Genomic DNA, 234,938 nt, shown 5'->3' on the forward strand with positions numbered 1-234,938 from the left:
GAAACCCACGCAGACACGGGGCAAGCTCCACACAGATAATCGCTGGAATCAAACCCGGGTCCCTGGTGGTGTGAGGCTGCAGTGCTAACCACTGAGCCACCATGCCACCCTTTATATATATATATATATATATATATATATATATAGATATATTTATACACTTACTTTACTGACCTCTTGAATATCCCCAATTTTAATCATTCGCACTACTGGCCATCATACCTTCAGCTGCCAAGTGGCTTAGCTCCTGGATTCTCTTCCTTAACCTTCCACCTATCTCTTCTTTTTGACTGAAGTTCAGGTTATTTGTCCTAATATCTCCTTGTGCAATTTGATGTCAAATTTGTTTGAAAACAATTCTCTAAAGCATTTTAAGATCTCTATTATTTTATAGACACTATGTAACTTAAGTCTGTATGTTGTTGCTTTTCAAATATCTATATTTATTTTTAACTAATGTTATTGGCTCTTTGGTCATTAATAATTCTATGTTTTAATCACTTTCGATATTAAATTATTCTTCCAATCTTCCCCATCACTCCTCTGGTGATAATCCTTGGTGATGCTCTCTAATTGGTATTTCACCATGCAGTATTTAAGATCTAAATCTTGCAGAACTTTAAAAACATCTTTTAAATCTCCTTTTTAACATTTTTGTTTCAGTTTTAAAAAATCCCTAATATGTTCACATTCTTGAACAATTAATAATACTCGTTTCCATGTACCTTTATTGTATCCTTTCTATGACTTTAATAAGTCTCAAAAAATGGGATTTGCAGAATTATGTATGATACCCTGATACAATGTATTTCATAAATTCAACTTGACTCCCTTGCTCTTATATTTAATGAATGAAACCCAGAATTTCAGCTATTTTTGTAATTTCAGCTATTTTATGAGCATCTTTTCTTGCATTTCAACCTTGAAGGTTTATGGATGCAAAATGCTTGATTTTTATTTCTTCACACAATTCAAATTCTTTTCGTTTCAGACATATTTTTCCCACTGATCTTTTCTCTGATATGTACAAATATTTCTGCACATTGAATGGCACTTGTCATGTATCTGCTCACATCACTGCCTTGTCTGTATTGTTTTGGAATAATTTCTATCCTCACAATTTATCATGCCACTAATTTTCTGTCATCAGCAAACTTCAATATCATCTGTCTTGTACCTATGTTCAACACTTATATGTCTAAATAGAAAGCAAAAGAGTTCCAGCTTTGGTTCCTGAGAAAAACCTCATTTCACTGATCTCAAAAGGCAACTCATTTGCCTTTTTCTTTGTTTTCTGTTGCATAACTATTTCAGTGTCAATGTGGCTATTTTACTTTTAATATCCTGTGATTTCATCAAAAAGATATTTGGCAAAAGAAAGAATATTAAGAATACATGACAGGTAGCAAGCCTTAGCCCAAGTATAATTTTCTGTTATTGTTGTTGAAGGTTTAATTTTGTGCCGTTAATGTTTAAAAGCATTTAGTTGTCATTAATTTAGGAACTATTCACTGGGCAGAGTGTTGTGTGAGATTCCACATCATAATTGGTAATAGAATTGACTAAAGGGGCAAAGACCCTCAATGATACATGAGTGTGAAGTTTTTGAACAATTTGCTTGTCAAGAAAACCACCCAGTTGGACTTAAATAATGGCAATTGTATATGTAAAGTTAAGCCAGGATTCTTATTTGTTTGTTGATTGTTAGTTTGGTTTCTGAAATATATATTGTCCAAGGATCATATTTACTGTTAATCTCATTCATTCAGTTTGCACAACTTGCAATCCATCTAATTGTTTTTCTTTAGATTTATAAAAACAAGCTGACATTTTCAAACTTGCCATAGGGATCACATTCATACAGTAAATGAGCAGCCATTGAAATTTATTGTGTGGTGCCATAAGAAACTGGAGCAATTAAGTCTTCAGCACATTATGGGATTAAAAAAATGGTGTTTTAATTTGATGAAAAATGTAACTGTAATCAAGTCAGTAACCATATTCTTGTTTGAATTCATAAATTGCACTGTTGATATTGCATCCACTGTTGTTGATTGCTGTTTATCATAAACACATAAATCGTTGGTGTGTTTAGTGCTTGCTGGCTGATAATTATCAGCTCTCACCAATGTTCTGACTCGTGTCTCTTAAATCCTTACTGTGATAGCAAACAGGACAGGTCTCAGCTGCTGGTTAATTTCTTTTAAATCAAGCAAAGATAATCTGGCTAGTTTGAGATTTTAACAATCATCAACCCTCCAGATATTCAGTGTCTGAATCTACACAGCTGCAGTACAAAAGTGATTATCAGGAGGCTTTGTCCCATGCCCCTATTAAAGGAGGCAAATCACAAAACCACATCCAACTGTCCAACTGAACAACCCCTACATTTTACAATTAGAATAATTTACACACTGCTTTAATCATTATGATTATATTAAGATAGGATCAATCGTGGTGGTAATCTGATTTTGTTACATGTTAATGCAAACTTTATTAAGCTCTCTTCCAGGACACACAACAGCATACACTTTAGTGGAAATCATTCAGGACCCAAATATCATAAAATTAACTATGGAATATTGATACTTGTTGAAAATGTTCTTATATTCATTTTTGTACATTTTGGAATTAATGTAATAATTACTTCTAAATACTCATTGAAGAAATTGACCAGTGTCAAATTAAACATTTATTTGGAGTCCCCATGTGCTACTGGAAAATAGCATTGCTTCCAAAAGCTTAAATTGGTGGCTTGGAGTCCCATTTTGGATGCAAATTCAATTCAAAAGTCTGAATAGTCTGATTTAGTTTATTTGTTTTACATTAATATTACTAAAAAGGTACAAACTAGTGCTATAATTGGCTAATCGAAAGGAAAACATAGGTTTTGTTTTCATCTATTCCCAGTGGACTGCATTGCCCATTAAAATAAAACAAATGATACCCTGTGACATCACGTCTTGACCTAATCCCTGTAGCAGATTTTCTGAAGGAGTGAATGTTGACAATCCCAATCCTTTTTAAAAGGCTGTATCTCAAGTGCATCTCAAGTGTTCTTTACGCAGATGAAAAGCCTCTTGCTACAATTTTCTCCCAGAGGACATGTGTGCATTTCCTGCTTTAAGTGTGAAGTGCCAACAATCATTTGGACTGTCTCTTCATTATCAGCTGACAAGTGATACTCACAAAGTTGGGTGAAATCACTCCTTCACTAATATTGCAAATTCTTTACATTTTATTGTATTTTACATAAAAATTTGCTTTTGCCATTAGAGTACTTTGACTGAATATGATACACACTCTAAGTAAAATAAATGCAGATATTGTAAATCTCAAAAATCAATTCAGAGTAATTTACAATAAGAAAGATTGCACTTCTGGTTAATGCAAAACAGGAAAGAAAAATATTTTATCTAGATTTGGAACATTTACATCAAAAAACACATTCAATAACTTTATAAGTGAAGCAATTGCTTTATTTATTAAATAAGAGTTTTGATCATCACTGTTGTGGTTCTGTTCGCCGAGCTGGAAGTTTTTGTTGCAAACATTTCGTCCCCTGGCTAGGCGACATCATCAGTGCTTGGGAGCCTCCTGCGAAGCGCTTCTTTGATGTTTCCTCCGGTGTTTATAGTGGTCTGTCCCTGCCGCTTCCGGTTGTCAGTTTCAGCTGTCCGCTGTAGTGGTTGGTATATTGGGTCCAGGACAGCTAACAATCCGCATACATGAACATCAACTAGCCACGAAACGATACAACCAGCTATCCTTAGTAGCCACACACACAGACAACAAGCAACATGAATTCGACTGGGACAACACTGCTATCATAGGGCAAGCCAGACAGAGAACAGCCAGGGAATTCCTAGAGGCATGGCATTCATCCACAAACTCCATCAACAAACACATCGACCTGGACCCAATATACCAACCACTACAGCGGACAGCTGAAACTGACAACCGGAAGCGGCAGGGACAGACCACTATAAACACCGGAGGAAACATCAAAGAAGCGCTTCGCAGGAGGCTCCCAAGCACTGATGATGTCGCCTAGCCAGGGGATGAAACGTTTGCAACAAAAACTTACAGCTCGGCGAACAGAACCACAACAACGAGCACCCGAGCTACAAATCTTCGCACAAACTTTGATCATCACTTTTTTCATGTCCAATTCAAACCACTTGAATTTTAGTTGTGAACTGCTATGAATTTCGTAAAGTTGATGCAATAAATATAGGCTACTGTCCAGATATTTGTTGCTATTTTAGAGTGGGAGGTAAAACAGAAAATAATTTTTATTTGCCTTATTTGAATTTACAATAATCAATCAGAAGACCGTAAGACCATAAGAAATAGGAGTGGAAGTAAGGCCATTCAATCATGTCAAGAAATTCTGTCAGTAGTATATTTTCTCTTAATTATTAAATTCAATCACATTATTAATTTAAAGAAAGGCTTTATCCAAGATTGATACCTCTCAATCCTTGAATTGAATGATAGAACCAATTCAGAAGTGACCATTTGGCCTTTCCTAAATAGGCTAACTCTATGCCACACCACTGTTCTTTCCCCATTGTCCCTTTTCTTCTGTTTTCAAAGCACTATTCAGTTTTTGATCTAAACAAAAATTGTTTATGGAGAATGTTTTCAATCAGCTTCATTCTGAACATTATCTACTTCACTGAAAGTCATTTTCATAACGGTTTAAAGGAAATGTGAGCATCATAAACACTAAATCGTTCTTAGGTCTATTCTGCCATTCACAATTCCAAACGCTCAGATGACTGACTTTTCCTTGCCTGAGAGAACCTGGCTATTTGTTTAATAGCAATAGCATTTCACTAATCCTCTGAGAGAGTCACATTTTTTGATGAGAACAAAACACTTGATTATCTTAAGCCTAGTGATTTATTTCTGTTTTGTTTACCTGCCAGTGAATTGCATTTTTCCACAATTGCAAGTAAATACAAAGCCACTTGAGCAAAGGCCTACGATTCTAGATGGCTGACAATGGACATTCTTTAAAGTTATTTTAAGATAATATTCATTGATGAATATTTTATTGAATGTTCAATTGGTTATTCTGATGTTTCATATCTTCTATGATAATTTAATGTTACTTTTCACTGCACATGACTCTACTTAACAATTTCTTCTTAAATTAAACTCATCATTGCACACTGTTCCTAAAATATCCCAAAAGAGTTCTGAGGAAGGGTCACTGAACCCAAAACGTCAACTTTGTAAAGTTCATCCAGCATTATCAATTAAAACTGGCTTTATGTTAGCAGACAGAACATGATGGTGGAGGATTATTGTTTTGGATTGGAAGCCTGTGACTAGCAGTGTACTGGGTTCATTTTTATTTGACATTTATATGAATGATTTGGATGAGAATACAGGAGACAGGGTTAGTGAGTTTGCAGATGACATCAAAATTGGTGGTTTTGTACACAGGGAAGAAGGTTATCAAAAATTACAAAGAGATCCTGATCAATTGGTCAATGGGCTGAGGAGCGGCAGATGGAGTTTAATTTTGATAAATGTGAGGTATTGCAATTTGATAATACAAACAAGGACAGGATTTATACAATTAATGACAGGGTCCTGGGTTGTGTTGTAGAAAAGAGAGTCCTAGAGATTAAGGTATATAATTTTTTGAAATTTGCATTGCAGGTAGACAGAATGGTTAAGAAGGTATTTAACATGCTTGCCTTCATTGCTCAGACTTTTGAGTATAGGAGTTGGAATGTCCTGTTGAAATTGTAAAGGATGTTGGTGAGGCCTCTTCTGGAGTACTGTGGGAAGTTCCTGGTCGCTCTGTTACAGGAAGAATATTATTAAACTGGAGAGAGTTCAGAAAGGTTTTACCAGGGACCTTTATCACTGGAGCATCAAAGGTTGAGTGGTGACCTTTTTGAGGTTTATGAAATCATGAGGTGCATAGATAAGGTAAATGACAAGGGTCTTTTCCCGATTATAGTGGAGTTCAAAACTAGGGGACATATTTTTAAGGTGAGAGGAGAAAGATTTAAAAAGGATATAAGATGCAATTTTTTTACATACAGTGTTTCATGTGTGGAATGAACTGCCAAAGAAAGTGATGGATACAGGTGAAGTTATAATGTTTAAGACATTTAGAAAAGTTCATGAATAGGAAAGTTTTGGAGGAATATGGGCCAAATGCAGGCAGGTGGGATTAGTTCAGTTTGTGAATATGGTCAGCGTGGACTGATTGGACAGAAGGGTCTGTTTCCATGCTATATGAATCTATGACTCTAATATCAAATTTCAAGCTAACTGAAAAGTTAAAAAGACAGCATTGATACACACAGGAGCTTAAATTTGTTAGTGCCTTAAAGCAGTCCTGATGCAAGATCAGTTCACAACGTGGATGCTTGGGGATCGATTTGAGTTTCATCTTCACTTTTTTGGCATATGTGGGTAGGTAGGGTATAATCAATCCTCATATCAAAACACAATGTTTGGGTCCTAACCAATGTTGAGTGGTGCTGAGTCCCATAGGCAGAGCTAGACAGGTAAACACCTCACAGTGCTGATCAGTAGGGGTGCTGCAAAACCTTACATTCATTTATGAATCTGAGTCTGGAATAGGAGACGAAAGCTCATCTCTGCTTAAAAGAAAATCCTTGACTGATTTTGCAGAGGCCCATAGGTAAATCCAGGAATGTGGGAAGTGATGTGGGGGTTGGAGGAAGGGGGACCATAGTAGATGCCACAGTTCAAAGGGCAATCCAGCTTGCAGTTCTTTATGTAGGCAGACGATACATACCTGCCCATTCCGACTCATCCAAAAATGAAACTTTGCGAAGTTTTGATACTTTTTGTTGAGAAGTCTCTAACAGTTCCTTTAAGCAGAGCTAGGCAGCTAAACATCTCACAATGCTGATCAGAAGGGGTGCTGGAAAAACCTTAATTTGACTTATGAATCTGTGTCTGGAAAAGGTGACAAAAGCTCATTTCTGCCAAAACAAAAGCCTCGACTGATTTTGCAGAAGCCCACATTTGTTACTACTGTGCTCATTTGATGCACTAAATGATAGCAGTAATGTTGAATTTGGGCACCAGTATATCTTCGCTTTACTTAGGAGATTTATTATAAATCAAAGTGACAAAGATCTGGATTGAAAAAAAAATGCAGAGTCATTAGGGTACTTCTGCCCAGGCTGTACAATTGCAGTTAAAGTAGATCAGTATTAATTTCCTGTTATCACAAATTACTATAAACAGTTAGAACAAATTAATTTCTCCACAAATGTAGACATCCTATATAATTTCACATTGTTGTCAAGATAATAAATTTAATTAACATTGTTTAAAATTTGAGTAAATTTTGTGAGATAAACAGGTGGAATCATGATAGTTCTTCTGCAGCCGGGAGGTTCCAGTTGTAGATCATTGTTGGGCTCTGAAAAAATCCAATTCTAGCATTCTGTGAGAATGTAATTTTCAGCATATACTCAGTTCCAAGTCTGCTACATATAACAGTTTCAAAATGTTAGCAACATTCAATTCTGTCCAGCAGTAGGAGTGGGATTTACCGTTTAGTTTGGATAGTTCACTTGCTTCATTTGGGGGTCACTGATGAGGAGTTCAAAGGTGACATGCCTTTGGAAAAAAACCATGAGATGGGGAAAGGAAACAGAGACAGAAGCAGACATCATGTTCAGAAGGCTGCAGTTTGATGTCCAGCTGGGAAGTTAACTGAATTACATAGATTTTATGTTGGAGACTCAGAGAGAAACCAAGAGCAGTTAGAATGCTTTATGCTTTTGGAACTCAAGGAAAGACTGTAGGAATTTGAAGGTATGTACATCTGGGGTTTAAGGCTCAGGAAACTCCTGGGGAGCAGATGGAGGGGAAGGTCACAGGTGATGTGTGAGGAGTAGCCAAGAGGAGCTCAGTTGCAGCCTGAGAGCATTACTATTTGAGTGCAACTGAGAGAATGATGGTTGAAAAACTCACAAACAATTTTTGCGCGATGTAACTGAGCAAGGTTGAAACCCAAGAAAAACACAGCGGTCCAACTGGCTCAATGAAGCTAGATGTTGATGAAAAGGTGGAACTTTGCATGTGAATGAGTGCTGGAGTACAGTTTTGGAGTGCAGGGGAGCATAGACCCAGCAACAGAGAGTAACCTACTACAATGGAGCAATCATCAAGGTTGTCCATGATGGAGTGGTTCTTGAGAGAAGGTTTCATGGCCAGATCAGCAGAAGTAAAGAATTGTAATCCCTTGTGAAATTTTACGATGACCCATCATGTCATGATGTCTAGGGGTGTGGAGGGGTGGCATTACTGAGAAATCAGCAGTATCTATCTTCATTACATTTGCTTTTTGACATGCATTGTAGATGTTTGATTGGGGTCTTATCTCTTAATCTGTTATGAGATTAGAGATGTTATCATATATCTCTGTAGCAGGTCAGGCTTGAACCTGGGCCTGCTGGTAGATCACAGTCTATTTCCTGCATTTACCGCATGTTAATCCCAAAGTTTAGAAATAAGTTGTATATGTATTGTAGATTGTATTACTGCTCTAATTTTATTTAGGGTTAATCATTCATTCAAAACTATGGAATCTTGTGGCTTCATTCTTTTAGTAAATCTCCTGGATCTCACGATTCATCTATTTTAAAATAAGGGGTTTACTTGTCCAGAGCCATATATTTTGTGGAGAAAGTGAGGTCTGCAGATGCTGGAGATCAAAGTTGAAACTTTATTGCTGGAACAGCACAGCAGGTCAGGCAGCATCCAGGGAACAGGAGATTCGACGTTTCGGGCACAGGCCCTTCTTCAGGAATGAGCAGAGAGTGTTCAGCAGGAGAAGATAAAAGGTAGGGAGGAGGGACTTGGAGGAGGGGGCGTTGGAAATGTATTTTGTGGTCAGGACTAGGATTGTAACAGCAGCCAGTATTCAGATTACCTGTGGCAATCTAATTAAATGGTTCAGCAGTTGTGTATAACCATGTACGAAATAATAACCATATTTCAAGAGTTAATTTAATGTTTCAGATTAGCGCAACTGAAATGCTTTTTCCCTTTGACATGTCGAGAACAGTCAGGTTTTTAGTTACTGTAAATATTTTCCTTGTACTGATCTTGCTTGTTAATCTGCTTTGCATTCAATAGAGCTATCTATGCAGTAGTCTGTTTAGCTCTCTACTCAGCTGCCTGAGAAAATCACGCGTGGCATTGCAAGGCTGTGGCAAGTGTTCTCAGCTCAACCCCTGGGGTTTTACATATGCCTAGGTTTCAGGACAGGCCTGGATAACTGGGGTCTGAAGCTCTAAGGAGCCCACTGGGTGGGGGTGTGGGTGGGACTGTAGTGCTCGAACTCGGGGATCCAGGACTGCTCCAAGGTTCTGGGTCAGGAGTAGCACCAGGTCCTCAGATTTCTGTCCCTATCCATAATATACCTAAGTTTGGCAGGCAAAGGCACTCTCTGATTCCTCAAGGTGTGGGACATGATGTTCTCTTCACTGGAGGTTGCAAGAGAGATAGTGACAGGGGAAATAATGTGATGAGTAGGTCATGGTGGGAAATTCATCCCTCCTTGCTATCTCAGTGATTAAGTGCTGGGCATGATGATACATGCTGAAAATGTGTTGCTGGAAAAGCGCAGCAGGTCAGGCAGCATCCAAGGAACAGGAGGCTTATGCCCGAAACGTCGATTTTCCTGTTCCTTGGATGCTGCCTGACCTGCTGCGCTTTTCCAGCAACACATTTTCAGCTCTGATCTCCAGCATCTGCAGTCCTCACTTTCTCCTCGAAGATTTTAACCTACTGCGAATCCTCTTACAAGGATGCCTTCCTTGAAGAAGCTCTCTTCCTCCCTCTACAAGGATTTCAGTGAGTCCCTCTCTCACTGCACACCCCAGGTCATCTCCTCTGCACAGAAGCTCTTCAGCCACGTTCTCAATCAGACTCGTTACCACAGCCACATCTCCTTCCTCAGCACCTGCCTACGGAACCGACTGATCCCGCACGGACTCCGGACTACGTTCCGACCAACAAAATTTGGACCCAACCAGTACCTACAACAAATCCGAAGCCTCCAGAAACAGACTTCCCTCTGGATCCTCCGCTCCATGCTTGCAGCCATGTGCTGCTACCTACATTCCCTGCAATTAGACCTACCCCAGCTCAGGACAACACTCTCACAGACCTGCAAAGGACCTCTACTGTTCTTCATCCACAGAAGAATCCATACACTAAACAAACAATTCCTGAAGAAGGGCTTATGCCCGAAACATCGATTCTCCTGTTCCTTGGATGCTGCCTGACCTGCTGCGCTTTTCCAGCAACACATTTTCAGCTCTGATCTCCAGCATCTGTAGTCCTCACTTTCTCCTCCATGATGATACATGGGCAATTTTCTTGACTTGCCTTAAGTGGTCAATTAATGACCAATGAGGGACCCCAGTCTGCTATTTTCCTGATCATCTACCTCCCCACAGTGCAAGGAAAGTGACTAGTTTCCCAACTGGGAGAATCTGTCTGGTGTGTTGGCAGAGGCCTCCAATTGCTTCAATCTGGGGGCAGATAAGGGAGTGGCTTTGAATTCCATCAGCCTGCTCTTGCTTCCAACCCCTCTCTCCTGCTGAGACTGCCCCCCCCCCCTCCCAATTCCCCGAGAAGCCTCTGGCACTCAGGTCGCCAACATTGAGGCCTATTGAGAGTGAGATACTTGCCCTGTCTTACTGAGCTGATTGGTGGGCAATGGAGTTAGTTATTTCACCAGTGTCTGGGATATCTAGAATATCAGGACAAAGTGTCAGCATCAATTTGATGAGATGAGGAAACATTACTATATTCAGGCTTGTGACGTTTCGAAGATCTCTACCCCAAGAGTTATGGGTGTTCAATCATTGAGTATATTTAAGGCTGAAATGGACAGATATTTGGCCTTTCAGGAAATCAAAGGGTATGGAGAACTGGTGGGAGAATGGACTAGAGTTAGATGATTAGCCATGATTGTATGAATGCCTGATGGGCCATAATGTCTTCTGCTGCTTCTATTTCTCATATTTTTGTGCTAATTATGCATTCGCTTGGTACACATTGTGGAAGAATGTTTAGCAGCTAAAACACTATTTTGCCTTTATGTTTAATTACCCAGGTTAAATAAAAATGTATTCATAGACTTGCACTAAAGTACAAATAGGATCAAAAGTACTGAATGACCAAAATTCTTTTGGGAGTTACTATCCATTTTCTCAGTCTCAAAATAGATCAGATTTAAAACTACTGAGTGTTAGAGCAACAGTGCAGAGCATGGGTCAAAGGTTTGAAGGCACGAGTGATGTGATGCTCTGATTGCCTTGAGGAGGTTTTGTCAGTTTCCAGCCAGCCTTTCACCCGAAGAGGAAGGGAAAACTCAAGAGAATGGCAAAACAGAAGAAAAGTTCTTTACTCTTTAAACTGCTGCTGTTCATGCCTTGTTGTAAGTCGGCTACATTGTGGAATTTCACGACAGTTGAATATTTGTATTAGCGATAAACATTGTGCTTTCCTGTACTTCAGATTTGTGCATTTGGGAAAAAAGGCAATATAAATCGTAAGAAGCAAAAATTAATCCATATCAGTCCCCTGTTTAAATAATTCAAGGGTATTTTAAGCTGTACTCACCTAATGTGCATGAACACGGTGAAATTAAACATTGTGGCATTTTATAAAGTATTTCATTGAAAAAGATATGGCAGATACAGTTGCAAGAAACTATTTCGACTTTCGATGGGGGAAAATAATCTCCAGCTCAAAAGTCTCAGTAAATATTTTGATTTTGTATAAATTGGGCATAAAATAATTAACAGCTACCTTGAAGGCCAGGGTGAGTGCTGGTGAGAATGAATAACATATGAGAGTTAACTATCACTCTTATCTATTTACTTTAGCTTTAAAAGGAGGTGTTGGTTTCCCAACCTTGCAAAGGGATTGCCCAGGTGGTGTTGATCTTAGAATCCAAGGCCGGGTAGCAATGAATATACACTCGAGAGACTAGAGGCCTAATACCCAAAGGAAGGAATGTGTAAACTTTTGTCCTGTGTGTAGACAGAAGTGGGTGGGGAAGGATGGTGGCACCAAGAATTACTGGGGAAAAACTGATGGCAAATTAAGACAGCCAATGGAAATACATGACAACCAAGAATAGATAGACCATTGGTGGCACAAGAAGACCATTCTCCCGATGAAAATGGCAAAGGGGGTGGATAACAGCAGCAAGCTTTTGAAACCATAAACCTTAATATAATTTACATCAAAAGGAAAATCCCCAGAACACACCTGGGTGCTTTAAAATCCTTGTTGACTGGAAATGTCAAAACTAAAGATGGTAACTGGGTAATTTACACTGATGACCTGGTGGTGAATATTTTCATTGTTCTAAGAAATACAGAAAATAAGAGCAAGAGCCCATTGAGCCTGTTTTGCCATTCAACATCATCATTGCTGACCCTCCAATTCAATACCATGCCCCTGCACTAAAGCTTTTCTAGAAATCGATATTTATTCTCAATGTATTCAATTACTTTTCCTCTGCAGCCTTCTGTTGTAGAGATTCCACAGGTTCACCAATCTCTGAATGAAGAAATTTCCTTTCATCTCAGTCCAGTGTATGCTGAGACTTTCAGCTCGAGTTGTGGAGCTCCCAGCAGAGGAAACATCATCCCTGCATCCAGTCTGTCCAGCCCTGTCAGAATGTTTCAATGTTTCACTGCGGTACCTTCTCATCCTTCTGAACACCAGTTGATACTTGCACCGTCCATAAGACCATATGACATAGGAGCAGAAGTGGGCCATTCAGCCCATTGATCTGCTCCACCATTCAATGCGATCATGGTTGATTTGACAATCCTCAACTCCACTTTCCTGCCTTTTCCCCATTACCCTTGATTCTCTAATTAATTAAAAACCTGTCTATCAACCCAATCTCTCCTCACACAATAAACATTGCATCACAGGAATCAGTCTGGTGAAAAGCTTGTTACAATAATGATATTAAAACATTTCCCAAAATGTTTTCTGGCAGGAAAATTATGCGGAAGCAATTTCTACCCAATTTCTGCCATTTAATGTTGCTTAAATTAACACCTGCTCAAAAATTGTTCATATTTATTATGAAGGACAGGGTGTCTGAGCACCTAGTAAATTTTCAGATGATCTGAGAAAATCAACATAGATTTGTAATGAGAAGATTATGCCTAACAAACCTGACTGAATTTTACGAAAGAGGTGACTTATATAGTAGATACAAGAATATCTTTCAATGCTATTTATATTGTCTTCCAGAATCAGTTCTGGAGCACAAGTCTTTAGTACTCTTCTTGAATATTGGAAGGATCCATAGCCCTTGCAGTGTCCAGAGTCTTCTTGATATCACATGGAATGAATTCAATTGTTGAAGACTGGCATTTTGGACGATAGCAAGATGGATCATCCACTTGACAGTTCCAAGTGAAGATTCATGTAAATGCTCCAGCCTTTCTCTTTTGCACTGATATGCTAGACATCCCCATTATTGAGGCTGGGAATAATTGCAGATCCTCCTCCTCTATCTCCTGTTCACCACCATTCATGATTGGATGGGTGGCACTCCCTGTGGTCTTTTGGTCTAAGCACTCATCGTGTTCTGCCTTTCTTCCCCTTTTTGTCAACAGCAAATGAACATAATATTGCAACCCCATTGCACTTTCTGCTTTCACTTTTGATCTCTCAGCATCAAGGTAATGTTAGAGGGTGGATATAGTTGGGCCATGCTCTTATGGATTGTGGTGAAGTAAAATTCTGCTGATGGCTCAAGGTGCTGCATGGATACTCAGTTATGAGTTGCTAGAATGTTTCAAAGTCTGTCTTGTTTAGCCAGTGGTTGTGTCACATAAATGATGGAGATTTTTTTCTTTATGAATTCAGAACTTCATCTGCCATGGACAGGTGCATCTGAGGCAGAGGGATTGGTATGGAGAAGATCAGGTATATTTTTCCCCCTTGTTTGTTTCCTCAATACCTATCACATATCCAGTCTATTGGTTTGTCTTTCAGGGCTTGGCCAGCACAATCAGTAATGGTGCTATCAAGCCACTCTTGTCAATGAACATTGAAGTCTTCCACTTAGCATACATTTGGTGCCTTTGTGAGCCTTAACCTCTGCTTATAAGACAATCCCTTCATACCCAAGATTAACCTGGTGAAGATTCTCTGAACTGTCTCCAATATCAATATAGTTTCTGAAACAGTTCACAAGATTCGAGGTGTGGTCTCACACATGCCACGTGTAATTTTGACAACATCTCTATTTTTATACTCCATTCCTTTTGAACTAAAAGAACAGTATCCAATTTGGCTTCCCTTTTATCTGCTAACTTGTTTTATGCCTTTTGTGTTTTATTCTGGGTAATCCAAGATGGAGGACGGGAAAAGTTTCTGGCTGTAACAGCTGCTCCTTTTTTGAGGTATTTTAGGTGCTGACGGTGATTTCCTCGAATTCCAGGAGCAGCAATTACTGTTTTAAACACTGTTGCATTGTTTTGCAACTTTGGAGGGGAAAAATAGTCAAAATAACAGTTTTAAAAGGGAGAAGAACAGACAAAGGAAGCACATAGTGAGGTCAGAGCAGGAGAGAGAGAGACAGAGAGAGAGAGAGAGAAAGAAACCCACACTGCTAACTGACAGAGTTAGCAGTTACTGCTTTGCTGTTGAATTCATGTATTGCTGGATATCGGAGAGTGTCTGGGAAAATTTAAAAGAAGTGAAATTCACAACTGATCTTGGAGGAACTGATCTGGGAGTGGTCACAGCACAGAACAGATAAGTGGATTTTAAGTGTGGCCTTAAAAGAAGTCTGTAGTAGCGAATAGAGTAGGTTGTTTCTTGATTATATGTTTTATTGAGCTATGTCTCTTGATTAAACTTAAAATAAAAGCCATAAGTATTAATTTAACCTAGAGCAGTGTTTTGTAGAGGAATAAGACAGTGCTATTTGCTGGGTCCATAGACTGAAAGAAGCCAAAATGGCCCTCAGTAGAGTGATATGCTCTTCTTGTCGGATGTGGGAGTTTAGGAAGAATTTATGGATTACTGAGGATTATATCTACAATAAATGCTATTGGTTGTGAATCCTATCAGATCGAATGGATCAGTTAGAGAGGCAGTTAGAGGCAATGAGGAATTTACAAGAGCAAGGGAATGTGATGAATGGCAGTTTTAGGAAGGGGGGAAAGTCTCAGATACAGTCACATAGATGGGTTAACTCTAAGAAAGGTAAGACGGTAGGCAGGTCATGCAGGCGTCTTCTATGGCTATCATCATTTCAAACAGGTATGCTGTTTTGGAATATGTAGGGGGTGATGAATTCTCAGGGGAATGTAGCACGAACAGCCAAGTTTCTGGTATTGAGACTGGCTCTAATGTAATGAGAGGTATGTCGGGTTCCAAGAGATCGATTGCGTTAGGGGACTGTCTAGTCAGACAGATGTTTCTGGGCCAGCAGCGAAAAATCAGAATGGTGTATTGCTTCCCTGGTGCCAGGATCAAGCATGTCTCAGAGAGGGTGCAGGAAGTTCTCAAGGGGGAGAGGGGCCAGCAGGAGGTAATTGTACACATTGGAATCAATGACATTGGAAGGGAAAAGGTTGAGATTCTGAAGGGAGATTACAGAGAGTTAGGCAGGAATTTAAAAATGAGGTCCTCCAGAATGGTAATATCTGGATTACTCCCTGGATTACGAGCTAGTGAGGTCAGGAATAGGAGGAAAGAGCAGATGAATGCATGGCTGAGGAGCTGGTGTACGGGAGAAGGATTCACATTTTTGGATCATTGGAAGCTGTTTTGGGGTAGAGGTGACCTGTACAAGAAGGACGGATTGCAGCTAAATTGGAAGGGAACTGATATACTGGCAGGGAGATTTGCTAGAGCTGTTTGGAAGGATTTAAACTAGTAAGGTGGTGGGTGGTAGGTGGTGGGGAGGGTGGTGGGGGTAGGTGTGGCACCCAGGGAGATAGTGAGGAAAGATTTCAATCTGAGACTGGTACAGTTGAGAACAGAAGTGAGTCAAACAGTCAGGGCAGGCAGGGACAGGGTAGGACTAATAAATTAAACTGCATTTATTTCAATGCAAGAGGCCTAACAGGGAAGGCAGATGAACTCAGGGCATAGTTAGGAACATGGGACTGGGATATCACAGCAATTATAGAAACGTGACTCAGGGATGGACAGACAGGCAGCTTAATGTTCCAGGATACAAATGCTATGAGAAGGACAGAAAGGGAGGCAAGAGAGGAGGGAAAGTGGTGTTTTTGATAAGGGATAGCATTACAGCTGAACTGAGGGAGGATATTCCCGGAAATACATCCAGGGAAGTTATTTGAGTGGAACTGAGAAACAAGAAAGGGATGGTCACTTGATTGGGATTGTATTATAGACTCCCTAATAGTCAGAGGGAATTGAGAAACACATTTATAAGGAGATCTCAGTTATCTGTAAGAATAATAGGGTGGTTACGGGAAGGAATTTTAACTTTCCAAACATAGACTGGCACTGCCATACTGTTAAGGGTTTAGATGGAGAGGAATTTGTTAAGTGTGTACAAGAAAATTTTCTGATTCAGTATGTGGATGTACCTACTAGAGAAGGTGCAAAACTTGACCTACTCTTGGGAAATAAGGCAAGGCAGGTGACTGAGGTGTCAGTGGGGGAGCACTTTGGGGCCAGCGACCATAATTCTATTAAATTTAAAATAGTAATGGAAAAAGATAGACCAGATCTAAAAGTTGAAGTTCTAAGTTGGAGGAAGGCCAATTTTCACGGTATTAGGCAAGAACTTTCAAAAGCTGATTGGGCACAGATGTTCGCAGGTAAGGGGACAGCTGAAAAATGAGAAACCTTCAGAAATGAGATAACGAGAATCCAGAGCCAGTATATTCCTGTTAGGGTGAAAGGAAAGGCTGGTAGGTATAGGGAATGCTGGATGACTAAAGAAATTGAGGGTTTGGTTAAGAAAAAGAAGGAAGCATATGTCAGGTATAGACAGGGTAGATAGATCGAGTGAATCCTCAGAAGAGTATAAAGGCAGTAGGAGTATACTTAAGAGAGAAATCAGGACGGCAAAAAGGGGACATGAGATAGCTTTTGCAAATAGAGTGAAGGAGAATCCAAAGGGTTTTTACAAATGCATTAAGAACAAAAGGGAAACGAGGGAGAGATTATGGCCCCTCAAAGATCAGCAAGGTGGCTTTTGTGTGGAGCCGCAGGAGATGGGGCAAATACTAAATGAGTATTTTGCATCAGTATTTACTGTGGAAAAAGGACATGGAAGATATATGAATGTAGGCCAATAGGTAGGCAAATGTCCATATTACAGAGAAGGAAGTGCTGGATGTCTTGAAACACATAAAAGTGGATAAAACCCCAGGACCTCATCAGGTGTACCCTAGAACTCTGTGGGAAGCTAGTGAAGTGACTCCTGGGCCTCTTACTGAGATATTTGCATCATTGACAGTCACAGGTGAGGTGCCGGAAGACTGGAGGTTGGCTAAGGTGGTGCCACTGTTTAAGAAGGGTGGTAAGGACAAGCCAGAGAACTATAGACCAGTGAGCCTAGCGTCGGTGGTGGGCAGGTTGTTGGAGGGTATCCTGAGGGACAGGATGTATGTGTATTTGGAAAGGCAAGGACTAATTAGGGACAGTAAACATGGCTTTATGCATAGGAAATCATGTCTCACAAACTTGATTGAGTTTTTTGAAGAAGTAACAAAGAGGATTGATGAGGGCAGAGTGGTAGATGTGATCTATATGGACCTCAGTAAGGTGTTTGACAAAGTTCACCATGGGAGACTGGTTAGTAAGGTTAGATCTCATGGAATACAGGGAGAACTCACCATTTTGATGCAGAACTGGCTCAAAGGTAGAAAACAGAGGGTGGTGGTTGAGGGTTGTTTTTCAGACTGGAGGCCTGTGACCAGTGGAGTGCCACAAGGATCGGTGCTGGGTCCACTACTTATCGTTATTTATTAAATGATTTGGATGTGAGCATAAGAGGTACAGTTAGTAAGTTTGCTGACAGCACCAAAATTGGAGGTGTGGTGGACAACGAAGAAGGTTACCTCAGATTACAACAGGATCTGGACCAGATGGGCCAATGGGCTGACAAGTTGCAGATGGAGTTTATTTTAGATAAATGCGAGGTGCTGCATTTTGGGAAAGCAAATCTTAGCAAGACATTTTTCAGCTCTGATCTCCAGCATCTGCAGTCCTCACTTTCTCCTAGGACATATACACTTAATGGTAAGGTCCTAGGGAGTGTTGCTGAACAAAGAGACCTTGGAGTGCAGGTTCATAGCTCCTTGAAAGTGGAGTCGCAGGTAGATAGGATAGTGAAGAAGGCATTTGGTATGCTTTCCTTCATTGGTCAGAGTATTGAGTACAGGAGCTGGGAGGTCATCTGCAGCTGTACAGGACATTGGTTAGGCCACTGTTGGAATATAGCGTGCAATTCTGGTCTCCTTCCTCTCAGAAGGATGTTGTGAAACTTGAAAGGGTTCAGAAAAGATTTACAAGGATGTTGCCAGGGTTGGAGGATTTGAGCTGTCGGGAGATGTTGAATAGGCTAGGGCTGTTTTCCCTCCAGCGTCAGAGGCTGAGGGGTGACCTTATAGAGGTTTACAAAATCATGAGGGGCATGAATACCATAAATAGACAAAGCCTTTTCAGTGGAGGGCATAGGTTTAGGGTGAGAGGGGAAGGATATAAAAGAGACCTAAGGGGCAAAGTTTTCACACAGAGGGTAATACGTGCATGGAATGAGCTGCCAGAGGAAGTGGTGGAGGCTGGTACAATTGAAACATTTAAAAGGCATCTGGATGGGTATCTGAATAGGAAGGGTTTGGAGGGATATAGGCCGGGTGCTGGCAGGTGGGACTAGATTGGGTTGGGATATCTGGTCGGCATGGACGAGTTGGACCGAAGGATCTGTTTCCGTGCTGTACATCTCTATGACTCTATGTATGAGAACTCTCAAATTCCTGTATTATTGCTAAGAGTCACAAATTAAGTAACACACATTCAGTTCACTTGAAAATCTCATGCAGATTTATTTAACAGCTAAGCCTACAATGTACAGTAACAGGCAGCCTCCCATGGCAGTTGATCATATGATCCCATTCTGGTCTTTGACTCATTAGTTCTTAAGGAAACACAGATTAACACATTTTTTTCAAGATAACATTACACATCTTAAAAGTGAAAATATGTTTACATTAGAGTACTTGTAAAACTATTTACGTTAAAGGAAGAAGTTAAAATTTAGGAGTTTAAGAATTTGTTTAATGCTTTGATAATCCATCTGAATTTTATGATGGTTTAACATTGTGGAGGTTTAGACTTCATAGATGAGTGTTCTCGACTTGTCGGTGTATTGGGAACTTTCATGTTTTTAGCAAGTTGCTTGTTATCCTGATGGTCTCCTACACCTTTCCTATTCAAGCTTATTATCATCTGTGTTTTGTGCATAATTGAACTATTGCACATGTCTCTGTGTTGGTTTCTGTTCCTTCTTAATGTTGCTTCATTCAGTGTTGTGACCTTATCGGCTCTTGGTTCACTGCACACTTTGGAAAGCTCTGCAGTTAATTACGTTTGCTGCGTATGATTTTGACCTACTGTCCTACTTGGTAGTCATGTAGATCATACTCGATCTTCATTCTCCATCGTTTTTCAAGAAGTTTGTTTCATATCTATTGGGCAGGGACAGGTGACAGCTTAGCAGGGCAACACAACTTGCCTTCCAAAGATGGTGATGCTAATATCCTTTAGGTAAGGAAATTTGACATCTTTACTTGTTCTGGCCTACATGGGACTCCAGAACCACACCAATGTGGTTGACTCTTAACTGCCCTCTGCCTAGCAAGCCAATTGATTGCATCACATGGCTATACAGTGTAAAAAAAGGATCATCTGGCATGGATCTGGTGCTGAAATGACAGTGGCATCCCCAGCCTTGTTGATCCTGGGGGACAAAATTGAGAAAACTGTCTCAAATACCTGTCCAATTAACAGCCTGACATATTGTTCTCATGGACAATGCCCGAGACACCACCATCACCACATGGAGGAAGCACTGAAGGCAGAAAGTGCACTCAATGTATTTTGGGTGAGGGGCATCAATGTGCATCAACAAGATTGGCTCAGTAGCACCACAACAGAGCAGCACCACTGCTGGCCAAGTCCTAAAGGGCATAGTTGCTGGACTGGATCTGCAGGAGGTGATGAGAGAACCAACAAGAGAGACATTATCCACACCAATCTACCTGTCACCAACCTTTCTGTCCATGACAGTATCAGTAGGAGTGATCACTACGCAATCCTTTTGGATACAAAAGACAGTTCATGTTTAGCATACTCTCCTTCATGTTGTGTGGCGCTAGCACCATGTGAAACGGGCCAGATTTTGAACAGCAATTGTAAACTGTGAATTCTTGATGTGTTGTGTGCCATTAGTAGCTGCAGAATTGTATTCAATCACAACCTGTAACCTCATGGCCCAACTATGTCCTCACTCTACCATAACCATCAAGCAAGGAAAGCAATCCTGCTTCAATGAAGTGTGCATGCCAGGAGCTGCATCAAGCAAACCTAAAAATGAGATGTTAACTTGGTGAAGGTACAGCACAGGATTCTGTGCCTCCTGGAGAACTTGGAGCTTAGAGTCGCTAAAGGACTATGCTCTTCTACTTGATGCCATGCTCTGCTGCTTTGTCTGTCTACTTGGTGCTATGCATCAACTTACTATATCCAATGGCTGCTTGATTGAACAAGTAAGTATGCTTAACCAGAAAATTAACATATAGATGCTTCTCTGTATCACTATTGGCATAAAAGCAATGAAACTCACTGCTGAAAATGCACCTGTAAACTATTGTAAGATCTGAAAGAAAAATAACGAAAACTTGTGACACAAGAACATAAGGAAAATAATGGGATAACTGGTGGGACATAAGCATGGCTGTGCTCTGGAAAACATGACTGATAAAAAACATGGCAGGAAATTATGTTACAGGTGTTCTACTGAAACAGGAAGTGCACAAATCTACATTATAGTTATATTATGTAGTTATAACTACATTCTGGTTCACAGTATTTCTGAGTTCCAGGTCATACCTAACTTAACCAAACTGTAGTAGTTATTTTCTGAGGGATCTCTCTCTCTTTACATGTTGTCTCGGATGCTTAACATATTCAAGTCAAGACATGCACTGTTTCTTGTGGCTTCCCAATTCAATGCATCATGAAATAATCATTAATTATCTTTACCACATTGCATTCTGAATCACTTGTTTATTTCCCACTGAAATTAGGTTGACTACAGTCTCCACCAAAATTATTTTGTAATTATCATTCCCCATACCCTCCACTTTACCTGAAATAGTCTATTTTTCTTCTTTTACTGATCTACTACTCTGTAGTTTACTGTTAGTTAACCTTATTATCATCACATTAGGGATCTCTGACTTCATAGCTAATCATGTAATGTATTACCTCAGAGAGAATAACTCTTCTGCTCTTTGATATCCCAGGAATATTGAGTCACATAGTTTTCTTTCCAGTCTGGTCTCCCTTTCCTGAATGCTTTACCTTCTGATATGTTCCATTTGCTGTTACTTTTTAATGTTATACAATTCCATCATATTCTGCAAGTCAGGCAATTTAATACTCATTTCTCTCACATTCATGTTCACTTAAAATACAATTTCCACAAAGTCTACAAGTCAGTAATATGATTTTTCATGATCTGAAATGCTGTTAGTGTTCTTTACTTCCTTCATATTTGCTACTACCAGAGGTAAGTTAGTTCAGTTGGCTGGACGTTTGGTTTGTGATGCAGTATGATGCAAACAGAACAAGGTATAATTCCGACACGGGCCACCGTGAAAGTCCTACCTTCTTGACTTGCCCCTTGTCTGAAGTGTGAAAACCCTCTGGTTAAAGTTACCACCAGTCATCTCTCTCTAATGTGAGAGCGGTCCTCTGGGGCCATTGTATCTGTAACTTTCCACTACCGAATAGATTTTGTCTTCTCCATAAATTCTCTTCACCCACCAGATAAATAACTCTTTACGTGCAGCTCATTATTAAAAATAGGTTTTAATGTTCCTGTTTTGTTGAGAACTCCAGCACCTATTCTATAACCTCCATATTACTTCCACAACAAGCTGTAACTCACTTTATCAGCAACAGAAATATAACAGAAAGAATTAGTTTGTGGCCATTATTATTGAATTGTAAGATATCCTCAAGGTGAGACATTTTATATGATTGAAGAAGCCTTTTCAAACAAACTTTGAAACTTTTCTACTTATATTTCTAATCAATTTGTTTGAACATGTTGTGAGACGCCTTCTAGAGAACTTGGGACTTAGAACTCAGACTGGAAACATGACCACTGTGCCACAAGCTTTTGGTTCTTAAAATTTTCTAAATATTGGCATGCTTCCTCTAACTGATCCTTACATGGCCCTGAACTTCTATTATCTATAAAATTGAGTTGACTCAAAACTCTCTGTGTTGTGATGAAAGAAGTATCATTAATAGCATTTTGGAAGCTGAATTTTATAATACAGGCAGATGAATGTGACTTACTTCTACAGAGGTTTTCGTTAAATAAATACAGCGATAGAGTCCTTGTGAAACATTGGCCTTGATCAGAAAGCAGATAGTTGCAGACCTATATGGTATGTTAAGGAAAAGTTGTTTGTACTGTAGTGGCTTACAACAGGTGAACAGACATTAAAGGCCATTAGCTCGTTTTCTGTTCAGTATAATTAAGGATTGATTTTTGTTTAAAAACCCAGAGATTGAAAGCTTTTAGGGCAGTCTTGTGGAGATCTGACTGGGGTCAGATGAAGGTTTCATTTCTCTCTTTAAAGAAATTTTAGTCATTTCAGAGAAAATACAACCACCTGAGTAAAACAAAAGTGAAGCTTTTGTGAAGTTTCCAAACCAGTCGCGTTCGGTTAGCAATGTGAAGTTTATAGAAGCTGAACAAATGTCGAGAGGTGAGAGTGAGGAGCAGAGGACTGCTGGGAAGGAGAGTAAAACCATTTTAAAAACTTACCTCAAGCGTTGGGGCCTCCATTTGTTGAGAGGTGAGAGTGAGGAGCAGAGGACAGCAGGGAAGGTGAGTAAAACCATTTTAAAAACTTACCTCAGGCGTCGGGGCCTCCATTTGTTGAGAGGTGAGAGTGAGGAGGAGAGGACTGCTGGAAGGTGAGTAAAACCATTTTAAAAACTTACCTCAGGTGTCGGGGCCTCCATTTGTTGAGAGGTGAGAGTGAGGAGCAGAGGACAGCAGAGAAGGTGAGTAAAACCATTTTAATAACTTACCTCAGGCGTTGGGGCCTCCATTTGTTGAGAGGTGAGAGTGAGGAGCAGAGGACAGCAGGGAAAGTGAGTAAAACCATTTTAAAAAAACTTACCTCAGCCGTCGGGGCCTCCATTTGTTGAGAGGTGAGAGTGAGGAGGAGAGGACTGCTGGAAGGTGAGTAAAACCATTTTAAAAACTTACCTCAGGCGTTGGGGCCTCCATTTGTTGAGAGGCACTCTTTTTAAAGGGGCAGCAGAGGAAGAGGCAACAACATGTAGCAGAGGACTGCTGGGTGTATATTTGGGCAGTGGCTGAATCCTGAGACACTACACTTGAAGTATCTCCTACCTGTCCTCCTCCTCTAACCAAATAAAAAGGGAGTCTCGTGTGTTGCTAAGGTAAGGCATTTCAATTTATCGTGTAGATAGATTAAAAGTTTACTATTAGTTGGTTAGTTGAATAACACCACAGAGAAGTACTAGAAATTATTTAACTCATAAATTTGTATAAATTAATTAAATAAGTAGAGATGGCTGGACAGGTGATATGCTCTAGCTGTACGATGTGGGAGCTGGCTGATCCCATTGTGAAAGACAGTGACCACATCTGCAGCATGTGTTGGTTGCTGGGAGAACTCTGGATCAGAATTGATGATCTGGAATCTGAGCTTCAAACACTGCGGCACATCCAGGAGGGGGAGAATTACCTGGATGTTTTGTTTCAGGAGGCAGTCACACCCTGTAGATTAACTAATTGAAACTCAGTTAATGATCAGGGACAACAGGGTGTGACTGTAAGTGAGGCAGGTAGGGGGATTCTGAGATCAGGAGTGGAGGAGCCTCAGTCCTTGACCTTGTCCAACAGGAATGAGATTTTTGCTCCAAGTATGGGATGAGGAAAGGGCCTGTGGACAGAATGAGCCAGCTGAGCACCGCACCATGGTGCTGAAAGCCATTCAAGAGGGGGGAGCAAAAAGACAAATGGTAGTTATAGGGGATTCTATAATTAGGGAGAGCCGGATCGGGAGTCCGGCATGGTGTATTGCCTGCCCAGTGCCAGGGTGCAGGACATCTCTGACCGGCTTGAAAGGATATTGGAGCGAGAGGGAGAAGATCCAGTTGTTGTGGTCTACGTTGGCACAAACAACACAGGCAAGGCTAGGAAGGTGGACCTGTTTGGGGAGTAATAAGCACGAGGAAGGAAATTGAATAACAGGTCCTCAACGGTCATAATCTCTGGATTACTGCCCGAGACACATACTAATTGGCATAGGGATAAGAAAATTAGGGAAGTAAACACGTGGCTAAGAGATTGGTGTGGGAAAGAGGGATTCCATTTCATGGGACATTGGCATCAGTTTTGGAACCGGAGGGATCTATACCAATGGGACGGTCTCCACCTGAGCCAATCTGGAACCAGTGTTCTGGCGAAAAGGATTAGATTACTTACAGTGTGGAAACAGGCCCTTTAGCCCAACAAGTCCACACTGACCCGCCAAAGCGCAACCCACCCATCCATTTACCCTTTCACCTAACACTATGGGCAATTTAGCATGGCCAATTCAGTTGACCTGCACATCTTTGGACTGTGGGAGGAAACCAGAGCACCCAGAGGAAACCCATGCAGACACGGGGAGAATGTGCAAACTCCACACATTCAGTCGCCTGAAGAGGGAATTGGACCCGGGTCTCTGGCGCTTTGAGGCCGTGCCTCACTGTGCCACTGTGCCACCCATAAATAGATAAATAGAGTGGTCACTAGGACTTTAAACTTGTGAGTCGGGGTGAAGAGAAAGGGAAAGCAACAGGGAGAATGGAGTCAAGTAGAAAGATAAGCAGCAGGTTAGCATGTGTGCAAAGTTTAAGTTCAAGGCAGGCTAGGAATGAAGCAAAAAGAAATGATAACTTAGGACATATTACTAGAGATGTTGGAAATCATGAGGATAAGAAAGTTATCATTAAGGCGCTTTATCTAAGTGCTCGTAGTATTCGTAACAAAGCAGATGAATTAACGGCACAAATCAGCGTGAATGATTATAATGTGGTAGGCATCACAGAGACGTGTTTGCAAGTGGTTCAGGACTGGCAGTTAAACATTCAAGGATTTACAACTTATCAAAAAGACAAGGAGATGGGCAGAGGGGTTGGGTTGCCTTGTTAGTTAAGAAATAGATTAAATCTGAATGACATAGGGTCAGATGATGTGGAGTCTGTGTGGGTGGAGTTGAGGAACCACAAAGACAAAAAAAACATAATGGGAGTAATGTAAAGACCTCCCAGCAGTAGTCAGGACCAGGGATGGAAGATGTACCAGGAAATAGATAGGGCATGTCAGAAAGGCAAGGTCATGGGGACTTCAGTATGTAGGAGGACTGGGTGAATACTGTTGCCAGTGGATCCAAAGAAAGGAAATTCGTGGAATGCTTATAGGATGGCTTTTTGGAACAGCTTGTGATGGAGCCCCCAAGGGTGCAGGCTATTCTGGACTTAGTGCTATGTAATGAGCCAGACTTTGTAAAAGATCTTAAAATAAGGGAACACTTAAGAGGCAGCGATCATGATATGGTAGAATTCAGTCTGCAATTTGAAAGGGAGAAGGCAAAATTGGATGTAATAGTATTACAGTTAAATAAAGGTAATTACAGGGGCATGAGAGAGGAACTGACAAAAATCGACTGGAAGCAGAGCCCAGTGGGGAAGACAGTAGAGAACAATGGCAGGAGTTTCTGGGTATAATTGAGGATACAGTACAGAGATTTATTCCAAAGAAAAGAAAAATTATCCGGGGAGGGGTCAGACAGCCATGACTGACAAAGGAAGTCAGGAAATGTATCAAAGAAAAAGAGAGTCTATAAAGTGGCTAAGAGCACTGGGAAATCAGAAGATTGGGAAGACTACAAAAACAAACAGAGGATAACAAACAGAGAAATAAGGAAGGAGAGGATCAAATATGAAGGTAAGCTAGCCAGTAATATTAGAAATGATAGTAAAAGTTTCTTTCAATACATAAGAAACAAACAAGATGCAAAAATAGAAATTGGGCCGCTCCAAATTGATGCAGGAAGGCTAGTGCTGGGAGACAAGGAAATAGCTGAAGAACTTAATAAGTACTTTGTGCCAGTCTTCACAGTGGAAGAAATGAGTAATATCCCAACAATTAAGGAGAGTCAGGGTTGAGTATGGTAGCCATTACAAAAGAAAAAGTGCTAGAAAAGCTAAAAGGTCTAAAAATCGATAAACCTCCTGGCCCCAATGGGCTACATCCTAGAGTTCTGAGGGAGGTGGCTGAGGAAATAGCGGAAGCACTGACTATGATCTTTTAAAAATCACTGGAGTCAGGGAACGTTCCAGATGATTGGAAAATTGCTGTTGTAGCTCCCTTGTTCAAGAAAGGATCAAGACAAAAGATGGAAAATTGTAGGCCGGTTAGCCTAACCTCGATTGTAGGTAAAATTCTAGAATCCATCATTAAGGATGATTTTTCTAAATTCTTTGATGTGGCAGGGTCAGATTAGAAGAAGTCAGCATGGATTTAGTAAGGGGAGGTTGTGCCTGATAAAATGTTAGAATTCTTTGAAGAGGTAACAAGAAGGTTAGACCAGGGAAACCCATTGGATGTTATTTATGTAGACTTCCAAAAGGCCTTTGATAAGGTGCCTCACGGGAGGCTGCTGAGTAAGGTGAGGGCCCATGATGTTCGAGGTGAACTACTGGCATAAATTGGAGATTGGCTGTCTGACAGAAGGCAGAGAGTTGGGGTAAAAGGTTCTTTTTCAGAGTGGCAACTGGTGAAAAGTGGGGTCCCCCAGGGTTCAGTGTTGGGGCCGCAGCTGTTCACTTCATATATTAATGATCTAGATGAAGGGACTGGGGACATTCTTGTGAAGTTTGCTGATGATATGAAGTTAGGTGGACAGGCAGGTAGTACTGAGGAGGTGGGGAGGCTGCAGAAAGATTTACACTGTTTAGGAGAGTGGTCCAGGAAATGGCTGATGAAATTCAACGTGAGCAAGTGCGAGGTCTTGCACTTTGGAAAAAAAGAATACAGGCATGGAATATTTTTTAAAAATGTGAGAAAATTCATAAAGCCAAATTACAAAGGGATCTGGGAGTGCTATTCCAGGATTCTCTAAAGGTTGATTTGCAGGCTGAGTCCATGATTAAGAAAGCAAATGTAATGTTGTCATTTATCTCAAGAGGGTTGGTATATAAAAGCAGCGACGTGCTTCTGCGATTTATAAAGTTCTACTTAGGCCCCATGTGGAATACTGTGTCCAATTTTGGGCCCCACACCTCAGGAAGGACATACAGAACTGGAGCGTGTCCAGCAGAGATTCACACAGATGATCCCAAGAATATGATGAACAGCTGAGGATCCTGGGATTGTATTCATTAGAGTTTAGAAGGTTGAGGCGAGATCTAATAGAAACTTACAACATAATGCATGGATTAGAAAGGGTGGACACTGGGAAGTTGTTTCCGTTAGGTGGAGAGACTAGGAGTCATGGGCACAGCCTTAGAATTAGAGGGGGTCAATTTAGAACAGAAATATGGAGACATTTCTTCAGCCAGAAAGTGGTGGGCCTGTGGAATTCATTGCCATGGAGCACATTAGAAGCTGGGTCATTGGAATGTCTTCAAGGCAGAGATTGATCAATTCTTGTTCTCGCAAAGAATTAAGGGCTACGGGGAGAGTGTGGGTAAGTGTTGTTGAAATGCCCATGAGCCATGATTAAATGGTCGAGTGGACTTAATGGGCCGAATGGCCTTGCTTCCACTCCGATGTCTTATGGCCTTATGGTCTGAAGGTCTCAGCTTTGTGAGTATTCATGTAAGAAGGCTCCACAGTTCCATGGAAGAAACTGGGCAGAATCAGTTAAATAGAACTTAAATTTCAGATACGGAGGGATTATTTCTCTGTACTTAAGTTTTTGTAGATTGGTGTTGAGAAACATGTTGGAAACTTTAGATTGCTTTGTGTTTTACGGTTTTCCTAACTTGTCTTCTATACCTACATAGGTTCTGTTCTATTTCTATCTTCTGTGTAATAAACTTCGGTTCTGTCATTAAAGAAATTCTGCAGCTTGAAGTGACTATGTTTCAGTGAATGACCACCATTCATGAAAATAAAAAAGAGTCTGTCATGTGTGTCTTAATTCTGGGACAAAAACAGAAATTGCTAGAAAAGCTCAGCAGGTCTGACAGCATCTTTGGGGAGAGGCATTTCTGGGATCTGACTTTGCTGTACAATCACATTCACGGATGATAGTAGTGCTCAAACTTGCACCAAGTTCTGAAAACCAATTGCTTCTACGAATGCTGAGCTACATTGGCTCTCAATTAAATGACATGTTTAAAACTGTTATCCTTGTTTTTAAACCCCTCCCTGTTCTCACTCCTCCCCATCACAATAATCTCCCCCAGCTACTTTAGCCTGTTGAGGTATCTAATACTGTCTCCTGGGCATGCCTAATGTGAATAACACAATCATTGGTAGTCTTCAGCTGCCCAGGCTCCAAGACCTGGAATGTCCTCCCTGAGTTTCACTCCCTCTTTATCTCTCATTTTTCCTTTAAGACACTCAGTAAAACCTACATCCTTGACCATCTTTTTCAGATATTTGTCCTGACATCACCTTATATGGCTTAGTGTTACATTTATAATCCTCCTGTGAAGCACTCCATATATTGAATTTGTTACACGATACAGGTTTAGTTGTTTTTTTTGTATTTTAATAGATATCTGTAGTATCATTTGATCATTCACAGAACAATCTTCCACATAACTTGCTGTAGAAATGATGCTGTGTATATAATCAATTGCATTATTAACGTTGCATCATTGTGCCATTTCTGCCTCATGAGAGGAATGTTATATTTTTCCTTTGTACATGCTGTAATATACACCAACCAAGACTTCACCTCTAATGTGGTAATTATACAGGAGGATTATAAGCACTTGGAGCCACTCAGGCTAGTTGTCTCCTATTATTGTAAAAGTAGTGTAGAAACTTCTTTTTATTTTCGTGGTTGGATATTTTATTGGATTTTTAATACACATGTATTTATGGCCTACATGTATACTTATGGCCTGCTGTTTTGGTTTCACTCTCCTTAAAAGAACTAATGATCAAAGTGTACTCTTCACAATAATTGAGTTGGACATTTTATTTACTTTAATTTATATCACGACAAGAATTTAAGAATTCAAAAATGGGGTTTGAACAAATGTTCTCTGCATTATTAGATCAGAAATATAATCATTATGGTGTTGTAATCAGCAGGATTTTCAGATGAACACTAAATATTATGTGAAACCAATTGACATTATTTAACTTCTTAGCATCATAGGGTCTGCTTCTGTGCTGTATATCTCTATGACACTTCGGTCCAACTCATCCATGCCGACCAGATATCTTAAATTAATCTAGTCCCATTTGCCAGCACTTGGCCCATATCCCTCTAAATCCTTCCTATTCATATATCCATCCAGACACCTTTTAAATGTTGTAATTGCATCAGTCTCCACCATGTCCTCTGGTAGCTATGTGAACTGCCCTCTGTGTGAAAAAGTTACCCCTTAGGTCCCTTTTAAATCTTTCCCCTCTCACCCTAAAGCTATGCCCTCTAGTTATGGATTCCCCCAATCCATGGAAAAGATCTTGTCTATTTATCCCATCCATGCCTCTCTTGGTTTTATAAACCTGTAAAAGGTCACCCCTCAGCCTCCATCGCTTCTTAAAAACAAGTAAGCAATAATACACATATTAATCAGATTTTAACCCAGATTTTAATCAAAAATGGAAATAGAAGTCCATTGTTAGGAGCAAGGAATACTAACAGCTGAAGCAATTCCACTCAATTGCATCACACAGGCACAAATGGTCTTGCATCTGAATTGAAGGAGCATGTCAGCACCACAACAAAACATATCTGAATCTAAGAGTGTATCACCTTGCAGGATTTTCTAAAACTATTTTTTATTCATGGAGATAATATTATAAGATTTAATTATACTGAAGTGTGTTTTAAATCTAAAGTGTGTCGCATAGATTTAAGAAATTAACAGAGGGTGCAAACCTCTAAGAGATGTACTAAACTCAGGAAAGCTATGTCCAATAGTTACAATAATCAGGATGATAATCAGGAAGACTAAGTAATTGGTTGGGTTAGAAATTTGACTTTGGTGCTGGTGTAATACGGGCAGTGTTTCATCAACTGCCTGTTATATACCCTTCAAAGGATTTCAATCCATTCAAGTCATTTAGGGAGAATGTTGTGTGATAGTAATGAAGGGAACTCTAAAACTGACAGCAACATCTGTAGAGTGGACATATGCAATTAAACACGAAAACCAAGAAGTTTCTATCAGAGATTCGACACTTCCCTATAAGATGTGCTTTTGAAGAACATGCAGGCTACAATCAAGTATAAATTACTGAACTGATGAGAATTTGTCCTTTTACATCATTGATCTCACTGGAAAAACAATGTAGAAAAAGCTACACTTTGTTAATAAGTGTGATTATGTTCTTAAGAACATCATGTACAGAGAACATAGAATACTATAGCATTCCCTTCAGCCTGCTATGCCTGTGACGACAAAGATGCCTTTCTAAATTAATCCCATCTGCCTGCATATGGTCCGTATCCCTGTATGCTTTGCCTGTTCATGTGTCCATCTAAATACCTCTGAAATGTTGCTTTTGTATTTGCTTCTACCACCTCACCTGGCAGCGTGTTCTAGGCAACTGCCACCCTCTGTGCAAAAAACCTGCTTCACACATTGCCTTTAAACTTCCCCCCTTTCACCTTAAACCTAGGTCTCATAGTGGTTGACATTTCCACTTCGGGAAAAAGACTGACAATCCACCCTATTCATGCCTCTCCTAATCACGCCAGCGGAGGTGGTAGAGGGGGACCCAATAGCGTCATTGAAGATGTATCTAGACAGATATATGAATGGACAGGGAGCAAAAGGATACAGACCCTTATAAATTAGATAGAGGATTTGGATTGGTGCAGGCTTGGAGGGCCGAAAGGCCTGTTCTTGTGCTGTAATTTTCTTTGTTCTTCATATACATTTATCATTGCAACTCAGTCTCTAATGCTCTCATGTAAACAATCCAAGTTTGTTCAATGTCTTCTCATAGCTAATAAACTCCAATCCAGGCAACAGCCTGGTAAACCTCTTTAGCACCCTTTTCCAAAGCTTTCATGTCCTTGTTAGAGTGTGGCAACTAGAATGGGACACAAATGTGGCCAAAGTCTTTTACAGCTGCAAAATGACTTGCCAACTGTTATACTCAATGCCCAACCAATGAAGGCAAGCTTGCTTTCTTTATTAATTCTTTACCATCTCATCCATTTGTATTGCCACTTTCAGAGAGCGATGGACTCGAACCCCAAGATCTCTCTGTATATCAATGCTCCTAAGATTCCTGCCATTTTCTGCATACCTTCCACTTGCATTTGACCTCCCAAAATGCAATACCTCACACTTGTCTGGATTAAACTCCATTTAATATTTCTTCACCCAACTTTTCAACTCATTTACATTCCACTGTTTCCTTTGACAATCTCCTCACTATCCACAACTCCATCAATTTTCAAGTCATCTGCAAACTTACTAAGCAGACCACCTACTTCTCCTCCAAATCATTTTATCCATTACAAACGGAGGTCCCAACACTGATCCTTGTAGATCACCACTGCTCACAGACATTCAGTCAGAAAATCACCTCTCCACACCTACCCTCTTCCCTCTATGACCTAGCTAATTTTGTATCCAACTTGCCAACTCACCATGGATCCCATGTGGCTTAATCTTCTGGACCAGCCTTCCATGATGGATCTTGTCAAATCCATTTGGACAACATCCACAGCCCTATCCTCAATTGTCTTCATTACTTCCTAAAAACTTTTAATCAGGTTTGTGAGACAAGACTTCCTGTGCATAAAGCCATGCTGACTATTCCTAATAAGTCCACTGGTTTCCAAATTCAAGTAAATCATGTCCCTTAGAATCTTCTCCAATAATTCTCCTCTCTCTGATGTAAGGCTCATCAGCCTATAATTTCCTGAATTATCCCTGTGGTCTTTCTTAAACAAAGGAACAACTTTGGCTATTCGCCAGTCTTCTGGGATACTGCCTATGGGTAAATATGAGACAAAGATTTCTGTCAAGGCTCCAGCAATCCCCTCCCTCACCTCCTTCAGTATCCTCAGGCCCCTATCTATCTTAATGTCTTTCAGGTTACCCCATACCTCCTGTTTCTTAATATTTTACATGCCCCTGAATATCGACATATTAATCTAACCATCCTTGGTGAATACTGATGCTAAGTGTACTATTATCATCTCCAAGCCTGTTCAAACCCACAAAATGGGAACAATAGGGCAACTGACAAATACATGAAGTTAGTGGAAAGTTCATAAATAGCATAAACAAAAACATTTTAAAGGACGCCTCAAAATCAGTGCTTTCCAAATTTAGTTCTTCTGTGACCCCATTTTGAGGCTTCAAAATTGTCACAATCCTTCACTGAGAATTGTTAGAATGGGAGGTCCCATGTACATTGTTAGGACTGGGTCAGAACTACATAACAGTATCACTGCCTCAGCTTGCGATCTCACTCAAGGTCACAGTGCCCACTTTGTGAAGTTGTAAACTAATTATTGTAAATGTGATAAACTTGTGAATCTCTTCCAACTTTCCAAAAATGAACAGCATCTCCAATAGGCAAACTCCAGGAAGTACACAGAATACCAAACTAAGGCACAACGTATCTCACTAGGAGATAGTGAGGAGTGCAGATGCTGGAGAAGTCAGAGTCGATTAAGTGTGACACTGGGAAAAGCACAGCAGGTCAGGCAGCATCTGAGGAGCAAGATAATTGATGTTTCGGGCCTGACCCTTTGTCAGGACTGGGGAGGGAAAAGGGGGCTGAGAAATAAACATCCCCCTTCCCCCTCCCCAGTCCTGGTGAAGTGTTATGCCTGAAACATTGACTCTCTTGCTGTTCAGATGCTGCCTGACCTGTCTTTTTCCAGCGCCATACTTTATCAACTACAACTTACTCCACTGCAACTAGTGATGCTACTGCAGAAACATATTCATTATTTTTCAAGAGTCGTAAGCCCAAAATATGTAGGTGAAGTAGACCTTTTGGCTTATCGGGTCTGCAGCGTCATTTAATGAGGTTATAGCTGATTTGATAATTGTCCACTCTAATTTTCTGCCTTTTTCCTTCATCCTTGTTTTCCTTATATTAGAGTCTATCAAATTGTATCAGACTTGAATCGTTAACTCTGTTTCTCTCTCCACAGATGCTGCCAAACTGGATGAGGGCCCCCTCCATTTTCTGTTTTTGTTTCAGATTCCTGGGATCTGCAGTATTTTGCTTTCCTAGTCATTATCATTTAAAAATATTTTTTCTCCAAAACAACATCTAAATTGGAGGAAATGCCAGAGTAAATCATTAAAGCTATCATGCATCTGTTAGAATAAAATAATTACATTTCTCTCAGCATAAAAGAATGAAAAGTACCAATATCTTACAGAACGGCAATAGCACAATGATCTCAGTTGAAGAAATGTTTCTACATTTAGAAACAATAGAGATACTCTCCTAATTCCAATCAATAGTTCTGGAGCCATCCACATTAGGGCACATTTTTTTTAACTTTCCTTCCACTTCAACATGACTGCTCTTCTGCAAGCAGTTCTGCTATGGTGAGAAATAAAAAAAAAACAAACATTACGTATTCATATGTGGATGTGGATTTTCCTGTAAAATGGAATGGCAATCCAATACAGGTCATTCTGTTATAACATGCTTTTCATCAATGTGAATTCACAGAAATACGATAGACAAGTTGGGGTCGCTGTTTCTACAGTGCGAATGTTTAAACCATGTGTTGTCTGTAATGCGATTACAGCAAGAACACTTTCAGTGCTGTTTCTAAAGCACCATTTTTCTATAATGTGGGGTTGCACAAAAACATTATCATCACATTATCGAAGACTCTATAAGAACTGTCTTTACTCTGACAATGTGCTAAATTCATAATTATTGCTGAACAATCTCACTACCCTTGAGAAACTATTTTTTTATAGGTGGATTCCCAAATTTCACTATTATGATAAAAGATTCATATTTTTAAAAATATTTTTTGTTAATAGTTTATTGTTTGATATTTCAGATTCTGTCTTAATTCCTATTTAGGTCCAATTATCTATTTCACTTGTGGTGAAAGTTTAATTAAAAGTGAAACCAACATTATGTTTTTTGTTTGATTTGTGGTCTATGAGAATACATTAACGCGACTAATTGCTTAACTTACAGTATGACATCACTATTGCTGGAGGCCTGGAGATTCCTGTGACTTGAGCCAGATTCAAACTGATATCAAGAAAGGAGAAATCCACACCACAGAAATCACTAAGCCATTCCTTTAAGCAGTAAATGCCATTTTTTCTCTGCTGGCCATTAACACTGGGCCATTATGTTTACCCATTTGAAGTGATACATACTGAAGCAAGTTTGTGTATTACTTACTATTGGTGAAATAAAGCAACTTAACAATTACAACCTGATCATCCCTCACCAATTGTTTTCCAGTGTACCTTTGCCAAGACTGGAGAAGCACAACATGTGAAAAAGTGATATCCAGTTCAGATCAGGAGGAGTATGGCTGTTACTCATTAGCTTATGCCATTAAGTATTTAGATATTAGCCTATTCTCCTAAACATACGATATTTGACGTGCTTCTGTAGGTACCCACACCTTTGTACAATAGCAAATATCTAAGCCAATCCTGAATCGTCTATCAGGAAGACATTGATCATTGTAAGTGCTATTATGGACACTTAATGGTTTAGGGAAAGTATTATACAAAAAAGAACAGTCTTTAACAAAGTTTTAGAAAAAAATGGAATTGTTAAAATTAAATTTCAAGAAGTAAAACATCATAGCTTAAAAGCTATTTAAAGTTTGTATTATCAATAACTTCAAGTAAATAAATCATCATATTGTCAAACTTATGTTTTATCATTTAGTGTAATTATGTTTTGGTAGATCACAGAGGAATGGGCTGTAAATTCAGATTAATTTATAAAAGTGATTTAGAAATCATTGTGGTTCACCTAATTTTATGAGAATAATATTACAATCTACTCTAATGTGTTCTTCTATAATTCTTCAGAGGTATAACCATATCTTAAATTGCCAAATTGTTGATCATTTATCTTTCTCTTAAATGGAAAAGTTTCATATTTGTAAATTTTAGACCTTAATTTAAATAATACTAGTTTTTCTAAACTTCTGTTAAAACAAAAGAGCATTATTTTCACACAACTGTTACTGATTTATGATATTTTGCAAGAAACAAAATTGTTGATCACACGGAAATAGTCCATCAAAGTTCCTTTCTGTGACAAGTGATTGGATTGTACCACAAGAAATGGTGAGTCAAGCAGAGCTAAAGTTGTTCTATTAGATTACAGAATTTTAAATGATTTAACAGAGATTGTCAGAATTTTGATACATTAAAGCAAGACTCGCAAATATCTAAGAATCTTACATGACATCACGAACTACTTTACAGCGATTATCATATAGTTATCACCGAAATGTATAAAATGCACAAATCATTTACACAGTTAATTTCCACAAAAGGCAATGAGTAATTAGTAGCCAATATTCTCTCTAATTTCTTGGAGTTCAGGAGTGATTTATTTAAGTATGCATCCCTTATATTCATTTTAGTTCAGCAACATAAAATAGCCAATTTGAGTACATCCAATATGGAGATTTTGAAGTTGCTGTGTGGCACCTTAAAGGGAACATTGACCATTAAAACAGGGGAAGCTCTCCTTTGAAACTGTACCTATATATCTATCTAACAGGGAAGATGGGATTCCAGTTTAACACTTGCACAAACAATGCCAGCACTAGATTCCATCTATACTGCCTCTGGAGTGTCAACCTAGATTTTGTGTTTAGCTCTCCAGACTGGGACTTGAACCCACAGCCTTGCAACTCTGAATCAAGTGTGTTATGAACAGCTGACAGATACACAAGGTGAAACTGTTTCACTAGCTGGTAGATCAGTAACCTGCGAATTCAGACTGAAGTCAGTTGATGAGGGGAAATTAGAGATAGTTTTAACATAACAAGTTGTCACATTGTGAAATGCACTGTCTGCAAGTGTGGTAAATACAAGTACAATTTCTAATGGAAATTAGATATTTGATTGAATAAGGAAAATTTGCATAGCTATGGGAAATGAACTGAGGAGTGGAATTAGTTGCATATGTCTTTCAAAGAACCAACAGAGACATATTAGACAGAATTGCCTCCTCTGTGTTGTATGCTGTTAGGAAAGTACTCAAGAAGGAGCCTATTCATAAAGTTAAGCTATTGATATAAAACAAAATGCTATTATGGACTATCCCATATTTATTTTCACATTTAGAGGAAATGATTAGTCTATCTGCAACATAGCTATCGCCAATAGACTAGCGCTCTTTGGGAACAGTGCTATTGGACTTTAGCTCACAGGGAATTTATTAAAGAATCTAGAATCTTTATTAGTCGCTTTTGATCACTGATCATGAATGGAGAGGAAAAGTGGGCTATAAATCATGGGATTAAGAAAATCAGATAGCATGTGACCTATTTTGATGTAAGCATTAACCAATTTTGTGACTATTTAGGTAAGGATTTTTTTCAATTAACAGATGTAGCACTGAAACTGGTAGAACAAATGCCAAGTAAATAATAATCTGCATTATGCAGTGACTGCTATTTAATAGACTCGTTAATATATTTCTCAGAAAATAGTTTTCTTTGATTTACTTATTCAGTCTGCTTGTAACAAATGTCTTCATATTTTGCCCAACGATAATGTAAATTCTGTGAATAACCGTAGGGTGGGGGTATAGAAAGAAGCCAGGCTTGGATTAAGTTTATTTGGAAAGACACATGCCTAAACAAGAAGTAAAAAAATGAATATACTATAGGGGAACTGCCTAATATTTGGCTTTTATGTTGAATGTAATCACTCCAGCAGTTCGCGGGAGCATTCTTCAGCCTTGAAAAGAAATCAGTGATGGGCCTAAGAATACTGCAGAGCCACCTAGTGTTCATATTTTATAAGTTGCTACTTGCATTTGCTTTTGTTTCTCTGGTGAATACTGAGAATTAAAAATATACACCAAATAATCGACTCCCCCAACTAAATTTATTATTTTAGATATATTTATATATCTTTATAATACATTTATACGTTAACCATTTAATACTTTAAAACCTCATAATGTGAATTAATATTTTGGCTATTCATTTTAATACCGTTATTTGTAACTTCTGATGTTAATAATTATGAATATTAAAAACTAATTAATTTTAAAGAAAAACGCACAATAGATTAACCATTGGTGTAGTTACGAACTACGTCAAACCCTGATGAGAAATGGGGAAAATAGTTTAAGATGTGTGGAGGGAAATTCAATAAATAAACTGTTTTTAATTTAAAAATCGCACCATCAACCCGTAAACATACGGAACTAGTATGCCCAGGACGCACAGTTAATGGAGGAAGGAGCCTGAAATATACGAGAATTCACGTAAATCCATTTTAATAGCATTTCAAGGCAAGTTGTACACTATTAGAAGAGAAACTATGTTCCGCTCCTGGCACTGTAAGATGGATATGAGCAAATGACAATGTCTTTATTCAATTTGTTGTTTATCTTTCTCGTGTTGCTTGAAGTTTTTAGAATTATTAATATTTGGTGTCAATGCCAGTTGCAGGAAAGGTTTATTCCTGCAGTCTGCGGAGATTATTCATTGTTGTCGGACAGAGTTGTCAGGCAGTATTGGTATCGCTACTACTGCCGTTTTCAAGAAAACCTAATCAAATTTCGAGCAGAAGTAACCTAAATGGTGAAGTTATTTGATTACACTGTTTTCTTTTTAGAAAAGTTCCTCCAACACAACAGTAAGTAAGTTTGTTTTGAAAAGCGTACTTCATTCGATGTTATGCTTTTTGAGTTGACGCGCAATAGCAATGCAATCTTTCATGGTCAGCTAGAATTAAAAGTCGCCAGGATTCCTCGAATGATTTTCTGTTTTATTCTCTTTGCCTGAGACGTTCACCGTTCCTAAATTGCCTCAAATAAAGGAAAGGCTTACTGGCGGGTTGATGAATCTGAGACACTGAATTAAATTGACATGCTCATTATTCAAATTTCGTTTTACTCCATTATTCTTTCAAGCTTTCTTTCCACACTTTGAAGGTGCCTGTTTTATTTGTTGGGTTACAATTCCACGAGGACTAGGCAATCTACAATTCCTCGCCCAGCGATCAGTATTCATGAAGAAATCCTTGCTAACATCTGAGTGCGTTCGACATTCTGTAACAGGATGTTATACAGGTGACCTTGAGACTCCGCGCAGTCCCTATCTGCACACTATTCGGGTGGTCACTGGACAGTAAGCCTGATCCGGGCTGATGTTCCCCTTCCTCCTCCACCACCAATGCTGGTGAGGACAACTGTCTGTCTCCTTGTTAGCAGCACTCCGCTGAGATCAACCAATAACGCCCAGAGCATCAGCCTGTGGCGCTTCTGTCAGCTTGTGCGTGGTTAAGTCAGCGCAAACCATCCAGGAATTTCGAGCGCGTTAAAAATCACACAACACCAGATTACAGTCCAACAGGTTTACTTGGAAGCACAAGTTATGTCGAGGATAATCTTTGGCGAGGGCTTCTTAAAGACAAAAAAAATCTGCCCTCATCCACAACTCCCAGCTTGTCGCCAAATTGATCGTGACTTCAGGCGGATTGTGTTTTGTGGGCTTATTAGGGGGTTCTTCGAGTTAAAGTTTTTAAATATTAACTCACATGAATCTAGATTAAACTAAACTAACTTAGACTAGCTGAGTTAATTATCTGAAATCATTGTTCAGATTTACTGAATTTTTTGGGCTCTACTTAGTATATCAAGTTTTGAAATGTTATAAAGGTCATGATGACGACTTCCGCTTATGCCGAAATTCCAACTGGGAATGCTGACTGTTTTAGTGTTAACATTAAGAGCTAGCTTTGGTTTTGCTTCTTCTGTTTATCAAAACCATTTGCTTTAGTAAAACCACACAGGATTGTTCCCAACCCTTCGGTCATGCATTAAAATGATCAATAACGTCATTGAAGTAAACAAGAAAAATTGAATTTTCATTTGTGACACATTTAGTATTTTGAACTCCTGAGACATTTTCTATAATTTTAAAATAATAAAAACATACATTTAAAATCATATCATAATATTGTTACATAAACAATACAGGCACAATAAAGGCTGCTGACCACACGGCCCATCATGCATTGCTGGAAATTGGGTGCCCAGCCTTTATCCGGGGAGGAAACTTACCTGAATTCTTTGCTCGCCCACTTCCTCCTTTTCAACGGCAAAACTTATAACAATCTCTCAACTTATAACAGGTCCAATGTGGGTCAGGAAAGAGGGAATCAAGCATGGAACTTGCTGCTCCAGCCCTCACCTACCACCAGTTTCTAGCCAGGTAAGAAATCTATGTAATGGAGCCTGTTCTACCCAGGTCCTGGCCTACTTTCTAACTTCTCAGACTGCCATTGGAGTTACAAAAGGGGTGACCTGAATGCTCAAAGAAATCTGGCCTTGTGCTGTACAATATGCTAAGTATTTGATACTGAGTAATGTGTGATTTTTGCTCATAATTACGGAAAGAACATAGAACGTAGAAAAGTACTGCATAGAACATGTCCTTCAGCCATGATGTTGTGTAGAGGATTGATCCTAATCTAAAATGAAATAACCTAACCTACGCACTCCTCAATTCTCTGCTATCCACATGCATGTCCAGCAGTCACTTAAGTGTCCCTAATGACTCTACTTCCACCACCACCACCGTTGGCAACGCATTCCATGCGTTCACAACTCTCTGTGTAAAGAACTTATCTCTGACATCTCCTCTATCCTTTCCTCCTAATACCTTAAAGTTATGACCCCTTGTGGTAGTCAATCCTGTCCTGAGGAAACGTCTCTGGCTATAAAATCATTTCATGCCTCTCATTACCTTGTACACCTCGATCAGGTCACCACTCTTCCTCCATCTCTCTAGAGACAAAACTCCGAGCTTAGTCAATCTCTCTTCATAAGACAAGTTCTGAAGTTCATGCAGCATCCTGGTAAACCTTCTGTGCACCCTCAGCATCTTTTCTATAATAGGGCAACCAGGACTGGACACAATATTCCAAGTGTGGTCTCACCAGGGTTTTGTAGACTGCAACAAAACCTCGCGGATCTTAAACTCGATTCCCCTGTTAATAAAAGCCAAAACACCATATGCTTTCTTAACAACCCTATCCACATGGGTGGTAACTTTGAAGGATCTATGCACTTGAACATCAAGATCCCGCTGTTGCTACACACTGCCAAGAATCCTGTCTTTAATCCTATATTCAGCATTCAAATTTGACCTTGCACAATGCATCACTTGCATTTATCAAGGTTAAGCTCCATCTGCCATTTCTCAACCCAGCTCTGCATCCTGTCAATGTCACGCTGTAGGCTGCAACAGCCCACGAAACTATCAGTGGCACCTCCAACCTTTGTGTCATTAGCAAATTTACTAACCCACCGCTCAATCTTCTCATCCAAGCCATTTATAAAAACTACAAAGAGCAGAGGGTCAAGAACAGAGTCCTGTGGGACACCACTCACCACTGACCTCCAGGCAGAATACCTTCCATCTACAACTGCTCTGCCTTCTGTCAGCCAACCAATTCTGAATCCAGAGAGCCAAATCTCCCTGTGTCCCATACCTGCTGACTTTATGAATGCGCCTACCATGGGGAACCTTATCAAATGCCTTGCTGAGGTCCATATACACCACATCCACTACTTGACCTTTGTCAACCTGTCTTGTCACCTCCTCAAAGAGCTCAATAAGATTTGTGAGGCATGACCTGCCCCTCACAAAACCATGCCTTCTGCTTTTAATCACGCTATGCTTTTCCAAATAGTCATAAATCCTAACCATCAGAATTCTTTCCAAAACCATGTTGACCACAGATGTAAGACTGACTGGTCTGTACTTGCCAGGGATTTCCCTATTTCCCTTCTTGAAAAGAGGGACAGCATTCACCTTCTTCCAGTTCTCCGGTACGACTCCCGTGGAGAGTGAGGAAGCAAAGGTCTTCGCCAGCGGCTTAGCAATCTCCTTCCTCACTTCCTGGAGCAACCTAGGATAAATCCGGTCCGACCCTGGGGACTTATCAATCTTAATTTTGCCAAAATTTCCAGCACATCAACTTCCTCTATCTCGATCTGTTCAAGCCTGTTTCCTCGTTCCTCAAAGTTCTCATTCACAACAAGGTCCCTTTCCTTAGTGAAAACTGAAGCAAAAAACTCATTTAGGGTTTCCCCTATCTGCTTAGATTCCACACACAAGTTCCCTACGCTATCCCTGATCGGCTCTACCTTCTCCCTGATTATTCTTTTATTCCTCATGTAGGAGTAAAATGCCTTTGGCTTCTCCCTAATCCTTCCTGCCAAACCTTTCTTGTGCCCCCTTCTGGCTCTCCTCAGTCCATTTCTGAGCTCCTTTCTAGTAAGCCTGTAATCCTCTAAAGCTGTGTTAGATCCTTGCTTCCTCCATTTTACGTAAGCTACCTTCTTCCTTTTGATGAGAAGCTCCTCTGTTCTCATCATCCTACGTTCCTTAATTTTACCCCTTCTTGCCTGTGTATCACTCGCAACAACTGCTCCTTAAACAGTTTCCACTGAAAGAATCAAAGTGCTTTACTTTCAGCCTCGCATACGGAGATCTTTCATTTCTCACTTTTAGCCCATGAAGTTATAGACTAAATTCTGTAATTCCATGTTTGTAGTGGGATGGAGAATTGGGAATTTGCTCCCTGGAAATGTGGGTCAGTAATTAGGTTCTAACATTGCAGCCCAGAGCCTCTCTATTGACCTTGGCTATTCACACTATCCATGTCCCTCATGATTTATAAACCTTTATAAGGTCACCCCTCAGCCTCCAACACTCCAGGGGAAAAAAGCCCCAGCCTATTCAATCTCCCATCATAACTCAAACCTTCCAGTCCCAGCAACATCCTTGTAAATTATTTCTGCACTCTCTCAAGTTTACCAACATCCTTCCAATTTGCAATAGTACCATTTCAAAATTTAAACCAGGCAGCTTGACTCTGATTGGTCAGGACATTGTCATGAGAAATGAAGAAGTGAATGACTGTCAGTTACTTGGTTGAATTGAAATGTTGGATTTCCCCATTCTTGGGAATTGTCCTAACGAGTGCAAGATGGAACGTATCAACAAAATACTTCTTTTCTCAACACTATTCCCAAAACAATCTTCTTTTATTCATGCACAGGCTATGGGTGTCACGGGCTAAGCCATTTTATTGTCCATTTTTTATTGCTTTGAAGATTAGTGATTTGCTTACTTGAGTTACTGCATTCCATTTGATATCGGTACACTGCAGTACTATTGGGGAGGGAGTACCAGGATTTTGACACATCAACAATACAGGAATGGCAGTATAGTTTTAAGTCAGGATAGTGCATGGTTTGCAGGGGAACTTGCTGTCAGTAGTGTTCTCGTGTGTCTGGTTCTTTTGTCCTTCTAGGTGGTAGAGATTGTGAGTTTAGAATGTACAGTCTGAGGAGCTTTGGTGAGTTGTTGCAGTGCATATTGTACATGGTATACACTGCTGCCACTGTGCATTAACAGTGGACCAAGTGAATGTTTAAGTTGATAGATGGGATGCCTTGTGGTGTCAAGCTTCATGAATATTGTTGAAACTGCACACACATTCAGGCAAGTGGGATTTTCTGTCACACTCCTGATTTGGGCCTTGTAGATGGTAGACCATAAAATATCGGTACAGAATTAAGCTAGTTGGCCCATCAAGTCTGCTCTGCCATTCGATCATGGCTGATATATTTCTCAACCTCATTCTCTTGCCTCCATCAAATAACCGTTGATCCCCTTAATCTCGGTCTTAAGTATACTCAATGACTTGGCCGCCACAACCTTCTGTGGCAATACATTCCACAGATTCACCACCCTGTGGCTGAAGAAATATTACCTTATCTCAGTTTTGAAAAGTCACCCTTCATTCTGAGGCTGTGTCCTCGAGTCTAGTCTCTCCTACTGATGGAAATATCTACATAACCAGTCTATCCAGGTTTCTGAGTGTTCTGTAAATTTCAGTCAGATCACCCATCATTTACTAAACTCATCGAGTACAGAACTAGAGTCCTCAACTGCTCCTCATATGACAAGCCCTCCATCCCAGGTTCATTCTTGTAAAACCTACTGTGGATGCCAACCAATGGCAACACATCCTTCCTTAGATAAGAGACCCAAAACTATTCACAATATTCTGAATGTGGTCTTATACAGCCTCAGCATGGCTCTTGTATTCAAGCTCTCATGAAATTAATGTTAACATGCATTTACCTTCCTATCTGCCAACTGAACCTGCATGTTAACCTTAAGAGAATCTGGAATTAGGACTCTCAAGTCTGTTTTTGCTTCAGATTTCCATGTCTTGCCCCATTTAGAAAATAGTCCATGTCTATATTCTTCCTACCAAAGTGTATAACCTCACACTGTCCCACATTGTACTAGATCTGCAACTTCTTTGGCAGGCTTTAAGCACTCAAAAGGTGATTAGATTACTTACAGTGTGGAAACAGGCCCTTCGGCCCAACAAGTCCACGTTGGACCATTGAAGCGCAACCCACCAATACCCATTCCCTGACATTTACCCCTTGACCTAACACTATGGGCAATTTAGCATGGCCAATTCACCTGGCCTGCACATTTTTGGACTGTGGGAGGACACCGGAGCACCCGGAGGAAACCCACGCAGACACGGGGAGAATGTGCAAACTCCACACAGTCAGTCGCCTGAGGCGGGAATTGAACCCGGGTCTTCTGGCGCTGTGAGGCAGCCGTGCTAACCACTGTGCCACTCACAGATGAGTTACTTGTCATCTTATTCCTGTTTCTGACCTGCTGTTGCAGTCAAGTATTAACTTGGAATGTCATGTTCAGTTTCTGGTGAGTTGTAACCCTCAGGATATTAATAATGATCTTAATGCCATTGAATGTCAAGGAGGAATAGTTAGCTATCAAATGCTGTCTTGATGGCAAGGACAATCACTTTGTGAGTTCTGCATTTTTATTCATGTTTGGACTAAGGAGCAGGTCAAGAGATGGGTGACCTTGATGGAACCCAAATTGAGCATCAGTGAGCAGTTTAACATTGAACAGATGCTGCTTGATGGCATATTAATGACACATTCCAACCCTTTATTGAGATTGAGAATAATACACCGATGTTGGTAGCCCTGTATTTGTCCTTTTTATTGTACATGGGTCATTCTTGGGTATTATGGGTAGATGTCAGTTTTATACTTTTATTGGAACAGCTATGCTTGTGTGCATGGCTAGTTCTGGAGCAGAAGTCTTTGGTTATATTGCATAATGTCAGAAAACATGTAGGAGTACATTGGATTTTCGCTCATGTCATTGCAACCAAGTGGTTATAGGTGGGATGAACAATTAGCCCTATGAGCACTGCACAAAGTAATTGATGCTCTGGAAGGAAAAACATCAGAATTCCTTTTCCCAAATTCATTGTTTGAGCATGTTTCAAGACTTGTTTGTTGTATGAAGGCACTGGCTATTGAATGGCTCTGATTAAATTGGCATCTATGTTGTTACAGGATTGTTACAGGAGTCCTGGGTCAATTAGTGAGAGGATTGGACCCGTCCAGCCATCTGACACCATTGGTCTGGGTGGGACAAAAGGTGAGTTGAGGATCAATGTGGAAGGAAAACATTACTTTTACCTTTAGGAAACTGAGTACCTGATGCACTGCCTGTGGTCTCAGACAAGTCATACATTGAATGAAGGGAAGACTTGTGGAGGAAGAGGCCAGATTTGTGATGGGGATCACTCCGGGCAATGTGCAGTCCTGCACCAGTAGGATCCCAAAGGCAAATTTCACAGGTACTATTTAAAGAGATTCTGAGTTCAATATAGAACAAGAGGGAAAAATTCCCCTTCTCTGGAGTGCATGGTAATCACAAAAAAATTGGAAAACACAGAATGAAAAAATTGGAATCTTGAAGTTGAAAAAGAAATTCTGAATTTCCCCTTAAGCTTTAAATAGTGACTTTAGAATCTCACTACTGAGTTGCAAGTATTTTGTCTCCATGCATTTTTATCTCATTAAACCTCCAACTCATCTCATTATTGTGCCACTTACATTTCTCCTTTACTTTCCCAAGAAACCAGACAGTACTGATTCCTAATTTGTAAATCAGAGCAACTAACTCTGTCTTCACCACAATATCTATCCCTTCATGAAAACCATCCTCCTCTACATTTTTACCACTCTTCACCCATGCAAGTCATCAATAGCAAACCATCAATCATAGAACATAGAACAATACAGCGCAGAACAGGCCCTTTGGCCCTCGATGTTATGCCGACCTGTGAACTAATCTAAGTCCATCCCCCTACACAATTCCATCATCATCCATGTGCCTATCCAAGGATTGTTTAAATCTCCCTAATGTGGCCAAGTTAAACTACAGGCAGGCAGAGCATTCCACACCCTTACCACTCTCTAAGTAAAGAACCTGCCTCTGACATCTGTCATAAATCTATCACCTCTCAATTTGTAGCTATGCCCCCTCGTACAAGCTGACATCATCATCCTAGGAAAAAGACTTTCACTGTCTAACCTATTTAATCCTCTGATCATCTTGTATATCTCTATCAAACCCCCTCTTAGCCTTCTTCTTTCCAATGAGAACAGACCCAAGTCTCTCAGCCTTTCCTCATAAGACCTTCTCTCCAGACCAGACAACATCCTGATAAATCTCCTATGCACCCTTTCCAATGCTTCCACATCATTTCTGTAATGGGGCAACCAGAACTATACACAATATTCCTAGTGTGGCCGCACTAGAGTTTTGTATAGTTGCAGCATGACATTACGTTTCCGGAACTCAATCTCTCTACCCATAAAACCTAACACACCGTATGCCTTCTTAACAGCACTATCAACCGAGGTGGCAACTTTTAGGGATCTATGTACATGGACTCCAAGATCCCTCTGCACGTCCACGCTACCAAGAATCTTTCCATTGACCCAGTATTCTGCCTTCCTGTTATTCTTCCCAAAGTGAAGAATAAATCTATCAGGCGACTGACTGTGTGGAGTTTGCACGTTCTCCCCGTGTCTGCGTGGGTTTCCTCCGGATGCTCCGGTTTCCTCCCACAGTCCAAAGATGTGCAGGTCAGGTGAATTGGCCATGCTAAATTGTCCGTAGTGTTAGGTAAGGGGTAAATGTAGGGGTAGGGGTAGGGGTGGGTTACGCTTCGGCGGGTCGGTGTGGACTTGTTGGGCCGAAGGGCCTGTTTCCACACTGTAAAGTAATCTAATCTATGAATCACCTCACATTTATCTGCATTGAACTCCATTTGCCATCTCTCAGCCCAATTCTGCAGTTTATCCAAGTCCCCCTGCAACCTTCAACACTGTCCACTACTCCACTGACTTTAGTGTCATCGGCAAACTTATTAACCCATCCACTTCTGCCTGCGTCTAAGTCGTTGATAAAAATGACAAACAGTGGTCCGAAAACAGATCCTTGTGGCACACCACTAGCAACTGGACTCCATGCTGAATATTTTCCATCAATCACCACTCGCTGCCTTCTTACAGAAATCCAGTTTCTAATTCAAACTGCTAAATCACCCTCAATCCCATGCCTTTGCATTTTCTCCAACAGCCTACCATGTGGAACCTTATCAAAGGCTTTACTGAAGTCCATGTACACCACGTCAACTACCCTACCTTCATCTACATGCTTGGTCACCTTCTCAAAAAACTCAATGAGGTTTGTGAGACATGACCTGCCCTTGACGAAACCATGTTGACTATCTGCAATAAAATTGTTGCTTGCTAGATGATTATAAATCCTATCTCTTATAATACTTTTCAAAACTTTTCCTTCAACAGACTTAAGGCTCACTGGTCTGTAATTACCTGGGTCATCTCTACTGCCCTTCTTGAACAAAGGCACAACATTTGCAATCATCCAGTTCTCTGGTACATTGTCCTATAGGCAATTATGACTCAAAGATCAAAGCCAAAGGCTCCAACACCTCCTCCCTAACATCTCAGAGAATCCTTGGATAAATCCCATCCAACCCAGAGGACTTGTCTACTTTCACTCCTTCTAGAATTAATATCACCTCTTCCTTCCTAACCTCAATCCTTTCTAGTCTAATATCTCATATCTCATTCTTCTCCTCTACAATATTCTCCTTTCTCTGAGTGAAAACTGATGAGAAATATTCATTTTGCACCTCTCTGATCTCCACAGGTTCCACACACAACTTCCCACTTCTGTCTTTGATTGGCCCTATTCCTACCCTTGTCATCCTTTTATTCTTCACATACCTATAGAAGGCTTTAGGGTTCTCCTTTATTCACACTATGCTTTTGTTTATGTGCCTACTCTCAGTCTAAATCTCACATTAATTCAGCCATTCAACCCTTGGTTTTGGAGGTCAAGGACACCAACTTCTATGGTTCTGTCGGATCCTTTTGTGCATGGAAACACGTATGCATAGCTCACATCTAAATAGGATGCATATGGTGGTCCTTGGCTTGATTTCATAGAGTTCATTTACTTTGCACTAACTTGATGCTGCCAACACTCTAGCATGCACAAAGCTTGCTTTGCTTTTCAAAATAGAGGTAGAGACAGGAAGTGTGTCACTGTGGGGAGCACTGATCAGTCAAGGGGTGAACATGCCACTGTACAGCAACATGAGGCATTAGTGTCATACCTAGAGCTTACTACAAAACATACTGTATGCGGTTCAACCAAATGGCTGTGTTTGAAAGTCAAAAGGGAGTAGTCCTTAGTGGGGTCATGGAGGACTACAGTCAGTCATAGGGTGCCACTACAGTCAGTCAATGGACTTTTCTGATTGCAGCCCAAGTTGTTGGACACAAAACACTAGATGCTGGTTTAACAAACTTCAGGGGTCCATGTTCTTCAGGTTTGGGGATTGGGTTATGATCAGTACTGCAGATCACATGCAAGTCGGGCAGTACAGGTACATCATTCGGGGTCTCTGGAGTCATCAGTTGGGAGTCAGGCCATGTTCACTGAGGAGTGTCCTGCCAAGGGGTGGATCTTGTCAGTCTTGGAGCTTTGCTCAATAATGATAAGGGGCTTATTGGGGAGTGTGGGCAACTCAAACTTGTGATGGGCTTCAATGTGCTGAGTTACTAAGCAAATGATTAAGGTGAAAGGGGACAATGTGAGCTATAGGTGTGGGATTGGGGTGGATGAGCTGGAAGGCATGGCTTTCAAAGGTCACCATCACTTTGGCCATTTCATGGGGAAGGTGTAGGATCAATAAGTGCATGGTAATTTGGAAAGCCATGGGCTCTGGGAGTAAATTGGAAAATCATTACTGATTTTATGAAGGAGCTGAACAGAAAGGAAGTTTTGGGAGAGGATAGTGTAGGAAGCTAGAAGATCAAAGTGGTCCCAGGGACAGTAACAGAAAAGGATACACCGTCTTGTGCTTCAAGCAGAGCCTGCAAGTCACTCGTAGGAACACGAAGTTGAAACATTGCTATCTTTGATCCAAAGCTAACTGCACAATGATGGGACAAAATGACTGCTTCCACATTTCTACTTTTTTCTTCAGGAGTGGAGTAAAACTGTTTGAATTTGAAAACCTTCTAAAGGACAATTGGAGTCATCATGCAGCCACAGTACGTATGTGGCTTGTCTATTTCAGTTTTTAAGGCGGTAAAAACAATGACTGCAGATACTGGAAACCAGATTCTGGATTAGTGGTGCTGGAAGAGCACACCAGTTCAGACAGTATCCAAGGAGCAGCGAAATCGACGTTTCAGGCAAAAGCCCTATTTCAGTTTTTAGTTAATGGTAACTCGCAGGATGTTGATATTGGAACTTTCAGTGATGGTAATGCAATTGAATGTCGAGGAAAATGTTTTGAGTTCCTCTTGTTGGAGATGAACTTTCCCTGGCACTTGTGTAGCATAGATGTTACTTGCCACTTACCAGGTCAAGCTGGATATTGTCCAGGTCTTTCTCGTATGAACACAGACTGCTTCAGTTTCTGAGGAGTCGTGGATGGTGCTGAATTTTGTACAATTATCAGCAAATCTCCACACCTTTGACTTATGATTGGAGGCACTTATGATTGATGAAGCCATCGAAGCTGACTGGGTCTTTGACGATAACCTGGCGAACTGCTTCAGGAAGTCCTTGGGCCAAGATGATTGACCTCCAGCAGTCACAATCATTTTCCTTTTTGATTGATATGACTCTAACCAATGGAGAGCTTGCCCCCGATTCCTATGGACTCAGTTTTGCAAGAGCTGCTTGAAACCACACCTAGTTGAATACTATCTTGATGGACTTTCTCTGCCATCTTGCCTCCACAGTTCAGTTTTTTTTGTCCATTTGTTTCCTGGATTGTTACTGGTGCCATTTTTTCTAATTCACAGCTCTTCACATCCTGTGTATGATTAAAGAGAGTCAAGCAGCCTGGGATTCTCTACCATTGTTGGCTTCCTCCAGGTGTAGGATACATTAAGTGAATGCACATTGCTTTGGGCAGTGCCCTACCACCAACCTGCAGAGCTTGTCAACAGAAAAGACATCCACTCATTTAATGTTCAGGTTATTTGTAATATTTGATGCCAGATTCTAGAGGCTTGTATTAGATATCCTGGGAGCTACCATGATGCTAACATATTAGAGAACTTTCTGGTTCCTGACTCCTCCTTGGGCAAACAGGGAATTGCTGGGAGATGTATTATCAGCTATGCTGGGAGGGGCTACATGTACAAGACCCACAGACTGAATTAGAATGATGATTAGATTAGATTAGATTCCCTACAGCGTGGAAACAGGCCCTTTGGCCCAACAAGTCCACACCGACCCTCTGAAGAGTAACCCACCCAGTTCCATTTCCTTCTGCCTAATTGACCTAATACTATGGGGCAATTTAGCATGGCCAATTCACCTGACCTGCACATCTTTGGACTGTGGGAGGAAACCAGAGCATCTGGAGGAAACCCACGCAGACACAGGGAGAATGTGCAAACTCCACGCAGACAGTCACCCGAGGTTGGAATTGAACCTGGGACCCTGGTGCTGTGAGGCAACAGTGCTAACCACTGAGCCACTGTGCCACCCAAATGCTACTCATACTTTCATCAGTATCATAGTGCCACAGATCATAGGTCTCCATTTAGGTGAAGTTCTGGGGACTTGACAATATTAGCAATGCCTTGCAGTACAGCCAGAAAGGGTGTCCCCCAATATTGTGGCATGCTGTACACTTCCCATGTGGAGCCTGGAAATGGACTGGATGCACAATAAATGTGGGAAACAACAATAATCTGGGGATGAAGATGAGAATGATCATCAGGAGATTGAGCAGAAGGGACCTCCTTGACAGGAGTGCTAGGACACAGCTGATATTATTACTGGTAAAGTCAAATCCCAGACTGAGATTTGGCATGATGGATAATATTTTGTTTTTTTTTATTTGAAAAGGTGTTCTTCCATTGAAACATATGTACACAATGCTGCAGATCTGGTTTGAATGATAAAACAGAAGTTTGTTAACCAAAATAGTCCTGTAAACACTGGTGGAAAGTCTCCAACTCACACATGTAAATGCATTACTATGTTGGCTTGGTGAGGACTGGAACATCAGGACTGCACTAGAATCAAATTGAAAAGAAAATAACAGTGAAACAATGATTTGTGTGGGAAAACAGAGGATTGGTAATATTTTAAAAACCAGCAGAAGATGACCACAAAAAGAAGCAAATAACCTATGAGGGTAAACTAGCAAAAAATATGGAAATGGCCAGTGTAATAACCAATGAGAATATCCTCACAAGTATTGTAAATGCAGGCAGTATAACAATCTTTGAGAATAAACTAACAAGTATTAAAACAATGGGCACTACGACTGTTTCTTTAAGTATAGAAAAGGAAGAAAGAGGCCAAAGCGTAGATAGACCCCTTAGAAAATGAGGCTGGGGGTGAGGACATGGTGGAGGTATTATTTCACACATTTCGCCTCAGTCTTCACAATACAGAACCTTAATAGCATTTTAAACATACAAAACAAAGAGGCAAAAGGTGGGAAGGAAATCAGACATAAGGGATCAAAGCCGATTGGGAGAAATTGGGAGCAGGGAACTAAGTTGGACAATCAGCCATGATTATATTGAATAGTGGAGCAGGCTCAAAAGGCTGAATCCCTCCTCCTGCTCCTTTTTCAATGTTTCTAAAAGGAGTGAAGATAAAATAGCATAAATCAAGCAATTAGTATGTAACACAAGATTTTAAATTAAATAATAAAAATATATTCAATTTTATCCAAATACTGTCACAATATAGTATTCAAACACTATCAGATCTATAAGTATGACTGAACAATTTATTTCAATTTCTGGTCTTAAGAATTTGATAGCCTCTTCCTTGATTATTCACATCACTAGCTTTCTCAGCTTTGAATGACCCCTTTAGAGCTTAACCAAACACCTCTGGTCTGGAACGCTCAAACTAATATCCTTACACATAGTAACCTATGTGCTAATGTTTCCGAATGAATGCCTTTGTCTTGGAGAAACTGTTTCTAAAATTTAACTTCAGCCAGGATTTCTGCAAACTACAAAGAATCTTTCCAAGCTACAGGTTTTTCAGTTAAACAAAATAAAATAAAGTCCTGACATTCTAACTGAAAAAAAACTATGCTCTTTATCTCCAGATGCTCATTAATCATTCCCAATGCGTTATGAAATTATGGAGCACACAACATTGGCCATCATCTTGTACTGCTGTGTGTTCCTTTTTGATTGAGACACAGCAGTGGCCTGGACCACTATCTAGTGACTTGACTAAGTAGCAAGACCAAGTGAGATTGCTTGTACCAAACTCACCTCATTAACTAATCACCCTCATCTCTTTGATGATCCTCTTACCTGATTCTGGCCTTATTCAGTCACCTGGCTTTCCTGGAAGAACTGAGTACCCAGCAGATATCTGACAGAAGACATACATCCTGGCACCAGTGCCATCTTCAAAGTGCACCCAAACATCTTCAGCTATCTCAGATTGACCTTCACTGGCAGCCTAATGGTGCAGTAGCCACACTGCCATGCTGTACATTAACACATGGCTGACCCTCCCTCGCACATATGATCCCATTCTATCACACCTGTTACTGTTTAACCATCATGCCACACACTTTACCTGTGCTTAGTGACATCCCATCTGAACACCTTCTCTATGTCACCTGTACTCTGTCACCTATAGCAGCTGTAGACCTGCATCCTGTCATTTTCCAGGTGAACATCACAAACAAGCAAGCAATTGGACAATTCCAAAGATGAGCTTTTATTTACAGGTGGGGTAAAACGGAACACAAAACTAATTCTGGCATGATGACCAATGACTATTTAATATTCCCCAATGGTCTGCTGCCCCAACTCTCATCTACCGGGACTGGGTGTGAACCAACTCCTCGCCTGTAGCTTCACACATTGGTGAGCTCTGCACTGTGCAAGAAGGACTTCATCTTCCTCAGTGTCCTCATCTTCTTCTCTGGTATACTGCTCCCAGTTCTTCAGCATCCAGCTCATCACATCATTGCCTGCTCCAATTATGCAAAGCAAAGCACACCAAGATGATGCCACACACTCTGCCCAGACTATACTGGAAGGGAACTCCCTAGACTGTTCCAAATAACTGAACCACACCTTCAACAGCCCTATCGAATCTGCTCCACCATGAACCTGGGGGAGACATAAGCAGCATAGTTTCTGCATTCCACATCAGTCTCAAGGTTATGTAATAATGTCATGAGCCATGATCGCAGTGGTTTGCTCTTGTCCCCCAGCTTTATAAGGCTCCTGGACCCTCAATAGCACCAGGCCCCGAGAAGGATGTAGGAGCCATGGCCGCTGCCAGGGTAGAGGGCACATCTCCAGGAAGTGGTAAAAATGATCACAGATTCACCTGAAGGAAAATCAGATGGAAGCCCTTTCTGTTGATGAATCCTGCAGCACATTGATACAGCCCTCTCTGAGCCACGTGTGTGCTGTCGATAGTACCAGCTATATTCCTGAATCCTACTGCCCTCATTACTGGGGACCAATAAAACCCAATGCGAAAATCTTTTCTCAGATGACCTTGTTACTGTGCTGATACATTTCTGGCTGCAAATCTAAGAGATCCCACACAGCTTAACCCTTACTTCTGGGAAGGAGCCAGTTGCACAGAAGTTCAACTCTCAACTGGGCAATGAGAGATGACAATAAATACTGGCCTGTATAGTGACATCCATGTCCCATGAATGATTAAAAAAACTAATTTCAAAACCGGTCCCCTTTGCTCCAAACACTACCGACTCCCTGTACCTTCCCCATTGCTAACCACACAGACCGTCAGCATTGGATTCAATTCAGATGCCTAACCAACTTTGATGAACAGCTCCTGGACATGACTGGCCAGACCCTATCTGCTGTCTTTGCAACTCCCTAACTAAAGATACATTATTGCCCTGAATTCTTGTTTTGACCCTAGACTACTGACTGCTGTCTTCTGCACTGCTGGAACAGCAGTCGGAAATATATCTTGACCATGATCAATTCAAGTGCACAACTAGCCATGACTAGTCTGCTGGACTGTGTACAGCCTGTATTCATGAGTGATTGACCCTGTGGCCAACTGCAGGCACCCCTAGTCTGGACTGAGGACAAGTCCGTACCCACTTTCTGACATAACCATTTGGTTGAATATATGTATTTGTTGCACAGGTAACTGGTACACACTGCAGATTGCCACACAGCCTGCCATTCCCCAGGCAGATTCCTACTGACAGGCAGCCTGTCTGTGTGCCTGCACTAAAAAGCTCATCGATATGGGAGAACTCAGGCTCTGGCTCAAACATCTATGTGTTAACAAGCATGGCATAGCATGGCAAGGCAAGACAAAGTGTGGATACTGCATGCATGGAGGTGGGTGCTAAGTGTTTGAGTGTTAAGCGAACATGTGCAACTTGATCCAATCGGTGAGCTGGGTGCTTGACCCTGCATGCAAAGTATCCTTGCAGCAGCCTTTCATTACCAGTCACCAGTACACTCTGAAATGTAGGTCTCAACTTTCTAACCATCCTCCAAGTGAGTCAGAGCTGTCACGAGGTTTTCTTAAAGGCTGGCTTATGTCAAATGCCTTCATCACACTCTCAGCAGTGTATTTCAGATCCTAAACATTGCTGTGTAAACAAGATTTTTTTCATGCCACATTGTTTCTTTTGCCAGTTACCTAAAGCATGCTAGAGGCCTGGACCTAAAAGATTTACCACAAGAGAGCTCAAAATCTCTTTAAATAGAACTGGCAAAGGTTTGACTGTTTTAACATTATTCAATGGGTTAGTGGTGTACCACCTGCTTCTGAATGCCAATTTTTCAGAACGATCCAAATTCAGATATTTTCAGGTATGTTCAATCTTACAACAAATTTAAATAAATGCTTGCATTTCTTTCAGATTTTCATTTGGGACATTGAATGGGCATCTTAAACAATGTTGCATAGTCCACACTTCTGTCAGTATTCCATGTGTTGTGTTATGGCTGTCAGATAATATATAGGATACCTTTAAAAGAAATGATCGTGATAAAAGCACCATCTCAGCACACATAACCTGTTAATAGAAAAGTCTCAGATTCTATCTTAACTGGAGCTGCTTGAAGCATGACATGTTTGTGAAAGTGTACTAAACTATGTAACTGAAATACTTTTTCTAAAAAATATTTTCATTGAAAACATTTCTTTACAAAGTTAGAAAGTTACAGAAACATGAAAATATAGCATCATAGCATCAAAAGAAATAATAAACCAACTACTATACTGCTCTACAAAGGAAATCAAAACTACGTTTATTACAAATCAATAAATAAAAAAATAAATAATATAGCTCAACACAATAAGACCATAGCTCTCAATCTTTGAGAGCATTAATGATTAAACCCACATTTGTTTGAAATTCTTCCTCTTATGGCTTTAGGTTTATCAGACAAAACCATCATGGCTAGGCAAAAGCCCTAATCAAAATGGAGGACAGATCTGCTCCAAGTAATTCAAAAAGAGCTGCCACGTCTTGTAAAAGTTGTCTGTTTTCTGGTGCACCATGTTGGTAAGAAGGTCTAAGGGAATGTGTTCCATAATTAACTTACACCACCCCGACAGACCCGGAGGGGTTCTCAGACACTCGCACATCAGAATGTTCTTCCTTGCACAAAAAGTGAGAATGTTAAAAAGGTTTCTCCCAGGGGAGGTAAATTAACCAGACCCAGGAGCAAAGAGATCAGGTCCACCTTGACTTCAGTCCTAAAGACCCTCTCTATTACTCCTGCCACAGTGCTCCAATATGCACGGAGCCTGTAGCAGAACCACAAACAATGAGTGAGGGTATTTATTTTACATTTGGGGCACATTGAAGATGCTCCTTGCTTAAATTTTGCAAAATGATCTGGGCCAGATGAGCCCTATGAAGAATCTTTAACGGCATAGTTATTTCATATCGAGATCCTCTTCACATTCTCACAAGTAATTGAAATAATTAACCTTAGCCCAGAAACTGAAGTGCTGTGAATGTGATATATATCTATAAGGACTTATGCTAAACATTTGTTGAATATTTCAATATCACATTATCCCTTTCTATTTTTCACATTACTGCGTCTCACATAGGCATTGCTGCATCAAATACAAATACCCTGCTAGAGGCAAAACCCACATATGGTGGCAGTTCACCATGTGGGGCAGGAATTGACTTTATGGCCCCTGTTTCAGATCAATGGAACACTCCTCCAAGAAAAATGAAAAATGATTTCTACACTCTGCTTAGAAATAACTAGCTGAAATACCATGCCATAATAGCATTCTTTGCTTCAGTGTAAGGAAAATAAATGCACATTTGTAAATGTTAGATTTAATCTTCAACCGTACATTTATCCCATGTCTAAACCGTTTGAATGAGTATTTCTGGAGACATCAATGCTCTCAAAATTGGACTGTATATTCGGTACTACAGGTGCTGTTTTAGTGTCAAAGTAGTAGCGGCTTTGAGCCAAATCTCATTTGTTAAGGGTATTAGTACAAGTGGTGATATGGGCATTAACAATATGTCGTGCAAATAGACTGAATAGATAGATTAATGGATAACAGTGCTCCCATTTTTGACCTTGCTTCTCTAGCTAAAGCCCTCTCTTAAACATACACAATTGGACCCACCTCCAACCAGTTTAAAGATACCCAGGTAATCAGGAAGGCTAACAAGAAGTTGACCCTTATTTCAAAGGCATTGGAATATAAGAGTAGGGAAGTCTTACTGAAACGGGACAAGGGGAGACCTGAGATAAAAAGTTCTTTTTTGGAATGGCAGCTAGTGACAAATGGTTCCCACAGGTTTCAGTGTTGGAGCTGCAGCTGTTCACTTTATATATTAACAATCTGGATGAAGGTTTCTGGAGCATTCTGGCAAAGTTTGCTGACGATACGAAGTTGGACGGATGGATAGTTCTGAGGAGGTGGGGAGGCTGCAGAAAGATTTAGACAGTTTAGGAGAATAGTCCAAGAAATGGCTAATGAAATTCAACATGAGCGAGGTCTTACACTTCGGAAGAAAGAATAGAGAAATGGACTATTTTCTAAATGGTGAGAAAATTCATAAACCAATGTACAAAGGGATCTGGGAGTGCTAATCCAGGATTCTCTAAAGTTTGACTTGTAGGTTGAGTCTGTGGTTAAGAAAGCAAATGTAATATTGTCATTTATCTCAAGAGGGTTAGAATATAAAAGCAGCGCTGTGCTACTGAGACTTTATAAAGCTCTGGTTAAGCCTCATTTAGAATACTGTGTCCATTTTTGGGACCCATACCTCAGGAAGGGCATACTGGCACTGGAGTGTGTCCAGCAGATAACCACACAGATGATCCCTGGAATGGTAGGCCTAACATACGATGAACAGCTGAGGATCCTGGGATTGTATTCATTAGAGTTTAGAAGGTTGAGGGGAGATCTAAAGAAACTCACAAGACAATACATGGCTTAGAAAGGGTGGACGCTGGGAATTTGTTTCCGTCAGGCGGAAATACTAGGAGCCGTGGGCACAGCCTTAGAATTAGAGGGAGTCAATTTAAGACAGAAATGAGGAGACATTTCTTCAGCCAGAGAGTGGTGGGCCTGTGGAATTCATTGCCATGGAGCACAGTGGAGGCCGGGACGTTAAATGTCTTCAAGGCAGAGAATGATAAATTCTTAATCTCGCAAGGAATTGAGCGATACGGGGAGAGTGCAAGTAAGTGGTGTTGAAATGCCCATCAGCCATGATTGAATGGCGGAGTGGACTTGATGAGTTGAATGGCCTTACTTCCACTCCTATGTCTTATGGTCTTATGGTCTAAGGTGCTCGCAAGATCACATCTGGAGTACTGAGAGCAGTTCTGGTCCCTTAATTTAAGGAAAGATATAATTTTATTTGAGGCAGTTCAGGGAAAATTCACTAGGATGATTCCTGGTATGGAGGGGAGCAAAGGTTAAACAGGCTGTAATTGTTACTCACTGGAGTTTAGACGAATAAGAATGATCTCATGGAAACATGTCAGATTCTCAGCGGGCTTGACAGGGTAAATGCTGGGAGGATGTTTCCCTTCATCGAAGTGTCTAGGAGCAGAGGGCATCACCTCAAAATAAGATTGAGATCAGGAAGAATTTCTTCTCTCAAACGATCTTGAGTCTTTGGAACCCCTTACCACACAGAGCTGAGGGGGTAGAGTTCTTGTGTATATTTAAGGCTGAGATAGGTAGATTCTTGATCAGTAGGAGAATCAAATGGACATGAGAAATGTTGCATCAGCCTTGATCCTACTGAATGGCAGAACAGGCTCGAGGGGCTGAACAGCCTCCTCCTTTTCCTATTGCTTATTGTCTGACAGTATAATCAACTGCTTTCAGAATAGTTGCTGATTAACCAGAATAGTTCTGGTTCTGTCTGAGGTTGTGGAAATCCTAGTTAGTCTCTAGAATAAAGTTAGCGAAACTGGGAGACTGAGGGATGCTGCATGTGGAGAAGGCCTTGATTGTGAGTGCAAGGTTTCTGGTCACTTTCACCTAGCCATGTACGCTGTGGGTGCAATTCCCATATGTCTCCGTGGTAAAGAATGATGATGTAGAGGCAGCAAAGACGAAGGTCACAATCCAAGAAAAAGGAGGAGAAAAGGTCAAAATAAACCCAGCACATCCTAGTTACAACCAGGCTGTCCACGATTGTCTCATTCAACTGAGATTTCCATAAACTCAGTCCAAAATTATACAGTATTCCTACACATTACTGTTCTGTTACAGACTACCTCAATGTCTTTTGAGCAACAATGATGAAAGACACCAAAAAACCAATCACTTATTACCAACATTATAAATCAAACCAATCCAGTAGCAAACAATTAATCACTCATGGGCATCCCCTTAGTGTTTGTCCTATGGATATCTTTATCTGCCCTCCTATTCCTACTCTATGACATCTTCAGTACCTAGGGAAGACTACAGGTAGCTTTGGAGAAAATCCATGAGTGCCTCGGGGTCGAAATATTCCAGCTTTGAGCAGCACTATCTTGGCATGGGCAGCAGGAGTCTAGGTTGGTTATCTGACAGGCAACAGAAAGGGCATGATCATAGAATCCTTACAGTGTAGAAACAGGCCATTTGGCCCAACAAGTCCACACTGACCCTTCAAAGAGTATCCCAGACCTATTCCCCAACCCAACATTTCCCATGATTAATGCAACCAACCTTCACTCTCCTGAATAGTATGGACAATTTAGCATGGCCTGCACATTTTTGGACTGTGGGAGGAAACTAGAGCACCTGGAGGAAACCCACGCAGACACAGGGAGAATATGCAACTCCACACAGTTGCCCAAGGCTGGAATTGAACTCAGGTCCCTGGTGCTGTGAGGCAGCAGTGCTAACCACTGAGCCACCATACTGCCACGATGATGGGAGCAGACATGCTGCCATCCAGAATTAGGTTTGCAGTTCATGTTCCATGAGCCACTGTCATTCCCCTGAGGTAGAACCTTAACAATCCTAGTAATCTGATCACACACAGATTGTTGGACTTGTGAAAGATCCAAAAGTTCTGTTAAGTATTGGTACCCCAACTCTGGTGCCAGCAGTCTGAGCTTACACAGCAACTGGCTGAAACTTCCTGACCTCAACAGCACCATGACACATTGAGTGGCTTCTGCTCTTACTGCAGTGAAAACTTTGACATCATGTTTCAGAGGTGGCATCAGATCGGATCTTCAAGTATTCAAGTGGAGTGTGCCCTCACTTTTGCCTCAGAGTGGTTGGCTAACAAGTCAGGTAATATCCTCTACCAAATGGGATCCTGTCTCCACCAAAACCCTTCACTGTGACAATAGCAGAGCTGCAAGCATTTCCAAAAGCTTTCTTCTGTATGTTGCCTGTCAAAGTCCCTTCTACACAAAAACACATGAACCATACCACCTGCAGGGAGCTGGCTCTCTTGCCAGCCTTTACCCTTGTCCTGGACCCTCTAAACATCACTCTGAGTTAGTGACTGCGAGAATAGGATTGAGCGATTGGGATTCTTCTTTATTTGCCTCTAATTCCTCTTGTGCTTCAGGCTCCCAGGGCAGTTGTTGACCAGGTGATAGTTCTTGCCTATCTGAAAGGAGAAAAGCTCCAGGATGGAGCTGAGTTGATGGAAAGACCAGGGTGACAATATGGGAGTGGAGAAGGTGAGAAAGCAAAAGATGTGCAGCTTGTTAAACAGAGAAAGGGTTGGGATGGGTTTTGGAAGAATTTGAGAAGAAACATAGAGGTATCAGAGGAGGAGTAGGCCCTTCGAGCATTCCCGTCCCTATTCAAGAGGAATACGACTGATTAACCAACTCATTACTGGATTCCCACTTTCTCTGCAAACCTGCTGATCCCTTTTAGCCCTAAGATCTAACTCCTTTGTGGAAACGTTGAATGCTTCATTCTCAGTTGCTTTCTGTGACATAGAATTCCACAGACTTGTCACGCTCTGGGTGAAGAAATTTCTTCTCATCTCAGTCCTAAGTGGCCTATCCTGGGTCTTGCCTTCGAAACATTGAGAACATCCTTCCTGAGTTTAGCCTGTCTAGTCCTGTTGGAAGTTTATAGGTTTCTATGTGACCACTGCTCATTCTTTTAAACTCTAGTAATTAGTGCTACTGATGCAATCTCTCTTCATCTGTTGGTCCTACCTTCCCAGGAGTCAGTCTGATAAACCTTCATTGCACTCACTCCACAGCCAGAACATTCTTCCTCAAGTAAGGAGACTAAAACTGCTTGCAGCAGTGCTATGTCTGTAGGGTGGCAGTGGCAGGGGATGGGGTGGGGTGGGATAGGTGTTGGGGGGGGGGGGGCGTTGGTGGGGATGGGGGATGAACACTGGTTTATGTTGTGCTTGGTGGAGGTTATTAGTGGATGAGTGAAGGGGAATGATGAATTAAGCAGTAAATGAAGCGAGAAGTTAATTTGTCCTTTTAAGGATAAAATTAAGCATTCACAGACAATGACCACTTGTGTGAAGTTATTGGACTCTTTGTAATTTCCTATGTGGGTTGACAGGGCTGTTCCTTGGACATTGAGCGATCTGCATTTTAGTGAGGGTATCCCCATTGAAATCAGCCACAATTGCAATCTCAGAGTAGGGCAAGTACTGTATTACCAGTGGCTGTGAAATGGCAATTGCAATGTGATTGATGATGCCCTCCAGCGCATCTCTTCCACATCCTGCACCTCCGCCCTTGAAGACCCTCCAACTGCACCAAGGATAGAACCCCCCTGGTCCTCACCTTCCACTCCACCAACCTCCGTATGCATCGCATCTTCCTCCGCCATTTCTGCCACCTTCAAACGGACCCCACCACCAGAGATATATTTCCCTCCCACCCCCATCCGCTTTCCATAAAGACCGTTTCCTCCGCGACTACCTCGTCAGGTCCATGCCCCCTAACAACCCACCCTCCCATCCTGGCACCTTACCCTGCCGCCGCAGGAGTTGCAAAACCCGGGCCTACACCTCCTCTCTCACCTCCAACCAAGGCCCCAAAGGAGCCTTCCACATCCGAAGTTTCCATACATGTCATTTACTCCCGAAGCGGTCTCCTCTACATTGGGGAGACAGGGCGCCTAGTCACAGAGCACTGTAGAGAACATCTCTGAGACACCCACACCAATCAACCCCGCTGCCCCGTGGCCGAACACTTTAACTCCCCCTCCCACTCTACCGAGGACATGTAAGTCCTGGGCCTCCTCCACCACCACTCCCTCACCACCTGACGCCCTGGAGGAAGAATGCCTCATCTTCTGCTTTGGGACCCACCAACCCCAGGGCATCAATGTGGATTTCACCAGTTTCCTCATTTCTCGTTCACCCCCCACCTTACCCCAGTTTCAACCTTCCAGCTCAGCACCATTCTCATGACCTGTCCCATCTGTCCATCTTCCTTCCCACCTATCTGCTCCATCCTCCCCTCTGACCTATCATCTTCACCCCATCTCCATCCACCTATTGCACTCTCAGCTAGCTTCCCCCCAGCCCCATCCCCTCCCATTCATCTCTCCACCCCCGAAGCTCTCAGCCTCATTCCTGATGAAGGGCTTTTGCCCAAAACTTTGATTTTCCTGCTTCTCGGATGCTGCCTGACCTGCTGTGCTTTTCTAGCACTACACTCTTGACAATTGCAATGAATGTTTCCTCAAGTTGAAACTGAAGATACTTAAAACATCTTGCAATTTGTGCCTTTTGTTTGCCTAAGGTAGTCTTTGTAGTCAAGGAGAGCTAATTGTATTTTATTCTCTCTTGGCAGAGAAACCTAAGTTGAATAAGCACACAGTTTTCCTGGTATACCAGGATTCCCCATAGTATAGGCTGCACATTGCTTTGCAGTTGACACATAGGAGCAAGAGTACGCCACTTAAATCCTGAAGCCTCCTCTTCTGTTTTAGGTCATGGCTGATCACCCAACGCAATGCCATTATTTCTGTGCAATTCCCATATCTCTTGAGGTTATTATTATCTAGAGGATTTATCTATCTCTATCTTGAACACATTCACTGATTGAGCTTCTATAGCTCTCTGGAAGAAAGAATTCTGAACAATTACCACTCTCTGAGTGAAAGATTACTCCTCATCTCAGTCCTAAATTGCATGCCCCTTCTTGTGTGACTGTGTCCTTTCATCTAGACTACCAGATAGCAGGAAAATCCTTTCTGTATCCACCACATTAATCCATATAGGTCTGAAAGGGATTCATTTCTCTGGGTATTCAACCAGTGGTGCCCATAGCAAGTCATGCAGATCAGTGTCAGATTTGCTGGCAGCAGGCATGATACTTTCATTCTGCGCCAGTCAGCTATGTGTACATTTGAGACACCACAAAAATCTGAAGGGTGACTATTGGACAAGGGATGTTCCTTGACTGCAAGGCTGATCAACACAGTGACAATCCAAGCACACAAATGAAGAACAACATGCTGTCACATGAAATGTAGAAATATACTTGCTGAAACTTGCTGATACTTCTGGCTGCTTAGATTGCTCTGAATGGGCCTACAGTACTCAGCACAGTGGCTGTCAATGTTGTGACGTCCTGTTGCATGCTGTGCAGCTGCACTGTTGTGAGGGCTGGTAATATATGTGATAAGATTCTGATATTCACTGGCCTTGATCAGTCATCTGGGCATGACTCCAGGGATTGACCCCTTCGGTTATCTCTTCCCACATCCGATTGAAGGGCTTCTTTCCCCATGACCCACAAATATAGGGCATCCATCAGGCTTTCCAATATTGTGTGACTGTGTCCTCTGTGTCCACCTGCCCTCTGGTGCACTGTCTGAAAACTTTGGAGTACACTCTTTCCCTTGCTGTGCTTTTACTGACTCATTGATGTAATCCTCTGTAACCATGACAGCTAGTACTAGCTCCAGACACAATGTGCCAGGTCTTTAAGAAATGCTAGCTAGCATTAATCAATGCAGACTAGATATAAGTGGTGCTAGCCACTCATAATATTAGCCTACTGCTGATGTATCCAGGCAAAGAAGAGCTAACCAATTCAGCTCCCACAATATTCTCACAAACCACCGGTTAGTCTAATGCTCATTGTTCTGGGAAGCAGAAGTAGATTTCACGTAAGTGTAGTGAAGCAGAGAAATAATGGTACCTTGCTCTGGTTGTGCGAAAAGCAGGAGAAACAGAGGGTTTCATATTAAAATTGCCTTCTAGGTAGTTGACATGACGCGTCTAGTCAGACGTAAATAATGACAGACGGAAACTATCATGAGGTCTGTGAAGCATCAACATGCAGCCATCATTTTCCTTCTAACCTTGCGTTGCAAGCATCTCTCAGCCCTACAGGCTGATAGATAATTTGAAAGCAAAGCCTAATGATGCTGCCCGCTGTAACAGCAATCATCTGGATTGGCATCAATTTAGCTGGGTTTAGATGCTGAGATTTTGAGCCATCATTGACTTTTGACATGCCAGTCTTGAATTATTTTCAAATCTATAGTAAGCTTCAAGGAAACTTAACAACAGATTGGATCTCTATGAATTTTTATAGTTTCACTTCTAATGTTGTGCTATGAGGTTTTTAAAATGTATAATAGCAGCATTAAGATGATACCACCAAAATACTTTGTTGCATTACTTTTAATAATTACAGATTGAATGCATATGCAAAATAAATGAATGATATATATCATTTAGAAAAAGTCTGGACAATGTAGCACAGAATGAGATCCAAATAATTCATTCTACAACTGAGAATAGATGGGGGAATTAATTGTATTGTATAAACTGGATATGCTGCCATTTAAATGAGTGAAACAGTTAGTGAATGGTGCAACCTTTTCACATGAGTGGTATCCTTTTGTATCTGTATAATCAGTGCATAGTTCAGATTTGAAAGAACTTACAGTTAAGCTTTTGCTTGTAATTACTGGTATGGAAATTGTGAACAATTTGTATTTTCACAGTGCCTGATTTTAGAGTATGGTTATTAATAAATATCAAATGGATGCTTAATACAAGCAATTAAGAATGTAATCACACAAAATAATGTAATGAAAGTTAATTGCTACTGCATGAGTAAATAGACAGCAAATTAAAGCAACTCATACCAGAATTATTATATTTATCAGCAGAAGCAATTTGACCTATGTGACAGACATCACTAGGGTTTTTAATTAAGTGTAACTCAATCTAATGATGGAGACATATTTTGTGCCTAATGCTGGGAATATACAGGTCAATGACAAGGCTAAGGGAGTGTGAAAAAAAGAGGCATTGACCCATCTGCTTTTGCTTTCCAACATATTTAAAGGAAGCATTTGATAAATTCAAAGATCTGTTTTATTTGTCTTCCATTAGTGGTAATCAGCCGTTTTAAGGAACTCGTTGGTACTGCTATTGTAATAAGTCTTGGTTACCATCAACCCATATGCCAAATGCTATATCATTCTATAATTTCTAGTGGCCTCGAGCTCAGTGCAGATATTAGAGACTCTGTGATTCTGTAAACAACATCTCAGTATATTTTTATTCATTTCATGTGCAAATTATCCAAATGGTTAGAATTCTGAATTCCTACCGTTCCTCAATGTTAAGCACATTATGTTGAGACTGTGTGTGAAAGACTGACAGCAGCTTTTCTACTGCACAGCCAATAATTTAAAGATATGATTAGATCAAAAATAGTATAGAATAAACCTCTTATTTATTTTCAATTGACAACTTACTATTCACTGTGTGACCACAGACACACACATCAATTCCAGTCAGGATGAATGGCTCTAATTGGTGTGAGAGAATGCTGAGAGCTTTTTATTTGTTGATGTTGCAGGCTCTGAGAGATAGCACAGGCAGACAATTCATGGATGTGAAGGCAACTTTTCTTGCAGTGATTTTGCTATATGGTTTCTTTTTGTCCTATCTCTTAACACAAAATGTAGAGTTACTGAATGTCGGCACAGAAATAGTGTCTGCTTACCGAAGTGGCACAATCTTTAACAGCTGGCTTTGACATTCCTAAACAGTATAGCTTGCCTGGCGCCATTTTTATTGTTACGTCTGTAAGCTTTCATCCAGATCTAGCCAGTTCTACTGTGATTTCATTGCTGGGATTAACCTCAGGAAGAATTCATTATCACATGACATATTCATTGCACCTACCTCCATTTTGTGCCTTTTTTCTGGATTATTATTATGTTAAATGTGTTAGCTCTCAATGCCCTGTTTAGAGGGCACTTCATATTTATTTTGTGTACATTTACAGTAATTTTAAAATAAAATGCTTCATATAAACAGGGCAGGTACTTTTTACTGCAGAGTGAAAAAATACTTACCTCATTGTACATGTAAAATAGATTTGAACAAAACATCACTATTGCAGAAGCAGAATGGTGGCACACCTATTGATTTTATATTGCTTTCTACAATACAATACATATATCAGACTGTAACTGATGCTATTCAGTGCCGTTTTAGGTTTGAGGTAAGGTGCAATGTAAACACAGCAGAAGATGGAATTCAGTTTGGCCTAATAAATGTGAAGAAAATTCAATCTTCCTGTGAACTGGGCATTAGTTTGTGTGTAAAGGAATGTCACCAACTCAATAGTATTCTAATAGGATCACTTTTACATGATAAATGGTGCCATGCACTCGACAGCATATAATTAAAGTCTAAACTTTCACCTCTATGTCAAGTATATACATAACATGAGGACAAGTTGCAGAACAATTTCAATTACACTTTCAGTGTGTTTAAAAGGCATGTTTGGTTGTATTCTTCAGGCAGACAATCATGTTTATTCTTTCCTGTCTTAAGTGCAAAATCACCCTTGGCTGGTAACTGGCCTGTGTCTGGTAAGCAGGTTGATAAGGCTGGAATGTCATGCTGATAGAAAGCACATTGTTCTGTTTGGACTGGGCAAAACAACATTTTTGCAAATTAAGCATAAAAAAAGACTGATTATTTAGTGTACTCTTTTACATTTACAGAAACAAGCATCTTTGTCTGAAAGTAAGACCCTGCTTGCTTGCTGCTATTTATCTTACACTTTCTGCTAAGTAGATAACTCCAGGTTTATGCTGACTTTTCATCCAAAAGCAGCAGGATTGATCTGACACCATAAAAGTTGTCATAAAAGTTCAAGCTCTTTTACAGCAGGGTGAAAGGAACTCCTCTGCTTTTGTTTACATTTTGGGAGAGTAAATCCAACATGAATCACTTATCACCAGCACTCCCTACTCAGCAGAAAGACAGTGTTTAAATAAGGTTTCTTAGGAATCAAACTAGACTGTGTCTCTCCACAGGAGTAAATGTAAAAGGGAAGTAGAAAACATACAGACATCATAAAGATTTGTAAACTTTGAAAATTACTATAATTCTGTCCAGTTTGACAATTATTGAGTTATTTGGTTTTTTATCTATTTTCAGAGAGTTTTTTTAAAAAGAGGCATTCATGATCATAGGCTATAATTTAATATCCAAGTAAGCTACTTATTTCAACTACTGTTGTCTTTACCATTTCTTGTACGGTCAGACTTGATGCAACATATTTTGCTTCAAAGTAGAATTGATAAAACAAAGACGAAAAGTAACAATTGAAAAAGCCGGCTTTGCTGCTTAAAGGCCTGTGTTCGCAGTTTAATTACCATAGGTCGCAAAAGATCATTACAACATCACATTAACTGATGGTAATATCACTTAAACAAACGTGCTTAAGTTGAAAAGCCTTTAATCTGGTTAACTTAACTTTCAGTTAATAGCTGCACCAAGGCCACACACAGTGGACAGAAGTGCTGGAAATACTTCAAACCTTGGCACTTAATATCTATATGACATATGAACAAGCAGGTATATTACGTATTTTCATTTATGAAGCTGTCATCCATTGTCGAGGGAGAAGTTCTTTCTCCACATAGATTTTACTTCCCTATCTTTCCAAACAAGTTAGAAACATATAATGTAAAATGTAAAGATTTCAACATTTCAAATCAAAAGGTGCTAATAATTTATTCATCCAGGAAATAGACGATGTAACTTCACTTTTGATCTGTCCATCATGGCTTGTAGTACTTAGGAAGAGCACTGCTGGACTGAATTGTACATATGAAGATAAGTCATTGAATATTGTGCTAAGGTAGGAAAATCTTCTAGGAGAAAGTGAGGACTGCAGATGCTGGAGATCAGAGCTGAAAATGTGTTGCTGGAAAAGCGCAGCAGGTCAGGCAGCATCCAAGGAGCAGGAGAATCGACGTTTCGGGCATGAGCCCTTCTTCAGGACCCTTTCTGAAGAAGGGCTCATGCCCGAAACGTCGATTCTCCTGCTCCTTGGATGCTGCCTGACCTGCTGTGCTTTTCCAGCAACACATTTTCAGCTAAGGTAGGAAAATGCCTACTTTTCTTATTTAATATAAATATGTTCAGGACTTGCAGCTGTTTATTTAAAAATTGTCTAAAGTATTACATTGAAATGTAAAATCCTATCAAAATTGAACAATGCCTGCCAATAGTAATATTTAAAAAAAGGAAATGCTGACTATATCCAACAATTGAATAGCATCTGAAAGAGAAAAAAAGTTAATATTTTGAATTTGACTTTACATCAGTACAGAAATGTTAATCCAACTTCCTCTGTTTTGATTACAGACTCTGTTTTTCGATGTAGAATTCATAGGTTCCCCTGAATAATGTGTAAAGGAGTTGTTTCAGAACCCTTTGCAAGATGCTAGTTAAAGAAGAAAAGCCCATGATAGCTATTCAGCTCACTTCAGGTATTTACACAGTGTAGAATAGCAGGGGGCATTTCAAATTAAGATGTCTATATATATTAAAAATGAATGTAATAAAGATTTTTAAAATAAGATATTATTTAGAACTATAACTGTTATACATTCAAATCGAGTAGCATTTGTGACAAAAGAGTTGTTCTATTTATGACATTCAGTTAAAAAATTAAAAATAACAACAATGAGACCTTGATATTTACGGAACCCCATGCAGTGCTGACTGAAAAGGACACCGCACATTACTATGATAAAGCCATTGCCAAATATATCAGAATAAGACTTAGACGAGGCAGCAAAGGGAAAAGGGATAAATCATGACGGAGCACATTATGTAGAACCTGTCAATTGAGTGCAATAAGGAAAACTTTTTGAGTTAGTCTGGGACTGCAATCAATACAGTTATATGTGTAACTTGCTCACTTAATTAATTAGCCTACTTCAATTGAACCAACGCCAGGTAAACAAAAGGAAAAATCTAATACTGTCACGAATATAGATGATGAAAGAAAGCACATTATACTATGTTGCTTTATGGTTTATCTGCTTGCACAACTATTGCTTGTACAACTATTGCTTGTACAGGTATTAGGGTGGCCTCCTGAGTTTCAGGATTGATGGTACACCACCGATGTTTAGCTCCATTGCCCTTCATCAAATCCTAGTAAATTAATTATCTTTAATCATAGCTAGACTATCTTTCAAAAATATATTTCATGTTTCCTATGCATAAGAGAGTGGTGATATGTTCATTTTTAAAGCCATACAAACAGAATTGAGGATAAAAAAAAGTTCTTGTGGAACCATAGATCTGGACAACAGTTAATGTTAAAGGTGATATATTAATTTCAACTGGATGTATCTGTCTAAAATAGCTGTCACTGTCCCATCACAACTTGTCGATATGGAAATTGATTGTGCACCTAAATTGTTATAAATGAGTTGTTGTTTATTCATAGTCATTTCTTTTTGAGAATATGGTTATTAGAAGAATGGCATTTACTTATTACAGCACAATGCTAACCAAGTTATAAATGGGTTCTTAATTTGGTAAAATGGAATGCCATGCAATAAATATTTGAAAGAATTAGATATCCCAGCCCTGGTAATGATATATGATCATATGATAATTTGTTTGGCATGATCTTGCAGACATGAGAACAGAAGCATATTTCAGGAGAAGGCAATTTATTTGCTCTTTTCCTCTGAGATTTGGCTGGCCCAGTGAGTAGCATTTTACCTACATTAACCTGTGTTGAGAACTGTACATAAAATGTCTTTAGACATGAGAAAAAGGACAAGAAGGACAAGCTAATAGAGTGAAATAAAGCAAGAAGGCCAGAGACACTTGTGGACATCAATAGTGACATGTTGGGCTGAATAGCCAATTTCTGTACTATTCTGTGTAATTTGAAGTACTTATGATTGCTTTCAAGTACTCAATACATGCAGTGTTAATCCCTTATAGAGGTTCACAACTGAATATTGCACTTGTTGCTGAATGAATATCAAATTGCTCCTAGATTTAAACAACACAAGGAAGCAACATTCAGTGCATAATGTAACGTTTGAGGCATTTAGCAACACTATGTATTCCAAACACAGATTTAGAGACTGGCTCAATTCACAGGTACAAATGGTATTTACAAAAATAATTTCCAATAAACAATAAATTTACTGTAAAAATAAAGAAGCAAGATGGTTTTAGGGCACTAGTGAATAAGAATTTTGTTGGATGTACAATAATTAGAAGTTGTATACAGCATGGGGTACCACTTTACCATAATCTGTTTGAGAAAGCTGCTCCTACGTGCTTTTAGTCATGTGATACAGTGTAGTGGCAGCTCCTAGATCACTACCATCTTTATTACTTTTCCATCTACCTCACGCTGCCTCTACCCTGCTCAGTCTGTCGCATAACATTAAAAACTATATATTACATCAAATAATAAATGTCCGCCAGTGACTTCAAGGCAGTAATTCAATCTTGGGGTTCATCTGACATTCATAAACTACTCAAGCTTAGCTTGCTGTCAGCCATTTATTATCCCATGTGTATTAGATACTGCAGCATCTTACATTTACTTTCCGAGGTACCTACTTCATAATCCTTTTGAAGTAAAAGAAATGAAGAAATATATTTTAATTAGTTGAAAATCTCTAGCGTTGCTGTTAATTTATTATATACAATATTACTGATATCAAGCCCTTTGAATTTGATAAATAATTCATATGAATAGAGAAAGAACTTCCTTTACTGTTAATATTGATCAAGAAGGCCGTCTTGTGCAAAACTTTACTTTGACATTTTTGGTTTTAATTTACAATCAGTTCAGTAACTCCTTAAATCCCCACCGTTCTCCATTGCTGGGGTGTAGGCGGAAGGAGGGGGAGGTGGAATGGGAAGATAGAGAATTTTCCAACATGTAGGCAATGCCATGGATTTTCTTTTAGATCTGTTGCTAAGTGTGCTATTGGGGTGTCTACTTGTAATCCCCAATTCCTGGACAGTTACATTCCTCCTCATGGAGGACTCAGGTTAAACTTGCAAACACCCCTTCAAGGGGACCCAGATTGAACTATCAACCAACACCAATCCTTTCGCTGTAAATGCAGCTCTAGTGCTCAATACATATGATAAATAAATTCAAATCTGTACACTCTGTGCTGTAAACTGCATGAAATATATAAAATATTTATATTTAATTTTAGATAATACAAATTCAAACATCTAGTTGATTGATCATGACACAAAATCAGGCCCGGTGTCGAGGGATGGGGTAGAGGTGGTGGGGGGTGGGGGCTGAGGGGTAAGCTCTATGGTGCAGTTCAGACCCTGTGCCATAAATCTTTGCTGTCTTGATCCTGCTAGCATTGGATCTGAACACACAAGAGTAACTGGCCACAAAAACACCATCATTGAGAATATAATGGACATAAACGACACCCACTCCCACTACCAGACAGCCAGATAGAAGAAATTGTAGATATTATAATAAAGTACAGGAATAAAAGGTAAGAACATTTCTGAATACATGTCTAGTCATTTTTAGCATTTGTAGTCTTTTTCACAAACACAATAGTCTCTACGAATGCGTTCTATTGCTATCCATTCTGGATTCTAAAATAATAAACAGGAAATTGTATCATGATGCATAGGTGAGTTGGAGAAAAGCAGAGAGTTTGAGATAATAGCTGTAACTGGAGAGTGTATTACCAGAAAAAAACTAGAAAAGATAGCCAGCTAACGGAAGCTCCAAATTAGCTGCAATGCATGATGATAATTATCTATGTTAACGCAATGAGGCTAGCACTGGTATTTCAAATCAATGCATAGCTAAATGTCATTATTAAACACTGAAACATGCCATAAATGGATCTGGTCTACGAAATTAGCAGAAAGAAAATATTATACCACATTTGTAATGATCTAGGTTTTTCTGTGGTTCTTCGTACTTTAAAGTTTCATCTCTTTGTTAAAGATACGACAATGTTTCCAATATTTAAAAAAGACTGACATCCCTTTTAACTATTTCTCTCTGATAAGCATGTTCATTTATTTAGAAAAATGCAAAATCTAGATGTTCAATAATTAATGTGCTGTGCATTTGATGCTGTTTCATTCTGTAACCACTTTTGTAACCTGCAGCTAGAATTTTTGTGCTTTCAATTAATTTATTTTTTATCGCAGAAAACATAAATATAGATAAACAAAGTATTTCTTCACAGGAATTAAAGGTGTTTCCCCCAAATTGTTAAAGTATAGGAATTAGGAGAAATTCCTTAATTATTATTTCTGCCAATCCACATTGTTTTGCTTATTAGCAGATTATAATTTTGGATTTAGGAAGTGAAATGCAATATCATATTCAATTAGAGCATAGTTGAGGCTGCAAGTACATTACTTATCCTAACAATTGTAGTTTTGATAAGTGTGGGTTTTCATTCATGAAAAATTGTTAGCACAGCTGATGTTGTTTACTAAAACTGTGGTGTCCATTTCAAAAGGTAGCTTTGTTTGTGAGCTTGGTGAAATCATTCTAAAATGGGTAGAGCAGCTTTAATACTAGGCTGATACTGATGAGCCCCCTGCTGCTTACCTTCAAGCAGTACAGTGCTGAAAGATTGGTGTTTTCTGTGTTGCTAGAACTGATTTCATTGCTCCATTAGTTCCCATCTCTTTGAAATGTCACTATTTACTTTTAAGATTTTACAATATTGCATTCTTTCCATTGTGCTGTTGTGCACTACCTTTTTGAGTAATATAAAGTAGGTTTTTATATTATGAATAGAAGGACATTTTCTTTTCCTCTGAGGTAACATTGTGTTTGTTATCCCACAGGTTACAGTAGTTCTATTGTTTATGTATGTAATGCTAATGTTTAAGTGAAACTTTAGGCAGCCCATTTAGCAATTTTTCTTTATTTACAGTCAGCAAAAGATTAACTGACAGGCAGACATGCCTCATCAGATAAAGCTTGTGGAACTCTGCCTTTGAATCTGTGTGGTCATATATTAACATACTTTAGTGTCAGGTAAAGATTAATAATGCCTGATTGTAAAGTTCAGGTAATAAATAGTGGTTTTAAACTGCTAGAGTTATAACTCTTTGAAGTACTGAGATGCACTTCTTTTGACCCAGGCCTGATGGAAAGCTTCCCTGTCAACATTACCTAACCACCTAACATAAAGTAATGTTAATAAGGGATTTATTTTTTGAAAAATTATTTAAACGAGAAAGATGTTTCAGATCTTAGACTAACAACAGCTTCATAATACTTTTGAATCACTGATAATCTTCAGTGCTAAAGGAATGTATAATTATACCTAATTATTGACTGCCTAAAGATTTTTCCTTTATTGCATTATTTCTTTGCAAGAAGTTGTAATATTAATGAATAATTATAACTAAAATAAAAATTAAAGAAAATATATTTTTCTTGGCATTGTTGGCTTAAAACAACCAAGGAATTTAACCTGACCTATTTATTACAGGCTGGAATGACTCAGTTATTGAAATACCGTATATTGCTGACAGGGATCTGGTGTTTTACACCTGGATTATGCTTTCATTTGTTGATAAAGGTGAAAGCACACAACTGGGAATCATTGGTTCACCTAAGATTGTGAAGACTCTAGTATTGTGGCATTTGTCTCTATGGCAGCTTGAGGCACTAATGTCATTGGCTGTGGTTCCTCCAGCCCATGCTTCTGTCATTGTTCCTAATAGATGGTTACATAGGCTTTTCATTCCCTGTACCAATATTTGAGGAGGTGGTGAACACATTTGGGAGGATTTGGGCTGTCAAGAATGGAGATGGCCCCTCCATCCGCAGTAGCTACTCATTCAATATATTTACAATGTTCCTGAAGCCTTTTAATGCTACCTCTCTATTGACCTGCTGCGCACTGCCAGTTGACCTTTAAACTAATGGCCAGTGGCTCTGTTCCAACCATGATGTGCCTTATTCACCATCTTACAGAATCACAGAAAATTGTTATGGCCCTGAAGGAGGCCATTTGACCCAAGCATTTTGCAGTAGCTATTTGAATATATTAGATTAGATTTGATTACTTACAGTGTGCAAACAGGCCCTCTGGCCCAACCGGTCCACACCGACCCTCCGAAGAACAACCCACCCAGACCCATTTCCCTCTGACTAATGCACATAACACTACGGGCAATTTAGCATGGTCAATTCACCTCACCTGCACATTTTTGCACTGTGGGTGGAAACCAAAGCACCCGGAGGAAACCCACACAGACACGGGGAGAATGTGCAAACTCCACACAGAGTTGCCTGAGGTGGGAATTGAACCCAGGTCTCTGGCACTGTGAGGCAGCAGTGCTAACCACTGTGCCACCGTGCTGACCGTGTGTTATGTGATATGAGTTAGTGCCATTCTTCAGAATTTTCCTTCTCAGCCTAAGCACTGCTTCTATTCAAATAGTCATGTAACCAATGTAGAATGCTTCAATTGAACCACCCTGCACCACATGTTCAGGCAGTGCATTTCCATCTCAGACTACTCACTCTGTGAAGAAAGGTTCCCTCACACCCCATTTGTTTCTTTTGCAAATGACTTTTAAAATTATATCCCACCCTATGCCTTTGTCTTTGTAACAAAATGCAGTGACACAGCCAAGAGAAATCGACCAACAATGGTATAGACTGAGTGGCCTCCCTCTGTGCCATAGTTTCCTCTGCATCTATGTTTCTTCATCATGAAGTAATTGCTGATCATTTTTAGATAATGCTGGTGGATTGCTCTTCTTGTTGCTGAGTCATATTCAGTTGCGAGCAGTTAAATAAAGCATTAACTGCAGTCTTCAGATTGAAAATGGCAGTACCAATGTGAAAGCAGCATTACAGCCTGGATGGCATCATAGTGGACATGTTCTGTATTGTCCAGCACACAGTCCCATACTAATGACCTACCCAAAGTGATGCCTAAAAAGTGTAGACAACATTGTCGGTCTGAAATCGTATGTTTAATTTATTGAGAATTATTAAAACTATGGCAAGAATCTTCTCGTGCTGCTCAATGTCCAAGATCAGAAAAATGTAAGACTTCTGTTTAAAGATGGGACGACTGGCCATACACAATGATGTGACAGCCAGCCAATTAGATGAGGTGCTCAGCCAATTGAGCAGTAAGTAAATCAACAACACCACCATTGCCACACGTCTTCTGAGGTCTGGACAGCATGTTTAAATGCTGTGGGACAGGTATTCCTTCCCTCTAATTCAGCAGCATCACTCTTTCAGTCTGGCTATTTGCATGTATGTTTTGAGACTACAGTTGCTTCTGAAACTTTCAGAGCCTCCCCCTCCCTTCCACAGCCCACTTCTAATAACCTCAAATGCTGCTACCAACTGCTCATGTTCCCCTTCCCGCAGACCCCCTCCTCCTTCAACTGGATAAACAAAACTGTCACTCCTTCCTTAGTCACCTTTGACCTTTCCACCTTGGTCCTTGTCACCTGTTCTTGTTATATTCGACTCACACGACCTCAGCATTCACCTTCTCTGTATGACTCTGGATCTCCCAACAATCATGTTTCACCTATTGTCTTAACCTTTCATGTGTAGTCCACCTTCATCTGTTTGCCTCCCATGAGCCTTTCTAGATCCACTGCAACCCATCCACCCTCCCTCAGTCAGCCATACCCTGGTCCCCCTACACTGCCATCACCAACATCTACATACAAAGCAGCTGACTTGAAAGGATTAACTCAGAAGCTTTGGAAAAGACTCTAACATCATAAAATATCAGAGCAGAATTAGGCCATTCAGTCCATCTTGTTTGCTTTGCTATTTGATTATGGCCGATATGTTTCTCAACCCCTTTCCCCTGCCTTCTCCCCATAACCCTGGATCACCTTACTAATCAAGAACTTATCTATCTCTGTTTTAAAAAGCTAATTCAAGAATATTTCTTGTCCATGGGACAAATCAGTCTGGGTTTTGTTAGCAGCTGTTCTGTTCTGCATTCTTCAACAACATATCAACAATGTACAATGATTCCTGATGAGGGGCTCTTGCCCGAAATGTCAATTCTTCTGCTCCTTGGATGCTGTCTGGCTTGCTGTGCTTTTCCAGCGCCACACTCTCACTAATGTATCATCAATGAGTTACTATCTCCTAGGAGATAATACTGTCTCTTATCTAATGTTAACATACTGTAATGGAAAATTAACAAAATTAACATTTACTCTGAAATCCATTTACTCTGAAATCTGAAAGATAATGCTTTACTAAAATTAAAACTTTCTGACACTTTGCTGAAGTCTGTAGTCGAGGGACAGCTTGTCACTGCGGAACTTCGTAAACATTCAACAAGAGAAAAATATAAGAACAGTATGCCCACAACAAGGGAATGAAAAGAATAACGACTCAAATCTTCACAGCCTTTGTCCTTGAGAGCGTGATAAGAAACAGTATAAGACGAGTATATGAATTATGCTCAGGGCTCTTGCACAAGGCATTGTTGTCAAGTGCAGGTTGCCCCTCTGCAATGCAGAGGTTAAAATTAATAAAGCTCTTTTTGGTTGCTCTTGCTAATGATTGAGTCGAGTCAATTTAATTTCCATGACACATAGTTAACAGTCTTAAGCTAATATTAGAAGTCACACCACAACAGGTGAGAGTCCAACATGTTTATTTGGACCTTTTAACCAGACCTGGGCATTTTACGGCCCGCAGGCCATATCCGGCCTTTTGGTCGTTCCTGTCCGGCCCGCATGAGGTCAATCTTAAATTAGAACATAAATGAAAAAGTATTTACGCCATGCACGCAATACAACTTTTGTTTTGAAAAGGATGCTTTTTTTTATTTAGGTATGGACGCACATGCGCGTGTATGTGTGTGTGTGAACAGCTAAAAGTGATGCTTGCTGGCTAGCCCTCAAAATGTCAGTTCACGCCAAGACAAGTTATGTCATATCCCACAAAATCACCAGAAACAGTCAACCGTTTTCTGATGGAGAGTTTATTAAGGAGTGCTTGTTGGACTCTGCAGAACTAATATGCCCGGAGAAAAAGGAGGCATTTCAGAATGTGCCCCTCTCCTGACGCACTGTAATGATATGGATTGGGGACATCGCGAGAAATCTGGAGTTTCAGCTGCAGCACAGAGCGGTTAACTTTGACTTTTTTTCCTTGGCTTTGAATGAGAGCTGCGACGAATGTGACACAGCCCAGCTACTCATCTTCCTACGTGGGATAACTACGGACTTTAAAATCACGGAGGAGCTGGCAGCCATGCGGTCAATGAAAGGAACAACAACTGGTAATGATTTGTTCACAGAGGTAAATGCATGTTTGGTCTAAATTGGGACAAGCTGGCGGGTGTGACAACGGATGGTTTTCCAAATCTAATGGGAAAAAATGTTGGACTCTTAAAGAGAATGCAGGATAAAGTGACAGAAATTGACCTGAACAGAAATTGGTATTTTTGCATTGTATTATACATCAGGAAGTGTTGTGTAAGTCAGTGTTAAAAATTAACCATGTGGTTGATGTTGTAACTAAAAGAGCTTTGAATCACAGTCAGTTTGTTGCACTTTTGGAGGAAAATGAGACTGAACATCGTGACATAGGCTACCGCACAGCTGTCAGGTTGCTCAGCCTGGGCAAAATGCTGAAAGGTGTATGGGACCTGAGAGAAGAGATTCAAGATTTCTGTGTGAAGAAAGGAAATGGCATTCCACAGCTTTCAGATGCAGACTGGATTGCAGACCTTTTTTTGCTGTTGATGTGACTGCACTTATGAATGAACTAAATGTGAAACTGCAGTGCAAGGGCCTTTCTGTGCATGAAATGTACAACTTGGTGAAGGCTTTTATGAGAAAGTTGCAGCTTCTCTCAAGCCAAATGGAGGACAACATTCTCACCCACTTGCCAACACTGAAGGAAGACGCACCTTCAGCTGATCACCTCCACAGGTACTCATCTATGTTAGAAGCACTGCATGGTGAATGTTTAAGGCGATTTCAAGACTTTAAAATGGTTGAGAATGAAACGCACATGACTTTTTCCCCATTTACATGCAATGTGGAGAATGCACCTAGTGATGTTCAACTTGAACTCATTGACCTGCAATCTGACATACTTCTGGCAGAGTACTTTAGGTCAGTCTCACTGCTTGATTTTTACTCTTCCCTCAAAGAGGAGAACTTTCCACACATGAGGAGGCATGCTAAGAAGATTCTAGTCCTCTTTGGATCTATCTATATATGCGAACAGACATTCTCAGTGATGAAGTTCAACAAATCCAAATACAGATCTTCTATCACTGATGATCACCTCTCAGCTGTCCTTCGCATATCCATCTCAGACATTCAACCAGATTTCAGTGCACTTGTTCAAGCCCAAAACAGACTGGACGTTTCTCATGAAACAAGTAAAATGAACTGAAAAACATCAAAAGCACTTATTGCTTTTTGTATAGAGTTGTTTGTTGTTTGTAATACTGAACAATAATGAAACAACTTTTCATTATTGGTTTGTGAGATTAACGTGTTAAAAATAAAATGAAATACTGAAATTATTGTTTTTACTGTTTATTTCTTCTATATTTAATCTACTCCACAATTTCATATCTTTATTGTAACAGAATATCCTTATTCGTTTGATTATAAGTTTCAGTGCAAAACGATTTAATTTGGTACTTTTTACAATGGGAGAAAATTAATACTGAGCAGAATTATGTTCAACTTATTGTTGGTTCGACCCTCCAACACACCTCAGGTTTTTCCTGTGGCCCCTTGGAAGAATTAATTGCCCACCCCTGTTTTAAGCTAATGTAACCTGTTATCTTAATATTATGTAATGAACTGCTTCTTACTACTCAGGTATATGCCTCTTATGTGGTTAATCCTTCACCAGTAGTAAGTTGTACACTAGTATGACAAGGACTTGTGGCAGCAAATCTACCCAAAGAAGAACCCAGCAGAACAAGGTGCTAGACAATGCTTACAGAATGGTGCCAACAGTGTGGACTGTTGTCTAAAGTGAAGAAAACACCAGGAATACAAAGAATGCACACCAAAACAAAGAGAAAACTTCACAAAAATGTGAGAATATCAGTGAGAGAGCTAGGAGTGAAATGAGGAAAAACTTCTCCACTTAGAGAATTGATTGGATTTGGAGTGTAGGTAAAGCTGGGAGAATGGTAGAGATGGATCACATGTGAGGTTTCAAAAGAGAGTTGGATGTGTATTTGAAAGTGTTGAAGTCACAGGGCTGCGAAGATGGTGCTGGAAAATGGGACTAGCTGGGTAGCTCTTTCAGGAACCGTACAGATGTAATGGGTTAAATAATCCCTTCAGTACTTTAAATATTATGATTCCATTCTGTCCCAGAATACTAACAGAAAGTAGAACTCAGAAAAACCTTTCTTTTAAAATGAGCATCGTTAATAGTGCGCTCAAGATTATTTTATATGCCATAATAAATCATTGGGGAGGCCATTATTTAAAATTCCTTCAAACTGGCAGCATCATTAGTGAGATTAAGAGCAAAACATTTTTTTTAATTGAACAATGCAGCAAAAAAGGACAGACATCATTTTGAGAGGCATAAAGGTGAAAAACAATTTGTGAAAAAGATGGAATGGCTTGAGTTCTCTATATTGTCAAAAAAGATCCAGATATACACAAAATACAAGAAGTGTGAAACTTCCATCTTAAATGTTTATATTGAGAAGATAAAATTTTACTTACTAAAAGATTTTTAGATTTTACAATACTGGAAACATTTCTAAATTTTTAAAAAGATTTATTGAAGAAACAGCTTTTCAGTAGAGATTGCAATTCAAAACACAGAAAAATATCAAAGAAGATTTGAAGAAAGAAGTTCAAGAACATTACTAAATAACAACTAATTACATAGTAAAGATTTATTAGAAGATCTTATCTAGCTTTATCGGTAATTAAAATGTATTTACAATTTCAAATAATGTTTTTACAGCTGCAAGTTCTCCAACAACCTATGTAGCAATTGAATTTAAACCACCATTCAAATTTAACAATGAAAGGCTGAAGATACAGTAGAATTCAAATAACTTTAATAAGCTTTCATTTTTTAAAGTGAACAATTGAATTTAACAAAGAAATGAAGAAAGTCTTTACACCTCCACCCAGATTCTATGTAACAGATATTTCAAACAGAGAATTAATATAATTGGAAAGGAAGAAACAATTCATGTGATACAAGATTGTTTCAGGTTTACACACCAAATCATAAGCAGAACAAGTCAACATGCTGCTTTATGCCGTGGGACCAATATCTGACTATGTTATTAATAGACAAAAGTAAAAGAAGATACTGATACCTTTGATAATGTCTGAAACTTATTTGACAACTATTTTCTTTAAGAGCTAATTGTCTTAAAGCAAGAGCAATTCAATAGAGAAAATCTATTGACAACTTCATCAATGATCTTTTTCCATTGTCTGAAACTTGTGAACATGAAACATTACAATGAGAACTGGTTGGAGACAGACTTGTCATCAAAATTTCTAATTCATCTCTTTCAAACTTACCAACCTTAAAGGAAGAGCTCACGTATGAAAAGGTTATCCAGATTGTGTAAGAAATTGAGTTTTATTTTTAAAACTTCAGAACAAACATCTGGAGAACAGAAGAACAAATTTACTACAGTAGTCGATCAGAACCTGATCATTTCAGAAGGTAGAAACTCTCCAAACAATTATTGGATTGTGCAAAGAGTGTTCAAATCTATTGAAGATAGGAGTTACTGTCCAAGATATGCAGCAAAGAAAAGCAGAAGCAATATCTGACTCCAGCACAAGAATGTAACTTTTGCAAGAAAATGTTTTCAAAATGGGAAATATTTCCACAACAGGAACAGTGTTGGTTACTGTCACATTGAAGCTAAAATTTTACAAAAAAACACTGTTTGAATAAACTCATGAACTCCAAAGATACACTTCCATTAGAATGCATCTTTATGATAAGATACAGCTTTTTGAAGAAATGCTATAGCCATTCCTAGGGCAACCCATCTCAACCAGACATGACAGAGCTCATCTACGTCAACGGAATTAAACTCAATTCCAGCTTAACATAAAATCACTATTATTTGACAAGGTTCCTTGGCTGAAAGAAACAAAGTTTCAACCTAATAATCTGATATTATATGGGGCAGGTGAAATGACCCCTAAGATTAAAGGAATATTATTTTTTTCTTTAAGATATAAAAAAATTTCAGTTTGCAGACCATGCCTATGTCATCCAGAGTCAGAAGTCTTCACATCTGGGCTGGAAAACATGTCATGCCCTAAAATTTTAAAATTCAGTGGAGGATTCCATTCATCCAAGAAGAAATCTACCAGTGATCAATTTGGCATGTGTCAGAAACAAGAAGACAAAGGAATGCTGGCAGAAAGAAGCTCACAGTGAATGAGACCAACTGTGTTGATATTAAACAATTCTTCTACATTGTTAACATAGAAAAGACTACATATTTCACAGGGCGGAAAACAGCTGTTGTCTTGTTCTTTGCCTGTGAAAAACTTCTAGAACTTGATCTCCAAACAGCTCCAGCAGAACTACTACCTGATACAATTAGTGAACTTATAATGATAATGATCTGTCCAGAGGACACCACTGAGAAGAGATTACCAATACTGCACACTGAAAATAATGGAATATGTGTCACAGTGGAAGATCTTCACCTAAATCTACCTTGCGACAATATCAAAAGAAGGGAATTGCTTCTCTCATTAACCACATTGCCTTCTATTGCATGCTTTGAGTAAATTAAATATCCTCCAAAAAGGAGAACAATCTACAATAAACATCTTCAGTGAAGGAAATAAAGACGTTAAAGATCAGCTAGTGGCTCAGAAAGATAAAGAACAACACGTAAGTAGATCATCCTCAAGCAAACAACCATTTACTCACACAAGTCAAGAAGAATGTGTACATTCAGAAACTTGAGCAAATAAGGGATATACTTGATATTAGATTAGATTACTTACAGAGTGGAAACAGGCCCTTCGGCCCAACAAGTACACACCGACCCGCCGAAGCGCAATCCACCCAGACCCATTCCCCTACATTTACCTCTTCACCTAACACTACGGGCAATTTAGCATGGTCAATTCACCTAACCTGTACATTTTTGGATTGTGGGAGGAAACCGGAACACCCGGAGGAAACCCACGCAGACACGGGGAGAATATGCAAACTCCACACAGAGAGTCGCCAGAGGCGGGAATTGAACCTGGGTCTCTGGCACTATGAGGCAGCAGTGCTAACGACTGTGCCACCGTGCCGTATTCTTGTTTACCAAATGTATATTGAATTAAACAAAGGGAAAAACCTGGTTATAGATATTGTATGAGACAGTTGGCCAGAAAGGGTTAACTCAGAAGCATTGGAATAGTTCCACTCACTCATATTTAAATCACTATTTCTGGGAGTAGCTACTCAGTTTTGTTGTTAGTTGCTCATCAGTGTGCAGCTATGTGGCATAAAGTTCCAATCCCTCCGGCAGGTAACAATGTCTTTGGCCTAGTGTTAATGTAGTTAACTAGTTTTCAGCTAATGTAACCTATTACCCTTTGTACTCAAGTATGTGTCTGTTCTGCAGAAGATTTAAGAGTAGTTAATCATTCACTACTTAATATTAGTAAACCCTGTGAACTAGTATTAAAGAAGAGCTTGGGGCAGCATATTTCCCAAAATAGATCCCAGGAGTCAGCTGTGGACATCTCTTACAACAAATATCCCCTCTCGTATGGTCCAATAAGTTTGCTTATGAAGGAAAAGAAGTTCTTATTCAGTCCAGATTTTTGTTTTGTTTAAATTTCACGATCTGTGACGGTGGATTGAAGCCCATGTTACATTAACCTGGCATTCTGAACTACTAATTCAGTGACATTATCATTATGTCAGCACTTCCCCTTCTTACACAGTCTAAATACACCAGGAAAACTACATCATCTGCTGCACACTAGCTTTAATCGGTTATAAAATTGAAGTCATGTGTTTCTCATTTGCTGGTGAACTAATTGCAAAAGTACCATGTAATCTGGCAAAATAGTATTGAGTGTATGACATGCTAATGTGTGACAAATAGGTTCTCAGAGCTTCCCATCAGAGCTTGATCTGCCTTCAATCCACTTCAATGTTGATATCCTATTTTTGGTCTGCCATCAGGAAGCTGAAATTAATCATCCTGCATGATCAAATGCTTCCGCATATCTCATTTGCCACTGCCAGCAGCTGCAAAAGGTTCCAGCCAATGGTAAACCTTTAGATTGAACAATTAATTTCTTGTTAAACTGAAAATTTCTAAAGGTTAGCAGCTCATATTTATGTTTGTAAAATATATTTTTGTAAAGACCTTTATGGGCATGGAAGACCCATTACCTTTGTTTTGTTTTGGTTTAATGTTATGATATATTGACTCTGGTATTGCCATCACTTTAAATTCTATTATTGATGTGCAATAAAGTTCCACTCATATAGTAATGAATATCTGTTAAACAATACAGGACTTACTTTGCTATATTGGCAATTGGTCTGTCTGTATTCACTCCTGTTTGCACACTGTGCTGCAGTTAGTGAAGGTGTTAAAATGCAAAACTAGATTTGTATATCAATGTGGTGCTGTACACAATGGCACTGATGCTAGTTAATTATGTCAGGAGTGGCATTATTATTTTCTGCAAATATCTTTCTTAGGATCGTTGCTTTATTTAGATGTTATTTGGATTTGGTGCAATGTTCGTTGTTTCTATTATGTATGCAGTCAACCTTGTGTCAAGCAGATTGTAAGTGAATGAAGTCTTTTCACAAAATGTAAATTATTGTGAAACATATCATGCCATTGCCCTTCATTGACTGGATTGTATCCATTACCCAATCATGATTACAGTTCCTCAGTAATTCTCAGGTCAGGGCGCCTGGATGATACACTTGATACATGATTTGGCTTGTATACATATTTGTTCTGTAAACTGGTAATCAATGTTTGCAAGTAAACACACACCTCATCTTGAAAGTTTTGTAGTGCAGTGGTACTCTTGCTACCTTTGAGCCAGAGGGTTCAGATTAAAGTCCCACTGCCTCTAAGGTGTGTCTAAACAGGTCAGTTAAAAATAAATATACAAACCTCACTAGTGACGATTAGGGTAGTATTGTATGATTCTGGGGAGCATTGAAATGTCTTTCATACTTTTCTCTCCAGTAAATAAAAAGTTGTGGAAATTAATGCCTTCCACAAAAAGTAAATCTGAGTAATGAAATATGCAACACTTAAGAGTGGTACTTGTCTATAGCAGTGGGGCTCAATTACATTTCTCCCTGGAGCAATAAAACATGGTATCTTTGGTGTTCCATTTCCAAGTTTCCTATTATAGCCTTGCCATCACGCAAAGTCACTGTTTGTAGGCCAGTTCTTCCAGTAAGGAAGGAGGTTGTTTATATTTATCGTTTGGTAACTGGTTTCAGGACAGTAGGAGTTGGTTCCTTCATGTCCTTTCACAGAACGCTATCTTTGGCATAAATAGATGCATAAAATGAAAGACAATTTAGGTTCCTAAAATGTCACAGTAAAAATAAAGTACCCATTACATAGCAGTGGGACATTAGGTTATTCCATTTATCATTCTTAGCCATCATACTTAGATAACAAATAAACTGAGGATATATTTTTAGTGATTGTGTGTCAATTTTAAATAGTTAATAGAACTGTCAATTTAATAATTTACATTAGGAGCTATGGAGAAAATCTTCCAATATCTTACTGAATACATTTCCCACCCCTACTAAATTCACTACATCAGAGAAAATTCATGGATTTTATGGAAAACAATTTCTGCAAACTTACCATATGGTCAATGTAGACTTGGCAGATCCGTACAAAACTTAAAAAATAGGATCGTAGTCACTATAAATGCAAGAGCATTGACCATCACCATTAGGTGAATGGTACAGGGCTGTTAGGCAGAGGCACAAGTGAAGAAGGTTGGATTGATATGCTATTACTTTTACTGTTAATATAAAAGCAAAATACTTTGATGCCCATGTCTTTTTTATTTTTGTACTTTTTATTAACAGTGGACTGAAATGAGAAACAACTGTTCTAAAATGCAGGAATTTGCAACGATGGCTGCATGTTCTGAAAGTTAGCAATTTGACACCTATTATGAACTTTGTTTGTGTAGCTGTGGATTCCAGCAATGTGCAGAGTAACTGGAGCTGAAGGATTGTTTATGAGTGAAGTGATTGGTTTCTGGATGAGGAACCAATTATCAATGACAAAGGTCCCCTGCCTGCTAACATCCAGGTAATTAGATTACTTTACATTAGATTAGATTACTTTACAGTGTGGAAACAGGCCCTTCGGCCCAACAAGTCCACACCGACCCGCCGAAGCGCAAACCACCCATACCCCTACATTTACCCCTTACCTAACACTACAGACAATTTAGCATGGCCAATTCACCTGACCTGCACATCTTTGGATTGTGGGAGGAAACCGGAGCACCCGGAGGAAACCCACGCAGACACGGGGAGAATGTGCAAACTCCACACAGTCAGTCGCCTGAGGCGGGAATTGAACCCGGGTGTCTGGCGCTGCGAGGCAGCAGTGCTAACCACTGTGCCACCGTGCCGCCCACTAATGTTGTGGTTCTATTCGCCGAGCTGGGAATTTGTGTTGCAGACGTTTTGTTCCCTGTCTAGGTGACATCCTCAGTGCTTGGGAGCCTCCTGTGAAGCACTTCTGTGATGTTTCCTCTGACATTTATAGTGCCGGAGGAAACATCACAGAAGCGCTTCACAGGAGGCTCCCAAGTACTGAGGATGTCACCTAGACAGGGGGCAAAACGTCTGCAACACAAATTCCCAGCTCGGCGAACAGAACCTCAACAACGAGCACCAGAGCTACAAATCTTCTCGCAAACTTTGAATCCAGGTAATTGTTTGTCCAGTAGCTGAACACATTGGACTGTGCACAAGACAGAGAGAAGCTAGTTCAGGCCAGAGAGAAATCAGCCAGTCTGCAGCAGCCAAAAACCTCTCTCTCAGTTCTCTGCAGTAAACCACATTAAACCAGAAGAAAACCAGCTCACACATTTATTCAACAGTTAGTGCAACTTGTAACTTTGAATCTGTCATAATGAACTAGCCACCCTGTGCCTCTTACAAACCAGTGGAAGCATTCATAAAAATAAAGGGCAAAGAGAAACATTTGGATCAGTGAGAACCAGCCCAACAAATCTTGTGAACAAAGATTATAGAACTGTTTTGCCAATTTTCCCTCTACCTATGTGTTGTTTTTCCTATTAATATTGGTCTGTCTGAATGTGTAAGGGGGAATTTATAAAAGCTGTTTTTATTTTAATTAATTCTTTACCTATAGCTAGAAGCTAATAATCAGCTTTTTTTAAAAAAATAAATCTGGGTCAGAATATTGTGGGTTTTTTTTGGATTTTCTTTCATAAGCTTTAATTTTTGTGGCAACTACAGAAGCAGCTAGAGTTGATGTCCATCATGTTACTGCAGCGATTCAATGTAAGCTAAATGGTGTTGGGGGTCACATATTAAAATGAATAGAAGATTGCTATCTAATAGAAGACAGAGGTGGGGTAAGTTGGACATTTTCAGGATGGAAACCCATAACTAGTGAGTGCCATGGATATCAGTGTACGAGAAAAATTATCTACAATATGTTTTAATCATTTGAATGAGAAAAGTGAATGCACTATTGCCAGGTTTGTGAATGACCCAAAAATATGTTAGAAGGCAAGTGGTGAGGATGACACAGAATGTCTTCAGAGGGATATTAACAGGTTAAGTGAATAACAGCAAAACATGATAGAATTGATTTAATTTGTTATTGTCATATGTAAGAAGATGCAGTGCAGAGTATTGTTTTGTGTGTTATCCATGCAGCCATTTCTTATATAAGCACATCAGGGTAATAGAACAGAATAAAGAATTTCCTTTGCCCTTTGATGAAGTGGAGGCATGAGTGTGCTTTCTTGAATGTAGCATTGATGTGGATGAACCAGGACAGATTATTGATGATAACTCCGAGGAACTTGAAGCTTTCAACCATCTTCACCTCAGCACCATTGATACAGACAGGGGCATCTCCTTTGCTCAACTTCCTGATGTTGATGACCAGCACCTTTGTTTGCTAACACTGGGGGAGAGATTGGTGTCTTTACACTATACCATTAAGATGGAGCATATTGAGGGAAAATGTGAGGTCATGCACTTGGGCAGGAAGAACAGAAGGACTGAACATTATTCAAATGGAGAAAAATTGTAGAAAGTTACAGCACAGAAAGATTTGGCAGGTCTCGTACACAAAACCTGGCATACAAACTCAAAGAAAATGGAGGATAAAAATAGGGAGTTGCTTAAAATATACAAATCACTATTCAAACGATACTAGAAGGCTGTGAACAGTTTTGGTCCCCTTACCTAAGGAAAGTAATGCTAGCGTTTGAGGAAATCCAGGGAAGGTTCATTAGAGAGGAGGTCTGGCCTGGGTATGGAGGGGCTGTCTTATAAGGAGAAATTGGGTAGGTTGGAACTGTATTCATTGGAGTTTAGAAAAATCAAAGGTGACCTATTGAAAATATCCAGGATTCTAAAGAGCCTTGATAGGATAGATGCAGGAAAGTTGTTTCCCCTTGTGTGAGGGCTTAGGACCAGAGGGCATAATTTCAGAAAAAGGGTTTCACATATTTAAAACAGAGGTGAGGAGGAATTTCTTCTCTTAGAGGGCAGTGAATCTGTGGAATTCTTTACAGAGGACTGTGGAGGTTGGGTCATTCAGTGAACTCAAGGCAGAGATAGACAGATTTTAATGAACAAGCGAATCCAGGGTTATGGAGAAAAGGCAGGAAAGCTGAGTAATTGCAGATTATCACATCAGCCTGATCCCATTGAATGGTAGAGCAGACCCAATGAACTGAACAGTGTACTTTTGCTCCTATGTCTTATCTTCTCTTCCTCAGCTACTCTCCTGTACCTGGTGGCAAGGACTGTTTCATCACAGTGATCAGATTGTATAGGGTATAGCAGACCAAACAGTCTTGAGTTAAGTGGTCAGCAGGTACATCTTATCAAGTAGTAATCACACTCTGCTTTCTCCCAGAAGATCTAATGCTAATGGAACAGAGACTGGTGGAATAAAATGTTATCATGCCTGCTGTCACAATGCCAAGCATAAACCTACATGATCACCTCCCAGCTGTACATTGAAGAAGAGGAACCCTTTGTGGTTGTGACACATTTTTGAATTTACATGTAATATCCACAAAGCAAAATGTGGCATAAAGCATCAGGGAGACACTCCCATAATAGCAAAGCTACATACTTGCTCTTCCTGCTTCCTTTGTCAAAATAGATTGCAATGTATAACCCTTCCTTTGAATGTACAATGTCAGCGACCATACTTAGACAGTAATTGATGGAGTTGAAGTTGGTTTCTGCTCCAGCCTGAAAGGATTTCAGCACAAAGACATTCAGGATGATGGTAATGCTATTGTCATCTTGCTCTGAGGTCTGCCTACAACAGGTGTCAGATTTCTGTGATCACTTCCTGTGCAAAATAGAAATATCACTTTCCTCCGGAGGTTAACTTCAATGAATTGTTCCCATAAGTCTCTAGGTAGACATAGACTCTTGCTGAAGATGATGGAAATTGGCAGAACAGAGTTTCTCTCCCCAGAAAGTCCACCCCCTCCATCTCAAGCAGTTTGTCCTCCACTGTCAACTCTGTTCATTCGCCCTCTCATACTGCTGTCTAAGGAGAATGGAAATTACAGTGCCAGTGGCTGATCATAAAAGCCCCAAAAGTCAAAACCACTTTGTGACCCATGACGTCTTGTAGATTTCACAAACTTTAAGCTACAGGCCAACAAACTCTTTTCTAAACTGAAAAACAGACATCAGAAATTAATCAAATCAAAAAGGTGGTCAAACATCTCCTTTAATGGGATTGGTGATGGTTGGGGCTAGTCAAGGCAGTGGAGGTGGGGGATGTTCCTTCATATTGCTTATTCTGCTGTCTGAGATGAAGAGAGGGAATGTGTTGGAATGTTAAGGTCAAAAATGCTGTAATTGGTGTCAAATTGGTATTACTGTCTTTGAGTGTAAAAGACTCTTAATGCTCACAAGAGGATATTTTGTGAAGTGGGTTTCCATAGTTCCGCATGCCTATTACCATGGAAGAAATAGCTATGGACATGAATGAAGTTGCTGATAAAAGCAAGTTAGGCAAAGCAAAATGAGCATTTGATGTGGAAATAGTGATTGGAGAGTGTAAAATGCTCTGCAAAGTGCAACAACCCATTCACGAATGCTTCAGACTGATGCATTGGGTAACTTCAGTTCTGCAGAGGTTTCTACTATTCAAGCCTAGCTCATTTGGTTACTTCTTACATCTCCCAGATGTGCAGACTAAAATACATGATGAATTACATTTTCAAAATCAATATTGGGGCCATTACAGCCATAGGATAATTCTGAAAAAACACAAACACACCTTAGAAGCATACCCTAGAGTAGGCAGGAATATTCATATAGGTGCATACACATATAAAAGTGGTACTGGTGATGAGTATGGCACTAGTGTGCAGGAGGAGGTGCCAGAGAAAAATGGAACCATGGACAGCAGTAGCAGAACATTATTTCACGCAGTGAAATACATCACATCTCTATTATAGAATTCAATGTAGTCTGTGCTCTCATCACTGAAGAGGCTGATTGGCAGGCCTTTCCCAATGGATTCCAAAGTAGAGTTCAGATTATTCAAGTTTGGGCTATAACTTTATGCAAGAATGTCACATGGTATAACGCCATGATATCATATGGAATTATGTCACACTTAGAGTTCTTGAAGCTACAAGCTTGCCTGTCACAGATACACACACTATCACAATGTGACTCCCACCATCACCCACCTCTTTTGCTCCAAGGAATAGGATCTTTTCAACAAAAAATATCTGTAACGGTACAGATTAAAAATAAGAGACAAGTATTTCCATGCATTTTCTTTGCACATCAGATAATATTTCAGTGGACAAATAATGTAATGGATATGGTTCTGCAGTTCCATAGATGGCTTACTGCTACAGATTTATTTCAAAACCACAGCCAAAGCTATGTGGTGATGACAGATTAATTTAGCAAATTTCCTTTAGTCCAGCAAGCTACATACTGCCAGTTCCACAGTTGCTGACAAATTAACTGTTGTTTGATTGAAATACATAAAATCCTGAGGGGTCTTGCCAGAGTAGAATAGAGTGGTTATTTCCTCTTATGGGAAATCTAGAACTAGGCATTACCTTTTACAAATCATGCCCTTTTTAAACAGAGATTAGGAAATTTGTTTCTCTCAGAGAGTCATGAGTCTTTGGAAATCTCTTCCTGAAAAAGTGGCAAGAACAGAGTTCTTAAATATATTTAAGGCAGAAGTAGATAAATTCTTGTTGAGCAAGGGATGAAGGTTATGGGATATTATGATCTTGATATAAGATTTTGCAAATAACTATTTGAACACACTTGAAAATGACATTTCTCAATAGTCTTAGTTCATCTCTATATGGCCAAGAAGAATAAATTTGTTTAGGAATTTCCTTAATGTGTTCAGGCCATCCACTAATGATGAAGTATTTCAGCAATTATTTTCCACTTGGTTAGACCAAAGTGGATGAGATCAATCCTTTTGCCTGTGACTCTAGATGCCACAGCAGATGTTGTTGCTTTGTTATGATCCCAATTGATGGTATGACTGGATAAGTCAGAGCCCTGAATGTAACCTGGCCTGATGGATAATGTGTTCATTTATTTAATTATTTTGGTGGTTAGTCATTGAGGTATATTCACAAGAGGCTGCAGACTTTCTAACTACAGAACAGAAGTTTATTACAGAAAAGAATAAGAAAGACTTATCTAAATATGGAAGATGGTTAGAAGGATCTCAAGACGCACAGCATAACAAAGTTTTAATCTATTTTCCAACATTTTCCATTACAGAGAATTATATGCAGAGATAATGCCCTCCAAAATCAACTCATAAGTTTAGCTTAACGAACCCCTTACAGTTCATTTGTTATAGATTCTGGAAGGCAATCTGTTAAGTTATTTCCAAACCTGTCTACATGAACTTTTCACAAATGTGATAACCGAAACTTGCTCAGTTCTAATAATCTGCACATTTCTAACCAAACACTCTTGGTTTAGAAGTTTCACAAACTAACCCTGCTGCTGAGGCAACTTGTTTCTGAACTCCTGGAAATTCCTAGGTTAGAAACTTCTAAACTCAACCCTGATGTTTTCTGAATTTGCTTAAACTCAGATTCTTCTGAACTGAAAGCAAAATGAATGTCCTTGCATCTTTACTCTATCTGTCCTAAACCCAACAGTACAAACATCCTCCCCTCAATACTCGAGGAGTCTGCAGTCACTTGCTTTCTGGCAAAGTGCTGCATGTAGTCACTGGTCTACAAGGACCCTTTCTTGTAAAAATAGCTTCACAGAACTAATCAGCATGTATCTGCCTCTATTTTGAAATCCAAATTCCAAAACAATCTTAATATTGATATAAATAATACATTTTTCATTACAGCTACCTCATGGATCAGTGCAGATAATTTTTTTACATCACTCATTGGTTTCACAAAGCTTGTGTTAATTTATAGTCATGTGATGAAATCTGCCACTTCCTTTTCTTAGTCCATAAAGGTTTCATTAGTCCATAAAGGTTTCAGGTATTAAGAACTAGAATCCATGTTTGTGGTAATTGTAGCAAAACACACATGAATTTCTTCTTTTGGTTGCGTAATGGCTTATCATTCCTATTAATAAATCTTATTGGATGGTCATTTGGTGCCTTGATGGTTACATGAATACGATTGATGATCCTCTGAACCAGAGTGAGTCCAGCAATGGAAGAAAATTTCTCTGCACTTTGTACTTATGAAGCTGCCTCTTACTGGAATTGAATGTACTGTCCAACTCTGAAAAATTGGGTGTCAGAAATTTGTGCAATGCAGTGGTAATGCAACTCTTTGTAAGATCTCACCAATGTACACAACTGATTCTTGGAAAGAGCAAAGAGGTTCAAAGTCACAGTGACTACTGGCAGAGTTTATAACTAGTGAGTAATGAAATCATGAGTGAAAAGGGCACAAGACTTTGTGAACATAGAGAGTGTAGCCCACAAGGTCTTTTCTGACCCTTACTCCTCCCTGTTGCTATCCTCATGCCTGGGTCAATGCATTCCTGTAGAGATTGTTGATTCTCAACTGGACCCAAAATCCAGCCTCTTTTGTCACCTGTATCCTTCTTTATGCTCAGGTATCCACCCTGTGCCCCCATTATTTTCTTTAACTACTTAAACCTACAGACACACAGTACTAGCATGGTGACAATGTCAAGACTGCTGATCTCCTAATTGACTCACCCTGAAACCTCTGCTGCCCCGATGGCATCAGTGTACCAATGGCTGGGTCATACTCTGGCAACACTCACACTTCCATGGCTCCCTCTTAATTCTCTGTGCTGCCCATGACTGGTTCCCCAGGTTGTATCCGGGTCTTCCCTAGACAGCATTTGCAGCCTTTAAGATCTGAATATGTTCTCCCAGTGAGACTTCAATCAGCTCACTAACCAACATATTTACCGTGGTAAATAGATTGGATGGAATATTACAGCTGCCTCCCACCTGCCCTACAAAAACCTGAGGGCAACAGGCCTTTCTTGTCCTCTGGATTCTTGGCTCCATCAGGATTTGAAAATGTAGCTCTAGAAGTATGGACACAAACTGGACATCATCTTGGACATCATAGTGTTAAAATTATAGGCGCTGTACACCCAGTGCTGCAGCCTTTAAGTCCACCAGAGAAGGTAGATGAAACCTCAGTTTAAAAGCAGCACCTTTGGAAGTGTTGCACTTCCTCAGCACAGTACTGGAATGTCAACCAGATTATGTGGGAAAATATTGCAAGGGGGACTTGAAACCACAATTTGCTAACTCAGAGATAGGAATGTTACCCCTGAACAACAGTTTCCATCCAATCTGGATAATCTTGGAAATAAGTTTAGTGTAGCTGAAAATGTAATATTTATGTATTTCTAAATGTTTTTAAGTTTTAGATTTTCAGTACATTTTACAAAATATATTCTTATTTGATTGGTGTACAGTTTAGGTCAATTGTTTGCAATTCTTGAGAGGTTATCATTAATGTCTCTATTTTTTCTTACTAATAGATTTTGCATATCACAAAATGCAACTCTCTTCTGTTGATAATATTCTGTCTTATTCACACATACTAAATAGGGTTGTTATGGACCAGACCAAATCCCCTCAAAATATATTAAGAAGCTGGCCCAGACCCAAACTTTTTCTTATTTTGAGGGGATTCCTGATGCAAGTTGATTGGTCAAACTACTCAACTTTAAGCAAAACATGCATTATTTTTACACTACAGTTAAAATGGAGACAAAATAAAAATGAAAGGATAGATTTGGCTTAACTGCAACTCTATTTAAATGCTTAACAAAATAATATGTATATTAACTACGACTAATTAACTGTTCCAATATAGTAACATCCCTTAACACACTTCATGACAAAGGCAAATTCAGTAAAATAGGTTGTCTCACATGCAATTCTAGCAGCAGGACGGGAGCACCAGATTTTAGCTGTAACAGAGAGAGGATAAATAGCTTTCTCATCCGGTTTCAAAACTCGAGCAATTATTAAAAGCTAAAACTAAAAATCCTGAATCTGTGTGAGCTTGACCCCACCCATTCAGGCTGCTTCTATTGTTCCAACTTTCAATAAAAACCCAAGGCCTCACTAATGGTTTACTTTGTTGGCTTTATGCATATCCACTCTCACCTCTGTCTCAACCTTTCTTCATAAATAAAGGACAACATACACCTCTTAAAGCCATAATGTCATCACAGGGTTAACTAATAATTGTTGTCTTAGGCTTTAAACCCTATAAGATTCAAGATCACATATAGTTCAGACAGGGAAATAAACTGGATTTATGGAATGCATGATATAGAATTGCTTCAGAATTACAGAAGAGATCTAGTGAAGAACATTTGAATGCATTTATTCTGCCAGTCCAGTAACAGACCATATTTTAAAACAAATCTTGTAACAAAACAGATACCTCTGACAATATTGTAAATGCATTTACATTAATTACACAATCACAGAATTCTTACCGCACAGAAAGTGGCCATTCAGCCCATTTTGTCTGCACTGGCAAAGACTCAATGGACAGAGCAAAATTTAATACAAGAATACTTCCAGGTTCCAGGTGAAGCTGGTGACAACTTTATTAACTTTCATGTTTCCAGAATTTTGTAATTATAATAACTTACAACCAGAACTTAGTCAAGACAGAATTGTCTTTGCAATTTCTGAGGTATTTCTTCCAGATATGTTACATTAAAAACAGGATTGCACATTGGAAAGATGGTAGTAGAAGCTGAAATTTGAAAACAGAAAATGATTGGAACAGAAAATCTACTTAGTTCAAGCAGATCAGCTACAAAGACACCAAAGCATCAAATAACAGATCAATACAAAAGGTTTTAAGATCTCTTGATGCCAGACATCACTCTTCCAGATATGGAGTTTAAAAAAACAGACAAACAGAAAGAGTGTCCAACATTGTCTCACCAATGCAATTTTGGTAAGAAAGTGGGGCATTCACAGAGAATGTGAAAAACTTTAAAGTAACATTGGAACCACAGAATCTATAACTGAATCTGATAAGATTGAACCTGATGTTATCCAAATTAACATATATGCAAATTGAAGGATGGCATCCAAGTCTATCATGTTGCAACATTTACAGGAGAAGATTACTTCTTTGAGAAACACAATTATGTTCTCTGACAATTTGAGAAAATGAAATATCATAGGATTGTAAATCCTCCAAAGGAGACAAATATTCAACAGCAAATTTAATGAGAGAATATCTGTAAAGGGAACTCAGTAATTAGGGTTCCAATATAGCCAGGAACTGAATTTGAAGATTTATACTCAAGCATCAAGCTTCCAAACCAACCAAGTCAACAGCCATTTATAAATTCAGAGACAAGATGGAGTAGTGATAGACCAAAAGGTAAACCTACTTCACTCATTCAAAAAAAAAATCAAGATTTTAATAATCAATGAAAAGCTTGAGGGAAGATGTTATATGACATAATTAGTAACTGAAAGGATTAAGAAAACTTCTGCCCATCAGGTTAGAAAGGACAGTCCCTGAGGGAGATGAGGAGAGTGTTCCAGTGTTGAATGTGCTATGTTTTATGTAGCTAAACAAGATTGTATACTTCTTCTCAAGTCTAGCTTGAAGTCACATAAGGTGGGTCACGTAATTCAGATGAAATGTAATCAACTGTTAAGTACTATATAATTAGCATCCACTGTTCAACAAGATAAAACCCCTATTCTGCCAAAGATTTTGTGTGAGTATCTTTTCCCACTTGGTATCAGTAAGTCAGACCAAAGGTCAAGTCACATAGTCTTGCCAAGCCATTAGGCTGCTGTCATTTGAGAGGAACATGAAACTAAATAGGGTTAAACAATAATTGTGTTAGGCTTTACACACTCTATGATTCAAGATATCACATACTTTAGTCACGGAATTAAACGGGATTGTATGGAATTCATTATACAGAATTGCTTCAGAATTACAGAAGAGATAGTGGTTTAACCTGAGAGTCATCAGACCTCAGGAGAAGGGACAGGCTGAGACAGAAATTCCTTGATAGTAACCTCAGGTGGTGTGGGACTTGCATCCATGCCATTGGCTTTATTTGCATTGCAAACCAACTGTCCAGCCAACTTAGCTAACCAACCTCCATACCTCAGATTAACAGCAATAAAAATAAGAAGGGTTGGTGGCAATCACGGTAGCTAAGGTATCTCAAAAGATGACATGACCATAACATATACCAGGGAACTATCCCAGTGTCTTGGCCAATATTTATTACTCAATCACCATCACAAAAACATATTATCTAGGCATTATCTCATTGATATTTGTGGGAGCTTCTTGTGCATAAATTGGCTATCATGTTTCCTAAATGACAATAGTAACTGTACTTTAAAAGCACTTGATTGGCTGTAGAACATTTTGAATTGTCCAGTGGTCCTGAAAAGCATGAGTAAATGCACAAAGAACAGCACAGCACAGGAGCGGGCCTTCCGGCCCACCAGACCTGCACCAACACATCATGCCTTTCTAAACCAATAACCTCTTTATGGTCCGTATTCCTCTATTCCCAGACTATTCACATATCTGTCAAGATGCTTCTTAAACATTGCTATTGTAACTTCCTCCACCTCCTTCACTTACCACCTTTTAGTAAAAAACCTGCCTCTCAAAAGAAACTTATCCCTGTCTACCTCAAACTTATGTCCCCAAGTAATTAACATTTCTACCGTGAGGAAAAGAATCCAACCATCCATTTTTTTCTATGGCTTTCATAATTTTGCAAACTTCTATCAGATCATCCCTCATCCTTCAATGTTCAAGTCAAAACAAACCAAGTTTGTCCAATCTCTCCTTATGAGAGAAAGTGAGGACTGCAGATGCTGGAGATCAGAGCTTAAAAATGTGTGATGGAAAAGCGCAGCAGGTCAGGCAGCAATCAAGGAGAAGGAGAATCGACGTTTCTGGCATAAGCCCTTCTTTCTGAAGACTGTATACTTCCCTCCTGCGTGAGACCTTCCAAAATGCATCACCTCACATTTGAACAGATAATACATCATCTGCCTATTTCTCCATCCAAGTCTCCAGCTGATCAATAACCTACTGCATCCTCTGGCAATCCTCCTCATCATCTGTAGCTCCCTCAATCTTTGTGTCATCTGACAGCTTACTAATCAGGCCACCTAAATTCTTCTTTAAATCATATGTATGTATGTATGTATGTATGTACGTATATGGGGTCCCAGTACTGATCCCTGTGGAACACCACTGGTCACAGATCTCCAGTCAGAAAAACACCGTTCTACTGCTACTCTGTCTTCTGTGACTGTATCATCTTACCAGCTCAACATGGATCCCGTGTGACTTCATCTTTTGTATCAGCTTGATATGAGGAACCTTGTCAAAGGTTTTGCTAAAGTCTATTGAGCCAACATCTATCACTCTGCCCTCATCTATTATCCTTGTCACTGCCTCAAAAGACTCAATCAAGTTTGTGAGATACAACCTCTGCACAAAGCCATGCAGCCTATCATTAATAAGTCCATATTTGTTTTCCAAATGCCTAAGAACCTTCTCCCATAAGTTCCCTACCACTGAGGTAAAACTCACAAGCCTGTAATTTCAAGTTTTTTCCTTTTTCTTTTTTTCAATAACCAGGACAGAATAGTGTAAGTGTTGCCATTTGTGCTATTGCTCAGTGAGAATTTATCAAAGCTTTCACCGAGTTAGTTTGGTGAATATTGCTCATGCCTGGAATGACTCCCCTGACAGAATCGTATACAGTACAGCACAGATACAGAGAAACATTGATGTTGTAGCACAGCTGAAGTTGCCTGCACAGTTTGGGCCCCAGATGTCTGTTCAGTGGGCCAAAAAGAGAATATTTCTCCTGTGTTTTTGTGAAATTTTAAGCTGAATTTTCAATTCATTTTAACTCCTTGTCCACAAGACCCAAAAGTCACTAATGGAAATTTCTATTGAATTAAGAGAGATAACACCAGATAATTGATATAGGAACATGATGACAGGGACACACCATTCAACGTGTTGAGTCTTTTAATCCATTGGCAGGTTCAGTTGCACAGGGGCCAACTAAAAGAGCAAAAACACAGTCCACTTGCACATTGGCTAGTTTCCCAAGGTGGACCTTTCCTGAACACTGCTCTCAAATGGTAATAAATAATTAGAATTTTATGATGCTAAAGCTTAATTTGGGCAGTGCACGTTTAATAAGATCAGTAACATTCTTTTAGGCAATATTTAAAGGAAAACATTCAATTTTTTTTGTAGATTTAGTCTTATATCCCTGATCCTTTAGAAGACTAGAGAGCATGGTGAACCAAAGATTTCTGGGAACAATTTGCCTGTATCAGAGGTGATTCTGCACACAATGATTGTTTTCTAGATTGTTACATTTAAGAACCAGGCATAGGTATCGAAAGGTAAATTTGCCATAGTACTATTGGACTCCTCTCTCATTAGACAAGGACTGGTTGTGATTTAACTTGAGAGATACTACACTTCAGGCAAGGGGAGAAGTTGAAAAGGAGAATCCTTCATGGTAACTTAAGACAGGGTGGGAACTGAACCCAAACTGTTAGTATTACTCCAGATCACTGAGCTAACCAACTTCCAGTACAGCGAGCTAGAACTGTCTAAAAGCATTTACCTTCACAGGCTAAGGCTCACCAAGAAAGTAGTGGTAGAGCCATTAGCTTTAAGCTAGCCAAGGATAGCCTTAACCATAAGCATTGCTTTGCCAGTACGTACCAACTGCTGACATCACAATGGCTATCAACAACATGCCCTTGGTTTCTTAGAGACTAACCCAAGGGATAACTGCAACCTCAATCAGCAGTGCACAGATGTATCAAGCAGGACCCTGACATTTTGTGCTCTAGGATAGAAACTTCTTGACTTTCACCAAGGAAAAGTAACAGCAAAGTGGTGAGTAAGATAATATTTCCATGTCACAGTGTTCGACAAATTCCAGGACCTTATTTCTGTGACCTAAAAGGCCAACTGAATCCAAGCCACGGTTCCATGCCTTTCAAGAAAGGCAAAGCTTTCCAGTTTATTAGTACTAAAGTGATCAATGTTGATCAGCACAGGTTCATGGAATTGTCTGTGCAGATAAGCTAGAGAAGCTGGGGCTGTTCTCCTTAGACCAGGGGAAGCCAAGAGGAGCGCTCCTGCACATTTTTTGTTGAATGAGTAAAGTGATTGGCAAAAACCCTAATGAGACATGAAGAAAAACCTTTTCATGCAATGACTGGTCAGTATTTGGAAGGACCCTCTGATTCAGTGGTGGAAACTGATTCAATAGGAGCTTTCAAAAATGTAGCAGAAGAAAAAAAAGTTACAAGGGTGTGGGGAAATGATAGGACTAACTGGATTATTCTTTAAAATTTGACTCAATGGGTCAATTGACCTTCTTGTAAGCTGTATTAATTAATGGTTCTATAATTCTAGGTCAAGCAGTAATAATATTCACTTTTTTTTTAGATTAGATTACTTACAGTGTGGAAACAGGCCCTTCGGCCCAACAAGTCTACACCGACGCGCAACACCCCCAGATCCATTCCCCTACATTTACCCCTTCACCTAACACTACGGGCAATTTAGCATGGCCAAATTCACCTAACCTGCACATTTTTGGACTGTGGGAGGAAACCCACGCAGGCACGGGGAGAATGTGCAAACTCCACACAGTCAGTCGCCTGTGGCGGGAATTGAACCAGGGTCTCTGGCGCTGTGAGGCAGCAGTGCTAACCACTGTGCCACCGTGCCGCCCAGTATTTATTCACTGCTAATCGCTGAGCCACCATGTAATCTGCCCGAAAAGAAAAGTACAAATTACTTCAGAAATACAAACAGAAACTGTTGGAAAAATTCAGTAGGTCTAGCAATATCTGTGCAGAGAAATAGAATTAATGTTCCAGGTCCAGTGACCCTTCTTCAGAACTGGGTCTGCTGCTGTCATTTCTGTTGCCTCGCTCGATATTGGGTATTCAGTCCAACTTAATTCCTTTTAGACTTTGTAGTGGTTTGATGGAATTGAATGGCTTGCCGGTCCTTTTCAGAAGGCCGTTAATAGTCAAGATGGCTTGATGGCTATCTCACTGTGCCATCTCAGTGGTATGGTGTTACACTTTTACAGTGCCTCAGAATGACTAGCGCATAGGTGCCAGTAGCCTACAGTGATGTTATCAAAATGCCAGGTGTGCCAATGGACTGAAGTGGAGTTGGTTTTTATTGCAATGGTAACCGGGGCATTTAAAAATCCAGGCTGCATGCAAACTGCCAGCACTAGGACACACTTGTCATTGTCAGTCTAATGACTCGCTCACTGGCAGCACTGAAATTGGATGCTGATGGTCAAATCCAAGTGGAAGTTCTGCTGCCTGCCATGCATTCAGATACCACACATGTTCCTCCTGACATTGGCACATCTGCTCTATTGGCAAAATCCTGGCTGTAACTTCTATCACTTAGAAAGAATAGGGCAGCGGATAGAATGGAACGTGGCAACCTGAAAATTCCCTTCCAAGTCACATGCCATCCTGACTTGGGAATATATCACAATTTCTTCTCTGTTATTCATAACGTTCCTGGAACAGCCTTCTTAGCAATACTTTTTGAGTACCTTTCACACACGAAATGCAATAGTTCAAGAAAGTGGTTTACCACCATCTTCTCAAGAGCAATTAGGGATAGACAAAAACTCTTCACCTAGCCAAATTCCACTTCCATCCCATTATATATATACACATTAAAATGTGTCAAAAAATAATGTAGATCCATGTGAAATAATAATTTTTATGAAGAAAGAAACAATATAAAGCTTTCAATAAAAGGAAGACATTGGTATTGGTTTAAGTTAGCTCATAGTAGCTGTGTTCTTTTGGATTTAAACTGATAGCACCAGCCTTACAGCCTGAGAACAGGGAGCAGTTATCTTATTAGCACACTCTGGGAAAGCTGCAATAACATTGGCTCACAGTTCTTGCTGGAGAAATGCCAAAAAGAATGCTGAGTGTCTAATTGTTCACATTATCTCAGGGTAAATGGATCAAAACCTGCATACTGCATTTCGGGGAAAAAAGCTTTCAAGTCAAACATATGTTTACTACAAATTTGTGATAAAATTATACTATTATTATAGAAATTGAAGCAACTGTTCTTATCTGTGATTAGCCTTGAATATTTGAGTGCAGGCTATTTTTGATCATTGTTGTTTAGTATCATTTTTAGTCTACATTAGAAATCAGAGATCTGTTGAAGAAGAACCATCCCTGATATTGAAAGCCAGATATATTGATGTTGTCGAGAATTTAAATCAAGCATTAGCTTGACATTCATTTTATTTTAATCAATTTGTCGAATAGGAAATGTAGTACGCTATTTAAGAGACACAAACTCAGTGGTGAATACAGATTTTCCACATAACCCATTTAGAGACATAATGGGGATGACACAAGCTTTGATCTTCTATTTATAACTATACAAGACATCATTTGGAGAATTCAGGATAGAAAACAAGCAACTCAGATGTCTTGCCAAGAGGGATTTGTCCTTTTTATCTAGTCAGAGAAGCACTTTTGATATTTGCATTTCTGAATTGCTTAGCTGCCCAAGCATGCTTTATCTTTACTGGTTGAAATGTGTCACAGCAACATATGACTGCTGTTCTCGAGCTGTTCTTGGACTTCCTCCAACAAATATGGATTATGTTAAAGTCGGTATTGAATTGATGAGGATATGTTAATAACTCCCAGATGGGTATCTTTTTTGCCTGGCAGGAGGGAAATACAGGCAGTCCATGGCAGGAGCTAGTGCTTGGCAGGTCCATCATTTCGTCATTAAAGGGCAGATTATTACTCACAACAAAGCTTGCATGACAATTGCTTGGCCACCTAAGGTCCCACAGAGAGGATATTGTTGATTCCTCCTGGTGCAATGTTTAACTGTGACTATTGCTTGTTTTTTACATTGACAATAGATTAATAGTCAGAACAAGTAATGTGCTTTTATAAATAACAAGTGTGACAGTGTCTCTCATTTGGCAATCTTCTTGTGTTTAGATGTGTTGTATTTAACCGTAATCAGCCAGTAGATTGTCTGCCTGAGTTAAAGCAACATGGGGTGGATTGTGGTAAGTGTTATTTTTGCCATAACATAATAAGTTGTTATAATTTGAAAACAAATCTCACTATAACCAGGAAAACAACCAGAATTTGTGTAACAGGGAGAGTAAAGGTTAATTTCATTCTGAGTGACAAATAATTGAATTTAACATGCCAAAGGGGTTAAATTGGATACCCTGATAATGGGCATGGGATTCCTATGTTTAATTAATTATGCCCATTTGGTATAATGTAGACAGCATGTCAACTTGATACTACCTGCTCATTTGAATGACTGGTGCATGTAGCCAATTCTAACGGTGCTGTTCATTAGCTGAATCCATCATCAAAGGGCTCAAAATTGTAACTTCCTCCACCAGTTAAAGCTGGACTTCCCAGTTCAAAACTATACATTAGCTTTACTTCGGGTGCTCTTTGGCTGAAACAGGTGCTGGTGGAAAAGCTAATCTTGGGAACATTGAAGTATGGCACACAATGGACAGAGTGAGCATCAGTCTTTGCAATGCTGAATGGAGCCGGTAAACAGAGCCCACATACCACCCCCAGAAGATCAGAAAGGCACAAGGCCCTCTATAAACATAGTCAAAAGATAGTGACAGAAGATAGTCTCAGAGGTGATGTCAGGATCTAATGCAGAGGACTTGGATGGCATGTTGCAAGAAATTCAAAACCTTACACAAGAGATCAAGATCAGTGACTATATCTTTAAATGTTACATCCTAACACTTGCAGCAGGAGAGTCAAATTATCACTCCCCATTCTCTGACCTATATTGTGCAATAGAATCATAGAATGGTTAGAATTCAGAAGAAAGCTATTCAACATTTTTGAAGGTCATAATTGAGCTCTTCCTAATGTTGCCTTTACTCTGGGTATTTGTCCTCAAGATTTTGAAAACTTCTGTCAAATCTCTCAAGCTTCCCCACCCTAAGTGCAATTCCAGCTTCTCCAATCTATGTGTAAGTGAAATGAAACCCCTCAGTAGGTACGTACAAATGAAATCCCTCAATAGGTACATACAGTGTTAGTGTCTGAACTGATATGAGAGTGAAATAAATTAACAGTCTCTGAATTGGATCTCAGATTGAAAATTCATGGCTTCATCTCATCCTTACACATTTGGCACTGCTGCAGACCTCATATCCACATCTTACAGTGTCCGTATTCTACCAGTTATTAAACTAGGACAACCACTTTTCTGAAACTCATTGCACTGCATTCCTGACACATTCCTTATCACTTACCAGGCAAAAATGGTGCGCAGCCAGAGGTAGCCATACCCAATTTGAGGGGGGGGGGAGATGGGTGGGCGGGATTGATGGGGGTGGGGGGGGGGAAAGTGCAGACATGTCTGAACATCCTACCTTCCAATAGAAGGGACAGTGCTGAGGCCATTGCCAATGTTGGGCAGAACATATCAAATAGAATGTTGTTGATGTACCTAATAATCTTTGCACATCCTATTTGTTCCTCAGAACCACTTCAGACTTATCTTAATTCATTTCATCTGCCACTTGTCCACCCTTTCCATCAGGCTGTCTAACATACTGAATATACAAATATATCAGTTAGGATAAAGAGTACGTCACACAGCCCTTCAAGTATGGTTGATCTGATTTTAACTTGAACTCCATATTCCTGTCTGCACCCAACCACTTTTCATCCCAGTTCTGAGGAAAGGTCACTCGACCTGAAAGATTAACTCTGATTTCTCTCCACTGATACTGCCAGAATTTCTGATGTTTTCAAGCAATTTCTGTTTTTGTTTCACTTTTTTCACCCCATTTGATTTTCAAGAGTCTACCTACCTCTACCTCAAAAATATTCAAAGATTCTGACTCCACTGTACAGTATTTTGAGGCGAAGCATTCTAAAGATTCACAATCCTCCAGGAGAAAGAAAAAGTGAAAACCTTCCTATCTCTGTCAAAAATAGATTGCACCATAGTTTTAAACAGTTACACCTAGTTTGAAAGTCTCCTGCCAGAGGAAACATCCTTTCCACATCCCCCTGTCAAGGAGAGCTGGAGAGTACATCCAAGTGAGAGTACATAAGACACATTGTCCTGCTGTATAGTAGGAACATGCCACACCTAGCTGCATGTCATCAATGAAAAATGTTCCAACCTACTAAAGAGGCCGGGGCAAATCCTGGGCAGCTTCTTTTGGGGAACTTTAGCAAGAAGTAAGTAATTAACACTAGCATGGGCTCATACAAAGTACACATATGACCTGTACAACGTGATCTATGTGAAAATATATTGTTTGATATCATTCTAGGATGTTAAAAAGAATAACCTGGTTTAGATTTACTGTGGAAATGTAGCTGTGAACACTCAGTATAAGTGCATGCAGTATCTCAGATCTGGTATTTGTAATGGTCTATCACTACTAAAGACAGGTAAAATAAACAGCATACTAAAGTGAAAAAGCGTGAAGAACAGAGTTTACTTCAGGGACTATTCCAAAATCATTTCTTCAGTGGTGTGGTGATTAAGCAATAGGGCACTCATCTGACATCACTGTGACAGGAGGTTGGAGTTTTGACAGAGGCTGATGCTTTAACAATGTGTGTGATGAGTTCCATCAGTCCTTATGTGGCTGCTGGTGGGATTGTGTACTCCTCTTGGGGAAAAACTGACAGGAGTCTGGTTCACCTATATCCATCTTCAGGCAGAGATAAACCTCTGAATGGCCAATCACTGTGGAACATTGGCGCTGAGATGGAATCCACAGTTCTGCTTCCTTGCCTTTGTGGCTGTATTCACCGTGACAGAGTTGAACTGTTGGAAAATAATAGAAGCAGATAAAAAAAGTAATGTTGTTATCATATGTGATATTCCACGCAGCACAATGCCAATAACAAAATAGTATAAATCTCCTTGCAATGCTGTCATCTGATGTATAATTTCAGTATGCCCGTGGTCTTATGTGACATTGTTCCAGCTTTGTTGTGGCAACTGACAACTACACACAGGCACAGACACCAACACAGACACACAGACACACACACCAACTCAGTTATTATTATTCATTCGCTCATCAAATATGGGAAAATGTTTTCAAAGGTCTTCAACCTTGTTTTCATAGTTAACATTATCTATATTGTCAGGTTAAATTATACTGTTGATACACATTCTTAGTACTTGAGCATTCTTGTATTAAATTACTTTTAACAAAATAGAGTATTTTGGCATTTGTTTGATTAAGCTTTGTTTATGAGAATGATTGTTATTGGTGATTCAGAAGTGATAAAGGGCTGTTATTTCCTTTAGAGCAGGGTGGGGAATGTATACTATTCTAATACATGGTATAATACCACCTTATAAACAGAACCAGTTTGTCAACCAAATATATGACATTATGTGGGCAGTGGCATTTAACAAAGTTATAAAAGATAAATGAAGCAAAATAGAAATAGTAAGCAATGGAAGTGATGAGAAGAGGTAGATGTAATGAAAGAGAAGCTTAACATGGGATATGGAAGGATCTGTGTCTTAAAAATGGAATTAAATTGATCAAGCTGTTCACTGAAAGGCCACATACTCGGGTAATAAATGTGTCATGCAATCATTTAGATGTGACAGGATTATGTGTTATATCAAAGTGAGTTAGTAGTGTTTCAACCTCACAATTAAAAGTTTAAAAGGAACAAATTATGAAGAAATTAATAAGAATTTTCATTGTTTGCATTATTATGGAAGTACTTATAATGAGGAATCTCAACACCACAATTCAGATCTTCCAGTCAGCAGTATTAATGAGCACATCATCACTGGCTTGTGATGCCTCTACATCCTGACTAAATTGCACATTTTCACCTAGGACTTCCCATCCTGGCAACTGCTGAAATGGGCCATGCAGCATTTCCAGGGAAAATCTGAAAAAAATGTAGAATAAGACAAATGCAAAAAGGACACCCTCCCCCCAGCCATCACAGAGAAATCAGAACAATAGCTACCCTATTCATTTAAGTTTTCAATTATTTCAAATCTTTTAATGAATGATTGGCTTAGTAAGAAAGTGATTTGGTGAATCAGTGAGTGGTTGAGTGTGTAGGTGGGTGAGTTGGCGAGTGAATGAGTGAGTTGATCAGTGAATGAGTGAGTTGTGCCACTGCACATATTTCACAAAAAAAAATAAAATGCCTGAGAATTATCAGGTCAACCTGGTAGATCTATATCTATCAGAAAGATCTAAAATATTTCCCTTGGGTATTTTTCAACTATACTTCTTTCACAATGGCTTTCAGTGATTGCTGTGAAACTGGTTGCTATTTGCTGCTACAGACTCAAAAATAACAAACAATAAAAAATAAGTTCAAGGCAGTAACATAAATCTCCGAGTTTGAATAATATAAACTACTTGACCTCCATGCTTTGGGTGTATGATGTCAGCTGGATCATTTGATTGTAAGTGTTTCATGGCACGCTGCAAGCCTCCTACTATTGAATAATATCACTTAGATAGCGGTCTTAGTCCTGCTGCAAACTGTACAAATGTTTTAGTAGAATGATTATGCATACAATGGCTAAATTCAACTAGTTAAACAAAATCAAACATATTCAATGAGACAAGCTAGGTTACATTAGGCACACATGGTTCTCTGTTAGTGACCGAGTGATATCACAAAGACAGTGGGTCAGCATCTTTCAGAAACAAAAGCAGATTTTTCGGGTCCAGTGACCCTTCATCAGAACTCAGATTTCTGCTATCTCTCCACAGTTGCTGCCAGACCTGCTGAGTTTTTCCAGCAATTTCTGTTTCTGTGTCTGATTTCCAGCATCCGCAGTTCTTTCAGTCTTTTATTTTGAATTTTTCAGAATTGGGAGGACTGCAGAAACCCATCAAAATAGTAATCTGGACTGGATAGAAGGCTCACATTGTTTTATAAAAAGATGTTAGGCCATCCAGCCCTTGCCCCTTATCCCTTCACCAACCCCCATGCCACATTATGCTACCTAACACTACGTTACCTCTTATGCCACCTCATACCCTCTGTTGCTTCTATGCCACTTCATGCCCCACATACATTTGCAGTGATTTCTGGAATGTCCTCCTTTATTACTGCAATGATAGTTTCTTTTATTAATAATGCAATAGCACCATCTCTCCTACTTCCCTCTATCATGCGTAATATCATGTACCCAGGTCACTAGGGAGTAATGATGAACAAAGGGACCTCAGGACAAGTCCATTGATCCTTAAGGTGTTAGCACAGGTAGGCAGTGTAGTGAATATGGCATATGAGATGTTTGCCTTCATTAACTGGGGCATTGTATATAGGATCATGGAAGTCCTGTTGCAATTTTATAAAACATTAGTTAAGCCAAAAATGGAATACTGTGTGCAGTAAAAGGCATCTGGATGGGCATATGAATAGGAAGGGTTTAGAGGGATATGGGCTAAGTGCTGGCAAATGGGACGAGATTAGGTTGGGATAACTGGTTGGCATGGACGAGTTGGACCAAAAGGGTCTGTTTCCATGCTGTACGTCTCTATGACTCTATGACTCTACTCTTGTCACCACACTATGGGAAGGACATGATTGCATTGGAGAGGGTGCAAAGGAGATTCACCAGGATACTGTCTAGGACTTTGAGGAGAGAATTGATAAGCTGGGATTGTTTTTCTTGGAGCAAAGGAGGCTGAGAGTGAATTGAGGTATACAAAATTATGAGAGGCATAGACAAAGTAGATTGTGAGACTCTCTTCCCCATGACAGACATGTCTAAGATCAGACAGCATAAGTTTAAGGTGGGGAGCAATGGTTTCGAGGAGATCTGAGGAAAACATTTTTCACTGAGAGGGTGCTAGATGTATGGAGTGCATAGCCTGAGACAGTGGTGGAGGCAGGTACTCTCACAACATTTCAGACGCATCTGGACAAGCACTTCAAATGCCAGGGCATAGTGGCCTGTGGGCCAAGTGCAGGTAAATAGCATAGTGTAGTTTGGTGTTTGTTGATCAGCATAGACATGGTGGGCTGAAGCTCCTATTACAGTGCTGTATTGCTCTATGAGTTTATGACTGTATAGCAGCCTGAACATTTGCCCACTCCCATAGTCACCTCCAAACAGTCCCTGGAGATGGCAGGCCTAACTCAATTATACCCTCCTGATGAAGGGCTCCTGCCCGAAACGTCAATTTTCCTGTTTCCTGATGAAGGGCTCCTGCCCGAAACATCGATTTTCCTGCTCCTCGGATGCTGCCTGACCTGCTGTGCATTTCCTGCACCACTCTAATCTTGACTCTAATCTCCAGCATCTGCAGTCCTCACTTTCGCCTCAATTACACTCTCACCTCCCCAGAGTGAAAATTCCATCTGATAGGGCCCTTTTAGATTGAGTTGGGTCTGACTATGATTCTAAGCAGAGGGATGGGAGATTGGTTAGTTAAGGAGTTTTTAATCTCTTCCTAAAATCTTTTATTTGCGTTTTACTTTTATTATTTAACTGTAAATAACTATTTAAATTCTAAATTTCATCCAGGCTTAAGCAAGGTGACTGAAGCCCCCTCTACCTCCTGCTGAAGTTAATTAATTCAGGAAACCAATTAAAAGTGGTTTACCTTTATCTGTAGATTGAGCTAATGCCTTGTTTCAGAAGCACATTTATAGGGGCATCTAAGTGTGACTTAGCACTAAATACAATTTTGAATGGAGTGTTGGCACTTGATGAGTGTCTGGGTTTGTATCCTTCACTACGATAGGAGAACATTTTTATGAGTATCTAAACATAGAACAGTACAGGCCCTTCGGCTCTCGATGTTTTGCCGACCTTTTATCCTACTCTAAGATTGAACTAACCCACATACCCTCCATTTTTCTATCATCCATTTTCCCATCCAAGAGTCGCTTAAGTGTCCCTAATGTATCTGAGTCTATTACCGCTCTGGCAGTGCATTCTATACACCCACCAATCTCTATGTAAAGAACCTATCTCTGTAATCTCCCTGAAACATTCCTCCAATCACCTTAAAATTATGCCCCCTTGTGATAGCCATTTCTGCCCTGGGAAAAAGACTCTAACTATTCACTCTATCTATGCTTCTCATCATCTTGTACACCTCTCTCAAGTCACCTCTCATCCTTCTTCATTCCAGTGAGAAAAGTCTTAGCTCCCTCAATCTTTCTTCATAAGATATGCCCTCCAGTCCAGGCAGCATCCTGATAAATCTCCTCTGCACTCTCTCGAAAGCTTCCACATCCTTCCTATAATGAGGTGACCAGAACTGAACACAATATTCCAAGTGTGGTCTAAACAGGGCTTTATAGAGCTGCAGCATGACATCCCAACTCTTAAACTCAATCCCCCTGCTAATGAAAGCCAACACACCATGCACCTTCTTAACAACCCTATCAACGTGGGTGGCAACTTTGAGGGATCTATGGACATGGACCCCAAGTTCTCTCTGTTCCTCCAAGAATCCTGCATTTAACCTTGTATTCTGAATTCAAATTCGACCTTCCAAAATAAATCACTTCACACTTTTTCAGGCTATTTGAATCCTGTCAATGTCCCATTGCAACCTACAATAGCCCTCCACAACTATTCACAATTCCACCAACTTTCATGTCATTGACAAACTTACTAATCCATCCTTTCGCTTCCTCATCCAAATCATTTATTAAAATCACAAAAAGCAGAGATCCCAGAACAGATTCCTGTGGAACACTACTGGTCACAGAGCTCCAGGCTGAATACTTTCCATCCACTGCTCTACCTTCATCAATGTGTTTTGTCACATCATCAAAGAACTCAATGAGGTTTGTGAGGCATGGCCTGCCCCTCAAAGGCATGCTGACTATCTCTAATCAAACTATTGGTTTTCCAAGTAATCATAAATCCTGTCTCTCAGAATCCTCTCCAATAATTTGCCTACCACAGGCGTAAGACTGACTGGTCTGTAATTCCCAGGGTTATCCCTATTTCCTTTCTTGAATAAGAGAATAACATCTGCCATCCTCCAATCATCTGGCACTACTCCAGTGGACATGATTTGGAAAGTGATTAAGGTCTATTTCAAAGGAAAATAGTACAGAACCTGGAGATAGGGTCAATAAAATATATAAACAAGGAAAACAAACAATTGGATAAATTAATTAAGCAGTTAACTGAAGCATTTAAGGATGTCAGAGTAGGTGATGTGTTACAATTGTGGAATCTGGGAGCTCTTTGATGTGTGTAACCACGTTAGAGAGCTGGAGCTGGATGAACTTTGGATCATTTGGGAGGCTGAGGAGGTAATTGAGAGGAGTTACAAGGAGGTAGTCACACTTCAGGTACAGGAAAAATGTAAATGGGTTACAGTTGGGTCAGGAAAAGGAACAGGCAGTCAGATCCTTTGTGGCTGTTCCCCTCAATAATAAGTATACTGTTTTGGATACTCTTGGGGAGGACGACTTACCAAGGGTAAGCCTTGGGATACAGGTCTCTGGCACAGAGTCTGACCCTTTTTCTCAGAAGAGAAGGAGGAGGGAAGAATAGAGCATTTGCCATTGGGGACTCCATAGTTAGGGGGACAGATAGGAGATTTTGTGGGAACAAGTAAGACTAGCGGTTGGTATGTTGCCTTCCAGCTGCCAGGGTCCATGATGTCTTGGATCACATTTTTAGCATCCTTAAGGGGGTGGGGGAGCAGCCCCAAGTCGTGGTCCACATAGGCACCAATGACATAGGTAGGAAAAGGAATGGGGATGTGAGGCAGAAATTCGGGGTGCTAGGGTGGAAGCTTAGAGCTGGAACAAACAGAGTTGTTACCTCTTGTTTGTTACTCATGCCACGTGCTAGCAAGGCGAGGAAGGGAGAGCAGTTGAACAATTCGGGCTCATTCTTGGGTAGGTAGGACCTCTATAAATGAAATTGTCTACACCAGAACCAGAGGGGTACCAATATCCTTGGGGGGTGGGCTGGGGGGGAGATTTGCTAATGCTCTTTGGAAGAGTTTAAACTAATTCAGCAGAGTGTTGGCAACCTGTTATAGCTCCATTGTACAGGAGATTGAGGGTAGTGAGGTCATAAATAAGGTTTCAAGGTCGGCAGGTAGGAAGGTGGTTTGAAGTGTGTCTATTTCAATGTGAGGAGCATCCGGAGTAGGGTGGGTGAACTTGCAGCGTGGGTTGGTACTTGGGACTTTGATGTTGTGGCCATTTCAGAGACATGGATGGAGCAGAGACAGGAATGATTGTTGCAGGTTCCAGGGTTTTGATGTTTCAGTAAGAACAGGGAAGGTGGTAAAAGAGGAGGAGGCGTGGCATTGTTAGTCAAGGACAGTATTATGGTAGCAGAAAGGACGTTTGAGGACCCGTCCACTTAGGTAGTATGGGCTGATGTTAGAAACAAGAAAGGAGAGGTCACCCTGCTGGGAGTTTTCTATAGGCCTCGGAAAAGTTCCAGAGATTTAAGAGGAAAGAATTGCAAAGATGATTCTGGATAGGAACAAGAGTGACAAGGTAGTAGTTATGGGGTCTTTAACTTTCCAAATATTGACTGGAAACCCTATTCTTTGATCACTTTAGATGGATCAGTTTTAGTCCAATGTGTGCAGGATGGTTTCCTGACATAATGTGTTGACAAGCCAACAAGAGATGAGGCCACATTGGATTTGGTACTGGGTAATGTACCTGGCCAGGTGTTAGATTTGGAGGTAGGTGAGCCCTTTAGTGATAGTGACCACAATTCGGTTACATTTACTTTAACGATGGAAAGGGATAGGTATACAGAAGAACTTCGATAATCCGAACGACACGGACAGGGAGTATTTCGGTCAGTTAATCGAATGCCGGACAATCAAATGCCAGATAACATAGTTAGCCAAGCATCGGGACCTTGTGATCTTGTTTGGATAATCCAAAATTCAGCTAATTGATTGCCGGATAATTGAGGTTCCTCTGTATACTGCAAGGCAAGCATTATAGCTGGAGGAAAGGCAATTATTATGCGATTGGACAAGATCTAAGATGCATAGGATGGGGAAGGAAACTGCACGGGATAGGCACAATTGAAATGTGAAGCTTGTTCAAGGAACAGCTACTGCGTGTCCTTGATAAGTATGTACCTGTCAGGCTGGGAGGAAGTGGTTGAACGATGGTTTACTAAAGAAGTTGAATCTCTTGTCAAGGAGAAGAAGGTTATGTAAAGATACAATAGACAATAGACAATAGGTGCAGGAGTAGACCATTCTGCCCTTCGAGTCTGCACCATCATTCAATATGATCATGGCTGATCATCCTTAATCAGTATCCTGTTCCTGCCTTATCTCCATAACCCTTGATTCCACTATCCTTAAATGAATCCAGAGCATTCCACACAGCCACCACTCTCTGGGTGAAGAAGTTTCACCTCATCTCTGTCCTAAATGGTCTACCCCGTATTTTTAAGCTGTGTCCTCTGGTTCGGCACTCACCCATCAGAGGAAACATGTTTCCTGCCTCCAGAGTGTCCAATCCTTTAATAATCTGATATGTTTCAATAAGATCCCCTCTCAGTCTTCTAAACTCAAGGGTATACAAGCCCAGTCGCTCCAGTCTTTCAACATAAGGTAGTCCCACCATTCCAGGAATTGACCTCGTGAACCTACACTGCACTCCCTCAATAGCCAGAATGTCTTTCCTCAAATTTGGAGACCAGAACTGCACACAGTACACAAGGTGTGGTCTCACCAGGGCCCTGTACAGCTGCAGAAGAACCTCTTTGCTTCTATACTCAATCCCTCTTGTTATGAAGGCCGGCATACTATTAGCCTTTTTCACTACCTGCTGTACCTGCATGCTTACCTTCATTGACTGGTGTACAAGAACACCCAGATCTCTTTGTACTGCCCCTTTACCTAAATTGATTTCATTTAGGTAGTAATCTGCCTTCCTGTTCTTGCCACCAAAGTGGATAACCATACATTTATCCACATTAAACTGCATCTGCCATGCATCTGACCACTCACCTAACCTGTCCAGGTCACCCTGTAATCTCCTAATATCCTCCTCACATTTCACCCTGTCACCCAGCTTAGTGTCATCAGCAAATTTGCTAATGTTATTACTAATACCATCTTCTATATCGTTAATAGATGGTTAAAAGCTGTGGTCCCAGCACTGATCTCTGCGGTACCCCACTGGTCACTACCTGCCATTCCGAAATGGAGCCGAAATGTGAAGGATCAGTTAGTTTGCTTGTGAGTTTCAAGTTAGCCAGGAAGGACCTAAAGAGAGAGCTAAGAAGAGCCAGGAGGGGACATGAGAAGTCTTCGGCAAGTAGGATCAAGGAAAACCGTAAAGCTTTCTATAGATATGTCAGGATTTGAAGGATGACTAGAGTAGGATTAGGGCCAGTCAAGGACAGTAGTGGGAAGTTGTACATGGAGTCTGAAGAGATGGGAGAGGTGCTAGATGAATATTTTTTGTCAGTATTCACATAGGAAAAAGACAATGATGTCGACGAGAATACTGAGATACAGGGTATTAGACTAGACGGGATTGAGGTTCATAAGGAGGAGGTGTTAGCAATTCTGAAAAGCATGAAAATAGATAAGTCCCCTGGGCTGGATGGAATTTATCCTAGGCTTCTCTGGGAAGCCAGGGAGGAGATTGCAGAGCTATTGGCTTTGATCTTTATGTCGTCATTGTCTACAGGAATAATGCCAGAAGAATGAATGATAGCAAATGTTGTCCCCTTGTTCAAGAAGGGGAGTAGAGACAACCCTAGTAATTATAGACCAGTGAGCCTTACTTCATTTATGAGTAAAGTGTTGGAAAGTATTGTAAGAGATAGGATTTATAATCGTCTAGAAAGGAATAAGTTGATTAAGGACAGTCAACACAGTTTTGTGAAGGGTAGGTTGTGCCTCACAAACCTTATTGAGTTTTTGAGAAGGTGACCAAACAGGTGAATGAGGGTAAAGCAGTTGGTGTGTATATGGATTTCAGTAAGGCACTTGATAAGGTTCCTCATGGTAGGCTATTGCACAAAATATAGAAGTATGGGATTGAGGGTGATTTAGCAGTTTGGATCAGAAATTAGCTAGCTGAAAGAAGACAGAGGGTGGTGGTTGATGGGAAATGTTCATCCTGGAGCTCAGTTAGCAGTGGTGTACTGCAAGCATCTGTTTTGGGGCCACTGCTGCTTGTCATTCTTATAAATGTCCTAGATGAAGGCGTAGAAGGATGAGTTAGTAAATTTGGTGATTACACTAAGTTTGGTAGACTTGTGGACAGTGCAAAGGGATATTGCAGGTTACAGAGGGACATAGATAAGTTGCAGAGCTGGGCTGAGAGGTGGCAAATGGAGTTTAATGTGAAAAAGTGTGAGGTGATTCACTTTGGAAGGAGTATCAGGAATACAGAGTACTGGGCTAATGGTAAGATTCTTGGTAGTGTGGAAGAGCAGAGAGATCTCAGTGTACATGTGCATAGATCCCTGAAAGTTGCCACCCAGGTTGATAAGGTAGTTAAGAAGACATACGATGTGTTAGCTTTTATTGGTAGAGGGATTGACTTTCGGAGCCATGAGGTCATGTTGCAGCTGTACAAAGGTCTGGTGCGGCTGCATTCGGAGTATTGCATACAATTCTGGTCGCCGCATTATTGGAAGGATGTGGAAGCTTTGGAAAGGGTTCAGAGGAGATTTACCAGGATGTTGCCTGGTATGGAGGGAATGTTTGATGAGGAAAGGCTGAGGGACTTGAGGTTGTTTTCGTTAGACAGAAGAAGGTTGAGAGGGAAATAGAAACATGCAAGATGATCAGAAGATTAGATAGGGTGGACAGTGAGAACCTTTCTCCATGGATAGTGATGGCTAGAATGTGGGGACATAGCTTTAAATTGAGGGGTGATAGGTATAGGACAGATGTCAGAGGTAGGTTCTTTACTCAGAGAGTAGTAAGGGCATGGAACGCCTTGCCTGCACTAGCAGTAGACTTGCCAATTTTAAGGGCATTTAAATGGTCATTGGATAAATATATGGATGATAATGGAATAGTGTAGGTTAGATGGACTTCAGATTGGTTTCACAGGTTGGCACAGCATCGAGGGCTGAAAGGCCTGTACTGCGCTGCACTGTTCTATGTTCTATGATTCAGGGCAAGCAAATTTGCAATAATTGTTTCTCCAGAGTTTCAGCTCAGAGTTTGCGAACCAGAGGCTGAACTACGTGCACTATAACACATCTAGCAAGGGGAAAATTACCTGGATATTTTATTCCAGGAGGAAGTCACAGCCCTTACAACAGGGTATTCTGATTTGCTGACTGCCAAGAAAAGTGAGGGTTTGACTGCAGGTGAAGCAGGTGAGGGACCTAGACAGCAGGAGAACAAGATTTTCAATCTTTGCAAATTTCCAATAGATTTGAGATTTCTCAGCTTGTTTTGAGGTAAGTGAAGACTGCAAGATGGATGGGCTTACTGACCATGGTACAAGAAACCATTTCAGTAAGAGGGTCAAACGGGAAGGCTGTGCTAATATGGTGAAAGGATTTGACATTGTTCTCTGCAACAATGACCAAGGTTCCAGAAGGTTCAAGACATCTGCTCAGAGTTGGAGAGGAACTTAGAGTGGGAGTGAAAGATCCAATCACCATGGTCCATCTAGATAATGGCAATTTGGGCAAAAGAGGTTCAACGTATTCAGTCTGAGGGTCAAGGCACCAAATTAAGAAGCAGGACCTCAAAGATATAAACGCTGCAATATTACCACACCACCTGCAAATGGCATAGAGCAAATAAGGTTAGAGAAATGAATGTGTTTCAGAAACTGATTAGGGAGATGTGTGTTCCAGTTTGTTGGGCATTGGGCAAGGTATTTACAGATGGTCCAGTTCTGGTGATCTGTGTATAAATTAAGATCTGGTCGGCAACTGGCTACTGATTGGTTTGTGGAATTGTGACCAGTTTTGAATGCCAAAGGCCATCAGCATAACAACGACTATCTAACTGGCTCCTGGATAGCTGCACAGCTTGTGAACGATATTGGCAGAAGCCTTTAGACTGCTAAAAGGACAGATGGTATGTGCCTATCTATGACAAAATATGTAAAGACAGTTTATTTTCTCCCACCAGTTGCTGTAAGCCATTGCTTTTAACCAATATGTCAGAAACTTTATAATGCATGAACTAGTTTCTCTATGCTTTCTGTGAAGAAGTCAGAGAACCTGAAGAAAAATATTAGAGACTGAATGACTTGGGAAACAAAAGAAACACTCCACCAAATCCTGAGGACTGGTGCTCAACTGTTTCCACAGTTTCTTTTTCCCTCCACCAATAATATCCATTTTGTTGTACTACATCTGTCTGTATGTGTATGTGGGTTGGGGGTGGGAGGGTTGGAAGGAATTACAGTGTTAACTGTTTGAGTTATATGTCAACAGCTCATAACAGTGCTTCAAATCAGTTTATTTGTAATAAATAGCAGCTTTTGTCTAGTAGAGAAATCTGGTCCATGTTTTCTTTTCACCTGACTGTTGTCTGACAGATAAACTGTGGAGTTTGCATGCATCAATAACACTTTTAACTTCTGTGATTAAGGGAATTGTGGGGTTTGACCTAGCATGCGACCTTAGTGAAGCATGACAACAATTTGATCAAATGTAAAGGAAGAAATAATGGGAATTTGTCAGAAAATGGTGACAATGATTATAGGGGAGTATGTACTGCATGCAGTCTGGAAAAAGTAAACAGGCAAGACCAAATGAAACATTCACAGAGCGTTTTCAAGATGAATTATTAGGACAGCCCATTTTAGACTGAACCAGAGAACAGGCCATTACTAGACCTAGCATTCTCCAATGAGATAGGATTAATCAATTATCCAAGAGTAAAGGCATTCCTAGGTAGCAGCAATCTTAATATAATTGAATTTGATGTTTGAGGCTGAGAAGATGAGTCCAAGGCCAGCACTGAAGATTAGAGCAGTTACGAAGACATGAAAACAAAGTTCTAAAGTGAATGGACAGATTAGGTTAAGAAAAGATTAGGCAAACATTGAAGAAGTATTTCAGAATATACGGAATAATTATTTTCCAAAAAGAAAAAGAAATACAAGGGGAGGCGCAGTATCTTAAATTTATTAAAAATTTTAAAGGTAGTATAAAACTTTTAAAAAAGCATGTAATTCTGCAAAGAATTGCTGGCATGTCAGAAGATGTACTTAGATTTCCAGATGTCATTTGAAAAGGTGCTATATCAAAGATTATTGCAAAAAATAAAACTCATGCTGTGGGGTGTAACATATTGGCGTGGATAAGTGATTGGCTAGCTAGCAGGAAACAGAAAATATGCATAAATGGGTTTTTTCTGCTTGGCCAGCTGTGATGAGTGGTGTGCCATAGGGATCAGGACTTTGACCTTTTTTGGAGTAATGTGTACAGCATTGGTCTCCTTATAGAGGAAAGAATGTAAGTGTACTGGAAGTAATTCAGAGAAGATATGTTAGTCAAATACCTGGAATAGATAACTTAATTTACAAGGAAAGGTTGGAAAGGCGAGACTTGTATCTGCCGGAGTCAAGAGGTGAAAAGTTGGACTTAGAGTCATAGAGTCATAGGGATGTACAGCATAGAAACTGACTCTTTGGTGCATGCCAACCAGATGTCCCAACCCAATCTAGTCCAACCTGCCAGCACCCAGCCCATATCCCTCCAAACCCTTCCTGTTCATATACCCATCCAGATGCCTTTTAAATGTTGCAATTGTACCAGCCTCCACCACTTCCTCTGGCAGCTCATTCCACTCACGCACCACCTCTGCAGGAAAAAATTGCCCTTTACATCTCTTTTATATCTTTCCCCTCTCGCCCTAAACCTATGCCCTCTAGTTCTGGACTCCCCCACCCCAGGAAAAAGACCTTGTCTATTTATCCTATCCATGCCCCATTTTATAAAACTCTGAAAGATCACCCCTCAGCCTCCGATGGGGGAGGGGAAAGATTTAAAAGGGATCTATGAGGCAACTTTTTCATGGAGAGGGTGATACATGTATGGAATGAGCTGCCAGAGGAAGTGGTTGAGGCTGGTACAATTACAACATTAAAAAGGCATCTGGATGGGTACATGAATATGAAGGGTTTAGTGGGGTGTGGGCCTAGTGCTGGCAAATGGGACTAGATTAGGTTAGGATATTTGGTTGGCATGGACGAGTTGGACTGAAAGGTCTGTTTCCGTGCTGTTCATCTCTATGACTCTACATCGAGTCAAACACCTAACTCTTTAACTTTGAATTTTCTATGGTAATTGTTCTCAGATGTCATCATGACTCAGATATGTCACTGATAAACTTTGTCTTTTAAACTTTAGAGTATTTCTAAAACTATAAATTTCTGAATTTCAAAGCTGACCTTTCATTTTTATTGATCAATTTACAAAATGTAATCTATGGAGGTGAGATATTAAGGTAATTACTGATGTTATTTACAGATACAAATGTACAAAAACAGAGTCATGATAGCACTGAATCCCAATGAGTTTCACAAAAATTGACAAGAATCTATATGAAGGTGGCAGATTTTTGTGGTTGCTTGATTAGCCAAAGACAGATTAACAAATTGCTGTTTACATCTGAATGGGTAATATCCTTGGGCAATATCTGTAGAAGGAGAGAACCATATCCTTTGAAAGAAATATTGAGCCAGGTCTTAGAGTTTCTCCTCTACAAATGTAAAGATTACAGAGGCTTATGCTTAAGTATCCATTTGGGAAAACCTTTTTCATGTGTACACTGTGAAGGCATTCAGACGTTAGGTTCAACATGATTAAGAAAGGAATATTTGTATATTTACAGGTTGATTTTGAAGAACATACAAACATACAACTTAGGAGCAGGAGCAGACTACTCAGCTCCTCAATCTTGATATGTCAGACAAAAAGATTATGGCTTATCTAATTACTCCCTATTCCTGCCTATTCCCTATTACCTTTCACCAATTCCACCCATCTCTGCCTTAAATGGACAAACCATGTAAAATATACAAATACCTTCTATACTGGAATATTTTGTTGTTATTTTGAAATATAATCCCTTGAGAGTGAAAATAATGGTGAGAATGAGTAAAGTGCAAAAATAAGTGCTGAATTGATGAATAAAAAGCAAAACATTGAAGATGCTGGAAATCTGGATTGAGCATTATGCCATGTCCTACCTTGCAGACTGCCAGCTTGATGGGTTGGTTGCCTGATAAGCAGGAAAGCCTGTAGTATAAGTATTCATCTGAGAAAATGCCAGGCAAGGAAGTACTGGGAGTTTGCAGTTTAGTTATGAGTCTCTGTGTTGCGAAGTGAACGGTGTCTGTTAAAGAGACTGTGGGCCAAGAGATTTCATGGATGGAATAGTGCATGATTACTTGGTTGAGATAATGATTAAGTGAAGTTAGATGTTGATTTGGATGGAACCTGCATTTGGGCAGTCTTTTATGGGGGGCAGTGAGGCAAGCAAGCTTGTTGGCCAAGGGAAACCCAACTTTGCTGCTCGGGTCTGACAGGCAGCATTGAAAAGGCACTTGCCTCATGGATTCAGCCATACTCATCTGATTTTACAAGTAGGGTTTCTAGGTTGGATATGTTTGCAAATCACAGTCGACTCCTTGAAGTTGGTCATGTTTGTCAAAACTGTAAATAATTTCATCACCTTATCATGAATGAAGAGTCTGATGTAGGATCACTTGGTCAGCCACAAAACTGATGGTTAGTGTTCTTGTTGCTGATGCTCAGGGTAACTTCGGCAGCTGAACCAACTCTGCTGTTTGGATAATGTGAGTTTGGTGTAGGTGGTCTTTGAAAATTGCTGAACCAAACTCCAGTGTTTGCCTTCAAGTGGGCCACTAGGCTGCAGTGTTTCTTCAAGAGATATCATCAGGAATGCAAATGTTTCTTAAAGTCCTTCTTTAGGGTGTCCGTAAAATATTTATGCCATGCTTTCATTTGCCTGAGACAGGTTTCCACAGAAGATCTGCTTGGGGATTTTGCAATCAATCATATATGTGAAAGACATAACCTGTCTCTGCAGGCTGGTCTCCATGCAGTTACATCCACAATGCAGATGATCTTACTTTCAATCCTTCTAGACTGTATACCTCCACTAATGTAGCAGAGATAGACAATAGAGTTTCTGTATGCAATAAAAGTGACCTAGCTCCCTGCAGCAAAGAAACCATTCAAGCCATTGCAAAGAATTTCTTGAATTTTGCTAACTTCAAATCAGTGTCTCCAAGACTGAGTTATGTTTCAGACAGCATCAGGTACATTCTGAAGTACTTGACATCACCACTGATGGCACTGATGCCAAAGTTGTGGAAAAATGTTTATACTTAGCAGCCTGTTCTCTAAGGATACCACTACTGAGGATGATGTGTGCATGCATCCAGAACACAAATTATGAAAATAGCTTGGCAATAAACTGAATACCAAAATCAAATCCCACCACCCCATTGTCCTTACCATCTTATTGCAAAGTGCAGGGTCCTGGGTTAGCTCTATGCACTATATTAGTGCTTTGAAATGCTTCCCAAAGATATTTGAGGACCGTGAGAAGTGGATCAAATGGTTAAAAATAAGAAAGTTGAGAACATGAGGCAAATACACCTTTGAAATGTTTTTATTAACTGCTCCTCCTCTGTTTGATGCTGGAAGTTGATAGTTTTGGGGCAGGATGGAGGAGGGTTTGAAATTTCTTAAATGTTATAATTTTAGGTGGTCCATACCCCCTTATAGAGGGTTGAAATCAATTCCAGAATAAAAGAAATTGGAAACGTGTATGTTAAGTTATGATAGCAATATAATTAGGGCATGAAGGCCCTAATGAGTAACTGTTCAATGATAGGCATCATCAATCCAGGTTAACATCACAAAATGTAAACAGCACTATGAAAAATATAGGGGCTTCATTCTCCCAGACATGTCTAATAGTATGATGCCATTTCCATCAGCCATAGAAATCAAAGGTACTTATAGTAATGGAGAGCTAAGGAAAGCTGAAAGACAATCAAAATATAGCAACATTAAGCCCATTATCAGCACAATGGACTTTTACCTCTCCCATCTGTTACTGTCAAGTGTGAAAATATTTGAAATGAAGTGGGGGCATGGTTGTTGTGCTCTGGAGTCAGTCTGCTGGCTGCAACTTTAAATTGCAGGCCTCAGGAACACACATCTAAGTCAGCAGGACCTTCATTTATTGTGTAGATTGAGTACGAATGAAATAATCTTAACATTGACCTTAACAAACAATTGACTGCAACTTTCTCAGTAGGCGGAGCCTAGCAGGAGATAGTTGAAACCTTCTAGAGAAATGTATTTAGTTCTTTTATGGAGCGAGGAGAAGTGTAGACCTCCCCCCTTCAAAACACCACCATTGCAAATCACTGACCATCCTGAAACATGTTACACTTTCATTCACCTGCTTATTGTTAATATATGTTTGATTAACCTGTGGATTAGTAATTCTTTGTATCTCATGCTGACAAATCTGAAGAATGTGGTGCACATTGAGCATTTCAGAAATGCTGTGTTAGTTACACAGCCTACTGTGAACAGGTAGGGAAATACAGCAATAATATCTGACAATGGCCTCTATTACAAATAATAGTGACGTAGTTTGGTAACAACACCAATTAAAAAAATTACGGTCTCCTTTCTGAAGTTACCTCAGAGTTTCTTTTGTTTAAAATAAATACATTATCGAGCTCCCACCTATCCGATTCTCATTCTATACTAGTGTTTGCAGCTTCTTTCTTCACATCCTATAATCGTAGAATCATAGAATCCCTTCAATGTAGAAGCAGGCCTTTCGGCCCATTGAGTCCACACTGACTCTCTGAAGAGCGTCCCATCCAAACCCATCCCCCTACCTTATCCCTCCCACCCTGCATTTCCCATGGCTAATCCAGCTAACCTGCATATCCCTGGACACGATGGGCAATTTAGCATAGCCAATCTACCTAACCTGCACATCTTTGGACTGTAGGAGGAAACCAGAGCACTCGGAGGAAGCTCATGCAGACACAGGGAAATGTACAAACTCCACACAGCCAACATGATTTTCATTGAGATTCAATGTGAAGTATATTAATCAATGAAAGGAGGGGAAAATTAGAGCAACATGAGCTATATGCTACAAATCCAGATATATGATACTAAAAATGATGAAAGTGCACATAAGCACTTCCATTCACCACAGTGACATTTAATATTTAGAAAGCCCATTCAATTCATCTTAATTCATCCTTTGCACTCATACTATTACAGTCATGGGGTCATGGAGCTCTACAGCATGGCAAAGAGCTTTTAGCCCATTGAGTCTTCACTGGTGGAAAATAACCACCGACCTATTCTAATCCCATTTACCAGCACTTGGCCTATGGACTTGTATGGGAGAAAGTGAGGACTGCAGATGCTGGAGATCAGAGTCAGAAGTTAGACTTCAATGTAGGAGGTTTGATCAGCAAGTTTGCGGGTGATATGGAAAAGCACAGCGGGTCAGGCAGCATCCAAGGAGTAGGAGAATCGACGTTTCGGACATAAGCCCTTCATCATATAGCCTTGTATGCTTTGGTAGCGTAAGTGCTTTTACAAATAATTCTTAAATGTTACGAGGGTTTCTGACTCTTCCACTCTTAAAAGCAGTGAGTTCTAGACTCCCCCCATCCTCTGGGGAAAAACCTTTTCCTCACATCTCCTATAAACCTCCTGCACCTTATCTTAAATCTATGCCCCCTGGTCATTGATACCTTTGCCAAAGGGAAATATACCTTCCTATCTACCCTATTTATGCACTTCGTAACTTTATACATCTAAATCATGTCCCCCGAAACCCCCACCCCCATCTCCTCTACTTCAAGGAAAACAACCCCAGTCTACCCAATCTCTATTGATACCTAAAACATACCTGCTCAGTTAACATCCTGGTAAATCTTCTCTACACTCTCTCCATTGCAATCACATCCTTCCTGTGGATTCAGGAACTGCACAATACTCTTGCTGTGACCTAACCAGCTTGTTGTACAGTTCCAGCAAGACCACCTGCTCTTAAACTCTCTGCCTCAGTAATAAAGGCAAGTATTCCATAAGATTTCTTAACTACATTATCTACCTGTCTCACTAACGTAAGGGATTGGTGGACATACACACCAAGGACCCTCTGACCCTCAGTGCTTCCCATAGTCCTAACATTCATCATGCATCCCCCTGCCTAGTAAATCCTACCCAAGTGCATCACCTCACATTTATCTGGATTGAATTCCATTTGCTGCTGATCAGCTCATCTGACTACCTTGTCTGTAACCTCCCGTATTCTAAGGTTATCCTCGTCACTACTTAAAACCCCACAATTTTCATATCACCCACAAACTTGCTGATCAAACCTCCTACATTTAAGTCTAACTTGGTTATATAATCCATAAACAGCAAGGGACACAACACTGACCCCTGTGAGACCCCACTGGATACAGGCTTCCAGTCACAAAAGCACATCCTCTTTGTCTTGCCACAGCCATTTCTGGATCCAATTTGCCAAATTTCCTTGGATCCCGTGTATTGTAATTTTTGCTGTCAGTGACTTATGTTGGACCTTACCAAAAGCCTTGCTGAAATCCAGGTAGATTATTGATCAAATGCAGGATACCTGATCACCGCTTCAAAAAATTCATGAAATTGGACCTCCCTGAACAAAAGCATGCTGATTGTTCTTGATTTATCCCTGCCTTTCCAAATACAGATTAATTCTGACCCTCAGAATAACTTCCAATAGTTTCCCTACGACTGAAGTTGGCCTGTCATTTCCTGGTTTATCCCTTGTTCCCTTCTTGAATAAGGGTAACACGTTGGCTGTTCTCCAGTCTCTCGGCTCCTTTTCTGTGTCCTGGGAGGAATGGAAAATTATTGCTCGTACCTCTGTTTTTCTTTGCCTCATTCAACAACCTGGGATACATTTCATACGACTCTGGAGATTTGTCTCTTTTTAAGCTTGCCCTACCATTTGTCTGTGCTAACTTCCTGTCTATACTAATTTCTTTAAGAATATCACAGTCCTTGATGTCTACACCCATATTGTCTCTGACACTAGTGAACACTGACACAAAGAACTCTACCTTACTCCATAATCAAATTACTTCTGGGGTCATTAATGGGCCCTATTCTTTCATGAGTTATCATTTAACCCTTAATGCACTTGCAGAATAACTTAAGATTTTCATTTATTTTACCTGCTATCATTCTTTCTTGTCCCCCTTTTATTTTTCTCCTAATTTCATTTTAAGTTAAAAGCAAATTACTGTGGATGCTGGAATCTGAAACCAAAAGAGAAAATGCTGGAAAATCTCAGCAGGTCTGGCAGCTGTAAGGAGAGAAAAGAGCTGACGTTTCGAGTCTAACTGACCCTTTGTCAAAGCTTTGTCAAATATTTTGGCTTTCATATGCTTACAAGTGGAATATAACAAGAATAAGTTTAGATTCTGTTTATTAACTCGTGCATCTATGAAAATAAGCAAACAGAAATATTTGCATTTGCAGGGAATTTACTTATTTGTTTTCTTAATGACCAGTATAACTTTGTGGAAATCCTGTTGGTACAGAATAAGGAAAGCATCCACTGAAATTACAGCATTTAATTGGGAAAACCCTCAAATTCCTGAAGAATATGTAATTTCTGACTAATATTAATGTTTGGATTAGGTTTTCTATCAAATTCTTATAAACTGAAAGGCCTATTCACAATATCCTCAGTGCATTTTGGGCTGCTCCTGAAACTGATTTCAAATTATTAGACATTTTATTATACAAAATATGATCTTTCATGGGAAGTTGTTAGTGCGAGAAAGATGACTGACATGTGCTGGACTGACAATATTCAATACGCTGAGCAATGAAAACATGAATAATTGGATAACATTTTGTGCTTGAATCAGGATTATATATTAAAGTGTTATGCCTGCATCAGGAATTCTATATGATAGAATAGCTCTGGTAAATCAGAATTCTGTGTTTCGAACAGTTATGTTGAAAATAAGTTATATATATAAAACTACATTGAGACTATAATCTGCACTGTTTAATGTTTGTTTTAATTTATTGAAGGAAAGTGTACCTTTTGGGCAGGATTTGAACAGTAAATGCAGGAGGAAATTTTCTCCATCCAAGATGGAGCAGATGCAGTGATTCTATAAAATAGACCCATAAAGAAAGCCTGAGCTGTTCAAGTCTAAATAAATATCTCACATCCTGTAGGTGGCTGTATGTCAGTTGTACTCCATGTCCTCACAGTGATCATAGATAGTCCATTATTGCAATGTCTGATTCCAGAAATGAAATGAGTACTGGTAAGGAATGAATATTTCATAACCAAATGAATTTGTATGTGGAAAATATTTTGGTCCTTAACCTTCAGTCCTTAATAAAATATTTGAAAATGAAAAGTACAGCAAAAAAAACAAGATTGTAAGGCTCTTGAGGCTAGATTTGAGGGGAGTTGGGCTGGAGTTCCCTCAATCAGAGCACATCGATCAGTGACTTATCAAGGGACTGGTCTTTGGGAAGGGAATGGTTCTGCTGAGAACCACCCCTAACATTGCTACAGAACCCTCATCCTGTGACCCCTACCCACACCCCTCAGTTGCACTGTGATCCCAGGACCCTCCTGTGGCATTGTTGAACACAAGTTCGATCAGCAGCGGTAGTTAGATTCAATTTCTGCCTTATTAGATTCTTGATTCCAGGGAAAAGCCCACTGGTGCTCTTCTGCTTTATTCACCTCTGGTTCAACGGGCCTTCTCAAGAACAGGCAGGGCAGGTCTATCACTAGCTCTCCATCTAGCAGGCAAGAGTGTTGACTTCTCAGCAAGATTCTGCCTGTGAGGCAGCATTGACGCGAACACATTGTTTATTGCAACCAAAGATTAGTTTTACTTTGCCTGTATAATGTTTTTAGTTGTTTGTTGTTGTGGAAGGTCTGCCAAGACTTTTGAGACAATACTTAACCACTTCTGCTGGAAGTACAAGTTTGCTCTGCAACACGAATTTTCTGATAGTAATCCCATAACCCTTACAGAATGAAGAAAGGGAGAAAAGAGTGGAATTGAAAGATTAAACTGGTGATTCTCAAAGCTGTCTGTTCCCTACACAGTCTCTGGAAGATTTACTCTAGAAGATTTGACTTAACTGAGGGGTATATGAGAGATATGTTGACTGCTAGCTGAGGGATCTACAGCCTATTTCCAGAAGGGGGGGCAGCACTCCCTATGCCAGACCAAGTTGCTAAGTTCTATCAGACAGTACCAAGTAACTTGATACCCCTCCATTATTGTTCTCAGCATGATCAACAAGCATAATTGACAGGCATATGCTGTGCTCTTTTAAGTTGACATTCAATTCTCCCAGAATCATCCCAAAATGGTTCTCTGCTTCTAAATGTTAACCTTACCTCCTTTTCTATGCCAGTCTGGAATTTTTTAAATTTAGGACAGTCTTTCACAGTGCTAATGTTTCTGAAGATGTCTCCCTCCAGCCAAATTTGGGCAACTCTTGTAAGCAAATTTTAACTCCTCACAAATTAAGTCTTAGTGATTTGATTGTGAACTTCTACCTCATAGAATTCCTACAAGTCCACATCGATCCTCTGAAGAATATCCCACCCAGACCCATTCCCCTAATACTCTACATTTACCCCTGACTAATGCACCTAACCTACACATCCCTGAACACTATGGGCAATTTAGCATGGCCAATTCACCTAACCTTGCACATCTTTGGATTGTGGAGAAACCTGAGCACCTGGAGGAAACCCACGCAGACTCGGGGAGAATGTGCAGCCAGTAGCCTAAGGCTGGAATCAAACTGGGGTCCCTGATGCTGTGAGATAGCAATGCTAACCACTGAGCCACTGTGCATTTCCACATGGTGAACTGTAAAGCTATGTGCCTCCAGCTATCTTCTCCCTTCCAGTCCTTGGCTGACTAACTGTGCCTGTGTGTTTTCAGGGATAATTTTAAAAATTCTCTCTTCGCAAACACTACTTTCATGGAAATGTGAACTACATGAGACTTGTATCCAGACATAGATGATTAACTCTCCTTGATAGCTCAGTTGTCATTCATTTTGGTAATAAATGAACAGTTTAAAGAGCAACAGTTTACAACCTGACATTTTCAACATGTTTCTGGGACTTTAGAGATTTGCAGTCTATCCACTGTTCGCATCCAGGCTGCCATTGTCTCTAAGTCTAGTCACTTCACATCTTCTTGCCAGGAAGACAATCTCGGTCACCTTTAACCTCTAGCAATCAAGCACCCAAGCTTGCTGTCGGGCAGAATTCTGAACAGGTCACTTGACCCCTTTCATTTTACATTAAATTAAAGATAGTCTGAAAACATAGCAATCTTAAAAATCTCATAATTGTAACAAGCTATGTACAACTACATAACCAAGGTCATCCTGTTACTCTCAGCTGAAAGAAAATCTGTGGCACTGAGTTGGATAACTAGAGATCTAATGGGAGAAGTGTCAGCCTGAGAACAATACGATAATTAAAACTGATTTGAATGAGCATAAAACTGTCAGTAAAAATACAGTGTGCAATTTTGCCAGGGGGATATTCAATTACATACAATTATTTCATATAGACGCTCAGCAGCTCTGTATTCAAATATAAATATTGTATTTATGTTAGCAACCACCTGGGGAAATATCCATCATGAGCATCGCAGATTTATCACATTCTGTATGAAGAAGATGGGAGACACCAGATTCAAAGGGTACTGTTAGTAAAAAAACTTCTCTAAATGTTTATCTCTGCCCATTTACACTTGTTTCTTCTCATAATTCCTCTCCCCTAAAATGACCTGTACCACGATCAACAGAAAAGGTTGATGATCTACTCCTAGGCCTCCGATAATGCACCATTGACCTTATTTTGCTTCATTCGGGGGTTTTGGATGCAATGAATACATCCCTGTCTTGATGGATCAATAAATATTTAAGATAAATAATTTAGGGAATTGTAGTTGTGAAAATAATTCCTATCCCTTTTTACATTACGCAGCATACCCCCCATCACCTTCTACTGCTGGACTGCAAATTACATTCTACCTCATTCATTTCAAGCAATGCTGTTCAAGTTTAATGCTTTAACTGCATTAATAGTTCTGTGCAATAAGTTTAACCACATCCTTCACAGTATAAATCAAATGTTGAAAAGACTTGCATTTATATTCCACATTCCATGTTCTTAGATTGTCACAAATTGCTTTACAACCAATAAAGTGTAGTCATTGTTTATAGCCAAAGTATGCATAGAAAGATTTCACAAAAGCAGCAAATGTTAGAAGATTAATGTTCAGCAACTGTTGTTGTAATTTGCAAATTTTATCAATAATTGAAAGAACAAAAGCAATTTTTTACGAAAGTATTTCTTAATGAAAGTATTTTAAATTCAGTAATATTAATAAAACAAGATACTGTTTTATCATCTGTTATTACTGACATTTTCCTTAGCTGGCTCAGATAGTGAGTGTTTTGTATGGCTATTTTAACACCAATATGAATACATTGACATTTGCTTTAAATATTATACCATGTGTTTTTACCAGAACTCTTCCTTTGATAAAAAGGCATTTGAGAGGTAGCCCCCCTGCTACAATTGGTTGAGCTGGTGCCAAACCACTATTCATTCTGGAGAAGATAATGCATGACAAGCCAAATAGAGACAGGTATGGAGAGTTTTGAAAGGGTGTAAATGTTTGTATTTGTAATTATTGCCAGCCATGCCTAGGGCAATGTTCTGCTCCAGCTACTGTCACTGGCAATGGCTAGTGCTGGACACTTAATAATAAATCATTACTTGCAGTTCTAATCAAGATGGCAGAACCTTTCCCTTTTGGGGAAACAGATTATGCACAGATTATCCAACCTGTGCCTAATTAGCAAACGCTCTAAGAAATTATTTTCTTGTTACATGACCTGGGCCTATTGTACAGAAGCACATCAATGCTGGAGTTTGTCTGATTGAAGTACCAAGTTACATTTGGACTACACTGAAATAAAGGTGGTCTAAATATAGTCCTGACCTGAGCATGGGGCCCTCTATATGCAGCACTGACTTCAACCAGAATGAATAAGCATACACATTCCCTTCTGTTTCTGTCTTAATTGAATACATTTCTGCTTTAGGTGAACATTTATAGAATTCAAAACCTGTATGAAATTGTTTGTTGCCAAGATCGTAAAGTCATTTTTACTTTCTTTTCTTATTTATAAACTTTTAAGTAATTATCCATCAGAGGCAGCTTATGTGCTTTGCTTCTGACTATTTCATGACTGCAGTGGTAAACCTGATGAAAATGTATGCCTTTATTTATTAGTTCAAACACTGTTGTATATGGTGCTGAGTTTTACTGAGGAGTATCACCCACAATGATGACTTGTTAAAACAAAATCATTCATGGGATGTGGATGTTGTTGGCTGAGCCAGCATTTATCATTCACCCTGGCTGCCCTTGAGAAAGTTGTGGTGAGTGACATAGAGTCATAGAGTCAGAGAGATGTACAGCATGGAAACAAACCCTTCGGTCCAACTCATCCATGCTGACCAGATATTCCAACCCAATCTAGTCCCTTCTGCCAGCACCCAGCCCATATCCCTCCAAACCCTTCCTATTCATATACCTATCCAGATACCTTTTAAATGTTGCAATTATACCAGCCTCCACCACTTCCTCTGGCAGCTTATTCTATACACTTACCACCCTCTGCGTGATAAAGTTGCCCCTTAGGTCTCTTTTATTCTTGAACTGCTGCTGTAAATAGACCCCTAATGCTGTTAGGGAAGGAGTTCAAGTCACATTGACTTGAGGGCAGAGCAACTTATTGAGACGTAACATCAGGCCCTCCTCAAAACCTCAGTAACAGTATTTACCATATCAATGTAACATGTAACCAGGTGATAGCATGCAATAAACTATATCTTGTTAACTACAAGACAGTCTTTTAGATAGACCAGGCAGTGGTTTTCTTCTACTACACCGACCAAGAGGTTTATGGCAAGAGCATTCATCATTAGTTTCAGTTCATCCAGTAAAATGGGCTGGCATACCCCACACAACTGGGTAGGTAGGAGTGTAGATTTGATTTGACAGCTCCAACTGAATGGTGAGTAGTGATGTGAGACCTTCAGACTCAGTTTAAAGTTTCCTGCTCAAGTGGCACAGTCAGCAACGGGAAAGAGCTGAAGATGTAAGAACCCTGTAAGAGAAACCTGAATGGCAATGTTCAACAAGGAAGAATACTCGAGTACATGGTAAAAGTGTTTCAAACTTTGTAGGAGAGGAGTTGTGCCAAGACAGTTAGCGATTCCCTGGAAAAGGTGAGCTGGTAAGCAGAAATAGGCTGCACTGCAAGCAACCGCCTGTGGGAGTACTCCTGAGTCAGAATTCAGCAGAGTATGAATAGATATTGGAGGCTTTGTAAGGCAAGCTTAAAATCTCTGGTGGACCAGAGACATCTTTAAAATAGCACGGTATTCAAGGTCAGAAAAATGAGAAATCTTTTAAAAACTCACAGATGGATGGTGTTACCACAGTGGGAGGGTGCCAAAAGTCATGGAGACAGAAACTAAAATAAGGGGCTATGGAAGATATATTGCAAAGCCAGAACTTAAAATTATAACATTGCGCAGATTAAAGGACTAAATCGACCTATTCTAATGGGGAAAGAAAGTCTGGGAGACTTTATTCTGGGCATAAAAAGGTCAGGAGAATCCTTCATAAGCATTATAACAAAGGCTAGAACCATTTATCTAAATTCCAAGGAGTGAGAATTGTTCCATAGAACCATGATGAAAGCAGAACTTATTTATTAAAGTTACAAACAATTGGATTTATACAGTGAAGCTAAAAGCAAAGTGATAATCTCTATCTTAAACAGATAAAGAGGCAATCCTCCATTTTATCCACAAAATGCAAAATAAGCCTGCAGTGTGATAACAAAGGACAGCAGGACTGTTGTTACTTTGAAAGAAAAGTCTTATAAGTATCCAAAATATATAATCGCATTCAGGATCAGAAGTAATATTGTCAGGATGATTTAATAGCAGTGATGGGCCAAGTAAAACACCGATTAGCTCTTCAATGAAAAAAACTTCTGAGATGCGGTATGGCTTCCAAATTAGATAATAATTCAGAAGCTGAATAAGTAAATACACTATTTACAGCTGATGATGTTGCAGCTCATGAACGAATAAAAATAACAAAAGTTATTTTTGACAGGGTACTGAAACATTTTGTGGATTACTTCAACCTTGGAACTAATAATATTCTTGAATGAGTAAGATTAATAGAAGCGTTCAGTATCTTGGGAAATCTATAAATGTTTTCATTAATGGTCTGTACCAATTAGTGGAAAACCATGACTATGTTAACTCCAAGTCAAAATTCATGAGAGACAAATTGTTGTCGGAATTGCTGATGAGTCTTTGTCTGATTTGATGCTGTTCAAAGAAGGCCTAACTATTTGGATGGTGAGAAAAGGAGAAGTCCAGAAGCAATGCAGATCAAGTCTAGGAGGAGAAATTCAACTTTGGCACAGGAGATCAACAGAGTCCACTCAATACTTAAAGTACAAAGAAAAGACATGCCAATGCCAGTGAGAAACCAGTGAAGTAAATGGAATAGACATCAGACAGAATAAGTCCTAGTCAGCAACGTTAGGCAAACAAGCCTGTCAGGCATAGAAAGTAGCCAGCAAGTAAAACCGCATGCTTTATCTGTCATACAAGTGGTCACTTTCAAAAGATGTGCAGAAGTATGGTACAGTTTCTGAAAAGCAGGAAAACAAATAGCTACCCAACACAGTGGTTGATGGGAGAGAAAAGTCTGCAACATGAAGAAAAACCTGAAATATTCCTGGGCAACATAGATGATCCAGTTCTGAAATGTTTGTAAGCTGATATTTATGTCGATGGTAATCTAACAAAATAATTTTCGATTCTAGGGTGAGTGCCACCATGGTATCAGATAGCGAACTATGGTTAAGAAAACATAGTCACAGCAAAAAACAGTGCAACTAATTGTTCATGAGGCATACCACTCAAGATTAAACGTGTACTACAAGAAGCTCCACAAAAAGGAGACATCAAATACAAGAAACGCATATGTATTTCACAATAAGAATACTCACTCTTGAGTAGGAAGGCATCTCTTGACCTCAATTTCTTCAAATGATGAAACCATTAAAACTTAATAAAGTTAAGGAACAGTTAGTCAAGGAACAGTGACTCAAGGAGCAACCAGTTAGACAACAGCTGGTAAAATACTTCAGAGGGCTGCCTAGATTCATGGAGGAACAGAAACGGAATCCATTGAGATCAGACGTGTTGGTCTAAGAAATTTATTTCACACTGTCAACAAGAACCTATGGCTATGCTGGCCTGGCACAAATGTTTTCCATTGCTATCAACAGAACACTCAGGCTGCAAGAGGCAACAAAGTTTGCAAGGGGAGAAACAAACAATGAGATGGTTAGTTCAGATGTATCTATATCTGATGTAACTCAGAGAGTAACACAGCTTTGTGTACAAAAGCGATGACAGTTTCAAGTCTGATGGTAGATGCTGATAGAGGTGGCTCAGAAGAGATAAATTCAAGCAGAATATTTGACTTCTTTATCTTCCTTGAATTGTGTCAAGCCAGAAACAATCCTCAAATAGCAGTAAACAAAAACAGAAATTTCTGGAAAAACTCAGCAGGTCTGGCAGCATCTGTGGACTGAAAGCAGAGTTAATATTTCAGGTCCAGTGACCCTTCTTCAGAATGGATTGTAGTTTGGAAAAGGTTACCATATATGCTAATGAAGGAGTAGGGAAGGGGAAAAGAGTCTCTCTTTCTCTCTCTCTCTCTCTCTCTCTCTCTCTCTCTCCGGGCTCCATCTCCACTTAATTTTTACTCCTGAGCCTTCCTCCCACTCCTTCTTTAGCTTATATACAGTCGTAACCTTTTCCCAGTCTCAATCTGTTCTGAAGAATAGTCACTGGACCCAAAATGTTAATTCTGTTTTCTTTCCACAGACACTGCCAGATCTGCTGAGGTTTTTTTCAGCAATTTGTGTTTTTTTTTCTCAAATACCAGAACTAAGAAAGTGCACATGTTAGTTTCAACAAAAATGCAATCACTGAGGGTAAATGAGAGAATCCAAATAAATCAAAATGTTGGATTCAAAATTCTTTCGCACAGATCTACAAACCGATTAAGAATAAATAACTGTTAACACAGGAGTATACACAATTTCCTGGAAACCACTATTGAGAAGAGATGACCAAAGTCCAATGATTCAAGATACCATGAGGAAGAAATTGCTTGTTTTGAAGATTCAAGATACTGAAAAGAAGAAATTGTCTGTTTATGCAGGGAAATGTTCACAGCGAGAGAAATTCAAACAATTAAAGGTAATTAAATCTGATTTAAAGGGACCTACAGATTTGAGACTGTCAGGCAGAGATTCAAATGCAGTGGTTGTCCACCTAACGAAGTACCAGTTTTCTGAGTTCAAAAAGAACACAGTTCAGAAGCCTCCAGATTGAGACCTCCAGATCACCGTGCATATATAACGTCAGAGATTTGGGGGAGATGGGGCAATGGTAAATTTAACTTTATGCACAAATGTGCCATCTTAATCATGAAATAAAGTTTGGGAGAGGAGGCAGATGTATACAAGTCGGAAATGGATAATACTAAGCAGTGCCATAAGCACTATGTACTATTACGATGTAATATAGACATGTGGGAAGAACAGCTTAGGATTTCTTAGGTTTTTCTTCTGTTGTAGATTGTTCAATTTCATTAACTGTTTGTGTAGTGGCTTGATTCCTTGCTTTTCTGAAACTTTATCTTGTATACAGTTAACTGTGTTCTGCAGTTTCTGAAAATTATCTATTTTGTGACATTTAAAGCATTCACTATTACTTGCTCAGCACTTTCTATGCCTGTAGGATTCTTTGGTCCACATTACTGAGAAAAATCTTGAAGGTCTGGTGTCCATCCTACTTGCTATATTAGTTTCTCATTGATACTGGTATGTCATTTGTTGTTTTGAACCTTAAGACCTAACATCAGGTCCTCTTCAACGTCTCTGTAACAATGTCTATCCTATCAATACAACAACAGAAGTAAACAAGTAAAATGCAATAAACTGTATCTTGTTAACTACAAAAGACTCATTTTGGTTAGACCTAGAAGCAGTTTTCCGCTACCACGCTGGACCAAGCAGACCTTATGGTTTTTTATACTTAAAAGGAAGGTAACAGCAACCTTTAACATCAGATAGTATAATAAGTTGGCTACTACATTTCAAATAGTGGAAATACTATAAGTAAATACATACACGGTTTTATAAGCTCATCAATATGGGTTTAAACCAAATGTTCACAATATAGAATAAAGATTTTGGAATGGTCTTCCTAGATTATGGTCCTGATATTTACTTTGTGTTGTGAAGAGAGTTGGGACGGGGGAGGTGGTTAGGATTTCTGAATGACAATCCCAGCATTTTACCATAATTAATAATGGAATGTCTTATACTGTTTTCAGCAGGTTTTTGTCTTGACTTGACAGTATGCCTGATTGACAGAGTGCCTACCTATCAGATGGAAAGTTAGCAAAAGAGTAATCACAGCAGGAAGTTGAGGAACGGACTTTCAGAGTTAAAAGATTGTGAAGTAATGAGACTTTGAAGAAGGTGGGCAGTTAATCATTATGCGGGCTGATGGAAGTGTAAAGGTTTGTGGGGTTTGGGTGACAGCACTCCTCCTTTTGACCTGTATTGATGTGTGGCCTTTCTTGCCCCCTTTTACCTGCTGGGTTTTCTGAAATCTGGGAAACCTAAAAACTAGGTTTAAAAATTAATAGAAAATCTGGTAAAATTACCCACTAATTCTGAAATCTTTTCAATTAATCATTTTCAGGTTTAATTATCTGAGAAAAAAAGCTTACAAACCTTTGGCTTGTGGATCCTAATTTCTGGGATTATCCTAATCCTGATCCTGATTTCCCAATGTTTCATGAATGCATTGTGTGAAATGACTTATTTGATCTTTGCATGCAGAATGAAGACGATGCAATTTTCCAAGATGTTATTTTCAAGTTACGCTAGGATAACTGAATGCTTATAAATGCTGCTGTCAAACAGTGGAAATTGTGAGAAATCCTCTGTTTGACTCAGTGTCGCCATAGCATATGATGAATAAAAGCAGCAATAAACATACAGGACACTTTTTTCTGAAAGGGTACCAAGACTAATAGAATATTGTTTAATACATTAATGTGACCTAAGTTAACTAAAGAGTTATATAAGAATGGTATGAGCATTATCTGTAGTACTATTGCATTTTAGCCAAAAATGAAATCTTTGAGCTGACCATATGAAGCTATTTAACATTTCTTTAATCAGATGTTATTTATCGAGTAGGCTGCCAAATGGGGGGTTTTGGAGAAGCCAGCCTTTACATATTTGGCAAAATAAAAATCAGCAATCTGCAACTCATTGCCTTGAATGATAAAGCAGAAAAACCATGCATTGAGAGTCCAACATCTCCCACAGAGTTAGTTGAGGGACCAGCAACTTGAACTTGGGAAATCTTTAAAGGGAGGGAATGAGGACAGAAATGAATATTATTGTTATTATGATGTACAGATATTATTTAGCTTCAATATTTGGCAGATTTCAGTAAATAGTCCAAATATACGGTCTGAAGCAGCTACACATTAGAAGTCTGTGTTGGTTGTTAAAATGGAATTTTAATTGGTTGCTTATTATCTTGCCCACTAGCTCCTTTTTTTGGCAATGCTGCAGAAACATTCTTAAAGAAAAGGCAGTCTAATAATCTATCAGGAAAATTGCTTTCTAAATACATATGATGGATAACTTCAAACATATTCTGGGGATGGCAGAGCCTCGCAGGTCGGGAGGCTTACTACCAGCTTCAGTGAGATAATTAAATCCATGTTACTCACACAACTGGCTTACAATAATCTTATTTAAGATCTCAGGTTATAGTTCTTTCACTTTGCTCCTAGACTCTTCCAACCTGTATTCAGACATCATGATGACAATGCTTTAGCCTAGAAAGCAGTGCCCCCACAGGGGATCCAAATTCAGGCATCACCAATCGTTGAACTGGCTATTGTTGTTTGTGATACTTACTGGTAAACTTCACAATCAATACAACATCAGCCAGAGAAGCTCATGGGAATGAAAACCTGAAACAGCACACTTAATCTTACAGCCAGATTGTGCTCCCTGCTCCACTGCTAAACTGAGTAGTTGGCCTACTTGATGCTGCATTATCGCAGTAGAGGTCAGATGTGAGCTGGTTTGGCAAGCTCTGATGAATAGCTGTTTGCAAAGAACCACCTCTTCCATCCAACAAGAGACAGTTAATAATGATAGACTATAACAACACACATGAAATTCCTTGTAGCTTGTTTGCAAGAGATCGTTTCATCTGGGACTGATAGAGTAGCTCTGGTTAGAGTGTAATGCTCCAACAATTAAATGGCATTTTACTAAAATAGGCAGACGCAGCAGTGACAGTTTTTGAAGCATAAAGTACATGTAGTGACAGGAATAACAAATTAATTGGGCGGACAAAAGGAGCTTTATAAAGGTGAAGTAAACACACTTGACTGTGTAATTTTTTTTCACAAGCAGTTAAAACTTGATTGCTTCTAAAAATAAGCAGAAGACACAAAACAGTTTTAATGGATTTTGGCACTTAGGCATTTCAATGGCACTCCTGAATTACTGGGATTACAGAGGCTCACAGAAGCATATCAGGAAATAATTTTATGTATCTATATGCTTTATGTCGCATAAGCAGTTGTGAATTGCTGCCAGTGCGTTAATCTTGCATGGGAAGGTTTTGACTTCAAAAGGAAAAATCTGAACTGAAAACTGTCTATAATTATTCTCTTTGAATGTCAATACCAAATAATTTTATTATCTCGTTTCCATACATTATATTTGCACTAATTGTTATTGTCCCTCTACAGTCAAATAATTTCCACATATGCATTAGATTAAAACACTTCCTTTCTATGTTAGTTATATTGTATCATTGTAATGTGGTTCCCAAATGTATGGAATTTTCAGTTGTAAACAGAAAAAGAACCAGCCACCCTACTGTTAAATTGAAATATATAATTAAATTATTATGTAGTAAACAGTACATGCATTATCTCTTATCTAGCAGTGGCCTTCTTGCAGAAACACAAGTCATGATATTATGATAAATCATTTCAGGGACTAGGTGGTGTAGTAGGTGAAGCTTATCCTTTATCTTCTGAGGACTGAGCTCTCAGCTGGACTGAGGGTCTCCTCTCTCTAGAAGTTGTTTGAGCTGCTATTTGAAATGAGACTACACATTCCCAGCTCTATTGCTGCAGTATTAAGTGCACAGAGTAAAACTGCTTCAATACTTGAAAATAATTGTCACCAATCTCACAAGCCATTGAGGCATGGTGGCTCAATGATTAACACTGTTGCCTCACAGAGCCAGGGGCCAGACTCAGGTGATTGTATGTGTGAAGTTTGCTCATTCTCCCTGTGTCTGAGTGGATTTCATCCCACAATCCAAAGATGTGCAGGTTAGGTGAATTGGCCATGCTAAATTGTCCATAGTGTTTAAGGATGTGTAGTTTAATGCATTATTGAGGAAAATATAGAGTAATAGTGTAGGGGAATGGGTCTGAGTGGCTACTCTTCGGAGGGTTGGTGTGGACATGTTGGGCCAAATGGCCTGTTTCTACACAGTCAGGATTCTATGATAAGATTAAAAGGCGTGGACAGTGAAAATGTTACTGATACAATTCTCATGGATGGTCTCTGTTGAACTATTAAGCTGTGTTTTCCATGTTTGAATTCTTATATATTTATGAATTTTCAGTTATTTTTATTTTTGCTTCATTTTCCCAGCAGTTGCATTTTTTTCTTTCTTTGCTGTTTTACAATTCATTTGACATTTTGCACAATATAAATATACAGGGATGAAATCTAATTTTAAGTGATCTATAAGCTTTCTTCTAATCTTGCTATGTCACAGGAAGTATAACTCCTCATCCTCTTCCATTTTCATCACTAGAACATGGATGTGTTCCACTGTGATATCTTGGTAGATCTCCTGCATAATTAAAAGCTAATGAGACAACAATTAAGAATATGCACAATGATTTACACCCTGCTAGAATGGTTCAGGATTTCAGATCTCAGAGAGTATCTCAGAATGACTAAGGCAAATGTTTTTGAGTTGAGTAAATAAATAGTGCACTTGATTAGGGTATTTATTCAGCCAGTAGGTACCCACCACAGTTCTATTGAGTAATCATGGACTTTTCAAACATTATTCCTCTAGCCAATTGTCTTAATTAAATAATTGGACAGCAGACGAATCAGTGGAGATGAATTAGCCATGTGATAAACAGATACTAATCCAAAAAGTCATTTTTGGGTCTTCAAGACCACCCAATGTTAAAGGTATAAAAGTCCCTACAACTGATGATGGCATCAGTGGGAGAGACATATTGTTCAGTGGCTGAACTGGAAAGGAGCTAGTGACTCATTCACTCTTCCTGTACAACGTAGCAGTCATGGAACCTGAACCACTTTCAGGCTCCATGCCTTCAATTCACATTCTGTTGGTGGGCTGCAACATCCAGTCTCGAACTGAGGCTCCCCAATTTGTTACAGTTACTGCATACCTCAAACCGTTAAGCTTCCAATTGAGGATGGGTGAACTGTCTCCCATGCCTTAGTCACCTGTCTCCTCTGTTAGTCACAACAAGGCTATCTTGAAAGAAGATGCCTTTCCTCATGGATTGCTTTCTCCCAGACATTAAATGGATCAATGGCCTGGATTTGCTAAGGAGCGGAAATCACAGTCAGATGTCATTCCACACTTACCTTTTGGCAGCGTTCTGCATTTCTGGCAGGATAGATTATGATCATGGCTCCTTTGGAAAATCTGGAGTGTACCCGAAATCTATGAGCTTCCTTGTCATGCAAGATCATCCAAGGAAACCATGCCCCTTGTTCATGGCAATAGTTATTATACTCTGTACTTTTTATTTTCTTTTTTAAATAGCTGTAGAAACTCTTGCTATCTATTTTTACATTCCTAGCTAGCTTTCTATCAGTCTACTTTCCTGCCCCTGATTAATTGATTAATTAATTGATTAATTCTAATCTCTGTTATTCATCATATTCTGACCAATCATCTGACCTGTCATCATTTTTGCAAAGCTATACATTCCTTCATTCAATGCTTTGGTTAAGTATTTTTTCTGACCTTTCTTGAATGATTTACTTCTGACTTTTCATAGCTCTCCATTATCTACAAGATAAAAGTCAGGAGTGTGATGGGACACTCTCCTTGCCTGGATGAATGTAGCTGCAACAACACTGAAGATGTCTGGCACCATCCAGACAAAAAAACCTGATTAATTGCCACTGTGTCCCCACCTTAGATACTCATTCACTGCACCAATGTTTAATACAACTACATTGTGTATTATTACCTAAAAGTGACTTCCTCAGCAACACATCCCAGAACCTCAACCTCCACCATCTGGAATGACAAAGACAGCAAGTGCATGGAACATAAATTCCCTCCAAGTTATATGCCAATCTGACTTTGAAACATATCACTTTTCCTTCACCGTTGATGGGTCAAAATCCTGGAACTTGCCAGTTAGCAGCATCATGGCAGCCCCTTGAACATCAGGATTTCAATGATCCTAGAAGGCAGCTCACCATCACCTTCTCAAGGGTAACTGGAGATGAGGAATACTAGCAAGGACTCAAGCAAGCAAAAAAGAACAAGCATTCATTCTCAAGACATTCACGCAGATTGATACCATCCACAAAGTTCTGATGACATCCAGAATTTCTCCCGTTGCCATATACCTTGAACTACCAACACTGAATGTAACAAAGCCATAAAGCACATATTGGAAGGTATCATTCCGCTGTTCCTTGGCTGCCGCCAATCTTTTTCTTCTTGCACCACATTCAGGAAAGAAGGAATTCTTAATTCACCATTTTATTGATTAGCAGCCCCCTCATATTTCTTAACTATGTGCTGAAAACACAGAGTTACTTTTCACACATTTGCTGATGATATTCAGCTGAACCTCACCACCATCTCTCTGACTCCACCACAGATGCAGAAGTATCAGACTGCTATTTGGCACCGAGTCTTGGATAAGGAGAAATATCCTCTCATTAAATATTAGGGTGGTTAGTTATGCAGAAGATTAGCATAGCAGGTACACCAAGCCATTAGGAGGCCAATGGTTTATTGGTATTTATTGCAAAGGAATTAGAACAATGGATAAAGAAGTCTGGCTACAGTTGCACAGGTAGAAAGTGAGGACTGCAGATGCTGGAGACCAGAGTTGAAAAATGTGGTGCCGGAAAAACACAGCAGGCCAGGCAGCATCCGAGGAGTAGGAGAATCAACATTTCAGGCATAAGCCCTTTCTGAGGAAGGGCTTATGCCCGAAACGTCAATTCTCCTGCTCCTCGGATGCTGCCTGGCCTGCTGTATTTTTCCAGCATCACATTTTTCTACAATTGCACAGGGTTTAATTGGAGCCACATCAGGAATACTGTCTTCAATTGTTCTCCATATTTAAGGAATACTTACTTTGGAAGTCTGAGTAAAGTGAGTCTATAATTTCTATGGTTTGGAAAAAATAAAAGGTTAGCTCATTGAAACGTTCAAGATTTTGACTGGGCTTGATAGGATAGTGATTGCTTCTGCTAATCAGCGGGTGTACAACAAAGGGGTACAGTCTCAGGATAAAGAGCTAACGATTAAAAAATGAGATGAAGAGAAATTACTTCACCCAAAGGGTTGTGAATATCTAGATTTCTCTATTTCGAAAGGTCTCGGTCATTAAATACATTTAAGGCTGAGAAAGGCAGATTTTTGTCTCTCAATGAATCAAGAATCTGTAGAGTAGGTGGAAAAATGGAGTTGACCAACAAGGATCATATTCAAGGTTAGACTGGCTTGACGTTCTACTCCTGCTCCCTTTTTCTTGTGCACCATTGTGTTCTTGAGAAGGCTGACCTCTCTATCTTGATTTCCTCCTTTAAAATCACTTATTTGTCCAAGCCTTTGGTCATCTGACTTAACATCCTGTCATGCAATGTGGTGTCATATAATGCTCACATGAGGCACATTAGGATATCTTATGATGTTAAATGTACTATATAAATGTAAGATTTTATATGGCAAAAACGATGTGAGGAAAACACTTTTTCATGTATCGAATGATCAGGATCTGCCAGTTGTGGTGCAGGCATGTTCAACTGAGGCTTATGCCCGAAACGTCGATTCTCCTGTTCCTCGGATGCTGCCTGGCCTGCTGTGCTTTTCCAGCACCACATTCTCGACTTTGATCTCCAGCATCTGCAGTCCTCACTTTCTACTAGTTCCTTTGAGTACTGCCTACAGTTGTGCTCCATCATTCATAATCACTAACAATGAAATTCCAATGACATCAATTTTAAAGAGTATTTGGCAGTTTGATGGAACAGATACATATTTTGTCAGCTTACTACAGCATGTTTTGATGGTGTAAATGAGTAGCCTTGTGTATACTGTCCTAATATTCAAAGAATGGTGACTGCTTTCCAGTTCTGTGCATGCATGTGCTCATAAATGGAGTCAAATCTTCTCAGTGAGCTGAAGACATTTTGCAAACCATAGTATATGTCAAGTTCAGTCAGTTATGTTTCATAATGTACAGTGTTGTCGTACTGTTCGTACAAATTAACTCCTGACAAGTTTTTTGTTGCAACGTGGAGGAGTTCAGATTCCTTGTATGTATTGTCCATTGAGAAATGCAGGTCCCCCCTCCTATGCTAGTGTTGCCAAGGACTGTAGTAAAACAAAACAAAATCAACAGTAAAATTATAAATTCACAACAATATTAGCTCTTATATTTGATTCCTTAAAACAAGTACCCTGAAATATAGCTGGCAGCTGGTGTACCTCATAACTGAAGATAATGCAATAGCAGGCCAGTTCACTCACCCCTCCCCCAGTTTTACACATTGCTTTCCTCGCTCAGTGAAGTTATATGGTTTTGAGAAGCATGGAAGAGGAATAAAAAGGAATGGTGTAAATCAAGAAAATCAAAAACTAAAAAAAACCAAAGTTACAACAAATCAATTATTTTGCCAATGAAGCAGTCTTTCATCCATTGTAATTGATTGTGTACAATATAAGGCTTCAGTGATAAGATCAGCTATAAACAGTGTTTAAAACAGTCTTACTGAAGGTTCTGTTGGATTTCAGCAACTCATGGATGATGCATATGTTGTTCTTTTCCAGATCAAAGGTCTAAAGCATCATGTCAAAATAAGATACATTGTGAGATCTGTTACTAATTTTTGCTGCTTCAGTACTCTTTGTAAATGAGAGCTGAAAATTGTCCCAAAACATCATTTTTTCAACAATGTCTTTCCTGACAGCTGCATGATGTGCACTCAGTGCAGCAGATTGGAAGCTGAGAGTTTCATCAATAAATATCATTCTGACCCCCTACATGTCCTCATGTCAACAGTCAGGGTACTCACACTTCATCATTTCTTCCTTACCTTCCTCTTATTTTGTGTCATGCAGAAAATATGGTAAGCTCATTCTTTCAACATGGTCCTAAAATATTTTAACAAACATGTTCAAATGATATACCCATAAAGGGCATTGAAGACAAATTCACGATAACAGTCATCAACTGTTTTCCTATGTAGCGAAGTCATAATAAATCACTTTGATTTGTAAAGTCAAAACAGTTCATGTGGAACAAATCTAATCCTGTATGTGAGTCCCATTGTTTTACCATTTCTGTGAGGTTGCAATTATATTAAGGTAATCTTATCTTGAAACTGGTATTTCTTTAGGAAATAATCAGGGATAGATTAAACAATTGATATTAAGTTGAGTAAAAACCACCTCTGTCACATATTTCATGAAGACTGTACTTCTTTGGGTTAAATATTTATCCTTGATTAAATATAATTGATTAAATTCAATAGGCTTTTTTTTAGTTATAATTAAATGTCAGAATTCTTGAACCTGCTCAAGACTATTGCTTCCCAAATAATAAAACATAGAAAAGGGCATAAGTGCACTTCTTCCTCAGTTTTGAAATCTCACTGGGGTAAATCCCAATGTCTAACTGCAAGAAAATTTGATACATGATGGTGGATTTTTCAGGAGAATGGGTTATCTGTCACACTCACCAAGTGTAAAAGGCAAGCAACATCTTGCCAACATGAACTCTGGCTGTCCTGCAGTGATAATACACTGGGGGCACCCTTCAAAGTGTCGGAACAGGAACTTCCGCCGAGAGAACAGCCAACCAATCAGACTGATTGGTAGCTCTGTACTGCCAGGTTCACCAGAAGACAATAGTGGATATTATTGTGCCTACAAGCAGTCTCATTGAAGGAGTAAAGGTGGATACTGGACTTCAGATAAGTGCAGGGACTTTGGGAGACCTTTGTGAGGCAAGTGAAGGACAGGGATGAGAGTCAACATAGACAGGCCAGGGCAGGAGGTGCAAGGAGGGTGGTATAGTCTTGGACGTGTACAACTGATTGGTATGACCCTCCTTCCTGACCATTGTTTGCCATGTTCTTGTCTTACTGACATGAAAATTGTGACAGGGTAGAACAAAATCCTTAAGTAGCAGTTAATGGGTGTGTGGGTTGCTTGTTACCCTCCAACGCCCTGAAATAGGGGACACAAGTCAGCATTCTTAATAAACTACTTATTAAGAATGCTTTTAAAAATAAATTTCCAAATTGAGAATTGCTCTAACAAAGCAGGAAACATATTTTGAATGGATTTACAACTTCTGGAAAGATTTCTCAGAACTGTATCTATATGTTTGAAAAGTGATGCAGCGAAAGAATTTCTCATTCTTACGTGGCACTGTCATTTTAGCACAAACAGGATGTGAAATTGGTCTTACATGATTGCACAAAACAAGGCCAGTATTTTAACTTCAGAAAGCAATGAATGTTGAGAGTAAAATTGCTTGCGATGATGTTGAATTGGTCTCCTGACTTCCCCATTTATTTTATGCGTGGTGAATGAAGAACCATGCAGGGCACCATAGAAGTACAGGAGCAGGAATAGAGCATGTGATTTTTCAAACCTGCTAGTTCAACATTAAATAAGATCAAAGCTGATCTACTTGCAGTCTCAGCTCCACTTGCCTGTCTGCCTCCCTTTAACCTTGAAATCCCTCTGCTATCCCACACTCTAATGACCCTCCAAGAGAAAACAAAATCTCCTCATCTCTGCCTTAAAAGGAGGATCTTTATATTATTGAATTGATTTGAATTTATTGTCACCTGCACAGAGGCGCAGTGAAAAGCTTTGTCTTGCGAGCAATACAAGCAGATCACATAGTTAAATAGCATAGATAAGTAAATAATAGGTAAACAGCAGCAAAAACAAAAAACACAAGTACAAGCGAATGCTCAGAGTTTGTGGATCCATTCAGTATTCTAACAACAGTAGGGTAGAAACTGTTTTGAAATCGGCTGGTGCATTTGTTCAGGCTTCTGTACCTTCTCCCTGATGGTAGAGGTTGTAGAAAAACATTGCCAGGGTGGGATGGATCTTTGAGAATGCTGGCGGCCTTTCCTTGACAGCGGGCCTGGTAGATGGATTCTATAGATGGGAGGTTGGCTTTTGCGTTTGTCCGGGCTGAGTTCACCACTCTCTGTAACTGTCTCCGATCTTGAATGGTACAGTTGCCATACCAGGTAGTTATACATCCAGACAGAATGCTCTCGATGGCGCACCTATAAAAGTTAGCAAGGGTATTCGCTGTAATGCCAAATTTCCTCAGCTGCCTGAGGAAGAAGAAATGTTGTTTGGCCTTTGTAACCAGTGCATCCAAATGAAGAGTCCAAGAAAGCTTGTCATTGATGACCACTCCCAGGACCTTGACACTCTCCACTCGTTCCACCTTTGTGTTGTTAATGTGTAGGGAGGCTGAGCAACACCCTGCCAAAAGTCAATAATGAGTTCCTTGGTTTTGCTGGCATTGAGAGCTAGGTTGTTCTCAGTGCACCATTTTTCTAGATTTTTCACCTCCCATCTGCAGTCTGTTTTGTCGCCATCTGAGATTCGACCAACTATGGTGGTGTCATCAGCGAACTTGTAAGTGACATTAGTCTGGTATTTGGCGACGCAGTCATGGGCAAAGTACAGTAGGGGGCTGAGTACACACATCTGGGGGACTCCAGTGTTGAGTGTTAGTGATGATGAAATATTGTCCCCAGTCTTCACTGATTGTGGCCTGTGGGTCAGGAAACTGAGGATCCAGTTGTAGAGAGTGGGGCATAATCTGAGATTACTCGTTTAGTAATCAGTCTCAAGTGGATAATAGTGTTGAAGACTGAACTGCAGTCAATGTGTAGGATTCTTACGTAGCTGTTCTTGGTGTCAAGATGTTCTAGGGAGGAGTGAAGGGCAAGTGCTATGGCATCTGACATGGATCTGTTGGTCTGATAGGCAAATTGGGGTGGGTCAAGAGTAGTGGGGAGACTGGAGTTGTTAAATGCTATGACCAGCCTTTGAAAGCACTTCATGACCACCAAAGTTAGGGCCACTGGGCGGTAGTCATTGAGACATGCTGCATGAGCCTTTTTAGGCACAGGGATGAAGTTGGCCCTCTTGAAACAGGCAGGGACAGTGGCCTGCTGCAGGGAGAGGTTGAAGATGTCCAAGAAGACCTCTGCTAGTTGATCTGCGCATGCTCTGAGTGAACAGCCTGGTACTCCGTCTGGTCCCATCGCTTTCCTTAGATTCACACAAAGGAAAACTGATCTGACCTCTGATGCAGTGACTGCTGGGATACGTATGTCAGGACTTATCAGAATAGATGTTACCTCTCTGCCAAAATTCTGCTCAGAGTGCATAGAAGGCGTTGAGACGATCTGGGAGGGATGTGTCATCGTCTGCTATCTTGTACTGTCTCTTCTTAGAACCTGTGATGTCATTCAGTCCTTGCCATCATCGTCAGGTGTCTGTCTGGGTCTCGAGTTTGGATCAGTATTGGTCCTTGGCTGTCTTAATGGCTCTGCAAAGGTCACACTTGGATTCCTTATATTTGAGTGGGTCACCTGATCTGAAGGCCTCACACCTCGTTTTTAGCAGGTTCTGTATGTTCTGATTCATCCAGGGTTTCCTGTTGGAGAACACCCAGATTGACTTCCTTGGTATGCAGTCTTCCACACATTTGCTGATAAAATCTGTGATGGTGGTAGTGGCGGACTCGTCCAAGGTACCTGTGGACTGTTGGAACATGGCCCAATCAGCTGATTCCAGACAGCAGTGGAGTTGATCCTCTGCCTATCTGCCGGGGTGGGGGTGGGGGGGTCTCCTGCTTGAGCTTTTGCCTGTCAGCTGGGAGAGGAAACACAGCATTATAGTCGGAGTTCCTGAAATGAGGGCGGGGCATGGAGTGGCAGGCATCCTTCACAGTGGTGTAGCCGTGGTCCAAAATGTTTAGTTCCCTGGTGGGGCAGGTAATGCTCTGGTGGCACTTGGGCAATATCTTCCATCGTTTGGCTTGATTGAAGTCACCAGTTACAATAAACAGGGTCTCGGGGTGTTCCGTCTCCAGGATGTTAGTGGTGAAGTACAGCACATCCAGAGCTTCGAGCTGAAAAATATGTTGCTGGAAAAGCGCAGCAGGTCAGGCAGCATCCAAGGAGCAGGAGAATCGACGTTTCGGGCATAAGCCCTTCTTTAGGAATGAGGAAGGTGTGCCAAGCGGGCTAAGATAAAAGGTAGGGAGGAGGGACTTGGGGGAGAGGCGTTGGGAATGCGATAGGTGGAAGGAGGTTAAGATGAGGGTGATAGGCCAGAGAGGGGGTGGGGGCGGAGAGGTCGGGAAGAAGATTGCAGGTCAAGAAGGCGGTGCTGAGTTCGAGGGATGGGACTGAGATAAGGGTGGGGGTGGGGAATGAGGAAGCTGGAGAAATCTGCATTCATCCCTTATGGTTGGAGGGTTCCTAGGTGGAAGATGAGGTGCTCTTCCTCCAGGCGTCATGTTGCCATGGTCTGACGAAGGAGGAGGCCAAGGACCAGCATGTCCTTGGCGGAATGGGAGGGGGAGTTAAAGTGTTCAGCCATGGGGCGGTTGGGTTGGTTGGTGCGGGTGTCCCAGAGGTGTTCTCTGAAACGTTCCGCAAGTAGCGGCCTGTCTCCCCAATGTAGAGGAGGCCACATTGGGTGCAGTGGATGCAGTAAATGATGTGGAGGAAGAGCGCCTCATATTCCGACTAGGAACCCTCCAACCACAAGGGATGAATGCAGATTTCTCCAGCTTCCTCATTTGCCCTCCCCCTACCTTATCTCAGTTCCAACCCTCAGACTCAGCACCGCCTTCTTGACCTGCAATCTTCTTCCTGACCTCTCCGCCCCCACGTCCTTTCTGGCGTATCACCCTCACCTTAACCTCCTTCCACCTATTGCATTCCCAACGCCCCTCCCCCAAGTCCCTCCTCCCTACCTTTTATCTTAGCCTGCTTGGCACACCTTCCTCATTCCTGAAGAAGGACTTTTGCCCGAAATGTCAATTCCCCTGCTCCTTGGATGATGCCTGACCTGCTGTGCTTTTCCAGCAACACATTTTTCAGCTCTGATCTCTAGCATCTGCAGTCCTCATTTACATCCAGAGCTTCCTCAATCTTTGCTTGCAGTTAGTATAATAGCAGTAAATTCCCATGGTAGATAGAAGGGGCGCCATTGATGGTGAGCAATTCAAGATTTGGGGAGCAATGGCTGCCCAGGGTTGCAATGTCCATGCACCACAAGTTGTTGATTAAAAAGCAATCCCCTCCATCCTTTGTCTTATCTGAGGACGCTGTATAGTCCATATGATGGATAGAAAAACCATCAGCCTGAAGTGTGCAGTTGGGAATGGATGGGTTGAGCAAGGTTTCTGTGAAGCAGAGTGCTGGAAGCTGAGTTGTGATCTGGGTTTGTCCATCTTGTTCTCCAGAGATTGTACATTTTGCTAGGAGCAAGCTAGGAAGGGAGGGTCTTGAAACTGCGTAGTCTCAGTTTTACTAGCAGGCCGGCACGCTTACTCCACATCCTCGCAGGTTTCTTACATTTGAATGATCTGGTGGTCTGGTGGAGCAGATTGTGACTGCTTCCATGTCCACCAGTTTTAGATACCCCCACAGGAGAAACATCTTCCAGGTATTCACCCTGTACAGCCCATTAGGAATTTATACAGTGGAAGACAAGGCAAAGCATAGCTTCACCTTCTGCCTGATAAATGATGAGGGTGTGGCTGCTCCAGCAGCAATGACAGATGATTAGCTGCAAAGTGACCTCACCCAGTTTGTGCCAAGGGACATTTTTAAAATGGATGAATACCAGATTGCTTGGAAATGTTTAAAGTTGGACCACATCATGGTGAAACATGAAGCAAGGAATGCGTTACTACCAGGATCATTGCCACAATGGGTGGCACTTATAAGCTGTCATTTATCTTATAGTAAAGTCAAAAAGCCACACCAGTTTGCAAACATCGTAACACAATCCACTCGGTTGAATGCCAACAAAACCACCTGCCTGAGCTGATGGATGTGTTAATGTTTAGTTACAAAAATTCTTTCGATTCAGAAAAGGCTTCACCAGAATGACAAGTAGCAAATATAAACACTTCAGTCCAGAAGGGAGGGAGGCAGAAAACAGGAAACTATGAGCCAACTAACTTTATGCCTGCCTTGGGAAAGATGTTAGAATTGATCCTTATAAAGGATATAGAGTACTTAGAAGGACTCCAGTAATTGGAAAGAGTCATAAAAGGAAAATCATGTTTAATTAATTTAAATGCACCCTACTTAGATTTTCAGAAGACGTTGTTTTCAGATGCCACATCAAAGGTTAATGTAGAAAATGACAGCTCATGATGTAGCGGGGAACATGTTCGCATGGGTAGAAGATTGGCTGGTTGGCAGAAAACAGAGAATATGTAAAAATAGGTCTTTGATTGGCAGGATGTGACAAGTAGAATCCTGCAAAGTTCTGTGCTCGGACCTCAAAGCTTTTACAATTTACATCAATAACTTAGACAAGGGAAGTAAAGGCATGGTAGCTAAAGTCAAAGAGGACACCAATATGCGTAGGAAAGTATGTTGTTTAGAAGACGTAAAGTGTTTGCAGATGGATGTAGATAGGATGAATGATTGGGTAAAAATCTGGCAGATGGAGTGTAACATGGGAAATGTGAAGTTGTTCACTTTTGCAGAAAGAATAAAAGCAGAGAATGACCTAAATGGAGACAAACAGCAGAATTCTGAAGTGCAGAGGAATTTAGGTGTTTAGTGCTTGAATCACAGAAGGTTAGTATATTGCACATAACCAAGAAGGTGAATGGGATGCTGTCCTTTATTATCAGAGTGACTGAACATAAAAGTAAGGATGTTCTGCTTTAGTTATCTAGGGCAGTAATGAGGCCACATCTGTGTATTATGATTTTACCATATATTTCAATGAGATCGCCTCTAATTCTTCTAAAGTCCAATGGATATAGGCCTAAACTCTTTAAACTTTCATCCACAAGACAAGACAATTTCAATTTTTAAGATTAAACAATGAAAATGTACTTAGCTCATTGATAAGGCAATTATACAAGCACTTCAGGATTTGACTTCAGGAACATGGTAGACTCAGCAACCTTAAAAGGCCAATGGGGTGGAAGCTGTTGTTGACCTTGGTTGCGTTTTTATCCTTAATTATGAGCATGTTCTCTTAACTGCATATTTGTATTTATTCATCATGGGATGTGGGTGTCACTGGCTGGGCCTACATTGACTGCTCATTTTTGGTTGTCCTTGAGAACATGGTGGAGAACCACATTCTTGAGCTGCTCCAGTCTTTATAGTGTAGATAGACCTACAATGCCATTCGTGAGGAGGTTCCAGGATATTGACCCAATGATAATTGAAAGAACAGTGATATAAGTCCAAGTCAAGCTGGCAAGTAGCTGGAAGGGAACATATTGGTGATGGTATTCCCATGTAGCCATTGTTGTTGGAGCTGCACTTAAGTGAGAGGTAATCCATCATACTCCTGACTTATGCCTTGGAGACGATGGACAAACTTTGGGAAATCAGGAGGTGAAAAAATTACTTGCTGCGAGATTCCACATTGCTGACCTGTTCTTGTAGCCACAGTGCTTATATAGCCAGTCCAGTCGAGTTTCTGGTCAATGGTAACCCATACGATATTGATAGTGGGGAATTCAGTGATAGTGATACCATTGAATGTCAATGAGATGATTAGACTTTCTCTTGTTGGAAAGGGGTATTGCCTGACATTATTTGCCACTTGTCAACCCAAGGCTAGATGTTGTTCAAATCTTGCTGCATTTGGTCGTGGACTTTCTCAGTATCTGAGGAGTGACAAATCAAGCTGAACATTGTGCAGTCATCGGCAAACATTCCATCTTCTGATCTTGATGGAAGGAAGGTCAATTGATGAAGCAGTGGAATACAGTTGGGCCAAGGACACTTTCCTGAGGAACTCCTGCAGAGATACTGGGAGCTGAGGTGACTGACCTCCTACAACCACAGCCATCTTCCTATGTGCCAGGTATGACTCCAACTACGGAAAAGTTTTCCCACTGACTTGCATTAATAACAGTTTTACTAGAGTTCCTTGATGACCTATTCAGTCAAATGTGGCCTTAATGTCAAGGCCAGACACTGGAATTCAGCTGTTTTGTCCATGTTTGAACCAAGACTATAATGAGTTCAAAGATGCAAACTGAGCGCCAGTGAGCTGGTTATTGATAAGCATGTTCTCCATGTTAGCACTGTTGAAGCCTCCATTACTTTACTGATAATCATTTCCAACACCTCCAACATAATTCACAATAAATCTAAAAAAAGGCCTTCAGTATATATGAGCATTAAGTATTTGTGCATTTTGAAGTTGGTTAGGATATAGGATGCAATCTGGGAGGACTGTTCCTGGATAATATTTCTGGGTGATGACCAATAATTCCAACCAGACACCCATTGAATTAACTTGTCAGAACTATATGCGAGATATCCTGTCAATATTTAACATACAAATCCTTGACCATGCTTAATTTCTTGCTAAATGTCTTCAACATTTACATGACATTTATTTCAAACAATAAAATGATCAATATCAGTTGCATACTTTTTTAAAAATTGGTGTAAGATGGAACAAAATGATTTGACATGGGGAAACCATGCATGGTAATTTACATAATTTCTACTTTTCCTGTATGTAACATAGGTTGTTACCTAAGTACTTAAACTCTGTACGAAATATCCTAAAGACTTTGATACTTCCAGTTCCTGAATGGATATGAAGGTTAATAATTTGCTATGACAGATCTTGAACTATGGGCCTTCGTTCAGTTAGAAGTCAGATATTAGGAGGAGATGTTTATGGCACAAGAAAACAACTTATTTATTCATATCAAGGGAGGGGAACATGAGCTCTTAATCCCTTGGACTTTATTGCAATGATCCCACTACATTACAGAGGATAATAGTAAAAACATTTCCTCCCTGTCAATTCATAACCATGTACAATCTATAGTGCTCAATAATGAGACTTTAATAGAGAACCCTTCTTTCCTCCAACGGACTTAGTTTACTGAGCTGTCCGAATTGCTGCCATTTCATGTCAATTTTCTATGTGCATCATGAAGCTATGAGGACATTGTCCTGCAAGATTCAAGTTTTGTTATTTTTATTTTGAAATTCATCTCAAATGTTAAATGTGGGACTTTCGCAGGAAGATTATAATTGCAATTGGGATAGCAGTTTAATTTCCCAATTTAATTTCCCACACATTCAATTCAATTTTCCCTCTCCTGATTTTCCAGACCACATACCCTTTTTTCCTAAATGCCAAGCCTGTCTCACTGCCTCTCCAAATTCTATGCTCTAGACTATCATGTGGTGCTGTTCATTTTATTCTTAATGCAATGCACTTAATATCCCCTTGAGCTTTGCAATTTCATTTTATGTGCAAACAATTATTTTGCTGTTTCCAACAGGATGAAACTCATTCCATGTATCTTATTCAATGCTGTTAGTTTTCCATGAAGATCCGACTCTGACCAATATTTTCAAACATGAATTATTATGATCATATTTTTATATAATGACATTTTTCTATGTTTCAATACCAGTTTCCATAAACTGATAAGTTATCCCACAATCTGCCATTGCAGTTGGATGGTTATTGGATTAACAGGTTCTTGCCTGCAGTATTACTTATAGGATTAAACATTACCTGCACACATTTCAGTTCAGTATATATCAAACAGATATTGCAGCAACTAATTTGCTGAAAAGAAAGACATGTTGCCAAAGTTGTTTGTCATTTCTGAGGTAGGATCACTCGACCCGAAACATTAATTCTGATTTCTCTCCTCAGATGCTGCCAGACCTGCTGAGCTATTTCAGCAATTTCTGTTTTCGTTTCTGAGTTTCAGCATTCGCAGTTCTTTCGGGCTTTACTTTGTTGGTTCTTATTATTTTTGCCATGAGTCAAAATGCCAATCAATCAGCACCCTTTTAACCTATGGTATAAATTGTTGTGATTGTTTGAAATCTGACATTCCTTGCATTTGCCCTGATGGATGCACGATCCCTCAGTAACATATCTCTCTTTACAACAGTGTTCGGGTTCTGTAATGTGAAGTGATTGTTAATATGCTTAAAATTAAAAGAACACCAATGGACAACAAATTAAATTGCTAAACTAGTTTTCATCCCATCTCTTTCAATATCACTGTAATTTTTGAGCTATGATGTTATTTACATAACACAATCTATATTTAGCTAACTGATTGAATTCTTTGCCCTATTTGATGGGAGCACCTCTGGGCCACCCGGACGAACCAACCCAACCAACCTGTGGCACAGCATTTCAACTCCCCCTCCCACTCCACCGAGGATATGCAGGTCATTGGACTCATCCACCGCCAAACCACAACAACCCGACGGTCGGAGGAGGAGCGTCTTATCTTCCGACTGGGAACCCTCCAACCGCAGGGGATGAACTTGGACTTCACCAGTTTCTTCATCCCCCCTCCCCCCACCTTGTCTCAGCCGGATCCTTCCAGCCCGGCACCGCCTTCCTGACCTGCAGTCTTCTTCTTGACCTCTCCGCCTCCACCCTACTCCGACCTATCACCCTCACCTTGACCTCTTTCCACCTATCACATTTCCAACTCCCCTCCTCCAAGTCCCTCCTCCCTACCTTTTATCTTCTCCTGCTGAACACTCTCTGCTCATTCCTGAAGAAGGGCCTGTGCCCGAAACGTCGAATCTCCTGTTCCCTTGATGCTGCCTGACCTGCTGTGCTGTTCCAGCAATAAAGTTTCAACTTTGATCTCCAGCATCTGCAGACCTCACTTTCTCCTATTTGATGGCACAACTCTGAAGCAACCGTTAAAAAACTTCTAAAAGTTTAAATCTTTTGAAGTCAGGCATTCAAATGAATTTAATGATAATCAATTCACTGGCAAAATATCACATACACAAATGAGGATTTATACTTCATTCAAGTGTAACCTTAACAAAATTAAAGCAATCCCATCAGAAATATTCCAAGTCTCAAACATTCACAGTAAGCATTCAACTAGATGTTGATAATCTACATCAATGAGTTGAATAAGGGGGTCATTGTAATATTTCCAACTGTGTAAAAGATACAAAACTTTGTGGGAACTTGAGTAGGCAGAAGCAAAGCAGATGGAACATAATGTGGATTCATGTGAAGTTATCCACTTTGGTAGGAGGAACCGAGGAGCAGAGTATTTCATAAACGGTGAGAGATTGGAAAGTGTTAATGTTCAAAGGGACCTAGCTGTTCTTGTTTATAAGTCACTGACAGCTAGCATTTAGGTTTAGCAAGTAATTAAGATAGAATGTGAGCCTTTATCACAAGTGATTTTGACTAAAGCAGCAAAGAGGTCTTGCTTAAATCATATAGAACACTAGTGATACTACACCTGAAGAATTCTGTAGAGTCCTGGTGCCCTTTCCTTAAGCAAATATACTTGCAGAGAGGAAATGTAGTGGAGGCTCACTGGACTGATTCTGAAATGATAGGACTATCCTAGAAGGAGAGATTGAGGAAATTGGGCTTACCTTCTGTGGAGTTTTGAGAAATGAGAGGTAGTCTTATAGAAACTTTCAAAATTCTTGAGTGGAGACAGAATGGATGCAGAAATGATGTTTCTCCAGTCTGTGGGGTCTAGAACCAAGGGCAAAGTCTCAGAATAAAATGCAAGCCATTTAGAACATGGGTGATACATTTTTGGAATTCTCTACTCCATAGGGCTGTGGAAGCTTAGCCTTTGTGTAAGTTCAAGACAGAGATTCATAGCTTTGAGTTATCACTGACATTAAGGGGATAATGTGTGAAACCAGTCAATGATCTAAAATGGTGGATTAGGCACAAGGGGCTGAATGGCCTGTATCTGATCCTATTAAAGCTGATTTGTATTTTAAATCCATTTATCTTCCTTGGTTCTGTAACCTTTAATTCCCACGCCTAAGAAAAGTCTATCAGTTTCAGTTGTGAAATTTTCAATTGACTCCGAGTTTCAGTAGTTGCTTGCGGGAGAAAGCTCCAGGTTTTCACTTCATGTGAAAAAGTTAGCTGTTTTCTTTAGCAGCTACTAACAGCAGGGAAAATGCGATGTGGGACAACTACCGTGAATACAAAAAAAGCCACAAGCAGCCAGATCCCTCATCAGCAGCATATGATTGAGCATCTTTGGAACAGAATAACATGTGTGAGTAAATTATTCAAATACATCATAGCTTCTCCTGGGGTGCAGGTCATATTTTAAAAGATCTACTTCATCTACATAGGAGTGACAGATCCTGTCTTCTGGCACAAGTCAGTATCAAAATCATTAAGAATTGTTACAATTCTCCTCAGAATGGCTCTAGCACTCAGCTTGTATGGGTCAGCCCACTTGCACATCTCTTCACAGTTCTGGTGGTCAGAAGACCCACTTGGGGCAGAAGCTGAAAAATGTGCATAGATGAAATTTAAATTGATGCAGTTAATTAAAGGGATGTGGAAGTATTGTGTTACAACCCACTGGGTACAGTGCTGTTAATCAAACCCCCACTATTCCCGGAATTGTAGCAAATGTTAACGTTCTTTTAAAATAAAGTATGCACATACTCCAATTTACCTGACTTTCAGACCAAGGTTGATAGAAAGCACATTCCATGTTTCTGTACTTACCACAAGTTATTACATATCGCAAGTAATTGGACTTTAGCTACAGGTAAACAGGTATAAACTATTTGCATGACTGATTAAAACTCTAACCCCATTATAAACTCCCCCTAGCACTCACATACATGCATGCACAGACGCAGACAAACAAATATGGAAAATAAATTATTGGTAGAGATATAAAAATTGGAAAGTCAGGTCAAGTCACCTTTGCTCCCCAGTTCCAATGTTGACATGACTTTAGCCAGCCAAATACCTTTTTGTTCAGATGTCTTCCTCTGGATTTTTCCATTGGTTTGTAAGAAGTACAGAGTGACTGATTCATTTGGAAAATATCTCTGATTCACCAAATCAAAATTACAGTTCCCAAGAAATGCTATAAGAAAGGTATTTGGTTTTCTTCAAGTTTTAACTGAGTTTTTGACTGAACCTTTGCATGCGTCTTTCTCACTCTCTTTCTCTCTCTCTCTCTCTCTCTCTCTCTCTCTCTCTCTCACTGTAACTTGTTCCCAGCTCCAAGCTGCCCAGTCATTTGAGAACCAATGGCACAGTTGTTGACAAGCAAAAGATCTGTCATTGTAGTCCACAGAACAATCAACTTCTCACAGCCAACAAGAGCTGCATCAGTACATATCCTTGACTTAAGATTGTTTTACAATCTGAACTTCAATTATTACTTGTTCAAACAGCTATTTATAATGCCTGCCATACGTGCTTTCAAAACTACAGACACTCTTTCAAACATTTATTTTAAAATAGTTCTTTTACATTTCTGATGCCATATTTTAAAAGAAGACATGAAACTAGAAAGACACAGTCGTTACAATTGGGCAAGTTAAATAACTAAAGAAGCAGAAATTGCTGGAAAAATTCTGCAGGTCTGGCAGCATCTGTGGACAGAAAACAATGTTAATGTTTCAAGTCCAGTGCCTTTAGAACTGATAGTATTTAGGAAAACATCGTATTTATGTTGATTACAGGATATTAGTGGGGTTGGGAGGAAGGAAGCAGTGAGCGGGTGGGTGGAGATGGAGCCCATAGACAGAGGGAGAGAGAGAGTAAAAATGTTTGGCAGACAAAGGAATTGTTGACAATCAGCAAGGAAAGAAGAAAAATTGGATAGATGATATGAGTGAGTGAAAATGGGTTGGTTGGGCTGAAAGCAATCCACGTCATGCCAAGTTCCTGAGATGACGGTTTGAGGAAAATACATGGAAGGAGGTGGTCAGGCGATAAAATCATTGAACTCTATATTGTGTCCCAAAGGCTGTGGAGTCCCCGAGCAGAAGATGTGATGCTGTTCTTCCAGCTCGTACTGAGCCTCACTGGAGCATTGCAGCAGACTGAGACAGAGACATTGATAAGTAGACATGCATCTAGATTGTTGTTAAACTGGGGCCTAAAGGAAAATTGTACAGTGTTAAAGTCCAATAATATTGCTACCATTCAGTCAATGTCTAATTTATATGTGAGTATACTGTCACAAAGCTCGTCACTTTTTTCTAAAAGCTGTTCCTTTACTCAAGGATACTGTGCCCTTGGTTTTTTTGTCAGCTGGGTCATAAAACACTCCTGGCTCCAAGGTGACTAGTTTGGTACACAGATGAAAAAGAATTTTGAGAGGCCTTTTGTTTATATGTAAACAGATGAGACTTCAGGCCAAAGTCGTCATGTTTTACAAGTGACCTGTATAATGAAAGGGGAGTGGTCAGCTCAGTCCAGAACTAGTTAGGGGTTCAACAGTGAGCTGTGTGGAAACAGGTTGTTAAACTCTCTCTCCTTCTGTCCTTCTAACTTCAGGCTGTAAGCATTTGTTCCATTTTTACTGTTTTTAAGAGGGGTTGCTTATTGGTATATTGTGTATATTCAGAACAGCATAATTAAGTATAGTTTGGATAGACTGCATTCTGGAGGGGTTCTTTATTCTGTTCTTTGTGTTTCATTGTGTAATTTTGTGAATAAATTTTTGTCTGTTTTAAAACCTGATAGTCAACCTAGCTAACTTACTCCGGGTAATTTTCACTTACCAAAACAAATTGCAAAGTTATGGTCTGGGCTGCCTGCTTAAAAATGTTTTGAGTGGTCTGGCCTAGTCCATAACAATACCAAGAGGTTCATCTTGTTGAATGTCTACTGTCCCAGTAGCATTCATAATGCTTATATCCTGCAACAGTCTGAAACACCCACCATCTTTGGGCCTTCAAGACATAACACAAGATGGCTGTGCAGTAACATGAGCCACCTCCCCACTACATGGCCCATGATCTTCCTCCACTATCCCATCACACAATGTCAGAAAGTCACAGAGCTACTGGGAACAGGGTGGAGCACACCATTGAATGAATGATTGATTTATTGTCACATGTATTTTATAGTGAAATACAATAAAATGCACTGAAAAGCTTTCATTTGTCACCATAATCAGGTGCCATTTTGATAGTTTAAGAATAAGAGAAAATGAAAAACTATAGCTTAAAAACAGAAGTCCATCTATGTACGAATTCTGAGCTGACTCAGAAGCACCACCAACACATCAGAGTCACCAATCCTCAGGCGCCACCATTCACCACTGGGCTGATTAACCTTCACCACCACCCTCGCCAGACACACCAATATCAGAGACTATTGTCCACAGTAAAGGTTTTACTCTTATAAGTATTGAGGGGAATTTCTACTGTGGACATCAAGGATGTCCCAAGGTGGTGTGCTGGGTTCTTCATTAATTAATAATTAAACAGAAGGACCTAGGGGTGCAGGTACATAATTCTTTGAAGCTTGCGTCACATATAGAGAGGGTGGTTAAAAAGGCATTTGGCATACTCACCTTCATTACCATTGAGTATAGGAATTGGGAAGTCATGTTGAGGTTTCCAGGACATTGGTGAGGCCCCTTCTGGACTACTATGTCCAGTTCTGGTCACCCAGTTATCAGAAGGTTTTATTGAGCTGGAAAGGGTTTGGAAGAGTTTTACCAGGATGTCGCCATGCATGGAAGGTTTGAGTTATAAAGAAAGGCTAGATAGGCTGGGAGTTTTTCACTCGAGCGTAGGAGGTTGAGAGGAGATCTGAAAGACGTTTATAAAATAATGAGAGGTATAGGTAGAGTTGATGATAATTGTCTTTTCCCTAGTCTTGAATTGAGGGACTAGGGGCCACATTTTTAAGGTGAGAGGAGAGAGATTTAAAAAAAGGACATAAGAGGCAATGTTTTTTACACAGAGGGTGGTTCAAATGTGGAATGAATTTCCTCAGAAAGTGGTAGTTTCGGGTACGATTACAGCATTTAAGAGACATTTGGATAGATACATGAATAGAAAAAGTTTTGAGGGATATGGACCAGGAGCAGGCAGGTGAGATTAGTTTATATTCGGCATGGACTGGTTGGACCAAAGATCTGTTTCCATGCTGTATGACTCTATGACTCTATAAGACTGAAAACTCACTACCTCCTGTTTGATGAAAAGACCCCATTGGAAGGAAGAGGAGCACAAAACAAAGCCAGTAGTTGTGAGAGGGACCATTTTGCGAGCTTCACTTGTGTTGAAATGAGCTTCTCTATCCCCAGTATGATGACACCATCCACTTACATTTACCCATTTATGACCCCCTCCTCCTCATCGCAGAGATCTTGTGGCCCACATCACTCAATAATGGATAGCCACAGAAACATTCACTCAACAATTTCATACAGCAATAGATCAATAAGGCAAAAGGAAAGAACTAATTGGTGTAGTGCATTCGCTAATGAATGACTTGTGGGTGATCCTGCCTGTTCTAGTACACCTACTCAGTGTTACCACAGAAGCTGCAGCTTGTCTGGTGGAAGGCTGGGGACACTGCAGATATGCAGGATGAGCTGGAGCAAATCTAGACTTTGAGCTCGGTGCTTAGGATTGTGCCACCTGAGCATGGCTGGCAGTGGTCTGTGCTGGCTGACTGAGAGGTAGTATTGCCCACTGTTGGAATGACTGTGGCAGGAGCATGAATCTTGAAAGAGAAGATCACATTTTTTCCTGCACAGGCTCAATTCCTCTCCCATATCACAACACCTCAGCACTCTTTATAAACTGCTGGAGAACAGACGGCTGGACTGCAGACCCTGCCTGTGATGGATGAAGTCTAAACCAGGATAGCAGCAGACAGGAATCTCATAATCTCCGGGAATACTCTGCCTATACTACAGTGGAAGCTGAGACAGCAGCCATTAGACACTACATTATGAAGCAGTCAGGCAATGCTGTCTTGGAAGTGATCCCTACTTTGACAGTGAAACAGTTGGGCTCTCGGGTTCCCTGTTTCCCAATGGAACCAAACTGCTCCATGTAACTAACCAGTGACTGATCCTCTCTTAAAGGTAGGGGAGCACATCCAGAGTCTAAGTGTGCACATTCATCAACATTTTCCTGTGGTTAGTCTAAATGAGGTTCTCACCTTGGATGTGTTTGCAGTATGGAGACCGTCAAAATGAATTGTGTCGCAAAATGTGAATAATGCATGGCATTTTTAGATTGAGCATAAGTGTGATTGATCAGAGTATAAGTGTCTGAAAAGGTCAATACTGAGATGAGTATTAGGTTATGTGCAGTAAAATGATGTCATAACAACTCGGGCAAGGCAACATCTTTGGATCTTGAAGGAGCAAGAACTAAACTCTTCCTCATAGTCTCAATGTCTATCATAATAATGTAACTTGCACCTCACTTCTATCATGTTACAAGGGTCTCTGCTAGTGAGGCTAACAGATAGGTTTTCTCTGCTGCTCTGTAAAGCTCTGCCAGGACAGAGGATGGTGGCAGAATATCTACTAGATGAATCTTACTCCATGATGAGATGAGGTGAGATTCCACTGTACACAAACATGAGCCTGACCTGAACCTGGTGTGAGCATGTTTAACACAAGGGATTTGGTCGGCAAGACAAAGCCTTTGGTATGACACCTACCTGCTACTTCAGGTCCAATGTGTGTCCCTTGTATGTGAGTATATTGATGGAGTGTTGGACAGAAAAGCATCGAATGAAGTTTCATTTGGCAGTTGATTGGCCCTCCACATTAAGCAGTAAGTTTCAGAGGCCATACCTTACTGCCCATAAAGCCAATGCTGAGAATGAGTGTTCTGTGGAACCTGGGACTCCCCCAAGGGCTCTTTTAACGTTCCTTCATTTTCTCATGGGTCAGTATGCTGGAAGGATCATTTCCTTCCTGAGGAATCCCTGAGTACTGACAAGGGGGAGGGGTACAGCATGATTGCTGACCTCTTGTTCCATCAAGTTCGCAGTAGAACTGATCTGGGGGCTTGGCCTCTGGAGATTCCACACAAATTGACCTATCACCCAGTCCTGGATGTAGTCCATTGGGCCTCACTACTTGTAGATTCTGACTCTCAAAGAGTCTATAGATGCCTGTACTCTCGGATGCTGCCTGAACTGCTGTGCTCTTCCAGCACCACTAATCCAGAATCTTACCTTTAGAAGTCTGTTTCTCTTCTCATCTTTCTACCTGAGGCAATTCTTAACCATCGGAATGCATAAAAGCATCGTGGGAGGAGGGGAGGGGTGAGGGAAGAGGTGTGTATTGGCAAAGGAAAGCCTCATCCCATCATTAGTAGCTTCCATGTCATGACACCTTTCATGATTTGGGGGGCAGGGGCTGGAAGTTGGTGGTGGTGAGTGGAGAAGGCAGTAACTTGCCATCATCCACTATGACTTTGGCAGCTAAAAGAACACTCACATTGGCATTGGTGCCCAGTAACCAGCGCAGCATCCCTTTGAGGGGCTGAGGGAAAGCAAGCACATTGGTCCTCTGCCAGTCCTTTGGAACTCCCTCCTTTGTGGGTGACCTCCTCCAAAAAAGAAACAGAATGTCAGTACGAGTGCATCAATCTGATTGGGTGATGTACCTGCCACAGCTGATTTGTTGCAGATGTACAGTGGCAGAGAGTGATATGTGCAGCTGGCCTAATTGGAAGCTGTGTCAGAACGAGGTGTGGTTTGAGTGTTAGGGATGAACTACTGAGCACCGTGGTGTTCTTCTAGGCATTGCTCATCCCACAGGTGCTGCCAGACCTTCTGAGTTTCTGTTTCTATCTTTGCAATACTATTTGGCCCCTTGCAGTGTACAAGCGATGTTGGCAACATATCGGATTTCAGGGCAGTGTGAGAGAGATATTCACAGCCATGCCATAATTCCAAAAATCCGTGTGGATACAAATTGTACCTGATGCCCACTTCATTTCCAACAGGATTGGACAGGTTACAAATCATGGCCTTGGTAAGCAAAAATTAGGGCATGAATGTGATGCCCCATACACACATGTGTTCCCATTTGGAACCTAATGGTATCACTAACGAAGTTGGAATTCTAAACCAAAAACTGGATAGTTGCCGTGAAGTCTTGCAAATACCTTGATTAAATTTTATTGGACTACTTCCCAATAGGATTGGAGTCATATCATCACACATGAACTTAGCACCCTGTTCCCATTTTTGCTGAGGCCATCATATTTTTATTGATTTTTTCACATTAGGTGTGCTGATGACAACCTATAGCAATTTTAGGTACTGTAAGTTTTACGTGATTTGGAAGCCGTAACAACAGAATGGAAAAATTGGAAGCAGTGTGACAGTGTCACTAGCAGGTCATTAAATACTATTAAATAGTTCACTCTCTTTTAAGGAGAAACATCTCCAACCAGGCAGAATTGTGTGTCAAGTGCATACAAGGCAAAGATTTGATGTCATCGACCTCTATCACTTCTCTACTAGAAAAATAAGCCCAAGGTTCTGTCATATATTTATCCACAGTGAGCAGTTATTCATGTGCAATGATAGATGTTCATCACAACAGCACATGCACATGCAAGAATATACAACATTTTCAGTGAGGTAGCACTGTCATTCACTGGTCCATAGAAGTAAGTGTTGACCTACAGCACACGGAGTATCATGTAATGAATGTATTTTGTGTGCCATTCAAAGGTGGCACACTAGTCATTTCACAATTCACAAACCAACAATAACATTCCTTTTAAACCACAGTTCCAGTTAGGGTACAACTGGGTAATATCTGGTGCTTGTGTAGTGTGCACATATTTAAATAGATGCTCCCCTGGATTTGAAAACAGATTAAATGCACAAATGAAGCACTAAAGGTAAATGACAAAATGGTCCTTCAAAATCATTGGTGATGGAACAAGCTGATTTGTTGCATATATGCTGCAGTTTTCTAAATACTTAGTAAAAATTAGTGGGCAAAAAACTTTGTGTGGAGGAATCATAAAATATGGAAGAAACAAGTAAAATGAGGGAACTACAAAGGAGTCCCCAATGTTTTTATCCCTGATTGCTTTGAAAAAAGCATCAACAACCTGAGAAAACATTAAAAGCAAATTGGACACCACATTGCTTTAGAAGAAATGAGAAATCAGGGCAGCATTTTGTCTAAAGTTCATTCATCAAAGGATAGCATATTTTGAAAAGGGTAAAAGTACCATGAAACCCATCAGGGATGAACAAAGACTATGCACTATAGATTACTTTAATCCCCTGCCAGATATAAAAGGGATAATTACATATTTGTGGTTGAAGCTGTGTGGCGGAAAAATCAATACAACTTTTTTCTGTATGACATTTCATTAGTGTGAAAAATTTTAAAAGCTGAAAAGAACTACAATGCAATTAAATGGTTCTATTGCTGTGCTCCCACATATTCAGGATTGGTAGTATATTATTATCTGGTTTACTTGAAAGAGTGACTACCTAATCATTTGAAAGTATTGGCTATATATGATACTTATTTATGTTATCTTTTACAGATCATCACTGGAAGTTATGACCTACTAATTTTAAAACGTACCTTACACATTTGTCAAATGGTGGTAATTAGGACAGCACCACTTATTAATGCAATAGCAAAGTAGCTGCCTCATATCTTGAATGCAGATGCACTTGCAAGAATTTATTTGACTAAGGTACCCTGCTGTTAAAATGACAGCCCAGATTCAGAATTTCTTCCTCCTTTTTACTAAGGGGCTCGCTCAAATTCTAAAGAGCAAATTTAAAGAAATTAAAGAAACCTAAACCAATTATAACTACTTCTCCCTTAAAATTAAGGATTTTTTTTAAAAAGGCAAAACACCTAATCTCTTTATTTCAGAAACTCCTTCACAGTTCAAACTATATAACCATTTTGGCCACATACTTATCTCTTATTACTTTATATAATGCATTTATTGGATTGATGCTGGGCAATTAAGACACACAATCCAATTTGGGGAGAGAGGAAAGGCATGCACGTAATTGCATTTGGGGAAGAAAAGGATAAAACATTACTAGCTTGGAGGAGAAGGAGGAAGATCTAGTCATGTTTTGGGAATGAATCATACAGTATTGTGATAAAATGAACCAAGTAGTAGGTTTGTAAGACCAGTCCCAGAGAAGGTGATTGTTTGGATTTTTGTGTTAGCCAAACATAATATTTGAATCTGTACTGAACCCTGAGTAGAAACTGCCTAAACTCTTTTCTCACATTTTTTCATTCTTCCTAGCAACTGATAAAGGATACTTCATGAGTTCCCTTATAAGACATTGAGAAAATAAATAAAATGAAGGCTTTAATTAGAAAAATACTGTTAAAGGAAATAAACAGACTTAAAACATTAATCTGGTTGAAAGATATGAATAGAAGGAGATTTTGATGATTTTAAACATAAAACAGATAATCAAAACAAAACATCATTGATTCTAATAATGTCAATATATCAATTTACAGTCATTCATACATCATATTAGATTTAATATTTTAGTTGTAATTAATACTTTAATCAGTTGTAAAATTTGATGCAAGTAATTTTATACCAGCAGCAATGAAATTTAATGGCTCTTTTGTTTTCTGTTGAAATAACATTGCTTCACAAGCACCAAAAGCCAGAGTGGTATGAATGATAAAGGAAATAATAGTTTAAAACAAAAAGAGATAAAGAATGTTTATGACAATCATCAGATGCAGAATGAAATACTGTGACAATGCCACAGAATAGAGCAAGCAAAGAGGGAAACTGGAAAAGAATTTAACAGCAAAGAAGGAGAATGAGAAAAAAAAACCAGGAATATGAAAGGAAATCCAGAACAATAGTGGAGCTGATTAGGAACAAAGAAGAAAATCTTGCGGAGGCAGAGGGCAGATCTGCAGTACTGCTTTGCATCTACAAAAATAAAAGGATGAATTTAATGTTGCAGTACCGGAGGCAGTGATAATAATGAATAAGAAATTCCACCGCTCAATGTTAAAAGTCACCACTTGAACCCTCAGCTGCTGGAGAACACTAGGGTAGAGACAGGAGCAGCATTGACTACAATCTTCCAAACATTCTTGATATGGAAGTGGTGACAAGGGCCATGAGACTTGAATTGGTTGTCAGAAAGCCTCAGTCAAGTCCAGGGGGAGAGCTTTCCATCAGAGCTCCTTACATAGTCAGTCAACAGCATCTCTGATAACAGTCCAGGCCCTACTCAGGTGCTCTGAATTAGGATCACCTACTCATTAGGGGTGAGGAGCTGAATGACAGGCAGCGCATCACCTGTCTTGATTCTTTCTACTCATCTGCGGGCTGTTTTCCTCACGGAATGAGAGAGCTGCAGATATTATAGGAGATGAAAGTGGGTGACAAAGCTATAATTGTTGGTGCAGGTGTAAATGCATCCCAAACAAAAGAGGACATGCAGGCTCAATGGTGTCAGGGATTGGAGTGGGTGACAGTGAGTGGAGAAAATGTTGTAAAGCACCTCTACAAATCATTGGTCAGACTGCATTTGGAGTACTATGTTCAGTTCTGGGCACCTTATTTAAGGAAGGATGTTAAAGACATGGAGAAAGTTAAAAGTAGTTTTATCAGAATTATACCAGGAATAGAAAGTATTAGATACAAGGAAACATTAGAGAAATTAGCCTTATCCTTCTAGGAGGAGAGAAGATTAAGAGGTACCTTATTAAGGTGAAAGTGAGGTCTGCAGATGCTGGAGATCAGAGCTGAAAATGTGTTGCTGGAAAAGTGCAGCAGGTCAGGCAGCATCCGGGGAACAGGAGAATCGACGTTTCGGGCATAAGCCCTTCTTCAGGAATGAGGAAAGTTTGACCAGCAGGCTAAGATAAAAGGTAGGGAGGAGGGACTAGGGGGAGGGGCGTCAGAAATGCGATAGGTGGAAAGAGGTCAAGGTGAGGGTGATAGGTCAGACTGGGGTGGGGGCGGAGAGGTCAGGAAGAAGATTGCAGGTTAGGAAGGCGGTGCTGAGTTCGATGGATTTGACTGAGACAAGGTGGGGCGAGGGGAAATGAGGAAACTGGTGAAATCCGAGTTCATCCCTTGTGGTTGGAGGGTTCCTAGGCGGAAGATGAGGCGCTCTTCCTCCAACCGTCGTGTTGTTGTGGTCTGGCGATGGAGGAGTCCAAAGACCTGCATATCCTTGGTGGAGTGGGAGGCGGAGTTGAAGTGTTGAGCCACAGGTTTAAAATTAGGAAGAATTTTGACAAGGTAAAGAAGGATATTCTGTTTCCATGAGTTGGTATGTCAGTAACTAATGGTCACAATTTCAAGACTATCAGCAAGAAAGCTAAGAATGAGATGAAGAGAAACTTCTTTTTACTCAGAGAGTTGTCAGAATGCGCTGCCTGGGAGAGTGGTGGAGTTGGATTCCATTGGAGGTTGCAAATGAGAACTGCATATATATTTGAAAGTGATGAATTTGGAGAGCTATAGAGATGGGACTGGAGAATGGAACCAGCTGAGTAGCTCTGTCAGGAACTGATACAGAACTGATGGGTCGAATGGCCTCCTTCTGTACCACAAACCTTCGAATCTATGAGCCTTGGTGGGAGGTGAGTGAAGCAGCAGAGATACAATGAGTGTGAGATATTGGAGAGAAGATGTGGCATTTCTCCTGAAGGATTGGACAAGGCATTGGCCTTCCTTCTACTGTGCTGCGTATTCCTCCAGACGGTTGAGACTGCACAACTAGGGTGGCAACTCTGGACCAGGCTGGCATGATCATGTATATTGGTCTCCACTGGGGAGGAAGAAGTCCCAGCTGTGTATTAACCCTTTCAGCAGGATCTCTTTGACCCTGTACATAAGTGGGAGCACTGATGTCCCTTGTCTGCCATGTGTAGGGTGAATATCAGCAGCTGTAAGGGGTTGATCCAGACTGATAGTGCACAGTAGGTGTTTAGATATGGCATCAGCACAAGGGATGTCAGTGAATTCTGGGATATCCGCTGAGTATCAGGTTGTTCTGGGAACAGCTAGTAGTAAGATAGGGCAGTAATCTGAAGTGAAAGATGCTGGGTACAGGGTCAGTGATTGCTGAGGCAAGTTTGATCAGCAATGACAAGAAAACTCAATGGGCCTCAAGGCAACAAACCCTCCAACAATCCTGATGTAACTCAGCTTAATCAAAAGAATGTTATACCCAGCCCTATGAATCTATGAGGCTCAGCAGGAAGCATGTATCTGAACTCATTCTGAAAGTTAGTTCTAATAAAGTTTACAGTGCTCTTGATAAATATGGTGTAAACAGCATGTACTATCTGATGACATTTAAGGGCTGAACACGCACTCTTTAAAGCTGACACTGCAGCAGCATCTCAAAGATAGATACAAAAAATGTCTCTCTTCCTGCTGTGTTTCACCTTTTGGTGTTTAGTGATTAAGATCGTGGACTGGCACACTTTAAAGTGTGACTCACTCCTAATGAGAACTATGGGTAAATGGAAGACTTTGTAACAGTCAACGTCTGCCTAAATAAAAGGCCTAAATAAAAATTGTGGTCTCTTCTTCAGATTTAAAGAAAAAATTGTACAAAAATGCACTTTACATTCATTTAATTATTCTTGAAGTATAATTAGCCAACGCAAACATAACAGTCAATACACACACAGTCAGGCCCCCAACTGATACTCCTTCTACCTGTCCAACTTCAATCTCTAAAACTAAGTCCAGAGTTTGTTTATTGCTGTGTATGGCTAAAAGAGTTGTCCAAACACATTTAAGATATCTATTTTCTTTGTACTTGTTAGACTGATTTTATCCCAGGTAACATACTTGCTCTTCTATGTCCCCCTAACTCTTTGGATTTGGAGATGCCGGTGTTGGACGGGGGGTGTACAAAGTTAAAAATCACACAACACCAGGTTATAGTCCAATAGGTTTAATGGGAAGCACACTAGCTTTTGGAGGGTCACTCCTTCACCAGGACCACCTCCGAAAGCTAGTGTGCTTCCAATTAAACCTGTTGGACTATAACCTGGTGTTGTGTGATTTTCAATCATCTCTTTGGAGACCTACAATTTGTTCCTAGTAGTATGACTGTCCCTGTTTTGTTTTTCAGTTCTTTTTCAATCCAAATTTAGCCTATTAAACCCCCACTCCCACTCCCAACACCTTCAATGAAAAGCTGCAAAAGTAAATGCTTAAAATACACCTGGTGATTTACCTATAGCAATGTTTGACATTTCCATTTTTTACCAGTTACGTCATCCATACAAAACTGATAGGGTCTTTTTAAAATATCTACATTGGGCTTTAATGAGCTTATCATTTTTTAAATCTTCTTGAAATATGTATTGTTGACAAGACCAACCTGAGATCAACCAAGACCAACATTCCCTTAATGCCCTTGATAATGGGGAGCTGCATTGTTGAACTATTGCAGTCCATCTGATGTAGGTTTGCATACAGTGCTGCAAGAGGTCTTCTACATATTTCATGCAGTGACATGAAAGAAACAGCAAGATAGTCTCAAGTCAGGATGGTGTGTGACTCACAGGGGAACTCACAGATGGTGATGCTCCCACACATTTGGTTGTCCTTGTACTTTTAAGTTATAAAAGTCAAGCATTTTGTTTCACTGTATAGTTGAGCTTGTAGCTGCTTAGTCTCTCAAAAGTGTACTGCTTTTGTGCAAGAAATCTTTATTTACAGCTATATCTATACTTACATTATCTCTTAACACAAGGTTGGAGCTTCAGCTCTCTTTTAGATCTCAAGTGATTCTGACATAATTATTTGTCCAGATCATATTTACATTCTATAGGTCTTCCTATGCCTCTTCCTGACACCCCAAAGTCCCAGACTTCACAGGGTTTGTCCCTTTGGTACTTTGATTAACTTGCTGGTCTGGTTCTGAACTTCCTTTGAGATGTCTGTACTTTCTCATCTGCCATTGTGAGTGTTCTTCTGGATGGCTGGACTTTTGTATAGTTTTCATCTTCTGAGCAGTACATTCAAGCTTTTATAGACCAGTTTAAAGAAATTAAAGCATTATAGATTTGCTTTATGACAACATAGTCTGTCTAACCACGTCCAATCTTGGTTATGGTGTTTTGTTAATTATTATACCCCTACCTGTTTGGTCTCTTATCAATACTGTCTATCCAGGCTTCACCTCTAGTAACTATAGTGGCCTGTGCCTGTATTGAAGTGTCAGGCATAGTTGTTCCTTAGTTCTTCCTCTCTGTCTTTTACTCTGTGTGGTTGTTCTCTCTAATGTTAGGTTTTAATCTGTGTGACAGAGGTGGAAGCCATGTTTCAATCTTCTAACCTTTGGTACTTCTGATAGCGATTACACAGCTGTAGTTGTGTTGGTGGAAAAATCTACAGGATAAAATTGAAGTCTTTGTTTTCTTGAATCATGACTGAAATATTCATATCCCTCTCTCAGATCATCCATTTCCTTGAGGGTAGTGAGGTGAAATGGTAATGTGAATGAAATCATGTGAAATTTTGAAATTATTTATTTGCAAATTGTGGTCCATTTTCTGGCAGTACAAAGTGCAGGATCCAGTGTGTGGAATACATTTTTGGTGGGCAGTGGGTGGGGGGGGGGGTGTGGATTAGGTAATTATATCTGGTGTGAAACTAGTAATTGGTTGGGTTCAACGATAGTAATGGCCATAAGGATGATTTTTCACTTGACTCATTTCATTTGAATAAATCCTGTCCCAGGCACTCCCATCACTTTAATAAAAAAGACATTGGCAATAATGATTCCTTTTGTTCTTGGCTGTTTTACAGCGCAAAGGTACAGTCAGAAATCATTTCTTCTAAAGGCTGAGTTAAACATAGCTACCAGACTGATTGTTGCTGCCTCACATGACTTTTTGTAATCACCCAATGTCCTTGGTGAATTTTTTTAAAGAATCTTAAGCTGTAGGATTCTTGATATAACTAATCTTATAGACCAGTCTAGTCTAAGACTAATAACTCATCAATAATAGTGAAGTGATTGCACTGTTCCAAGTATTATCACAATGTTGGATTGTTCAGTACATAGTCTGTTCATGCTTCCAGACAACATTTCTAAATTTGAAGACATTCTTCATTCTGTTCATTGCCTTATCTCTTCCTACTTCCTTTCAGTAGCTGGTAAATTTTGAGTGAATAAGAATGAATATACTTCAATCAGCTTGAGGTGGTCAAAGTCATCCTGTTTAGCACCATTTTAAGATATCCTTTAGATTGTGTCTGCTGAGGTTTAGAATTCTCCTTGTACGTATTCAGTGATTCAATCTTTATCTCATGCGTCTTATTCTGAACTGTTGTATTCTGGGTAGCATTTAGGTAATTTTCCTGATGTTCAAAGGATTATCAATGATTTACGATTGATTTTGATTTTGAAACATAATTCCACTTGAAAAATTTTCACATGCCCAGATTACCGCTAAAGCTTCTTTTTCTATTGTGGTAGAACATTGTTCTTTCACTGTAGTGATTTAGAGGCACAGTAGACTGGTTTAGATTTGCCATCTTACTGCACTTGAAATAATACTGTCCACAGTGCTGTTCTAGTCAGTAAGTGTGAATCACAGTGTGCCAAGTGTTCTGAAGGTATTATGAGGTTTTAACCTTTCAAAAGCATTGGTTCTTTTTAGATTAGATTCCCTACAGTGTGGAAACAGGCCCTTCCACCCAACCAGTCCACACCAACCCTCCGAAGAGTAACCCACCCAGACCCATTTCCTTCTGACTAATGCACCTAACACTATGGGCAATGTAGCATGGCCAATTCACCCAACTGAGGGAGGAAACTGGAGCACCTGGAGAAAACCCACACAGACACAGGGAGAATGTGCAACTCCACACAGACAGCCCCTCAAGGCTAGAGTCAAACCTGGGACCCTGGTGCTGTGAGGCAGCAGTGCTAACCACTGAGCCACCGTGCCACCCCAATCAACTGTGATTCCAGTGGCTTACATATTGTTTCCAAGAAGTCTGATTGTGAGTTTGACAAACATTTGACTTAAAAAAAAAGAAAGTGCTGGAGAAACTCAGTAATCTGCATCATCCATGCAGAAAAACAGTCATCATTTTGAGTCTAGATTAGAGTGGTGCTGGAAAAGCACAGCAGTTCAGGCAGCATCCGAGGAGCAGTAAAATCGACGTTTCGGACAAAAGCCCTTCATCAGGTTTTGAGCCCAATATGACACCTTTTTGGATTTAGAAAGGGATGGAAAATGATGGATTTTATACAGTTGGCAGAGAGGGAGAAGGAATGAATAGAGTGAGACTGTCCAAAGCAAAAGACAAAAGGAGTGGCAATGATGGTAAAGGAGTGATAGAGATATAAACTGGCTGCAAATGGTAGGTGTGAAAAGGAGAAAATTGGTCCAATCTGTTGAGAGAGAAATCAACAAGGCACAGATATGAAGCAGCCAGGCACGTACGAAGGTTATGCTTTGAATTAGTGGAAATCAATATTGAGTTCTAAAGGCTGTAAAGTGCATAAACAGAAAATGAGGTGTGACCCAGGGTGGAAATATTAAGCATGGGAACAAATAGCAAGCAACTGAAAGGTTGGGGTCATTTCTATGGACAAAAACTTTTCATATTCGCTATTAATTTTTAGGCCTACACCCTGTAAAACTGTCAGGTTTGTTCTGGCACTTTGATCATTTTCCTCTTTCATGGTTCCATATGTCAGTGTATTGTCCATATTACACCACTGATCCCTTCTAATGAGTTCACTGAAATATTTCTGGAGCAGATGCATTTCCAAAAGATAATTTGTTGAAATAATAGCAAAGGATATCATAGATGTAGCCAGCATATTGGATTCTTTATTGAAAAATAAATGTCAGGATCCACAGTTAGCATCCAATGTGGTATGTAGGATGCTATTAGCGAGCATTGTCCACTGGATGGTTGAGTTGAATCCATTGGGTGAATCATGGTACACTGCCTTGTTTCCAAAATATTTAGAGGAACAGTAGGTTGGATTCTTCTGATCCATGGAGCTCTTCCTGTGCCTGCACCACTGTTTGTGACTTTAGCCCTTTTCTCACAGCTGTGCATTTTCCTGATCTGTGTTTCAGTTTGCCTCCATTGCTTTGCAATGTATCAATGTTTTGACAAATTTTCACAATTCTTTTCCTCACTAATCTCAAGGTTCTCTTTAATTCACTGCTTTGTAGCTGTTTTTTTTCCCTTTGCTGTTGCCAGTGGACTGACATTTGAGGCTGTTTATTCTCCCATATAGTATGCTGCCTGAGTTCATGGCCTTTAATGCAATGCCAGTGCAATTTTTCAGCAGACAATAGAAAACATTTTCCAAAGCCTACCCCAAATTACCATTTATCTCGATGGCATGCTAATAACAGGGAAGACTGATAAGGAGCACTTAATGAATTTGAACAAAGTCTTTAGACTATTTTTCCAAGCATTCAACATCTTAGGGAGAAAAAGTGACCTACATGGGCTACAGAGTCGAAAAGACTAGGTTGCACCCTTTGGGAGACAAAGTGAGAGTGATCAAAGGTGCCCTGGGTCCCTCGTCTATACTGGAGTTTAGGTCTTTCATTGGGCTGGTGACTTATTACAGAAAGTTCATACATAACCTGCCCTCCATCCTGCATAATTCTTAAAATAGGGTCAGCCTTTGAAATGATTGCATAACCAAGCCATAGTCTTCAGGAAAGTGAAGAAACAGTTATCATCTCAAGCAATATCTGGTAATAGCATGTGGCACCTCCCTGTATGGCATCAGGGTAGTATTAGCTCATAAGTGGCCCAATGGAGAGGAACGCCCAATGGTGTATGCATCCAGGAATATGGCTAATGCAGAGTATTAATATACCCAGATAGAGAAGGAACATTTGGTGGTCATATTTGGAGTGAGGAAGTTCCACCAATATCTTTATAGACATAAATTTATAATAATAACAAAGCGCAAACCTCTGCCACATCTACTTAAAGAGGATAAGGTAGTGCCGACCATAGCTTCAGGTTGAATTCAGCAATGGGTTGTAATACTGAGTATGTACAATTACAAGTTAGAACACCATCAGGAGGCCAAGTAGCAAATACAGATACCTTGAGATGCTTCCCACTGGCAGATACACCACCAGTGGTATCACTACTGGAAGAGAATGTACTGGTTTTAAATTTTCCAGATACATTTCCAGTCATAGCTGACAATATCAGACTTTGGGCACAGAAGGATCTGGTCCTAGCAAAACTGAAAGAGCTGGTGGTGATGGGAGAAAACAAAGGGCCGTCGAAACCAGAATGGAGAAGGCATATTGTTATGGGGAGCAAAAGTGATTGTTCCAAGCAAAGGTTGCTGCCAGATACTGGCTGAACCCTACCAGGGTCATCCAGAGGTTTCCAAAATGAAAATGTTGGTGAGAAGTGATGTCTGGTGGCCAGGAACGGATGCAGACATAGCCTCATTGGTGCAGTGCCCAGAGTGCCAACAAGGACAAAAAATTACCACCAGCAGCTCCCCCACATTCATGGGAATAGTTGGGTAAACCATGGACTCAGTTACACATCAACAATGCAGGTCTTTTATAGGCTCAATGTTCTTAGTCATTGTGGATGCCCCCTCAAAGTGGCTGGACATGCACAGAGTTTATTCATCAAACACTGAAACAATGGTACAAAAACTAGGCACATCTTTTGCAACACACTGACTCCCAGAAGTGTTGGTGACAGATAACAGACCATCATTTATAAGCGGGGAATTAGAATATTTCCTAAAGTCAAATGGCATTCACTAAATAAGTTCAGTTCCATATCATTCATCATCCAATGGTCTGGCAGAAAGAGCAGTCCAAACTTTGAAGGCAGGCTTAAAGAAACAGCCTACAACTTCATGAGGTACCAAATTGTCCCAGTTCCTGTTTGACTATAGGATGACACTTCATGCAATTGCAATTACTTTATGATCCAACAGAGTTGTTAACGGGAAGAAGACTCCGCACCAGGTTAAACCTGATCTTCCTGGACCTGGGGGAGGTGAAATTATATCAGGAGCGCCAGTGCTGGACACGAGACTCTACTAAGCAAGACAGACAGCTTACTTCAGGGGGCGAAGTTTGGTGTAGGAACAACGGGAATGGCCCTGCATGAGTAAGAGGCATAGTTGACTCAAGGTCAGGTCCAGTGACATCTAAATTTTGGGTAGGTGTGATGGTCCTGAACAAGCATATGGACCATATGAAAGCTGCAAACTCACAAATGGGTCAGCAGCAAAACATGCCCGGCTCCTTGCCTGCCTTTCCAACTGTTCTGGAACCTGTAGCGTTCTCCCGCTGCATCAAACAACGAAGATATTTCAGAATCTGAGATAGACACAGCAGATGTCACTACCTTGATGCCTTTGCCACCTGAAGAAGAGAATGAATTTCTTTCAAGATGCTCCAGGCACAAGAGTTGAGCTACAGCGTGTTACACACTGTCCATATCCGAGACAGAGTCAGAAGAAGCAGACCTGGTGCTAAAACACCCCTGGAGGAGCTACAGTAAAATGAACCAGCCTATGTCCTCGGTCTAATGGGGGGGTATAGTGATTCTTATGAGGTCAGCCAGATGGACCTCCTAGAACATGAGTTCCCTGATTGGGGCTGTTAATCTGGTCCAATCAGGGAGCCCTGGCTGACAGATTAAATTTCAGAGTGTCAGACATCCTGTTAAGTCTGACAGCTGGCTCTGAGGGAGCTGGATCAATGTCACAAACTCTCCACGTTACATGAAGTGTGACTTGACGATGGATACCGATCTTTCTGGAGTTATTTCAAGTAGAAATAAGCAGGTGCTGCCTGGTAAACCATGACCTCAGTGTCAGGTTTGACATCCTAATCCTCAATAATTCTATTTCTCAATTGGACAAGGGCTGAGATGTCACACTGGAGGCAATGGGGCCCCTAAGATATGAAAAATGACCCAGATTTTCCAGGATCTTGCTGAGTACCAGTACAATATAGAATATCAAGACAGTAGAGAAAATGGATAACTTCATGCAGAACTGTTGATTAGCTAAATGTTTGACGCATGTTAATTGTTTTGGAAAGTGTTTAGAATGCAGCCAGGCCATCTCATTAGGAAACTTGCTCACAAACCATAGTTGGAAATGGCAAAAATAAAACACTGCATCTGTTAGCAACAGACAGCACAGATTTCTGGAAGAGCTAGACAATATCAGAGGAGGAAAGGAAGACAACGTGATAAAATTTAGAGTGCACATTTCAACAGCCAAATTGGCACCTAAACGTTTGAAGACTAGTTTGGCTCATATTATATTTGAACTAAATAGTGTTGTCATATTTCAATTTTTTCACCTCTTCCAGCAAATTGCCCCAACTTCATTTGTAATTAATGTCTAATGAAAGGGAAGAAAACAAGGGAAGTTGGAAATGCAGTCACCATAATAATTCTCCCAGGACAGAAGGGAGCCACAGTATGTTTCCAAAAATGGGTGGATTTGGCAGAAGAAATAATGCTGAAGAACACTATCAATGTTCGGCATTTTTAATTTGTACATCAGAAAGAAATATCCGGAGCTTGCATGTACACAGTTAAACTTTATCAATGGCTGTGCAGCTACTACCTCAATGACCTTTGACCATGATGTCGAATTGTGGATGTGCACAGATGATTGCACAATGCTCAGTACAATTCACAATTTCTCAGACACTAAAGTAGTCCATTTCCATGTGCAGCATGTTCTGGAGAACATCTAAGATAAGCGTCAAGTTACAGATCAGCCTGCTGAATATCCCACTAACACTATATTCAGCCTGCTGAACATCACTGCTGAATATCCCACTATCAACTTTCTGGAGGTTTCCAATGGCCAGAAATAGAACTGGACCAGTCATATAAATACTGTGGCTACAAAGGCAGGTCAGGAGCTGATAATCTTGCAGTTCAACACCATCCAGGACAAACATTCTGTGTGATTGGCACCCATCCATCATCTTCACTTCCTTCACCATTGATGTCCAGTGGCAGCTGTCATTACCATCTACAGTATACACTGCAGTAACTCACTGAGCTTACTTCCCAACACTTCCCAAACCTGCAACCTTTATCACCTAGGAGGACAAGGTCACCAGAAGCATAGGAACACCTCCACCTGCAAGTTTCATTCCAAGCCATCCATGATCCTGGCTTGCTGTATATGACCTTGCTATATAACTGCTCCTTCACAGTCACGGGGTCAAAGTTCTGGAATTCACTCGGTTTTAGCACTGTGGGTGTGACTACACCACAAGAACTGCAGCAGTGCAAGAAGGTTGCTCCCTAGTACCCTGACAAGGGCAATTAGTGCTGGACAATGAGTGTGTGCTTCACCAGGCTCATTGTTCATGGTTCATTGTGTCTATGTTGACCAAAAGAGAGTAATGCAGTCATTGAAATATGATGAAAAGAATGGTTAAAACACTTCATAAAATGTTATTTATCAATTATTCCATTTTATACAAATGTTATGGCATGGTAAAGTCTTAATTACTACCAAGAGAAACCTCTCCAGTACTGAAACATTTTTTGTAATTGCAGAACCTCATTCATTCAGATTTGAATTATTATCCAAGATTTTGAAAATATAGAAAACTGAATAAGACATTTTTCTTTTTCTCTCTGTCTCTTTTATCTCTTTCTCTTACTTCCTTCTGTCATTGAATTAAGCTTGAATGAAATATTCCACCATTGAAAGTGTTTGTGTCTCATTAATGTTTCTTTCATTGAATTAGCTGTGGAGAGACACATTGCTGCTTGCCTAGTTTGCACAGGTCCTCGATTTCTTGTGGAATTTGCTAGACTAAAATCCCTTGGAAAATCTGTGGGAAGCTGTAAACGTATTGAATGGCCGATGACATTATGTTTCTGCTGTCAGCCAAAATTTGACTAATTTATTAAATCCAAGAAAGTAATGTTACTTTTGTAGCAGTTTTCCAGGAGATGAACTATTAGGTCAACCAGATTAATGATGTCCATCACAAGAGGAAAGCAATTGTTCCATTTCTCTGAAATTCACCAGTTAGAATCCTAGATAAGGCAGATGGAAATAATGAAATTATGCAATACAGAATGTGTCAGAAAATGTATTATCATATGTATGGTCCTCCACACTACTCTTCATTTGATGTTTCGGGGGGAAAAAACTGGTGTCGATGGTAGTTTTGATTCAACCATCAAGACAGCATTATCTAATAGAAATTGATGACCAGATACTGCTGTAGTTATGGCAGCACTGTTTTAAGTGCATGCATTAATTTTAATAGAGAAAAGTCTTGTGTACACTCAAACAACAGAAATAAATACTCTCCACTGAATTATACTTATTTAACAACCAAAGCAGTAAAGAACCCAAAATAATAACAAACACATTTAGACTCTGCTTGTTCATCAGTACTTTACTAATAATGAGCAAAAATATTACGTGTGCTTGCATATGTCTAGTGAATGTGGGTACTATATTGCGATTTCATGCTCAATGGAGGTGTCTATTACTCATTTTTATTTACTAATCAGAAATGAAATTAAGCAAATCATGCATGGCTAGTGGTTAACACATTGAAAACATTCCACTTGAAGATCATAAGATCACATGATAGATACAGATGAGAAATGCCATTTAGTCCATTTTAGCTCATTTATTCATAAATAGTTAACCGTTGCCACATAAAAGCATTCAACTACTTAAGTCATTCCATAGAGTTTCTCTTTTAGTTGCCCACATGAAGTCCTTTCTATGAGTTAATTTTTTTCTATGAAATAAGAAACAGAAGTAGGATTTCTGGGTATTGCTAGCTAGGCCAGTATTCATTGTTTATCGCTAATTGTCCAAAGGCAGTTAAGAGTCAAACACATTATTGTAGGTCCGGAGTCACTTATAGGCCAGATTGGATATGGATGGCGAAAGGACAAAATGGGTTTTTTTACCAATCCATGTCATAAATCCAAGAGTACTGTAAGACTTTACATTTAATTCAAATTTCATTGCTGCCGTGGTGGGATTCAAACTCATGTTCCCAAAACATTAACCTGTAGTTCTGGATTGCTGGTCTAATGATATTACTGTTACTCTATCACCTCACCTAAATAGGCGAGGCTTGGCATTGACAAACAGTGAGAACGACTTCAAGAAGACATCAAAAGAAGAGCAAGCAGTCTGTAGATCAAATTTTATCTGAATAAGTGCATGACAATACATTTTTGGGAGAGGAAAAGTGAACAGGAGCATAAACTGATTGCAAAGAAACATGATGGTGAACAGAGATACAGATTTAACAGTTCAATTACACAATTTCCTAAAATGCAAGTACAAGTAGATGAAACTGTAGTAAGGCTAACACAATTTTGAGTTTGATAACAGGAAACATGAATGTCTTTTCTGGGACATTGCACAACATTGAAATTGTCCAAAAGTAGAGAGTTGTGGTGAAATATGTATTTGGCTTCAAGGTAGTGACGCCCAACCCCATGATGGGCTGGATATTACATGTCCCCCATATATGTTTTTAGTTGGTTGGGCATGTAAAATAGGGTAGGTGGCCAGTCTACCATCTTCGCACTTCTGCCCAATCTGACCCTATTATTTGGTTTGTGGGTGGGTTATAAGATTGGCAGCCTGGCCACCGTATGCAATTAAGGGACAATTGAGCTTCCTAAAAGTTCAATTGATGTTGTTATTACTTCCCTGTCTGTGCCATAATATAATTGGCATAGGTAGACAATGGGAGAAGGCAACCCATTTTTTTTCACGATTTTAGCATTGTAGAAGGAAGTGGGGATCTATCTTCAGAGGAACCTTTTGTGTATCGGGGCACCCCTCCAAAAGATAGGATACACATCTTTTCTGCCTGCACATACTTTAAAACCCAATGTTCCACCCCTCCAACTCCTCCCTCCCCCTGCCAAAGTTGGCCAAACCCTCTCTTTTTATCTGTGTCTGGGATCCATTCAGGCTTTTGTCCGTACTGATTGCAGTACCAGCAGTGTCCACTTTCAAGTTCTGGCACTGCTGAGCATGCAGGCTAATTGGCTAGCTACCATAGATAGATGAAAGTCCTATTTTCCACTAACATAGGCCAGGTGCAATATGTTATGGCCAAGGTTGGGCTTGTTCGCTGTCTATCAGCTGGATGCTGACTTTCTCTGTCAGCCCCGCCATAAATAAAGGGATCAGGAGGCTGGTCAGCAAGTTTGGTCCTTCAGTTGATCTGTATTAAAACTTGCCTTGATGTGTCAAGTGCAGATCCTGGAATCCTAACAGAATAGGGGTCAGTTACACTGAAAGCATCAGCATTGTTTGCCTTCAGTTTCTTCCATTAAGCTGTTCAAACTGCAAACCAGTTGTTATTATCCACTTGGGAGAACAGTCCAAATTGTATGATGCTATGAAATTTTACAATGCAGAATTGCAGAATATGATTCAGTAAAAACCTATTAAAGTAAAATAAAGTAGAATGGTAATTAATATGCTGCCATCTCATTTTCAAAATTGGAAAAGTATAGCTTTCATATATGAACCATGAATTGAGCATATTTGTGACATGACATTTATTTTTACGCCAATTAAAAGGGTAGCACTTCAACACTTCAATTAGCATTTCAACAAACTCTTTATTTATTTATTGTCAACAAAAATGATAGCACTGTTAAGTATTATTTGGGTGCATAATAGCTACAACGCATCTATTCTCCTACTAAGCTGCATCCTCCAAAGGTTCTAAGACAACAAAGTCAGTTGTGGAACTCTGAACTAACAGAACCCTCAACGATCAGATCAATACTGTTCAGCTTTGCTTTCACTGTCTTAACATTTCAGTGTATTTTAAATGGCAATATTCTTAAATACCAGCACTGCAGCAACTTTCTGCTATTTTTTTTAAGTGACAGAAAATAAATCCCTTTGAACATTCAGGCAGAACATTGAAAATGCTGTTAGGTCATCTCTGAGCAGCCATCAAGTGTTTATTGTCTGGGAGTTCAATGTGAAACTGAAAAATGGCAGCAGTGAAGTGGTTGTCAGAAGCTGTAACAATCACATTAGACATAAAAGTGCTGAAGTCAACTTAAATGTATATTTTAATGAATTAATTAAAAGCTAATATTGGGGCAAGACATCAGGTCTATTGCCAGCTAAAAAATAAATCATTACATTTGGTTCTAGATAAGTCCATCAAAATTTAAATTTCTTCAAGGTGGATACTGACCGCATTCCTTCTAAAAATATAGGTCTTGCATCTTCAGTCCTCTCACCTCCTTTCACAAATGCCAAAATCTGTTACGATGGGCCGATTGTTTAAATCATTGGGCTCATTATGGAATGACATAATCATAGGTTTGCTGACCAGATAATATGATATATTTTGATTTTGTTTTGTTGTCCTTTTTTGCAAGAGAATGTGGGAGACAGATTGCTGTGACTATCATGGGCCTACAAACCATATTATCCATTGCTAGCACGCTGGGCAATGACATCGAAATGGCTACAAAGTATATGGGAGTTTTGCTTTTATTTTATCATTTGATTTTGAAGTGAGGCTAGACATGCTTTCTGATATTGTTGAAGGGAATGTGTCATTTGAACAAATTATGCAAATACAACGGACAACAAAAAGAATTGTTCAGGGAGTGAGTTCTTAAAACTCTATTGGTGAGTTAGACGAATCAAGGCCTGACCTAGTAGTGAAAAATAAGGAAAGTCAGTTGGATTCTTCAAAATTTAGATTTAGCATTCTGCTTTTTGAGTTTTTGTTAATGGAGGAAAAGAATGAGATGAAAAGTTAAAGAAAGAAAACAGATAGCTATGTTAACTTCCATCCACATTTAACCCCACAGCCACATCCACAGTATAAGATACATGTGAGCAAATGCGAGGTCTTGCACTTTGGTAAAAAGAATAGAAGCATGGATTACTTTCTAAACGGTGAGAAAATTCGTAAAGCCAAAGTACAGAGGGATCTGGGAATGCTAGTTGAGGATTCTCTAAAGGTAAACATGCAGGTTGAGTCCGTGATTAAGAAAGCGAATGCAATGTTGTCAATTATCTCAAGAGGGTTGGAATATAAAAGCACTGTTGTGCTACTGAGACTTTATAAAGCTCTGGTTAGGCCCCATTTGGAGTACTGTGTCCAGTTTTGGTCCCCACACCTCAGGAAGGACAGACTGGCACTGGAGCGTGTCCAGCGGAGATTCACATGGATGATCCCTGGAATGCTAGGTCTAACATATGAGGAACGGCTGAGGAGCCTGGGATTGTATTCATTGGAGTTTAGAAGATTAAGGGGAGATCTAATAGAAACTTACAAGATAATACATGGCTTGGAGAGGGTGGACGCTAAGAAATTGTTTCCATTAGGCGAGGAGACTAGGACCCGTGGACACAGCCTTAGAATTAGAGGGGGTAAATTCAGAACAGAAATGCGGAGACATTTCTTCAGCCAGAGAGTGGTGGGCCTGTGGAATTCATTGCCACAGAGTGTAGTGGAGGCTGGGACGCTAAATGTCTTCAAGGCAGAAATTGATAAATTCTTGATGTCACAAGGAATTAAGGGCTACGGGGAGAATGTGGGTAAGTGGAGTTGAAATGCCCATCAGCCATGATTGAATGGTGGAGTGGACTCGATGGGCCGAATGGCCTTACTTCCGCTCCTAGGTCTTATGGTCTTATGGTCTTACCTAAATTCAAAAATTCAAAGGCAATTGCTTTTGCACTCTCTACTTCACCAGGGAGATAAAACATTGGATTGCACACCATCTGCCAAGATGTAATCTGCAGACAGCCCCCACCACATGGATGTCACTGAACTTTCATGGGCTCAGAACTCATTTCAAACTACCCCAGGGGAAGTCCTTTTTGCCTGTTACTGTTCCTGCTTCACAATTCATAACCTTTCCGACCTTACTATCATTTGCAAACTTCAACACACTTTTTCTGTTTCCAAATCCAGGTCATTCACATATGCAGAACCAACTTAGATTATGCAGCATATCTAATGTCCCAAGGCATTTAACAAGAGCGATACGAATAAAAGCTTTTTGGCAATTTTTGACACACCAAATGAGAAATCAGGAAAGATGAAGCAAAAATTTGAACAAAAAGTTAGATTTCAAAGACTGTCTTAAAATAGGAGAGAAACATGGTGTAGAGGTTCAGGATCAGGAATTCCAGAACTTAGGGATAAGACATCGAAAAGCATGATCACCAATATGGATCAGTGAAAATCAGTAAGGTCCAAGAAACTATAATTGGAGAAGCAAGAGAAGTTTGAGCTGTATTTTCATGCAGTGAGAAATATTTACGGTAACAATCCAGAAATGTTCATTTGTCCTAAACCACTGCTTCTTACCTCCCAGATTTGTAGTGCACTGCAGAGTCATTTTCTGTTTGGGAACCTGATTTATTAATGGGCAGCTTTTGCTGCGATACTTTAACCCATCTATAGCGTTAGTGCCAATCTCTTTGCTGCCTGACCCATTAAGCAAAACATACAGTATAGCCGCCCATTCTGTCAAAAGGAAGATTTCTAATTGAATGCAAAGAATTACCTGGACATTAAATTTATGAGGCTTCAGTGACTGTGGAAATGGAGCGGAGACCTAGAAAGATTCTCCCTGAGTCTTTATCTCTTATCTGAAGATTCCTGCTGTGGATCTGAGGATTGCAGTAAGGAAAGCTGTCCGAAGCACAGAATGAAGATGTTATCAAATGATGTGTGCTCCCCCAGCCTGGAGACAGTGCTTCATGAGGATCCATGAGCTAAGGAGAGTAGAAAATGTACCAGTTGCACTTGCTGAGCATTCACACTCAGACCTTTTCAGTATTGACCTGCACTGCACTCCTCAGAACAACTTACCTTGAAATTACACTCACTCCTTTATTTCTAATCCCCATCCAAACAGCGAACACTCACAATGACCCTCAGTTATTGCCCTGTCACACCTCTACATTAATGTCATCCTCCACAAATGTTGTCATTCCCTCACACCACACAAGTCCAGTACTAACACTCACAACTCCCTGTTTTCTCTCCTCACAGAAGGGAGCGTTCAATTCAATAAGTAGCAGAAGCCAATCTATGACTGTATGAGTGAAGTGGAAGTAAGTTGGTGACATCCAATGATGGGGACCTAATCAAACAATGGGAATGGATTCTCACTTTCTCCACTGGGAAGAAGCAGTGGATGTGAACAGCAACCTACAACAAGAGCCTGAGATCTCAGAAGTGCTGTCCGGACTAACCTGAGGAACTCCTGCTGAGATTTCCTGGAGCTGAGAGGACTGTCTTCCAACAAAGATAACCGTCTTCGTATGTGCCAGGTATGACTCCAATCAGTGGAGAGTTTTCCCATGATTCCCATCAATTCCAACCTGGTTAAATGGCTCTTTTTAAACCCTAAATTCAGCTGGTCTGGGAGAAAAGTATAGAATGAAAGCCAATTCATCTTTTCTCACTCGGGAGTTGGAAATTTGCAGAATCACACTGGAACTTGGGGAACATTGCCTGGGATCTGCTTCCTCAGATTCAGAGAAAACTTTACCCAATCACCTTTACTCATCTACAGGACCTCTGTCACTTTCCAAATCCAATCATTATGATATACTAGAGAATGTCTGGTAGGTCATCTATTCCTTTTGCCTTTAAATCTGTTGGCATCAACTCTCTCCTCAAATCACTACCATGGCAAACTGGCATCCCATCTCCAAAACCTTTTCCACCTACCAAACCCATTCACATATTTAGCAGAACTACATATTTGAACCAGGTATCCAAGTGACCTGGTCACATTGAGATTTAATGCAACCCTGACCTTTACAATCTCTGGCAGTGCCATCCTTAGCTTTGTGTAAAGGTCTGGGTCTAGTTGCAGAAGATTACATTGTTCAGTGAATACCTCCTTATTGAATCTGATTTGTCTCAGCCATTGTTACTGGATGAGGTTGGGATATTAGCATTGCCTGCTGAAAGGCTGCTATGAGTAGGGCCTTCTACAGAAAGCCTTCCCGTTTCTATAATTTCAGCTATATTTCTCGGTATCAACCTCCACTACGACCCCAATAACCTCTTGTGGTCATATGAGCACAAATGAGCAAATCCTCTTTCTTTCTTCCTAGATGCTTTGGCTCAACAGAAGACCTCCAAACACAAGCTGCAGTACTTCCAAAATCTTCACCACAACAAAAGTAAGTTCAAAGCACTTCACCGCAAATAAGAAGGCAGTCCCTTTAAATATGGGTGAACACCACCATCAGCTGAGTATGCCTAGATGGGAGAGACATTTACTGGATTTGTGCATATATCCAAATGTTCTCCTGTGGTCTCCCTTCTATGGTTCTATGCTTTGAAAGACATATGCATCAAATCAACTGAAATCACTGATTGTCACCACAGCTACTGGCTCACAAATAGCATTTCCATGCTAACATCCTTCCCAACATCAAATGTGGCTGTGGGGTCCATGCTATTTTATGTCCTGCAGACTTCCATAACATTCCAGCTGTGGAGTTATAGAGAGCAATTTTACAGTCAAGTGGTTTCAGGAATTTAGTGGTTGCTGTAAGAAACCTCAAAATATCCAATACTCCCTTTATATTAGAAAAGAGACGCTGGGTGAACTTTTCATTTGCCTCTCCTAAAAATGTGGTGGTTTTACACATTTGTGTTTCCCATTAAGATGAAACATGCAACTTTGCATCTTTTTGTTTTCTTTTCCAACACTTTAAATAATATTACAACCAAGGTTGCAGAAGCTACAAAGCAATACTGTCACCTGTCTGACTGCTATAAAATCTTTGACTGGTTCTTGAAATATTAATGTAATGGTTGTGCTTGACAATTAATGACATGGCATTCTTCCAGTGTCAGAATGTCCCAGAGTAACCGAGCCAACTGCTCATGGCTGCCCACAGCCCAAACCAAATGATAAAGAGGATTGAGCAATAGGTTGCAGATTCAAATAGTCTGCTAAGATGTGCCTGAACTCACAGGGGAAATTCAGCAAGGTTTCCTATTGCTGTTGACCTCAAACATCTCTTCAGGTTCGGACTCAACTATGATGCTTGCTGTCGTGGAGTATCCTGGTAGTACTCATTGTCAGGTTTACAGCAAGGAAAATATCCATGATGGCAAGGTACAAGAGAGGAACTGATACTCATGGATTTGCAGTTCATTGAGCAGACAAGGCTGTTAGAAGAGTAGTGGTAAGAACTATGGTCATGGGTAGGATAACACCGATAACTAGTAATCCAGGGACCTAGTGTATTATCCTGACAGCTATGACTCCTTGCCAGCTGAGAATTCTAAACATAATTAATTTTAAAATTCCAAAATAAAGAGGTAATGTTGACCATGAAAGTCTTAAATGTCATAAAAAAGTTCTGATTTACCAACATCCTTTGGGAAGGAAATTGGTCATTGTTACTTGTTCTGGCTTGTATTTTACTCCAGCCCCACAGCAATGTGGTTAGTTGCTAACTCTGAAATGACCTTGCAAGTGACTAAGTTATGTGGAACGTTGATTCTCCTTCTCCTTGGATGCTGCCTGACCTGCTGTGCTTTTCCAGCACCACACTCTTGATTCTGTCCATATGCAGCAGGGCCTGGACAACATTCAAGAATAGACCAATTGGTACAAATAATATTTGTGCCATATGAGTTTGAGGCAATATTCATTTCAACAAACGAGGATGCAAACAATCTCCCATCACACTCAAAGCATTATTGTTGTCTAATCCCTCACTATTAACTTCCTAGATGGGTAGGGGGGAGGGGTGGGTCATCATTAACAGAAGCCTAGCTGCACCAGTCACATGACTACAAGAGCAGGTCATAGGTTGGGTCTATTATGGCAACTCACCAACTTTTCAAAGACTTTCCACTATTTGCAAGCCTCAAATGAAGACCATGATGCAACATTCCTCACTTGCCTGGATGGATGATATTTCAACAACAGTGAGTAAGCTTCAAACCATCCCAAATATTCATTATCTCCACCACCACTTACACTGACAGCCATATATACCATCCACAAGATGTACTACAACAACTTGCAAAGGATCCTTCAACAAGAACTCCCAAATCTGTAACCCCCACCATATAGAAGGACATGAGCAACACACATGTAGGAATGCCACAACGTGCAAGCTCCCCATCCCAAACCCTAACCCTATTGCAAGTTACACACCATCCTGGCTTGGAAATGTCACCATTGTTCCCTCTTTGTATGATGTGCTCTTCATTCTGAGCACTGGGGTGTATTACAGAGCACCTTGAGAAAATGTTTCACAGCCACCTTTTCAAATGACAATTAGAAACGGGCAATAGTGCTAGGCTTATCAGTGAGGCTTACATCCCATTTTTAAAAATCAACAAGGGAAAATAGAGCATTTATGAATCATAAAGTGCAACTGTTACAAATGTGCAGAATCATCATTCAATGTTATCTGTTTATTAACTCACTGACTACATGCCCACCAATGACAGTCCCATTATGGGCAGCAACACCCCAAAGTAGATGAGGTGGTGCTGTATTTTAGCTTCAACTTCCAAGCAGAAAATGAACAATAGTTCATCAGTCAATAATTTTATGCAACCAACTCCTACCCTCACCCTCCACTTCACTCCCATCCATCTCTCCCACGCTTCTTAGAACCAATTTTGTTTACTATTACTTCAATGAAAACAGACATCATGTAAAACAGATGACTGGTTCATGATTGCTATTTTGCTGTCAGTGATCAAAGTAAAAATCTCTCCATAACTTCAAAAGCAAAATGTTCTCTTAGCTACATATCGTTGTCTTGAAGTAAATTTAAGCCAAATAAATTGATATCGCAAAAGCTTTTCCCCTGAACAGGAATTGAGTCCTTAACAGCTATTGACTTGGCTTCAGACAGCATGCTTTGTTTGATATCAAGTGCAAAAGCAGATTGAATTCGAAGGAGTCTGTAGTTAAAACTGTCACCAACTCAAAAGACCACATTTTTATTCCCCAGCACAGTCAGCCCTACCCCACTGAGCATCAAACATATGTTCTCCAATTAACAATAATTAGTAGATAGATTATTATAAAGCAATGATCTGATTAGTTGTGAAAACAGCCATTAATGTTTGTTTAAAGATTACAAGGCTGATTTTAATCCTGCCTGTCTGACAGGAACAGGGCAGGAAAGTGGTTAAAATGGAGAATGGGTGCACTGTCGAAAGTGGTCAGGAGAGGAAAGGACCGAGATTATTGTGTCACATGGAAGGTTCACAACCAACAGAGAACAACAATGACTAAAACTAACAGGTTATTGGTTGCATTAATCAAATCTTTCAGTATAAATCAAAGCACTCATTGCAAGGGAAATGGAACATAAAAAAGGGAAGTTTTACTGTAGCTGTACAGGACCTTGGTGAGACCATATCTGGAATGTTGTGTACAGTTTTGGTTGACTTATTTGCTGAAAAATAAGTCATTTGAAGTAGTTCAGAGAAGGTTCATTCAACTCATATTTGGGATGAAGGGCTTATTAATGAAGAAATGTTGAACATCTTGAGTCTGGACCAATTGGATTTTAGAAGAACGAGATGTAAACCTTTGAAACATATAAAGTTCTGAATGGACCTTTCAGGGTAGTTACTGAAAGGATATTTAGTCATGAGGCAACAGCCATTATAGTATAGGCAAGTAATTCTGATCTATTTGCTTTAGGACAGATGTTATTAAACTTGAAAGGGTTCAGAAAAGATTTACAAGGATGTTGCTGGATTGGAGGGTTTAAACTATAGGGAGATGCTGAATAGGCTGGGGCTGTTTTCCCTGGAGCATCGGAGGCTGAGGGGTGACCTTATAGAGGTTTATAAAATCATGAGGGGCATGGATAGGGTAAATAGGCAAGTTCTTTTTCTTAGGATAGAGGAGTCCAAAACTAGAGGGCATAGGTTTAAGGTAAGAGGGGAAAGATTTAAAAGGGATTTGAGGGGCAACTTTTCATGAGAGTTGTGCATGTATGAAATGAGCTGCCAGAGGAGGCTGGTACAATTACAACATTTAAAAGGTATTTGGATGGATACATGAACAGGAAGGGCTTAGAGGGGCATGGGTCAAATGCTGGCAAATGGTACTACATCAGTTTGCGATATCTGGTTGGCAATAATGAGTTGGATCAAAGGGTTTGTTTCCGTGCTCTTTAACCCTATGACACTATGACTGTACAAATGGTCTTTTCCCAATCTGACCCTTTAAATATCCCTAAATGGAAAAATAATTTGTTTCACTTTTTTTGTGTGTTTGGAGCACTAGGAATGATTGTCTGGAACCTACAGGAAAGTTTGGGCACCTCCAAGACTTACCAAATCCTTTATCATCCACAATTGCCTCTGACCCTCATCCCATCGTTTTTCCTATCCCAGTGCCTGATTCTTAACACTTCCAGTAAGCCAATGCTACCTGCTAACATTTCATCAGTCAAACTAGCTTCAAGTAGCAGACTACCCTGAAATAAGCTAATGAGGCCCATGAGTGAACTGACAAATTGAACCAACCTCTGTGTACCCATTTACCAATTTTATTTCTAGTAAAATTGAAGTTAATGGGAAACAAGAGGGAAGATCTCCACTGATTGTAGTTATACCTAACACAAGGGAACTGAAAGACGACACTCAGACAGTGATGCAAGAATTTCTCAGATAGTATCATAGGCCCAAAGATCATCAGTGCTTCATAAATGACCATCCCTCCATCATAAGGACAGAAGTAGGGATGTTCTATGATCTATTGCAGTGTTCAGTCTATACACAACTCAACAGGTATTGAAACATCAGTCCATGCCTACATGCAGCAAAATTTAGATAGCATCAATGTTTTGTTGATTCATGGAAAATAATATTGCTGCTACAAAAGTGTCAGGCAAAGTTCATCCCCAAAAATAGAAAGTCTATCTACCTCCTTAATCACCACCCCATCTTGATATTCAATAGAATTACCATCATTGAGTCACATACCATCAACCTTGGGCTGTCACTTTCTACCAGCTATTAACTGGGCCAACCGTGTGCATACGGCAGCTACAAAACCACATCAGACCCTTGGTATTCTATGGTTAGTGACTCAGCTCCTGTCTCCCCAAAGTCTAACTACCAGCTACATGTCAGGATTGTGAAGGAATATTTGCCTGGATGAGTGCAGCTCCAACAACAAAAATGTTCAACACCATCAAGGATAAAGTAACCCACATGATCAGTACCCCATGCTAAATATTATATTTCTCCAACATCAATGCACAGTGGCAGCAGTGTGTACCGTCCATAGAATCCACTACAGCATCTCCAAACTCATTGCAAGATATACACCATCCTGACTATGAGCTATATCACCTTCCTTCATTGTTGCTGGGTAAAAATGCTGGAATTTCCTACTTAACAGCACATGGGAGTACCATCACCACACTGACTGCAGCCGATTAAGAATGTGGGAATGCACTTCCTAAAGGAAGGTAGTATTTGCTTCTCACTAGTTATGTTGTTTCATTGCTGCAAGAAGAAATTTGTTTCAAAATTTGTCATGAACAAGTTGTCAGATTACCTGAAGCCTCCCTGGAGATGCTCGTGAAAGAGGATGATCTGAATTGTATTTACATATTGCCAACTGAATTAGAGATGGCTCTCTGATGAGAGTGATCACACTGTCATAATTATATCTTGATGGATTGTCTCGAAATACTTTTGTTATTCCTTGACAATATATTCTAGAAGGTCTAAAAATAAAGGCGCCTAGTTATAAGCACTGAAATTTGACTGCTTATTTGGGTATAACAGAGTTGATAGCAGGTGTTCCCTGACAGTGGTTGGGAAACATAATGCCAACCAGATATAGGAAAGAGATTTCCAAGGCTCCCTGTTCCAGGAATCTTACCCTGAGGATTGAATATGATGAAGGAAGTGCTTCGATGATCTTACTAGGGCAGCAAAGATGAGCACTCGATTTCATTTTCTTCATCCCCCTCTCTCTAAATATATGACAGTGTCTTTCACCCACACTTTTATTTCAGTACATTCAACAATTCCGTTTACACCATCACTATATTTACCACTCTGCACATGATCCTTCAGTTTAATTGTAACTATACTTCCTTGCTTTCATTATACTTACATCAAGCTCACTTCACTTGATAGTTCTTGCAGATAAATAAACTTTCTCAGGACTCGTTCCTTATTTCATACATATCTTTCCCATTCAGCACCCATTCACCTGTTTGAATCTTGCTTTTTCAGCAGACAGCAAAGAGACCTTGGAGTACAAGTTCTTTATAGTAGAGTTGCAGTTAGACTGGATAGTGAAGAAGGCATTTCTTTATTATGCTTTCCTTTATTGGTCAAAGTATTGAATACAAGAGTTGGGAGGTCATGTTATTGGTACAGGATATTGGTTAGGCCACTTTTGAAATATTGTGTGCCGTTCTGGTCTCCTCCCTATTGGATGGAAGGATGTTGTGAAACTTGAAAGGGTTCTGAAAAGATTTACAAGGATGTTGACAGGTTGGAGAATTTGAGCTATAGAGAGAGGTTGAATAGGCTGGGACTGTTTTCCCTGGAGCGTCGAAGGCTGAGGAGTGACCTCATAGTGGTTCATGAAATCATGAGGGGCTTGGGTAGGATAAATAGACAAAGTCTTTTCCCTTTGGTGGGAGAGTCCAGAACTAGAGGGCATAGCTTTAGTGTGAGAGGGGAAACTTTTTTCATGCAGAGAGTGATACATGTAGGGAATGAGCTGCCAGAGGAAGCGGTAGAGGCTGGTACAATTGCAATATTTAAAAGGCATCTGGATGGGTTTGTGAATGGGAAGGGTTTGGAGGGATATGGACTGGGTGCTGGCAGGTGGGACTCAACTGGGTTGGGGTATGTGGTCGACATGGATGATTTGGATGGAAGGGTCTATTTCCGTGCTGTACATCCTTATGACCCTATGACTCTAAGCACTACACATCTGTCCTCTGCCTATCAATAACACTTGACCTGTCTTCCTGTAGGCAAAAGATAACTGCACACCTTAGTCATAAATGTAGCAAAAGCAGGGGGATGCAGCTAACTAGGAGCAACAAACTAAACCACCACAGACTTGGGAACATACAAACGTACGAACAAGGAACAAGAGTAGACTCACTCAGCCCTTCAAGCCTGCTCCATCATTCAATAAGATTGTGGTTGATTTGATTTCAACCTCAACTATATATTCTTGCATATCCCCAATAATCTTTCAACTCCTGGAAATCAACAATTTATTTACTTCAGCTTAAAAATATTTAAATATTTTTGCATCCACTGCCTTTTGAAGGGAATTACAAAGACTCACAACCCTCTGAGAGAGAAAACCTTTTCTCATCTCAGTCTTAAATGTGCGTGCCCTAATCCTTAAACTACGCTGCCTAGTTCTATATTCTCCCACAAGAGTCTGAGGGTCATAAAGGTTTACGTCACAGAAAAAGGCCCTTTGGAGGAAACATGTTTTCAACATCTACCTGGTTAAGTCTAATCATGACCTTAATTAAATTAAATGTTTCAATTAAATCACTGTTCTAAACACCTCATCATACAGGCCTAGCCTCGCTAGCCTTCCCTCATACTGCAACATTCTCAGAACTGCTTCCATTGTATTAACATCCTTTCATAAGTACAGTGACCAGTACTGCACCCTATACTTCAGCTGTGGTCTCACCAATGTCCTGTATAACTTCCCTATATTCAATTCTCCAATTGGCAGGCAGCTACCACCCATCTTGACGGGTTCCCCTACTGTGGGCTGCTTTCTTTCTAGAGTGAGAAGGCGGGGGCATGACAGGAGATGAAAGTGGGTGGCACTTTCTAAGCTATTACTATTGGTGTGGGTGAGGAAGTGTCCCAAGTGAGTGAGTAGGCAACGCAGAGGCCATGCAGCGTTAGTGGTGTCAGGGGTTGGGGTACCTGACAGCAAAAGGGCATGTGTTGCATGCAATAGTGAGAGCATTGGAGTATGAGCCTTGGTGGGAATTGGGTGCAGTACCAGTGATAGACCGAATATGGGGTATGGGAGCGAAGATGGTGGCACTTATGCTGCAGAGCGCAGTGGCTCAGTGGTTAGCCCTGCTGCCTCACAGAACAGGGACCCGGATTTGATTCCATCCTTGGGCAACCGTCTATGTGCAGTTTGCAATTCTCCCTGCATTTGCGTTGGTTTCTTCTGGGTGCTCTGGTTTCCTCCCACAGTCCAAAGATGTGCAGTTTAGGTGAACTGGCCATGCTAAATTGCCCATAGTGTCCATGAATGTGCAGGCAAGGTGAATAAGTCATGGGAAATGTAGGGTTATAGAAATGGGGTGGATCTAGATGGGATGCTCTTCAGAGGGCTGTTGTTGACTCAATGGGCCAAATGGCCTGCTTCCACACCGTACAGATCTTATGATTTATGCGAATAGAGAAGGTCATTGACTTGGGTGGCAACCTCAGACTGGATTGACATGGTCTAGTGTCATGCCTTCAATGCTGGTCTTGAAGAAGAGTAAGTCCTACCAGTACACCACCCTGTCCAGTAGGACCTGAAGGTCACTGTCCACTAAGAGGATCACCAATTTCTACTTGTCCACCATGTCTGGGGCACATATCAGTAACTGTGGAGGTGGAGATTAGAGTCAAAATTAGAGTGGTGGTGGAAAAGCACAGCAGGTCAGGCAGCATCTGAGGAGCAGGAAAATAGACATTTTGGGCAAAAGCCCTTCATCAGGAATGAAACCTCATTCCTGATGAAGGGCTTTTGCCTGAAACTTTGATTTTCCTGCTCCTTGAATGCTGCCTGACCTGCTGTGCTTTACCAGCACCACTCTAATTTTGACTCTAATCTCCAGCATCTGCAGTACCCACTTCACACCCAGTGAATGTTGAGTTGTTGTGGGAAGGGTGTGTGGGAAGACGAGGCTGAAACTGGGCTGTTATAGAAGTGGGGTAGGTAATTAATGATGCATGTTTTGGAATATATGATGATAAAATTCACTAGGTTCTATGATGGAAAACATTGCAAAACTCCTGATGTAATTTGCAATGTAAAAAATGTAAGATTCAGCTGAAGGACATTAAGGAATTTGGAGATAGTGCAGGAGCATGGCACTGAAGATAATGGTCAGCGACAATCTAAAATGGCAGGCAATGATGGATGGGCTGAATGGCCTATTCCTGGTTTTACCAATGTTTCTAAACTTAGTCCACAATGGTACCAAAGGCTTAGGTAGAAAGAAGGATGAGATCATGAAAGCAGATATTAAGAAGTTAAGAGAGAAATTTAAATTAGATTCCCTACAAGATGGAAACAGGCCCTTCGGCCCAACAAGTCCACACTGACCCTCCAGAGAGTAACCTACTCAGACCCATGCCCCTACATTTATCCCTGACTAATGCACCTAACACTATCGGCAATTTAGCATGGCGTATTCACCTAACCTGCACATCTTTGGATTGTCAGAAGAAACCGGAGCATTGGGAGGAAATCCACGCAGACACAGGGAGAATGTGCAAACTCCACACAGACAGTTGCCAGAGACAGGAATTGAATTTAAAGCAAATTCTAAAAAGCAGTAAACTCAGGATTACTCCCAGTGCCACATATTAGAGTCCATAGAAATAGGAGGATTTCTCGACTGAAGAAGTGGTACAAGGATTGGTGTAAGAGATATGGCATCAAATCTTTGAAATATTGGGACCAGTTCTGGAGTGTGTGGAGCCTGTACAAACTGGACAGGTTAGACTTTAACATACCATGATATCCTCTCAGGTAGATTTGCTCAGGCTGTTAAGGAGTGTTTCAACTAGCTTGATGGGGCTGTTGGGACCTGAGAGGTAGCTCAAATTGGAAAGATGTTATGGGCGGCACAGTGGCTCAGTGGTTACCACTGCTGCCTCACAGCGCCAGGGACCTGGGTTCGATTCCCACCCTGGGCAACTGTCTGTGTGGAGTTTGTACATTCTTCCGTGTCTGTGTGGGTTTCCTCTGGGTGCTCCAATTTCCTCCCACAATCCAAAAGATGTGCAGATTTGGTGAATTGACCATGCTAAATTGCCAAATCGGGTAAATATAGGGTAGGAGAATGGGTCTGGGTGGGTTACTCTTTGGAGGGTCGGTATGGACATGTTGGGCCGAAGGGCCTGTTTCCATACTGTAGAGAATCTAATCATGTAAAGCTAGTACAGTCAGTTCTTCTACAATGCGATGGTTGCATTCTTGTGCAAATAATAGAAAAATTGCACTTCAGAAACAGCGCAGAAAGTGTTGTCACTGTAATTGCATTGCAGCCAACACACATTAAAAGTTCGTACTTTAAAAACAGCGTCCCCAGTTCATCAATCACGTTACAGCGAATTTGCATTGACAAAACGTGTGTTATAACAGAACGACTTGTAAAAGTGGCAAATGAAATCAGAAACAAGTGAAATAAAGGTGAGCTTAGCTTGGAATGTGTAATAATCTCAAAAATACAAAGTTAAGGGCTTTACAGACAGATGAAGGGGTCTCAGGCAGGAAAGGCAGGACTCAGGGCTCCAGAGACCGACCCAGAGAATGCCTCTGACCATCATCCTGAAATGTTCAAAGCTTTTTTAAAAAATGTGCTCAGCCTAGCTCCTGAGTTTTCCTGTATGTCACAGCTGAGCCCATCTCTCCCCTGCTGAAACTGTGGAACTGTCAATGCCTGTGACTGGGCTGGTAGTATCAAGACCCCATTCTGTTCCTTACTTACATTAGAGGCAAGTGTAGACCCATGACTCGATTTTCACCCCGATATCAGGGTCCCTATTCTGCTGATAAATTTCAACCTTTTAATTCTGTTTCATTCTCCTGCGGTGCTGCCTAACCAGTTAAGAATTTCTAGCATTTTCTGTTTTCCTTTCAGATTTCCATCCTTCACAGAGTTTTGCTTTTGTGCAAAGCTTTTTGGAAGCAGTTCCTGGAAGTTCACTCAACACTAGCTGTTCATGGATGAATCTAGATCAGCAACAATGGGACAAGAATTCCAACCAAAATGGCAATTAACAGGAATGCCTACTCCTTGAACAAACAGCACCCCATGGTCCAAGGACAAATTGCTTCAACCCTTCAACTCATATTGCACTCAGCAAAGGGACAATTAAACTGGGAGATTGTAATACATTCTCCATGTGATCAATTGGTGAAATCAAATCTACAACAGATTGATAAAATATACATGTGAATGTAAGGTCTTGAAGATGCAATAAAAATTTGCAGAGGGAAAAAGTAACAGCTAATATGGGCTCTAAGGTGATTTTACCTTGCTTTGGACTTATAAGCTGTTCTGCATAAGAATATCAAAATAATAAAGATATAAATACATCAATATTGTGTTGTCTGCAGCTCTTCACTTCATCCCTCTGGCATCTACTCAGCCATCTGTGCACACCAAGATTAAATATTTAATCTCTTTGGTTCTGCTATTTACTGCTGAGGTGTGTTACATTTTTCTGTGATTATTTTTAAAGATTAATAGTCACAGTGAATTCAACTATGACTGTTACTTATAGAATGGGATTTTTAAAATGACTACATTTGTATGGTTTCCCACAATGCAAAGTCATGGTCAGGGAAACCAGCATCCTGAATAATCATCAATTTATTTTATTCCCTGATGCAGAAAGTCTGGTGTAAATGGGGAGCAATAATTTAATCTGTTACTCGTGCCAAGAGTGCAGTAAACTGAAGTACTCAAGATACCAGTGTTATTTCATGCACTTTGAATACAGTACCATAAAAAAGGTTATAAAATGCTCAAGTAATAAGACGAAAGTTCAAAACCAACTTTGCAGCAATCAGAACTTAGTGGCTCCATGAAAACTTTTGAGCTTTTGTACAAAGGATTAGTGAGGGACATAATTAAAGGAACAGCAATGTTAGTGTTATTTATGCTACTTTATTCTCCTTCCACCAGCTCAAGGGGGGAAGGGGCTAATTTTTAATCTAATTTGTGGCATTTGAAATTCTACACAGAGATTTCTTATGCATCTCCTGAGCTCAGTCTTTCTCCTTGCAGCCCTGCTTTTCTTCTTAAGGGACTGCATCTAAATCCTACCAATTTAGTCTATATGCGTCGAACCAGCAAGTGCTAAGGATTGTTTTGCATAGATTTTATTGAGACACTGTTACCATTTGCTTTGCACTAGTTCTGTTTAATTACATGTTTTGAACACACTTTGTTTTTCATCTTGGGTTTTTTCTTCACCTGAGCCCATTGAGTTAAAAAAATTATTTCCCCTGTCATTTAATTTTCCTTCTTTTTGTGATCTGTAATTGGCCCTGGGTTTCTGACTTTTTGCTAATAAGCAGCTTACTCTCTCTCCCTTTAGACATAACCCGCACTGCACTCTTTATGTTATGAATTTTACAAGGGATTTTAATAGATGCTTTAGGCTATGCAAACTGTTGTTAAAAAAAAGAAAAGCTTAATGCTCAAGCCTTGACACAGAGGACATGTGAATGTCTGCTTATTATTGCAGTCAAGTCTCAAAAACTTTCATTAAGATTTGTCAGGGCCAAGAGGGGAAACAAAATCAGGACTACATGAAGGAATATTAACCTCATACTCCACAACAAACTACAATTAGTAAGTACTCCATATTAACTCTCTTTGGACAGAAATGCTCATTATTTTTATACATACATAATAAAACTGCTTATCTAAGGTCAAAGGCCTGCTTGTGGATGAAGAAATGAGGAGGTGTCAGAGCAGGAGAAATTGTGATTTGTATTCTTCATTTCAAGATAGCTCTAAAATGCTACACAGGGAATGGAAGGAAATGTTGAAAGTGGGTGTCAGGCTGTCAGTAGTCTGACAGCTATGGTAACTACCCTCTAATCCAGCAGGCTCCAGCCATGCTCTCAGCTGACACTGCAAGGGTTGATTGACAGCTGAAGTGCAGGCACTTTTTACAGGCAGAAGTGACTTTCAGTCTACAGAGCTGACAAGCACAAAGGAGAGATTTGCCCTGAATGGTTGGTAGTGAAGCTTGGTAAAGGGGTTATTGAAGAGGTCTTTGAAAAGATGTCAAATTCAAGCTCTGGTCATAACAATACTGTTAATCACAGCAGTGGACAGTGCCTTGCTGATGTTTGAACTGGTTGCATGGATAGATAGGTACATTCAAGAAAACAATCACTCGAGAGTACAAAATATTGTCTCAAAAGGCAAACGCGCAAAAATTTGATAGTTTTGTACAACCACTTCTTAAAAGTGTTTAAAATTTTAGCTCTCCAAAAGCTTAGTGAACTCACACAGGGAGGAGCTGAGCTGTACAGGCCCCAAGTTTAATGCCCTTTTATGGTGGAGCTTGCCAATCTCACATCACAACCACACCACAAACATCACCACTGAAGCTGATGGTATGTATTTATTTCTCCCCCTTGATGATCCAGAAATGGTTTGGGGCTGAAGAAAGTCAGGCAGGAGAAAGTGAGGACTGCAGATGCTGGAGATCAGGATGAAGGACTTTTGCCCGAAACATCTATTCTCCTGCTCCTCGGATGCTGCCTGACTGCTGTGCTTTTCCAGCACCACATTCTCGACACGGAGTACCCTCTAAGAAGTTGTATGTGCAGGTTAAGTAGGACTGACTGGACATATGATACAATGATACCCACCACAACTACCATCCCCAGGCTCCATCACAATTGGATTTTTGAATTGTCTGGTGTTGTTCACTGTTGGCCAACTGGCACCTCAATGGGGAACTGCAGTCTCAAGTACTGCAGAGTCGAACTGAACATTTCTGCTCAGTCTGGCTCCAGAGGAATTTTTAAAAAAATAATATACCTTTTGAGGATGGTCATTGCTTTCCAGTCATCCAATTTCACAGAAGGGCTCAAAAATAGATGTCTGCTCAAGCCCTCATTTACATAGATGCAGGGCCTAATGTCAAGTTTAGCAAGTGTTGGGGGTCTCTTGACAAAGTTCTACTCGAAATCTCTGATCATAAGCATTTCAGCCACCATTTAGACCCAGGCAAGTTCATTCCTATAGCTGGATCTTATTGCAGTAATTTTATGCCCTGAAACAAAATCCAATTTCGACCACTAAAGATTAAGGAGGGGTATTTGTCAATGTTTGCAGGGCAACTGAGTGGTGAAAGTTGAGAAGTAAAAGAAAACAAGTGTATCAAATTAATATTCATGTAGTTTTGAATATTGTATTGATATCTGATAATTTAATTAAAATATGCATACTTCTTGTGGAAAAAGACAAATGAAATCAGAATTTATTTGTGTGTCAGTGAACATAAGTTATTATAATATGGAGCTAAATAGTACTTCAAAGATGCTGGATCTGAAATTGTTGATTGAACTTACCAGATCCTGAGATAACAGCCTTTATGCAATTAATAAGTCCTGTTTATTTTGTGGTTGACTGGTTAGCCTATTGTAAAAAATGCAAATTAGATTTATTTAAACTGTCTTTTAGCTCATTCATCTCCCAACACAGATCCATGTCATTTGATCATTGAGAAGCTGCCAGATACTACTGTTCCACTCAATGTGCACATCTGACTGATGGTAACAAAATGAGATTCTGAAAGAATTTGTTCACCAAAGAGAATTGAACTATTCATCTCCTTATGATTATCTTAAACAATAGATACTGCTCCTTTAATATTCCATTGGTAACTGGAGTATCTGGTGTAGTAGTGAACAGAAATATCCCACAACCAAATCCAGACCTGGATTTTCTGGTGCTGGCCATCCGTTAAAGCAGTTTAAATTTGATTTCTAGCATTAGAGAATTCCTCTCACACAGAAATTTGACATACTTTGGAAACACTCAATTTTCTGCTGGGTAGACTGCAGTGGAAGCACTCAGGCTGAATAAGAAGGCATTCATTTTAAATATTAATAGCATTAGCCTTGGCTTCACTGGTACTGTTAACTTTGATTCAGAAACTCATGATTTCAAGAATCACTACTGAAACCTAAGTATAGATCTAGGCTGACATTTCAGTGTTGTGGTATTGGTGTATTATTATTTGGATAAGAAGTTAAAGCAAGGACTGATAGGTTACACAACGCTATTTGTAGAATGATTTGGAGATGCCGGTGTTGGACTGGGGTGTACAAAGTTAAAAATCACACAACACCAGGTTATAGTCTAACAGGTTTAATTGGAAGCACACTAGCTTTCGGAGCGACGTTCCTTCATCAGGTGACAATCACCTGATGAAGGAGCGTCGCTCCAAAAGCTAGTGTGCTTCCAATTAAACCTGTTGGACTATAACCTGGTGTTGTGTGATTTTTAACTTTCTATTTGTAGAAGAACTGGAGAGCAATTCTGGTATCCCTAAACCACAACCATAAAAGAGATAGACTAAAAGGTCATTTGTCCCATTGCCATTTGCAGGATCTTGCTCTGTTCAAATTAGTTCCAAACCAACTATGGCTACGTTCCAAAATACTTCAAAGCACTTTGTCATGTTGTGAGGATGTGCTACAGGCTATGCATTAAATTATGCTCTGCTTGTTTGTAATTTTAAATCTTGTCTACCCTGGGAACAATTTACTACCAGTCTAATCTGCAGACTGTCCAATGTAAATTTAGCATATATGTCCAAGGCTACTAGGTGGGAATAAGTCTTCTAAAGAACATGGAAAAGAAAGAGCAAAGTAGGTAGTTCTTGGTGCATACCTTTTAGAAAAATCCATTTCATCTGCCAAAATTAAAATGGCACCCAATGACCATATGATGGCTTGGATGCAGCAGTGAGTTTGGACACTTGCATGTCAGCCCATTACTATGGGTTACAAGGTGACTTGCTTAAGCACCTGGTTGTTTAACAGGTTATAAACCACTCCTGGAATCTTGATGTTGGACAAGGGAATACAGATTTTTACCTTTGCCACCTGCTAAATATATTCATCATTTTCACATTATCTAACAGATGCAGAATAAAGTTCAACTCTTGTTTTACACCAAAAATATTCTTCCTCCACATTTTCTTTACAATTTTCATTTTCTGATTTTTTCACTATGAGCAAGTTCTCACTGTAATCCTTGATCAGAAGGATCAAAGATACAGCCCAAGGTAAAGGCCTTCACAAATTATAGCAAATGTAGAATATAGAATATTGAACATGAACATTAACAGTATAGCACAGGAACCAACCCTTCGGCCCACCATGTCAGTGCTAAACTTGAAGTCATCCCATCTGCCTGCATGTGGCTGGTATCCAGGTGGCATAGTAGCTCAGTGGTTAGCACTGCTGCCTCACAGTGCTAGGGACCTCGGTTTGATTCCAACCTTGGGCAACTGTCTGTGTGGAGTTTGCACATTCTCCCTGTGTCTGCGTGGGTTTCCTCCGGGTGCTCTGGTTTCCCCCCACAATCCAAAAGATGTGCGGGCCATGTGAATTGGCCATGCTAAATTGCACATAGTGTTAGGTGCAGGGGTAAATATATGTTAGGAGAATGGGTCTGGGTGGATTTCTCTTTGGAGGGGCAAAGTACACACTAACGACCTTGTCCACTTCCTCTGGCTCCATGCATAAGTTCCCTCCTTTATCCTCAAGTAGAGCTAACCTCTTGCTCCTAAATTATGTTAAAATGCTTTGGCATTCTCATTAATCCTACTTGCCAAGGGCATTTCATGTCCCCTTTTTGTTGTCCTAATTCCTTGTTTAAGTTTGTTCCTGCTTCCTTTACATTCCTGAAGGGCATTGTGTGATTTCAGTTTCTTAAACCTTACATATGCTTCCTTCTTATTTTTGACTAATCTTTCAATATGTATTGTTATCCAGGGTTTCCAAATCTTGCCATCCTTATTTTTCATTCTTATAGGGAACTGCTGGTCCTGAACTCTGATCAATTGGCCTTTAAAAAACTCCCACATGTCAGATATAGATCTATCTTCAAAACCGCCGCGCTCCCCCCCATCTAACATATCCAGTTCTTGCCTAAAACTGTTGTAATTATACTCACCCAATTTAGCACTTTCAGCTGAGGACTAGTCTTATCTTCAATGATTACTATCTTAAAAATTATGGAATTAGGATCACTATTCCCAAAATGCAACCCCTCTGAAATTTCAATCACCTGGCCAGACTCATACCCCAATACAAGGTCTGGTATGGCTCCATCTGTAGTTGGACTAACTACATAATGTTTCAAGAAACCCTTCTGGTTGCATCTCACAAATTCTGCCCCATCTAAGTCCCTGGAACTAAGTCCACCAAAGTCACAACAATGTAGCAACTCAGCAAGAGACATGTTAGAGTGATGAATGGAGAAGTAACTTTTACCAGCCAGTTATCATTCACTCTCCTAAACAACCAATGCAAGTCTGCTGGTAATTTCCTCAGAAGGAAGAGTTGGGAAATACATTAAGGCAAAATTGGACTTGAATTGAAGTCAAGGACAATATCAAAGATAGAACAAATCAGCTTTGTACTTATTGCTCCCATCTTTAAGGTCAGGTAAACTTTTGTTTTATTCTGTACAAAAGAAAATGCATTTTAATGTAAATGAATAACTTTTCATTATTAATAATCAAAAGTCCATTATTCTCCATTTTCTTGGGCTGTAGAAATAATTTGAATCATTTATTTCTCTTTTACATGATGATATCATGGTGATATATCTCAATCAGTGTGATCAAATTAGTATAAATATTGCATTTATAAATTCAATTAATTATTCTTAAAAGTCTCTAATATATTATTACTTTTTTCTACAACATCTCTGTGTAACTGTATTACCATTAGGTAGAGACAAACTGATTTTACTAAACCTGAATGGGTCTCCCATCCTGACTGATGACATTTTAGCCCAACTCCCACTTTCTCAAGAACTGCAGGAGAACATGGACAAGTACTTTAACGCAATAAAAAGACCCATGGCTGGATATAAATGTAAAAAACTGTGTGGAATAGAAATTGGACCTCATCACCTTAATATTTACCGGCATAGAATGTGAAGGATAAGATCCCATTTTGAAGACCAACATGTGCTGCCCAAGGCCAATGTTTCCATCATGAAGCCACTGCACAAGTGCAAGGATATTGTGCCAGTTCCAGCACATTGTTTGCCCTGTCACCCAAACAATAATCAAAATAAAATACAAATAATCTCATAGCAAGGAGATAATGCCAGTAATTTTGAATCTATGAGTAGATTTTGTATAAATAAGGTACTTTAATCCTGGTTAGGCAACTAAAGTAGGAGCTTATTTCCCAACCTTCTTGGAAAGAAGTGAACAATAATTTATACGATCAGCATAATCAGAAAATGTTTCATTGAGTAATAAGATTAAATGAACTGGTGGTTGGCTTGGGACAATGCAGTGGGCTGGAAGCCAGGTGATTGGTGAGCCTGGAAGGCAGCTGAGGTTCAAGCAAGAGCAGAGCCCCACCCTTGGGGAAGGTAACTTGCTTTGCCTTAGTGACAGATAGATTCCCAACTTTCACTGTAGTCTTTGATTTATGCAGTTACAAGAAAAAAAGAAAAGGAAGAAAGCATCTGCAGAGTACCTTGTTAAGCACTATAACATAAAAAGCACTACTAAGTAGCAAGATATTGTTCAATACTAGAATAAGATGGATTAACGGAAGTATCATTGTTATCAGTAAAAGTGATGGTGATTTTACAGACACTAAGCCAAGTTTATTTTGTACCAAGCAATAGGTTATCCCTTTATATTCTAACCATGTTTCTACCTGACTATACTACAGAGTCATGTCAACTAAATTTTAAATAAAACTCAAGTTATTGGCTGGGATCATTTCCCATTACAATGCTGATGACAGAGCTATGTGAGGTCGAGGCCTACAGTGGACTTAGATAATTCTGTTAGCTTCTCATGAATTTCTGTCATAGAATTGAGCAACCTAATCTTCAATTAACAAGTTGAATACATTCTGCACCTGCTGGGGTGCATGGAAATGTAACTGACATAGATAATAAATCTTGTTATTTCTAGCTGCCAACTTTGAGCGAATTCTAGGCACTGTCTTGTTACCATCAGCAAAGATATATAGAAATATAGGCCATAGTGAATTACAGTTTTTATTTTGTGAATCAGTATGTAATTCTTAATTCAGATATTGTGCGATTAATATTTGAGAACACCCAAATCAAATACAGGGGCCGTGTTGCATGATCCACTCTTGCTAGCTTCTTTAGTATGCAGTCAGAGCTAACTGTGCTGGGTAACCATGTGCTGGGTAACCATGAGCAGGAAGCACAACATTCTGAGAGATTAGAACATGTTTGGGATATCTACTCTACTTCCAGTTAGTCTGCAGAATGAAAAGCATCATGATAATGTTAAACATTGACAATCAACATTCAATCCCTCAGTTTGGAAAAATAATGAAGGCAGACTCCATGATAAACAAACAGACCCTGTTTCAGCAGTTCCTTTTGAACAGCAAAGAAAGAGATTATAAATGGATTTGTAAGCAAGAATTAGAAGACTCTCACTTCCTGCCCTTTCTCTGCCAATATTTTAAAAACAGAACCCAAGGAAAAAGCAACTTTGGAAAAAAACTATTCATCAATACTCAAAAACATCCACAGATCCTCCTGCTGCAGATACAAGTTAACAACTATTCAGCTGCGGCCTCAGGTTTAAAATCTAATACCTCAAAACTATAGATACTAATAAATTGTTTCTCACTATCTGTACCAGACACTCTCATTTAAAATTATTTCCTGCCTCTGCGCATGTTTGATGTCACAGTTACGTTAATTTTTCTTGGGATTGGTAAGTAATAAATTTCATCTTTCTTTCACTCAAGGAAACCTTGATAATTTTCTCTTTCATTTTCTAGTGCATAACATTAAAGTTACTGAACAAGTAATAAAAGTGTTTGTTGTGACCAGCTGACAGAATTAAAGAGTTAATTTCTCTTTTTCACCTTGTGGTAACAATGGGGACAAAAACAGAAATTACTGGAAAACTTCAGTAGGCCTGGCAGCATCTGTAGAGAGAAGTCAAGATAACAATTAGGTTCAGTGACCCTTCTTCAGAACTGAAGATATATCCACCCAGTAGGTAACAAATGGGAGATGCACCTTGGCTGGATCAGAGGGCAGGCAGACATTCTAGAACACAATGTGCTCTGGAAAACACAGGAATGTCACAACATGACAAAATACAGGTTTTAAGATTCACCAATGCAGCAATGAAAACCTTAATGCTGGATGTAGATAGGAGAAAAAAGGCCTCCCCATTAAACACTGAGAAAATAGTAGAAGCAGATATCAGGTGGTCAAGATCAGTGAGAGCATCTTGAAATGCCACTTCCCTTTAACTGGGTGACTACCCTCACAAACTATTCAACACATCATAACTTCTTTACACAGCTACCAACAATCTCGATCACAACTCATACACCATATTCATAGCTTATTATCCCCATATTACAATGTACACACTGCCAGCTATTCAACCTGAACAGACACATTACATGATCAGATTACACCACACTCAACATCGCATGTTCCTCTCTCTCTCACAGTACAAAGTGTGATTATAAGCAACATCAGTAAAACTGGCAGGGGTATTCCTCACCCCTGTGGAGATTACCACACCTGAGGCCATAAATCCATTGAAAATGGTTGTCTCCTCAATTCGAGTCCTCCTTCTCACAATGTACTTAATTCCCTCCCTACACTTTCTTTTTCTCTGTGTATTGTTGAGCCTTGCAGAAAGCCTGCCGTCATTGTCAGGAATAAAAATGAATCTGACAATAACTTTGTGCACAGAGCTTGGAATCCATCCTTCCACTGTAGACGTAGTGACCAATTCATTTGCAGACACAACCATGAGGCAGTTCCTGATGACGGATGTCATAGCTTCCATACTAGCTCATCCAATACCTCACTGCTGCAGAAGATCAGCCTGACACCAGGCAAGATGAGATGCTACCATCAGGGCCGCACATACTTATCTCTGAAGAAGCTTGCAAGGTTTCACCATTGTTCTCTATCGGATTACGAGAGTTACTAAGGTCCACCACATAAAGATGCATCATGAAGGTTCATAAAATGCTCTTTATTTTTATATTCATTCTAAGAATGAGCGTGTTGCTGACTGGACCAGCATTTATTTGTTATCCTTTAATACCCAGAGAATGGTTAAGAGTCAATCACATTGCTGTGGGTCTCGAGACACATGTAAGTCAGACCAGGTAAGGATGGCAGATTGCCTTCCCTAAAGGTCATTAGTAAACCAGATGGATATATACAACAATCAACAATGGTTACATGACTGCCATTAGACTAGATTTCATACCAGATCTTTAAATTTCATTTTCATCATCTGCCAAATTGAGGTTCAAATCCATGTCCTGACAACGTTAGTCTAGTAGTCTGGATTATCTAAATGTAATCACTGTCTCCCCAGCTATGATTCTGAAATGGAGGGAAAATAGATTTCAGTTTTCACTTCTATGAAGATCTGATTTGTATTTTTTGACAAGGTCAGAAAATAGTTTTGAACATTGAGTTCAAGACAGCATTTATAATAAGTCATGTGATTTCATATAACAGTCCATTAAACCAACTGGGGCATTTGTTGACTTGTCTTTTACAGCCAACAAAATCAAAGAGAAGCAAGTTCATTCAGGACAAAAAGGCCCTTAACAGCAGAGGTGCTGTTAGTAGCAATCTCCAAACAGTAAGAATGGGAAGAGGTTCTGAGGTGCTTTGAAGTTATTGTGATAAACGTTCCAGAAGCATAAAACTGTGGGAATGTGAGAGAGGAAGATATCCTACAAGGCTGTGAAGATATGAGTTCAGGGAACTCCTGTAAAATGATAATGTAACTGAATTAGCAGTTTGTTTTATGGGTCTCGGGGAGAGACATTAAATGAGGAAAATAGCATCGAGTAAATGCATAAAAATAGATTGAATGGAAACTAAGTATAGTAATGCCAGCTGAGAAAGAAGTTTTAGTGTGGAAATATGGGTGTCTCTTCACTGAAGTCTGAGAACCTGTAAGGATATTTTTGGGAGAAAAGCCATGAATTTTTCTTTCGAATGTTTGTATTAAGGTAATTCCATTAGTTCTTGTATAGTATTGTACAGTTTGGGTTTTTCATTTTTGTGTAATGAACATTAATTTTTTTTTGTTAAAAGAACATTGGCAGCCTCTTAAGAATATATTCAGTGACGGAATTCCATGGTAAACAGAAAGAAATGTGTTATATATGCACCCAAGCGAAAGTGAAGACTGATGCTGCTGGAGATTAGAGTCGAGAGTGTGGTGCTGGAAAAGCACAGCAGGTCAGGCAGCATCTGAGGAGCAGAAAAATCGATGTTTCAAGCAAAAGCCCTGCCTGATGAAGGGCTTTTGCCCTAAACGTCGATTTTCCTGCTTCTCAGATGCTGCCTGACCTGCTGTGCTTTTCTAGCACCACACTTTTGAATATATGAACCCAGTTCATTCTGGGATTTAACTTGTCCAGTATTACCATTAGCTGGGATCAAAACAAATGGTCATGTCTCTGTGAAGCACAAACTTGGTGTCCCTTTTCAGGATAACAGTAAATGTATTTTTCACCACTGCCCAATCCTCCCATGACCTTGTAGTTTCTTGTCTGCTAGACAGCTCAGACAGCTGCTTCCATAGTCAAGGTAGTGCAGTTCATAGCTGGGCCTTCGAGGGCCACACCAGTTCAAGGTCATTCTGCCACATCATTTGCAATCTCTGCTGAAGTTCTGCAGTCTTCAACCAGGCGTGCTGCAGCCACAATGTTAGTTCTGCTCTGGAGAACAAAGAAGAAGGTGAATGGAAGACAAATGATACTAGTTGACAACTGGATGGAATATTGGGAGGTTTGTTTGATGAAGTTGGTTGCAATGTTTGTTTTCTAGTCGCTTTTATTTCTGAATTGTGACCATGAGGATGGTGTCATGGTCACAAAAAAGGTACAGATTTTGTTGAGTAGGCATTTAAGTAGAGGATGGTTAGCTCAGTTGACTGGATGGCTGGTATGCAATGCAGATGTGAACCCACTGTCAGCCACAAAGACCCTCATGATGCAGGGAGGATTCAGGAGCATCGGAATCACTCGTCCTCCATGGAATGCTCTGCTGATGAGAGACGGCCAGTGGAATCATACTCCATCCAGAGATGGTGGTCAGAACACCATGTTGTATTGTGTTTCTGTAATGGAACACCTCCTTCCATTGGGGTCAATAAGAGATAGGGGATGACATCCCCAACACCCTCCCACATCAGGATTCCATGAAGGTCATGTCTGGGGTTATATACAGGTGTCGTCCAGACGGAGGATGCCTCTCAATCCTCAGAATCTCTGCTCCAGACAATTAGAGAACAGACTGAGGCTGTGGGTTGGATGGTTAGGAAGTTGCAGCATTCTGCTGAGTAAGAAGATGAAGATGTCCTTCAGTCAGAACAGCATCTTGAACATTCTACAATGCAGCAGTACGCTCACAGCAGCACAGATAGCACTTCCTCATGAAGCCCTGACTGATAACTGACCAGACCTCTGTCCAATCTGTGTGCCTCTCCCCAGCTGCCTTGTGTGATGTCCCAGACAGGTTGCACAGAACTGACCATGGCCCACTTCCCGGCTGTAAAGCTATGGAGAACCCCAACAGCCTCAAGCAACCGACTGACTGTGTCCAAGCCCCTGCACTGATTCAGAGGCAGAGCTTGACTTTCTGTGTTGGCATCTCCTGACTGACGGCCGTATCCTTGACCCAACGGAGGATTACTCTCATTAGACTTTGAGACATGGTCATTTGGTTGAAGCACATGCAACGTGTTGGCTGTGTATGCTGTTGGTACAGCACCTTGTACAAACTGAGGACTCACACTGCTGTACAGCAACATGTCCATCTCTTTGACTGATCACTGCTGGCAACCTGCCTGGCTTTACATATGTGCTAAAAGGCAAGGCAAGTCAGATGGAAAGTAGGTATTTAAGCTCTGGCTGAGGAGACAATATGCAAAAAGACCAGACATGCACGCAAACTCAAAGTGAGTGAATGTTAAGAGATCAAGAGAGAAGCGCTGGGATGCACTCTGGTTGCATCGTGAGCTGGATGCCCATCCCTACCCACATAATGTCCTGGCACCAGCATTACAGTGAAAGGTGGGTACCAGTATGCTCCAAAATGTAGCATTGAACTGGAGTATTATAAGAGTATTGGAGATGTGCCATGAAAGTGTGGACAGGCTGGAGCACATCCAATACCAATCTCTGTGGACAGGGGCTGTACTGTCCATGGAATGTGCTCCGGGAAGTTGGAGAGTGATGCTCAGAAGCATACAATGAGCGGGTGTCATCAGGTACCATCTCTGACTTTCATATCACAAATGGTCATCATCTAGTTTCTATCCGGTGGGTGACAGAATTTTAAAGGCATATAATTGGTCAAGATTAGTCAATAATGGCATACTAATACATACACCTGGGTGCAAAGACACTCTCACTCATGAGATTCTTGTCTCACCATTCAATACTTGGTTCAGAATCAAGGGAGAGCTAAATCAAAATGGGGCTGGAAGGGACATTGATGCACCTCAGCCTTCATGGGACACATCTTCTCAAAATACATCAAGTAGGTAGCACGCTAGCTGGAATGGACATAACCACAAAAAGAAACAGGCAGTCAGGATGTATGCATCTCTTACTTGGACCTATTGATAGCTCCTTTAGTCTGGTCAAGCACACAGCTCTTGGGTGACAGAATAGCACAATCAACAAACTAACACAGCACAAGTAAGACTGACCTTTAGGACCGTGTAATAAGAATCATAAGTTCAGAACCAAAAATGAAGAAAAACAAGGAGGAAGGACAATATCAAAATAAAATGGGAGGGAGAAATAATACACTCCAGCCTCCACCACACTCACCTAAAGCACTCAGCTCTTTGTAATCTAGAAATAAATCCATCACCAAATTTACAAATATTGTCCACTGGGGCAGTATGACAATAACCAAAAAATCAAAAAGGAGGGAAAACAGGATGAAATCAAAATAAGTTGAAAGGGGAGTTAATTCTCTCCACATTCTGTGACCCATGCCTATCCCCGCAGCCAGCTCCTGTTTTAAAAAATAAATCCATCACCAAATTTACCAGTCACCCAGTTGTAAATTACAGGGGACAACCTTTCAGGGCAATAGTCCTCAACTATATTTTTTAAAGTAGATCCAGTACCAAATTAACAAAGCAACCAATTAATTAATTAGAAATATAGCCCACCAGGGGCAATGTAACAGTAACAAACATCTGAAAGGGGAGGAATCAAGGAACAGGACTAAATCACAATGGATTCAATGGGGAACATCATGCAGTCCAGCCCCTGTGGTTGCTGGTGGACACTGTATGCTCATTCTTGAAGTTAATGAACACAGTCATGGAAGAGGGACAGGTGGTCGGGAATTACGACATCCCCCATGACCTAATGCTTGTGCCTGCCAATGGCTCCTTTAGCCAGACCCAGGAGGAGATCCTCCTATCTGCCTAATCCCCTCTGCACAAAGTGCGTGAAGATAAGCCAACTCACGTTATTTGTAAACCCACACCAAATCACCCACTCTTCTAAACAAACAAACCAAAAAAAAGGAGACATTGAGTCGAGATGCTACATAAATTGGTGAGTGTTGTATACCATTAGCATTGGTGATGTTACTGGGTGTTAGCAGAGCTCAAGTGAGTGTGAGGAAGCAGAGAGGAGATGGTGGCACTTGCCCTTGTGGAACAAGGAAAATCATTAACCTTCTTTTGATACTGTTAAGCATTTCTCTTGATGTACAAAACCAAAGTCTAGGCCAACGGTATCTGGCATCATGGCCTCCTGTGGTGCTCCACGGGAAAGAGGATGGCTCTTGAACCAACACCTTTCAGTTCAGGACTCAAAATGTTAACTCTGTTTTCCTCTCCATAGATACTGCCAGACTTGCTGAATTTCTCCTGCATTCTCTGTGTTTATAAGAGGATGGTTCTCTTTTCCATCCCGCCTGCAAGACCTCTGGTCCCTTTGACTGAGGAAAACATTTATGATTAATCTTGTTGTCGTAACTAGATCATCAGGTTCAAGAGCTGTATCCCTGATCAAAGTTGAAAAAAGTTTTGTCAGGTCTGAGATGCTGCCTTCTGCTGGAGCACATGCAAATTCTGTGTCTTCTGTAAAGGAAAGAAGAAAACATGCAATATATGAAAATCAAATCCATATTTTTAAAAAGAAAACCCATGGTTAGAGAATCCCTTATGCACTGGAAATATAACACTAAGGTTGTATCAACCTTGCCATTTAGTGTGAGAAGTTTGATGGAAAACATAACCTCCATATAATAGCATGTCACAATTCAGTCAATTTTAGCCTTATGTTTCAGAGCATTCACAGGTTGAAAGACAATTTTTAATACCAGTAAATAATTTGATATTACTACAACTGATTTATTTATGTTTATTTCAAGCATAAAATATAATTATTGAATCTGAAAATTAACCATTACTAAGTTGATTTTTAAAATATTATTGATAGACAAAAATTACTTTTTGAAATATTGCAAAAAAAATTAGGTCAATCAAAGATGGCTAATTTACATGATTGCAGGCAGATGAATTGATAACAAAGACACTGTCTCAATGTTAACACAGCCGATTAGGTCAAGTTTTTACCCTCTGAGCTCTTTTCCTGTAAGTGACGCGTTCTGATGTGAAACAAGCAACATGTCAAAGCAAGTTGAAAGATGTAGGCATTTTATGCCATGTCACAATGACAGGCCGATGAATATTTGGGCCATTAGGGGCTTATTAGTGAATAAATGACCAGATGGTTCACTGATGCACAGAGATGGACAGAACTGGATGCTACTAATCAGCACTGTCTGTACTTGGTGTCAAATCACATGACACAGTAACCCATGGTTACTGAATAAAAGTTTCCATTAGCAAGTCAATTTTTCAATGTGTTCACTGTAAACACTAGACCCCAGTACTATAAACCTATATGAAACTCAATGTACTTATAAATAACAAAATTCATCAGAAAAGAACAGAATGTTAGGAGGAATGAATATAATGCAGTTCATGTTAATAAATAAATAATACCAGGTTTTATTTTAAGGCAGCTGCAATATTCATATTTGAAAACTTAATATGAAAAAAGCTAGAATTGTTCTTCACATCAAGAGCAATATCTAGAGGAACAATTTTTTGAAGAGGTTAGCAACTTAAAACAGTCACATTAACACATCTGAAATCCATTGGTTGCTAAATTAAGACAATACACAAGAGAAAATTTAAGGATGATTTTTTGAATAGTGCTTTTTTTAACCATTTCCAAAAATGTACAAATATTTCACCAATCCCTCGAGGATCTTGGTAATATTTTACAGCCAAACATTAAAAAAACTCGAAGTTTTGTTGTTCACTTGGGAACTGCATTAGGAAGTTGCCTGCCTGAATTGTTCAAGAGACACATACTTCAATCAGTTATGCAGTCAGTTCAGATAAATGAACCATACATATATATAAATGTACATCATTAAAATGGAGCTGTTGGACACAGCTTAGATAATTGTTCAGTTCTTATCTGTGGTATTCAGATCTTAACATACTATAGTAAAACCAATTTCATTTTTTGCACATTTTCGTTCATTCAGATTGCCATTTATTAAATATCAGTTACTTTCAAAATCGGTCTTAATAAAATATTGTGACAGAAAGTGGGCATCTTATAGGAATAAGAAATCAAACACAATGACCTAATATTTATTTTCAGTAACAACAGTTCTGCTTTTCAAAATAAAACACTCTGTTAAACTGCAGAACTGGGTTCAAGCATAATTAAGAATTTGGGAAGAGTTGGGCTTCTTTGGGAGAAATTTACAACATGCAGCTGATCTGGGCAAAGAAAACATTCCAGGAAATGCTTGGTTAAATACACTGATCTCATTTCATTGAAATCAGTAACAAACTAATATCAATAGCAATAGGATATAATACAAAAATGTGTATTGTTGGCATCTTATTATGTGTGCTTAAAATAGTGTGTGATTATTACATATCATACGCTAATTGCAGTTCATTAATGTTAAACCGTAATGGCATCAGACCCCAGTTAATGGGCTGTAAAGCTTCTGCAGTGATACACAGCAAATAAAAACAAGTTAATGAAGTCAGCCATTGAAACTGCATTACATAACCTGAATATATGATTTCCTAAAGCTGGTTTGTGCTTGTCACCAATACCCAAAACAACATATTTAACAATTTTTCCCATGCAAGACGCACTTCAAAAAAAACAAACATATAGCTTAAATTTAAAGAAAAAACTGGTAGTCTTTAATGTAAATTATACTTTTTTTCTGTGGTTTGTTTAATCAGCGTATGTAATAATGCATCTGTGATATCAATTTGACACTGTTGATGAATATTGAGGTGTTATGACCAGACAACACTTAGCTTTCATGTTATTGTTAGCCCTTTTACCCTGTGTCATGAGAATAGTTTACATCCATTTATGACTCTTGCTTGCGTTGTTATTGACATCCCAAGATGTTGGTATTGGAATGGAAGTGTATTACAGACTGACTTCATTATTCAAGATCTCTACAAGCTCTGCCTTCAACATGTTTTAAACAGCACACGACAAATCTACACTTGTCATCTAGATTATTATTGGACTATCAATTATATGGGCACCTTTCAATTAGTATCAAGAAATCTCACAATAAAATAGCAGTTTGGTCAGATATTAAGATTTCACTTGCCTCCAGACAGTGAAGAATCCGGAGACTACATCTCCCTTCACAGATTGGCTGGCGATGGTGCGCTGATCTGAATGGTCTGTTATTATAATTTTGGAAGGTAGACAAGAATAGATTATAACTGAATGAGTCATAGGTGAGTAGATATGTGACAGAATTAAATAAGGAATTCAAACATAACCAAACAGCCATTACATTAAATTCCATGCATATATTAAAATAAAATTATTTCAAGATTTTGTTATTACAAAAAAATTACCTTAAGAATAGATTCCTACAGTGTGGAAACAGGCCCTTCGGCCCAACAAATCCATACCGACCCTCCGAAGAGTAACCCATCCAGATCCATTTCCCTCTGATGAACTCTATGGGCAATTTGGCACAGCCAATTCAGCTGGCCTGCACGAGGAAACCCACACAGACACGGGGAGAATATGCAAACTCCACACAGTCACCCAAGGCTGGAATTGAACCTAGGATCCTGGTGCTGTGAGGCAGTAGTGCTAACCACTGAGCCACAATGTCACCCCATTGATATGCTTTCATGGATTTTTCTTAAGATGGGGAATTTATATGTGTAAAAACTAACATAAAAATAGGCTACTCCGCCCCTCAAGCCTGCACCACCATTCAAATGCATCCTGGCTGTTTTGTATTTCAACTTCACAGCTCCATGTCCCTTGATTTTCATAAATCAAGTCATGCTGCCATCATGGCACAGAAAAAAGACATTTGGCCTATCAAGTCAATGTGGTTTATGTGGAGGCATCTAAACCATTCTGTTCCTCTGCACCATCACCGTAGCATGCAGGTTTATTTCGCCATTAAGTGCCCAGTCAATTTTCTTTTGAAATCATTGACCCTTTTCCATTCCACCACTCTTGTGTCAGTAAGGTGCAGGTCATTAGCACTCACTGCATTATAAGATTCTTCCTCATATCCTCTGCATTCTCTTGACCAAAATTTTGAACCTGTGTCCCCTAATGCTCATGGAGCAGCTTTTCTTTGTCTACCTCATCTAAGCCTGTCATTACCTTGTACACTATCAGATCACTCCTCACTCTCCTTAACTGCAGTGAGAACAAGCCTAGCTTCTCAAGTCTAACCTCACAGCTAAAATGGTTCATCTCTGGACTCGTTCTATTAAATGTCTAATGCACTGTCATAAGTGTGGAGTCAGGAACTAGAGGCAATCTTCTCATGTGATCTAACCAGAGCTTTGCAACTTTTTGGTGTAACATTCCTGTTTTTGTGCTTCATGTTTATATTTATGAAGTCCAAGATCCAACATGCTTTGAAAACTACCAAGAGCTCAATTTTAGAGTTTTATTTTGTTCAGATTTTGCTATTGCACACAGAGAATCCAGAGCAGAATGTGAAAACATTTGGCAGCATGCCGAAAAAGACAAGTAGCTTTTGGTTAACTGAGCCCAAACCTAACAGAAATCAATCAGTCTTAGTATCGGAAAGTTCTATTGCCCATGTATTCACAGCCTTTTGTGGAGTGGGGGAGAGGGATGGGAAAGACTGGGGAAATTGTGGATTTCACCAACATTTGTGTGGAAAATGTGTTCCCAACTGCTCTTCCCAATAGCCTATATTTAATTTAATTATCTTCCCATATTCTTGATTTCCCCCATTACAGGAAATGGCTCCCTGAATCTGTTCGATCATGTACAGCTTATCAAAACAAGTGAATGCACTAATGGAACCAGGAAGAGGGAGTGAACAAGAATATTTACATCATCCTCATTATAACATAGGGTTACCATATTTCTGTTCAAGGGAAACCAAGCTCAAGGCACATGCAATGTCCCCATTTTTGGAAATGGATAAGAATTATTAAATGACGATGGTGATCTACAGAAATAATTTGCCATGTGAACATCCCTCACTTTATCAAAAATGTTTACTCTAGTCTCCAAAACACACTGCTCTTTTTATACATCAAAACCATCATTGGCCACTGAAGCTTTCGCATTGTGAAGAAAAGCATCAAGACTGAATGAGCTCATTTCAGGTAAAATAAAACGTCGTGAATCACCAAATCTGATCAACGATTCTCTTTATTTTTGCCACTATGTTGCTTAAATTGCCCCTCCTTTTGATCACTCTCCTGTTTATTTAGTTCACAGTCAGCTCCAATTATAGATTCCTTTCTGTGAAAGAACAAAAATGTTCAACAAGTAATTCCACCACAAGTTAAAATCATTCGTGAGTTATCCAATCAACCTGTTTGTTACTCTCTAAAACCTCAGTCTTTATAGAACAATACGATGAATTGTTTTGGATTTTTGTTTAATACATCAGCGAGCACTGAGGCAGATCAGTAGTCAGTGATGCCAGACAATGAGGTCTGAGTTGAGATGTTGATATAAAACCTTGTCATTGTCAGGCTTAGTGTAACCCAGATCCTGTTGTATTGGACAGGTCACGTTCATAATATAAATGCTTTTCTTTCAAATAGTAAGCTATTGTACTTTCTACACGCATCACATATCTTTGTTGGAGTGTCACTTCCACAGCGCTTGAACCTGTGATCATGAAGGTGTGGAGCAAGACTGTAACTCTTTGAGCTCTGTAATGATATTGACACTCAAATCAAAAACTAAACAAGACCACAATTTATTAGGCAATATCTAAAAATTGTCTGTTGCTACATTTCCTGAATTGTAAAATATTTCAAAACTTACAATATCTTTTGCAGAGACTTGTAACCAAGGTTATTCAGTACACTGTGGGTTAACTTGATCCTAATTATCTGGTTAACCTTTTGAGCATTTATGTTGTCATCACTCTTGAAATGTACTAGTAATCATTTCAAAAGCAGCTTATTTTAAATGTTAATGCAATGCCAATATTTTGATGCGGGGTTGGAAATATGCAGAATAATTTCTTAAATTATGATCTTCTGCTAAAAAAAAGAAAAGTAATTATGCTACCTTTGGTGCAGAAAAGTGACTTCAATTCTTGAAGTGTTATCTAGAAGTGTAGATCCTAACTGTAACTATTCGTTCAACAAAGAAATGTAGCAAGAATTGTAACAGTGAAATTGTACTTCAGAAGTGAGGCTAGGCTATTAGACTTGCCAGTTGCATTGTACCTCTCAAGATGTCTATTTTTTTCAAACTAATTCTTCCAACTATTTGGTTTGTGGGTTTATTTCATGCTTCCTCATGATCAGAAAGTAAACCTTTAAAATAAATATATTCTGAGCAACAATTGAACGTTAAAATATCAACAGTTTTGAAAACACCCAATCAAAATAGATTTGATTCCAGTCATATTAGTAATTACATTTATCTTTGCTGAGAGAGTGTGTGGTAAGGGTGTTCATTGTATGGCTGTTCCTGAATGTTAAAGGTCGTATGTCAGTTTTATGGGAGTAGAGTAGGCTGTGTCTAATGAACTGCTGTTACAATATGTTTTGAATATGAATACATTAATTTTTTAAATGTCTTTCAAATATCCTCATGCATCAGCCTTTTTAACACTGATAATTTGACAGTGGACCCTGGTTCTATCTGAGTGAGCTCATTGGTGCTTACTGCACACCTGCGCCTATCCATGCATTAAACTTTGATCATAAGGCTCCACGCAAATGAACTGTCAGATCATTACTGCATTTGATGCAATATAATCTGTCTAGAAATTAGCATCTCCCATCCACACAGGAATTTCACAGCACATAGGCCAATGCAGTATTTGAATATGCATTTGTGGAGATTCATATCCATTCCCAATCCCTAGAGAGTACAAGTTGAGAGCAGATTTGTGAATTAGCATGTCGAGTGGGAAGAGTCCTTCATTTCAGCTGCTGCAGATGCCGCTCCCTCTCGTTCATTACAGTTGCATTTCATCAGCTTTATGATGTCCACATGTCAATTGAGTGTGAGGATTTTGCACACAAAAGAGCCTCGGGGAAAACGACTTCACTGCCTAATCAACTGATTATCATACCTCAAATGGGCTGCAGTATGCAGATGGAAAAACATGGCTAGCAAGGGTAAAAATCAGAGAACATAACAGATTCTAAGCATTAAGTCAAAATACCAGCAGACATAAAATGCAGTGATAGCAGAGAGGGCCTCTATTCACTTCACAGACCTTCTACCTTATGCTTTAACAAAAGTGCCTAACATACACAGATGCACTATTTAACAATGCTGTCCCCTGCTTTCATCAAAAGTGGGTAAGGTTGCCGAGCTAAGCTCTGAAGAATAAAGGGGAGCAGGTCCCTAGTGATAGGCAAAAGCTGAACATCGATGCCAGCTTCCATCTGTCATGATAGCCTATCTCTGAACCTTCAATCTGTCAGAAGCTTGCTGCCTCGCTGAAGGCTCCAGGAGATTTGGTGCACTAAACACATTTGACAACAGCATTATCGCTGCAAGGAGCCAGGCAAAATGCCATCAATGTGTTAATTGAAGCTAGATGTGTAAACTGTCACTTCTCATCTTTTTTAACACCACCAATGCCAACATCATGCACATAATTTCTATATGTTACAAACATAGAATTATGTCATACCTGGTGGCGTGAACTTCCCCCATTTGTGAACAATATGTATTTTACTACTGCTGCATTACAAACCTTTCAGAAATAGTTAATTTTATTCTTTTGAATTTATTGTGGTTTACCAAGGTATGTTTTAAATGAAAAATGTAGTGACTGCATTGAGTTTACATTTTGTAGATCTCCCCAGATGTCTTTGAAGTTGTAAAGTTACCTCCACCATCCACATAATTAACATTTGTTTATGAACATATCTGATGTTGGATTTACATAATCTATAATATGCTTAGGCAGAATGGCCACGTGGCTATCTTCTGTATTATTGCATTCCATTCTATGGGTGGAGGAAGTGCTAATCTGATTCCAATCTCAAAGCAGTTGCGAGATTATAGCAATGGAAAGATGTTTTAAATTTGTAAACCTGACTCCAACCTGCCCACTTCCAGTGTTAATGGAAGTGAGCCAGAGGTGGGCATGTGGGAGGTTGGCGAAGTATTTGGCCAACATGCCCTCAGGAGATAGATTGGCCACTGAAAGGAGACTGATCTTCTCTTTTCTTGAAGTTTGATTTTAAATACACATAGGTTGAGATTTATATGATTTGTTAAATCGAAAGGTTGAGAGGAATGAGAAGAGCTGAATCCATCAAATAAGTGGCTCCAGTGTACTCTGGTGGATTAGGATGAACAGAACTGTTCCTACAGGGTGAAGCAGCTTACCTCCACACAATCAGACCCTCTGTAATCAGCTGACTTTGTAAGCCCATGTAATTGACTAACACTGCAATGTCTGACTAACTCCTACAGTATCCAAATCTCTCATGCAATTTTCAAATATCTCCCACATTGTCCAGGTATCTCCGTAATGATCAATATTAATGACTTGGATGACGGAAGTGAATGTCTTATAGCCAAGTTTGCAGATGACACAAAAATGGGAAGGCAAGTGTGATGTTGACGCAAATAGTCTGCAGAGGGATATAAACTGGTTAACCAAGTGGGCAGAGTCTTGGCAGATGGAATATAATGTGAGAAAAACATGACAATATGCACTTGAGTAGGAAGAATAGAAGAGCTGAATATTACTCAATGTGGAAAAACTGCAGATAGCTGCAGCACTGAGGGATTTGGAATCCTTGTGCATGAATTATCAAAAGCTAACATCCAAGTTCATTGGGAAATAAGGAAAGCAAATGGACTGTTGGCCCTTATTTCAAAGAGAATAGACTATAAAAATAGCCAAAATTACCAAAAAAACACTGATCACACCGTAGCTGGAATACTTGTTCACAGTTTTGGTCCTTTATCTAAGGAAAGCTATACTGGTGTTGGAGACACTCCTGAGAAGTTCACTAGATTTATACTGGTTATGGAGGGACTATCCTATGAGGAGTAATTAAGTAGTTTAGGTTGTACACTTTGGTGTTTAGAAGAATAAGTGGAGACCTTATTGAGACAAAAAAGATTCTTCGGGGGTTTGACAAGGGAAATGAAGAATGTTTGTTTCCCCTTGTGGGAGAGTCTAGGACCAGAAGGCATAACCTCAGAGTGAGGGGGTCACCCATTTATTTGCTCTCAGAAGGTAGTCAATCTGTGAAATTATTTACCACAGAGGGCTGTTGAGGTTGGGTCATTAAGCGTGCTCAAGTCTGAGACAGACAGAATTTTAATCAGTAAGGGAACTGAAAATTATGGAAAAAAGACAGGAATGTGGAGATGAGGCTTATCAGATCAGCCATGACCACATTGAATAGTGGAATTGAATGAATGAGCCAAATGGCCTACTTATGGGTCCTATGTCTTATGGACCTATGGTAAATAATTCCACAATATTCAAATGTCCATCACGTTATTCTATTATACTGTCACAATTTTCATAATGTCACAAACTTCCCAGAACATACAAAAACCTCTGTGATATCAAAATGCATCTTCAACCATTGAAAAAGTCTTTCCAATATTTCCACAATATCTGAATGCCTTGTCCAATTCATCCCCCCTACGGCAACATCAGAATCCCTACCTCAGCAATGTCCAGTTTACCCCCATCCCTCAACTCAACAATGTCTGAGGACCTCCCACAGCATTCAGATGCTACCCATGATGTTTGATTCAGCTCCTAACCCCATGACATCAAATTCACATCACAAACCAGATAATGCTGTTCACCCCAGAAACAAGGAATCTTTCATTCACTGCCCCTTTTCCCCACCAGCCATGCAAAGTTAGAATCTGTCTTCATCCTCAATATAATATTGTGGACCTCCCATCCCAGTGGTGTCCAATTCTTAGTGGAATGCTTGACTTTAGGAGATTGTCTGAAAATCCTACTCCTCCCCTTTCCTTCACTCACTTTCTGACTCTGAATGAATATTGTGAGGACCAGAACAGTCAAGGTTCCCAACGTTATTACATTTCCAGATGGCACATACCAAAACATTAAGCTCTCAGGTGAGGAGAGATAAAAAGCCGCCTTTCTTTATTCACCCATCTCCTTGGTTGGTTACATGAAGGTTAGTTTACAAAAGGATCACTTTCCTGTGGATGCCTCTCTCCCAGACCAAATTAATTCTTTATGTATTAAAAGCAAGCCAACTTCTTCCTTTTTTCCCGTTATGTTCACAGCCTGAGCTAACTTCCCGGAGATAACAGTTCAGTTGTAGTGCATTTTGTCCCATTTAAATCCAACACTACTCTGACATTCTCTCTTTTTCTCTTTGATTTTTCCTTATTTTTCATTTTGTTCTCTGTCTCTTTCTTCTCTCTCTCTCCCTTCCCTCTTTCTCTCTGGGGCAATTTTATAGCATCTGAGTGGTGTGGGCTATGATAAGAGTTGTGGTAGAATCAGACAAGTAGTGCAGTGAGGCCTAGGTCAGTGTTAGGAGAATCACAGACCTTCTTTCACAGCGCGTTGCCAATTAAGGAAAATTATTGCTTGTTGAACACATTGTTGAGGGTCCGAGTTACCTCAGTAATATTTAGCTTCCTATCTTCCCAAAAGCACCAAACAAGCTAGATGTTGTAAAAACTCATGGTGGAAACCAAAGCAGGTACATGCCAGCTCACAGCATCCTGGCATTACCTTGCCACAGCAATTAGTGCCGTCAAACAATGATGTAGTTTGCTTTGCTGGTCAGCAGTCCTCAGGCAAGGGGGCAGGCATCTTACTGTATAGTAATGTGCACTATGTACCAGCAGCTATGGCAACACCCATCAGTCAAGGGATCCAGACATAGTTAGACAAGGGAAACCTCCTACACCAGTCCTTGGGATTGCCCACAGCCAGGCATCCAGCACTTTGCAATCTCTTTTTACAAAAATTGGTTTCAAAGTGACAGCTTAACTGCAGAAATTCTTTTTGTTTCATTTATAACTTCAAATTGCGGCTACAAGCCCCACATTTGTTAGTGACCAGACCCCTGGATGAATTCCCCAAGTTATTACAGTTCTAGACTGATACCCCAAATTATTAAATTGCATGGTGAAGAGTGATGAACTGGTTCTCTTTCTTTGTCCACCTATGTCATGGCCTAGCAGCAACAAGGTTAATTCCTCCCCTATGGATGCCTTTCTCTCAGAACAGATGAACCTATGTTTTAAAAGGAGCCAATTTAATCAGGCCTTCTTGAGTTAATAGAAAAGTGAGTGTGTTAGGGTCGAAAGAAGAGAGGAAATAATAATTTACATAAATTATTTGGATGCGAGCATAAGAGGTAGAGTTAGCAAGTTTGCAATGATACCAAAATTGGAGGTGTAGTGGACAGCGAACAGGGTTACCTCAGATTTCAGCAGGATCTGGACCAGATGGGCCAATGGGCTGAGAAGTGGCAGATGGAGTTTAATTCAGATAAATGCGAGGTGCTGCATTTTGGGAAGGCAAATCTTAGCAGGAATTATATACGTAATGGTAAGGTCCTAGGGAGTGTTGCTGAACAAAGAGACCTTGGAGTGCAGGTTCATAGCTTCTTAAAAGTGGAGTCGCAGGTAGATAGGATAGTGAAGAAGGTGTTTGGTATGCTTTCTTTTATTGGTCAGAGTATTGAGTACAGGAGTTAGGAGGTCATGTTATGGCTGTACAGGACATTGGTTAGGCCACTGTTGGAATATTGCATGCAATTCTGGTCTCCTTCCTATCGGAAAGATGTTGGGAAACTTGAAAGGGTTCAGAAAAGGTATACAGGGATATTGCCAGGGTTGGAGGATTTGAACTATATGGAGACGCTGAACAGGCTGTGGCTGTTTTCCCTGGAGCTTCGGAGGCAGAGGGGTGACCTTATAGAGGTTTACAAAATTATGAGGGGCATGGATAGGGTAAATAGACAAAGTGTTTTCCCTGGGATTGGGGAATCCAGAATTAGAGGGCATAGGTTTAGGGTGAGAGGGGAAAGATATAAAAGAGATCGAAGGGGCAACTTTTTTCATGCAAAGGGTGGTACATGTATGGAATGAGCTGCCAGAGGATGTGGTGGAGGCTGGTACAATTGCAACATTTAAGAGGCATTTGGATGAGTTTATAAATAGGAAGGGTTTGGAGGGATAAGGGCCAGATGCTGGCAGGTGGGACTAGAATGGGTTGGGATATCTGGTCAGCATGGACGGGTTGGACCGAAGGGCCTGTTTCCATGCTGTACATCTCTATGACTCTATAATGCACAGCAAATACAGACAGATCAGACATAGGACATGACTCCAGAAGAAGATAAAAATTAAAAGATATACATATGGGTTTCCATGTGTTGTTGTGAACAGTAAACAGTGAAACATTGATGGCTAAACAGTCAATTTCAGGATTCTTGGTTTTGTAGGTCAGTCGAATCATTGTTTTTCTGCTTCCTTTTGTTAGTGGATAGTCTGCTGGCTGCTAGCAATCTGAGCAAAAGAGTTCTTTACTTGCAATGTCAGGGTGACTGCTGGTTGAACTTTTAGCTGGGGCCTTCACAGCATGGTACCTTTCAACCCAATTTGAACCAACTCTCACTTCTTCCCTTTCTGTTAGTTTTACTTTTTACACTCTCTGTCACCATGTCCTCCTTCCCCTCCCCCCAACCCAGTATGTTCGTTCACGTTTGGAGGTTAAACACACTATTAATCTGCCATTCTCACATTCAGACCACTTAATCTGAACCATCAATGTCTTTTCTCACCCAGCATTCTACGCCCACTACTCCCACCAGCCCCCCCCCCGAACTATAACATAAATGCTGTCCCCTTCACACTTCACTTCAGCTCTGATGAAAAGTCATCTCAACTTGAAACATTAGCTTCCTCTCACGCCATGAATGCTGTCTGACCCATTATGATCTCCAGCATTTGTTGTTTTCAGTTCAGATTCCAGCACCTGCAGTGATTTGCTCCTGCATTGTTTTGTTTAATGAATATACATACGGAAAGTGCTTCTGGTGATCAAAAGAACAATATAGCAGCGAGGGAGAAAGACAAGACTTTCCAACTGTGGGAAAAAATATATTTTGATTTGATTTGATTCGCTGTTGTCACTTGTACTGAGATACAGTGAAAAGTATTGTTTTGCAGACAATCAGACAAATAATAGCTTACATAAGTACATAAGGATAGTCGAATATAATGCAGAATGCAGAGAATGAAGGTGCAGAGAAAGATCAATTCTAATATGTGAGATGCCTGATCATAAGTCTGATAACAGCGGGGAAGAACTTGTTCTTAAATCTATTGTTTTGTGTTTTCAAACTTCTGTATCTTCTGTTTAATGAAAGACAATGGAAGAGACTACAACCTGGTTGGGCGGGGAGGTTGGGGGGTGGGGGGTCCTTTGATTATGCTGGCTGCTTTCTTGATGCACCAGGAAGTATAGATGGAGTCAATGGAAGGAAGGCTGGTTCTCATGATGAGCTGAGTTGTGTCCACAACTCTCTGTAATTTCTTGCGGTCTTAGGCAGAGCAGTTGCCATATTATTGGATTGCCATATCGTTTGAATGTCAATCTATTGATGTCAAAGCAGCAATTTTGCAAGGAGAGCATTTTCAACAAAGTATTTTTAAGGCCTCCAAAAGAAGTTAGAATCATAGAAGGTGAAATAATGGAAGCTAAACAAGGTTGTTTAGGGGCTAAACAATGCATTAAGGTTGTGGTATTTTCCAGTTAGTTCTATTTGACTTAAAGATTGTTGTGTTTAGCTAGAAAGAGATCCAGCGCAGTTTTATTGGAGCTGGGAAGAAAGGGTAGAAGGCATTTTGTTAATGCACGCAGTCGATGCGGAGGATCTAAGGCATTTGATGCATTTATGAAAGACACACTTTTGAAGGGATTCGAAGTTAGAAGGAAGGCTTTAAAAACTTATAAATAAATAGGATTGGGCAACAGATTAAACTGAAAATAACTCTGAATCAACAATCTCATCTAGAACATGTTAATAAGATCCTTATGAATTGGGCCAGATCCTTTCTGAAGAAAACCCTATCTTCAATGAAAAAGCAGTTCAGTTGAGAAGCTTGGCAGAGTATTTAAACAGGTATGCGCTCTAATTAGACTGGGTGTGTGCTATGATGTATTGGAATTAAGAAGCATGCTAAAATAAGCTATTGTTGGGGTAAGTGCTGAAAGCAAATAAGACCTTGAAAAAATTAAGTTTAGAACAGTCTTTACACTCAAATTTTCAGAAGGAATGAAATTAGTCATTTTTACTGAATTCTCACATGCTAATCTTCCCAATGGTAATTCAAAAACAGCAAGATTCATTATATTTTTAGTGAGGGAAAATGATAGATGTTATCCATTAGCTTGGCAATTGAAAAACATAAAGATGGTAGTTAAAAGCTCCTTAGTTGCAGAGATACTTAAGCTGGTAGAAGTAACAGATATGACTATGTATTCATTGTGTATTTGTGGGAATTATATTAGAGGCAGGTGATAAAAAACATGCCTATCGAATGCCATATTAATAACTGTTTAATCTGGGACAAATTTGGCGTACCAAAAGGTGTCTCACAAAAGATGTTGAGAGGTGATCTCATGGGCATGAAAGATATATTGGAAAGAAAGGAAAGCTTTTAAAGAAAATGGGAAGATATAAGCCATCAGCTATTGAATTGTTTTACAAAAAGAAGTGCTTGTCGAAAACATTTGATGCATCTCCTTATAGCGAGACACTTTGTGTTATAATGAATAATGAGACCACAAAAATATCCATGCTGTAATCTTATTGAGATTCCTTCTTATTGAGATTTCAAGAGATGAAGAAGGGAATATGGAGTATATTAAAGATTGGTTTATACAACTGTATAATAATTTAACATGAAGTACTATCATGTTGTCTTTTCTGAGTTCCTCTTATGATGTTTGTTTATGTTATTGAAATGGCTTATTGCAAAAAGAGGGGAATTTGTTAGTACCTAATAGATTCTGCAAATGGATGTTAATAGTTGAAGGTTATAAAGTAAACTCATGTTGTGTATCGATTAGTTAATTAGTGTCCCTGCTTCTGAGCTAGGGGGCCTGGGTTCAAGTCTTACCTATTCCAGCTGTGTATAATAACATGTCTGAACAGATTGATTAGAAAATATTGACTGAAATGTGTATGTTAGGGCTCTTGTATTGCAGAGGTAGTGTCCCTAGCTGTGATCCAGGAGGGCTTGGGTTCAGGTCTTTATCTGTTCTGGAGATGTGGTATAACAGCTGTGAACAGACTGATTATGAAATATCTACTGAAATGTGCTATGGGTCTTATGACACAGCAGTACACATCTACCTATGGGCCAGAACGTCTGGGTTCATGTTGAATCTACCATGGAAGTGCATTATAACATGTCTGAACAGCGTGATTAAAAAAAAGTACTGAAATGTGTTTAGGGTTCTCGTGGTGCAATAGTAATGTCCCTACCTCTGAGCCAGGAGGCTTGGGTTCAAGTCGCACCCACTCCAAAGGTATACAATAACACAATATAACAGACTTTCAGACCAAGATTGATGGAAAGCAAGGGCCAAGTTTCTGTACTGACAATAATTATTATTTATTATAGGTAATTCAACAGGCAAACCAATACAAACCATTGCCATATAACTCTACTGTCTAAAACTTTAATCCTTTGGTAACCCCTTTTTGCATACATCCACATAGCCAAACAAATAGGGAAAACAGATTATTAATAGAGATGGGGAAAGCTGGAAGGTCAAGTTCAGTGGTCTTTGTTTCCTGATCCTGAGGTGATCCTGTGAGGGCTAGCTAGACCTCTGGTGTTCAACTTTCTTTTTCTGGAAGCTTCCATTGGTTTAAGAAGTATGGAACAATTGATTCATTTAGAAAATGTTTCTAATTTATCAATTCAAAAGTCAAGTTCGCAGGAAAAGAAATTGGTCTTCGTCAAGTTGAAACTGAGTTTATTTTTACTGCGGAGAGCAGCAACTTCAGTTGAGAAGAACAACACACACATTTGTCGCTACCTTGGCTCTGGGTGGCTGTGTCTCTACAGCTTGTTTCCAGTTCCAACTTGCTCAGTTAACTGAGAACCAATCAACTTCATTTGTAAATAATACCTCAGCTCCTGATTGTCTGCATGTTGCAGGAACCCATAACCACACAAAAAAAGAGTTCACAGTAGGTATCAAATTCCTTGCTGTGACATTATTGCAGCAGTCCTGGTAAACTGCTGTTTTTTAAAAAAAAAACAGTTCTTGCTTCTTGCAGTCCACAGTTTTTATAAAAAACACAAAAATGAGAGACACTATTCTTACACAGTACTACAAAAAAATTGTCAATTAACATTAAAAGTGGGACACTGTGAAATTCTGACACACACATTGGCATTACTGCTGGAATGGAACTAAATGCCACTACTTTTTCTTGCCATGAAATAACATGTGCTACCATCATTTGGTAACTAATGGGATATGTTCATGCTTGAGGGTTCTTGTGATTCTCAGTTAAATAGTGGCACATGGACAGATGCATTGTCATGGCAAGTCCTGATGGCAGTCTTGCTACAGAATAGTATGACCAATTCTTTGCACCAGTGAACACTCCCAGAGACTCACCTACTGCCCCTAGATCGGAAAGGTGGGGGGTTAGGTGGGGTGGAGGTAAAGTGTGGATAATAGCTCAGGAAATGTTACACAGCAAAATTCTAGACTAGTCCCTGAGTAACTCCAGAGTTGATCCCATACCATTCACATTGACCACTAACTACCCCGCCCCACATGAACCTCCCCTTTTGACTAATCCCTGACCTCCAGACTAGCATCCAATACTTGACACCCTATCTACCTGTCACCTCATCCATCTGCCAACTTATCCACCCATATCTCACCCATTGCCACCTCAACATTTGTCACTTTACTTACCTGCCACTGTTTCCACTTATATCTCACCCTCTACCTTCTTACTCATTTACCACCCTACCTGTCTGCCACCTTATCCATTTATATCTCAACCACTGCTAATGCATCCATCTATCACACTATCCACTGACAAGTTCACCCAACTGGACCTCGCACACTTCCATCTCACCCACCCTGCCACCTAAGCCACCTCTCATTTTACTAACCTGTCACATCACCCATCTACCATTTAACCAGCTGCTAACTAACCCACCCTACGCATTTGTCCATTTACCCCAACCCCCTGATGCTCCAAGCTCATCCACCCACACACCTACAACCCAACTACAGTTTGCTTATTCAGCGGTCACTAACATGCAAATAGTTAAGCCTTTAAACTCACCGTAAAGCAGCTGGTACTATTAAAAAAAAAAGAGGTTGCAGGTGTCTATCCCTTGATTCATTGAATCTGATTAACTTCTCCACACTCCCTGTTTCTGGAAATTGGAGGCAAAATGAATAAATTTTTCAAGGTCCTGTCGGGAGCATGAAGCAATCATTGATGTACCGAATAAAGAGTTGTGGGATTGGGCCAGTGTAGGACTGAAACAAGACCCTCACTTCCCTGTCTACATTTTGCAGGGTTCATTCCCTCTGTGACACCTTAGTGCCTTCATCAAGCACTAACATTGCCATCCCTTCCCACTGCACCTTTTGATGTAACCACAGAAGGTCCAACACCTGCCATTTCACCTCCTCCCTGCTCACCATCCAAGGACCTAAATAGTCTTTCCAGCTGAAGCAGCATTTCACCTGTACTTCCTCCAATCTTGTATATATTGTATTCACTACCCAATGTGGCCTACTCTAACTTGTGGAAACCAAATGCAGACCAGGTGACCACTTTGCAGAACACCTCCAGTTTATGTGCAAGCTTGATGTCGCCAGTCATTTTAACACAGTGTCCTGCTCGCATGCCCATATGCCCATTAAGGGATACGGGGAGAATGCAGGTAAATTGCGTTGAAATGCCCATCAGCCAGCCGAATGGACTTACTTCCACTCCTATATCTTACGATCTTATGGTCTTATGTCTGGCCTCGGCATGTTGCAGTGTTCCAGTGAATCACACTGCAAACTGAAGAAACATCTCATCTTCAGATTAGGCACTTTGCAGCCTTCTGGACTTAATATTGACTTCAACACTTTCAACTGTCACTTCTTCCCTTTCTGTTAGCTTTACTTGTTACATTTTCTGTCACCATGTCCTCTCCCCTCCCCTCCATCCCAGTGGGACTGTCTATTCTTTAAGTCTGGTGGTTAGACACACCATTGTTCTGCCACTTTCACATTCCAATCATTTAATCTGAACTATCAACATCCCTTTCTATCCTGCTCTCTACATCCCACCACACCCACACATCCCCAACCCCCTGCCCTAACTATAGCATAAATGCTGTCCCCCTCCACACTTCACTTCAGCTCTGATGAACAGTCATCTAGACTCAAAAGGTTAGCTTGCTCTCTCTCCATGGATACTGTCTGACTCCGGTGATCTCTAGCACTTGTTGTTTTTGAATTAAACAATGCTTTCTATTAGCTTGCACATGCTGCCAGTTTTGTGTATTTCTCTGTGGCTACTCCTGCCTTCCTAGTATGGTGACTTCTCTCCACTTGCTAACTTCTTCTGGCATATATGTGACTCTAGTCCCAATTTTGTAATGTATGGCCTTATCCTGATCTTTACTATCATTTGGTACACTCTCAGTTGGCCAGTTATCTCGTGAAGGTCTGGTGTGAGTATGTGTGCTTGCAAAGTGCATGGTGCATCTTCAGTTCTGATTATCTATTTAAAGCTCTATCAATGTGCAATCAGTCCCAGGAAGCAGCATGTTTGGTTGTTATGTTGCAAGATTATCATTTCGCAATTAATAGCTATAGGTTTTCCATTCCCTTTGTCCTTCTCTCTTATAATATGCCACATCCCTAGGGAGAGAAAGTGAGGACAGCAGATCCCTGGGGGAATTTACATTATTTTCTGATGCCTACTATGATACCTTAAAACACTCCTGATCTTTTCTGAATCCTCCACTTTAATGAATGCCTTTCCACCTGCATACCTTTCAAACGTTCTACTAGAATTGAACTAATTGCAGTCACTTCCAAAGAAGGGGATGATCTCCATTTGTTTTGGATTTCTACCATAAAATAATGGGAGGCACAGTGGTTAGCACTGCTGCCTCACAGCGCCAGAGACCTGGGTTCAATTCCCGTCTCAGGTGACTCTGTGTGGAGTTTGCACATTCTCCCTGTGTCTGCGCAGGTTTCCTCCGGGTGCTCCGGTTTCTTCCCACAATCCAAAAATGTGCAGGTTAGGTGAATTGGCCATGCTAAATTGCCCGTAGTATTAGGTGAAGGGGAATGGGTCTGGGTGGGTTGCGCTTCAGCGGGTCGGTGTGGACTTGTTGGGCCGAAGGGCCTGTCTCCACACTGTAAGTAATCTCATCTAATTGATCATAGGTGTAGCCTCCATCCATCTGAAGCACGTTCTTTGCATGTCTGGCACAGGCTAAAGCAGTTGTTAATTCACTCTATGGAAACATTGTTTCAAGATTTCTTTCACTCACTGTGTGATTTCTCTTATACATCCCATCACTAAAGGACATTCTGCTCTGTATGTGTTACTACAATATTGTGATTCTCATAATGCTCCCTAGTTCCTCATTGGCACATACTTCTCCAGTGTCAGTGAGGAACTTAGCTGGTGTTCGAAATCCCATTCTATCCATCGTTACTTTGTCGATAATTACTTTTTTGTTTTTATTATACATTACCATTGACTGACTAACTCTTGTTGATGTACCTACAAAATGTAGTGGAAAAATATTACAGTCGCCTCCTTTGATAATCTGGGATGTAGACCAATTTTAGTGTTCAAGTTGTTAAGTCCATTTTTGCCATTAAATATATCAGAAATGAATACTTATCCTAAAAAAATATTAAAGCTTCAGACATCTGATCTAGAAACCTGTCTCTCTGTTAGATTTGAAATCTGGTTAAAACCAAGAAACTATTGATGTTTGAGATCCTAACAGTCCAACTATTTGACAGCTAGTATAGATGTAAGAACTTACAAATGAAATTGCTGTAATCTCACATATAGTCAGTTAAAGTATTCTTTCCTGGAAGAATTACCTAGCTTTCTGAATTTATCAAAAAAATTACCAAGTCTTACGGTTATACAATAAGTCATCTTTCGTATCAATTTTATCCACACATTTTAAGAGAATATCCAAACATTCTTCACTGTCCAGTTGTTCATTTTCAAATCCTGAGAACAGTTCACAGCTGATCTTGCTTCAAGCAGAAAGCAAAAGTGCCAGAGCTATCCCTTGCTTTCTCTCTGATACAGATGTAATGAGTGCCTGTGCATTCACTTTATTCCTCTATTCATCATAAGCTTCCACTTCACAAAAGAACAGTGGAACATCATATCCTGTCATTTTATATTTGGTTTCAGTCAGCTTTCTTCAAAGACTCTCCAATCACAGCCTTCTAAAAAAATCTCATTTATCTCCCATTTGAAAGTAAATCTTAGCCTCCAACCCTCACTTTTAGGCAGCATCCTCTGTCATCAGTGTGAGGAGGCCTCCAAGCCTATTAGTGAAAATAAACTGAGACTTGAATGGCGACTATTTATTGTTCATCACAGACCTTAGATGTCTACTCCAATCCCACCTTCATGCTGGCTGATTTTTCCTTGACTTCACATCCATGTATGCCACAGGGAAACCAAATTAACCAAATCAGGCTAAATAAAACAAGAAAATAATCAGCTCCTTTGGGGCAATGTGACTTATACCAAAGTTTTAAAAGAAACTTAGAGAATTTAAATTTAAATGTCTACGTATAAATACTCTTCTTTAAAACCAAATTTGATTAAATCAAACCAAATGAATATGACACAGTCCCATAGAGACACTGTAACTTAATTCAAGACTATAAAAGAATACATATCCAAGTATAATTGAGTAAACAGTGCCCAACATTATTGCCTTGAACTTCAAGGCATACACCATCCGTTAACAGAACTTATTAGATACTAACTGTCATCATTCTTCTATGCCTTGTTCTGGCCACATCTGAAGCATTTTAAAATGACATTGATCTGTTTTTACTATTTTTGGCAGGTTTTTGTTTCAGCATGTGTTCTGGTTCCGTGCTACAAATTGCACTGTTTTGTTTTGTGGGCCTTGTCACCTCATGGTATTGCCAGGGACTGCCAGGTTGAAGGACTGGACATAGCAGAAACAACAGCAACCCCCCCCCCCCAAGAGCCAACCACCGTCCTATCTTCCAACCAGCCTCACTATGACCCCAGGCATCAGTTACATTAGGCCTAGATCCTCTGCCAACCTGAGGCTCTAAAGGGAAGATGCAGGATTTATATAAAATGAATGGTAACCGACCAGATGTTTACGCAATCTGGCCAATGACTTCTCATTGATAATAATGGCTCATTTAGCATGTGATCTCATCACCACATCCCTCACACAGGTAGAGCCCACAAAGACCTGTCCAATCAACATGCAGTTAACAAGCTGCAAGTCTAGAGAAGGCACTCAGAAATAGATCATCATCTCAGCCAGACATAAACCTGGAGAGTTGGACACCACTTCAAAGGTTGATCTTTATGGGAAATGCTGTCAAAAGGCCTGCAGCAGTAATAGAGTATATTATTGCAAATCCTGCAGGATATTGTTTTACTTCAAAAAATTGCTAATACTTCTGCATTTCTTTTGTTAGTGAAAGGAACATCCCGCACAGCACTTCATTTCCACGATTAAAGTTGTATCTTAAATGAGCCTAGGTTCCAATCTGCAAAATTCCAATTTCATTCAGGCCAGTGTCTTCGCCATTGAATGGAAAGCCAAGAGATGAATGGCTGGTAGGTAAATCACCGAGACCTGATCAAATATATCCCAGGACATTGTGGGAGGCTAGGGAAGAAACTGTGCGGCCCCTAGCAGAGAGATTTTAATCATCTATAGCTATGGGTGAGGTGCTGAAGGACAGGAGGTTGGCTAATGTTGTGTCTTTATTTAAGAAAGGCTGCAAAGAAAAAATGAGGGAACTAAAGACTGGTAAGGCTGACACTAGTGGTGGGTAAGTTGTTGGAGGGGATTCTGAGAGACAGGCAATTTGGAAAGGCAAGGATTGATTAGGAATTCTCAATGAGGCTTTGTGCATGGCAAAACATGTCTCACTAAATTAAGTTTTTTGGGATATGACCAAGAAGATAGACAAGGGTAGAATGGTAGATATATGGATTTTAGGAAGGCCTTTGACAAAGTTCCACATAGTAGATTAGTTCAGATTAGCCAATTGGATACAAGATTGAAAACAAATCTTCTCTGTTCTGAGGAAGGGTCACTAGACTCAAAATGTTAATTGATTTCTCTTCACAATGGTGCCAGATCTGCTGAGCTTGTCCACAATTTCTACTTTTGTTTGTGTTGGATACAAAATTGGCTTGATGGTAGGAGATACAGGGTGGTGGTAGAGAGTTGCTTTTTGGACTAGAGACCTGTGACCACAGGGATCGATGCTGAGGCCACTGTTGTCTATGCCATACTATCCTTACACTTAGCAGAAGGAATTATATTCTTCTCCAAAAGTAGTAAATTTCAAATCCTCGGAAAAGGAATGAACTTGCAGTTGACAGTACTACATCAAAGATACCAGCATAATTTTGAGTGGGTGTTCCACAACATACCACACACATTGTCTCAATTACTGGAAGATTGTAGGCGTCAACAGTTTACAATCTATCTCGAATAAACTTTAAAGCAATCTTGAGTTAATATCTCAGCATTTATGGAGAGAGAAACAGAGTTAATGCCATCTTAGAGTTAACATTTCAAGTTTGGTATAACTTTTCTGTTTCTTTCTCCATCAAGATGTTGCCAGACCTGCTGAGTTTCTAGCAGTATTCTTTGTCTTTGTTTCACATTTCAAGCATCTGCAATATTTTGCCTTTATTGACCTGATATTTATCTGAGAGAATGATAAATTCAGAAGAACAAATTACAGTTTGCTCAGATCATGCAGCTTCAAGTAGTTTCCAGCACAAATACACTAATGGGAGTAATGTTGAAGCAGGCAAAACAGACATTTTGAATCTCAGGTACAAATAGCCCACTCACAACAGGCAGGAAGCAGCTAGGCTGGTTGGTATCGAAAGATGCCACACTAGCAAAGAGGGTAAGTTAGAATGAGGGATCTTTGAGTGGATCTTGGAGGAGGGAATGTGGGGAGTTCAGGATAGGAAATCACTGAACTTTCAAAATTGGATACAGAGAAGCTCTTTCGCTCCACTGTTCTACTTACCTTGGAGAATGCCTTCAACATTCTGACCTGGTAAAAATGCAGTTGGGGTTTTATTGATGTCTTGAGGTAACAGCATTTTCCTATTTATGTATTGACCCAGAAGTTTCAATGGGCTAGATGGTCAATGCAGCAGAACAGATGAGAGTTGAAGAAGTCAGTGGTGGGGATTATTGGCAGCATGCTGGGATGCAAAGGATACGATAATTGTGAAGGAGGCAACTCAACATATAAGAGTGGGAGATGATACTACATTAGAGGATATGGTTTACTGGAAGAGGGGGATGTCATCTATGGTCATCAACACCATGACTTTGATCAGGGGACAGTGCTCATGGTGGTGGACCCACGGCCCAGGGAGCAATGTTGAGAGATGAAGATTTCAATAAAAGACTTAGTGGGAGTATGTGGAGGCTGAGAATTATGGGGTTGACAGGAAATGCAAAGAGGAAAGGAACATGAAAGTTTAGAGGTTAATTGCACTCTCAGGAGACTCCTGTGTTGCATTCCATTCACATCTGATTCACAAATGCACAAGGAAATGAAAAATGGCTGCCACCATAATGGAGTGGGCAGAGTAAGTAGCTTTCCCTGTCTGAGGAAACGGCTTTACATGTGAGCAATGAAACGCCTTTCAAAGGGCAATTGCATGAATCAGGAACTTACACAGTACAGGTTGAAGACACCTATAATCATAGCTTCCTGTATATGGAATGCAAGCAGTGACCAACTGTGAGGGATATAAACCTTTGTCACAAACAATCCTGATCATGTTATTGCTCATTACAAATTAATTATAATCATCTCTGTGAAGCAGAGTTAATCACATGTGACCTATGAAGTGATGCCTGCAGTCCCCAGTTCACAAAAACAATCAAGGTCTCACAGGCTGCTCATGCTGCTTTCCTCTCTCCTTGAACTGTATTCGCCAATATGCTCTCATATGCTATGCTGCTTTTCCTGGATAATAGTGTGGGGAACAAGTTTTCATTAATGTCAATCTGGTCTGTATGCTATAAACATCAGAACAAGGTCTACTTTGTTAAACGACCATCTAAATACATTCCATGTATCAAGGACTATGCCAGACTATCATTTGTAAGTGATATGGATGCTGACTGCTCGCATACTAACTACCTGGCTGGTTTCTGATATTCCCCACATTGATCATGGCATTGTGAGCCTTACAGTTACTGTGGCCGTGGTGCAATGAAGGGGCAGAGAAATAGAGGAGGAACAGGAACACAAACAAGCCGAGGTCCAGCAGCTGCCAAATAGCCACCACATGAAACGTTCAGTTGAGCATAGTACATTGCTGCCACAGACTGAGGATATCCCAGGATTCTGTAACAAAACTGTGTCATCTCCTGGAGTGGGACTTCTGATGTGAAGGGGTCAGCAGCTGTCTGATCCCAGTAGTTGACAAGGTGACAGCTGTGCTAACTTATTATGAAACCGACTGCTTCCAAGGATCAACTGGGATCCTATGTGGGTTTGCTCAATCCTCAGCCTACATAAGTATCAAGGCTGATACTGATGCAGTTTGTGCCAGATCACACTGCCTCATCTCATTTCCCTGCAATGAGGTCTATGTTGCAGCCCGGGCATTAAACTTTGCCAATCTAGATGGTTTCCTGCAGATGCAAGCCACTACAGACTGGATGTACATTTATACTAAGAGTGCCATAACATTACTCAGCTGATCTCCTCAGCAGAAAGGGGTTCCACTTCGTCATTACACAAATCTGTGTGATTATTGGTGCCTATCTTAGAAGTCAGCGCCAGGCAGCATGGGAGATGCCAATCATGCCTACATCCTTGAGAGCTCATATGTTCTTGCTTCATTTCAAAGGCTGGATCCCTTACAAGGATGGTCACTGGGAAACAAAGGCTAACTACTGCAACCAATCCTGATGACTCTGGTACACAACTCCCTGATTGAGGCTGAGTGTGGATACTTTGCAGCCATTTTTCCACTGGAGCCATAATGGAGCAGACAGCCGACCTCCTGAAGGTAAGGTTCCAATGTTTGGATCAGTCTGTGTTTGGGAAGAGAGGGGGTGGAAATGGTTTTAGCACTGCACAACTGAAGCAGGCAAGACCAGGATGTGATGGACACTAAAGAATTGGGAACAGCAGTTTTCTGAGGAGAAAGATAAGCTGAAAGAATTCACTTTATCCATGATAGGATGCTGTAGGATTGGGCATCACACGCCATAGAAAACTGATCTGATCCCTGCATCTAGTAGACTTGTATTGGATGAAAGTGATAATTTATTGACTGCAATTTTCTTGTTACTTAAAAGGCAAGCAGCCCTTGTTTATACCCAGAAGCAAATGCAGCATTTTTGTTTTTTGTTTCCCTTTTCCTGTAGTTTGATAAAAGTTCATATTTTCAATTGTTTGAATGATTTGCAACATGTGATGTTCCCACACTGAACAATGACAAAATGTGATGCTGCAGTGGGCATTAGGAAAGAGTAGCATTCCCTTCAACAGGATTCAAACATGACATGGCACTAAGGACTGGTAGACTGTGTAGCTTCAT

The 234,938-nt window shown here is 40.0% G+C and overlaps 1 long non-coding RNA gene across 2 annotated transcripts; it reads left to right on the plus strand.

Annotated features, from left to right (window-relative positions):
• Positions 1-39,823: 39,823 nt before the first annotated feature.
• Positions 39,824-194,848, plus strand: LOC148149611 (uncharacterized). Of its 2 annotated transcripts, XR_015757530.1 has the most exons (6): positions 39,824-39,959; positions 45,182-45,266; positions 128,415-128,534; positions 182,493-182,773; positions 183,569-183,637; positions 194,348-194,848. It is a non-coding gene; the product is annotated as an uncharacterized LOC148149611 (long non-coding RNA). The 2 variants fall into 2 exon arrangements; XR_015757531.1 differs by lacking the exon at positions 128,415-128,534.
• Positions 194,849-234,938: the final 40,090 nt, after the last annotated feature.

Source organism: Chiloscyllium plagiosum, unplaced genomic scaffold, assembly GCF_037043375.1.
Source record: "Chiloscyllium plagiosum isolate Xiang-an unplaced genomic scaffold, Cpla_swu_hap1 HiC_scaffold_7, whole genome shotgun sequence".
Classification (NCBI taxonomy): Eukaryota; Metazoa; Chordata; class Chondrichthyes; order Orectolobiformes; family Hemiscylliidae; genus Chiloscyllium; species Chiloscyllium plagiosum.